Here is a 280,074-nt window from a genome sequence, read left to right as displayed (position 1 = left end):
ACATTATGGTAACAGAACAGTATTTCGAGATATTGGCGGAGGATTCCCCTCACCCCAACCCTATCTCACCTCCACCCCCATCCCCTCCACCAACCCCCACAATACACGTACACCGCATCCTCCTATTCCAAGGCCCTGCCCTCTCTGGGAGCCTCAAAGTGTAGGTAACACCACAAATCACAGGTGACAGAACGCACAGTCTTCACACAGTCTTTTTGGTTTTAGAGTTCTACGGCCAAGGCTTTTGGGTTTCTGGGATCTGAAATTTAGATTTCAAATCAGGACATAAACGTTATGCCAAAAACGAAATATTTGGAAGGGGCTCAGACAAACCAGTTTCCGTGTTCCACAGCGCTCCCATGGCAATATGCTCCCTCCCTCTTAATATCTAATTTCTCTTTAATAAATTACATCCTTATAATTTTATTTATATCATATTTTTATCATTCAAACATTTATGAATCACTTTATGGAATCTCAGAACTGTACCTGAAGTTACTTATTATTTACTTCAGGTTCCTTCTCAAGACAAGAATCTCTCATAGACTATCCCTACTGATCACCTTTATCATGACAGAACCTCAGCCGGCCCCCACAGTGATGGGTAGATACCTTTGGACTCTGAGACAGGGGGTTCCTTGTTGGGCAAATCTACTAGTAAGAATATCTGCCCTTCCTCTGAGCAGGGAAGGTGCTCCTGCATTCTTTATGCCATTTCTGTTGCAGCTTAATCTACATCTAGGAAATAATAAATTTTATGTCATTTTATACAAGTTTCAAATCTTTTGTATGTGTCGTATTTGTGGGTTTTTTTTTTTTTTAACTGTTTACTATGGTATTCAAAGGCTCAGATTTTGCACAGAAACCGGCTTGCTTCTTGACACCTCTAAATTAAAATAAGCCGACAATTAATTAGTTATAGCTAGTCATTTGCTCTATTAATTTATTTGCAGCATACTTTATACTAATGTGTAAAAGGGTTAAGCTAGATGAAGGATGGATCAGCTGCTTTGCCCCAGCTCCCAACAGTGGCCTGCCATTTGTATGGTGTCCATAAAAATCTGTAGAATGTACAACCTATGTTATTTCTCAACACTGCTTTCATTTGAGTCAGTATGATTATTTTCAAGTAAAAAACAGACTTAGAGGTAATTTACCGAGACCTTTATAGAGAGTCAGCTACACCCTAAGGATTGAGAGGCAAAGCTCATTCCTAGTTGGCTGAGCCTCACTGTCCCACATTTCACAAAGTATAATAAAATGACTACATAACACACTGCAAATATTACCTGGTTATTTAAATAATCCACACCATATAAACCTTTGAGATCAGGAAACTTGTTACATTTATCTTTTTATTTAACTAGCACCTAGTACAATGCTTTCAAATATTGTAATAGGCACTGGTTAACCATACTCCTTAAAATGAATGTTTACTATAATGTGAAATTTTAACTCTGGAAGGAACCTTGGTGATTATCAAGTCCAACTTCCTCATTTTAAAAATATGAGGTGGGTCGGGTGTGGTGGCGCACACCTGTAATCCCAGAACTTTGGGAGGCCGTGGCAGGCGGATCACAAGGTCAAGAGATCAAGACCATCCTGGCCAACATGGTGAAACCCCGTCTCTACTAAAAATACAAAAATTATCCGAGTGTGGTGGCGTGTGCCTGTAGTCCCAGCTATTTGGAAGGCTGAGGCAGGAGAATTGCTTGAACCCAGGAGGCAGAGGTTGCAGGGAACCGTGATCATGCCACTGCACTCTAGCCTGGTGACAGAGCAAGACTCCATCTCAAAAAAAAAAAATTAAAACACAATAAATAAAAATAAAAAATAAAACATGAGACTTGAGGTCCAAAGGAGTTAAATGTCTAATCCGAGTCACTCGGCTAGTTGATAACAAAGCAGTACTTAAATTCAGGTTTCCCCTGTACCACACTGTCTAATATCAAAGATTCGAATTCCAAAGATAGGTAAACCACTCTCCCTTCCCATCTGAAAGTTACTATGCCAATCTAATACAAAGTCTGCTTCAGAGTGGAAATGTCACCTTCTTTTTTTATGAAATTCAGTCAGGAATTTTTTCACTATATAATTCAATACTTTAATTTTTTTCTCATCAGTAGCATTCCCAAAGAGCATGATCCCTGTGGAGAGGTTTACTGAGATAATAATGCCATACTTCTGTACATTTATATTTGACTCTCTGGAGAAAACAATTAATAATTGAGTATCTTGGGACTGTGATGGGTAGAGATATTTGGGGATGCAGTCTTTATGCCATTTCATTTCATCCAGTTACTGCTTTAAGGTAATATTGAAGCAAGTTACTTCATGTGAATGATACCTAATTTAATTGGAATTGTTCTATTTTATTAGTTGTACAATATTAATTTTAATCAGATATATTTTGAAATGCCCTAAGCCTAGATTTGAATTTGATGTGGAAAAGTCTAGTAAGAGCAAAAAACAGCAGAGCTCTTCAGTCAAATGTTAAGCTCTCCCCTAAATTCCACTAATCCTGCTGTAGCATGATTTTCCTGCATGTGTTGGGATTGAGGGTAGGAGGAAGAATAGCATAGTCCTCGAGACTGAAAATAAGTCGGGCTTGCACAGCTTTCCTGTGCAAATGTGTTCCTGGTAAGATCTTTGCATGACCTTTTTGGGAACCACTTTCACCTCTTAAGCTTTTCCTGACAAAAAGTGTCACTGTAACAGATGTTGCTTTTCACATAAATACATAGAATGGTTTTGCAAATAGCCACTTGCCAGATCCTACTAGGACAGTAAAAATGTGGGTTTCATTTTTTGATACCTGCATATAGTCAGGTCCCAATGATCAGGTTAATGGGCAGAGCACAGAGGCACACATTTTCCTCACTGTGCTAAGAAGGACATCCTCTCCTCACTTTAATATTGACTGACACGCCAAAACGATGCCATGGTATGCTATCTAGCTTCCTTTACTACACCTTTTTTCTCCCATCAGCTTCCTTTCCCCTGTCTATCTTACGTTAAATGTCAGAAAACTGAATTTTAAACACTAGCAAGTCATCTCTTTATAACCAGTACAGGTTACTTTATAGAACTGATATGCTCCTGTAACATGGGCTTATTATGCATGAAAGGGACTTCCATTTTTTAGTCAGCCTCCATCGGGGCTAAAACATATCTCCCAAAATAACAGATGGAATTGACAAGATCCTTGGAGAACCAACTCTTCACTGGCCATGTTAGCCTTGGGAGCACTTTTGTCATTTTTTCAGATGCAGAACATAGTCTTTCTGGAGCCAGATGGCATGGGTTAAAATCCCACTTACTCCTCCATTTACAAGAAATTATTTCACTTCCCTGTGCCTCAGTTTCCTCATCTGCAAAACAGTGAAAATAATGGGCTCTACCTCACAGGGATGTTGTGAGGATTAAGTGAATGAATATATAAGCAATGCACTTAAAAGTACCTGGCATATAGTAATACCCAAGAAACAATGTGGTTGTAATTATTACGACACTTTGCAGTAACAACACGTTCCCGAATAAACCATTCCCCATCACATCCAGCTTGTCAGCCAAATGCTTCTTTTCCTCTAAGCTGGTACCTGACTCTACAGTCACTATGTTTTATGACTTGGCTTCCTTCCTCTCTGGCTTTAGAGTTAAGACCCAGACCCGACCACTTACAACCCTTAAATAAGGCATTAAACTTGTCTGGGCCTCAGATCCTTCATCTATAAAAATGGGGATAATATCTTCAAGGATGGAATAAGGTATAGACCAGATAAAATATGTTGAAGTATTTATAAAAGTAGGAAAGGAAGGCAGGAATGAATACATGAGCATCAATTATGTGCTATCTTCACATGTTTCCTGTGAGCTGAATGTAATCCTGTAAGGTACAGTTGGCTAATTTTTATGTTTAGGGAAAATTTCAAATGAAAATGAGTCCATATTTTTTTTAATACAGACTCTCACCCTGTACCTAGGCTGGAGTGCAGTGGCGCAATCTCGGCTCACTGCAATCTCCACCTCCTGGGTTCAAGTGGCTCAGCCTATACCTGGGACTACAGGCGTGTGCCACCATGCCTGGCTAATTTTGTATTTTTAATGAAGACAAATTTTCACCATGTTGGCCAGGCTGGCTTCGAAATCCAGACCTCAAGTGATCTACCTGCCTCAAGCCTCTCAAAGTGCTGGGGTTACGGGCACGAGCAATAGCACCTAGCCTTATACTTTTAAGATTTCTAGAAAATCCTGGTTTCTTTATGAAGCAGCCATCTTAGAAATCTCTCAGAAAAGCTAAGACTTTTCCAATTATACTTAGATTTGACATCCGTGTTTCAATTTTAATTTCATTTAGCAATGAATTTTTTGCCTTTCCTAGATAATAGAGAAAATATCATTTATTTGTCAAATTATTTCTAACTTCTAAGTTTCTTAACACATCACTATCAGGGTAGCATTAGTAAGTCTTTTTGCTAATCTTTTATTCCAGTACAGCCATAGAATGCTTAAACTGACTCTTTTCCTTTTTACTGAGGGCCTTTTATTTTATGGAAATCACACCTGCCTAGGGAATTAACAGAGTATTTGAATAAAAATGTATTCATTCATTACCACATGTTCTTCTCTGAATTGAGTATTTGCACCTTATTCTGCATTGAGCTAATCAAGTCCTAATGATGTTGCATTAAATTTGATCTTGGAAGGTGTAATTTTCCAATTGAGTCTAAACAATGCATGACCTTTATGGTGACTTCCATAAATATAGCATTCCTTCAATTACTCTAGCTAGCCACAGAGGGACAGAAAGAATAATCGTTTTACTTGGACAATGGCTTCTGTGTATTGTCAGGCCCTTCATTTCTCCTTGCCCTCCCTAGCCTGCTGCCATGAATACAGTGTCTTTCTAACATCCCTCTCAGGGCAGTACAGGAGACCCTATCCATCTCCAGACGTCGGGGGCTGCATGGCAGCCCAGCATCTCATTATGGCAAAGTGAAGCATTCTGGGAGAGTGGATGGGGAAGGCAAACATCAGTAGGAAATGGCAGCGGGGGGGCGGGGGGTGAAGAGGAGGATGGGAGCTGTGGAAAATATGTGCTCACTTCCTTGGTGATGATAATGTGTTATGGAAGTAAGAACTTCCTGTCCTAGGGGGGAAGAGCATGCAGAATGTCAAAAACCCGTGACTAAGCAGATTCCAGACCCTACAGCTGCCTCAGCCACCCCATTCTGGCCAACACTCACACCTGAACCCCCAATTTGAAGTTACTTCAGGAGCTATGTTGGTGGGTTGGTGGGAGGAATGCAATGAATCAAAGTATTGAAGAAAAATCTATGGTTCCAAATTTGAAAAAGAAAAGAATTAGGAGATGGACACATATGTTCATTTGCAGGCACGCACACGCACAAACATATGCAAACCACTAGCTTACCCCATTGAAAAATATTTATTTCCAACTAACCCGAATGCTTACATTTTACTTTGTTACATTGCCTCAGCCAAGACAGGTTAAAGCAAATGCCCTTAACATTTTAGGGGTCACAGACCCCTTTGAATAATCATTCAAGATGATGATTATCAAAGCGTGCAACCCACTCATGCCTACCCCACCAGCTCCTAAGTTAAGAATTCCTAGGTTAGACATTCATCCGAGTTAACGAGTATTTTCTTTTGAAAAGCCAGGGGCTTTAGGGAACAGTCCGTGGCTATCAGTAATTTTGTTAGTGAGAGATTAGTTCCACTCTGTTAGCTTTCCTCCTGAGTCTGGCTGACATCTGAGCCTGCGCTCATCTGATGGGAATTCTGTTAGGGCGCTGGTGGGTGAAGTGAAGACTTTCAAGCTGTGGAGCAGTGGGAGGGGGAAGGCTTGGCTGAGGGACCAGCATTTTGGCAGTGGGAAAGTACTGGACATGAGGCAAGAAAGGAGAAGCGCTCTCAGAGAGGAAATGCCAAGAACAGATTTCATCTCTTTCCAAATGTTGCTCACTTCCAGTTCCAAAAGGGGGTCTAGTCAGAACTGCTTCTTATACAGCCGCCCGCACCCAGACTTGGGCACCCCCACCCAGTCTCCTTTCGCCATCTCTCTCATCTCATTGTGGCATCCCTTCACCCCCAACCCCAGGCCCCGAGCAGCTCCTTGAGCCCCAGAAATGTCCCAGGCCTCCCAGCTGCCCTGTCCCCACCCCACAGTCTAGTCTTATCCTAAAAGTCCAGGCTTGGGCCCCCACAATGGCTTCTCTCTTATTCTTTACCCTTCCATCTCACAATCACTTTTTCTGGCTTCAAAGCACCGTCACCACAACCTCAGTGGTCCCTGGGCATCCATTCACATTTCATAACTTTAGCTTTGAGAACCATTTCAAATCCACAGATAATAGATTGGGGAATAAGAATATTGGCAAACATTTGAAGTACCACTCACTTTGTACCAGGTACTGTTTCAAGTACTTACGTTAAGTCATTCATCTTCCCACCAATCCCAAGAGATAGATACTTTTGTAAAACCCACCTTATGGGTGAAAAGACTGAAGCACAGAGAGGTGAATAACTTTCTCAAAGACACACAGCTAATAAGTGGTAGAAGTCATAGAATGAAATCCTAGCAGACCAGCTTCAGATCCGTATTTTTATTCACTGTGCTACACTGCCTCTTTATATAACATTTTACAGAGAGCTGCTTGCCCACTGCTACCTGCATCCCCAGCACAGACTTAAGTGCAGAAGCTGTGCCTGTTTTTCTAGCACCAGTAGCCACTTAGCACAGTTCTTGGAGTCCAAGGCAAATCCCCTGTGTTCTCCCTGCCCACCATTAGGGGCAACATGAAAAGCAGTCTCCCCAGTTTCAGGGTAGGAGCCTTTATTCTCTTCCTTGATAAGCAGATTACAGGATCTGGAAACAGGACCACAAGTTGACATATGTAAGAGTAGGTCCCTAAGTAGCCGAGTGTAGTTACAGGCAATGCGGCTTTAAAGCATTGCCATTGCGCATGAGTCAGAAGTGCACCACTTGCTCCTACTCTCCCACATCCTTTCTGGGAGCCTCTGCTCCCCTTTCCAGCTTCCTGTTCCAGGTGCCCAGGGCCCCGACTGTGATTCCTGGTGAGTGGCCCTCCTGGACAAACTGCTCCCATTTTCAGGACAAGGCCTGTTCTCAGCAAGTAAAGGCAAACCTCACTCTTTGTTCCCTTGTGAATAGGCTGAACATGAAAAAGAGCTTGAACAACATCCTTGAGAAGCCACAGAGAAGTAGCCTGAAGACTCAGGAGAGGAACAGCCGAGTGTTCAGGTTATTCTATTTTAATGATCCAGGGAAGGATGCAGGGCCAGTTGGGTGTGTAAGAGCCACATGTCCTTTCAGCATCATGAAATGGAGATGCTTCTTTCTTCTCTGCCTCCCTGAAGTGATGTCAGTTTGTGCTACTGCAGCACAGACTACCACCCCCTAAGATCCCCAGCACACACATGAAGTATAGACTCCAAGGGAACCAGCCTAATTCAGACACCCTAGAGATGTTTGTATTTAGGACATATTTTGATTAACTTGCCCTTATCGAAACTTGTCGTTCCAATGTCTCATTCCCTCAGATCCTTGTGGATGATTGGCTTGCTGTTCTTGATTAGGGGAAAAATATAGATGAGTTAAGATATTACCTCTTACAAATGGATTTACAGAAAAGAGAAAGAAGGAAGGAAGGAAGGAAGGAAAGAAAGAGAAAGAAAGAGAGGAGAGAAAGGGAAAAAAAGGCAGGTAGGCAGGAAGGAAGGAGGGAAGAGAGGGAGGGAGGGAAGGAGGGAAGGAAAAGAAAAGGAGAAAGGAAAAGAAAAGAGGGAGGGAGGGAGGAAAGGAAGGAAGGCAGGAAGGAAGGAGAAAGAAGGAAAGAAAGATGGAAGGAAAAAAAGAAAGAAGAAAACAAAACAAGAGAGAGAGAAATAAAAAGACTCCTAACAAACAAATGGCTTAGCACCAAAACCTAACACGCTTTCCCAGTCTAGGCTCCCGCCCTGCAAAATCTCCCCTCTTTCCCCTCTCGGTATACAAATCCTCCTCCACCTTGATGCCACAGCATAAAGCTCACCTCCATTAAGCCTTCCTTGACTGAGGCTGCCCACAGTCATGTCTTTTTCCACTTACTGCCTCCAGCACTAGAATAGAATTTTGTGGGAGAACCAGAACCAGAACAAAAGGGAATGTAATCTTGGGGCTGGATGATCTCAGAGGTGGGCTCAGCACATTCCCTCTTTTCACAGGTGCAGAAATAAAGACACAGAAGTGGCCAGCCTGTGGACATCAACAGGCTGTTTGGGGGACATCGGGAGTTGTTTCTGTTTAGCCCTCCTGTCTTAGGCTGGGAAGGACTCCTTCTTCTATTGGAAAACTGTTTACTCCACCATTTATGCAACAGAGTTTTAAGAGGGGTTGGCAATCAGGGAGATTCCCACTCCCAGAGAGCATGTGATCTCAGCTGGACCAATAAACATCCTTCCCTGGGCCACGCACGGTGGCTCACGCCTGTCATCCCAGCACTTTGGGAAGCCAAGGCCAGCAGATTGCCTGAGCTCAGGAGTGCACGACCAGTCTGGGCAATACGGTAAAACCCCATCTCTACTAAAATACAAAAAAAAATAATAAATAAAAATTAGCCGGTCGTGGTGATGGGTGCCTGTAGTCCCAGTTACTCTGGATGCTGAGGCAGAAGAATGGCTTGAACCTGGGAGGCAGAGGTTGCAGTTAGCTGAGATCAAACCACTGCACTCTAGTCTGGATGACAGAGCGAGACTCCGTCTCAAAAAAAAAAAAAAAAAAAAAAAAAAATCCTTCCCTGGAATTTTAAAAATTAGAATTAAGGAGAAGCAGCCTTCTCTGGCTGCAGATTCATAGCGAAAAAGCCAGTCTAAGAGAAATAGGCATAAACACTCATTTCCTTATGTATTTATTTCATTCATGAAGCAACCATTATTTATCCAGGGCCTTCAATGTGTCAGACAGTGTCCTGGGCTCAAGGAATTACACACTGAACAAGAATGAACCCAATTGCTGCCTTCGTGGGGCTTATGAACTTGCAGGGGAGACATTCCTTAAATAATCACGTAAGCAAAGTAAAACTACCATTTTAACAAGTAGTGAGATGAAAAAGTACATAGTTTTTTTTTTTGAGAGCTGAGGAATCTGGCTCAGCTGCTATACACAGTTGTGCAATTTGCACACTGCACAAAAAAGCACAAGTCAAGGGGCCAGGTGTGTTGAAATCTCACTTATACTCTGCTCATCTAGCCAAGAGCGTTGGTGAAAGTTGTGTTTGCCCAGAAAAACGGGCACTCTGTTTTACACATACTGGCACTGTCTCCCCAAAGGGGTCACCTTTTTCTAATTTGCCCCAAACCCGTGAGTGGAAGATCCAGGAATCTGAGTGTGATCCAGTCAGGGAGATGAGTGGTAGGAGGGAGAGGCTTCATGGAGGTGACTGGAACCACACGAACAATGAGCAACAGATAAACTAAGAGGGAGGAAAGAGCTTTCCAGACACCGGGAACAGTCCGTGCAACAGCTTTGCCTTGACGATGACTTTCTATTGCCTTGCCTTGACGATGACTTTCTATGACCTTGCCTTGATGATGACTTTCTAGTACCTAGTTTCAGTCACTCCCAAGGCCTGGCCAATTCTCTGCGCTTCCAAGGCATTGGTCTCATGGCAATCCATCCCCCTCTGTAGTTCAAGTTAGGTTTCTGTCCCTTGAAACCAGGAAAGTCCCAGCTCATAGAGCAAAGCTTGTCCAGCCCTCCTTCCTCCCAAGTCCATGGAGCTTCCATTACCTCTACCAGACCCCACCCTTCTATGAGAGGTACATCTACTCTGTATGGCTCCCTTTCTTTCAGAGCAAGAGCTCTATCATTGATGATTTAGCACTGTCTCTAGCAGATAATAGAAACTCAATAAACATTTCACAGATCAAAAGTTGACAGATTCTTTCCCAGCAGTCATTTCATCCACCGTGGCTAGATGGAGGGGTGAAGTATTGAGGGATAGGCTGGCTTTTCTGTGCTTCTCTCATCACTCTCCAAGTTCATTCACAGCTCTCTACTGGCAGTATTTCCATATGCAGTCTTGGGCTTATACTTATGTTAATAGATGACTCTGATTTGTCTAGAAGTTGGCTATGGAGAGCCAGAGGAGTTGATTTCACAAGGAAAAGAGTCCGTAGCTTTTATTCTGTCTCAGCATGTCGAGTGCCAGAGGGTTGCCTTTAAGTTAAGGTGCTTTCCAGATTTGAAAGTCTATCGCTGAGTGTTAAAGATGACTTTCACTCTGTGCTTAATATCCACTAGGGCCCTGTCTAGAGGTGTCAGGCAATTTGAAATCCTCTGTGGTTTTGTCATCCAGGAACAGTCTGCTTTCCCACTGGTCTCTGTATTATTCCCAAATTAAAGGCAATCACTCTTCTGGGCATATCCTTCCCCTGCAACTAACTCCAGGGCCTGAAGAATTTCAGTTCCATGCCTCACCTCATGCTGTTGCTACTGCTGCCACCTCCATTTGCTATTAGTTTTGTTAAAGAAGCTGGTATTTGAGCTGGTATTTGAGACTCATGTCCCTTTTTAATAAGCCAGACTCTATTGATTGAGACCCAGGCCGTCCTACAGAGGCTGCTGAATAAACCAACATCTGCACGTAAGAATCATAGAATTAGGTTGCTATTCTTCCCTACATTTTGGGATCCAAGAGTTTTGAAAGACTCTGTCATTCTTTTCACAGTTCATCCAGTAAGAGGATAAACGTGGAGACAATGCATCCATCAGATTCTATTCACACTTTCTCCCCCAGCAAATCTATTGAAACCAAGTGGTGAGGTTGCAAAAAGATGCTACACCCAGATTTTGCAATGAAATAGCCAAGGTCTGAACTTGGCTCTTCCACCCAACAGAGGACATTGTTATATGGCTTCTCCAGCCAAGATTTCCTTGTTCTAAAATGGCACAATAGCGCCACCTACCTCACAGGCCCGCTGTGAGGACTGAAACAGACAATGCAGAACGCAGTAGACAGAATAATGAATGGCAAGAGACTTTATCGACGTGTTAAGGACCCTGAAATGGGGAGATTATCCTGAATTCTCACGGTGGGCCTCATGTAATCATAGGGTCCTTAGAAGTGAAAGAGAGACTCAGAGAAGAAGATGTGATAAGGTCAGAGCAAGGCGATTGATGGAAGGAGCCAAGAGCCAAGGAATGTGGTGACCTGTAGAAGCTGGACAGGGCAAGGAAACAGATTTCTCCTAGAGCCTCCAGAAGGAGCACAGCCCTGACAATGCCTGGATTTTAGTCCCATGAGAGCCATTTTGGACTTCCGATTCAAGAACTGTAAGACAATAAATATGTGCTGTTTTGAGCCACTAAAATTTGTGGTACTGTGTTATAGCAGTCATAAGAAATTAATATGGCATGTAAAACACTCATTCAGGTACCTGGTAACATTTCATAAATTGTTGTGGTTTTCACTATTATTTTTGTTTTTTTTAGTCAGATCACTTTTGTTATAAATGATAAAAGTTCAACCAATATAGCTTAGGTAAAAAGGAGTAACCAAAACAAGGCAAAGCAGGTGTACTAATAGAAGAAAATTTATTTATTGAGCATTGGCCCTGACACTGAAAGAGGGGCCCCAGTGGCTGGCCTGGGACTGTGTTAGAAAAAAAAAAAAAAAGCAGATATTCTGTCCAGGACTCTGCACCTTTAGAGCGTGGTGCAAAGGCACAGAGTGTATTAGAGATAGTCACTTGACTGCAGCAAAGTTGAGAGTCTAACAGCAAAGCAGATAATTCAGAAGTAGCAGAGTGCAGCCTTGTGCAGAAAGTGCCTGGAGCACTGGCCTTGTGCCAGTGGCAGCATCCTAAGCGGCCCATCTCCATGGCAGGATTTAAATTATGCTCTAAAGTGCTTGGTTCTTGCATAAGCTAGGTTTTTCAACCTTTCCTTGCATTCTACGAACTCTCCAATGCTCTCCCACTAAATGACTCGTCTTTATAAGTTAACCAAAGCCATTTTTGTGGTGTGCAACCAAGAATGCTGCCAAGTTCAGCCGACATAATCTAGCTCCAGGATTAACTGGATCCAGGAACTAGAACTCAACGGGACTCCTCTCATTGTCTCCTTTCCGCTTCTATGAATGTGTCGACTTGTTTTGGTTGTGATGGTTTTGAGGGATTTTTTTGTGTGTGGTTTCACACACTTCTCATTTTGGTAAAGATATATTATCTTGCAGTTTAGGGTCATTCTTTAAAATGAGTGATCTCAGGATCTTGATTGGCAGGGCTTAAATAATGTGCTTATATCTAAGCCTAGTGGCACAGCAGGGGATGGAATAGAATTGGCCAGGCCTGAATCATATAACCTCTTCTGGCATCATTGGGTACTATGATTGGGAGCTCCAAAGGAACAACGTGAAGTTAGTAAGGAAGGAGCAGTACTCCAAAGAAAGCATGAGGCTGTTTCCAGAAGAATAGAGGAAAGAAATGCTACGCAGGAAATGTTTTTAAAGATGTCTCCTTTATAATTATTATTGTTATTTTATGACGATGCATTCATTTGTTCTAACAACACTTCTTGAGCACTTGCTATGTAGCAAGCACTGTGCTAGACTCTAGGGATACAGCAATTAGCAAAACAGATTTTAAAAAATCATTTATGGAAATTCAAGGAACAATGAAAACCCAAAACAATATTGAAAATAACCACAAAGTTGGAAGCTCACACTTTCAGATTTTAAATCTTACTACAAATCTACGGTAATCAAGATAGTGTGTTACTATATAACAATAGACATGTGGATCAATAAGATAAGATTCAGAGCACAGAAATAAAAGTGTGAGCATTTATGTTAATTGATTTTTGATGAGGCTGCTAAAACAATTCATCGGCTAAAGAATAGTCTTTTCATTAAATAGAGCCGGGACAACTGGATATCCATGGGCAAAAAGATAAAGTTGGGCTGCTACCTCACACCATATACAAAAATTAACTCAAAATGGATCATAGACTTCAGTGTAAGAGCTAAAACTGTAAATAAATTCTTATCAGAAAACATAGGCATATATTTTTGTGAACTCGGAATAGGCAATGGTTTCTTAGATGTAACACCAAAAGTACAAGTGACAAACAATATACAGATAACCTGGACTTCATCAAAATTAAAAACTTTTGTGCTTCTAAGGATACCATGAGGAAAGTAAAAAGGCCACTCACAGAATGAGAGAAAATATTTGCAAATCATATATCTTGCAAGGTGCTGGTATTATGACTATATAAAGAACTCTTGCACCTCAACTATAAGAAGACAAATAACTCAATTTCAAAATGGGCAAAGGACCTGAATAAACACTTCTCCAAATAATACACAAATGTCCAATAAGCACATGAAAAGTTTCCCAGTATTTTACTTATTAGGAAAATACAATTCAAAACCTCAGTAAGATACCCTTTCACACTTATTAGGATGGCTCTAATCAAAAAGACAAATGATAATAAGTCTTAGCAAAAGTGTTACAGAACAACAAATCTTGGAGAAAGTAGAACCTTACACTGCTAGTGAAAATGTAAAATGATACAGCAGCTTTAGAAAACAGTTTTTCAAAAGATCAAAAAAGAGCATTACATGATGACAATGGGTTCAATTCAACAAGAAGATATAACTATCCAAAATATATATTCACCCAACTCAAGAGTACCAAGATTAATAAAGCAAGTTCTTAGAGACCTACAAAGAGACTTAGACTCCCACACAACAGTAGTCAAAGACTTTAATACCTTACTGACAATATTAGACAACTCATCAAGACAGAAAATTAACAAAGCTATTCAGGACCTGAACTCAGCACTGGATCAAATGGACCTGACAGACATCAACAGAACTCTCCACCCAAAAGCAACAGAATATACAGTCTTTTCACAGCCACATGGCACATACTCAAAAATTAGTCACATAATTGGACACAAAACATTTCTCAGCAAATGCAAAAGAACTGAAATCATGACAACTACTCTCTCAGATCACGATGTAATCAAATTAGAAATCAAGACTAAGAAATTCACTCAAAACCAAACAATTACATAGAAATTGAATAACTTCCTCCTTAATTCCAAATAATGGAATTAAGACAGAAATCAAGTTCTTTGAAATTAATCAGAACAAAGCTACAACATACCAGAATCTCTGGGACACAGGTAAGGCAGTGTTACAAGAGAAATTTATAGCACTAAACGCCCACATCAAAAAGTTAGAAAGATCTCAAGTTAAGAACCTAACATTGCAACTAAAAGAACTAGATAATCAAGAGCAAACACATTCCGAAGCTAGCAGAAGACAAGAAAGAACCAAAATCAGAGCTGAACTGAAGAAGATTGAGAAACGGAAAACCATTCAAAAGATCAATGAACCCAGGAGCTGGTTTTTTGAAACAAATGAATGAAATAGATAAACCACTAGTTAGACTAATAAAGAAGAAAAGAGAGGAGATTAAAATAAACCCAATCAGAAACAACAAGAGGGATATTACCACTGAATCCACAGAAATACAAACAACCATTAGATAATATTATGAACACCTCTATGCACATAAACTAGATAATCTAGAAGAAATGGATAAATTCCTGGACACTAATGAATTCTGAAATTAAGTCAGTAATAAATAGCCTACCAACCAAAAAAAAGCCCAGAACTAGACAGATTCACAGCTGAATTCTACTAGATTTGCAAAGAAGAGCTGGTATCATTCCTGCTAAACATATTCCAAAAAATTAAGAAGGACTCTTCCCTAATGCATTCTATGAGGCCAGCATCATCCTGATACCAAAACCCGGCTGAAACACAACAAAAAAGAAAACTTCAGACCAATATTCTTGATGAACATTGATGCAAAAATTCTCAACAAAATACTGGCAAGCTGAATCCAGCAGCACATCATAAAACTTATTCACCACGTTCGAGTAAGCTTCATCTCCAAAATGCAAGTTTGGTTCAACATACACAAATTAGTGAATGTGATTCATCACATAAACGGAACTAAAGACAAAACCATATGATTATCTCAATAGATGCAGAAAAGGTTTTTAATAAAATCCAACACCCTTTCAGGTTAAAAACTCTCAATTAACTAGGTATTGAAGGAACATACCTCAAAATAATAATAAAAGCCATCTATGACAAACCCACAGCCAACATCATACTGAATGGACTAAAAGCTGGAAACACTCCTCTTGAAACCCAGCACAAGATAGGGTTGCCCTCTCTCATCATTCTTATTCAACACAGTATCAGAAGTCCTGGCCAGGGAAATCAGGCAAGTGGAAGAAATAAATGGCATCTAAATAGAAAGAGAGGAGGTCAGACTATCCCGGTTTGCAAATGATATAATCCTATATCTAGAAAACTCCACAGTCTCAGCCCAAAAGCTCCTTAAGCTGATAAAGAACTTCAGCAAAGTCCTAGCATACAAAATCAATGTGCAAAAATCTCAAGCATTCCTATACACCAACAATAGTCAAGCTGACAGCCAAATCTGAAATGCAGTCCCATTCACAACTGCTACACAAAAAGTAAAATACCTAGGAATACAGCTAACCAAAGAGGCAAAAGATCTCTACAAAGAGAATTATAAAATACTCTTCAAGGAAATCAGAGATGACATAAACAAGTAGAAAAACAGTCCATGCTCATGAATAGAAAGAATCAATATCATTAAAATGGACATACTACCCAAAGCAATTTATAGATTCAGTACTATTCCTATTAAGCTACCATTGACATTCTTCACAGAAATAGAAAAAAAAACTATAATATTTTTAAATTTATATGGAACCAAAAAAGAGCCTGAGTAGCCAAGGCAATCCTACACAAAAAGAACAAAGTTGAAAATATCATGCTACCTTACTTCAAACTATGCTACAAGGCTACAGCAACCAAAACTTCATGGTACTGGTACAAAAACAGGCACACAGACCAACGGAACAGAATAGAGAACCCGGAAATAATGCTGCACACATACAACTATGTGATCTTCAACAAAAATAAGCAACGAGGGGAGGATTCTCTATTCAATAAATGGTGCTGCAGTAACTAGCTAGCCATATGCAGAAGATTGAAACTGGACCCCTTCCCTACACCATGTACAAATATTAACTCAAGATGGTTTAAGACTTTAATGTAAAACCCAAGCTATAAAAACCCTGGAAGATAACCTAGGCAATAATCTGGACCTAGGAATGGGAAAAGATTTCTTGACAAAGACAACAAAAGCAATTGGAACAAAACAAAAATTGACAAGTGAGATCTAATTAAACTAAACAGCTTCTGCACAGCAAAGAAAATGATGAACAGAGTGAACAGACAACCTGCAGAATTGGAGAAAACATTTGCAAACTATGCATCTGACAAAGGTCTAATATCCAGCATCTATGAGGAACTTAAATTTACAAGAAAAAAACAAACAACCCCATTAAAAGGGGGCAGAGGACATAGACACTTCAAAAGGAGACATACACAATATGAAAAAAAAAAGCCAATAATAATATGAAAAAAAGCTCAACATCACTGATCATTGGATGTGGCAGGGGGGAACCCCACAAGAGCCAAGGCAAGGGTCTGAAGCCTCAGCATGTTCTCATATAAACATAGAATTAGAAAAGAATTACAGATATAGTTACATAGTTATTCTTATATTTATATATATAATCATAAATAATCACATAGCTATTCATGTGTAATCATAAATGTATACACAGATACAATCATATAATCTTTAATCTTACTAATAAGTCTCAGATCAAGAAGTATGGGACTGAAGTGGCATTGAAAAAGAGGTGACCCTAAGGCAGGATACTCTTAAGTTCTCTGTCACGCCCGCAGAAGGGCTGCCGGAGGACGCTTTGGCTGTGCGGCAGTGTCAGCGCTATAAAAGCGCCTTCTGTTTAGCCAGCTAGGGAAGGAGATGTCCAAGATGGCCGAGACGTTTCCTTCCTCGGGGGAGTGAGGAGAAAACTCCGCTCTTCCAAGCTCTTGTGGTAGGCCTGGCAGCTGTCAGGGAGGCCCACAGACATCCGGGGACTTAATTGTCTCTGTGTGGTGCTGTGCTTCAGCGATCACGCTCGACATCTACTTTCAAGTTCTGCTTCTGCACCTGGTTCCTCTTTTCCTTAGAAGATAAGAATTAGTAATAGTGACAGAAATCTTAGTGATCTTGTTATTTCTTGACAAGTATGAAAAAAGTGCTGATGCCTTAGGTTTTCTCCTCACCTCGGCTTCTTCAAAGTCTTGGGCCCCTGTCTCCAAGGCATGTGATTTACCTGGCCCTATCAATGACCACCATGACCTCATCCTACCTGCCCTTCCTCCTGCTTTGTACTCAATAAAAGAGCGTCCAGGCACTCGGGGCCACTGCTGGACTCCGTGCTTTGGCTGGCAGTGGACCCCCGGGCCCAAGCTCTGTTTTCTCTTTCTTAGTGTCTGGTGTCTTTTATTTCCACAGTTTCTCATCTCCACACCAGCAGAGAGGGACTCACAGGACACTGTAGGGCTGGACCCTACAATTGGAGAAAGGCAAATCAAAACCATGATGAGAAACCATCTCACACCAGTCAGAATGGTTACTACTAAAAGTCAAAAAATAACAGGTTCTGGCAAGGTTGTGGAGAAAAAGGAATGCTTATACACTGTTTGTGGGAGTGTAAATTAGTTCAACCATTGTGGAAGACAGTGTGGCGATTCCTCAAATACCTAGAAACAGAAATACCATTCAACCCAGCTATCCCATTACTGGGTATATAACCAAAGGAATATAAATTGTTTTATCATAAAGACACATGTGTTTGTACATTTATTGCAGCACTATTCACAATAGCAAAGACATGGAATCAACCATAAATGCCCATCAATGGTAGACTGGATAAAGAAAATGTGGTACATATACACATGGAATACTGTGCAGCCATAAAAAAAAGAATGAGATCATGTCCTTTGCAGGAATATGGATGGAGCTGGAGGCCATTATCCTTAGCAAACCAACATAGGAACAGAAAACCAAATACCGCATCTTCCCACTTATAAGTAGGAGCTAAGTGATGAGAACACATGGGCACATAGAGGGGAACAACATATATTGGGGTCTATCAAAGGGTAGATGGTAGGAGGTGGGAAAGGACTAGGAAAAATGGGATGGCTAATGGGTACTAGACTTAATACCAGGGTGATGAAATAATCCGTACAGCAGTCCTCCATGACAAAAGTTTACCTACCTGTAAAATAAACCTGCACATGCACCTCTGAACTTAAATAAAAGTTAAATTTTAAAAAGCAGTTTTTCAAAAGGTTAAACATAGAGTTATCATATGCCCCTGTAATTCCTCTTCTATGTCTATATCCAAGAGATATGAAAACATATGTCTACATAAAAACTTTCATGAATGTTCATAGCAACATTATTCATATCTATTAATTGATGAATAAATAAATAAAATGTGATCTATCCATATAATGAAATGTTAACGGTAAAAAAAAAAAAAGAAGTCTTGATACTTGCTACAACATGGACCTTGAGAAGATTATGCTAAAAGGAGCCAGTCATAAAAGACCACATATTCCATAATTCAGACTTTATGAAATGCCCATAATGGGCAAATCTACAGAGAAAGAAGGTAGATCACTCACTGCCTCCGAGGATGGAGAGAAGTGACGGCTAATAGCAACAGGGTTTTTTGGCCAGGCACACAGTGGCTTACACCTGTAATCCTAGCACTTTGTGAGGCCAAGGCAAGTGGTTTAGTGGGGGAGATAAAATTCTATTTAAAAGCTGTTATATAAAGGGCTTCTCAAAAGATTCATGATAATTGAATTTTACAGATAATGATAATGAGTGATGTTGTTGTTGTTACAGTGAACACTGTGATACATCATCGAGATCCTCCTTCAGAGGTATAGGACTATTTCCCCACGTGATATGAGCGCTAGTGCGGCAGATAGCCCTCAGCTGTCAGCTGCCTTTAAGGATTGCCATGGCTAAGGAGAGCTGCCTTGCCCAAAGTCAATATCCCAGGGTAGCCCACATTGAATGACTTGTCAATAAATGCCAAGTCCCTCCTTCCCATGGGGGACAATTCTGAAGGGTCATTACAATTTCAGAGCCAAGACCTTCATCAAACTGCAAGTAACTTAACTTCTCCCTTTGCTTCGCCCTGCTTCCTCCCCTCCCTTCTCCTGGTGTAAATCTCAAGAGCACTCCTTTATAAACTTGTGCACACCGATCTCCCTCTCAGGATCTGCTTGCTGGAGAACCCAACTCAAGACAGTTGGTCACAAGGGTAGTATGAGAAAACAGATTGAGCTTGGGCTTTGGAGCTGAAGGGCTCACTACCAGGCTGGCAAAGAGGACCCCCTCACTTGTGCTAGATGAAACACAGGTAGCACCTGGCACAAGGAGGTAACACAAAAGTTAAAACTTATATACTGGTGAACCAGAAGACGTATTGGTGGAAAGGAAAATACTAGCTGGTGAGATACATAGCAGGCATTTGGGAAATACAGGGTGGGGAGAAGAAACTATAAAGATGGGGACCAGGTGGCTAATTGATACTTTGAAAAAGGATAAAGAAGGGCCAAGTGTGATTAATTAGCAATTAAAAGCCCAATGTGAATGTCAGAGGGCCTCCCTGGTAACACATAAAGAGGCTTGCATATCCTGCAACTTGAGTTCAGAGAAAGCTGAGGAGAAGAATCAGGACTTAATTATAACAGTGACAGAGCTTCTTAGAAGATTAAACTCTCAACCAAGGCAAGTGCACCCTGCCAACATCAGGACCCTGGTCAGGAAATAATGAGACTTTGACACATGACATGAAAACACAAGCAACCAAAAGGAAACATAACTTGGACTCATCAAAATTAAGATTTTTGCACATCAAAGATACTACCAAGAAAGTGAAGATACTATCCACAGAATGGGAGAAAATATTTGCAAATCATGTACTTGATAAAGAGTCTGGTTTCCAGAATATATAAAGAACTCTCGCAATTCAACTATAAAAATATGAACAACCCAATGAAAATCTGGGCAAAGTCTTTGAATAGACTTTCTTCCAAAGAGGTACAAATGATGACCGAGCACATGAAAAGATGTTCAACATCATTAGTTATTAGGGAAATGAAAACCAAAACCTGAATGAGCTATCGCTTCACACCTATCAGATGATAAAATAACAAGTAAACAATTTACGTCTGACAATACCAAATGCTGGAGAGGATGCAGAGCTCCCATCCTCCATGGGTGTTGCATTAGACCTGCGCCTAAGTCAATGAGCTCATTGTACTTCCTTGGCCATTGTGATTGGTTCAGTGACAGGCACGTGACTGAAGTCAAGTCAGTCAGAGCCAGCATGTGTTTGAAGTAATGGAGTCTTCCTGTCTCCTTCTGTATTAAACCTGGAAGAGCTACCTGAGCCATCTTGCATTTAGGAAGGGAAACCTAAGAAGACAGTCAATCCAGCAGAGGGCAGAGCCAAGAGATAGAGATAAAGAAACTGCGTCCAAATGAAATAATTGAGAACTTAGCACATTAGGTTGGGATTTAAGAGTCTTAATGCAATAATAATAGTCTTAAACAATGCAGTTTAAGCCATTATGTTTACAGAAGTAGTTTCCCTTAATACTTTTAACTTCTGATAGAAATGTCAGCAGGATGTGTTGAAAGGTATTCAAATACAATATTTTTAATTACAGGAGACTTTCTATTCAAGTTAGGTTAGTTGGTATCCGTCATTGCCATTATTTCATACCTCTGTTCCAGTTTTGGTACCCAGGAATAAGGAAGACATAATCCTATTCTTGAATCTAGACATTTGGTCTAAAAAAGCGGTTCTCAATCATTTTTCTGTCACAATACACCTAAAAAATTATGTTCTCATGGGCAATTTGTTCCTAAAGACTTATTAAGATTGAGTGTTGTAATATATATAGTATAGGTTTTTATGTATATAGGACCAAATCTCTGCTCAAAAATATGAGAATACAAGGGAATCAAATTGATGTTAACATAAAAATAATTTTGAATCTACCTAATTTATTTAGGAAAAAAATACAATTCACATAATGAGAGAAAGTATTTTGTAAGTCATATCCAATAAGGACCTATTATCCAGAATACATAAAGAATTCTTACAATTCATCAACAAAAAACAACCAACCAGATTTTATAATGGACAAAGGACTTGAATAGACATTTATCTAAGGAAGATATACAAACAACCAACAAGCAAGTGGAAAGATGCCCAACATCATTAGTTATTAGGTAGAGGCAAATCAAAACCACAAAGAGATACCACTTTATACCCATTTGGATGGTTATAATTAAAGCAAAACAAAACACAAAACAGAAAATAACAAGTGTGGGTAAGGAGGTAAAGAAATTTAAACCGTCATCTGTTCCTGGTGGGAATGTAAAATGGTTCAGCCACTGTGGGAAATAGTTTGGCATTTCTTTAAAAAGTTAAACATAGTATTACCATTTGACCCAGCAATTTCACTCCTAGGTACATACCCAAAAGAATTAAAAACTAGCATTCAAGCAATTACTTTTACATGAACAGCAGCACTTTCACAATCACCAAAAGGTAGAAACCACCCAAATGTCCATGGATGGATGAATAAATAAACAAATTGTAATATATACATGCAGTGGAATATTATCAGCTATAAAAAGGAATGAAATGCTACAGTGTGGATGAACCTTGGAAACGTTTTGCTAAGTGAAAGAAACCAGACACAAATGGTCACATATTGTATGATTCCATTTAAATAATACATTCAAAGTGGGTAAATCCATAGAGACAGAGAGTAGACTGGTAGTTGCCAGGAGGGGTGGGGAGTAACTGCTTAACAGTTACAGGGTTTTATTGTAGGCTGATGAAAATATTTTGAAACTAGGTAGAGGTGATGATTGCAAAACATTGTGAATGTACTAAATGCCACTGAATTGTTTACTTTAAAATGGTTAATTTGATGTTATGTGAATTTCACCTCAATAAAAACATAAAGCATTCAAATTTAGGCATTTTTGATATAAGTAACCTACTAATCTGATTTGAACTGTGTCAAGACATTGTAAGTGCCCTCCCATGAAAATATTGCTTCTGTTTCTCTTTCCTTTAATTCTTAACTAAGTGCCCACCACTGTGTTTCACATACCAATGCCTGGATAGTTATGTGTGTGATTTTTAGATATACAATTCATCCTGCCTCCTCTCCTGTCAACTGTCTTATTTTGAAGGGGATATCACTTTCAATTGTCTTAGTTCAATTATCAATCGTATTTCATCAAGTCTCAAAGATATCTGTAAGGTCTTTCTTCCGTGTCTTTAACATCTCAAGCCCATTTTGTTTATCATCATGCCTCTGTGCTAGTGTTTCTCAAAAGTGAAATCTGTAGGCCACCTGCATCAGAATCACCTAGCCCCAAATACAGACCTACTAAATCAAATTATCTGGAAGGTGACCTCAGGAATCTGCATTTGTTAAGTACCATTGCCATATGCTTTCATTTGTAGATATTTGAGACCATTAACTTTGTCTTTTATTCTCCCTTAATAATTAACTGAGTCATTCATTCAAACGAACATCTATTGTCCACACAGGCACTGTGCTAAATAGTACAATGAGAAAAGAAATGAAAACTGTGATTTGCAAAACAAACTGTATGTGCAACATAAATTGTGTGTAACATACACTATCTAAACTATTATTTTTATTGATACGTAATAGTTGTACATATTTTGGGGGTGCATGTGATATTTTGATGCATACAATGTATAATGATCAAACCACGGCAATTAGGATATCCATCACTCCAACATTCACCCCTCTTCTATGTTGGAAACATTCTAATTCCTCTCCTTCAGATATTTTGAACTATCCAAATTATTATTAACTGTATTCGCTGTGTTGCCCAGGCTGGTCTCAAACTTCTGGCCTCTAGTGATCCTCCTGTCTTGGCCTCTATTTTTAGTTTTTTGAGGAAATTTCATACTGTTTTCCATAGTGGCTGTACTAATTTACTTTCCCCCTAAACTCAAATTATTTTAACACCAGGTCTTGCAGACCCCTATATTCCAAGAGAAGACCATAGTAACAGTAATTCCACATGGATTTATGTGTTTCAAAAACCATGAAAAATTCCAGCAAATTGCTAGATTTGCAAGTTCTGTTAAGCCTGCCCTAAAACCACTCTACAATTGACTCCAGTTCTTCAAATCCTTTAAGTACTCTTCCCTAACTACAGCAATACTGTCAAGGTCATGTTTTTGTTTGCTCAGCAAATTCAACAAACTCAGCTTACATAGTCAACAGGCTTTTCTGGTGTACTTTCTACGGCGCTTCAACAGCAGGCACAAATGTAATATAACTATTTTCTTCTATGAATTCTCTCCCTTACTGAAATTTTGTATTTTATTATATGTGATGCTATGCCTAGAATCTAAATTTATCATATTTGTGGACATTTTCCTCTTGAGGTACTTTAGTCAATACTCATTCCATTGGCTACTTGTTCTATATCTTGAGAAAAAAGTGCTGGAGTGGCTATTTCAGCAGCTAAGGTACTGAAGCAATAACTCACAACCCCACGGTCTTGAAAGCTTTCTGGATCCTGTGGTGACAAGTGCTGTGATTGCTGAAATGTTGCCAGGGTGTCTCTTGATACGAATTCAGTCTCCTTCCTGTTCAGGATTTGAAAGTTCTGTTTAATAAGAAGATTCCTATCTTTCTTGAGTCCTGGAATTTTTTCTTCTGTTACTTCTCTGATTATTTCTTTCCCTCACCCATTCTCCTTAGCATTTACTTCTACACAAATGCATAAACTTCTAGATCTGTCCACCATGTGTCTTATCTTTTTTTTTTTCCTAATTGATTGTCTTTGACTTTTTCCATTGAGTTCTGGACAAACCTGTTAGTTTGCTCTTCCCACTCAGTAATTCAGTCTTCAGCTGAGTGCTTATTTAATAGCCTGCTTTTGAGGATTTTTCTTACCTTGTTTTATGAATATAATCTCATCTCAAATTTCCCCGAGTCAAGTTCTGGCATGGGGAGTTGTTATGCACTGAATGTTTGTGTCCACCAAAAATTCCTACGTTCAAGCCCTGCTAAGCATGTCCCTCCCAAATTCATATGTTGAGATCCTAACCCCAATGTGATGGTATTAGAAGGTGGGGCCTTTGGTAGATGATTGGATCATCCTCTCCCTGCTCATGAATGGGATTAGTGTCCTTATAAAAGCAGACCCTGAGCACTCCCTTACCTTCCCCATCATGTGACAACACACAGTGTTAAGGTGCTATCTATGAACTAGATGCCAAAATTGCTGGTACCTTGATCTTGGAGTTCCCAGGCTCCATAACTGTGAGAAATAAATGATGGTTGTTTAAGCCACTCAGACTATGGTCTTTTGTTATAGCAGCCCAAGCTAACTAAGGAGGTAAAGATTCCTTACTGATTTCATCCCAAATTAGACTTAAAGCATCATTGCAGATCATAGTCATTTTACCTACACCTGGACCTTGCCCCTTTTTCAATACCACACTCTGAGATAAGTCTCAAGGCCAGTGGCTGGATTTCTTAGAACTGCAAACAATAGACCAGGAAACTAACCAGCTATGTCAATTCTCCTCCTTCCACCTTCTTTTCTCTGCCTTACAGCTCTTTGCTCTAACTCCTTGCCTATCTCAGCCTTGTCACATATATGTGAGGACGTATCAGTCTCTCTCCCTGGATTTTTATTCTACCCCTCTGCAGCCTGGTGGTCAAAGTGGCTTCCCCTTCAAGGAGCCCTGTCCAGCATATATTTCTCCCCTTGGTGGACTCCCATGATGCCAGTGCCACTTGCTGTCCCACCCTATTCCTGCCACACTTCATATCTGTGGTCCCCATCTGTTCTTGTGGCAGGGATGCTACCCTCACCTCCTGAGGATAGCACGATTCTGAGCTTCAGGGAGTAAGTAGAACTCCACCTGATAGAATAAAGGGCACTCCAGGATTTTTGAAAACTGAGCTCTCTGCGACCCAGCTGACCAAGTCAGTTGTTCCCTTTCCATTTGTTCTCTGTTGCCCTTTTATGATGCATCGACTTTGCTTTTGCTCTGCCCTGCTTCTCTCTCCCTGCCCCTAGTACCCATCCCAGGAGCTTACCTCAGGCAGACATTCACTTTGTTTAGAAAGTAGTTTGGGGGGTCTTTGGTCTGGGAGAAAGTCACTACCACTAGAAATTCAATATAAGGAAGAATCCAAATCAACCCATCCATTTTGAATAAAAAAAGAAATTTAATTAATTATCCTTATAAATTCTACAAGGCTTTCATTTTTTTCTTTGTAGCTGTTAACTTCAAGCTTGTAGTACCCCGGGAAACCTGCTGAGTGCTTTAGTAATTTTCTCCTACATTTGTTTCAGGCTGGGGTTTTCTCTGCCCTTGATTCTCTGTTGTTTTATTTTGAGTTTCCTCAGAGCCTGAGACAAGGATTTGGAGGCCAGTAGTTTATTCTGGAGGCAACCCCAGGAAGCAGGAAAGAAGCAGCAGACAAAAATGGTACAAGCCAAGTAGAAAAGCCCATAAAGGGTAATACCTAGGTTACCTTGGACAACAGAAGTTTAACTTTGCTGGGACCAAAAGACATGAGGCTGAAGCACTTACCCACTGGCTCCTGCCTTAGTTGGAAAAGGGTCTCCAGGAGTGTCATTGCTACTACATCTCCAGAAAATGCCTTCAGGAGGACCGAGCCAGCTCCCACTGTTTCTGAGAAAACTCAGAGGCAGAAAAGTGTACAGATATGCAGCATGCACTTGTGCCCTTGAATGGTATCAGAATTACAGGTGGACAAAGGGGATATGTGGTAGCCATCTGCCACATCCGTCAATCCAATCCCATCTATGTTCTGCCTTTCATGAATTTCTCAGTAATATTCCCAGGAATACTCAAAATCTCTGATCTGCTTCTATTCTTATATTCCCACATAATTATGGGTTTACTATTTTCTAGTTTTCTCTGCCTTTTCAATAGGACTTTGGACAGGTAGACACCATCTTGATTTAATTGTGAGACTATGATTTCAGTTCTAGGCATGGCTTTTCACAGTGACCTTGAGAAAGCCTGAGGTGGTAAGAAAACAAACAAACAATAACAAAAAAAAAAAACACTGACCCGGAAGTCGAGAGACCTGAATTCTACATCTAGTTCTGTGCCTTATTAGCTCTGTAAACTTTGTCAAGTCATTTACCTTCCCAGATTTCTGCGTTCTCATCTACAACATGAGAGGGTGGGCTGGCTAGGTTAGAGGCTCTAACCTTGGGGTTGCAATGTATGATGAAAAGCCAGAAATAACAGTGGCTGAAGCAAGAGAAAATGTAGTATCTTTCAAACATAAATGTAGGCAGTCCAAGGCTCCCATGACAGCTCCAACATCTTCAGGTACCCAGGCTCTACCTGGTTCTTTCCTCAGCCACCCTCCACACACAGTTTCCCTTCACAGGAGAAGATGGCTGCCTCAGCTTTACCTCCACATCCCAGCCACAGAAAGTAGAAGAAGGCACGTCTCTGCCTTTAACCACAATGCCTAGAAGTCACAGATATAACTTCCTCTCATATCCTCTAGGCAAGAACTTGGTCTCATGACCATGTCTAGCTGCAAGAGATGCAGGGAAATGTAGTTTTTCTTCTGAGTGTCCATGTGTCCAGCTAAAACTTGAAGATTCTTACACAGGACAAAATTACTTTTAATGGCAGAAATCACAATTGCTTTTGCACCAACCTAATAATAAAGTGTTCAGTATTACTAATAAACTGTTTGAAAAACATGACTAGATTCAAGGTTATTCCTGTGTTAACACTTATTCTCTCTCCCTTGAATGTAATAATTTTCACTGAGAGGTAGTATTAAATTCAGTAGGAAATTGTGTAAGACACACTGACTATCCTACCTATGCTTCAATCTGCAGTGAATTACTACTGTTCATATTGTGGCATTTTTTAGTTCTTTATACCATTTGTGGTTTTGTCAAATTTGAATATATTACGGAGAAGGTATCATACATTTATCTTAATAGCAGTCATCTTGGCTCTTATGAATAGAAAAATTTAAGAAATCTTACAGCATATGAGCACTAATGTGCTTATCAGCTCTGAAGCATCTACAATTCTCTTCTGTGTTAACCATTTGCAATAAAATCACCTGGGAAGTTTGTTAACAACACATATTCCTAGGCCTACTTCATACCTATCGAGTCCAAATCTCTTGAGGGAGGGATGCCCAGAAATATGCCAGTCTCATAAGTTCCCCTAGGTAATTCTTATGAATGCCAAAGTTTAGAAGCCTCTTAGTGAAAAGCTTTGGCGAACACTTTCATCATCTCTCATTAACTAACTCAACTATGTCAAGCTGCTAGGCTGAAGTATCCACAGCCTAAGGCACAACTCTAAATACTTACTCTATCAAGATCATCAGGAATGTGGCTTTGCTATCTGTTCCTCACAATGTGATGTTGAACTGCTACAATTTACAGTGTCATAGTCTCCCTCTATTTCTTGCAGCTTGGAATTTCAATGGAAAACTATATGTAGGTTTTGCAAAGGATAAATAAATGTCGAAAAATCTATTCACTGCCCTATGTGACTTTATTATGAAGGCTACACAATACGTAAGATACCAGGTTGTAGTCTATGCACCTTAAGAGATGTATTTTACTTCCAGGCATATAACACATTGATGCGTGTGGAGACTAATATATCTACCCTAGCAGGCAAAAGGCTTTAGATTGTTGATGCTATGGGGCCCACAGCTAGATAGGAAAAGGAGAATCGAGCATCTCTTTGGTGCTGAAGGCTCTTTAGATGCTTTGGGTGTACACAAACTCTCTTAACTTTCACAATAGTCCTATGAAATAGTGATACCTCATTTCATTCTCACTTTTAAGCTCATTCAGAAAGTAAAAGAGGCTAAATGATTTTGCCCATCCCAGTATTACTTAGTAAAATGATGGAAAAAAGGAAGAGGGGAATTTGTGGTTCTTGAGTCACCAAGTTTCTACTACAGCTTTATCTTCAAACTTTTCTGTTTGAGCATCTCATCAATAAAACCTCTTGAAAGCATCTCTTACAGATGTGTATTTATTGTGTATATAGATGTGTATCTAGATATATTGCATACACTGGAAACCAGTTTGCTCTTCAGACTTTAGGAGGTATCAGAATCACCTAGAGAGCATAGATCATCAGCCCACCTCGGAGTTTTAGACATTCAGTAGGTTTGAGATGGGACCCAGTAATTTGCATTTCTAACAGGTCCCTAGGTGATGTTGATGCTGTCTGTAATCGATCTTTGAATAAAATTGCTATAAACATAACCCAGAAATAGAAAATTAAAATACTAAAATACAATGGAATAAAACAGTAGTTCTAGTTAATATTTTTATGTATCCCAGAGAATTGTCTTATGCTGACCTAGATATAAATGACCCATTTTGGAATCCATTACATTAAACTGAGCCACACTGGCTTTCCTTGCCAAAGAGGCAAGCTGGTGGCATTTCAGAACCAGAGAAATTCCCCAAACCTCAGACATTGCCAATAAAGGATATAATAGAATAACATATCAGATGGGCACAGCTCATGGAGCCACTAATATTCCCCCATAGTGCTCAGGCCCTCTGCCTTTCATTTTCAGCTAACTCTGCTCCTCTCATCTTTCCTCTGCCTTTATATTTTTTTCTTTGTGCTAACAGCTGCCATCACTTTTAAGAATGCAATCTAACACTCTCGTTGTTCCTTTTATGGAAATTCTAGCCACTGCAAGTACATAGGGTACTTAATATCCACAAAGCAAAAATATTCTGAGTGAAGGATGCTTTGATTGAACTTTAATTTTACTGTGACTTTGAAGTCCTGGCTCCACACAAGCGATGTGCTGTTCAGCACACTCTCATTCAGAAGCACCTGGAAAAGAATTTTCCCCCTGATTGCATAGGATGTAGATTTCCAAGGTATTCTTCAGTGCTTTTGCCATTTCATGAAATATGAGGCAGGTTTATACGCAGTAAATAAAACAAATCCCAGCACTTTGAAAGAGGAGAGAGAAGGTGTTTGCAAAGACTTAGAGCACAAATTTAAATCTAAAGGATACAATAGCAATGGGCTCCATTGTGATAAGAAAAAAGGAAAGGCTTAGCATTAGCCATTGCTTCGGGGGAAGAGAAAGAAAGCATTTTTGAAATTTTGAGATAAAGGAAAGTGAAAACAAAGCTTATTAGTAAAGACAAAGTGCCTTCTGCCAGAGATAACCCCAGGATCTCCTGCGACCAAATCTGAGCAATAGAGCTAATGGAAAGTGCTTTTTGAAAAGCCATTTGTAGTGTACAGAAAACTGCTGTGAAACATGCTGTCGCTTTTGTTGGATAATGTCTCAGTTTAAAACCAGATTCCAAAAGACTGATTTGTTTTGATCAAAAAATGGTTCATACTTCTTCATTCCCTAGGCTATTTATTTCCTGACTAGTTTCCCACTCCCATTAATCTCAAATAAATAGGGCTTCTTTCATGGGTTGCTTGCTCAGAACTCAAGGTAATAGTAACCCAGCAGCATACACTGAAGACAGGAGCTGGCCCTGCTGCAATTGTGCAGACCCCCAGCTCTTAGAGAAAGGCCTTTCACCTTTCCCCTCTTACCCCTCATTTCATTCCCACCTCAGAAAGGGAATGGGGCCTGGAGTGGTGGCTCACACCTGTAATCCCAACACTTTGGGAGGCAGAGGCAGGGGGATCTCTTGAGGTCAGGAGTTCAAGACCAACATAGTGAAACCCCGTCTCTACTAAAAAGACAAAAATTAGCTGGGTGTGGTGGCAGGCACCTGTAATCTCAGCCACTTGGGAGGGTGAGACAGGAGAATCACTTGAAGCCGGGAGGCAGAGGTTGCAGTGAGCTGAAATCATGCCACTGCACTCCAGCCTGGGTGACAGAGCAAAACTCAGTCTAAAAAAAGAAAAAGGAAAAAGAAAGAAAGGGAATGGGTCACTGGGGACATGTAGCAACAGAAACGCAGGCACAGAAGAGCCCATCTGGGCCCTCATGTCCTGGACTCCCCCAATAACTTTTAAAAGAAGAAGAGCAAGGCTGGGCATGGTGGCTCACGTCTGTAATCCCAGCATTTTGGGAGGCTGAGGCAGGCAGATCACGAGGTCAGGAGTTCAAGACCAGACTGGCCAACATGATGAAACCCCGTCTCTACTAAAAAATACAAAAATTGGCTGGGCATGGTGGCTCGTGCCTGTAATCCCAGCTACTTGGGAGGCTGAGGTAGGAGAACTGCTTGAACCAAGACCCGGGAGGCAGAGGTTGCAGTGAGCAGAGATCGTGCCACTGCACTCCAGCCTGGGCTGCAGAGTGAGACTCCATCTCAAAAAAAAGAAGAAGAAGAGCAAAAGAAGTATCAGCATATTACGTTCTTCAGAAAGCATTCATCTGAGCCCAACAAGATTTCCAGTGATATATGCCCATCTGTGGGGTGAAAAATTCACCGGCCTTGAAATCAGTAGTGTCTCACCTTCCCCACTTGCTAGATGCGTTCTTCTGCACTAGTCGCTCAATAGCCTCCGTAGTCTTAGTTCCCTTGTGTAGAAAATGCAAATACTACCGTCTGACATCCAGCTGTGGCAGGTTAAAGATGGCTACACACTTTTTGACACCTCTTCTATTCAGATGTGATGTCCTGGTCCCCTCTCCTAGAATTTAGCAATTACTTTCATGAATAGGATATAGCACAAGTGAACATTGCTCCAGTTTTTGAGAGCGGCCCTTACCATTCTGGAAGTTTTAACTTTCTATCCTCTGGAATACTTGCTTTCGGAGCCCTGAGCCACTACATATAAAGTCCAACTACATAAAGAAAGCAACCGAGGGCCCCAGTGGTGTCCAGTCTTCCAGCCTTCCTCATCACAGCACAGTCATGTAACCCAGCCTAACCACCATGCAAGTGCCAACAAGTGACCCCTCTCAATGCCACGCAGAGCAGGTTTGTCTAGCTAGGTTCTACCCAAATTCCTGACACACAGAATTGTGACACAGAGTTTGTTATGCAAAAATAGATAACCCGTACATTAACTAGAAAGATGATTGTGAAGATCAAAAGGAAATTGAATATGGAAGAGGACTTGTAGACTGCAATACCACATGCAATATCAATATTAAAAGAATAAGTGTAGTCACTGAACACAGGAATTTACAACTATTAATGTCTGTGGCATCTGTTTTTAGTATCGTTCAGGGATGCAGAGGGAAGCCACACACAATGGTACATGCCTGTAGTTCCAGCTACTGAGGAGGTTGAGGCAGGAGGATGACTTGAAGCCAGGAATTTGAGACTACAGTGAGCTATGATCACTGAGAATAGCCACTGCACGCCAGTCTGAAACATAGAGAGACCCTGTCTCTAAAAACAAACAAAAGTTCAATTGCCATCAGGTAACAGTGGTGGAGATGAGGATAAATACATTCAACCTTTTGTTTACTTTGATGAGTGTAAGGGCTTTGTGAATAAGGGATACTAAGGCAAACTCCAGCTGAGTAAAGAATACATCATAAGACTAAGTTATTTACTTGGCTTAGGAATTTGGAACAATAATTTTTTTCTATGACTGTATTCACTTTAGAGTATTTTGAAGAAATAATCTCCATTAAGAATATTCAGAGAATGGGTATTCTGATTATCTGAAAATCTCATCAGTGCTTCTTGTTAAAAAATCTTTCCAAAATGTGTTAATTATTTTCTTGCCTTAATAAAGAGTTCAGGAAATGCCAACTCCTAACAACACTTTATTTCAAAAGTTAACTTATAAATTGAGTGCTTGAAACTTAAAATGCATTTTCCCATTGAAATAATGCTCTAAGTGATAAGATTCCAAGACACAAAGCTAATGCAATTCCAAATGGGCTGTAATATTGCATAATATTACATTTTGAGGTTAAAAAAGAATCCCACAACCAATTTCATGCATCTATATTTTAAGTCTCATAATATCTACTGAACTCATTCAATCCCTTTTCAGTCAACTCTAGGGAGCCCTCAGGATTGATATCCAAGATTGACAACTGATGAGCCCAGTAGAATGGCAGCTTGAAGAGGGCAGAGGCTCCACCCGTCTTGCTCTGTGAGTATACCTCAAGCTTAACACAGTGCCTCACTCAAGGAAGCACTCAAGGTTTGCTGTTGATCCCTGAAGCAGCGCAGCACAGTGACTAAGACATGCTTCAAATCGGAGAGCCCTAACCTTAATTCTGCTCTGCCTCTTGCTAGCAGCAGGAGTGGGCAAAGGTCAGCATCTCTAAGCCTTGAGTTCTTCGACAATAGAATGAAAATCAATAGCGCCTACCACACAGAGCTCCTGTGAAAATTCAACAGAACATCGTGTGGAAAAGGTTGGCACCATACCTGGCACATGGTAAGTGCTCAAAACTGCCGGCAACTATTGTTACTATTACTAAACCTAGCCGTATCCTAGCCGTATCCTGCGTGTAGCTCCCAAACCATCCACCAACTAAATCAGCAATTTTGGGGAGTGGCAGGGGGAGGGAGTAAGTGCAAAGAGAAACCATTACAACTTACAGTTGTATTTCTATTTATCAAAAAAAAAGTTGGAGAGAAATTAAGCTTTACTTATATTTAATACACATGGATTTATAATAGTACTGGTATGTCAGCTATAAGAGAGTTATATGAGAATATATACCTTTTTTTTAATGAATAGGGCTGCACACATCAAAATGTGTGGAAACCATTGACTTAATTCTTCAAATAAGTCATTGCACCTGGAGCAAGGGTAGAGGCAGATCTTGACCTCAAAGAGAGAGCTGAGTTGCGGGTAGAGGGAGCTTAGCCACAAGTAGGATCTTGAGCCTCTGTCCTTCTAGCTTTCAGCAAAGGCAAGATCCTACTTCTTTAAAAAGGGAATAATACCATGACGGGGACCAAAAAACAAAGAGAAGGAAATGAAATTGGAGGAATGAAGGAGGGAGGGAAAGTGAGAGGGGGGTGAACTCTGATAGCCAATGAGACCTTGATCACCACCTGCAGAGGTCTGTCCTGCAGACCCTGACTGATTGGATGAATGAATGCACTCGCACACACAGACACACAGAATACAGTGTCGAGTGGGCTAGGGATGGTCGTCAACTGCTTTCAGAGGGTGATTGCCGCTAACGACCACGACTCCCTGTACCTCCTCATATTTATTCAGCATAGATTTAATAACAGAGGTTCTAAGTCAACATGCTTGTGGATAATTAACATGGTTAAAAGAGTGGTTTTGTGAATGACAAAAGCTTTTGGTTCTGGGGCCTAGAGTAAACACCATTAAGGGGTAATTCCCCTTTGACCTCCTCCTGAGCGGGCCATCCAGCAGTGACTCATTTGAAGAATTAAGTCACTTAACTGGGGAAACTTTATCATTCCTTTTACCCTATGACTTAAAATTCTAACGTAATTGACTGACTGCCTTCAGCTCATTCCATTAAAACCAAACTTTCAGCCTTCCAAAAGGTTTGAGACCATGATCTTCTAACTTTCCCTAATATTTCCCTAATATTTTGCCAGTCAACCCTAGTGAATCCCAACAAGCCAAACAACCAGCCAGGCAAACTGTTAGTGACCAAGTGAGCCAGCAAGTGAGTGAGTGGGATTGGGCTCCATCTAATCAGGGAATCTCACAAGATCAAGGGGATGTAGAATTTCCACAGAACTGCTGACACCGAACTCAGAGAGTAAAGGGAAGAAATAAGGTCAAAAAGGTGGCTGGGAAAGGTGTCTGCATCTGAGATGGAGATACAGGCCCTGCATTACAGTACATGGGGAAAGAAGAAAAGGAAGAGATGCAAGTGGAGGGTGAGCTTCCCTCCAGGAGGGTGGTGAGTCTGGGGCTGGGCACCATCTGTGTGTTCGAGACATGTGTCAGACAGACAGACATAACTCAAGTTCTTAAACCTTCAAAAATTGAAGACTTTGTATAGCTGCCAAATTGCAATTTGGAATGCCAGCTTTTATGGTGGAGAAGTTTTGATTCCCAAGAATACCCTGGAAATATTTTCCCCACCAAATTTTTTAAGAGGCAGTATCAGTGGAAGGTGGAATGCTGGACCAGGGAGTCAAGAAATCATCACTGTTGTTCTAGCTTTACTATTATGTAGCATGTCCTTGTGCAAGTCACATAGCTCCTCTGAATTTCGTTTTCTCACCTGCAAAACAAGAGAGTTGATTGTGCGGTCTCCAGCTTCCCTTCCAGCCCTGTGATTACAAATTCTGAGATTACGATATGGCCATATTATTTCATGATTTGCCTCTTACATCTAAAAATGGAGTGCAGGGGGAAATTATAGTTTATTAGGGTGTCTGATTATTTGTGTTATTAATCAATGTTTGATTAAGTGGTTACCATTCTAAGACTTCTTTAATATCTTTACTCTGAAATTACTTAACTATGTTGCTGCTCCTATTTGATGTACATATCACAAAGGCCGCTCAAGACATTAGCTCTTCTAATGCTCCATAATATAAATTAAGGTAGTCTGAGAGAGAGAGAGAGAGACAGAGAGAGAGAGAGACAGAGACAGAGAGAGAGAGAGAGAGATTGCCTTGTTATTGGCTCATAGGAAGCTATAGCTAAAATAATCAAATGCTTCCCAAACACATGAGAATTAAAATAGCTACTGGACCAGCAGGAAAAAAAGTAAGATGAATTTATCACTCCACGATATAACAGATGAGCACTTTTTCTTCTTGAATTTTCAATTTTTGCAGGTACATAGTAGGTACATAGTAGGTGTATGTATTTATGAGGTGCATGCAATATTTTGATACAGGCATACAATGCATAACAGTCATATCAGAGTAAATGGAGCTCAGCTCAAGTATTTATCCTCTTTCTTTTATAAACAGACCAATTATACTCTTGTAATTACTTTTAAATGTACAATAAATTATTATAGACTATAGTTCCCTGTTGTGCTATCAAACACTAGATCTTATTCATTCTATCTAACTATGTTTTTGTATCCGTTAACCATTTCCCCTTCCTCCTCCCTCCCCTACACTACCCTTCCCAGCCTCTAGTAACCATCCTTCTACTCCATCTCCATGAGTTCATTTGTTTTGGTTTTTGGCTCCCACAAATAAGTGAGAACATGCAAACTTTGTCTTTCTGTGCCTGGCTTATTTCACTCAACAAAATGACTTCCAGTTCCATCCATGTTGTTGCAAATGACAGAATCTCATTATTTTTATGGCAGAATAGCACTCCATTGTGTTTATGTGCTACATTTTCTTTTCCATTTCTCTGTTGATGGACACTTAGGTTGCTTCCAAATCCTGGCTATTCTGAACAGCACTGCAATAAACATGGGAGTGCAGATACCTCTTTCATGTACTGATTTCCTCTCTTTTGGCTATATACCTAGCAGTGAGATTGCTGGTTCATATGATAGCTCTATTTTTAGTTTTTTTGAGGAACCTCCAAACTGTTCTCCATAGTGGTCGTGTTAATTCATATTCCCACAGTATATGAGAGTTTCTTTTCTCCGCATCCTTACCAGCATTTGTTATTGCTTGTGTTTTGGATAAAAGTCATTTTAACTGGAGTGATAATAACTCATTGCAGCCTTGATTTGCATTTCTCTGATGGTCAGTGATGTTGAGCACTGTTTCATATACCTGTCTGCCATTTGTATGTTTTCTTTTGACAAATGTCTATTCAAATCTTTTGCCCATTTTTAATAGGATTAATGGATTTTTTTCTATAGAGTTGTTTGAGCTCCTTGTATATTCTAGTTATTAATCTCTTGACAGATTAGTAGTTTGCAAATAATTTCTCCCATTCTGTGCATTGTCCCTTCACTTTGTTGATTGTTTCCTTTGCTGTGCAGAAGCTTTTTAACTTGATGTGATCCCTTTGTCCACTTTTGCTTTGGTTGCCTGTCCTTGTGAGGTATTACTCAAGACATAGTTGCCCAATCTAATGTCCTAGAGAGTTTTCCCCAAAGTTTTCTTATAGTAGTTTCATAGTCTGAGGTCTTAGATTTAAGTCTTCAACCCATTTTGATTTGATTTTTGTATGTGGTGAAAGATAGGGGTCTAGTTTCATTCTTCTGCATCTGGATATCCAGTTTGCCCAGCACCATTTGTTGAAGAGTCTATCCTTTCCCCAGTGTATGTTCTTGGCATCTTTGTTAAAAATCAGTTCACTGTAAATGTATGGATTTGTTTCTAGGTTCTCTATTCTGTTCCACTGGTGTATGTGTCTGTTTTTATGCCAGTGCCATGCTGTTTTGGTTACTATAGCTCTGTAGTATAATTTGAAGTCAGGTAATGTGATTCCTCCAGTTTTGTTCTTTTTGCTTAGGATAGCTTTGGTTATTCTGGGTCTTTCATGATTCCATATAAATTTTAGAATTTTCTTTCTATTTCTGTGAAGAATGTCATTGGTATTTTGATAGGGATCACATTGAATCTGTAGATTGCTTTAAGTAGTATGGACATTTTAACAATACTAATTCTTCCAAACCATAAACATAGAATATTGTACCATTTTTTTGTGTCCTCTTCAATTTCTTGCTTCAGTGTTTTATAGTTCTTATTGCAGAGATCTTTCACTTCTTTGGTTAAGTTTATTCCTAGGTATTTTATTTCATTTGTAGCTATTTATAAATGGGATTACTTTCTTGATCTCTTTTTCAGATTGTTCATTGTTGGCATATAGAAATGCCACTGATTTTTGTCTGTTGATTTTGTATCCTGCAACTTTACTGAATTTATCAGTTGTAATAGTTTTTTGGCGGAATCTTTAGGTTTTTCCAAATATAAGATCATATCACCTGCAAACAAGGATAATTTGACTTTTTCCTTTCTAATTTGAATGCCCTTTATTTCTTTCTCTTGTGCGATTGCTCTAGCTATGACTTCCAGTATCATGTTGAATAACAGTGGTGAAAGTGGGCATCCTTGTTGTGTTCCAGATCTTATAGGAAAGGCTTTCAATTTTTTTCCACTCAGCTGTGAGTTTGTCGTATATGGCTTTTATAGTGTTGAGGTATGTTCCTTCCAGTTTTTTGATGGTTTTCATAATGAAAGGATGTTGAATTTTATCAAATGCTTTTTCAGCATCAATTAAAGTGATAATATGGTTTTTGTCCTTCATTCTGTTGATATGATGTATCACATTGAGTGATTTGCATATGCTGAATCTTCCTTACATCCCAGGGATAAATTCCACTTGATCATGATGACTGATCTTGTTAATGTGTTGTTGAATTTGGTTTCCTAGTATTTTGTTGATATTTGCATCAATGTTTAGCAGGGATCCTGGCCTGTAGTTTTGTTTTTTTCGTGTGATTTCATCTAGTTTCAGTATCAAGGTAATACTGGCTTCATAAAATGAATTTGCAAGTATTCCCTCCTCTGTTTTTAGGAATCTTTTAAGTAGGATTGGTATTAGTTCTTTTTGAAATGTTTGGCAAGATTCAACTGTGAAGCCACTGGGTTTCAGGCTTTTCTGTGCTAGGAGATTTTTTTATTACAGCTTTGATCTCATTACTTCTAACTGATCTGTTTAGATTTTGGATTTCTTTATGGTTCAATCTTGGTAGGTTGTATATGTCTAGGAATTTATCCATTTCTTCTAGGTTTTAAAATTTATTGGCAAATAGTTGCTCATAGTAGCTACTAATCATCCTTTGAATGTCTGTGGTATTAATTGCAATGTCTCCTTTTTCATTTCTGATTTTATTTATTTAGGTCTTCTCTCTTTTTCTCCTAGTCTGGCTAAAGGTTTGTTGATTTTGTTTACCTTTTCAAAATCCAGCTTTTCATTTCATTGATCCTTTGTATCGTTTTCTTCATTTCCGTTTCACTTTGCTCTGATCCTTATTATTTCTTTTCTCCTACCAATTTGGGCTTGGTTTGCTTTTGCTTTTCTAGTGCTTTAAGATGCATCATTAGGTTGTTTACTTGAAGTTTTTCTACTTTTTTGATGTATACATTTATAGCTATAAACTTTCCTCTTAGTACTGCTCTTGCTGTATCCCATAGGTTTTCATGTGTTGTATTTCCATTATCATTTGAGTCAAGAAATTGTTTAATCTCCTTCTTAATTTCTTTATTGACCCACTGGTCATTGGGGAGCATGTTGTTTAATTTCCATTTGTTGGTATAGTTTCCAAAATTCCCCTTATTATTGATTTCTTATTTCTTATTTCATTCTGGTCAGAGAAGATATGTAATATTATTTCAGTTTTTTAAAATTTTTTAAAACTTGTTTTGTGGCCTAACATATGATCTATCCTTGAGAATGATCCATGTACTGAGGAGAAGAATGTATATTCTGTAGCCACTGCATGAAATGTGCTATAAATAGCTATTAGGTCCATTTGATTTATAGTGCAGATTAAGTCCAGTGTTTCTGTGTTGATTTTCTGTCCAAATGATCTGTCCAAAGCTGAAAGTGGGGTGTCAAAGTCTCCAGTTATTATTGTATTGGGATCTAGCTCTTAACCTCTGATAATATTTGCTTTATATATCTGGGTGCTCCAGTGTTGGATGCACATATACTTAGAATTGTTATATCATGTTGCTGAATTTACTCCTTTATTATTATATAATGGTCTTGTCTCTTTTTATAGTTTCTGTCTTGAAATGTATTTTGTCTGATATAAGTATAGCTTCTCCTGCTCTTCTTTGCTTTTCATTGGCATGGAATATCTTTTTCCATCCCTTCATTTTTAGGCTATGTATGTCTTTATAGATGACATGTGTTCCTTGTAGGCAACAGATCATTTCGTCTTTTTTTACTCCATTTAGCCACCCTATGTTTTTTGATTGGACAGTTTAGTCCATTTACATTCCGTGTTATTATTGATAAGTAAGGACATACTCCTGCCATTTTGTAATTTGTTTTCTAGTTTTTTTTGTGTGTGTGTGTGTGTGGTCTTCCTTCTTTCTTCCCTTCCTAACTTCCTTTTAGGAAAGGTGAGTTTTGCTGCTGGCATGTTTTAATTTCTTGCTTTTATGTATATGTATCTGTTGTAAGTTTTTTATTTGAAGTTTGCAAGTTAAAGCTTGCAAACAATCTTAAAACCCATTATTTTAAACTGATGAAAACACTGATTGCATAAACAAACAAGCAAAGTGAAAACTAATAAAAACTACACTTTAACTTCATCCCCCAGTTTTTAACTTTTTGTTGTTTCTAGTATATCTTATTGTCCCGTCTATGTCTTGAAAACTGGTTATGGTTATTATTTTTGATTGGTTTATCTTTTAGTCTTTCTGTTCAAGATATATGAGTAGTTTATACAGCACAATTACAGTGTTATAGTAATCTCTGTTTTTCTGTGTCATTACCATTACCAGTGAATTTTACACCTTCAGATGATTTCTTATTGTCATCAACATCCTTTTCTTTTAGATTAAATAACTCTCTTTAGCCTTTCTTGTGGTATGTCTGGTGTTGATGAAATACTTCAGCTTTTGTTTGTCTGGGAAAGTCTTTATTTCTCTGTCATGTTTGAAGCGTATTTCTGCTATTGTTTGAAGGATATACTATTCTAGGATAAAAGGGTTTTTCTGTTCAGCACTTTAAATGTGTCATACAACTCTCCTGTCCTATAAGGTTTTCGCTGAAAAGTCTGCTCCCAGATTGGAGGTCCATTGTGTGTTGTTTGTTTCTTTTCTCTTGCTTCTTCAGGATTCTTTCCTTCTCTTTAACCTTTGGGAGTTTGATTATTAAATGCCTTCAGGTAGTCTTCTTTGGGTTAAATGTGCTTGGTGTTCTATAACCTTCATGTACTTGGATATTGAATGATATCTTTCTTTAGGTTCAGGAAGTTCTCTGTTACTACCTGTCTCTCTCTCTCTCTCTCTCTCTCTCTCTCTCTCTCTCTCTCTCTCTCTACCTCCTTTTTAAGGCCAGTAGCTCTGTCCCTTTGAGGCTATTTTCTAGATCTTGTGGGCATGCTTCATTGTTTTTTATTCTTTTTTCTTTTGTCTCCACTGACTTTATTTTCAAATAGCCTGTCTTCAAGCTCACTAATTCTTTCTCCTGCTTGATCAATTCTGCTGTTAAAAGACTCTGGTGCATTCTTCAATATGTCACTGTATTTTTTTTCTTTTTGAGACAGAGTCTTGTTCTGTCACCCAGGCTGGAGTGCAGTGACATGATCTCGACTAACTGCAACCTCCTTCTCCCGGGTTCATGCAATTCTTGTGCCTCAGCCCCCCGAGTAGCTGGGACTACAGGTTCACACCACCGTGCCTGGCTAATTTTTGTAATTTTAATAGAAACAGGGTTTCACCATTTTTTCCAGGCTAGTCTCAAAACTCCTGACCCCAGGCGATCTGCCCACATTGGCCTCCTAAATTTAGGTGCTGAGATTACAGGCATGAGCTACCGCACCTGGCCTCATTGCATTTTTTAACTACAGAAAATCTACTTGATTCTTTCTATTATTTAAATCTTTTTGTTAAATTTATCTGATAGGATTCTGAATTCCTTCTCTGTGTTACCTTGAATTCTGCTGAGTTTTCTCAAAACAGCTATTTCGAATTCTCTGTCTGAAATATCACTCTCAGTCTCTTCAGGATTGGTCCACAATGTCTTATTTTGTTCATTTGGTGAGGTCATGTTTTCCTGGATGGTCTTGATGCTTCTGGATATTTGTCAGTGTCTGGGCATTGCCAAGTTAGGTATTTATTGTAGTCTTCACAGTCTGGGCTTGTTTGTATCTATCTTTCTTGGGAAGGCTTTCCACATATTCAAATGGACTTGAATGTTGTAACCTAAGTTTTTGGTCACTGCAGTCATATCTGCATTAGGGCATACCTCAAACTCAGTAATGATGTGGCTCTTCAAGACTCGTCGAGGTAACACCTTGGTGGTCTTGGATAAGATCTAGAAGAATTCTCAGGGTTACCAGGCAGAGACTTGTTCTCTTGCCTTACTTTCACTCAAACAAACAGAATCTCTCTGTGCTGAGCTGCCTGGAGCTGGGGGAAGGGTAAAACAAGCACCCCTGTGGTTGCTGTGATGTTGGTCACATCAGGGTCACCACTTGCAGAGGCCTGTCCTACAGACTCTGATTCTGTGACAGATGAATAAATACACTCAAACACAGAGTACAGTGAATGAGTGGCCTACGGGTTCATTAAAAATAAGGAGAGCTAAGAACATAATTTTATTTTCCTGGGTTCACAGATTATACTACATTATTAATCATTTCAAGTTCAACCACGTTATGAAGTCTCCGTTGGTTCTCAGGAGGACACCTCCCTCTCCAACAGCTTACATAATAGGCTTTAGCCTTTTTCCCCAAGGCTGTTCAGTGTGTCCACTCAGAAGGACCCTAAAGGGAACTGACACTATAATTTCAGTCTGATCTGAAGGCCTGAGAACCAGGAGAGTCAATGGTATAAGTTCTAGCCAGAGTCCAAATCTGAAGGCAAGAGAAGACTAATGTTCCAGCTCAAAGACAGTCAGGCAGAGAAAGTGAATTCTTCCTTACCCTGTTTTTTTGTTCCCTTCAGCCCTACAATGGATTGGATGAGGCCTCTCCACATCAGGGAAAGCAATCTGCTTTAGTCAGTCTACCAATTCAAATGTTAATTTCATCCAGAAACACCCCCCAGGAACATCCAGGATAATCTATAACCAAATATCTGGGCACCTTGTGGTCAAGTGAAATTGACAATAAAATCAACCATCAAAGTTACCAAAGTTATGGTGAGTTCTCCAAGTTGGGAAGTATTCCTCATTTTATTCTTTCGAAAATGTCTATCAGATTGGTGTTATTTCTCCCATACATAGTTGTTAAAATTTACTGGTAAGCTATCCGGGTCTAGAGTTTTTGCTGTGGGAAGTTTTATCAGCCAGGATTTAATCAGAGAAGGAGAACAACTAGAATATAATAAGGATTTATTACAGAGACTTGACCTTCCATAGCTGTGGTTGCTGATTAAGTCACCTGTAAGGCTGTTGTCTTCAGATCTAATATTGGAGTGTGAAATGTGCAAGGCAGGCTGTAGAAAAAGGAAAAGGATGTAAAGTTGGGGAAAGCAAGAACGAGATGGAAGCCACAGGAATGAGCTGGAGCACATGAGAGTAGACTGGAACTGATGTCAATTTTTCTTGCCTCCGACCTTGATTGTGTGGCTCAGAAGTTGTGTTTTGTGTTTGGTTGTTTAATTATTAATTTTATTTCTTTAGTAAGTTTTCTATTTCTTCTTGTATCTGTGGTGGTAAACTATATTTTTTGAGACTTTAACTGGTATAAAATTATTAGTAATGTCCTCTTCTTTATAATGTTTGTAAGATCTATAGTGGTGTCTACATTTTCATTCCTGATGTTGGTCAGTTTTGCCTTCTTTCTTTTGCTTTTTTTCTGATCAGTCCTACCAAAAAGTTTTCGATTTTATTAGTTTTTTTCAAAGGAGTCAACCTTTGGTTTTGTCCCTTTTATCTACTGTAATTGTTTTCCATTTCATTAATTTCTGCTCTTATCCTTTTTTCCTTTATCCTGCTCTTTCAGGTTTAATTTTCTGTTCTCTTTTCTGCTTCTCTTGATGGGTACTCATGTCACTGATTTTGATTCTTTCTTCTTTTCCAGTTCATGCATTTAAAGCTACACATTTTCCTCTAAACACAAAACTATATCATATAACTTTCAATATGCCATATTTTCATTACTATTTAGTTCAAAATATTTTCTAACTTCCTTTGTGGTCTCTTTTTGATGCATGGCTTACCTAGAAGTGTATTATTCTATTTCCAATATTTGGGACTTTCCCATTATCTTTTTGTTATTTGTTTCTAGCTTAGTCTTATCATCATCAGAAAATATAATCCCATATGAATTCAATATTTTGACATTTGTTGAGTCTTGCTTTTTGGCCTAGCATATGGTCTGTTTCGGTAAATGTTCTGCATGCACTTGAAAATAATGAGTAACTTGTAGTTCCTTGGGGCACTGTTCTACATATGTCACTTAGATTAATTGCTTTGTTCAAACTTTCTCCTTGTTTTATCATTTACTGAGAGAGGTGTATTGAAACCTCCCACTTAGATAAGCCATTGACACAGAAGTCAAGATCCCAAGAGCTTGATAAGTAAGCAGGAGGCTAAAAAATAAAGACAGTTAATCTGAGTTGCATTAGAAATTAACAAAAATTTGGGGGAGATGTGAAAAACTAGAGAAGAAAATAGGATATTGCCAAACTACAGGATGTGGAGAAGGGAAAAGATTTGTAAAACAAGGGAATATCTAATTACCCCATTTGAAAATGTTCTGAGTTTCTACAATGCAAACCCTTCTCTTCTCTCTCTTCCCAAACATTCAGTAAAAGATGCTACCCACTGAGACACATTGTAAGAGTTTTTTATTTGGTTCTTTTGAGGAAGTCAAGAAAAGAACCAAACTCTCTGTTTGGCATAGAAGAGAGGCAGCTCCTGCTGTCTGTGTGTGGATCTGCCTCCCCAGCCACTAACAAGGTGTGTTAAATGCATTCTCTGCTTGCACTTACCTTGCACAGTAGCATGATTCAGGTGTCAGAAATGCAATGAGACCACGTATGAACTGAAATATGACAGTAGAAGGAGATCAGTGAGAGAGTTGCCTTTAAGAATGTGAGTCTTGTCTCTTTCACCTCCCACAAATCATAGAGATCTCAGGAAGACACAGCCTTCTGGAAGGAGTGGAATGGGGGTTCTGGCTCTCTTACCTAGGGCATAAAGGTAGAGAGAACCTGGTTGATACATGAGTTATATAGCCTTGCAGTATTGTTATCAAGAGATAACACTGGTAAAGCATCTAGCTCAATAGAGGGTAAATAATCAGTAGTTGCTATTCAAGCCGTCTTTGTATTTTCCCACCTCCCATACTTGGTGTTTAGGGCAATGTCTTTTTCAGTTAAGTGACACCTCCCACCACTACCACATGTCTACTGAATAAATTGGTTTGTTGTTGCCAGATTCCCAAAGTTCTTCAAATATAAATAAGTTTAAGGACTGTATTACTTATGTATTGATACAAAACAAATTACCCCATTACATAGTGGCTTAAAACAACAAATAGTTATTATCTGTCAAGATTTGGAAGCAGTTAAGCTAAGTGCTTAGGGTTCAGGATCTCTCATGAAATTGTCGCCAACATGGTGCCGAAGTTATCTGAAGTTTTTCTGGAGCTGGAAGTTCCACATCTAAGGTGACTCACTCTCATGGCTGTTGGTGCAAGGCCTCAGTTCCTCATCCCCTTTCCACAGGGCTGCTCATGACACAGCAGCTGGCTTCTTTCAGAACCAAGAGAATGAGACTAAGACAGAAGCCCCAATATTGTTTATAATGCAAACTTGGAGTCATATACCATCTCTTTCATTTTATTCTCTTCATTAGAAGTCACTAAGTCTAGCCTACACTCAAAGAGAAGTGAATGAGGTTCCACCTTTTGAAGAAAGTGCAGGATCATTCATGGACTCATTTTTAAAACCACAATAAAAATGCAGTGTTTTGCATATGGCAATGTGCTCAGTATATGATATGATTTGGAGTTTGGATGTGTCCCCACTCAGATCTCATCTGGAATCACAGCTCCCATAATCCTGATGTGTCATGGGAGGGACCTGGTGAGAGGTAATTGAATCATGGGGGCGGTCACCCCCATGCTGTTCTCATGATAATGAGTGAGTTCTCTTGCGATCTAATGGTTTTATAAGGGACTTTTCCCGTTTTGCTCAGTACTTCTCCTTCCTGCTGCCATGTGAAGAAGGATGTGTTTGCTTCCCCTTCCACCATGATTGTAAGTGTTCTGAGGCCTCCCCACCCCTGTGGAACTGTAAGTCAATTAAACTTCTTTCCTTTATAAATTACCCAGTCTCAGGCAGTTCTTTATAGCAGTGTGAGAACAGACTAATACGATACACTTTTGTTAAATAGATCGAAGGAATTTCCTTAGATTGTGACATAAAACTTTTGGAAACTTTCTTTCTGACAACTTTTATCCCTGCCCCAAAAGATAAAGCAGTATTCAGTGTCCTTTCCAGTTCTAAGACCTCATGTGCCTCCATGATCAACATTCAAATCACTATCTTCTGTGCAGATGGTGCAGTTGGGTCGAGTTCTCCCCACTGCCTACCTACTTGGTTCTTCGGAAGGAAAATCACTTCATGGGACCCCTCTGTGTGTTAAGCTTTGCTTGCTGAGAGCCTGGTGGCCTGACTGATTGGAGGCATCAACACAGTGTGTCATGTACAGCCGTGAAGTGATGTAAGCATGGGGAAAAAGATAACCCCTCGCAGTTCAGGGAAGGATGGTGATGGGCTGCTGCTGATGGTAGATCCATAATAGTAACATGCACATTATTCTTCTAGTAATTAGACTTAATTTGTAAACATTTCCCCCCAGTTTGTTGCAAGAAGGATTTAAAATTGTTTGATTTTTACAAGTAGTCCTTCCAGCTCATCAATAAATCAATGTCCAGTTGGGTGCAGTGGTTCATGTTTGTAATCCCAGCAGTTTGGGAGGCTGAAGTGGGAGGATTGCTTGAGCCCAGAAGTTTGAAGCCAGTCTGGGCAATTTAGTGAGACCTCTTCTCTACAAAAAATTAAACAATTATCTAGGCTTGGTAGCAAGCACCTATAGTCCCAGATACTCCGGAGGCTGAGGTGGGAGGATCACCTGACCCCAAGAGATCAAGGCTGCAGTGAGCAGTAATCACACCACTGCACTTTAGCCTGGGCAACTGAGAGACACATTGTCTCAAAAATGAAAAAAAAAATCCTATTTTTAAGCCTTAAAAAGATAGACATTTTTAATTATTTTAACTCCATGATGAAACTTCCTTATACTACCCCACATTCTAATTTTTATCAAAATTTAGGGAAAACAATTTGGAGAAATATTTTTATTAAGCAACATAGTTTATAAATTGAGGTAATTTCCCACTGCATAGATACCATGTTTTTGTTTTTTTTTAAGTTGAGGTTCTTCATGTGTATTTTTCCACTTTCATTAATCTCTTCTTTTTATCATACATACTTTTCTTTCTTAGATTTGCCCAGCCAATAACTTATTTTAAATGTTTCATAAAAAGTATTTGGGAGTATTCATATGAAAATGATGGTTGTTTTCATAATTGTGTCCTTCTTTGTAGGAACCAAATCTGAAAAAAAAAAAAAAAGTCATTGACATGTAAAAACCATTCAGAAAGGTATGTTCTTATGCAAAATTTCAACCATAAAATAAAATAGCAAATGAATAAATAAAAAGGATTCATGCGTATGGGAAAGACAAACTAAAATTTTAACCCCCAAAGTCCTCTTTCCATGGTTATGGATAATTCCAAAAATATAACTGTTTAAGAATTATTGGCTAAAATTGCTGAAAAATAAGCCTACATTCTCTCTCTCATCTTGTGTTTGAATAATATTCATTTTATAGGCAAAGGAGTCATGAAACCCAAAATGTTATTCATGTTACATTTATACATATAAAAATCTATTTTGGCAGAACTTCTAAATCTTCCACATGTGTTCATGTGCTGCAGATTTACTCTTTACTTTGCACATGAATAACTAGTGAATTATACAGCTCTGGTTGATATGATAGAGTAAAAAAGGCACTAGAAGAAAGCTAAGACTTGCACATATGAGGCTACTTCCTTCCTTTTCTTCATAAGCAACCACAATATCTAAACTCTACAATGTAAGAGACAGGAAATCTGCTTCCTTTGTCATCTTAAAAGGACAATAATAATAAGGAATACAAAGTTTAGCATAACCTTTGATTCTGCTATTTCACATCTGGAGATAGACCCCTAAGGAAGTGATCAAGGACATGCTCAAATAGATAACAAGTCCCTAGAAGACTCTTTATAGTAATAAAATAATAAATATGCAAAAATAACAAAATTGATTAGCAATATTTTGGGGTATCCATACAATGAAATGTTATGCAATCATTAAAAAATATTTTTAAGAAGAATACTTGATTATGGAATGAAGTTCATAATATACTATTTGGATTAAAGAATCAGATTAGCAAATATACACACAGATATACATACATATATACATACATGTGTCATAAATTTACAAAGGTGGGATAATTGTGTGATGTATAGATATATACAAGAGTGATGTCAACAAGGTGGCAAAATAGGACTTTCCAGTGCTTGTCCCTGTAGAAACATCCATTTGAACAACTATCCATATACAAAAATATATTCCCAAGAGCTAAAGATTTCAGATGAGAGAATATATTCACTTGAATGTATCAGAGAAATAAAAAAAAGACTCGTTGAAAAGGGTAGGAAGGACAACGTCACGTTACTTCTATTACTCCTCCCCCAAGATTAGGAAGCACAGTAAGTAAAGAGATAGGTACTCTCTGCACTGGGTAAAAGGAGTGAAGTAAGCACTTAACTTTGCCACAGACCCCAGCACCAGGCCTAGGCCAGTGAACATCGGCATCAGGCTGGCACCACGCTGGCACCCACAGATCAAGCTTCCAGGCCCACCCAAACACTAGGCCAGCCCCAACAGCCCCAGGCCCTTCAGCCCCAGCAAATTCAGGCTCCAGGCCCACCCAAGGTTCCAGACTGACACCAGTGCCAGGCCACCCCCAGAAGCCCCAGACTCCAGGCCAGAACACTTGGACCCAGCCTTTAGGCCTGCCCCAGCTCCAGGCCAGCCCTGTGGTCCCTGACTCCAGTGCCCATGGACCTGGCCTCCAGAGCAATACCCACAGACCCAGGCTTCAGGCCCACTCAGTGCTAGGCTGTTCCCTATGCAACCAGCTCCAGGCCACCCCTCATAACCTCAGGCACCAGGCCAGCATTGTCAATTCCAGGCTCCAGACTGACCCCTGTGAACCTAGGCTCCAGGCCAGTTCCTGCAGCCCCAGGTAACAGAATCTAGGCCTGCTCCAGCAACCCCAGAGTACAAGCCCACCATAAGACACCCAGCACTAGGTTCAACATAGGAAGCCCAGGCTGCATGGGCCCAGGTTCCAGGTCTATCTTAATGGAACCAGGCACCAGGCCCATTCAAGCACCAGGGTGGCTCCTGCAGACTCAGGCTCAAGGTCTAACCCCACACATCTACCCCAGGAATCAGGTTGGTTCTCATTGCTCCAGACTTCAAGACCAGTCCCTATTGACATAGGCTCCAGGTCCATCCCAATGGACCCCAGCACCAGGCTAGCCCCCATAGACCCAGGCACCAGGCCTATCCACTTGCTGACCCAGGCACCAAGCAAGTCTGCCCAATAACTCTAGCATAAGTCCACCCATGAGCCCAGCTAGACACTCCACTGAGAATCTTTGGACTAGCTGACTGGTAAAGGCTTTCCCTGCCAAAGCCCATCTGTAAAGACTAGAAGAGGTACCCACTTTTTTAAATGTACAGATACCAGTACATGGCCATAAGGATCACAAATAATCAAGGAAACATGATCCCACCAAAGGAACAAATAAAGCACAAGTAACTGACTCTAAAGAAATGTAGATTAAAAACTGCCTAATAAAAAAATTCAAAATAATCATCTTAAAGAAGCTAAGTGAGCTACAAGAGAACACAGACAACTAAAGAAAATTTTTAAAAAAGTACATAAACAAAATGAGAAGTTCAATAAAGAGATAGAAATCATAAAAAAGAATGAAACAGAAATTCTAGAGCTAAGGAACATAATGAATAACTAAATTGAAAACTTCAATAAAAAGATTCAACAGCAGACTCAATCAAGCAGAAGAAAGAATCAGAGAGCTCAAAGTCTGATCATTGAAATTACCCAACGAGAGTAATAGAAAGAAAAAAGAATGAAAAAGTGAGAATAGCCTACAGAAAATATAGGGCATCATCAAGCAAAACAATATAGGTGTTCCAGAACAAGCAGAGAAAGAAGGAAAAGGGAGAAGAAAGCTTATTTAAAGAAAAGCAGCTGAACACTTTCCAAATTTGGAGAGGAAGATTAACATGCAGATAATGAAGCCCAATGAACCCCCAATATATTAAAGATAAAGAGATTGTCACCAAGACACATTATAATCAAATTTTTAAAAATCAAAGACAAAAAATTTTTGCAAGCAGCAAGGGAAAAGCAAAGAGAAAAACATTCAAGAGAACCCCTATAAGACTATCAGTGTGTTTCTCAGTAGAAACCTTGCAGGCCAAAAGAAATTGAGATGATGTATTCAAAGTGCTAAAAGAAAACAACTGCCAACCAAGAATACTATACAGCGAGCCTGTCCTTCAGGTATGAAGGAGAGATAAGGACCTCCCCAAACAGAAAAGCTGCAGGAGTTCATCATCATTAGATGCACTTTATGAGAAATGCTAATGGGAGTTTTTCAAATTGAAATGAAAGGACATTAACAATGTGGATACATATGAAAGTATGAAACATCGTAAAGATAATAATATAGTCAAATTCAGAATACTTTAGTACTATAATGCTGATGCAGCATCATTTTAAACTCTAGTGTAAAAGTTGAAAGACAGAAGTATTAAAAATAACTATAGCTACAAAAATTTGTTAATGGATACATGATAAATAAAATATGTGATTTGGGACATCAATAACATAAAATGTAGTGGGAGGAAAAGCTAAATCTCAGTTTTTATATGCAGCAGACAAAGTTGTTTTCAGCTTAAAATAAATAGTTTTGTTTTATGTAAGACTCATGTTATCTACAAATAAAAAACCTATAGTAGATACACCAAAGATAAAGAGAAAGCAATTGAAGCATACTACTAGCAAAAAAATCATCAAATCATAAGGGAAAGAGGAAGAATAGAATGAAGGAACTATTAAACAGTGAGAAAACAATTATTTAAATGGCAATACTAAGTCCTTAACTAAATTAAATGGATTAAACTCTCTAATCAAAAGACAGAGTGGCTAGGTGGATTTCAAAATATAAGCTATAAGAAATGCTGCCTATAAAAAACTTACTTTACCTTTAAGGACATACATAGACTGAAAGTAAAGGTTTGGAAAGATATTCCATGCAAATGATAACCAAAAAAGATGAGGGATGGCTCTTCTTAGACAAAGTAGACTTTAAGTCAAAACTATCAGAAGAGACAAAGAAGGTTATTATATAATACTAAAGGGCTCAATTCATCAATAGAATAATTATAAATATATGTGCATCCACCATCAGAGCATCTAAATATATTAATAGAACTAAAGGGAGAAATAGACAGCAATACAACAGTAGTAGGGGACTTCAATACCCCACTTCCAACAATGGATAAGTCATTCAGACAGAATATCCACAAGGAAACAGTAGACTTGAACAACACTATAGGCCACATTGACCTAATATAGAGAGCGTTCCATCCAACAGCAGTAGAATATACATTCTTTTCAAGTGCATATGAAAGAAAAATAAATTTGGGGCCCCAAAATCACTAAGCTAGAGGGAAAAGTCAAGCTGGGAACTGCTTAGGGCAAACCTGCCTCCCATTCTATTCAAAGTCATCCCTCTGTTCACTGAGATAAATGCATATCTGATTGCCTCTTTTGGAGATGCTAATCAGAAACTCAGAAGAATGCAACCATTTGTCTCTTAGCTAACTATGACCTGGAAGCCTCCACCTTACTCTGTGTCCCGTCTTGGCTTCCAGTTGTCCTGCCTTCCTGGACTGAACCAATGTTCATCTTACATATGTTGATTGATGTCTCATGCCTCCCTAAAATGTATAAAACCAAGCTGCACTCTAACTACTTTGAGCACATGTTGTCAGGACCTCCTGAGGCTGTGTCATGTGTGTCCTTAACTTTGGCAAAATAAATTTCCTAAATTGACTGAGACCTGTCTCAGATTTTGGGGGTTCACATGTTCATGAAACATTCTCCAGGACAAATCCTGTTAGGCCACAAAACAAGTCTTAACAAATTCGAGAATACTGAAATTATTTTAAGTATCCTTTCCAACAACAATAGTTAAATTACAAATCAATAACAGGAAGAAAACTGGAAAATTCACAAGTATGTGGAAATTAAACAACACTTTCCTAAACAGCCAATGGATCAGAAAAGAAATCAAAAGGACAATTTTAAATTATGTTAAGACAAGGAAAAATGGAAACACAATGTACCAAAGCATATGGGATGTAGCAAACACAGTTTGAAGAGGAAATTTTTATAGCAAAAACACCTACATTAAGAAAAAATAAAGACATCAAACAACCTAAATTTATACCTGTAGACGCAGAAAAAGAACAAAGCACAATGTCAATAAAAGGAAGCAAATAATAAATATCAGAGCAAAAATAATGAAATAGAGAACAGAAAAATAATTAAAAAAAATGAAACTAAGAGTTGGTTTCTGAAAAGATAAAATGGACAAATCATTAGCTAGACTTACTAAGAAAAAAAAAGAGAAAATCAAATTAATAAAATTATAAATCAGTGTGGAGATGTTACAACTGATACCACAGAAACACAAAAAATCATAAGTGACTACTATAAGCAATAATATGCAAAAAAAAAAAAAATTGAATAGCCTAAAAGAAAGAAATAGACCAATTCATAGTAACAATCTACTGAGACTGACTCATGAAGAAATACAAAATCTGAACAATTCAATAATGCATAAAGAGATTGGATTAGTAATCAAAAACCTCCTCAAAAGCAAAAAGCCCAGACCTAATGGCCTCACTGGTGAATTCTACCAAACATCTAAAGAAAAATTAGGCTGGGTGTGGTGGCTCACATCTGTAATCCCAGCGCTTTGGGAGGCCAAGTGGGCAGATCACCTGAGGTCAGGAGTTTGAGGCCAGCCTGGCCAACATGGCGAAACCAGGTCTTTACTAAAAGTACAAAAATTAGCTGGACATGGTGGCAGGTGCCTGTAATCCCAGCTACTCGGGAGGCTGAGGCAGGAGAATTGCTTGAACCCAGGAGGCGGAGGTTGCAGTGAGCCGAGATCGTGCCATTGCACTCCAGCATGGATGACAAGAATGAGACTCTGTCTCAAAAAAAGAAAAAAGAAAAGAAAAATTAATGCTCATCCTTCTCAAACTCCTTCATAATTGAAAAGGAGGGAACACTTGCAAATTCAGTTTATGAGGCTATTATTAGCCTGATACCAAAGCCAGACCCGGACACTACAAGAAAATAAACGTATAGACCAATATTCCTAATGAACACATGTAATAAATCCTCAACAAAATACCAGCAAACTGAATTTAGTAGTACATTAAAAGAGTCATACACCCTGATCAAGGGGGATTTATCCTTGGGATGCAAGGATAGTTAAATATATGCAAGTCAATAAATATGATACAATGTATTAACAGAGTAAAAGACAAAAACTATATGATCATCTCAATAGATACAGAAAAAGCATCTGAAAAATTCAACTTCTTTTCATGATAAAAACTCTCAATGAATTAGGCATAGCAGGAATGGACCTCATCATAACAAAGGCCATATATGACAACCCACAGCTAACATTATAGTCAGTGATGAAAAGTTGAAAGCTTTTTCTCCGGGATCAGGATCAAGACAAGGATGCCCACCGTCAGCACTTCTATTCAACGTAGTACTGAAAGTCCTAGCTAGAGCAATTAAGTAAAAGAAATAAAATACATCTAAATTGGAAAGGAAAAAATTAAATTGTCCCTATTTGCAGATGACATGATTACATATATATCTCCTAAAAACTCCACCCAAAACCTGTTAGAATTAATAAATTCAGTAAATTTGCAGGATACAAAATCAGCATACAAAAATCAGTAGCATTTCTATATACTACCAATGAACTATCCAAAAAAGAAATCAAGAAAACAATCCCATTTACAATAGCATCAAAAAATACTTAGGAATAAATTTAACCAAGGAAGTAAAAGACCTGTACACTGAAAACCATAAAATAATGATGAAAGAAATTGAAGACCACAAATTTATGGAAACATATCTGGTGTTCATGAATTGGAATAATTAATATTGTTAAAAAGTTCATACTACCCAAAGCAATCTGCAAATTCAATGTAATCCTTATCAAAATTCCAATGACATTTTTCACAGGAATAGAAAAATGAATCCTAAAATTTGTGTAAGACCACAAAACACCTCAAATAGCCTAAGCAATCATGAGCAAAAAGAACAAAGCTGGAGGCATCACACTACCAGATTCCAAAATACACTACGAACTTGTAGTAATTAAAACAGCATGGTACTGGCATAAAAACAGACATACAGGCCAACGGAACCCCAAACATACAATGGGGAAAGGACAACCTTTCCAAAAAGCAAGGGTTGGGGAACTGGGTATCCACATGCAGAAGAATAAAATCGGACTCTTAACCTCATACCATATACAAAAATCAACTCAAAATAGGTTAAAGATTTATAGGCTTCAAACTGTGAAACTACTAGAAGAAAATATCAAGAAAAATCTTTGACATTGGTCTGGACAATGATTTTTTCAATATGATTCCTAAAGCACAGGAAACAATAGCAAAAATAGACAAATGGAATTCTATCAAACTAAAAAGCTTCTATATAGCAAAGAAAACAATCAACAGAGTGAAGAAACAATCTATGGAATAAGAGAAAATATTTACAAACCAGTAAATATTTCATCTATGTGCACTTGGCTCTTGTAAAAAATTTTTTAAAAGAAAAAAATTTTAAAAACCATATATAGTTGAGTATTCTTTATCCAAAATCCTTGGGACCAGAAGTATTTCAGATTTTGGATTCATTTTTTGGAATATTTGCATTATACTTACTGTTTGAGCATCCCAAACCCAAAAATACAAAATCTGAAATGCCCCAAGCATTTCCTTTGAGCACTGTATCAGTGCTCAAAAAGTTTTGAATTTTGGAGCATTTTGGATTTTGGATTTTGTTACTTGAGATGTTCATCTTATATCTAATAAATGGCTAATATCCAAAATACATAAGGAACTCAAAAAGCTTAATAGCAAGAAAACAAATAAACTGATTTTTTTTTTAATGAGTAAAGGACCTGAATAAACATTTCTCAAAAGAAGACATCCAAATGGCCAGCTAGTATGTGAAGAAACGCTCATCACTAATCAGGGAAATACTAATTGAAAGCACAATGAGATATCACCTCACACCTGTTAAAATGGCTAGTTCCAAAAAGGCAAAAGACAACAAATGTTGGCATGAGATGTACAGCAAAAGGAACCCTTGTTCATTGTTGTGGGAATGTAAATTATTATAGCCATTATGAAAAACATTATGAAAGTTCCTTTAAAAACAAAAATAGAACTACCATATGATCCAGCAATCCCACTTCTTGGTATATGTCCAAAGGAAAGAAATTAATGTTTTAGAAATATCTGTACTCCCACATTCATTGCAGCATTTTCACAATAGCCAAGAAATATAATTAACCTAGGTGTCCATTGACAGATGAATGGATAAAGAAAATGCAGCTATATATATATAAATACATATGTATGGAATAGTATTCAGCCTGAAAAGAGAAAATCTTGTTATTTGCAGCAACATGGATGCACCTAGAGAATATTATGCTAAGCGAAATAATCCAGGCACAGAAAGACAAATACTTCATAATATCATTTATAAGTGGAATCTGAAAAACTGAATTTGTAGAAGCAGAGGGTAGCATGGTGGTTGCCAGGGGCTGGGGGGGATGAGAGTTGAGAAGTTGCTGGTGAAAGGATACGGTTTCAACTAGGATGAACAATTTCAGGAAATCTATTGTAAAGCATTGTGACTGTAGTTAATAATAATGTATTGTATATTTGAAAATTGCTAAGAGAGTAGATCTTAAATATTCTCATCACAATTTTAAAATGAAGGCCTGCCTTTTACTTATGCCTTTGTTAATTTCATAATTAAACTGAGTGGGAAAGCAGATCTAGCTCCCTTCACAGTTGGTTTGGATCAATCTGCAGTTGTGGTTAGCCAAAAATATTTTGTTTGGATTTCTCTGCACTCCTGCAATATGAAGAATAATGACACAAGAAAATCTTTTTCTTTCCTGATTTTCTAGCTTCCTTTTAAGAAACCAGCTCAATCAGCAAAAGGAGGGAATCTTTCTATTTTACTTCTACTGTTACTACTGCAAATACTAATGTTGCTACTGCAGCTACTGTGAAACAATGAGCATCCACTATGCACTATTCTAAGAACTTTATGTGTCATTCGTACCTCAAATAACCTTAGGAGGCAGGCACTACTATTTTTCCCATTTTTAGATGAGGAACTTGAGGCTCAGAGAGGTTAAGCAGCTGGCTCACAGTTACCCAGCTGTTCACTGGCAAGAGTGAAGATTTGAACCAGAGAGATGATCCCAGGACCCAGGCTCTTCCCAGTCACATTACACTTACACAGGGCAAGATCAATACAGGCATTGGAACAAATCGAGACTTGGTGATAACTCTCCTCACATTCATCATCTACACTTTGGTACAATTTTTTCTTGTTATAAGGAGGAACAAAGAAGAAAAAGAGAATGGAGAAATTTCTTTTTCCCCCCAACAAAATGAGAGATGTTTATCGCTATTAGCTGGTAAAATTGGTAGAAATGTCAAATAATAATAATATATATGATATGTTCTCTGTTTGGCTTTATGTGGAAGTTTCCTCTCATTATCCAGTCATGGGGGAGAAAAGAGCACATACTCCAACTCATATGTTTTGCTCCAAACAGATTTCTCTTTTAAAAACAAAACAAGGCCAGGAGCAGTGGCTCATGCCTGTAATCCCAGCACTTTGGAGGCCAAGGCAGGTGGATCACCTGAGGTCAGGAGTTCGAGACCAGCCTGGCCAATATGGCGAAACTTTGTCTCTACTAAAAATACAAAAATTAGCCAAGCATCGTGGCGTGCGCCTGTAGTCCCAGCTACTCGGGAGGCTAAGACAGGAGAATTTCCTGAACTGGGAAGTGGAGGTTGCAGTGAGACGAGATTGTGCCACTGCACTCCGGCCTAGGTGACAGAGCAAGACTCCATCTCAAAAAAAAAAAAAACCATTATATTTCACATGGTAATGAATTTTTCACATGCAATGTAAATGAATTATCCATGATCCATAGTCTCAATCCTAACTGTACATTAGAATAACCTGGAAAAAGTTTTTTAAACCCCAAAACCCAGGTACCACCCCAGGAGGTAGTGATGAAATTAGTCTGGGCTGGGGCCCAGGCAGTGGTATTGTTTTAAAAGCTGTCCAGGTGAATCTAATGTGCAGCCAGAGCTGAGAATCCCAGCAACTCAACAATGCTAACAGGCTTTCTTTCCACTTATCAGTTTCATCACTGACTAGCCATGTGACCCCAGTGAGGTTACTTCATGTTCTTAAGCTTGAGCTTCCCCATCTATTAAAAGGGGACTGACCAATAAGAATGAACTGAGATAACACAAAAAGCACCTAGAACAGGGTCTGGGACGTAGGTGCATTCAAATACTTGCTATCGTGGGGGTGGCAGTGATGATGATGGTGGTGATCATGATGATGATGTGACCTTTTTTAACCTGAGGTTACAACAAATTTCTTGATTCCAGAAAGCAAGCACCATAATTTCAACCCAAACTGGATTTTATCACCTTTGCCACAGGCTTCCTTACCTGGAATAAACCTCCAGGACAAAATATAATTTCTAGCTCATTTTGAGGTAATATGTAGGTTCCCTAGAGGGATGCAGTAGCCATAACTAGAACTACAACATAAAGGAACTCACCTGGGATTAAAATGAATTTTCTTGGGAACTTCTCTGTGGTCTACAACCACTTTCTGGTTGTCTCTATAATTAGTGGGATCATCAGGGATCCTAAATTTTGCCATCTGAATTTCCGAATCACTCAGTTCAGCATGGGAGATTCTTGCATAACCCAACCTGTAGCAGAAACAGAAATGGTTTGTAAAGATTTTATTATTATATAGAAATCTAGTGAGATCCAAGTGATAGCACCTTCATTATTAAGCCAGTTTCCCACTTCTAACTCTACTCTGCATATCACAACTGGAATTAACTGAAATCGTTAATCTAAATATTGACAAAATATTACTTTTATGATATAAATGAATAAGGAATATGTACATAGATTTAATTAAATATTCTTAGCAACCTTACTTTACTTTTTTTATACTAATGAATATGCTATCCATACAAATTGCCTCCCACACAGTCATGTTTTGAGTTAATAACAGGAATTCTTCAGAATGACAGGGGTGTTTGCCTAAGTTCTTTCTTACCTTCAAAAATCCAAATGCCACATGCATATTTTCAGCCAACTTTCAGGTCCAAAATCAAAGATTTTATATATATTATATATATCTCTAAGCCAAAATATAAAAAATATATTTTATATTTTGGCTTAGAGCTTTCAATTCAAAGCACTTTATAGACATCATGCAAAGAGTTCTTATTGAGAAGCTCACGTGGAAAACAGGGGGATCCATGAACAACAACAAAGAATTCATTTTATTTTATTACATTGTGCTCTTCTAGAAGAAAAGAATTAGGTCGGCTTCAGTCATTCATTTATTCAATGAAGCACATATGTGTATATATGGAGTGCCTACCACATGCAGGCACCATTCTTGGTGTTGGGAACAAGTTGTGAATAAAATTAAGTCCTTGCCCTCATGGAGCTTTCATTCTAGTAGGGCAAGATGCATTAAACACATATATATGTTCACAATCAGTCAGGTGGTGATAGATAAGTAAGCACTGGGGTGAATGCAGAGTAAGGAGGGCAGGCAGTGATGAGTAGCAGAGGTTGCTATCTTATGGTGGATGGTCAGGGCATATCTGCAATAAAGTGACACTAGAGCAAAAAAATCAATGAAGGGAGGGATCAAGCCATATAGATACTGGAGGAATGGTGTTTAAGGAAGGGGAGCAGCAAATGCAAACATCCTGAGATGGAAATATGCTTGGTGTTGTGGGGGCCAACTTCACCATGACCAGAGTGAACTGCATAAGAGGGAACGTGGTAGGAGATGAGATTGGGGTGGGGTAGGGCGCGGTGATGCAAAGCCTTCCTCACAGGCCACTGTGAGGACCTCAGTTTTTTTTTTTTTTTTGAGAGTGAGATGAGAATTCATCAGAGGGGTCTGAAGCAGATGTCTGTGACAGCTACCAGATAGAGAATCACCTTTGGGGAAAGGGTCAAAGCAGGGAGACAAGTCAGGAGGCCACTGCAATAACTTAGGTAAAAGATAATGGGGGCTTGGACCTGAGTGGTAGGAGACATGCCTGTAAGTCCACACAAAATTGAAACAGAAACCCAGAGCCAGGACTGGCAGAGGCAGCAAGTCTGCCCACCGGGAAAGGTAAGCAGAGCTGTGACTGAGCATCAGATGCATCTCTGAGCTGTCAGACAGCTTAATGCATTTGTCTGGGCTCAAGTCCTCAATCTGTGCACTTCTGTGTAATTCTAGGTCACTGTCTTTAGTAAATCTAGGTTACTTATTCCCAAGTCTCAAGATCAAAGTTCTAACCTGTTTCACAGACACTGCCTTCAAAGATACTCCAAAAGCCTTGAAGCTGAGGAATCTGACAATCCAAATCTTCCATTAAAACAGAGGCTCTCCCATTGTTGTCCAATAAGTATTTATTAAGCACCTACTACCTACTACATGTAGGGCATTGAATTTGGTGACTGAGATGAAAGCTTACAAAATTAGTTTTGTGAACAGAAACTGAAAAACACTAGTTCCTAACTTCATTAATATGGGAATTTTTTAAATTATCTTCCTATTTTGTATTCCCCCCAAAATTCATTTATTGAAGCTCTAACCCCCAGTGTGGCTGTATTTGGAGATAGGTCTTCTAAGGAAATAATTAAGGTTAAATGAGGTCATAAGGAGTCGGGGGGCTGATCCCACAGGAGTACTGGCTTTATAAGAAGAGACACCAGAGAGCTCACTTCTCTCTCTGCAGGCACCTGCCAAGGAAGGCCATGTGGGCACATGGCAAGAAGACACTTAGTTATCTGTAACCCAAGGGGACTGTCCTCACCAGACCCCAACCCTGCTGCCACCTTAATCTTGGTCCTAGAATCTCCAGAACTGCAAAGAAAATTAATTTATGTTGTTTAGACCACCCAGTCTATGGCATTTTGTTATGGCACAGAGTATTAAATTTATACATAAATACATATACATATTATATAGTGTTATATATAGATTATGTATATATATAAACTCTGCCATCCCATTCTCCTAAGGAGAGGTAATAAAGGTTTCAGAGCCCAACAGTGAGCTATTATGGGCACTGGTTACTATAAATACCACTGTTCCTTAGTGCCCAACATTTTTTACAACTTGAACTTATACCTGTTTCAGCGTATATGAAAAGCTATTTTCTAGAATTTATGATATCCTTATTAAAACAATCAGTTTAACAAATATTTAAACAGAAACAGTGTTTTCAATCTGAGATATAAAATACTTTACAAAACTCACTCTTCAGCACCTTCTCTTTTACCATAACACTTTCGAAACACCAAATTATAGTCAAGCTATCTGTCCTGCAGCCATCTGGGCATGTGATGGGCCTTTTAGAGTTTTTGAGTTAGTGGTGTAACCAGAACCATCTTAATGTCTCGAGGACCTCCTTGGCCCACCTCAGTAAGCATATGGCTTCATGGAGTTTGTCCAAGAACCAGTCAAGGTCACTATTTTACTAAGTCATGTCCAAAGTTCTTACTAAGGATCCACAGAGCCTTACAGGATCTGTTCTCTTCCCCGCCTGCCCACACACTCTCCCCTTCCCTCCTCAGCCACCCCTCATCCCACTCTACCCCAACCCTTTCCAGCCCCACTAGCCTTGCCTTTCCTCAAACACATGAAGCACTCCTGCACTGGGGCGTTTGTACTAGCTCATCCCTCTACCAGGAAGTATCTTCTCCCAGGTGGCCAAATGGCTCCCTCTTTCCAATCTTGGCTGAAATGTCATCGTTTCAGTAAGACCTGCTTAGCTCCCTACTTGCAATCCCACCCCACCTCCATATTCTGGAAGTTCCTTCCCCTGCTCAGTTTTTCTCACCACTCTCATCATGTAAAATAGATCATCCTGCCATTATTTATCATGATTGTTATCCGTCCTCCCTCCACCAGCACAAGGATCCTTCTCTGTTTTGTTTACAGCTTTGTCCCTGGTGCCTGGCATCTATTTTGCCAGATCAATACTTGTTGAATGGCAAATGGGGTCTAGAGCAAGAGAAACTAACAATGTGCTTTCACTGGACTGTAACTCATAATGGAACAAGCCATAGGACCACTAGGAGAGGAGTAGACTCCATGATTCTATATCATCCCAGAAGACAACTATTTTCTCTCATAAATGTGGGCCACAGATCTTAGAAAACAAGGTTACTTAAGGAGTGATTCATTAATGCTGGCCCCTATCTTCAGGCACGAAATGCAAGACACCTTTGGGTGATGAACTGCTCTATATGAAGAAGAGACCAAGACTCAGAGAAGTCTGTCCTAAGAGCCCACACCAGGGCTCCCCACACTGCCCCCAGGATGACAGTTAGAGGCCTCGGGTCAAATACCTCCAGACAGATTCTGTCCTAACAAAAGAGCCCTTGCAAGTTTTAGGGAAGGTCTCCAGCATGCTCCCTTCGGGGAAGAACTTTGTACGTAGAGGAACCTGAGAACCAACCCATTGTCTACATTATCTACCCCCACCTGCCATACTCACATCACTTCTCTCACTCTACTCCGGCCACACTGGCCTCCTTGCTCTTACTCCAAAACATCCAGCATCCTCCTCGCAAACTTTCTCACTTTCTGCTCCCCTGCCTGAAGTGCTCTTTCTCAGGGTATACACAGCTGGGTCCCTGCTTCCACTTGGGGTACTGCCCAGAAACCACTCCATCATACCCTACCCACTCTTTGTAACCTACCACAGCCACCCCCAGCACTCCCTGCCTTCTTACCTGGATTTATTCTTTTTCTTTCAACATGCGTATCTCCACCCGGCATAGCCTATTATTTCTTTTTTTGTTGTTGAGACAGAATCTTGCTGTCACCAGGCCGGAGTGCAGTGGCGTGATCTCAGATCTCGGCTCACAGCAACTGCCGCCTCCCAGGTTCAAGCGATTCTCCTGCTTCAGCTTCCTAAGTAGCTGAGACTACAAGCATGCACCACCACACCCAGGTAATTTTTATATTTTTAGTAGAAATGGGGGTTTCACCATGTTGGCCAGGATGGTCTCAATCTCTTGACCTCGTGATCCACCCGCCTTGACCTCCCAAAGTGCTGGGATTACAAGCGTGAGCCAGCGCACCAGGCCATAGCCTATCATTTCTTATCTGCTTATTTTATGCCTCCTTCTACTTCAATGTAAGGTCTATGACAGTCAAGGATTTTGGTTTTATCCTATTATTTCCCCACTCCCTAGAACAACACCCAGTACATAATGAGGATTTAGTAAATACTTGTTGAATAAATGAATGATTAGTCCCTCTTTTTTGGTATTAAATTGTTCTTTGCTTTATCAATACAAATACTGCCTGTAAAACCGATTTATACAGTTACATATTTGAATTTTAAAATCTCAGCTGTATTATTTTGGGTCAAATATGTATGTATACAGTCATGTGTCATGTAATGACAAGAATATATTCTAAGAAATGTGTCATAAGGTGATTTCGTCATTGTGTGGACATCATAAAGCATACTTACACAAGCCTGGATGGTATAGCCTACTACACACCTAAGCTATATGATATGGCCTATTGCTCCTAGGCTACGAACCTGTACTGCATGTGACTGTACTGAATATTACAGACAGCTGTAACACCGTGGTAAGTATTTGTATATCTAAACATAGAAAGGTACGGTAACTTATGGGACTACCATTGTAGATACGGTCTGTTGTTGACCGCAAATGTCATTAAGCAGCACATGACTATACATGTTCAGATACGTATTATCCAAGTATATCCCATACATACATACGCATGTATATGATATACTTGGGTAATATTTTTATGTGGAATGATCTCACTACAGTATAGTAATGGCCCCAGCAAATTTAACTTAACTAGAGATCTCACTACAGTATAGTAATGGCCCCAGCAAATTAGTTAACTTACCCAGGATTATTGATTAGAAGCTGGCAAGGCTGGAACTCAAGCCCAGGACTTTCTCATCCAATGGTTCATGATGTTTCCACTAAATTATACATTCAAAACTGGTGCCATTCCTCACATGTGTTGACAGCTACATACTCACCGTGCTTAATAGCCCACACAGTGTCCTCTTATATAATTAAACTTAATTTGCTTAGCTATTTCTACCTTTGTAAATCATGAGACTGTGCCTTGAAAAAGATGTTAAATTATATAGTCACATCAATGTTTATAAAAAGCAACACAAAATAATTGCTTCCATAAAGCTGTTTTTCCTTCTCAGATAGACCCAGAAGGTCACAGTAATAACAGATTTAAAAAAACAACAACAACAAAAAATTAAACCCCTGAGCTCACCTGATCAGCCCTCGATACATAATGTATTCACACCATCTGTCATGATCAGTGCTGTCGATATCCTAATAAAGAACAGAGAGGGGAATGTTTAAAGCATAAAAAACAAAGCTCTATTCTGCATTGCCAAAGAATGTGAGAGCTACATGATAAATATCCCTTTGTACATGCTGTTTTCTCTTCCTGGTTCCTACTGATCTTTTTCAGTCCAAATTATTTGCTCATTCTACATATATGTATTGAGCACCTACTATGTGCCCATCTAGCTCCTGTACTACATGCTGGGCAAACAAAGAGGAAGAAGGTCTGGAGAGTGACTTAGGTAAATCAGCCATTACAAAATAGCCCCTGGCTCCCAGCAGCTTTCCAACTCTCTCATCCCCAGCAGCACTGACCGCACCTTCATCGGTCATCCTCTGCAGTACTTTACACACACTAGCTACACCAGCGTGTCAGGTATCTGTTTTTATGTCTCCATCCTCCCACTCCTGCACAGAGGGACTCTTAATCACTTTTGGTCACCTGGCACTCAGCATGAAGCCTGGCGTTGAGCAGGTGCTCAATCTGTGTTTGTTAAATTGAATCATGGAAATAAGAACATTTTGAGAGCAATCATGAGTCTTTTTGATGTCGAGAGCTTGGGACCAGGGTTATTTTTCATCAAAGAAAGCCAACAGAAACTATTCTTTTCTATCATGTGTTGAGAAAACTATAAATATGAAGCTTTCATTCTGAAGAAAGAAATCTTCATTTTCTTCTTTTTAAATATCTTATAAATTAAAAATATACATGACTTTTTATCATTTTTTAATTTTACTATGAACATTTAATTAAAAACACATTTTTAAATCACTAAAAAAAAATCACAATTTATTATATAATTCTTTATTTTTTTCTTAAGCGTAGTGGTAGACACATGGAGGTGTATTAACTAACCTTTATTGTTGTTTATAGTACACACATGCATATACCCTTTGTATACATATAAAATTAAAATAAATTTTTAAGATTAAATTTAAAATGTTAATGATGAAGGAAATAAAGAGCACTGTTCTGGTTTGTCTTGGGAAAATATAAAACTTTAGCTGTAGCACTGGGAATAATAAACTATAAATCTATTTAACTATCATTTTATTTATTAGATTTTTTTAAAGATGCTGTAAAGTTTTAAGACTGCAGAATTTAAATACTCATTTCTTAAACAGAAAAATTTGTGCATCCAAGCATTAATGATTAAAACTCTTCTCCACATTAATAAACTTCCTTCTAGAGAAAGCAATATCAGAATCCACTGCCAATCTTGACACAGCTTTTGACCATGACGGTGGAAACCAAGAGAGGATTAAATGAAAATCAAATCAAGTTTTTCTCCCTCAACGCCATGCATATTCCTCACACACACGCATGCACATTCACGCCCACAATGTAAGTATGCCCTTATTAGGATGCAATTTCCCCTTAGACTTGCCAAAGTTCATCTTATCTAATAATCCTTTGAGATTTGTAGACCATGTACTCACACATTTCTCTTATTTGATTTTCTACATACAGCCAGACACACATAATATATGTCATGTAAGTGTGAGGGCTTTGCAGATGCTATCTTCTATTTCATCCTCAAACAACCCTATGATCCCACAGATTTTGCTCTCACCACTTTGCAGATGTGGAACTTGAGCCCCAGAAAGGCTAAGTAACTTGCCCCAAGGTCACACAGCTGGTAAATGCAGCTAGTAAATAATGAGAGACCATGTGATGAGAGAGACACTCAGTGCCAGAGCCCAGAGGCATGTGTGAGGCTATCTTAGACCCTCCCACCATAGTTAAGCCATCAGCTGACTGCACAGGAGAACTCAGGCAAGAACAGAAAACCACCCAGTCAACCCATGGAATCATGGGAAGATTCAGCTGTTACTGTTTTAAGCCACTATGTGTTGAGGTGGTTTGTTACACAGTGATAAACAACTGATGCAGTCTCTGTGGCTGCACACTTTCCAGGTTTTCCTTTTCCTCTTCTGAACTCCCCTTACTCCCTTTCCTGAAATCGTCTGCTTTCTCTTCTTTCACCTACACCCCCATGATAACCACATTCAATGTGGCTTCATCAGGGTTTTCTTGGGTCTTCCTTTTGCACTTCTCTAATTCAGCAAGCAGTATCACCCACTTCCATGGCTCAACGCTTCCCTACACGGTGGCCACTCCTTAATCCATAAGTCTAGTTCTCACTGCCCTTCTGGAGTCCAGATCCATATACGCACCTGCCTATTGGACATCTCCATTAATGTCCCACAGATGCCTCAAACTCAGCCCAAAGCTGAACTCATCTTCTTCGTAAAACTTTTCTTCCTTTTGTATTCTCCATGAAAATAAATGTCACTATCATAAATCCTCTGACCGGAGCCAAAAATCAAGGATCCATCTGTGGCTCCAAGGCTAAGTCATACAAGGCAATACAGGCTTTTTCTTGTTCTCTTGGGATACTCACTATTGGAAGTCAGCTACAAGGCAGGGAGGAAGCCCAAGTAGCCCATGGTGAGGAATCCAAAGCACCAACTCGCCACCTGTGAATCATCTACTGAGTAGATCCTCCAGTCCCTGGCTGAGCCTCCTAGCTGATCCTGCATGGAGCAGACATGAGCTATCCCCATCGAGCTGTGTCCAAACCGCAGATTCATGAGCAAATAGATGACTGCTGTTGTTTTCACACTCTAATTTCTGCCTATCCAAAAATGCAGAGACTAACTCATCTTCCTAATACCTGCCTTGCCCTTCTTCCAAAATTATAATATTTTTAGCTTAGATTATGGCCATCAGGACTAAACATTATACCTCTCGACTTTCTGTACAGCAAGGTATGACCATTAGTCTAAATTCCCATCAATGAAATTTAAGTAGAAGTGTTAGAGATCAGTTTCTGGGACTTGCCTTTAGAGGGGACTGGCATATATATGCTCTTGTACCCTTCTTTATCACTTCCTCTATCCTGCTAACTAGAACCTAAAGACTGCTGGTTTGGGAATGGAGGCCTTGTGAAATGGAGCTGCAAAATAGAACACAGATTCACCACAGAGTGCCATTCCAGTGCTGATTCACATGCCCAGACTTTTATATAAAGAAATACACTTGGGAGGCCAAGGAGAGTGGATCACCTAAGGTCAGGAGTTCAAGATCAGCCTGGCCAACCTGGTGTCACCCCATCTCTACTAAAATTACAAAAATTAGCTGGGCGTGGTGACAGGTGCCTGTAATCCCAGCTACTTGAAAGGCTGAGGCAGGAGAATCACTTGAACCTGGGAGCCAGAGGTTGCAGTGAGCTGAGATCACACCGTTGCATGCCAGCCTGCATGACAGAGCAAGACTCCATCTCAAGAAAGAAAGAGAAAGAAAGAAAAGAAAGAGAGAGAGAAAGAAAAAGAAAGGAAAGGAAGGGAGGGAGGGAGGGAGGGAGGAAGGAAGGAAGGAAGGAAGGAAGGAAGGAAGGAAGGAAGGAAGGAAGAAAGAAAGAGAAAGAAAGACACTCTCTGTTATTTTCTGTTACACTTGGCCAGGCGCGTTGGCTCAAGCCTGTAATCCTAGCACTTTGGGAGGCCAAGTCGGGTGGATCACCTGAGGTCTGGAGTTTGAGACCAGCCTGATCAACATGGTGAAACCCCATCTTTACTAAAAATACAAAATTAGCCAGGTGTGGTGGCGCATGCCTGTAATCCCAGCTACTCTGGAGGCTGAGGCAGGAGAATCACTTGAACCTGGAGGCGGAGGATTGTATATTCACAATCATGAATATACAAGATTGTGCCATTGCACTCCAGCCTGGGCAACAAGAGCGAAACTCCACCTCAAAAAATAATAATAAATAAATAAATAAAATAATATTACACTCCAAGAAGAGTTAAAGGTTAAAGTAGCAAAATCAAGAAAAGATGGACAAGCTTTTTTCTCTGCAGATATTATTTAAAGACATGAAGTTGAAAACAGTATGAAAGGGACTAAGACATCTGCATAGGGCATAACTAAACCCAACAATCATTTTTCTCCTTATAAATTAATTCATTTGGCATTCTAGTATATATGTATCAGTCTCCTGAGAATTTGACTTGTGTGGCAGTTCCCCAGAACGTGATTATATTTTGGGACACTGACAAATTCAAGTGTGTTAGACCTGAAAAGGTACAGTAATTCACTATCATCTGCTGTGGCCCTGTCGGCTGATTAGCCATTCTCTCTGTGTGACATTTCATTTTGTCTTTTACTCTCAATGTCATAATTAACTTTCATAATGTGCCAGATTGTGTTTTCTAAACATGGCTACAACAAAAATCTCACTTTCCATATAGTATTCTTATCCTGTGGTTTTGATATTCCTCCCATCAAGAGTTGAATGTGACCAGACTTGTGACAATAGCAGAAGTAACAGTATATGACTTACAAGACTACGTGGCACAATGCAAGATAGGCTTTTTCTGGTTCTCTTGGGATACTAACTATTGGAAGCCAGCTGCCAGGCAGGGAGGAAGCCAGTAGCCCATGGCGAGGAACCAGGGTCCCAAGCCCAAAGCACAACTTGTGAGCTATAAATCACCTATGAAGTAGATCCTCTAGTTCCTGGTTGGGTCACCTAGCTGACCCTGCATGGACCAGAAATGAGCTACCCTCTTGAGCCCTGTCTAAATTGCAGATTCATGAGCAAATAGATAATTGCTATTGTTTTAAGCTAGCATGTTTTGTGGTGATTTTCTATGCAGCAGTAGATACTCAGACTGCATATTAAATTGTTAGGTGGGGTTGGTTTTTTTTTAAAAAAAAACATGAAAGGAAAAAGAAGCATTTTACTTGATAAATCAGAAATCCTATTAAGATTATGTTACCTTCACATTGCCATGTTCAGTGAGCTGTAGATAATCTCTGGAACCAGGTGCTGAAGTGATATATCCCAGAAATATCACTTGATTAGAGCTACTTTTCAGTAGTTCTGAAACAGCAATAGCCTGCAATTTCCTGTCGAGGTCATCTCTAAAAAACGTAAAAATAGGACCCTTTATTATATTTATAAAACAATCTTTAAAGAGTCTTACGTACCTCCATCACCAAAGAGTATCTGCATATAGTGTACAAACCCAGTCATTCCTATTCAGGCAGATGTCTTAATGTTATACAAATGAACAAGACCTAGATATAGTGCTTCAAACGAACAGGCTGACAGACATTTGGCTAAGAACATGCTCTTTCTCCACAAATCATTTAGAGTCAAGTTAATTTAAATCTACTCTAAATACAGCATTTGTTCAACTTTTCATCAGAAGAAATTAAATCAATAATGTGAGAACTCACCATCAGTATTACATATAAAGAATTAGTAGTTTTAAAAAAAAGTAAACAGAGCCAGGAATACTGATAACATGGAGAATCCTGACATTCACAGAGCATATCAGGCTTATGTAACCTAAGCTCCTTCAACTGAATACTTTTTTTCTTTTTTTTAGAGACAGTCTAGCTCTGTCACCAGGCAGCAGTGCAATGGTGCAATCTCAGCCCCCGGCAGCCTCAACCTCCTGGGTTCAAGCTCTTCTCGTGTCTCAGGCTCCTGAGTAGTTGGGATTACAGGCATGTACCACTACACCCAACTTAATTTTTGTATTTTTAGTAGAGACAGGGTTTGTCCATGTTGAGCAGGCTGGTCTTGAACTCCTAGCCTTAAACAATCCACCCACCTTGGCTTCCCAAAGTGCTGGGATTATAGGCGTGAGCCACTGCACCTGATCCAATTGAACACTTTCTGAAAGCCCTCTTGGGTTTTCAAACACCAGCTGAATATGGTGGTTTTATTATGCACTGTAAACCTATAACTAAGATACTTAGGTGGGTACATCAAGCTTCTGGGGGAGTTTAGAGTCAGTTTGTTTGGGGGAAAATAGGACATCTTATTTTACATGATCCAGCCAGGAAAACAGAAACACCCTAGGTGTTTCAAACGAAGCGAATTTAATATAGGGAATTGGTTAGCTAGGTGATGGGAAGCCAGATAGGAGTTAATGAGGCAATCAGAGGTTAACAACAATGAGAAACCAGTACTACCTCTACAGCTAGAAGGACAACAAGAAGAGATGATATTATCAGAGTCCACAAGCCAGCACTGACTGGTGGGAGATGGAGCTATGGAGGAGGCTTCCCAGAGGAGCTGGGACCATCCAAGGAGGAGCTGGAGCCACAGAAGAGATTCACCTGTTACCAGAGACACCCAAGGAAGCAGAGAGAGAAAGGGAGAAATACCCTGGCTTCTCTACTCCCTCCAACCTTGCACTAGTGCCTCCCATTGGCTAAACCTACCCAGAAGCCGGAAGGCAAAGGCACTGTGGGAAATGTAGTTCCCTGCAATGCATAGCTAGGAGTAAGAGCAAGGAATGAAGCCAAGAACAGATAGGCAGTAGACAAACACGGGCATTTACATAGAAAGGTAGTTAATACATGAGTGTTAAAGAGGAAAATGACGAAGAAAAATAGAAGGAAATCACCCAGCACTGAGAAGACTGGAGAAACCTTGTTGAGTTAGGCTCTCAGGACAGGACTGAGTTGGATAAATATGTGTAAACAGCTGAGGGCTATTAAAAGATGTCTCAAGAAATAGAAGAGTAAAAAGAATGGCCATTTGTTAAACCCCTTTGATACTGAATTGTCACAACTGAAGGCAGGTGGTAGCTCTATTTTTAAATGAGCGTAAGTAATATGCCTATGGTTGTTCTCCATCTCCCCTGCCCACATCCATCGTCTGTTTCTCCATGCCCTGCAACGCTGACCCCTGCAGATTTCATCTCCTGGACTCCCTTCTCTGCTGGTTTCCAGTTAGATTTGGCCAACTGGAGGCACAGCAGGAGATGAAAAGGTGGGACAAGGGCAACATTAAGGGATTCCTTCTCCAGTCCCTCTGGCAGTAGCCGCAGTCTATGCCAGGTGGTCCCTCGTCCTGGTTCCGGGTCTCACTGGGCTCTGGGAACACTGTTTGCTCTGCCTCTTCCTTCAGCCCTAAGGCAGGCAATGATTCCCCACTGTTACCAGTGTCTGAGTGCCTCGGCCTCTCTTATTTGTTCCATGGGTCCCTCCAGCATCTTGTTAAGTAGTCCTTTCATTAGGTCTGCAATGAATTCTGTTCCTTCTGATACCTACAACTAGGATTCAAATCCAGGTCTAGAAAATTCCAAAGCCACTGAACCACAGGCAGTGTTTTCAATCCAACATATTTCAGTAACATCTTACTGGAAATAATCTGTGAACTTGGTTTTACATTTTCTCAGGAGATAAATCTTACCTAGTAATAGTAATAAAAGTAAAAAGTATATGTATGTGTGTAAGGAAAGAGGGCAAGACAGAGAGAGAAAGAGCTCACACATGCTTTATGTTTTCTTATCTGTTAATATTTTGTCAGTCCAGCAACCCTATAAAGTAAGCTGGAAGAGAGACTTTTATCCCATTTTCAGAGACACGAGAACAGGAACCTACCAAGGTTAACCTGAAACAGAACCAAACCTAGAACCCAGGTTTGGTTCTGCGTCACATGGTGTCAGACTACGGATTCTGTGTTCTTTCCTCTTTGCATATGATGCATGTTATAGATTTTTTTAAATGGTGATTAGTGGCTCAGTTCAATTATCTAAAATAATATCAATTTTCATTATGGTGTTTGCCTGAATGACTTCTAAAAAATGCTGCTGTTTCCTATTTAGTGGTCGTAAAAGACATATTTGTGTAGTGAGTACTTTTTAAAATCTTGTTGAATCAGCTAATGATATGCAGAAGCATTAGGAATTACTCATTCCTAACAGGATTTTCACATTTGTATGCCATAATCACTGGAAAATGAAATCTCTAAATATTTATTCACAGTAAGAGTTTGTGTGTCTAGTATTGTAGAAAACAAAGGCAAATAAAACATGTCGTGATTGCATCACAAATTATTCAAGGTGTTAACTCTCCTATGTCGCTTGTTGGGAGGCTGCAGGGTCCTGGACAGTACTTCTGGGGAATGGCCCAGAGTGGTGGTTCCGAAGGCAAAGACTGAGTCTAGTTGTGTGCTAGACTGCCCGATAAGGTATATCGGGCAGCTTAAAAAATAATTTATTTATCAAACATGAATCAAGCATCTGACATGTGCTTGGGACATGTCAGATGCTTGATTGATTCATGTTTGAGAAATAAATTATTTTTTAAGCTGCCTGGCACATGTCAGATGCTTGATTCATGTTTGAGAAATAATTTTTTAAGCTGCCTGATATACCTTATATTCAAAGTTGTCTGATGTGGTTTAGTAATGGCCAGTATTAATTGAGCAGTTACTACACTCATGTACTTTGCATCAGGTAATTATGGGCACAGAACCCCATGCAATAGGTAGGACTATTGCCCCGATTTACAGATGAGAAAACCAAAGCTCAAGGTAGTTAAGTAACTCAGTGAAGGATACACAGCTAGGCAATGAATTAGGATTCAAATGAGATTGTCTGATTCCACGTTCTGGAATCCCATGCTTTTAACCATTAAACTACATTGCCTTCTTCCCAGGAGTTACGTATCCTCAATAAGTGTTCACTATTATTGTTACTGATATTGTTGTTGTCATTATTATTGAAGCAAATGAGCAAGACAGCAAGTAAAGGATATAGTGTCACCCAGAGAGCTTTAAGTCTGTGGTTAACAGAAAGTGAGAAAATGCAATCCTTCCCTCCTCTTTTCCAAGCACATTCCTATGGCTCTCTTTTAGCTTTCTCTTCCTTTTCCAATCTATACATTACATTTTGGGATATATTGGAGGGAATTAAAGGGGACGGGGGGAAAAAAGCAAAGGAAAAAAGGGAAGTAGTTTAACTGTTTCTTAGGTTGAGACCTTGCACCTTTAAACATGAAAGTATCTATTTTTTAAAAAAGATAAACCCAATGTTAGGTGCAACATAAGGTCACGGGAATGATTTCTGAATGTCTGTACTTGCTACACGAAAATCACTGGGAGAGACAGAAAGTATTTCTTCAAACAGCTTTTTTTTTTTTTTTTAAATTTTGGTTGGAGTTTCGTTCTTGTTGCCCAGGGTGGAGTGCAATGGCGCGATCTCAGCTCACTGCAACCTCCACCTCCCAGGTTCAAGCGATTCTCCTGCCTCAGCCTTCTAAGTAGCTGGGATTACAGGCATGCACCACCATGCCTGGCTAATATTTATATTTTTAGTAGAGATGGGGTTTCTCCATGTTGGTCAGGCTAGTCTCAAACTCCAAACCTCAGGTGATCCACCCGCCTCGGCCTCCCAAAGTGCTGGGATTACAGGTGTGAACCACCACACCCAGCCCAAACAGCTTTTTAAAGAGATATGAACCATCTATATCATCCATCCTCCAAACACTCTTCTTATTTCTAAGCAGGCAAGCAAGAGTCTGGTTCATGAATGGTTCATATTAATTATATTTGGATGGTTTATTTATATTACTTATGCTCTGACTTGTTTAAGAAAATGTTCAAATATGCTTTCACATATTCACATAATACTGCTAGAAACAGTGAGGTAACCAGGAAAATAAGAGTAGCAGACACATTGGTTTGTTGAAATAAAACTTACAGTACAACAATGTTGTTGTCTTAAGGTATGTCACTTGAAAGTTCTGTGGCCTCTTGTGTCATGAGTGCAGGCAAAGCCTGCATGTACATGTCATAGCACATAGCTCTTTAATTCATGTTTAAATTATTGTAGTTTAGTATGGTAGACTGTAAGTTGCATACTTTTATGTCTGCTTTTACAATATACTGCTGGCATTATTCATGATTTATTCCGTACTGTCACTGGTTGTGAATGTTATTCTTCACGGATGAAACTCATTCCCCACTCTTCATGTTTGCTTGTAGAGGGACTTCCTTAGAAAACTGTCACTGGCCTCTCTCCCCATTCTTTACTTTTTGGGAGGACTTTTCTAATTCAGTAAGTTTGAAATTAACTGCACGTGCTAGTCTCAAATCCTTCTTTTCTACTCTCCTTGGAAACTGCCAGTTTGCAGACAGGCCGTTTTCTGTCCTCTTCTTTCCATCAAGGAGAGAGCTTGCCAGGGCAGGCAGAGTAGGCCTACCATTTGGGGGGAGTCAGTTTCATGTATATTTGGGGATGTATTCGCAAGTCCATATGGGCACTTAAGCCAGCTTGTCCAAATAGGCTTCTCAGTATTCAAAGTGATGTTTTGATCTCCCTCTGCCAGATTCCTCTGCCTATCTGTTGTTTGTGAAAACACGAGGGAGAGGAGAGATGTCATTCAATACCCTCAAATCCCAACAGTACTTTCATTTGTAGCAGTAATCCTGTAGGAAAAGGGAATTCCTTTTTCTGTTGTCTGGTTTGCTGTGTGGTTGCAAGCACTCACAGCCCTGGGTTTAGGGCTGCCTATGCCCTGGCTGTGTGTTTGCTCCTGGTTGGACAGGTTGTCTGACCTCTCTCAGCCTAGTTTCTTCACCTGCAAAATGGGGCTCTAATAGTGCTTACCTTACACAAAGTGAAGATCAAACACAGTAATGCACTTTGGACAGCACCTACACAGGGAATTGACTGTACAGCTCAGTAAACTGCAGAATAACACAGCCTGTCCTTAACCAGCACTAACAGCTGCCTGCATCTTAAATGCTTCTGTCTGATATTTAAAATTACCAACACGGGAAAATACTTTGGGAGGTAAAAAACAAGAAAATTGAAAGGTGATTTCGTAGAAATCAAAGTAAATTGTTAATAACATTTCTTGGCATTTGTGTAATATTAGGTAGGCCAAAGAAACCCACTCGTGGTTCCCAAAGTGTGTCACGACAAAATCCACCAGCTTGCCCGAAATGTTAACCGTCAGCGTGATGGCTGGTGCGATCTCGCCCTCTGGTGACGGAAGAAGGTGATGCTCAGATTTCACAATTGGGTATCTTGACAAAGCCATAATCCTGTATTGGAATGAAAAGAGACATGGGCATCATTGCCAGTCCCACTCTACCATGCACAGGACTAGGCAAATGCATTAAAAAGGGATGTGTCCCACTACACACATCCCACCAAGGGACATTCAGAGCAATGTGGCAGAGACTCATATGGCAGTCCACTTGTCAGATCGTTGCATCTGCTAGTTAGCGTGTCTCGCTGTGTCACTAAGGAAATGCCATCAACTCTATTTTAATAAGTGCTATGGACACATGAAAAGGGCAGCATTAGTAATACACAAAACTCATTGTATTTCCAGTTACTCTGACAACACATTTGCATAAACAATTCTAATATTAATCAACACATATGGGAAGGGACAATCTTGCCAGCTAGGACATAGAATAACAACTTACAAAATTAGAAATGAAACACTGTCCTATAGGCACGTGAAAAGGCACCCTGCCTTATTCTAAGCCACAGAGCTCAGACCTTAGCAGGCTTCTCTTCCCTAGCTAGACACATGCTCTGTCACCTTCACAGAGTCTCTGAGACAAGTCTATCCCTATATGATGATACCTGATGGTACATCTCCAGCCTGGCCTGTCCTACTCAGCCCTCCAGGACATACCCAACTGCCTGCTAGACGTGACTTGACTGTCGTGGGGTATCTCACACTTAGCACAAACCTACAGCTCTCCTGATGGTTCCCATTCCGTTAAAGGGCATCATCTCTTAGTGAGTATTCAGAGCAAAAACCTAGATATTGCCCTTGATTCTTCCTTCCCCTCCCCTGACAGCTAAACCATTGTAAGTTCTGTTGGCTCTATTCTAAAATAGTTCCTGAGTCTGTCCTCCTCACCATCTCCACTGTTCCCACTGTCATCTCTCTTCTGGGCTATTCCACCTACATCTCTGACTCCTGGCTCCCACTCTTGCCCCTGAGAATCTGTTCTCCCAGATCACTACCCTGTTTAAAATCCTCCAGTGGCTTCCCATCACAACTGGATAAAATGGAGTCCTCTGTAATCAGGTACCCACCCTTGACTTCCTTCCTCACCAGTTGCTCTTTGGCCCCCCATGCTTCAGGCACACCAAGATGGATCCTGCCTCAGTCTTCACCCTGACTTTTCCCTCAGCTCTTCCCAACACTGGTCCTGCATCCTGCTCACCATGACATCTTCACAGAGACTTTCCTGACCACCCTGCCTATAGTAGCATCCCCATGGCCACTGCCCACCCAGCTATTCTCCCTTGGTGGTTTCTTTTCTACACAGCACTTCTCATGATTGTGAAGTACCTTATTTATCTTTTTGTATACATGTTGATTTTCTGTCTTACACTGCAAGGTAAGCTACATGACGACAGCATCCAGGCCAGATATGCTTGGAGCTGTGACCTCAGCTCCTAGATTGATTGGTTTATAATGGTAAAGAACTGGAAATATCCAGCCACAGAAAAACCATTTGAAAAACTATAGAATGTGCATCTCTCTGGCACCTCCTCTTCCCCCAAGAAGCATCACTGGGGCACATTCACCAGACAAAGATATGACAATATCAACTTTCCACTCCAAGCCTATACGGCCTAGCCTTTCAGGACTATGTTCAGGATTAATTCCCAAAGTATACTCACCCCCAAGTGTGATCCCTTGTGCTTGGACCAAAATCTGTATAGAAACCCAACTTCTCTCCTAGCCACATGGTTAAATCATTGTTCCCCATATAGGGCTTAGAAGCATCACTCTCCAAAATTGTTATGAAATCTGCACCTGTTCAGAAAAAAAAAGTAGCATATAGTGATGAATCACAGCAAGGCAAAAAACAATTAGCAACACTTTATTCTTGACCCTTAACCTTCTTTTCTTTACTGATAATCCCAAAAACAAGGTAATTTGTAATGAATCCCTAGAGGGAAGTGGCTCAGATCTGAGCTCTAAAGGAATGTTCTCATGTTTAGAAGGTCATTAAAGCGTGAAACACCTCCAGGAAGTACCAAGAAGGATAAAAACCTGACTCTTCAAAAATTTCAAATGTGCTCAACATCATTCCCAAAATTTCAAATAATCTTAATGCCTTTCTCAAATATCTCATTTATGTTCAGACACAAGAGAATGGTGCACAATAGCATTTTATTCCAGGATAAACAGCTCCATGGTACTGACCCAGAACGAAGCTTGTTGGCTTCTTTAGATCTTGGCCAGATGTGCCTTGGAAGCCTGTAATCAGGACTAAATAAGGGCTAAGGGCCAAAGAAATTTTTTAGTGGCATTATGTCCATACAGACACTCAGAAAATCTCAGGAGGCACACTTATCATTAAGAATAACCAGAAGTCCCGTCGTTGGTCTAAGAACCAAAAACACTCTCGTATTTCAAAGATGCTTCATACAAAATGAGCATCCCAAAGCATGGAACAAATAAAATTGGCCTCAGTCTGTTTAAAGCAATTTGCTTCACAAATCAACCTCCCTCTGACCCATTCTGCCTTTTGATCCAACAGTTTTCTGGTCCCTAACAGTGGGTCCCCAGGTGACAGGAGCTACCAGCAGGAGCATTCCTAAGAACAACCACACAACATGAATCCCCTGCGGATACTCAGTTAATTGCTCTCAAACAAAGACAGATGTGTTACAGAAGCTCAGGCCCCCTGCAGCTGCCCACCAAAGTAAAGAGTTTTCGAGATGAGTTTATGATCATTCTGCTGGTCGTAAATTTGATTAATTTAATACCTGTATTAAGCTAAGGCTTTTGACCCTGCTGAAAATAAAAATAACAATAATAGTTTCTCAAAACCTGGAACTAATTCCAGGAAGACTTACCTGTTTCATTGAGCAGGTGAGCTGATCTTTCTAGACTAGACCACCCTTCATTGTCATATCCAAACCTGAAAGGCCAGATGGCAGCAGAGACCTCTTTGGCTGGTGCCTGAGGAATTATTTTAATGGTAATTTAGGATTACTGTGAACAATGGCAGTTTCAGTGACCCACTTGTCTCCACTCCTCTCCACCAAAATTCTTACTTCAGCAAAGACATTTCCTTAGACATTTTCCAACATTTAATCCATGAAAATAAGGAGCTATTTGCTATATGGTATTCTCAAATTAGTCTTCTGTGAACTTCTAGCTTAGGCTTGGAAGTTAGGAGGGACATTTGAAAAGTGAGTGTTTATAATAATAGTAAAAATTAGAAACAGCCTGGCTATCTATCAACAGGAAAATGAATAAACAAATGGTGCTACATATGTGGAATGGAACACTACGCAGCCCTAATAAATGAATTAGGGCTATACATCTCCACAAGGAAGAATCTCACAAAGATGATTTTAATTTTTAAAAAAGCATGTTGCAAAATATATCAGGTGTCATTTAGAAAAAAACAGTATTGTCTACGGATCTGTCATATATAGTAACAACAGAAAGAAATGCATGTAAGTGCAAAAAAAATTTACAATACTCAGGATAGTGGCTACTTTTGCATGGGAAATAAATCACACAGAGGGATAAAGAGGGGCCTTCAACATATTGATGAAGTAGTCAGCCTATTTTAACCTAGTTATGAATAATGTTACACCCCTGCTGTACTGGAAAAGTCAAGGTCCTGGAGCACAGCACCCTTTACGAGGTCCTTTCTTGGATTGCACACAAGTTAGAGAATGCACTGCCCAGCCCTAAATATCCATCTCAAATAATTACCTAGTAGGGTAGTAGGGGACTTGGGAAGGGAGGTGGGAATGGTTAATGGGTCCAAAAAAATAGACCTACTATTTGATAGCACAATAAGGTGACTCTAGTCAATAACTTAATTGTATATTTAAAAATAAAGAATGTAATTGAATTGTATATAACCCAAAGGTTAAATGCTTGAGGAGATGGATACCCCATTCTCCATGATGTGCTTATTTCACATTGCATGCCTGTATCAAAACATCCTGTGTACCCTAAATATATATATACCTACTTAGTACCCACAAAAAAAATTTAAGTAATTTTTAAAATGGTAAAAAACAGGAAAAAAAATCAAATTAATACCTACTGATCTATAACAGGGCTCTCCTGTGAAAGAGGGTGGCTGGATGAAAACAAAGCCATGGCCGTAACAACAACAAAATCTCAAACTGGACCACACAAGTTCAGGTTGGGACGAGGACCACTGCTTTACAGAAACAGGTCAGTGTGTGTGTTCTGCCAGCAGTGAGCTGGGGTTTCATCTTTACACAAGAAGTGTTACTCAGTATAATAAATGTAAAGAAAGCAGAACCATCAAAAGAGGTTTCAAGAGGAATATTATACTTATCATGCTATCCTTTTTCTTACATCTGTTCATCTGTAATTAATTCTGGATGTCATCACTCCAAAACCTGTTATTCCTTCATTCTTCCCAGGAAGTACCACCACCCTTCATCCCACAGCGTGGAGATTCCTTAAAGAACTAAAAGTAGATCTACAATTCAATCCAGCAATCCCACTCCTGGGCATCTACCCAGAGAAAAAGAAGTCACTATACAAAAAAGAGACTTGCACATGCATGTTTACAGCAGCACAATTTGAAATTGCAAAAATATGGAACCAGCCCAAATGCCCATCAATCAACAAGTGGATAAAGAAAATATGATTATATATATACGTGTGTGTGTGTGTGTGTGTGTGTGTGTGTTATGGAATACTATTCAGACATAAAAAGGAATGAAATAATGGCATTTGCAACAACCTGGATGGAATTGGAAGACCATTATTCCAAGTGAAGTGACTCAGGAATAAAAAACCAAACATCATATGTTCTCACTCATAAGTGGGAGCTAAGCTGTGAGGATGCAAAGGCACAAGAATGATACAATAAAGTTTGGAGACTCGGGGAAAAGGGTGGGAGGGAGTGAGGGATAACAGACTACAAATTGGGTACAGTTACACTGCTTGGGTGGTGGGTACACCAGAATCTCAGAAATCACCACTAAATAACCTATTCATGTAACCAAACACTACCTGTTTCCCAAAAACCTATTGAAAAAAATGTAATCACAAAAAAGACTATATACTGGATACAGTGTACACTGCTTGGGTGACGGGTGCACTAAAATCTCAGAAATCATCTCTAAGTTCTCTAAAGAACTTATCCATGTAACCAAAAACCACTGCCCAAAAACTATTGACAATGGCCAGGTGCAGTGGCTCACACCCATAATCCTAGCACTTTGGGAAGCCAAGGCGGGAGGATCACTTGAGGTCAGGAGTTAGAGACCAGCCTGCCCAACATGGTGAAGTCTCACCTCTACTAAAAATACAAAAATTAGCTGGGCATGGTAGTGAGCACCTGTAATCTCAGCTGCTCCGGAGGCTGAGGCAAGAGAATCACTTGACCCCAGGAGGCAGAGGTTGCAGTGAGCTGAGATCATGCCACTGCACTCTAGCCTGGGTGACAGGGTAAGACTCCATCAAAAAAAAAAACTATTGACATTAAAAAGAAAAATAATAATAAAATGAAAATAAAAAATAAAACCAGCACTTCTCACTGTGTTCTCTGAGGCCCTGGTATGGCCCTCCCCAGCCTCTTCACATCATCTTCTACGACTCTTCACCAAGCTTCAGCCATGCTAGTTACCCTGATGTCTCTCAAACACACCGAGTGTGGTTCTCCCTCAGTCCTTTATGTGTGTTCCTTCTGCTGACATCCCAGCCCTCACAACTGGCTTTTTTCTCAACTTGCAAACTTCATCTCAAATGTCACCTACTCAGAAAGCCTTCTCTAACCCCTCCAAACCCAGTTACCCTCCATTCTACAATCCTGTTTCCTTCATAGCAGCCTGATCTAAAATGAGACCATTTATTTATTCGTTCTCTGAATACTGTCATTCTCCCCTACTAGAATGCAAACTCTGACAGGGCAGGTTCTTGTCCAACTTGGTTATATCTGTATCCCCAGCATCAGGTAGTAAAGAAACATTCAGTAATCATTAGCCAAATGAATGAATGAGCAAATGAGCAAAAGAACAGGTATTACATCCAATTCAAATTACTCCTTCCAAAAAGAATTCCTGGCTGACTTTAGGTATCCTCTTCTGATGGACATTATGTGCAATAATAATGACTGACAATTAAGAGGCATAAGAAGAAACATGTAATGATGGTCTCCTATTATCTACTTATTAAGAAATAGTTACTTAGTTCTGAATACCTGCCAAGCACTCTGTAAGGTACTGGAAGTACTAAGATGAAGAAGAGAAACATGGTCTATGTTCTCAGTGTAGCTTTTTATTCAAAATGAAAAATGTTCCTGGTAGTACAGATTGCTACAATTCAAAGTCAACCCTCAACAATTTCTATTTTAACCAAAACTATAACTCTGACTGCATTATGAAACATACTAGACTTTTTATCAGATCAGATAGAAAGCACAGCATTCAATAACTTATTCTTATTTATGCCCACTGTTCTAGAAAAGAAAAGGACATTAAAACATTTAAAACTGCAGGTAGCAAAAGAGAAAAGAAAGAGACAAGAAAAGTTTTACTACCCGTCAAGGCAATAGCTATCCATAATGTGCAAAATCAAGAATTATCTGTAAGAGTTTTCCTAAAGAATCTCACATTGCTATCTTCAGCATATCTACCAAGAAGTACAGAAAGCCCAATATAAAATACTTGCTTATTTCATAGCGATACGGTTTGCATCTGTGTTCCTACCAAATCTCATGTTGAACTGTAATCCCCAGTGTTGGAGGTGGGGCCTGGAGGTGACCAGATCAAGGGGGTGGAATTCTCATGAATGGTTTAGCACCATCCCCTCGGTACTATTCTCTACAAAATACATAAACGATAAAACACTCCCCTAGGCACTGTTGTAATAGTGAATGAGTGAGTTCTCACGAGATCTGGTTGTTTTAAAGTGTGTAGCACCTTGCCCAACTCTCTTTTGTTCCTGCTCCTCCATGTAAGATGACCAGCTCCCTGTTTGCCTGCCACCATGATTGCAAGTTTCCTGAGGCCTCCCCAGAAGCTGAGCAGATGTTTCCATGCTTCCTGTACACCTGTAGACCCATGAGATAATTAAAACTCTTCTTTTTAAATTACCCAGTCTCAAGTATTTCTTTATGGCAGTGCAAGAACAAGCTAATACACATAGTTTAGATACGTTAAATCATGAATGGCAAAAATAACCCCATAAAGCAAAATCATCAACAATTTGCCTCTAATATATGGGCCTATCCTATTCCAAGAACTCAATTTTTCACAAAACAATTCCACTATCTTATCAGTTGGGGACATATGGGTTAAGGAGATGGGGTCCAGGCTCTGAAGTCATCAGATCCAGGTTCAATAAGAATGGTAAAGTATACAAATATAATATGCACATATATATATAATATAAAATTCTATTTCAAGGTTTTTAATTACTTACCACTTTGCCCAGTTTTCTCTCATAGGCTTTATGCCGTAGTCCTAATCCCAACAACCCCACACCAACAAGCAGCCACAGAACTAAATAGAAAAAAGAAATAATAGTTTTTTAAAAAAATAAATAAATAAATTTGCTGACACTGACTTTCAGTGCTTTGGCTCCAGCACCATGGTGCCCTCCAGGAAGTTCTTTGTGGGGAGGGAACTGGAAGCTGAACGGGGGGAAGAAGAGTCTGGTAGAGCTTATCCACACTCTGAATTCAGCTAAGGTGCCGGCAGACACCAAGGTGGTTTGCGCTACCCCCACTGCCTATATCAACTTCGCCCAGCAGAAGCTAGATCCCAAGATTGCTGTGGCTTCATAGAACTGCTACAAAGTGACTAATGGAGCCTTTTCTGGGGAGATCAGCCCTGGCATGATCAAAGACCACAGAGCCACATGGGTGGTCCTGGGGCACTGAGAGAGAACGCATGCTTTGGGGGAGTCAGATGAGCTGATTAGGCAGAAAGTGGCCCATGCTCTGGCAGAGGGACTCAGAGCAACTGCCTGCACTGGGGAGAAGCTAGATGAAAAGGAAGCTGGCATCACTAAGAAGGTTGTTTTCGAGAAGACAAAGGTCATCCTGGCCTAAGAGACTGTGTGGGCCATTGGTACTGGCAAGACTGCAACACCCCAGCAAGCCCAGGAAGTACACGAGCAGCTCGAGGATGGCTTAAGTCCAATGTCTCTGATGCGATGGCTCAGAGCACCCATATCATTTATGGAGGCTCTGTGACCAGGGCAACTTGCAAGGAGCTGGCCAGCCAGCCTGATGTGGATGGCTTCCTCATGGGTAGTGCTTCCCTCAAGCTCGAATTCATAGATATCACCAATGCCAAATAATGAGGCCCATCTATCTTTCTTACCCTTCCTGAGAAGTCAGGGACTAAACAGCCCAGAAGTCTAGTAACTGCCCCTCCCCTGCACATGCTTCTGATGGTGTCATCTGGCCTCTCTTGTGGCCTCATCCAAACTGTACCTTCCTTTACTATTTCTGTCTTCACCCTATAATGGTTGGGACCAGGCCAATCCCTTCTCCACTTACTATAATGGCTGAAACGAAATGTCACCAAGGTAGCTTATCCTCGGCTGAGAGGTGGAAGGGGTGGAATTTGCTCCTGGGTGCCCTAGGCCCTAGTGAGGGTAGGAGAGAGAAACCATCCTCTCCCTTCTTATACCATGAGGCCAAGATCCTCCCCTCAGAAGCCAGTAGTGCTGCCCTCTCCCACGGTGCCCGAGCCTGTGTGTGCTGTGTACGTGAACCACCCACAGGTAAGGGAATAAATACCTGGCACAAAAACAAAAACAATACAAAACAAAACAAAAAACAAATTTATTTTAAAATAACAAGGTTTATAAAATTATTGAATTTACTGCCAGTAATTTTGTGTAAAGGGGAAATGTGTAGTTCTTGAGTTAATTTTCATGTGTGACCTGTGTACATCAACCACTCTTTAAACCCAGGTTTCAAGAATTTTCCCTAAAAATGTTCCAAGGACCATGAGCTCAAAGTAAAAATAAGTCATAAAACATACAAGAAAACAAGTTTCCATGAGCAGGAAACAAGGAAAAAAACACCCTGTAGAATCAAGCCCACAAAGACAGATGTTAGAACTCTCTGAATCAAAATATAAAACAAGTATGCTGAATGTGTTTACAAAAATTAAAGAGGGTATTCAAAAGTATGACTAAGGAACATAAGAATAAAATAAATAATCAGAAAATTGTGAAAAGAAATCAAATAGAGTTCTAGAAATAAAAAAGATAATTATAATAATTGAAATTAGAAACTCAAAGACAAGCAAATTAGACAAAGCCAAATAGAGAATTAGTGTAAGGGGCAGCCCAAAACATAGTTAGAAAATATGAAAGAGGTTAACAGCAACAGAGAACAGAATAAGAAGGTCCAACACATATCTAATTGGAGTCAAAAAGAAAGAGGAAGAAAGGGAAAGAAGCAATATTTGTAGAAACAATGCTGAGAATTTTCCAGAATTGATAAAAGACATGACTCTTCAGATTCATAAAGCCCAAAGACTACCAGGCAAGATGGGGGGGCAGAAATCTGCATCCAGATATATCACAGTGAAACTACGGAACACCAAAACAGAAAAATCTAAGAGCTGCCGAAGAGAAAAGACAGATTATCTTCAAAGGAACAACAATTACACTGACAGTTGACTTCTCAACAGCAGAAGACAGGAGAATAATATCTTCAATGTGCTGAGAGAAAAACAACCAACTACTAAAAGAATAGATATTGAAAGTATAATTTCCAAACTAGAAAGAGGAGTGGGAAGGAGGGGCATAAGGGGGAAGAAAAACCCTAATCAATACAAAAAAAATCAAGAAGAAAAAGGTTAACAATATACCTAGAAAAAGTAGAAAATGAAAACGAAAAGTAAGATGATCAAATTAAATAAAAACACATTCAGAAATCATGGTAAAAATAGATTAAACTCTGAAGTTAAAAGACACAAATTAACATTCTGGAAAAGGCAAAACAATGAAAACAGTAAAAATATTAGTGGTTGCCAGGGGTTTGGAGGAGGAATAGATGATTCGGTGGGGTACAGGGGATGTTTAGGGCAGAGAAATATTTTGCATGATACTACAATGAGGGATCCTTGTAATTATACATTTGTCAAAACTCATAAAATATACAAAACTAAAAGTGAACCCTCATGTAAACTATGGCCTTTGGGTGATAATAATATATCAATGTAGGTTCATTGATTGTAACTTATTTATTATTCTGGTGAGTAATTTTGATAGTGGGGGTGGCTGCATGTATGTGGGGGCAAAAGGCATATGGAAAAATCTCTGCACTTTCCATAAAATTTTGCTATGAACCTAAAATTGCTCTAAAAAAATTAAGTCTTATTTAATCACCCAAAAATGACTAAATAACTCTGTAAATAAACTATTCCAAATGCTTCAATTGGATAAGTGAATTAAAGGATTATGGGGTTTTTTTGTTTTTTCTTTTTAGACAGAGTTTCACTCTGTCACCCAGGCTGGTGTACAGTGGCACAATTTCGGCTCACCACAACCTCCACCCTCCCAGCTTCAAGCAATTTTCCTGCCTCAGCCTCCCAAGTAGCTGGGATTACAGGCGTGCACCACCACACTTGGTTAATTTTGTATTTTTAATAGAGATGGGGGCTTCTCCATGTTGATCAGGCTGATCTTGAACTCCCGACCTCAGGTGATCTGCCTGTCTCAGCCTCCCAAAGTGCTGGGATTACATGTGTGAGCCACCATGCCCAGCCAGAATTATGGTTCTTAACCAAAAAAAAAGAAAAAGAAAAAGAAAAAAGAAAAAAAGAAAGACAAAGATTGCCAGGATTAAAAAGAAAAACTGCTGGTTATTGGTTTCAAGGGACATACCAAAACATAAGAAGACATGCAAAAAAAAAAAAAAAAAAAATCTCATTTCTCCATAAGTTTAAATTTAATCTTTTCTTTTCTTTTTTTTTTTCTTTCTTTTTTTCTTTTTTTTTTTTTTGAGTCAGAGTCTCATTCTGTTATCCAGGCTGGAGTGCGGTAGCACCACCACTGCAGCCTCCATTTCTCAGGCTCAGAGGATCTTCCCACTTCACCCTCGCCTTCCCTAGTAGCTGGGACTACAGGCTCGCCACCAAAAATGGCTAATTTTTAAATTCTTTGTAGAGATGGGGTCTCACTACATTGCCTAGGCTTGTCTTGAACTACTGGGCTCAAGCAATCCTCCTGCCTTGGCCTTCCAAAGTGCTGGGATTACAATAGTGAATCACTGCACCTGGCCAAATATGATCTTTCAAATTAAGATGAAACACATATGAAGGTTTTAATATAATGGTCTGTTTTGTGACATTTCTTTTGGAAAATACATAGAGAATTTATACAACTTCTCGATTTTTTTTCTATCTCCTATACTAATAATATTTTGTCTCCTTTGTAAAGCACCAAGTCCTTGAAGATGGATACCATTATTCACATGTCTTTGTATCCTACACAACAACTACTTAACACACTCTCTGCACATTAAATACACTCAATAAATTTTTATTTAATCCAGTCCATTTTATGTGAGTTTACTATATTGAATAATAAACTAATTTTATGTTTGAGTTTTTAGTTCATCGGCATCGCAAACATTATCTCCCCAAAAAAGGAAACAAGAAGTGGAGTAAATAATCTCGACCATTAGAACAAAGCATTTTGGAAATTCTGCATGTTGAATTATCTTAGCTATGTTAGAAATGAAATAAAACCAATACAGAGTATTTATGGTGGAAATGGCATGATATCAGAGATCTGCTTTAAAGTACGAACTAAAAAAGAAGAGAAGATAGATGTTAACAATATTGGCAAAATGTTGAGAATTGCTGAAACTGGATGAAGGATATGTGAGGGGCCATTACACTCTTTAATTTCATATATTTAGAATTTTATATAATAAATTTTTTTTTAAAAGAATATAAAACTGTACTTACAAAGTTTCATGTATTTTTCACTCTTTCTTAAAAGCATTTTAGAACTGTTCTTTGTTTGAAGAAGCAAATCAAGGTTTTTCTTAGGACCAAATAGCATATTCAGCCCAATAATTAATATCATTGTCCCTGTTATAAGAGAAAAAAAGAGTATATTATAATCTGATCCAAAAATCCTTCCAATGTTGTATTCCAAGAGCTGCTATTTCTTTTAAAGGAACATACCCTGGAAATTCCTGTACTGAGTTAATTTATCTCAGAACCTAAACAATTACTCTAGCAGTGCTTTTGATAACTGGAAAAAATCAGGTAGGGTTCTAGGAATCGTGCTTTAAGTGAGAGGACCACAGCCTTTTCCTGATGCAGATTTCTTTGCATTTCTGGAGTATTTCCTAGTTGTTAGGTTGCTGAAGGTGTTTGTGATTGACTGTTGATTGAGCAGGGGATGGAGAAGCCTTCTGAGCTGCCATAGGGATGCAGTAAGAGCCCTTCCATGCACTAGGTCGAGAAGCACAATGGAGCATATGTAGGTTCTTAATAAGACAGTGCTTGTTGCAATCATTCTGTGGTGGGATTTGAGTTCTCTGGGAACAGGGGCCTCAAAGAGGATACATATGCCAAAACTCACAGTGTGCCAACAGGGCAGCCAATAAAGTGGAGCTAAACTGGGATGCACAACAAACTAGCTTAGATGTAAAGTTTACTTACTTCATCTAAACCGTACACACTAAGAATGGAAACAGAGATACGCCACCATATGGAAATTAAGAAATTTAAGAAATTAAGCCATTTAGGAAACGTCAAGTAGAAGTCAGAAGCCAAGCAAAAACAGCTATATCAAATTTTCCAGGAAACAGCAGGAGAAACCCAGAAAATAAATTTATAACTAAATTCTGATATAATACAGATTCTTTTCAATTCAGTTGTATTAACAGTTACTCTGAATATTACCAACATTTCTTGGTTTTTATGACCTCATCAAATAACATCACTCATTTTTCTTTAAAGCTCTTAGTTGTGTGAAGCTGTAATTATGCACTGTTTCTACGATCCCATAAGTAGTGAGACGAAACTAAAAAAAAAAAACTCATCGTTCATAACATTCTAAAGAAACAAACTCATGCATGGAACAGCTCTTACTTTCATTTGTTTTCTTCTCATGGCAGATGCCTAAGCAAGCTGGTATAAGAAAAAAAGCAGGGCATTGGACAAGAAAATAAAGCAGAAGAGAGTACACACACCTGAAAGAAATCAGAAGAAATACAAAGTTTGCAAAGTCAAGGTTATCATAGAGGAAATGCAGTAATGTATTTCTCTCATTAGACGAGAGCTTGAATATTTACCAGAAATACCAAATTCTCAAAAGTTAATTCAAAAATATTTCACATAATTTTAAACTATGTCTTTCAAACTAGGCTGTCCTGACAGATGTCTAGCTCATGGGGTATAAAAGCACATGGGAAAATGTACAGAGTACTTGGATGTCTGTCAGGGGTACTAGGAGAACTACAAGAGAACCCAGGTAGATATAATCCCAGCACCTTGGGAGGCTGAGGCAGGAGAATCGCTTAAGCCCAGGAGTTCGACACCAGCCTGGGCAACAAAGTGAGACCCCATCTCTGCAGAAAATAACATAATCAGCCAGGCATGGTGGTGTGTGCCTGCAGTCCCAGCTACTTGGGAGAACTCACAGATACTGTGAACTATGATTGTGCCACTGCACTCCAGCCAGAGCAACAGAGCAAGACCCTGTCTCAAAGAAAAAAAAAACCAGAACCCAAATAGAAGCCTTCACTTCTGAGTAGCACTCACACAACTGTAATTTCTTAAGTATTTGTCTCGTTTTATATATGGTGTTTCCCTCATTTAACTAAAGCTCCAAGCAGGCAAGGACAGTAGGTGTTTCTAATATTCCACATCTGGGAATGGTAGATAAAGCAGACCAGAAGAGTGATTGGGTGGGAAAGGGGGCAATAATGGGAAATTGATTAATGGGTACAATGTACCCTGTTAGGGTGATGTATACTCTAAAAACCCTGACTTAACCACTATGCAACCTGTGCATGTAACAGAATTGCACTTGTACCCCACTAATTTGTACAGATAAAAAGGGGAAAAATAATCTTTATCACCTGGCACTGTTTCTGAAACATAAGGTATATGATCATTTTTTTTCAAAATTTAGACAACTAGTGAAATTTTGATAATGTTTTAATGAATAAGTGAGCCAATGAACAAGAAGTAGATCCCTTATTAACATATTTTTTCTCATCTTTCAAACATTTTGTGGAAGTATTTGATATGCTACTTAAACTAAAATTACATAAACTAAAATGATTCACAACATTTGATTTGTATATGCCTGGATAATAATTTTATTATTGCCAGAAACCGACTTTTAAAATATTAAAATTGAGCTAAGCTTATAAAATTATAATTTTTGTACATGAACCAATTTTTAACATATTAAACTGAGCTAAGTTTATGAAATTATAATTTTGGTATGTGAATTCATAACCACTAAAATGGTAAATATATTTATCCTATGATTTGGGGGTTTATCATTTACACTAAGATATATGTATTTTATTGGTAAAAATATGGTAAATTAAAATAGAGTCTGGGTGTGGTGGCTCATACCTGTAATCCTAGCACTTTGGGAAGCCAAGACAGGAGGATTGCTTGAGGCCAGGAGTTGAAGACCAGCCCGTGCAACACAGCAAGACCTCTGTCTCTACAATTTTTTTTTTATTAGTGGGGTGTAGTTGCTCACACCTAGTAGGCCCAACTACTTGGGAGGCAGAGGTGGAAGAATCGCTTGAACCCAGGAGCTCAAGGCTGCAGTGAGATATGATCACATCACTGTACTACAGCCTGGGCAACAAAGTAAGACCTCGTCTCAAAAAAACATTCACAAATAAAATTCATAGGAACCCAAAAAAATCACAATCCCTGTGTATATTTAGGAGCCAACCACTGAAGTGGCAGCATGAGTATCATGATGTTACCTTTTCCTAATACATCTTTAAACACAAGTGTAACATTATTTATGCTTTAGTATGGATTGACTCCTTTCACAACTAATTAATTTAAAAGAAGTTTACAGTAATAATACTGAAATGTGCTGATAAATTAAGACATTTGTTTTTAATTTATAATTTAGACATCCCTCCAGGTTTTGTGTTTTAATCAAGAGAGTCTATTTTACCAAGAAAGCGAGATCATCCTGTTTATTTCCACCAGTCACATAAGGTGCTAAATCCTGGTCAGTCCATAAAGATATTTTTGAGAGTTATTTTAATCCAGACCTTTCAAATGTACTTACCCAAAAGCACATCTGATCTTTCTCTAGCGTAGACACCTCCTGGGACAAACTTAAAAGCTGTGCACCAGGCACAGAAAAATATTTCTAGAAGATAAAATATCATGGCAATGGTCATGGTTTTCCCAAGGTTTGTCCCTGAGCTAATTAGGTGTCCCAGTACTTGAGGCCACATGGATGCAGTGAAGACAGCAAAGACACAGCCGGACACAGCAGCTGCCCATGTGTGCAGGTAAAGGAGTCCCATAGCTGAAGCTGCTCCTGTTTGTGAGAGAGAGAAATGAGTCAGACAGAAAAGCAGTCAAGCTTAGAGGATGGCTAATTTATAGCCTTTAGAACCAGAACAGACCTTAGGGGTATACTGATCCAGTTTCCAGACAGATGAGAAAAGTAAGGTCTGACAAGATAAAGGTGATTTGCCCAAGGTCACACAACCAGTTACTGTCTCAACTGGAGGTAGAATGTAGATCTAGTAAATCTCAGTTCAGTGCTATTTCTTCAGAAAGGCCAGGAGGAGGGAAAAAGGCATTTTTAGGTAACTGCTGTTAAGATCCTAACAGCAATAAAAACTAAAATTATATGTAATACCAAAAATATGTCCATTACATTTAACCAATCAGATACAGGACATTAGAAAACAGGTAGAGTGTGGTTTCTAGAACGCTTCTGTTAAGGGACTTCTAAAGGAATTTCTGTCTATCTAAATGCTACCACCTGTCCTACAAGAGGTACATTGACTTTCCCAACCACACAGCCCCAAGAGAAGAGACAGCATTCATGGACTCACTGTGTTAGCAATTCTGCAGTGAGTTCATTCACTGACCGACAGCCTGCTAGTTGTCAGGAGCTGTGCATTCTGCCTGGTCCACAGCAGGCACTTGGTAAGTGTTGAGCCAATGCTGAGGTCCTATAACCTTTCCCCCAATTTCTGTGAAATCAGCTTTGAAATAGCACTACAGGGTCCACTCCATCTTGGGACTATCAATATAACCCCTTTCCATAGAAAATATAGCATTTCTGAAAGATTCCAATCCATATTGTGTAATCGGGACCCACCCTTCAAACGTAGCTACAGCAGACTCTTCACTACTTGGACCAAGAATTCCAGAAATGAGTGGGAAGCAGAAAGTGGCCCCAGCCAGCTTCTTAATGCCCCACGGTGGGATAAGTTCATGAATACATTGCATTGCACCATCACAGGGCAAGGCCACCTGACTGCTTATTTCTCCCCTCTTCAAAAAGAACATCTCTCAGATGAGCATGAGAGCTAGATGCCAAGGTCCTCTACAACCCATAGAGTTAACTCCATAGAGAGATCTTCAAACACCTAGATCCTCAATGGAATTTTTTCATTTTTAAAATAAAACAACTGTAATGCCCATTTACTATAGAAATTTTAAAAATACAGAACTGAAAAGAAGCAATTAAGGACTGCCTAAGATGGAGATGACCACAGCCAATACATCTGTGTATTTCTCCTATCATCTTCTATGTGTACACGGAAGTATTTTTACATAAATACAGAGTATTTTTATATAGATGGAATTGTACCACATATTAAAGACTATATGCTGCTTTTTATGAAACATTATATCAGGAAAATTTACTTAAGTAAGCAATTTTTTTTCTAAAACATTTTAATGTATATATAATACTTTACTGGATAAATACACCACAATATAAGTAAGCATTTTTCTATTGCTGGCCATGTATGAAGCTTCCTATGTCAAGCTTTTAAAACAACAATGTGATGAACATCTTTTTTTTGTCAATGAATCTCTTACCACACTGCCAGTTACTTCCTTAAAACAGATTCCTAGCAATACAACTATTATGTCAAGGGGCATAAGTATTTTAAAGTCATGACGTGTGACCAGTTGCTTTCCTGAAAGTAACTTTCAGGAAACCTTATACCCAACTTTCGGGAAACCTAATACTTGTCTTTACTTCCTGCAGAAAACTTGCCAAGTCTCAACACCTTTTAAATCCTGCCAAAATTTATTCATTAATTTGCTAAAAATCTTTACCAAATATATGTAATACCAAAAAAATCTTTACCGAATTAAGGGCAAAAATGCTATGACATTTTAAATTGCACTTATTTGACTATTAGTGAAGTTGAATTTTTCTTACTTACTGGCTTACAATGACTGTTTTTAAAAGAATGACCCCGAATTTGACATTCTAACCCGAAGACGTTAGAATGATATTGTTCTCTTTGTCTTACTATAGGGAATTCTCTGGAGGGAATGAAAACAACTCTCAAATTTCCCTTGACTGTTACCACTTTTGTTTCTAGTTTTAAATAGGCTCTATATTTCAAATTCACTAAAATTGTACTGTTTAAGTAGGTTGTAAATTCAAAATTACAATTCAAACGCTAGAAAAGTGACTTTCTGACCTGTTACCTATTAGTTCCTTCTAGTGAAGGCACGCAATCCAGTATTATTAGCACTTAACCTCTGCGTCCTTCCAGAGATACCCTATGCATGCAAAGAAATATAGATTTGCATGCATTTCCCTTCCTTTTTTTACACCAAGGATAGTACACGATATGAACTGTTAGTCACTTTATCTTTTTCATTTAACTGTATTCCTTAACTGCTTTTGTTTGAGTCCTTCCAATAATCTCCCCCAAATCTGTACAACATCAAAGACATCAAGCGGAAGTAATAGTAACTGACTATTGCAATAACATCTATAATAACTGACATATAAGTTTTCAATAAATCAAGTTTTCCATACAATAAAATTCTCTGGACACTGAGTAGTACACTGGGATCCTATCAATGTGTTTACTATATTTAGCCTTTTTAAAAAATAGAACTCTGTCTTTACTAATTTAACTGCTATCAAGATTTAAAGCACCTGTATCTTTGCTTATATGAAATTCTTCAGTCACTGCCATAATTAACTTCATGCTGAGTCTCCAGTTGGGATTGTCAACTTAAACTGTACAATGGGAAAACAGGATTCCTTTGCCTACAGCTTGCTTTATTGTGTGGTTTCCAGAGATGACTCACAGTGAAAAGTGGGCACCGCCTCCAGATAATTAAGCCTGAGCTCCAACTTACTGCAGGTGAGTAAGTGATCAGAAAGGAAGATGAAGCTGGTAAATTATGGCCTTGCTTTCCTCTCTTGCAAGCAGCCTTCTAGAAGCCTTAAATCTTCTTCTATTAGACGCTTTAAAGCTACTGTTTAATACTCCAGAGAGACCGTAAAACTAGATTAGGTTTGGCTCTCAAGGTTATGACCTTACTTGTCTGGGGAAATAAGTATAAGACTGTAAGTTCACAGCTTTTCTGTTCCTTACCTAACAGTCTATGTCTCTGTGTTCCTCAGTTTTCCAAGGTTAAAATGAAGCTGCTGACTACCTGTCCAATCAGCACTTTGCTTATACTTTATGAGAAAAGGCATTATATAAATGCTGAACAAACGCTCAATGCATTTATTTTTCCTTTTCCAAGTTACATGTAGATTAAGAAGCTACTGTATATGGTCAATGCAAACTCAGCATTGACAAAGTTTTCTGGCCCTTTTCCTGAGGAATCTCACAAATAAACCCTCTGATGAGAAGAAAAATTACTCCTATGTACACACAAACCTCCACAGCCTCCAAATACAATGCCTATCAGAAAACACACGAGCAAGTACAAACAGCTCAACCAGACTGCAACAGTGTGCTCACACAGCTCCAGGAGGAAGAGGACCAGGCCAGTCTCATCAATTTAGTCATGTATCTGGATTACACACACATTTCCACTTAAAGGTGATGGCCCTTATGGTGTACAGAAATTCACTTGCTATGTTATTATCCTAAATCTTCTATTACTCATACAGTCTCTCAAACCCACACACAGCATCTAATGTACCACTCTGAATTACCTTCTTAATTAACATGTATTAAGAACATCTCAGCTGGGCAAAGTGGCTCACGCCTGTGATCTCAACACTTTGGGAAGTAGAGGCGGATGGATCACGAGGTCAGGAGTTCGAAGCCAGCCTGGCCAATATGGTGAAACCCCATCTCTACTAAAAATACAAAAATTAGCTGGGCATGGTGGCGTGGGCCTGTAGTCTCAGCTACTCCAGAGGCTGAGGCAGGAGAATCGCTTGAACCCGGGAAGCGGAGGTTGCAGTTAGCCAAGATTGTGCCACTGTACTCCAGCCTGGTGACAGAGTGAGACTCTGTCTCAAAAAAAAAAAAAAAAAGAAAAGAAAAAAAAAAGAACATCTCTCCTCAGAAAAACCAAATATAGTATTTGCTATGTAATAAAGTGTTTTTTACTTAGGGTCAGCAAACCTGACTATAATCATTAAATACTGCCTTTTAAGGGAATGGAGGAGGGGTGGCATAATTCTGTTACAGGAAAATGCTCCCTCCTGTTTACAAAGACTAAGGGAGAGGGAGAGGGCAGCCCAAAACACGATTGCCTTCACTGATGCCTCTGGGGTCCTAAAGGGTGGAACTGGGAAGAGATGGGTCAGGTATTTGAGTAAGCAGACATGGACCCCAAAGCTGCATGGAAGGCTGGGGAGTCCACTGTTACATGTAAAAGAGAAAGAGAAATGAAGCTTCATTATGAAATTCCAAAGGACATTTTTGAAAAACAGAAAAGCAAGGAATCTTGAGGAGTGAAAGGGGTCTGGCAACTAGTAACATGGCAGTGCACAGCCCTCATCTCCTCGGTGAAATCTGCTACTAATGAGAATTACTTAATGGGTTAATGGTGTCCATCAGGTGAGGGATACCCTAAGAGCTCTGACTTGATCACTACCCAATCTATGCATCTACATACTGCTGGTGAGAGTGTAAATTAGTCTAACAGTTGTGGAAAACATTGTGGTGATTCCTCAAAACAGAATTACCATTTGACCTAGCAATCCCATTACTGGGTATATACCCAAAGGAATATAAATTGTTCTATCATAAAGACACATGCACATGTATGTTCATTGCAGCAGTATTCACAGTAGCAAAGACATGGAATCAACCTAAATGCCCATCAATGGTAAATTGGATAAAGAAAATGTGGTAATATACACCATGGAATACTGTGTAGCCATAGAAAAGAATGAGATTATGTCCTTTGCAGGAACATGGATGGAGCTAGAGGCCATATCCTTAGCAAACTAACACAGAAACAGAAAACCAAATGCTGTATTTTCTCATCATTAAGTGGGAGCTGAATGATGAGAAGACATGACACAAAGAGGGGAAGAACAGACACTGGGGTCTACCAGAGGATGGAGGATGGGAGGAGAGAGAGGACCAGGAAAAGTAACGGGTACTAGGCTTATTACCTGGGTGACAAAATAATCTGTACAACAAACCCCCATGGCACAAGTTTACCTATATAACAAACCTGCACATGTACCCCTGAACTTGAGAGTTATAAATCAATCAATCAATCAATCTCACTTTGTACCCCATCAATTTATACAAATAAAAAATATTTTAATTAAAAATCAAGAATTTTTATAAATCTGCTACTTACATGTGTGCTTTATTTAAGTATTCTTGAGGGTAGGTAGTATTACGGCAGTGTAGTCTGGAAAAGTGGCACAGCCACAGGAGGAGGGGGGGAGGAAGCTGGAACTCAGAGCAGGTAGCAGCCAGCGACCTTGGTGACATCTGCATTATAGTTGCTGCCACTGATTGCAACAGCCCATTTGGCCATAGTACATATTTGTATGGCTGTATCTGCTTTCAGCTGAGTTGCACGTGCTTGCAAACAAACTGGGTAACCAAGCTCAGTGCTAGTCTATCTGCAGGTAAATTCCACATACCTGTAACCCACCAGATCAAACCAGTAGCACGAAACCACGAACAAGCTGGAAGCATCAATCCACTTGCCAAGCACAGCAGTACTGCACCTCTGTGAAAAAGGACATGCTCTAAGACATGTGACATTAGTAATATTTCATTGTCCCAAATATAAAATAGAGATATACCTCCCACCTCTGGGTACATACAAGAGATAATGTGTGTGAAACAACCAGTGAGATCACAAGAGCCCACTGGGAGCCAATATTAGATACATTCAGAACAGAGAATAATAAAAACTCTGACATGAGATCAATGATATCTACCATCTTATCAGGCAAGCGCAGTAACCGAGCTTTCTCAGACTATTAAAGTATAGTCCATGTTGGTCATGTCAGATTTTAAGTGACTCTGCCAAGGACAAAAAGAAAAAGTCATTGGAAAGGTTTCTATTTAGTTTGCTTTTATTCCTTTCTTTCCTCTTCCTGCTGCTCTTGCCTATAGTCTCTGCATTCCCAAGACTGGTATCAGTTTAATAAATAACTCATAGCTGAGTGCCTTTTAAAACAACCACAAACTATTTTATTCTTTTGTGATTTTGGTAAAAACTTGTAGGAGGAGGAAAAAAACATTAACTAAACTTTAGAAGGAAACTCAGCAGCAATAACAGCTAGAACATAGGACTCTTTTCAGTAGCTGTCACATAAATTAAGGTCAAAAACGTAGCATGCACTACATAGTAGGCACTGCTGTAAGATTTTCCCCCTGCAATTACTATTCATTTAACTCTCATGTGCCTGTAAGGTAAATGCTATTATTATCCCCAGTTTACAATGGAGAATACTGGGGGAAAGAGCACACAAGTAACCTGTTTGAGGTCATACACAGTAGCCCACATAGGACGAAGAATCTGAAATGGTCCTCAGGCTCTGGGGTGAGGCTCTTAGCCACTTTACTGCCTGCTCCTACCTGTGTAAGAATGACCCTGAGGCTACAGAAGACCAGATAAGAGAAGAGGCCATGAGGGACAGTGTGGTTCTTTTTCTACTCCCAAATCAACAACAAATATTTTTGAGTGCCCACCATGTGCCAGGCTCTATTCTAGGTGTTTGGGATGCATCAATGAAAAACCATCCCTTTCCCCCATAGAGCTCCCATTCTAGTCGGGAAGACATACAACAAACACCATTAATAGATAATGTAGATAGGGCCAGCCCCAGGCACAGTGATCCTACGATAATATCAGCACTTCCACTTCAGGAGGCAGAGGCAGGAGGATTGCTTGAGGCCAGGAGTTTGAGACCAGCCTGGATAAAATAGTGAGACCCCATCTCTACAAAAAAAAGGCCAGGTATAGTGTCATGTGCCTGTAGTCCCAGCTATTCATGACAACAGGAGGCTGAGGCAGGAGGCTCACTTGAGCCCAGGAGTTTGAGGTTACAGTGAGCTATGAGCGTGCCACTGCACTCCAGCCTGGCTGACAGAGCAAGATCCTGTTTCTAACAATAATAATAATAATAATGAAGATTATCAGAAGGCAGAAAGTGCTACAGAGCAGTAAGAGTGATGGAGTCACTACTGTTGAGGTGGGCTGAGGAGAAGCCAGAACATACAACTAAGACACAATTTGTCCTCCCTCGTCCTCCCAGGGCCCACGGACGACATGTCTCCTTTGGTTTCCCAAAGCCCTGCAGCACCCTCTGAGCCTCCCTCTCAGCTTTCTCCCATCAAAACAGACCTATGGGCCGGGTGCAGTGGCTCACGCCTGTAATCCCAGCACTTTGGGAGGCCGAGGCGGATGGATCATGAGGTCAAGAGATCGAGACCATCCTGGTCAACATGGTGAAACCCCGTCTCTACCAAAAATACAAAAAATTAGCTGGGCATGGTGGCGCGTGCCTGTAATCCCAGCTACTCAGGAGGCTGAGGCAGGAGAATTGCCTGAACCCATGAGGCGGAGGTTGCGGTGAGCCAGAATCACGCCATTGCACTCCAGCCTGGGTAACAAGAGCGAAATTCTGTCTCAAAAAAAAACAAACAGACCTATGACCCATTTCTTTAAGTAGAGTCTGGTGAATTTCCGAAAGCAATTCCTACTACGATGAGGGTGAGCGAGGATGTTCTAACTCAACATTTCTCAAGCAGGTTCCGAGAAACACGCCTATTCTGTGAGATGTGAATTGGTGTTCTAAGGAAGAATTCCATGCTCAAATAACTTTGGGAACCCTCCAAAAGTCTCTAATATGCTGATGTGCATTGTGAAGCACAAAGAAAGGAAGACTGACAAAGAAAGGCTGATATCTCCTAAACTTATCTGATGTAGAAGCATTTTCTCTTTCTTAAAGTAACCATTAACAACTCAAGAAACCAGTGTCTCACAGACCACAGTTCAGGAAATGCTGGTCTGGTGAGCTGCATTTCCATCTTCAGTGTCTCACTCTAACACACAGAATTAGGAATGTCTGAAAAGCAAACCCTCATTTTACATACATGGGAAAGATTCCCCCTGAAGTTTAGTTGTGAGAAAAACAAGGCCGGGGATGTAACATGATTGGCCCAGAGTTGAATGGTGAGTTTCTCCTGACCACCATTTACCATTAAAGTTCTTCCTTTACTCTGCCACACAACTTATGCTTGTTTTCACAGGTAACTTTGGAAACTAAGCTTTAACACATAGGAAAAAACTCTTTCCTTCCGCTCGGTCCTTTTGTTCCTTTCTTTCTTCTCTGCCTTTCTCCCAGATATGGAGGAAGATAAAGACTCTAAATGAAATAATATGTACACATGTCCTTGTTCAGTACCTGACACAGAGTAAATAATCAATATTTGTTCCTTTTCCCATTCCCTGCCCTCAAGGGGCTTAGTGTCTAGACAGGAAGAAATACATTTTTAAAAAATCTGTAATACAGAATAATAAGGTTTCTAACAGATACATATGGGTGTGTGTATACACACATATATGATGTGACGTGGTAACTGCCCCATAAACTGCATACCTCGACAACACCTCGCTTTCCATTGAAACTGCTCTCTGTAACCCTAATGTGACAGGCAAGCAGTCCAAACCCACACCATCTTGGCCCCTGCGACTTGTAATAAGTAACTAAGGTCTGTAATTTCCACCCTACCCAGACAATGTATAAACTAACGCTTATCTTGACTTCTGTAAACCACTTAAGTAACAATCGGAATGTCCAAAGTCCACTGGCCCTCGGAATGTCCGAAGCCCCTCACCCTCACCCCCGCACAGGAGGTGCTTTACGGGCATAAAAGGTCTTAACACCCTCCTTTCGGGGCCAGGGGTTAGAAAGACGTGAGTCCTCTGTAGCCACCGGCAATAAAGACCCTGTAATTTAGCCTAGTGGTAATTTCACGCTTGCTCGGTTATGACACATATATAAAAATTGATTGATTCAAAGTATTATAATATATGGCACAAAGGAGGGATCCCCTGTGATAATAAGAGAAGAATTCACAGAGAAAATGTTTGAGCTGGGTTTTGAAAGATGAGTAGGGCTTGCCAGGACATCAAGGCAGAAAGGGAAGCCTAGGCAGAGCGGGCACTGGAACAGACTGGCACTTCCAGAGAAGCACAAGTGGGTTCAGCTGAAGTGAAGCAGGAGGATGAGATCAGAAAGCATTTGGAAAGGTAAGTAGGGGGGCCAGATCTAGCCTCATAGGGAGAATTGGGGGCAGTATTTTCCCCAAGTACTGGGGGAGGGAACTCCTGAGAGTTTATAAGTAAAGGAGTGGTGGAATCAGATTTGCATTTTAGAGAGATCATTCTGGAGCCATGTAGAAAAGATTCCACTAAAGAGAGACAATTAGGAGACAACAGTAATAGCCTGAATGAAAAAATGGTGAGGACTCCACTATGGCAGATGAGCTTAGGGATAGAGAGGAAGGGATGGATCTGAGAGAGGTAGAACTGATGGAGAAAATGAGGAAGATGGAGAATTCTGGGCAAAATCTTGGTTTCAGGTTTGGGTGATGAGGTGGGCAGACAGAGTGGACCTGGGCATGGGGAAGAAGAACATGTGTGGGGGACTGGGAAATACTGCATTCAGATTTGGACCAGCTGAGGTTAACAAGCCTGTGGGATATGCCAGATCCCTGCTGGGGAAAGGTCCAGTAGGCAGCTGCATGCCTCCAATTGTAGGAATTCCAGTGCTACAAGAGAGAAAAGATATCAGAGGCAGATCTTTTAAGGTTCCTCCAATTTTTTTTGCAAGAAAAGATGGAGCCAGTCGCAGGAGAAAAGATATGCCAGGAAGAGTAGAGAAAGGGTTAATAAGGACCAAACACAAGGACCAATACTTGACTCCAGACTACTAACACCCTGGGTGTCCCATGCTGGAACAAGAAAGTACCAAAAGACGCAGAGATCTCCTGGGCTGCCCCCCTTTGCTGAGAATAGAGATCTGTGCCCCAGGCAGCCAACCTAGCCTCCCTCCTCAGGGGACTCTGGTCTCGTCCTACTAAATGCCCATAACTATAACCAGGTTCTGGAGGAAATGGCCAGGGAGTGCTGCTCCTCCCCTGCCACTGAGAATAGTCTTCTGTGCAGGAATTCCTCGGCGCACCCATGCTGGAGCTCTGGGAACCTCTTACTTAGCTGTGCACCAGCATTGGTCCTCCCACATCTATTTTTCAGCAGTCCTTCAGCACAGGGGAAAAGACCCTACCGGTGCCCTTCTCTCCAGAGCACACAATAATTCCATGCCACATTCTGATATCAAGGGAGAGTGGGTATGAAATATCTGGCTAGCACAGACCTAGCTGTCTGACAAAGGAGGCATTGCTTCCTCCAAGCAAAACTGCCAGTTTTGTGATTGATCACTTCCAAACCCAAACTCACCCAAATGGGTTAGGGTCTGGCCCTGGATGGGGATGCCCACTCACTGCCCATCTGGAAACAAGAGAGACTTCTCCAAATACCCAGTGGGTGAGGAACACAAGGCTACCAAAGGCAGCCCCCGCCAGCAGCCAGTTAGGTCTAGAGGCCATCCCCATGGCTGCCTTGCCAGTCTTCTTTCCCTCGGGTTTACTGCAGTCACCATCTAGAATTTAAAAATACATATATGGAAAAAGGTCAGTTACATGAGAATTTGCCCTCTATACTTAACAGACTTTTAGCAAGGAAGAAATGATATTTGGCTTCAAGAAGCTTACTTTGGAAGAACAGATGAGACGTGCAACTACAATACGAAGTGAAACGTGCTGACAGCTATTTAGTGGGAGAGATGATTCCATGCAGGCCAGATAAGGAATGGTTGAAGGGAGAACAGGCATTTTGGAATTCAACAAGTGAAAATGCAGAAATTATTTACTTCATGTGAAGTTAACGCTTTGCAGAAAAAGTGAGTGACACGTTCAAAAACAAATGTTGTACAAACCGAACAGAACATTTCCAGTACACAGGCTGCTTCCTCCCAAAGAACAGGGCTCCCGTCTAACCCTCTGTGGATGCAGAGTAATATTAGTGCATTGACTGGGCAGTCACTGTGCACCAACCCCTCTTCTAAGCCCTGTATATTAACTTTATATTAACTCATTTAATTTTCACAACAACTTTTTGAGGTAAGCTCTACTATTAATCCTATTTTATAGATTAGAAAACAAGGCTGGCCATGGTGCCTGGTCTCGTCCTGTAATCCTAGCACTTTGGGAGGCCAAGGCGACTTGGTCATCTAAGGTCAGGAGTTTGAAACCAACCTGGCCAACATGGTGAAACCCCATCTCTACTAAAAAAAAAAAAAAGTAAGCTGGGCATGGTGGCAGGTGCCTGTAGTCCCAGCTACTCAGGAGGCAGAGGCAGGAGAATCACTTGAACCCAGGAGGCGGAGGTTGCAGTGAGCCGAGATTGCGCCACTGCACTTCATCCTGGGCAACAAGAGGGAAACTGTCTCAAATAAAAAGAGAACAGACCCAGAGAGATCAGGTAACCTGTCCAAGATCACACAGCTAGTAAAGAGAACCTAGGAACCTGGGATTGGAGCTTAGGCAGTATAGCTCTTGGTACTGTTTAGCCAAGACGTCCAATTTGTCACAGCCATGACTTCACACACAAAAACATAACAACTAGAGATGCCAGCAGCAGGACTGCTTCATAGAAACAGAGAGAGCCTGTTGGGCAGATGTTTTGTGACCCCCATCTAGCCCTCTACAGTACGGAAAGAAAGTCTTCGGGTCTGACAGTACACAGCTGGCAGTCTGATTTACCAAGAAAGCTTCTCTGACAATAATGGGATCAGAGGGAGGAGGGGCAGAGCTGAGAGCTATGCGGATGGGATGGAGTGGGAGAGGGCAATGGTGACAGAAGGCAGGCCAGGGGTCTAGGGGCTCAGCAGAGAGTTTAAGGGAAAAAGCCATCTAAACTGAATTTGCTGAGTAAAATGCAGTGTATTACAGTGGGTGACTCTACCCGCGCCCCCCCACCGCTGCCCCCCAGGACCCAACAATATCTTCAGAGGAACTACAAAAAATACTTGGTATGCTCAGATAGGCTGAGAAGGTGCAGGGTGAACAGTCAGTTTTATAAAGGGCGGCACAGAGCAGACACAGAGGAACTGACAGCCAGGAACTGGGTCACACACATTTAAAACAAAGGCCAGAGAGAAGAAAAGTCAGGAAATGTCAACAGTACCCTGAAGTCCAGATCCTTATCAGGCTATACCTGCAAAATGGGCTGCCCGAGTCTCCACCTCTTTAAACACATGTTAGGGACCAGACTGAGTTCTAAATCTTCCACTATTAACATCACATGACCAATTTGCTGCCATAACTTCCCTCTATTCTCGTTTCATGCCAAACTAGGGGCCAGAGGGGAAATTATACAAGCACTTTGCTCATGGTGAGCCAATACCTTCTAAACTTCCATTCATCTGTGAGATTTCACCTTGCAGTTACAGAAGAACAGTGACTCACTGAGAGTTACACAAAAAGCCAGGAGCAAGTCAACTAGAATCCACTAAGACTTCTCCCTTCTTTTTAGAAGAGTCTCACATTGGCTAATAAAACAAACTCCAAGCTGGACATGTTTCTGTCTCAGAGAAAGCCAGCCCAGGGAGAGACAGGGGATTTGAAAGGTGGTATGCATATGCAAGGTAGGTTTCTTTTCTTTTCAAGTCTCAGATCTGGAGCTTCAGACCTCTGAGGAAAAAAACCCAGGGAATTCCCACAGCTATAGGTCACAGGAACTTTTCATAGTGTTAGAGATGTACTGGGATCAGTGTGGAGGTTGAGGACGGAGAATTCCATCCTAGAGAGCGCTGTCTAGGGGAAAAGAGGAGGAAGACAGAGCTGAATGTGAGCTGGGGTATGAGGCCTGGTTCTCATCTCCCATTGCCACAGTGTTACAAACCAGCAACGGTATTTTATTTTCACCCTCTGTCTGTATTGGCAAGGATAATGTGCCTCCTGCTTAGCAAATAGCCCACTAGCTGTACCAATTATTACTGCAGACGAAGGAAAAGCTAAAATACAGATATAATGCAGAAAAACTACTTTTATAGATTTTCTCTCCAAGATATGCAGCACTCACATAGGAAGGGTAAGCTCTGCAAAAGAGAAAATTCCTGAGTTACTATATTACCTGTGCCAATACGATCAAGTGTGGCTATGGCGCCTAATGTCAGTATCACTTTGTTGGACATCTGATAACTCCAGATTGGATTTAGTGAAGTGTACCATATGCGTAGAACAACAAGAACCATCTGTCCTAAAATGAATCCCCAAATTCTGAGGTACCTGTAAGTGCAAAAGTATTTTTAAACACTTTTTATGTGCAGTCAACGTACTATGTCCATCATGAATTTCACAGTTTCATAGAATAAATAGTTGAAATAGTCTTGTTGGTAATTTGCAATAATGAACGTGACTTAGCCTCTATATAACAACTTAGGCAACTTGCTATAATTCTTTCATCTTCAAAACATTATTGAGATTGATGGCAAGTATTCATGTTTTGTAAAAAGAAAAGAAGGAGACTTCAACAAGGCATGGAAGATAAAAATTATAAGCTGGAACTCCTGGCCCCTAAGTACATGAGACATTAACCATACCTTTGCAAACTACTTCCTGACCACCAAGTCACAGCTTGCACTATCAGCGAGGAAGACACCCCAAGAGCAAGAATCATCAGTCGAAGTTTGGCATTTGGAGCCTGGAAGGAGGCTATGCCGCCTACAAACAAAACAGAGAGATCTAAGAATTTCTGGCAAGCATGGATTGGAACTCAGTGATCTGCATTTGATGAATGTTATCTGATACTGCCTTTATACTCAGAAAGACAGAATTAATGTATACTTTTATATACGTATTTAAAATTTTTATTGAAATATAATTCACATACCATAAAATTCGCCATGTTAAAAATATACAATTCAATAGTTTTTAGAGTATACCCATAAAGTTGTGCAACAGTCACCACTATCTAATTCCAGAACAATTTCATCACCCCAAAAAGAAACCCCATACCCATTAGCAGGTCACTTCTTCTCATTCCATTCTCCCACATCCCCTACCCCCTGGTAATCACTGATCTACTTTCTGTCTCTATGGATTTTTCTTTTTCTGGGCATTTCATATTAAATTGTACAATATGTGGCCTTTTGTGACTGCCTTCTTTCCCTTAGCATAATGTTTTCAGGGTTCATCCATGTTGTAGCATGTATCAGTGTTTTGTTACTTTTCATAGCTATATAATATTCCATTGCATGTATATGCTGCATTTTGTTTATCCATGTATCAGTTTATGGGCATTTAGGTTGTTTCCACTTTGTGGCTCTCATGAATAATGCTGCTATGAACATTTGTGTACAAGTTTCTGTGTGAACAAATGTTTTCATTTTTCTTGGGTATATAACAAGGAGTAGAGTTGTTAGATCATATGATAACTGCTTCTATCACATTTTGCCAAAGCAGCTGTGCCACTGTACATTTCTTATATTTCTACCAGTAATGTGTGAAGGTTCCAATTTCTCCACATCCTTGCCAACACTTATTGTTGTCTGTCTTTTTTTATTATAGCCATCCTAGTGGGTCAAAAATAATCTAAATTAATAGGAGTATGAACTGGTTTCATAGTTAATTACATAGTAATTAACCTAAAATATCTTAGGTGCCAGAAGTAAGACGGCATGTAATGCTCAGACCCTTTCTGTGGTTATATAAGAATATCTCAGGACTCTAAAAACAAAGTTGTTTCAAGTCCTTAAGAAGCATTTGAAGGGAGTTTTAAGGCAAATCATGGCTGACTTCAGCCTCTGTTTAGCAACAACAAAACCCAACAGTCACCTAGAACAGCATTTGGCAGAGATTAGCCACTTCCTCTTCCACTCTGAGTGACATTCCCTACCTATTCCATATTCCCAAATATAATTCTACTTCTGCTCAAGGTGATAGGTTTTCATGGGGGAAGAAAGTGAAAAGGTAACAGGAAGCATTGAAATCAAATACAGTATCTACCCCAAACTTATTTAATATCACATCCCTTACAGCCACCAGCAGTTACTGGACCAGAAATAGACTTAAGTAATGAAAACTGTCCCAGTAACTACTCCGTCTGTGGATCTATAGGTAAGGCCCACATAGGCAGCACCGAAGGTGACAAGGAAGTGCCACCCATGAGATCACTCCCGTAAAATCATCCTGGAGCGTGATAAGAAAATAAATCTTGCAAGACTCAGAGCTACAGTGGTTCATAGGATACTGTAAGCCAATGCCAGTTGAAATCAATTACTATATACTCAGTTCAGGGTAGGAAACTCTATTTGTTATTTCTGGAGCTGAAAATTTCAAGACCATTTGACATGTTTTTCAATTCCTATGGACATCAACTTTGTAAAGGGTACACTTTTAAGGGGTTTTTGCCACTATCTTTCTGAGCCTGAGTTGTTTTAAAAACAAGAGCTCTGGGCCATGCACAGTGGCTCACACCTATAATCTCAGCACTGTGGGAGGCCAGGAAGGATGGCTTGAGCTCAGGAGTTTGAGACCAGCCTGAGCAACGTTGTGAGACTTTGTCTCTACCAACACAAAACAGAACAAGAGCTCTATCCCTTTGTGGGGATCCACAGAACTCACTGCACTGACCGTGTTGTGCCTTCAGGAACTGACGGACAGAAAGTGGTGGTAATGTCCTAGTGAAATGTCACTATGCAACATATGACTGCGAGTATATCTGTAGGACACATTCCTAGAAGTGGAATTGCTGGTGAAATGTGCGTATCTGTAATTTTGACAATACTGCTAAATTATTCTCCATAGAGGTTGTGCCATTGGACACTCTCACCAGCAACGTATGAGTGCCTGTTACTGCACAGTGCAGACTGTTCTTTGCCGATCTACTCGTCAAACTATAGATAAATATATCTGTATTTGTATAAGTTGTTGTCTATACATTTGATACCATTTTTAAGAACTAATTGCATTTCCTTTCCAGTGAACTGATCAGATGCTGTGCCCACTTTTCTATTGAGTTGTTGGTTTGTTGGTTTGTTTTTCTTTAATTATTGGTTTGTAGGAACTCTATATATTAGGGAAATTAGCCCTTTGGCTAAAAGAGTTGCAAATATTTTTCCTAGTTTCTTGTTTGACTGCTTACTGTGGTGTTTGTCATCTTAATTTTCATATCTCTTGTGCATTATTACTTAACAAACTTTTAAAAAATGGCTTCTGAGTGTTACGTCATAGTTGGAAAGAAGAACATGATATATTCAAGAGTTGATTAGTTCTTTAAGGTATCATTCCCCTCCTCATTTCAGTGATTTTTAGGCCTTTGTAGTCTGGAAAAAACATAGGAAATGCAAAACGCTTGACTCTCTCTAGTCTTCCAATTACTAAAGCTCTTCTAAGGTAGTGGTAAGGGAAAGAGAAATCTTTGATTTTTTTAATGCAAACATCCAGCATTCAAAGAACAGTCTCCATAATCTCACTTGATTTTTTAACTAAAACAAAAAAGTCTTAAAGAAACTCTTTTCAATCTTACCAACACTGATCACCCGCAGCAGGGTTAGCATCCACTTCTTGTTAACCAGTTTCCAGAAAGGAGTAATTGTGAGGAGTACTGGAGAAAGAAACGCTATACTAAAACCTTCAAACCCAGTGAGTTCTAGTGTTTGCAGAGGAAAGTAATAGATCATCGGTCCCAGGTCATGGTAGAGAGACCAAGAAACGTATCCTACAAAAAAAACAAAAAGTTAAAAAGAGAGAAAGTGTAACTTCAGCATTGTTTCTAATAGCCCTGTCCCTCCACTCCAACCGCGTGGGCTGGCCATTGTTCCTCGTGACTCTGGCCTGAACTGGGTTCCAGCTGTCTCCACTGACACAAAACAAAACAAGAGCTCTACACCTTTGTGGGGATCCGCAGAACTCACTGCACTGACTGTGTTGTGCCTTCAGGGACTGATGGACAGAAAAGCGATGGCAATTTCCTAGGGAAATGTCACCATGTAATGCATGACTGTGAGTGTATCTGTAGGATTTATTCCCAGAAGTGAATTTCTGGTGAAATGTACACATTCCCCCACTCCCGGCCCCAGGCCCTGGTTGAGGATGACTTCCTGCTGCTGTGAGTTTCTCTGCATCCCTTGCTTGTTCCTTTTCCTTGCCCATATGGCTGTAGGCAGTCTCTTTATTAAGTCCTACTCATTTGGACAATCTGAGTTGAATTTGGCTTCCTGGACACTGACCGACAAAATTTTCTTACCTATATTGTGAGAGTCCAAAACGGCAGCAAGCAGCAGGACTCCCTCCCCGGACCCCAGACTACACCCAAAAACACTTGAGTGAGGCGGCAGTCATTCCCTTGAGGAGACCATTTTCAGTCCAGTCCTTAGGAGGCAGTGCAGGGTAGTGGAATACCCAGATCTGAAGTCTCTGCCAACAACTGCTGTGTAATCTTGAGCAATAATGGCAATTAATGTTATGGGCACTTGCCATGCACTAGGCTCCATGCTAAGTATTAGCACGGACCATCTGTCTCATTTCTCATACAGCCTCATATGCTATGAGATGGGTGTTATTTCTACTCCCCTCTTACAAATGCAAAAATTAACTAAGCAAGAACAAAACAACAAACAAAATCCCAAGACTCAGAAAGTTCAGTGAGTATCTAAGGTTACACAAGTAGCAAATGTCAGAGTGACCCTAACTCTAAGCAGCCTGGTTCCAAAGGTAGCCCGTCCAACCACTAGGCATGGGAACTTTCTACCAACTGACTTTCCAACCTCCCCTTCTCAATCAGCAAAATAGGCCTTTCAACCCCTTCACAGAGTTGTCCGGAGGACTAAATGAGAGGATGTGCACTGGGTACTTAGCACCTGAGGTACTTATTGAATACCAGGCACTGTACGTCTCCCAACTTATACAAACAGAGCCAGAAAAAAATAGTCTGAAGCCCTCCTGAGAACTACCAGCTCGCAGAAAATCAAGTTCTCAGGAAGGCGCCCCGCCCAGGCCAGAGGGATCTTTGTTTTGTAATGTACTGGGTATTCTAGCAATATCCCAAATGTTTGTCTGGGAACTCTAATCACACAGCTCCGAGAGAATTACACCAATAAAATTGTCCTCGGGATTTTGTAAAGCTAGTGAGAGAGCAAATATGAGACTCGAGTCTGATGCTTTTCGCCAAATGCCCAAGTGTGCAGCCGACACCAAGGCTCCTTGTCCTGGGCCCAACCCACGGCAGGCAGCAGCTGCCGCCCGGTGCTCACCTACAGTGCCTGGGGAAAACGGGTGCCCCTTTCCTTCTGAATTTTAAAGTTCAGCAAATTTTAAAATAGACCAAATTTGAAAATACTGAACTGTATTAAATTAAACTTAAAGGTCACGGGTGGGGGACTTTGGGGACGGTACCGGCCGCGCGGGGTCAAGGCCAACACGAGGGGAATTCACACTCCTTGGGCTCAATCCCAGGGCTGCTGGGAACTCGGGCGGCGGCGTCTCCCGCGGGCGCCTCGCAGACTCAGCTTGGGACGTCAGTCTAGGTCTTTTCCTTTATTCCCTTCAGTAGGAAAAGTTCCCAGGGGACGATAAGCATCTCCACTCTGGGCACGGAGCGCGCTTTTCTTCCTCCCCTAGCTCAGCCAACCCGGCCGCCGCGGCTGGGGACAGGGCCCGGGGAGCCGGCACCCGCGAACGCGCGAAGAGGAGCCTCGGCTTACCCAGCAGCGTCTCCAGGAGGATTTCTCTCCAAAGCGAGGGCATCGCCGCGGCGCGAGGCGGCGCTTTCCAAGAAAGCCTTGTAGGCCGGGCCCCTCCGGGCTCGCCTTACGCCCCCAGACCCCGCCGCTGCGTCCTCCCGGGCCTGCGTCCTCGCCCCTCGTGCCCGCCTTCCCTCGCCGAGTCAGCCCCAGCCCGCTGGCCCACGTGCGGAGCCGAGGCGGGTGGGGCCGGTCTGCCCGCCCCTTCCCGACCACACCCAGCCTCGCTTGCCGGGGCCGGGCCGGGCGCCACCTGCGCGCCTTGCGCCGCCTCGGGCACCTCTGGTCCCCCTGCCGCCGCCTTCTCCTCGGCCCGAGCCCCAGCGGCACCCTGGGCCGGCGCAGGGGACACGCATCCCGGCTCGGACTTTGCTATCGAGTAGAACCCGGAGCTGCCCAGGAGATGGAGGGAGCAGCGCCCAGGGGGGAGCGAACAAGTGCCAACTCCGGACCAGCGGTGCCTTCCTTCAGAAGAGGCCCAGGGGGTGTGCCGCGAGGAGAAGGCAGAGAGAAAGGACCGCTGGAGACCCAGATGGGGACCCTGCGGGAGCGGGTCCTGTGTGCCAGCTCCGGCGCTCTGAGAGCCTTATGGGGCCACGGCGCGAACCCGACCGTGGCTATCTTCAGGCCAGGGCGACGCGTCGGAAGCGTGCGGGCAGGACAAAGGCCACTGCTGAGCCACTCTTTCTCACCTTATTTTTTTTTTCCAAGTACAATTTCCATTTTATTTTTCCCCAGAGAACAGTTGTCTTCAATCTTTTATTCAGCTCCTTACATGGGTTTTGGTGGGGGTCGTGGGGCAGCACCCGCAGGTCTAAATCGGGGTGGGGGTGTTCGGTCCTTGCGGGCTTCACGAGATCGATTCCTGACTACTTTGCTGTGAATTGCACAACTCACACAGTAATGTAGCTTCACATAGAGCTTGGGAAGTACATAGGCATCAAAGACGCTCACTTCAGAAATATCCCTGACTGCTGCGGCCTCCACTATGTTTCGATTGACGAATTTCTTAATGGCCTTGTCCTCTGGCACGCATCGGGCACAGTTCGTGCAGCGAATAGGCTGAACATGGCCGCGGCCCTTTTTGGCACGACCGTTGTTCCTTCTTTTGTCATCTTGGAAGCTCGCAGCGGAGAAAGCAATTTCTTTTTTTAATTTTTTTTTTTATAAAGACGGTGTTTCACCATGTTGGTCAGGCTGGTCTTGAACTACCGACCTCAGGTGATCCGCCCGCCTTGGCCTCCAAAGTGCTTGGATTACAGGCGTGAGCCACCACGCCCGGCCGAAATCTTTCTTAGCTTTGATAGTAAAAATGGAATTTGTTAATTGCGACCTAGAAATGGGGCCCAAAATTCTAGCGCCTGCAGGATTTTCTCAGGGGAGAGAAAATAACTGATGCAGGTGGAAACTTGGCCCTCCCCCAGTTTATGAATACTGATATTTGACAGTGCTTATCCCTAAAGAGAAGGTGGGAGACGTTTTGATTAATGTAGTGAGTGAACTAGACCAGCTATTTCTCGCTCAAATATTTCACACCCCAGGATGTCTTGAACTTGTTTAAGAACCCCTCAGACCAATTTATCTCAATTAACTTTAAATTCTTAAGACAAGCTTATCATTTATCAATTCCAGAATGTTTGCTCTGAAATTCAACAATGATGGCATGCCCAGAAATTACTAGAATCACCTTCACAGCAATCATTGCTATTAAGTCCATAGGAGTTTTGAGCAAAAAGTTCTTAACTGGTTAATTACTAGCTAGTACCCTCAGTCACAAGAGTAGATAATATAGATTAACGGAGTAGATGTGAGAGACTGGAAATAAACCCCCTCTTTTAGGGTCAAATGAGTTTCACAAGCTTGCCAAGACAGTTTCACTGGGAAGAGTCTTTTCAACAAATGATTCTACGACTACTGACTATCTGTATGCAAAAGAATAAAGTTGGGTCCATATTTCACACCATATACAAAAATGAATTTGAAATGGATCAAAGACCTAAATGTAAGAGAGAAAACTGTAAAACTCTTGGAAGAAAACATAAAAGTAAGTCTTCATGATCTCTAATTAAAATGGTTTCTTGTTATAGATAAAATGCCACAGCATAAGCAACAAAAGAAAGATAACTTGAACTTCATTAAAATTGAAACACTCCATCAAGAAAGTGAAAAGACAATGTACACAATGGGAGATAATTTTTTTATTATACTTTAAGTTCTGGGATACATGTGCAGAACGTGCAGGATTGTTACATAGATATACACACGCCATGGTGGTTTACTGCAGCCATCAACTCGTCATCTACATTAGGTATTTCTGCTAATGCTGTCCCTCCCCTAGTCCCCACCCCCAACAGGCCCTGGTGTGTGATAGTCCCCTCCTTGTGTCCATGTGTTCTCATTGTTAAGCTCCCACTTACGAGTGAGAACATGTGGTGTTTGGTTTTCTGTTCCTTCAGTGACTACAGACATGAGACACTGCATTTTCCTTCTTTGTTGCCAATATATGTTAATTTTCCATGCACCTTTAGAAAGCATCTAGCTCAGTGCTGTGTGATGGATGATCTAGCTCAGTGTTGTGTGTGCCTAGAAGATGCCTTGTAAAGTGTGATCCTTTACAAAGCTAAGTGCTAGGAAAAAACGTTACTTCTACTAAGGATGCAGTGTGCCTTCTCCTCTGCTCAGAGCTCAATTTTTGGTTTTAGTGTTGTTGGTTTTATTTTTATTTTTTATTTTTTGCCCCATTAACCATTTGATCCCAGCTAACCACAAGGAAGTCTGGAAAATACAGTCTACCTGTGAGCCCAGAAAGAGAAAGAAACCAAGTTTTAGTGAGCATCTATCTATCTCGGCGACAAAAACTGCTTTTTATATAGAGAGTTGTTTTGAAATTTATTTATTTATTTATTTTGAAATGGAGTTTCACTCTTGTTGCCCAGGCTGGAGTACAGTGGTGCCCTCTGCCTCCTGGGTTCAAGTGATTCTCTTACCTCAGCCTCCAGAGTAGGTGGTATTACAGCTGCCTACCACCACACCCAGCTAATTCTTGTATTTTTTTAGAGACGAGTTTTCACCATGTTGGTCAGGCTGATCTTCAACCCCTGACCTCAGGTGATCCACCTGCCTCCATCTCCCGAAATGCTGGGATTACAGGCATGAGCCACCACACCAGACAAAGCTTTAAGCCGCTCAGCACAGCACCTTTGGTATTCACAGTATTCAGAAAATAGTACTTGTATTATTATAAGTATGCCTCCACCCCTAATGTTTCACCTTGTCAAGCACATGGTAGGTCTGCAGAACACAATTGGTAATTATATCAACAGCATCTCCATCCTGTGATCACTTTAATTGCCTTCTCTAGCTTTCTACAACTCATTCTGTCTTTTTTCCAACTGCAGAGACAAGAATGGTACTGAGTATACCTGGAAGAATTTCATCAGAGGACCTCCCACCCTTCAACAAAGGACTCAAGATGTTTCGGCTGTATTTGCAATCATTGTTCAGATTTGACAGTTTGTCCCTCCGTGGCACATTATGGGAGAATTTGTCTTGATTTCTGACCTTTTCCTATGTAGTTTTTTTTTTTTTTTTTTTTTTTTTTTTTTTTTTTTTTTTTGAGACGGAGTTTCGCTCTCGTTACCCAGGCTGGAGTGCAATGGCGCGATCTCGGCTCACCGCAACCTCCGCCTCCTGGGTTCAGGCAATTCTCCTGCCTCATGCTCCTGAGTAGCTGGGATTACAGGCACGCACCACCATGCCCAGCTAATTTTTTTGTATTAGTAGAGACGGGGTTTCACAATGTTGACCAGGATGGTCTCGATCTCTCGACCTCGTGATCCACCCGCCTCAGCCTCCCAAAGTGCTGGGATTACAGGCTTGAGCCACCGCGCCCGGCCCTATGTAGTTTTTTAGTTTGCATTATCGTTCTTATAACGGGTTAATTATGAAGTTGCTTTCTAATTTCTTTCCCAAATATCGTAAGTCAAATAGGATACTCATAAAGTCAAATAGAATACTCATATAAATGTCTTGCTCTCTGTTGAGTTTCACTGCTGTTCAACTACTAGTATTATATATTAGTAGGCTGGAGTGCAGTGGTGAGATCTCAGCTCACTGAAACTTCCACCTCCCGTGTTCAAGTGATTCTTGTGCCTCAGCCTCCCAAGTAGCTAAGATTACAGGCACATGCCACCATGCTCAGCTAATTTTTGTATTTTTAGTAGAAATGGGGTTTCACCATGTTGGCCAGGCTGATCTCGAACTCCTGACCTCAAGTGATCTGCCTGTCTCAGCCTCCCAAAGTGCTGGGATTACAGGCATAAGCCACCGTGCCAAGTCTGATATTATATAATTTTTACTCAGAACACACAGGATATGAGTTATCATGTGACTGATGAAATAACAGCATCATTCAGTTTGACTTGTCTTGTAAATGCATCCATTATATGTAAGTTTACTGCTGCCATGTCAATTTTCATATTTACAATTTTCATATTTTGGAAAATATGAAATACGTACATGTATGAAAATACCACTCTCTATACTATAAATATGTACAGTTATTACATGTCAATTAAAAATAAAAGGGAAAAAATTGTTTAAAAAAGTAGAAGGATCGGCTGGCCATGGTGGCTCATGCCTGTAATTCTAGTACTTTGGGAGGCTGAGGCAGGCAGATCACTTGATGTCAGGAGTTTGAGACTAGCCTGGGCGACATGGTGAAACCATGTTGAGATAATGTTAGTAGAGATAATAATCTCTACTAAAAATACAAAACTTAGCCAGTGGGCGACATGGTGAAGCCATGTTGAGATAATCTTAGTAGAGATAATAATCTCTACTAAAAATACAAAACTTAGCCAGGCATGGTGGTGCCTGCCAGTAGTCCCAGCTAATTGGCAGGCTGAGGCACAAGAATCACTTGAACCCAGGAGGCGGAGGCTGCTGTAAGCTGAGATCACACCACTGCCCTCCAGCCTGGGCAACAAAGTGAAAATTTACAATTTACATATTCAATTTTCATATTTACAATCTGCCTTTGTAAATTTGATTTACCTACAGGTTTTAATTTAATTTTGAAGCCCACTGTCTTTTCATTGCTGTTGGAATCTCTTCTTAGACCTCAAGCTGCCATTTGCATACTTATTTTAAATGGAAATGAATGAAGTCCATTATGACACTGCCCACGCCTTTTGATTCCTTCCCTATTTCTTGGAGCGTGAACACATCAGGTTCACTCAGAGCATGTTGAGACTACTTTTATTTTCATCAGGAGACAAGACACAGTGCAAAGAAATGATAAACATTTGAGGTGACAAGTATACTAATTACCCTGATTTGATTATTACACATTATATACATGTATGGAAATACCACTCTCTATACCATAAATATGTACAGTTATTACATGTCGATTAAAAATAAAAGGGAAAAAATTGTTTTAAAAAGTAGAAGGATCGGCTGGCCATGGTGGCTCATGCCTGTAATCCCAGTACTTTGGGAGGCTGAGGCAGGCAGATCACTTGATGTCAGGAGTTTGAGACCAGCCTGGGCGACATGGTGAAACCATGTTGAGATAATGTTAGTAGAGATAATAATCTCTACTAAAAATACAAAACTTAGCCAGGCCTGGTGGTGCCTGCCAGTAGTCCCAGCTAATTGGCAGGCTGAGGCACGAGAATCACTTGAACCCAGGAGGCGGAGGCTGCAGTGAGCTGAGATCACACCACTGCCCTCCAGCCTGGGCAACAAAGTGAAACTCTGTCTCAGAAAAGAAAGAAAAGACAGAAAGAAAGAGAGAGAGAGAGAGAGAAGGAAGGAAGGAAAAGAAAGAGGAGAAAGAAAGAAGGAAGGAAAGAAGGAAGGAAGGCAGGCAGACAAGAATCTCTACTAGGAGATAACCTCTTTTACCATATAATAAAGACTTTCTGTTCACCTAGTGAAAAATAGAAATCCTTTTCATTTTTTTCTTTTTGTGACAAGGTCTCACTATGTCACCCAGGCTAGGGTGCAGTGGCATGAATCACAGCTCACTGAAGCCTGGAACTCCTGGGCTCAAGTAATCTGCCCCTACCCCACACACACTCAGACTTCCAAGTAGCTGAGACTACAGACGCACATCACCACACTCAACTAATTTTTTAACTTTTTTGTAGAGACAGAGTCTCACTATGTTGCCTAGGCTGGGCTTGAACTGCTGGACTCAAGCCATCCTCCTGCCTTGGTCACCTAGAGCGCTGGGATTACAGGCATGAGGCATCATAGCCTGCTTCCTTTTCTTTAAAGAGATAAAATAAGGAGAAACCCCTTTGTGCCACTTCAGGCCCTCAATTATGCTCATTAATTTTAAAAACACCTCTGCCACTTTAGGGAAAACTAAGTTCATATTTTACAGTGACAAAGGTCTGTTTCTCCCTTGTATCACATGTCCATCGTGGGACAGCTGCAACTGCACTCCATCATGATCTGGGACTCAGGCTGAAGGGGCAGGCTTCCCTTGCAGGTCTCACGGAAGGCCACGTCACTTCCTCTCACACTCAGCAAACGTGGTGGCCAAGACAACCTCAATGGGCAACATCTATGCAAAAGAGGCAGGAAGTGTTTTGAACAATGATGCGATCTATTGCAGCCCTCTTTGTTTTATAAAAATGTATAGCTCGGAGTCAGGCCAAGATGGCTGAGAGAAGACAACATCCGAATGCAACACCGAATGAGAGGCAGAGGGCTAGAGGGCTTCATGATTCCAAACAAGGTGCCGGGTTCGTTTCTGTGGGACTGATAGGGCTCTGAAAATAGGCCCAGGGAAGGAGCCGCAGGGTGAGAGCCGCCCAAGGGAGCAAATCAAGACGGGGCAGTGGGGGCGGGAGGAGCCTCCCCACCTGAAACGTGCAGTCGGCTTGGAGGATTGGAGGACTTCACCCACTCGGTGCTCCAATTTGGATCCTGTGCTTACCTCATCCCTCCTGCAACCCACAGTCCACAAGAGCCCTGCCAGACTGTGAGGCACTGTGCGTTGTTGATGCAAATCTGAGCAGCGGCTCCCGCCGGGCGTGGCAAGTTGTCTAAACGACCTAGGCAGAAGTTTGGACTAACTCCAGCAGGGCGGATTTCCCACAGAGGGAGGCAGAGTCGAAAGCAGGGAAACAGAACATAAGGCCTGGCAGGCCCCACCTCCACAGAACTCAAACTGAAACCCCCGCTAGAGAGCTTGGCAGCAAATACACCAGCTTGACCCCAACCAGGAAGAAGGAGCTCTGGGAGAGACGCCATTGGGAAGGCAGGGCCAATCTCACCTGCAAACAAACTCCAGGAAGGACCACCCACCCAACAACCTGACTGAACCCAAGAGAGCCCAGCAACACCCTCTCCAGGCCAAAAAAGATACAGCTCCAACCTCAACAGAAAAAAAACGTCCACTCTGAGACTTCTCCTGAAATCACCAACTTCAAAGATTAAAGGGAGATAAATCCACAAAGATGGGGAAAAAACCAGCTCAAAAAGGATGAAACCATCAAAGAACAGAACACCTCTTCTCCTCCCAGGGATCACAACTCCTCACCATCAAGAGAATGAATTTGATGAATTGACAGAAGCAGGCTTCAGAAGATGGGTAATAACAAACTTCTCTGAGTTAAAAGACCATGTTCTAACCTAACGCAAAGAAACTTAGAACCTTGAAAAAAAGGTTATGAAACCTTGAAAAAAATGCTAACTAGAATAACCAGCTTAAAGAAGAACATAAACGACGTGATGGAGCTGAAAAACACAGCACGAGAACGTCATGAAGTATACACAAGTTTCAACAGCTGAATCGATCAAGCAGAAGAAAGGATATCAGAGATAGAAGATCAAATCAATGAAATAAAACGAGAAGGCAAGATTAGAGAAAAAAGTGAAAAAAAAAGATCAAAGCCTCCAAGAACTATGGGATCATGTGAAAAGACCTAATCTACATTTGATCGGCATACCTGAATGTGATGGGGAGAATGAATCCAAGTTGGAAAACACTCTTCAAGATATTATCCAGGAGAACTTTCCCAACCTAACAAGGCAGGCCAACATTCAAATCCAGGAAATACAGAGAACACCACAAAGATACTCCTCAAGAAGAGCAGCCCCAAGGCACATAATCATGAGATTCACCAGGGATGAAATGAAGGAAAATATCCTAAGGGCAGCCAGAGAGAAAGGTTGAGTCACCCACAAAGGAAAGACCATCAGACTCACAGTGGATCTCTCGGCAGAAACCCTGCAAGCTAGAAGGGAGTGGGGGCCAATATTCAACATCCTTAAAGAAAAGAACTTACAACCCAGAATTTATTATCTGGCCAAACTAAACTTCATAAGTGAAGGAGAAATAAAATCCTTTACGGACAAGCAATTGCTGAGAGATTTCATCTCTACAAGACCTGCCTTACAAGAGCTACTGAAGGAAGTACTAAACAGGGAAAGGAACAACCAATACCAGCCACTGCAAGAATGTACCAAATGGTAAAGAACAATGATGCAATGAAGAAACCATGTCAACTAACGGGCAAAACAACCAGCCAGTAACAAAATGGCAGGACCAAATTCAAACATAACAATATTAACATTGAATGTAAATGGCCTAAACACCCCAATCAAAAGACACAGACTGGCAAACTGGATAAAAAGTCAAGACCCATCAGTGTGCTGTATTCAGGAGACCCATCTCACATGCAAAGACTCACATAGACTCAAAATAAAGGGATGGAAGAAGATTTACCAAGCAAATGGAGAGCAAAAAAAAGCAGGGGTAGCAATCCTAGTCTCTGATAAAACAGACTTTAAACCAACAAAGATCAAAAGAGACAAAGAAGGGCATTACATAATGGTAAAAGGATCAATGTAACAAGAAGGGCTAACTATCCTAAATATACATGCACCTAATACAGCAGCACCCAGATACATAAGGCAAGTTCTTAATGACCTACAAAGAGACTTAGACTCCCGCACAATAATAGTGGGAGACTTAAACACTCCACTGACAATATTGGACAGATGAATGAGACAGAAAGTCAACAAGGATATCCAGGACTTGAATGCAGATCTGGACCAAGCAGATCTAATAGACATTTACAGGACACTCCACCCCAAATCCACAGAATACACATTCTTCTCAGTACCACATTGCACTTACTCCAAAATTGACCACATAACTGGAAGTAAATCACTCCTCAGCAAATGCAAAAGAATGGAAATCATAACAAACAGTCTTTCAGACCACAGCGCAATCAAATTAGAACTCAGGACTAAGAAAAGCACTCAAAACCACACAATCACATGGAAACTGAAAACCTTGCTCCTGAATGATGAATGGATAAACAATGAAATGAAGGCAGAAATTAAAACGTTGTTTGAAACCAATGAGAATGAAGACACAACATACCAGATCTTATGGCACATATTTAAAGCAGTGTCTGGAGGGAAATTTACAGCAATGAATGCCCACATAAGAAACAAGGAAAGATCTAAAATCAATACCCTATCATCAAATTTGAAAGAGTTAGACTTCCACTCTGACTGTAAAGAAATGAAGGAATGCACTTTGTCTGCCTCCCTTCACTGAGACAGGGAGGTTTCTTTCCTTGAGGCAGGAAAATCACTTGAATCCAGGAGGCAGAGGTTGCTGTGAGCCACGATCACACCCCTGCACTCCAGCCTGGATGATAAAGTAAAACTCTGTCTCAAAAAAAACAGAAAGGCCGGAAGAATGGAAAGAAAGAATGGAAAGAAAATGGAAGCCCCCTATGGCAGAGGAGGTTAACTATCAACCACACATCATACTTATCCTCCATAGTCTGTAGAGTAGTTCCTGGAAAGGAATTGCCAGTGAAAGGATGCATTTCTCAGCTTCCCTGGCATCTCCACGGTCTTGTGTGGTTTGTTCTCACCAACTGAATGTGGCCAGAGTCACTGAATTGTGTTACTTCCAGAGAAGAAGATTAAAAAGTATTTTTTTAATGGCAATCATTAAAAAATCTGGAGACAACAGATGCTGAAGAGGATGTGGAGAAATAGGAATGCTTTTACACTGTTGGTGGGAGCGTAAATTAGTTCAACCATTGTGGAAGACAGTGTGTGGTGATTCCTCAAGGATCTAGGAATAGAAATACCATTTGACCCAGCAATCCCATTACTGGGTATACACCCAAAGGATTACAAATCATTCTATTATGAAGACACATGCACACATATGTTCGTTGTGGCACTGTTTACAATAGCAAAGACCTGGAACCAACCCAAATGCCCATCAATGACACACTGAATAAAGAAAATGTGGCACATACACACCATGGAATACTATGCAGCCATAAAAAAGGATGCATTCATGTCCTTTGCAGGGACATGGATGAGCTGGAAACTGCCATTCTCAGCAAACTGACACAAGAGCAGAAAACCAAACACCACATGTTCTCACTCATAAGTGGGTGTTGAACAATGAGAACACATGGACCCAGGGAGGGGAACATCACACACCAGGGCCTGTTGGGGGGTGTGGGGATTGGGGAGGGATAACATTAGGAGAAATACCTAATGTAGGTGACAGGGGGATGGATGCAGGAAACCCCACTGCATGTGTATACCTATGTAACAATCCTGCAATGCACATTCTGCACATGTACCCCAGATAATTAAAGTATAAATTTAAAGTAGAATTTTTTGTAAAGTGGTTTTTTCACCCCTCTTTCCTCTTCTGCTTGTAATAAGAAGGCCCTAGGGAAAGACTGGGCCACAGAGGAAGGGAGCCCTTGCTGGGAACATCGACTTTGAGCTGTTGTGTACGATTGTTTGAGATCACCAAAATGGTGGGGTTTACTTATTACGGACTAGCATTGCACAATCTGTGACACGCCCAGCCTCCTTTTTCCCCCCAGAGGGTTAAGATGGTATACAAATTAAAGGGAATGCCATTGAGCATTCATCCTATGCCCCTCTAGACACAGGAAAGAGAAAGAGAATCGAGTTACAAAATGGGAGTTTAATGTTTCAACTGATTTCTCCTCTAGGAATTGTTATGCTGCCTGAGATGAATATTTGTTCAGTAAACACTATTCAGGGCAATCAGTTCAGGCAGGGATCCAGCCTTCTCCACTCCCAGAATCCTCTGTTAGGTTTTTAAACAGAGGTTGCATGTGAAATCACCATGTTCTTTTGAACTAGAAAAATAGGGAGCATGACACAACTATGAAGAGGGGGATGGAGATAAAGCAACCTGTGTTTGAATCCCAGCTTTACCATTGACTAGCTTGCTCAAGGCTAAACTTCTAGAAACAGTGACCAAAAACCATGCTGCATAACTGGTCTGAAAAGAAGATCTCCCCTGGCTGCTCTGAACACTAGGGTCCATGGTCGCCCACGGCCACATTGGTGCTAGGAACTCGACTACCTCGAAACTGCTCCAGTCACCAGCATCAAAGCCACCACTGCCCCCCGACCTTGCCTTTTCAGCTACTGTTTCTGCCATCACCTCCAGAGAGGGCGAGTCAATATTGGTCCTTTAGGAAGTGAACTCCAAGACCGAATTAGAAGTCGAAGAGATAAGGAGGGAAATGCCCTGAAAGACAAAAAGGGAGGGAGCAGAAGTCGGAAGGGAGAAACTTCAGCTGTGGTACAGATCTGGCACTTTAGAAATGAGCAGGAGAAGGAGAGGACTGGGTAAGAGAGACTCAGACTATAGTGACCTCTGCAAACATCTCTGCAGGAAGCAAGGAAGCCTATTAGAGTATCTGGCACCGGGGAGGAATGGCCCAGCTCCAGTATCCTCTGTGCCCATTCATTGACTGGAGCTGCCTCAATAGAACAGAGACTCATGGAACGAATGCTGTAGCAGATGCCAAAGGCTGTCAGTTAATTACACTCCTCACAGCAGGTTCTCTTGATGGCATATCTGAGTGGCACAGCTCCATGCTGCCAAAGGAATGCTTGGCATCACTAGGTCCTGGGTTGAAGTCTAACTGACGGAGATTAGACCATATGTCCTCGCTGCAAGAAAGCCTGGAGAAGCAAGTGGCTGACATTTTCAGCACCAAAGGAGAAAAGGTCAAAACAAATGAGTGTCCACTATAGCATGTAAATCACTGAGCCTCGTGCCTGGCAGACAACAGACAACTGGATGAATGGAAGCTGCCATCTTCACTAACAACACTGAGAGGAGACGGGAGAGAGATGGAAGGAGAATGGGTTGTTGCATCAATCTCTCCTGGGTTCACATCTGGACTCCAGCCTTCCAGTGAAATCAGACAGGCTGCTTAACCTTTCCAAGCCTCAGTTTCCTCATCTGTAAAACCTCCTTTGCAGAGTTGTGAGGATTTGAGTCATACATCAAACGATTGACCCAGAGTAGGCCCTGAGAAAATAACAGTGCTAAAGTTACTTGGTGGTGAGCAGAGCATGGAGCACCAAGATTAGAGTGAACACTCTGTGGGGTGGGTACTGTGCCACATTCATCTTTGACATTTTGTTGTTATTGTTTTTGAGACCAAGTCTCACTCTGTTGCCCAGGCTGGAGTGCAGTGGTGCAATCACGGCTCACTGCAACCTCCATCTCCTGGGTTCAAGTGATTCTCTTGCCTCAGCCTCCTGAGTAGCTGGGACTACAGGCACCCATCACCATGCCTGGCTAATTTTCTTGTATTTTTTTTAGTAGGCACAGGGTTTTACCATGTTAACCAGGCTATTTTCGAACTCCTGACCTCAGGTGATCTGCCCGCCTCAGCATCCCAAAGTGCTGGAATTACAGGTGTGAGCCACTGCACCTGGCCTCATCTTTGATGTTCTGATAATCAGTAGTGTAGCATGGCATATACCAGGTGGTTAGCAGATATTTGGTGGGTATGAATGAATTAATTAATTAATGAAAATTTTTTCTTATTGATAGATAACAAAGACAAAGCTGCATAAATCATTTTAAGCTAGGATTTTTGTTCTGCACACTGGTTCTTCCTAATAATATCCTCTGTTCCCCTTTATTTTTCTTTTTCTTGCATTCCATCCAATCACTTCAAGGAGCTTAAAGATCATATACTCAAAGAGTTTATTTTATTTCATTAAGTTACTATTCTTATCACAGCAATTTTTTTTTTTAAAACATGGGGTTTCACCTTGATGGCCAGACTGGTCTTGAACTCCTGACCTCAGGTGATCCACCCACCTCGGCCTCCCAAAGTGCTAGGATTACAGGCGTAAGCCACCGTGCCCAGCCTAGTAAAATTTTTAATTTTATCAAAATAGTTTTAAGAATCACACAGTGGCCAGGCACGGCGGCTCACGCTTATAATCCCAGCACTCTGGGAGGCCGAGGTGGGTGGATCACCTGAGGTCAGGAGTTCGAGACCAGAATGGCCAACATGGTGAAACCCTGTCTGTACTAGAAACACAAGAAATTAGCCAAGGATGGTGGTGGACGCCTGTAATTCCAGCTACTCAGGAGGCTGAGGCAGGAGAATCGCTTGAATCAGGAGGCAGTGGTTGCAGTGAGCCAAGATAGTGCCATTGCAACAAGATAGGCCTGGGCAACAAGAGCAAAACTCTGTCTCAAAAAAAAAAGATTGGCAGGGGGTCACATAGTAAGGACAAAACTTATTTCTCCTGGCCCTAGCCCTCCCATCCCTAATTCCTATTCTTCAGGGGCAAACATCTTTGTAGCTATTTTTTCAGTATTTACTTCCATCTTGCTTTTTCTTGATTTAAAAAATTTTTGACATCTTTTTTTATTGTGAAAGATGAAGGGTTAAATCTCTTTTAATGCTTCTCCCTGACAAACATATGCCCACAGACACATAACATGCACACATACCCCCCACACGCACACATCTTTCTCCCATTCAATATAGTTGTTTCAACTATTTCACAGATTTTGATTAAATCAGTAATGTGTTTATTGCATTAAGATTGCATCACTGCTAATTATGCGGAATGCTGTAATTATGTTTTATTTCTCATCTAATTATTGTGTTCTCTTTAGTTTATAATTGATTTTTGTTTGTTGGTTTTCTTATCTGGGGACAATCACAAACTCATTCCCAAACTGTCCTCCAGCACTGTAAAGCCTCAGGACAGTCAAGCCCACCAGAGGGCTCCAAAGGGAGCTGTCAGCTCCCCTTTTCCCCCCAGAGTCATGGCTTCTGGTGTTCTCTGCTCTTCTGCTCCAATCTGGGCAATGTGCTTTCTAAGCTTGCTATAGGGCTGTTGTTCTGAACTTCCCTGCAGTCTCATTGGAGACATTGCTTCATCTCTCTCCTACACTGGACTCCTTCTTTATAGGATCCCATGTCTTCCTCTTAATTGGTTTACTCCAGCAGCTTTCTGAGAAAGACTGCGCGGGAAGTAAGTGTTTTTGAGGCCTTTCATCACTGCAAATGTTATAATCCTACCCTGTGCATGGTAGTACAATCCATTGAGATTGAAAAATTATTAGAATAGGAAATGCCATATTGCAATTATTCATCCCCAGGTTTAGCCAAGTGCGACAGAAATTTCAAAATAACAGTGACATAAGTGAGACTGAGGTTTTATCTCTGTCACATAAAGGTTGCCATAAGTAATCTAGGGCTGGTACGCTGGCTCCGTAGGTGTTAGGAGCCTGGGCTCTTTCTATCCGGGTGCTCACCATCCTCAACAGGCATCCTTCCTTTCATGGTTCAGAATAGCTGCTTCAGCTTCAGGCTTCACATCCTCAGTCTAATCTACAAGAATAAGAAAAAGGAAGCAGAGGGACAGGGGACCACCCCTTCAGGACACTCCCTAAAAGTTGCATACGTGACTTCTACTTCCAACTCATTGACCAGAATGCAGTCATCTGATTGCTTGAACGGTCCATCCTTGCTTTATCCTTGTGTTTAACCCTATTTTCATAATACCTCCCACAGATTTTATTGTACCTACATGTCTGCATCATTACTATTATTAGATTTTAAGCATATGGCGTGACATTAACATGCCGCTTAATTTTTATTATTTTTATATCTTCACTTAGTAATCCAGATGTTGGGTGTCACTAACCATTACTTCTGTTTTGTAGGCTCTATTAAGTTTGAAGCACAATATTATCATACTCCCCCAGAAGAAAGTTCACTCCACAAATAATTAATAATTTTTGAAGGTTGGCCTGATTATCTTCCTAGGGAACTTTGTGCAGATTGGTAACTTATTTATTTATTTTGAGACAGGATTTCCCTCTGTCACCAAGGCTGGAGTACAGTGGCACCATCTATAGCCCACTGCAGCCTTGAACACCTGGGCTCAGGCTCGAGTAATCCTCCCACCTCAGCCTCCTGAGTAGCTAGGACTACAGGCATGCACCACTACATCCAATTAATTTTTTTTTAATTTTTTGTAGAGATGGGGTTTGTATTAGCCTGTTTTCACACTGCTATAAAGATGCTACCTAAGACTGGTTAATTTATAAAGAAAGGAGGTTTAATTGACTCACAGCTCCATTACGCATGGCTGCAAAGCCTCAGGAATCTTACAATCATGATGGAAAGTGAAAGGGAAGCAAGGCACCTCTTACATGTTGGCAGGAGGAGCGGGGGGCGGGGTGGGGGGCAAAGTGCCATACTTTCAAACCATCAGATCTTATGAGAACAACATGGGGGAAACCACCCACATGATCCAATCACCTCCCACCAGGTTCCTCCCTTGACACATGGGGATTACAGTTCAAGATGAGACTCGGGTGGGGACACAGAGCCTAGCCGTATCAGGGCCTTGCTATGTCACCCAGGCTGGACTGCAGTGGTGCAATCATAGCTCGCTGTAACCTTGAACTCCTGGGCTCAAGTGACCCTCCTACCTCAGCCTTTCAAAGTGTCAGGATTACAGGCATGAGCCACCACACCTGGCCAATACTGGTAGCTTTAGGCTTCAGAACTATTTTTATCTTTTTTGGTGGGGAGGTCATGTGATGTAAAGCAGGGGGGATGTTTTGTGTTTCCCACCATGAGGAGTAAGGTGGTTTGCATCAAGAGAATATGAATTCCACATTAATAAGAGGGCAAAGAAGAAAGAAGTTCTTTGAATTAGGTTGATTTAGATATTCCAAAATGTATACATATAATCCAAATATCACCCTGGCATGGTGGCTCACACCTGTAATCCCAGCACTTTGGGAGGCCAAGACGGGCAGATCACTTGAGGTCAGGAGTTCAAGGCCAGTCTGGCCAACATGGTGAAACCTCATCTCTACTAAAAACACAAAAATTATCTGGGCATGGTGGTGTCTGCATTATAATCCCAGCTACTAAGAAAGCTGAGGCAGGAGAATTGCTTGAACCAGGAGGTGGAGGTTGCAGTGAGCTGAGATAGTGCTGCTGCACTTCAGCATGGGCGATAAACTGAGACTCCGTCTCCACAAAAAAGAAGGAGGAGGAGGAGGAGGCAGAGGAAACAAAACCTATCATGAGTGTACTGCCGTAAATATACACAATTTTTACTTGTCAATTAAAAATGAAGGACCAGGCATGTTGGTTCACGCGTATAATCTCAATACTTTGAAGACCAAGGCGGGTGGATCACCTGAGTCCAGGAATTCAAGACCAGCCGTCTCCACTAAAAATACAAAAAATTAGCCAGGAGTGGTGGCATGCACCTGTGGTCTCAGCTACTCAGAAGGCTGAGGTGGAAGGATCGCTTGAGTCTGGGAGGCCAAGTGAGTCGAGACTGCACCACTGCACTCCAACCTGAGTGAAAGAGTGACACCCCATCTCAAAAAAATAAAAATTAAAAATAAAGGAAAAGCAGGGAGGAAGAAAACTCTCAGCAGCATTTGAGCCCCTCATTCTGTTTTCAGATTCAGCTGCATCTGTGCTCTTCCCATGGTTTGGTTGTTCAATAGTTCTGTGGTTCCTATTACTCAGTGTATGAGTCAGGGTTCTCCAGACCAACAGAACCAACAGGATGTGTCTGTGAGTGTGTGTGTGTGTGTGTGTGTGTGTGTGTGTGGTGGGGGAGGGGGGTGGCGAGAGAGATTTATTATATGAAATTGGCTCATATGATTATAGAAGTTGAGAAGCCCCATGAGCTGCAGTTGCTAAGCTGGAGACCCAGAAGAGCCAATGATGTAGTTCCAGTCCATGAGCCAGAAGGCTCAAAACCCAAGACGACCAGATGTTTTGGTTTGAGTCAGAAGGCAGAAAAAGACCAAGTGCCAACTCAGAGTGGTCAGGCAGAAAGAGTTCCCTTTTTTATTGGGGGAGGGCCAGCCTTTTTGTTCTATTCAGGCCTTCAACTGGTTGGAAGAGGGCTACTCACATTTGGGAGGGCAATCTGCTTTACCCAGTCTACTGATTCAGATGTTAATCCTACCCAAAATCACCCTCACACACACACACCCAGAAATAATATGTAACCAAATATCTGGGCACCCCAAGACCCAGTTGACAAATAAAATAAACCATTATAGTCAGTAATTTCTCTCTTTTGTCCAAGACCCTTTAGTCTGGGTTTCAGTCACTTAAAACAAAATAATCCTTGCAGCCAGGTGTGGTAGCTCACACCTGTAATCCCACCACTTTGGGAGGCCAAGGCTGGAGGATTGCCTGGGCCCAGGAGTTCAAGACCAGCCTAGGTAACATAGTGAGACCTTGTCTCTAAAAAAATTAATTAATTAAATAAATTAAAATAGCAATAATAATCCTGAATAACTTCGAATAACCCTGTTCAAAGTCGCTTATTGTATTTGCAACAGAGCTTTCTCGTTGTGCACATGACTAGTTTCCCGTGCATGTGTGTGTTGCAGGGAGTGATGGGGGTAGAGGATGGGAGGGTAAGGGAGGTTAGGGCGTGATGGCAAAAGGGTATGGAGTTTCTTTAGGGGATGATGAAAATGTTCCAAAATTGATGATGAACATACAACTCTGTGGATATATGGAAAGCCATGTGTACTGCATGCTTTAAATAAGTGAATTTTATGGTATGTGAATTTATCTTGATAAAGCTATTTCTGAAAACTGTTATAAATTTAGAATTGATATCTGTACTTAGAAAACAACAAATGATCCTTGTTATATTCACCTGCAGCAGATTTAAACATGGGTTCCTTAAAAAAAAAGGGGGTGATGGCAATTAATATCCCCACAGGGAACAAGACAAGCCATGTTCCTGCAACAGCAGAGCCGGAAGTGCCAACCAAATTTATCCCTGTGGCCAGGGCCCAAGGGTTTCTCAATGAGATTAAAGGTCCCCCCAAAGTAAAGAAGATTTGCTTGAGCAAACACTTTCAATGTAGTAAAAATAAAATTAGAAAATTTTAAGAAACATTGAGTTCACGTTCTAATGAACATTAGGTTTTCTTTCACTTAGGCTTATCAAGAGCACCATCCTAGCACAGGTTTATTTTAAGGTTTACTTAGAAGTCATGTCTAGGAAATCAAACATCTACATGTAAAAAAAAATACAGATAATTCAACGGTTTTTTTGGATATATACATTTTTTAGTTAGTCATCCCCTGAACATTATGTGTGAGCTCTTTGTGGGTGAGGGACCGTCATTATCCCTAACTGCTTAGAGATGAGCAAGACGTAGTCCCAGCCAGGTGGAGCTCATGGCCCAGGGGTGGAGTCAGCTCAGGTGATCACAGTCCAGTAGGATAAGAGCTGCCTTTGGAGAGGGCTGGGGGGTGTGAGCTGAGGCTCTGAAGGCATGGAGGAGGGAGTCTGGCCAGGGGCCCCAGAAGCAGAGTTGCAATGGTCTAGTTATGAATGGCATATTGTGGTGTTCATCTACCTTCCTAAGCCTCCATTTTCCCACCTGTGAAGTGAAGCTAATTAAAGAATGATTGCATCAGTGCACTAACTGGTCTGACTTGAAAGAAACACAGATCAAATGCGACTTACATCATGCTGTGAGTTAGCTCCCTTGGAAAACTGGAACTCAGTATATAAATTTCTAGAAGGAGTCACCTAAATTCAAGAATTCCATTAGTATTATCAGATTTCTCATTCATTTCTTCATTCAATAAACATTTCTTGAGCATCTACTACCCATGCTTCTCAAACTGGAATACACAACAGGGGCAGGTGGCAGTGTATTAGATGGTACAGAGACTCAGCAATTCAACACTGCAGATCTTGGAGCATTAGGTTTACTCAGGGTAAGCAATTCATAACTTTTTTTATTTTATTTTTTGAGATGGAGTCTTGCTCTGTCTCCAGGCTGGAATGCTGTGGCACAATCTCAGCTCACTGCAACCTCCTCCTGTCAGGTTCAGATGATTCTTCTACCTCAGCCTCCTGAGTAGCTGGGACTACAGGCTCGCATCACTACGCCCAGCTAATTTTTGTATTTTTAGTAGAGACGGGGTTTCACCATGTTGGCCAGGATGGTCTCGATCTCTTGACCTAGAGATCTGTCCACCTCAGCCTCCCAAAGTGCTGGGATTAGAGTCATGAGCCACCACACCTGGCGCAAAATTCATTACATTTTTACATTAAAACAAGTCTGGATGTACTACAGAGTATAATGCAAAATGCGTATAAAGTTTTGAGTTCATAGTAGACTTCTCTGATATGTGTCTTCCAGAATTTGGGGAAAAACTTGTGCATTCTCTGTTGCTATTAATTAAATTCAGTTGTTAAATAAGTATCTTAAAAGATGCAAAACATACATCCCTCCAAAAGTGTATAATCCGAGCTGAAACAGGATACCTAAAACCATAAATCAAATAGATAACCATATGTGTCTTTTGAGAAGTACGAGATTGTTTCTGTATCTGTGAAGTCATTTTATATCAGATGCCTGACATGACAGAACTATGAAAAACCAATTCAGGGGACCCACCAGAGAGAATCTGGAGAAGAAAATGAAATTCAGCAGGTAGCTCATTAAAGAAACAATTCAAGAATAGCAAAAGAAGGGTCCCTGTAAAGCAAAAGCTCACATCCACTCAAGCAATCAAGACAGATGGCTTGGAAGGGCAGAGGGGATCACAAAGGGCAAGGATTGGGAGAAGGCCATCCCCGGTGAACAGAGTGACACCAAGAAAAGGAACAAAGTCAGGAAACAGAAAGTTGTAATCGGGGTTCAAGGATTAATCAGTTGGTCTAAAGCAGAAGTTTGACCAAGCATGCCAGCACAGCCTAATGAAGGGACCTTGAAACCAAGGGTGAATGTGAGTACCTGCCACTTAGCACATGCTCAAATGGAGTTTGCTGAATTAAATGAGCAGGACCAGGCAGATGAGATAATGCACTTGGCTGAGCCCTGGCAGGTTACAACCAGTTAGCACCAGAGTCTGCCTCAAAGTGTTTCCAGTTAACTTGCTCCTCCCCTCCCCTCGCCTCCCTGTCTAGTCGCTCCCATTCCAACACACATATAGGAAACAAAATGTTGCAATGCTACTTTCACTGTTGGCTTCAATATATGTAGTTAAGTCCGCAAGTATTCCTGTGTGATGGCTCATCCAGAGGGTGGAGTAACTCCTGCTGGGTGAATAAAGAGGTGGGGAGTTGTGACTGCCCAGGTTTGGGTGTGTGCTATCCTTGCAAGTTTGTCATTTTGGGGTCTTCATAGTTGCCAGATTGTCCATTCGCCTTGGGAAGGATCTGTGTCTTGACTAATTTAGTTCCCTGTGTCTAGCACATAGTGTGGAGGATTGAGAGTTAGTACACAGAACACCCTTCTTTCCCACCCAATCTCTGGGCCAACTGAAAGATACAAAGGAATCAAGCAGATAAAGATGTAAAACTCAGCAGCTTAACTGCTCATCAAAGCTGAATGGGAGCATGTGGCTTAGATATGCAACAACAAGGGGTGTCCTGATAACTGAATCCAAGAATTAGGCAGATTCACCCACGCAGCCACAGGCAGCCCTGGAAAAACCACAGGTCTCACCCACAGGTGCAGAGCCTGTATTTCATAACCAACTGCAGAACAGAGTGTGTGCTCTGGGGCAGGTCAGTCTCAAAAACAGAAAGGGAGGGGAGAGGCCTGAATGAAGCATTATCAACTTTTTCCCAAACCACCAGTACCTGCTGAGGGAGACTTAAGCCAGTTGGTATGATAGGCCAGAAGTGTTACCTAGTAAGTGTCCTTAGGGGCTAAAAGTAAGTGTCCTTAGGGGCTAAAAGTAAGTGTCCTTAGGGGCTAAAAGTAAGTATCCTTAGGGGCTAAGAGTCTCCCCCCGTATGTGGCATCACTAGCCATGCATCTGCTTGGTTGTCTATGTAACGGGAACTTACTAAGGCCAACTTCAAACAAGAGGCCTATTCAGAGAAGGTGCTCAGTTATTCCAGCTGGTCTACTCTCTGCAAATGGAAGCTGCAGCACATCTTCTTGTCCCGGAAGAATCATTTGATCAGCCCCTATTAGTTATGAAGTGTATTGTCCAGGAGGCATGGGAGGATGGTAAAGGGTGTACAAAAGAATCCCAGCACTGTTCCTCTTGGAGATCTCTGGAATGCAAAGCAGGTCACTGGGGAGGGATGGTGTCAATTTGCATAAGGGCCTTTGGGGAAAGAAAGAATGGGGCCCAACACCTGCTCTCACAGATCTGAAAACCTAGAAACTGGCTAGTTGCAATACCACGGTGACAATGGCATCAACCCTTCCCAAGAGACACCAAAACTTGGAAATACAAAGTAGATTATAGTAAATGACTTTCATCTTTTATTTATTTTTAAAAACATACATTTGCCTAGAAAGTGGCAAATGTTCAGCAATAGAAAAGAAAGCCTATTCATTCAAAGGATGCTTTTGCCAAGTACTGTATATGTATATGTATACATATACATGCATTAATTTGACAATACTGACAATACTGAATCTGTGGTAATCACCACAAACAGGACTATATGAAAATTGCATAGTATAATAGAAGTATGTGAGGTTTTAGGCCAATTAATAACATGCACAAGATAGTGACTAGTTCAAACATTTAGCCTATTTACTAAAACCAAAATATTCCAGCACACTTATAAAAGATAATCACACTAATTACAAATAATTATTGCAAGTTCATTCCTTAATTTTAAAGAGGCCTGATATGCTGTCTTCTTGGAAACAGCCTAGTGTGTATTCCACATGCACATTAAGTTCATAGAGTTTGCTGATGAAAAGAGTCAAACTCTGTAAAATATTTGAAGAGATTTATCCTGAGCCAAATATGAGTGACCAATGGCCTGTGACACAGCCCTCAGGAGATCCTGAGAACATGTGCCCAAGGTGATCAGGCTACAACTTGATTTTATACATTTTAGGGAGGAAATGACATCAATCAATACATATAAGATATACATTGATTTATTCAGGAAAGGCAGGGCAACTAGAAGCAAAGGGGCTTCCAGATCCTGGGTGGGTTCAGACATTTTCTGATTAGCAATTTGTCAAAAGATTCTTAAGTTACTGTCTAAAGACTTAGAATCCATAGAAAGGAATGTCAGGATTAAAATAAGCGGTTGGGGAGACCACCGATTTATCATGTGGTGGAAACCTCCAGGTAGCAGGCTTCAGAGAATACATTGTAAATGTTTCTTATCAGAGTTACAAAGTCTGTTCTATCAGTATTTCTAAAGGAAGGCAGGCAGAATGAGGCGTGTCTGCCTCCCCTTGCCATCACGGCCTGAACTGGTTTTTCAGGTTAACTTTGGAATGCTCTTGGCCCAGAGGATGGGTGAATTAAGATGGTTAGGGGGACTTAGAATTTTATTTTTGTTTACAAAATTCAAAGTTAAAAGAGATCTTAGAAATTATCTACTTGTTTACTTCAGTAGATACCCTAGTCCTCTGATTTTACAAATTAGTATGTGATTTACCCAAGGCCAAGTTATTCCAGGAACAAAACCAGACCAGTCTTTTGTTTTCTAGTTTGTACCTTAAAAAGTGTATTTTAAAAATAAAATTCTAATTCTGAATTGTTTCTACTTTAGACTGACTTTCCATCCATCTGATCTAAATGAAAGCAATGTTTCCTTTTTTGTACAGACAAGAACAGCAGAATGGAAGCAGTAAGTAATACAAAATTGTCCTCACACTCTGGCTCTTCCTGGGGAACAGAAGAGTTACAGTGAGATGTGGCAGCTTTCCTATGAAGCTAATGACCTTTTCAAGGTGCCCCAGCAACGTGCTCACCTGGTCATATGTTTACATAAAATGTTCTAAGGTAAGATATTTTAACTACAATTGGTTCAGACAGCTGTCTCCTTTCACTAGCACTTCCTGTCTGTCACATTTGCCTGATGCCTCTGGCATTAGAATAGCTGAAAGCAGTTTTGGGATCCTGCTAAGGAGAAATTGACTGGGGAATATGTCATTTTAGCAGAAATTTGGGAAGTTGCTTTGGAAAGTTCCAGTAAACCAAATGAAAAGTGACAGATATCATTTGACTTCTTATTGTTTATTTATTTATTGGTTTTTTAATTGTGTTTTGTGTTAGAGACAGGGTCTTGCTGTCACCCAGACTGGAGTGCATGGGAGTGATCATAGCTCACTGCAGCCTCAAACTCCTGGGCTCAAGCAATCTACCCACTTCAGCCTCCCAAGTAGCTGGGACTACAGGCACATGCCACCCCACCTGGCTAAGTTTTTATTTTTTGTAGAGGTATGGTCTCACTGTGTTGCCTAGGTTGGTCTCAAACTCCTAGCCTCAAGCAATCCTCCTGCCCCAAACTCCCAACATGCTGGGATTTAGGCGTGAGCCACCATGCCCGACCTTGTCATCTACTTATTAAAAAACTGGAAGAAAATTCAGGGAAAAAAAAGGAACGTTAAGCAAAAGTGGTCACAATGAAGAACGGAATCAAAAGAAAGTCTAACACTGAGAAGGAAATTATGACCAAAAAATTTCAGATCATAGCAAAGAGGAAGAGATACATTTCAAATACAAATAATAAATAGGTGTTTGGATTGTTTGATAATCCCATTAATGACAAAGAGCAAACAATGTGAACACACTGGGAAAATATTTAAACTTCTTGCTAATTTGACATGATACTGCCATCTAAAAAGATAGAAATCATAGTATTCCACTACAAGGCGGATAGAGAAACAACTTGCGGAATGAGTGCTGTCAATGCAAACAGTATTCAATATTAGATACTGCACAAAAAAACTAGAAAATGTCCTGAGATCTTATGGTTCATAAGTGAATTATAGAGACTTCCCCAAATCTGACCACAGGCCTCAAAATATACATGACATTACCAGTAAATTGTGAAGCTCAGGGAAACTCTTCTCAACTGTCAACAGTAAACGAACTTTGATGAACCACGATAGAAGAAAAGCCAAAAGGTCTTTCTAGTCTCACTATAAAAAATATTGCCTGGCTGGGTGTGGTGGCTCATATTTGTAATCCCAGCACTGTGGGATGCTGAGGCAGGCAGATCACTTGAGGTCTGGAGTTCGAGACCGGCCTGGCTAACATGGCGAAACCCCTTCTCTACTAAAAATACAAAATATTAGCCAGGCATGATGGTGTGTGCCTGTAGTCCCAGCTACTCAAGAGGCTGAGGCAGAATCGCTTGAACCCAGGAGGCAGAGGTTGCAGTGAGCCAAGATTATGCCACTGCACTCCAGCCTGGGCAACAGAGTGAGACTCCAGTTCCAAAAAAAAAAAAATCGCAAAATCATTTTTATGAAGAGACAAATAATTATTTTAAGTTTAAAGGAAAGAGATGTGTGAGACAGTTAATTTACAAAACACATGTATTTTTCTGTCTTGTGTGGTGTGCATGGTAATTGTTACCTTTTCTAAATTTGCAGCGTATTGCAATTTTGTTTCTCATTCTAAAATACATATTTTCTTCTGTACTTTATATTTGTAACTTTATATTTTTTCATCTTAAAGAGGAGTTCTAAAAATGAATATGCTACAGTTCCCACAAAAACGCGGATCTGCCTCTGCATGTAAGTCGAAAAGCAATGTATTTTCTTAATAGGAAGAAACTGTGGCCTGTTTTTGCAACCTCGAGGAGGCACTCATTCAGATGCTGACCAGTATGGCCACCAGAATGTTAGTTATACTGCACTATGACCAGCAGGTGGCAGTAAGGTAGAGCAATTCAAAATAATGCCTACGTTTGCCATCAAAAATACCAGCAAGATAAGGGATTATTTTTGTATACTGCCTGGTACCAGATGTTTCACTTTGGTGCTGTGGGTTATTTTAGAAGAATGTTATCAGAAAGATATGAACCAGAAATATATCTTCCCTATACAGTTGAAATGTACCAAAGGAGTTTTACATTTAATAGTACATCAATTCTTACCTATATTAGAATTACTTGGTTTTACTATTGTAAACTAAAAATAAAATTCTAAGCCCCCTCACCCACCCCATTCATCTGAAAGGACCTCTCCTCTCAGCCAAGGACATTCCAAAGTTAACCTGAAAAACTAGTTCAGAGCCAGGCACAGTGGCTCACGCCTGTAATCCTGACACTTTGGGAGGCCAAGACAGGTGAATCCCCTAAGGTTAGGAGTTCGAGACCAGCCTGGCCAACATGGTGAAACCCCATCTTGACCAAAAATACAAAAATTATCCAGGTACAGTGGCATACACCTGTAGTCCCAGCTACTGGGGAGCCTGAGGCAGGAGAATTGCTTGAACCCAGGTTGAGGCTACAGTGAACTGAGATTATGTCACTGCACTCCAGTCTGGGCAATCTAATTAGACTCTGGCTCAAAACAAACCCAAAAACCTCATTCAGGACATGATGGGAAGGGGGAGTCAGATGTGCCTCATTATACCCTCTTCCCTTTGGAATTCAGGCACAACTGACCAGCATTAACATTAAAACAGAAATCTTAAGACTTTTTGTAGCAATAAGACATCAAATTCCAGCCTGACTGTAGTATAGCATACATGACAGGTAGCAGGCCTTGAAAGAAATCAAAGTATTTTACCCTAAAATATATTTCTTTGACATAGTTTGAAATGGTCTTGCAAAGCTGTTACAGGGAAAATCTACATTCCATAGAGAATCTCTTTTCCTTTCCAGGTACTTACCCTGATCCAAGAGAAAATTAACTAAGACTCTGTTACCTTTTCAAGTCTGATAAGAAACATTTGCAATCTATTTTCTCTGAAGCCTGCTATCTGGAAATTTCATCTGCATAATAAGAACCTAGGCTTTTACAGCCCCTTATCTTAACCCAGACACTCTTTTCTAGGGACTCTCAGTCTTTAGATAAACTTTTTTTTTTTTTTTTTTTTTTTTTTGAGATGGAGTCTCACTCTCTCACCAGGCTGGAGTAAAGTGGTGCAAACTTGGCTCACTGCAACCTCCACCTCCCGTGTTTAAGCGATTCTCTTGCCTCAGCCTCCTAAGTAGCTGGGATTACAGGCACATGCCACCATACCCAGCTAATCTTTGTATTTTTAGCAGAGACGGGATTTCAGCATGCTTTCCAGGATCGTCTCAATCTCTTGACCTCATGATCTGCCTGCTTTGGTCTCACAAAGTGCTGGGATTATAGGTGTGAGCCACCGTGCCAGGCCTAGATAAACTCTTTAAAACAATTACCAATCAGAAAATCTTTGAATCCGCCTATGACCTAAAGCACCCCCGACCCCCAACTTCGAGTCGTCTCATCTTTCCAGAACAACCAAATGTACATCTGACATGTATTGATTGATATCTTATGTCACCCTAAAATATGTAAAATGAAGCTGTAACCTGACTACCTTAGGCACATGTCATCAGGAACTCCTGAGGCTGGGTCACGGGCATATCCTTAACATGGGCAAAAGAAACTTCTGATACGGGAGATAGAAAGAAATTATTTAGACAGATAGTGAGGTAAAAGAGTCCTCAATGGAATTTCCCTTTTAACAAAAAGCAGCCCCAAAATCATTCTTTTCTAACGAATAGCAGCCTGAAAAATCAAGCTGCATACATACATAATAGGCAAGCTGGAAGCTTGCACAGGTGTATGCCAGCAGCTGTCCCAACAGAAAAGAGCTACCCAAGGGCCAGGTATATTCAACACGGAGGCTCCATCTCCCCTTTTCTTTGTCACCATGTGTACAGTAAAGAACCAGTCAACATGGCCAGGCAGAGAACCCATCTGCATAATACAAGATTAGGGTGGGGGCAGCCAGATTTTCATGTGCTATGCAAATGGCACACCTAGCCCTAACCAGTTTTTTTCTGCCTTATGCAAATGGCACACCTGGTCCAACCAATATTTCACGCCCTATGGAAATCAGACATTGCCTCCTCAAGCTCATCTATAAAACCCCTTGCATTTCACTGTGGACCAGAAAACCCACTTGGGACCTCTCTCTCTGCAGGAGAGAGCTCCTTTCTTTCTTTCACCTATTAAACCTCCACTCTTAACCTCACTCCTTGTGTATCTGCATCCTTGATTTTCTTGGTGTGAGACAACAACCCTCAGGTAATACCCCAGATAAATAATGTCACTTCACTTACATTGGTTGAGACTTGTCTAATGCTTTTTGGTTTACACTATCATGAATACCATGCTTCAGAATTTACTCCAAAAGGGTGTCTTCTGCCTCATTTTTCTGTGAAATAGGCCATTGTTTCTCCACCTTAGAAGAGTCTCTTCTTTTTTTCTTTTTAAGCACAATACAGCAATTTATTTAGATGCTTAAAATGAATACAGAGGAAAATAAAGATCACAAAATTATACATACTACAACAGTGTGTCATATATTAGATGGTATAAATGAATATGCCAGGATGGTGTTTAACAAAAGATAAAACTAAATATCCAAATTGCAGCACTCATTGGTTTGCTGCTTCAACACAACACGCTTTTATACAGATCTAAAAGGTGTCAACATCAGTAGCTGCAAAGTCAATTCTTGCATGTGATTTTAGCTTGAGATGTCAGAAAACAGATCTAAAACACAAGTTTTTGTTTTTGACAGCTGTAATCCCAAGATATTCAGAGCAAGAAAAATCCTATAAAACAAGAGAGTCCAGATGTGCAAAGAGCCTCCTTTCATCTCAAAAGTAAATGTTAGTTTGCAAGGTCTGTTACATGCAAAACTAAAAGATTTCATGCTGATAAAGAGCAACCAACATGATCATAACAACAACTAGGGCCAGTGACTGGTAGAAAGATTATGATCCATTAACCAGGGTCCATTCCAATACTGATACCCAAGATCCTTGGAACAACTATTTAGTAATAAGAGTGACTACAGCCATAGGGCCAGTTCTGTCCCAGGCATGGTTCCAAGTTCTCCATATTATTTTATTCACTGTAATAGTACTTACCAACAATCCCATGAGGTGGCACTATTAGTCTTGCTTTCAGACGTGAAAACTGGGCCACAGAGAGGTTAAATAACTTACCTAAGGTCACACAGTAAGTAACAGAGCTGGCCTTTGGATCTAGGCAGCCAGGCTTAAGGACCGGGGCAATTCACCACCATGCTATACCTTTTGCTACAAATCCAGTCTTATTTTCTCCTTTCCCAAGAGAACATCTTTATAAAACAATCAGTAGGACGTACCCCAAGCACAGCAATATTGCTGATGCAAGGGATGTGGTTATTAAGTTTATTTCCTTCATGCTAAGAAGGAATTGTACAAGGCTGGAAGAGAGAGAACTCAGCTTCACTCACTTTTCTCTTGTAGTGACTGACCAAGGCTGCCGCCAGCTTTACAACTCCACCTGGATCTCACAGATTTCTTACTCACTCTCCCCTCAGGTTATCCAGAGCCTCTACTTTTCTGACTGTGACATGCTTTGAAAGAATAGAATGAATTCACTTTCCCTACCACTGAATCATCCAGTGGCTCTTCTGTCCTCAACCCCAGCTTCTGCCCCTCCACTCCTGGCGCTCCTGGGAAGCTGATCTCAGTGAGGCCACGAAGAACCTTCAGTCGGCCACACCCACCTCTTCTAGGCCCTTCCCTTGGCATCAGTGACCCTTCTCCCTCTGGCTCTCCTCCCATTTCTCTGTCCCTTCTTCCTGTGCCTCATTTGCTGATTCTCCTCTACCCATGCCTTCCACTCCCTCCCCTCCTCTTCCCACCCTCTCATTCTTTTCTCTCCTTCTATACCTTTCCCTGGTTCTCTCCTGCTTCCGGCCTCAGCTGTCCCTTCGAGGCTGATGATCCCAACACTCTCTTATTCCAGTTGCTCTTTTATATTCTCATCTTATAGTTCCCCTGTCCATTTTACATCCCACTTTGGATGTCTCACTCAAAATGTCCAAAATATTAACTTCTGCCCACTGACTGCATTTTCTTCCATCCCTTGTTTCAGCTAAGGTCATGGTCATTCACGAACGCTGGCTATCCCAGCAGCACCTTGCATCCCTTCCCTTCCCTCAAATCCATTTGGTCAATGAGTGGTGGTGACTCTTCCTCTGATATGCTTCCAGTCCTCATGCCTCTTCGGCTCCATTTCCACTGCCGCTACCCTGGCTCCGACTCATATTCATCCATATTAGCTCTGAGCAATAGCGTTTCCTAACTTGTCTATCAGCCTACACTCATCACTCCCACACCCACCCTGCCCGCAAGTTCCATCTTGTTAAACTTATCTTCCTGAAATACAGACCGATGACGTCATTCCCCAACTTTAAGATATTTGGTAGCTTCCTTAAATGACCTTCCATGTTCCCTAAAAAGTCATCTTTCAGACTGCTACAGTCCAGTCCTGACGTGTTTCTAAGTTCACCTCTGGCTGTAATGCCCACTCCTTCACCTAGACATCTGATATTTTACCACATCTGGAAAAGGGAAACAGAAGTTTGTTAGGCAGGCAACTTAGGAGTCAATATCTAACTCCTCGACTTCTAGCTACGTGACTTTAGAACCATCTCTCTGTGCCTCAGTTTCCTCATCTGTAAAATAGCTACAATGATCTTTTCCTAACAAGGATACTTGTTCACTGAACAAATATTTACAGAGTATCTACTGTGTACCAAATAGTGTGCTTAGAACTCGTTAAGTATTAGTTCATTTTCTCTATGTCTGCTTCCTCCTCACCTTCGTCAATGCAGTTCCTTCTTACCTGAGCAGAACCCCACTTCAAAGGCAAGTTCAAAAGTTATTTGTGACATTGGTGAAGGTTGTCCCAGCCCTCACGGCAAGGCTCCACACACCCTCCTCAGTAGTTAGAACCAGGGTCACGAAGTGTATTTTGTTAACTTTCTAATGTATCTGCTTCCTCCTATAGACTCTTTGCAAGTAAAAATAGTCTCATATATCTTTGCATCTTACACATCTAAATATGCACATAAATATATTCAAGAGGAAAAAATTACAGTGTTATTTATTGTTACCAAGACTTTCCGACCCAGCATGATTCTCTGGAAATTAATTATAAATATGTTTTATGTTGAAGTGTCCCAGACATTTTCAAATTGCCTTTCATATTTTGCTAAATAACTTCCTGCCTTTTTTACAGGAAAGGGGTCCTGATCCAGACCCGGAGAGAGGGTTCTTGGATCTCATGCAAGAAATAATTCAGGGCAAGTGGCAGTGCAAAGTGAAAGCAAGTTTATTAAGAAAGTAAAGGAATAAAAGAATGACTGCTCCATGGAACAGCCCCAAAGGCGGCTGGTTGCTCATATTTATGGTTATTTCTTGGTGATATGCTAAACAAGGGGTGGATTATTCATGTCCCCCATTTTGAGATCATATAGGGTAACTTCCTGAGGTTGCCATGGCATTTGTAAACTGTCATGGCGCTGGTGGGAGTGTAGCAGTGAGGACACAGAGGTCACTCTCGTCACCATTTTGGTTTTGGTGGGTTTTGGCCAACTCCTTTACTGCAGCCTGTTTTATCAGCAAGGTCTTTATGACCTGTATTTTGTGCTGACCTCCTGTCTCATCCTGCGACTTAGAATGCCTTAACCACTTGGGAATGCAGCCCAATAGGTTTCAGCCTCATTTTACCCAGCTCCTATCTAAGATGGAGTTGCTCTGGTTCATACACCTGACATCTTGATAACAGTAAAAGCTTATTGATTTGACTTCTCTTCTAGAGAAGACGGGCTTTAAATGCACTGTGTTTTGATTTTCTGTATGCCAGAAAACATTTGGTGATCTGGTTAGCTAGAAAACAGTCATTGTTTATGTTTGTGGATTGTTTTGAATAGTTTTGAATTAACGATGTTCATCCTTATTTCTGCTAATATGACACACATTTCTGTTTCTGTTACCTTTTTTTCTGTCTCCCCCCACTTGAATGGAAATGTTCAGAAAGACAGGAATCTTGTCTACTCTAGAGTTTAAAATAGTGTTTAAATAAGATTTGTCAGCTAGAAGATGAAGAAATGAATGTATATTATGTACACTTTTGGAAACGGGTTTATAGCATTGGGAAAAATCCACACCGAGACAATGGATCACTCAGCAAGGCTAGTGTACTTCCTGCAGGAAGGGTGTAACTCGCAGGCAGTCTTGCCACGAGAGCACACCTGAACAAAGAAGACAGGGACAATTATAACTTTCATAACCAAACGCAATCACCCTAGTGCTGTGTTCAGTTTCCATTGGCCGGAACGGGACCTCACATTCAATGCTTGACCCGATTGGCTAAAAACTTGAAATTTTTCTAAAGAGGTAACGGCAGAGGAGAACAAAGGAAAAAGGGAGTAACTTGAGGAATGCTTAGAGAAACGATAACATTTCCAAATAAGGAAAGAGAATAAGCTATGACCTAAGACTTGCCTGGGCTTGTCCAGGCATGTCAGGGCAAATATCTAGGATAAAGTGTAAGAACTAAGAACACGGGATGCACTTGTTTATTATGACTAACAGCTACTTTAAGATTATTAGCAAAAGCTTTAAAGTAAATTAACCTTTGAAGAAACTATTACTTATTCTTAATGAACTAAGAGGAAAGCTTTGAAGAGGAACCTTTTATTTGTTCTTGTTTCCTACATGTATTATATTTTAATTTATAATAGCATATAAATTATGAATATGTTTTACATTGTGCATAACACTCTACCGAAGAAATTAGTTGAATTATAACTGGATGGTCCAATATTTGCAGATATCTCCATTTGCGTGACCCACTAACACCTCAAGACCTCATATGTTTTTCTGTTTTGTTTTTTGAGATGGAATCTCACTTTGTTGCCCAGGCTGGAGTGCAGTGGCATGATCTCGGCTCACTGCAACCTCTCCCTCCCAGGTTTAAGTGATTCTCCTGCCTCAGCCTCCCACGCAGCTGGGATTACAGGTACCCACCATCATGCCCAACTAATTTTTGTATTTTTAGTAGAGACGGGGTTTTCCCACGTTGACCAGGCCAGGCTTGAACTCCTGACCCAGGTGAGCTGCCTGCCTCAGCCTCCCAAAGTGCTGGGATTACAGGCATGAGCCACCGTGCCAGGCCTACAAGATCTCATATCTTAATGTCTTTGAGTGTCCTACAGCGAAACCTTCTCCACACTCCTTTAGACCCACATTCTACTCCTGTTCCTTTCCTTTTTTACAGACAATCTTGTTTCTTTCCTTACCCAGAAGGTAAGCCCACCTAATGAGATCCTTTTCAACATTCCTCCTTTTATTTCAAACTCTTCATTAACTTTACTCACGGTTCCCCTTCTATGCCTCACAGCGTTCACATCTGTACGTTTTCTATTTTCCTAGAATCCTCTTTCCAGCTCCACATGCCTGGATCTTACTCATCCTTCACAGCCTGACACAAAAACTATGCTCTCCATGAAGGCTTCTTGGATTTCTCCAGCCAGAAGAAACCTATCCCTCCTGACTTTCCTCAGCACTTTATGTGCACTTCCTGTAGGGCATCCTAACAAAAATAAGGCCACTTTGTGCAAAGTATTGTAGGCATTAGAAAGGTAAACAGGTGGTACCAGCCTTTGAGGAATTTGCTATCTAGGAGTGTAATCCAATAAACAACCATGAAGAAATATGTAAGAATGTTTGAGATCCCTTCTCAGAATATAATCTAGCAAAGCAGGTTTTGGTTTTTCTCACGTTTATATTCCACAGAGTATTGTATAGATTCATGACTGAATAAAGGCATATTTCCAGATTATTTTAGAAAATTCTGACTTTTGGCTGGGCATAGTGGTTCACATCTGTAATCCCTGCACTTGGGGAGGCCAACCTGGGTGGATCACTTGAGGTCAGGGATTTGAGACCAGCCTGACCAACATGACGAAACCCCATTCCTACTAAAAATACAAAAATTAGCCAGGTATGATGGTGCGCACCTGTAGTTCCAGCTACTTGGGAGGCTGAGGTAGGAGGATCACCTTTTTCAGTAACACTGAAACCTGGAGAATGATGAAGAAGAGGAAGATAGTTATTTCCCAGAAGAAAGAAAAGACAGAGAGAGAGCAGAGAAGGGGAGGGGAGGAGAGGAAAGAGGAGAAGACAGAAGGGTAGCTAAGAAAAGGAGCCAGAATTTACCCCCAAAGCAAGACTGAGAAAAGGTATCTTTCTGGGAGGAATGCATTGTTGCTGTGCCTGTCAGAAGCTAACTAGAAGTTGTATCTTTTTCCAGATGAAGAAGATAAGTGGTTTTTGAAAAGATACTTTCGGAATATATGCTACAGATGAATAAGCCTCAAAAAATCACACTAAGTGAAAGAAGCGAGGCACAAAAGGTCACATGTTGTATCATCCTACTCATGTTAAATGGCCAGAATAGGAAAATCCATAGAGACAATGCTGCTAATGGGTATGTGGTTTCTTTTGGGGGTGATGAAAATGTTCTAGAATTAGTGTTGATGGGTGCACTACATTGTCAATATGATAAAAAAAGAAACACTGAAATGTATACTTTAAGGTGAATTTTATGGTACATAAATTATATTTCAATGGGGCTGTGCTTTTAAAAAAAAACTTTTTTTTTTTTTTGAGAGAGTGTCTTGCTTCGTCACCCAGGCTGGAGTACAGTGGTGCAATCATGGCTCACTGCAGACTCAACTTCCCCAGGCTCAAATGATCCTTCCACCTCAGCCTCTCTGGCAGGTAGAATTACAAGTGTGTGACACCATGCCTGGCCATTATTTTTGCATTTCTTTTTTTTCTAGTAGAGATGGGATTTTACCATATTGCCCAGGCTGGTCTTGAACTCCTAGGCTCAAGTGATCCTCCTGCCTTGGTTTCCCAAAGTGCAGGGATTACAGGCATGCACCATTGCACCTGGCTGATTTTTTTTCTTTTCCGCTTGAGAAACCATGCTTAAAGTCTATGGAGATTCGTTCACTAGTTTGTGTTTGTTTGTTTTTAATTGAACTGTTAGGTAATCTTTAGTGATCATTAGCTGGATTTAAAAAAACAGAAATTGGTGTAAGTATGACTTCTTTTCTCAAGGAGTTTACAATCTGCTTAGATAATGGATAATTCATTCACATGCCAAATGGTAAATAATACAGGAGGTAAACAGTACAGGAGATGACAAAAGGCACCACAGAGAATGCCTCTATTAATAAAGAGGATATTTCCAACAACGTTACCAGCTGCCCAAAATACTGGGCAAACCTAAAAGTCCAATATTAGGAATGATTAAATGATGGTACGTCCCTACAAATGAAAACAATATTTGAGGGAATTTGGAATACATATAATATAGGGAAACACTCATGAAATTATTATACCATAATGGTTAAAGAAGGTACAAAACTATTTACAAAGTACAATTTCCACTTTATCAAATATATGCACGTATAAGTAGAGAAAAGACTAGAAGAAAATGCTCAAAATATGAACAGAAGTAGAATTCTAGGCTTTCGCAAACTTTTGGATATGAGCCTGTGGTACTTTAATTTTACATTTTTAAAAATGTATATTTCAAACAGAAAATACAAGCATATCATAAAGAATATAAAAGGTATAAATCAATATGCAGTTTTAAAAAAACATTTCCCATGACTGTCCATGCCTCAAAGGCAACTACAGTTATAGGCTTCTTGTGAGTGCTTGGAGAAGTAATGTACATACATACAAGTATGTATGACCTCCAGCCACAGTTGGGTTATGGTTTCCTGGGTGAGCAGTTACCCTGGGAAAGAAGAAACTAAAGACTTTTTTTTTCTAGCTTCCTCCCCTTCCCACAAATTCACTCTTAGAGGATCATGATGAGACAGGAGAATAGGGTTGGGAGACCAGGGAACATAAGGACTTCCTAGAACTAAATCAAATGGAAACACTTCAGGTATGACAGGAAATATCCTATTTACATAGGGCCTAAACTGAGTAAATGACTTTGTAACTTTACTTCATCCTTTTACATAGGGCATATACCAAGTACACAGTGGAAACCTCTGGAGGGTATTTGAACCCCCAAAAAATCTGTAACGGGGCTCTTGAGCCCCTATGCTCGGGCTCGCTCCCACCCTGTGGAGTGTACTTTCGCTTTTGGTAAATCTCTGCTTTTGCTGTTTCATTCTTTCCTGTTTTGTTTGTGAACTTTGTCCATTTCTTTAAGATACCAAGAACCTGGACACCCTTAACCGGTAACAGTAGCATTTGTCTTCCCACAACAAAAAGTCCCGTCCTGACATTTTGGGACTTTGCTGGTCCTACAAGTTTTCTCCACGTTGCTCCCTAATCCTCTGACTGGAATAGAAGTTTTCATGCACCAGCGAAGATAAAAGGCTAGACGTTAAGTTTGAGGTGAGCTAAACACTGCAAACTTTTATACTACGGGACAAGCCTGGTCATGATCGGGCTGCCTGCACAGAGGTGGATCAAATGGCTGTTAACCAGTAACCAGTTCCAGTCCCCTGCTCTCCTGTCCCTCTCGCCCGGTGTTTCTCAAGCTTCAGTCATTTACATGCCCACATTGGGGTTTTTCCTTATCCACCTATTCTCTTAATTTTTTTCTCTAAATCAGCTAACTTTTTCTTCTTCAATAAATATTTTTAAAGGAAAATTTTATATCACACAGTAGTTTTTTTCACATTAGTTTTTAAAATATATAGCGTTTAAAATTCTTTTTAAAAGCTCATGTCTTGAGTCTTTGGATCGAATTCCTGGACTCGAGGGATCCTCCCATCTTAGCCTCCTGTGTCGCTGGGACTACTGGCACACACCCCTGTGCCTGGCTTTTACAGTAGTTTTCAAATTCACATTGGAATATAACTGTCAACATTTCAAAATGTGTCTATGTACCTAGTGGTTATGTTTGAAATATTTAACAACCCAGAATGGCAGAGGTAACATGAATGGGCAGTAGGGCTCTGTTGGTTCTTCCTGTCTGGGTGTCAGCCTGCACCACCCATGTAAAATCACCCTGTATGTTACCAGCAGTGCACTTACCATATTTTAGAAACTCGGCTAGAATCCAGGCTACGTTCTTTTGCTAAATTAATCTTCCTATAATACAAATCTGATGTTACTTTCCTGATCAAACATTGTCAATGCCCGCTGCCCCACATTGCTTACAGATGAAAAGTTCAAATCCCTTCACTTGGCATTTACAGCTTCTTAATTTGACTACAGCCTACCTTTCCTTTATTCATGTGTGGCTATTTATTTACAGAACATCTATGATGTGTCTTTCCAGCTTTATCTCCTACTGTTGCCTTTAACATATCTTAAACCTCAGCCATGCTTAAATCCCAGAATAAAGCCTACTCCTCATCTCTGTTCTTTTGCTCATGCTATTCTATTCCTCCCTGCTGTAGCACCCTTCCGCATCCAGCCATCTGCATCTGTCAAAATCTTACATAAATTTCAGGACTCAGTTCAAATGACTTCTCCTCCATGAAATCATCCCACACCCTTCTGGACCAGAAATAGTCTCTCCCTCCTCTTTCCTCCTATAGCCTTTGGCCATCTACAAAGTATTAAAGCATTATCAGAGTTACATTCATGCTTGACTTCACTTCCTTACAACAACGAGTATGTTCCCAAAAGTGATCTCTTCCCCTAGCCAGCATCTAGCCTACTCCCGTGCCTCATTTAATCATGTTTCTTGAACTAATATGAAGTGTCTCCTAGCAACAGCCCTGCCTATCCTACAATATCTCACATTTTACAAATTGAAATTAGTGCTAGGAACATTCATTTATTGGGTTGTCACGTGTCCAAGGATACCTGCACTGGGAAGTTTTCCAAAACTTAGCAAATGCTTTGCAGGCCACCCTGTTGTGTTGTTCCATTGGGTTGCATATTGGATCCTGGATAGACAAGGGATGGAAAGTGTTGGAAATTGAAAGATTCGTAAGTCTTATCTGTGCCAACAAGTTGCAACTAGCATTCCATGTAAAACATGCCAAGAGGGGGAGTCCCTTGTGAGTCAACCACAGTGCCCATAAAAACAAGGGGAAAACATTTCCAGATGCTTGGGCCCCGTCATTCTCTCTTAATTTCTGATAGAGCTGGAAAGACCATAAAGTATATTGCATGTTTATTTCTTGGGCTTTTACCCTAGGTATTTTTACTCTTTACCTTTTGTATTTTACCCTTTGTATTTCCTTTCCCACTTAAACTTTTACCAGTTAAACACTATGAAAGTCATCTTTAATTACGTCTTTAATTAGCCTTCAATAAATGGATATGGCATTTATTCAGAACTTCTTAGATATGCACCTGCCTTATAGGGGGAATAAATCCAAACACTCATAGGAAGAGCAACATAAGCAAAACTACCATCCCTTCTTAAAGTGCCAAACTCTTTGAAGAGATCTCCAGGTGGGAAACAGAACTCTGAGTTTCATTTTCCCTTAAGAATCTTTCACTTTGATTTCTACTGACACCAACTCCAGCAGCTGCCAAGCCCTGCTTGTTCTTTCTTTAAGGGCCTGGTTTATGCATACCCAAGAAACATTTCTTTACCATTTAACACATTTAAGACAGGAAAGAATTTTCAAAAAGATTTTGCAAAATGCCAACGGGCACACAGAGGAAGTGAATGCAGAAAGCATAAGAAATAGTTTGAGTAAGTAGTTCTCAAGCAGCACTCCTTTAGGAGGCATTTGGCAGTGCCTGGAGACATTTTTGACTGTCACAACTGCTTAGGTACTACTGGTCTCGAGCGGGTAGAGCATCCCATGAATCCCTGCTATAGTGCCTACAGCAGAGCTGCTGCTAGCCCTCCCACAATGCTCGGAACAGCCCCCTCCAACAAAGAATTATCTGGTCCAAAATGTCAATAGCGATGAGGTTGAGAATCCCTGGTCAGTTTATATGATTCCTAACTCTAGGGAGCCACTCTCTGAGTCCCAGCCCTATCTTATTCTCATTGCCATCTGAGACAACTACATCCTGGCTCCAAAGGCCTGGGACCTCTTTTTTCTTGGCTCTTAACCTGTCTCCACGTGAAGGGTGTCATGTAAAGGCATCCTTCTCATAACCCCTCCCCTAGTCATCCTCATCTCTCTCTGCTCAAGTCCAGAAAAGGGAACATCCTCCTGGTGTTACCCACCTACACTATTCTCATGCAGTTCTGGGATACAGGCCCTTCGCCTAGCTGATAATGCAATGAATAATCTCACCCTTCAGGTATGACCTCATTCCTTACACCCATGACTGTAACTGTGGCTTCACCCTCTTATCCAACAGCATAAACACACATTATGCAAAACAATCACAACACCCACTTAACACCAATGCTCCATATATGGCCCCAGGCAAGTCATTCAGCTACAAGCTGCATCCAACATCAACAGTTCCTGCAGCTGAGGAACAGTGGCCCAGATATTGTCATGGAGAGGAAGCGTCATTTGACAAATCCCTGTTCTTGGTGGGCCCTGTGCTTGGTGGCGGAGATAGCACACGTAACAAAATAGATGCTGACTATACTATATAGAGGAATCAATAAACTGGCAATTATAATGAACTACATGCCAGGCCCAAAGGTGTCTGCTTTATGTATATAATCTCAATGATGATAATTACCCTGTGAGTTAGGTACTTTAAAGTTGAGAAAATAGGGTCTGGCGCTTAGATACATTTCCCCAGTCACGCTTTTCTTAAGTTATGGAGGCAAGGTTCAACTTCACATCTATTTTATCCCTCCTGGGGTATGTCAAGAGGCACTTTTAGAGCCCAAGCCCCATATTCTCTTCTGCCCCCTTCTGGTTAGCACAAATTTTACATCCTGCAGGGACAGCAACAGGAAAAAAAAATGAGCTTGGGAGAAAGATGCTGACTCATGTTTCTCACCTCTCCCCCAGCAAATGCATTGGCTCCTTTGCCTTGAGGAAGAATTGATTATTTGTACTGCAGATTGTATGGCAAAAGAGGGATTGGAGATCTTCTCCCTCATGGACCTCCATCTGCTATCCACTTTGTTAAAGTCAAATAAAATACAGAGACAAATCTCTAAATCTAAAATACTCTATTGGGAAGCAGCAATTAGAATTCAGGGCAGACACACAGACCAGGTGGTCTTCAGTATCTCCAAAGAACAAAGAGAAGGTTGAAAGTTTCATTAGAAAAACAACTGTTACATATTGTTTTGAAGAAAAAAACTCTCACTGTCACTAGGGAAGCTTCTGGAAGAAGGTGCCCCAAGAACTTTCCGCCCAGCCCCTCAACTCTGATCTAGTTGGTGATATGGCTTGGTTCTGTGTCCCCACCCAAATCTCATCTCGAATTGTAATCCTCATGTGTGGAGAGAGGGACATGGTGGGAGGTGACTGGATCAGGGGGCAGTTTCCCTCATGCTCTTCTCGTGATAGCAAGGGAGTTCTCATGAGATCTGATGGTTTTGTAAGGGGCTCTTTCCCCTTCACTCACTTTGGCTCTCCTATCACCATGTGAAGAAGGTGCCTGGTTCCCCCTCCGCTATGATTGTAAGTTTCCCAAGGCCTCCCAACCACAATGAGCTGTGAGTCAATTACACTTCTTTCCTTTATAAATTACTTAGTCCCGGATATTTCTTTATAGGAGTGTGAAAATGGACTAATATGGTTGGGTATGACAAGAATGATTCAATTTACATAATCAAGTTTCACATCTACTAGCAAGAGTATAATGCTCTGCTGGAAGATCAGAAGATGAGAAATTAAAATGTCTTTAAATTATGACCAGACTCAGACAAGAAGAGTCATTAAAATGTCAGACGAGAAAAAAATGAAAGAATAGAGAATTGAATCTGCCAGCAAACACATTTATTAAATGGAGCCCACGAGAGAGTTGCAAAACTCCATCTTCACAAGTGTTATAAGAATGGTCCAACATGATCATCCATGGTACAGGGAGCATAGAGCCATCAGGTCTGATCCCTGGTCTAAACCCCAAAGTTATCACAGTCAGGAGTGGTTAACCTTGTACTCTGGACCAATCCAAGATGGTGCAATTGCTCCCTGAAATTGTGTAACTGCCTTTTCAATTCTGGAAAAGATTAGAATTGAATAGAGATGATGAAGTAAACCAAAAGCTTAAAAAACTAATAGCTAGGCCGGGCGCTGTGGCTCACGCCTGTAATCCCAGCACTTTGGGAGGCCAAGGCGGGTGGATCACCAGGTCAAGAGATCAAGACCATCCTGGTCAACATGGTGAAACCCCGTCTCTACTAAAAATACAAAAAATTAGCTGGGCACGGTGGCACGCGCCTGTAATCCCAGCTACTCAGGAGGCTGAGGCAGGAGAATTGCCTGAACCCAGTAGGCGGAGGTTGCAGTGAGCCGAGATAGCGCCATTGCACTCCAGCCTGGGTAACAAGAGCGAAACTCCGTCTCAAAAAAAAAAAACTAATAGCTTTATGTTCGCTTTAGCAATCAGGTCTATAATCATCTGTAATCACTAGGACAAACTAAAGGTTTAATTAAAGGTTTTTGAGAATATAGCAGATTAGAAAATTCAATAGATTAGCTTTGTGACTTCCATCTGAAAGGTGTAATTGGGTTTGACTTCTAATTTTAAGTTGAAAAGCATAACTAATCTGGAACGAATATTTAAACAGCATTGAATATTTAAGAGAACAAAAGGATTTTGTTTTTGTTTATTCAGTCATAAAATTTCCTTGTCAGGCATTTGAAGCACTTTCAAAAAAATAAATGTATGTACAAGTGCAGTTTCAAACATTCAAGGAAATTGAATTAATCTCATAAGTGGGAACAATGTTTAGGGAAACTTAATCTGTTAACATTCAGTTACTCTAACATTAATCTGAGGCCAATAAAGGTGATTGTTCTTGTTTTGTTAGCTTTATAAAAAGTCTAACAAGATTTCTAAATTTAACATAAAGGCTTTAAAAACTAAGTTTTAATATTTGTTGTTAAAAAATCTTTAATTTTAAATATGAACAAAAAAAATCCTACAAATAGTTCTTTCCTGACCAAAAAAAAAAAAAAACCCTCCCTGGGCATTTTTTTGAAAATGTAGGTGACAGAACACATGACTAGGGAATGCTTCCCAAACTTTTTCAAGAACCCTGGAAGGATGGGTGATTGTTGAGGTGGCCACCTGCAAACATACATTTGCTTGGATATCTGAAATATTATCTTTAAAAGTAAATTTTGTGCCCCATTCCATATTAACACTGACCTCTGAACAGACCCAAGATGATACAATTGCTCATGTTTTTGGTATGAAAATATTTTCCCTAAACACCTTACAAGTAGTCTTGCTAGAGAAGCAAAAGCTTAGACCATCAGCCCAGCTCAGCTGGAGAATATGATTCTTACGACACACACTAACAGGTACTCTCCAGCCCCACCCCCTACCTCTCTATCTCCACCCCAGGGTTACTATTGTGAGAAAGCTGCCTTTCAGATGCCTTGAAATCTTAGAGAACTTTTTATAGCAAAGAGGGAGTTCAAAATAATCCAGCCCTCCCACCTCCCATCTCCTGCCACTGTTAGAGTCCTTCAAATGAGTTTGGGCTTCTCCAGTTTACACTGGAAACCACTTGAGCTGATTATTAAGGTATTGTTTCTCAGCTCCAAACCCACCTTTCGTAAAGTGCTTTTCGAAGCTCTGGCTGAACTTGGCAAAAAAAAAAAAAAAAAAAAAAAAAAATCTGTTCTTTGGCCTGCTTGCTCCTCTATTAGGTCCTGCCAATAGGGGGCCCTAGAGAGGTTGTAAGATTAGCCAGACACTTGCAGACTCCAGCTTTTGTCCACGTACCAGGATCTGGCCTCATTTTACCCTCGCAGTGATGCCAGCACCATCCGGATATGGCTTCCACCTCAGGGATCCCCATCCCATCTCCAAAAGATTCCTCCTCAAAATGTCTAGATTCTAATAATCCCAGCAACTTCCTTTTGTTCCCGCAGCCTTGTGGGGCGGGAGCTACTTGCTGGGGTTAGTTCTTTGTTTACGCAGGTGTTCCCTTTGCTTCTTTACCCTCCAACACCGATTCCTCACATTAGCTTCCCTCTGTTGTAGTAGCCAATGTGGTTTCTGCTTCCCTGGCTAGATCCTGACTCATCATCAGATTCCACTCACTCCCCTTGTCCCACTGAGAGATCTTGATCCAGGCTCACAAGGGGAAGGGAGGAGTCGCCCCAGGCTCAGGGTACATTGAATCCATCCTCATAGGCCAGCTGTGGTCTTCGGCACTTGGCAGCAAGCCCCAGTGTGTAGGGAGATGCTCTGTTTGTTTTAACACTGCCATAGAGAAGTACTTTCCTGGCCTGGTGCGGTGGCTCATGCCGTAATCCCAGCACTTTGAAAGGCAGAGTAAGGGAGATCCCTTGGGTCCAGGAGTTTCAGGCTGCAGTGAGCTATGATCACATCACTGCAGTCCAGCCTGGATGACATAGGGAGACCCTGTCTCTAAAACTAACAAAAAATCTTTTTAAGAGAAGTACTTTCTCTACATCTTTGGGTGTACAATAAATTTCTCATTAAAAAGCCCATATATTCTATTTACAAGAGTGCCTGAGAAGAATCTTATAAAAGTCCCTGAACTCATATTTTCATAACGATTCTATTCTTCCTGTCTTATGTTTATACCTCATTTGACTCTCCTAACGACTCCATGAGGGAGGTGGGGTAGACACATCATCTCCACAGCCAGGGAGAACCTGAGAGGGAGCTCCCTCTCCTGTCTGCTCTCACCTGGACCAACTAGTGGCAGAACTGAGTCTCTTTATTTCTTCTCTCTTTTCTCTCTAACATGTGCTTAACAGAGTGGTTTTTCTCTTAATTTTCTACTGATGCATAACAAACACCACAAATGTAGTGGCTTAAAACAACACCCATTTATTAGCTTGCAGTTCAGTCTGTCACATGTCCAGTACAGAGTGGCTGGACTCTGCTCTGATATCTCAGGGATAAAATCAAGGTATCAGCTGGGCTGACACTGGGGAAAATTCATTTCTGAGATCATACTTGCCATTGACAGAATCCAGTTCCTTGCAGCTGCAGCCTGAGATCCCCGTTTCATTGCTGTCTGCCGGGCGGGCGCCACTCTCAGTTCCTAGAGGCTGTTCACGTTGTCATCCCTTCATCTTCAAGCCAGTAACAGCACATTGAACCCTCCTTGTACTTCTAACCTCTGATCTCTTCTGCCACCAGTCAGAGAAAACGCTCTCCTCTTAAAGAGTTCATGTGCTGGGTGCAGTGACTCAAACCTGTAATTCCAGCAGTTTGAGAGGCCAAGGCAGGAGGATTACTTGAGCCCAGGAGTTCGAGACCAGCCTGAGCAACACAGCAAGACCCCTATCTCTACCAAAAAAAAAATTTTTTTAATTAGCCAGTCACGGTGGTGCGCACCTGTAGCCCCAGCTGCTTGGGAGGCTGAGGTGGGAGGATCACTTGAGCCCAGAGGTTTGAAGCCACAGTGAGACATAATTGTGCCACTGCACTTCAGCCTGGGCAACAGAGAAGAAAGAAAGAAGTGAGAAAAGAAGGAAAGGAGAGAGGGAGGGAGGGAAAGAATGAAAGAAAGAAAGAAAGAAGCAAAGAAAAGAAAGAGAGAGAGGGTTCATGTGAGTAGGTCCAGCTCCAGGCTCACAGGGATAATCTCCCTATTTTAATAAGAACTGTGCTGTATATCATAATCTAGTCATATGGGTAAAATCCACCAAATTCACAGTCCTGGGATTATGCAGGTCTTGTGCACCACAGGTGGGAAATCTTGGTGGCTTCTTAATTCTGCCTACCACAGAGCTTGTTTGTTTCTCATGGTGTTTTCTGCAGACTCCACCATCAGAATGTTAACTGACGGTAACTCATTAAAAGTGAAGATTGTTTGGTCACACCACAGACCTCTGAATCAATCTCCAGGGAGTCTGGATCTGGGAATTGCCACCTAACACAGACTTCTCACCTGATTCTGATGTGCAAGAAAACTGGACAACCAGCCAGGCGCGGTGTTTCGCGCCTGTTATCCCAGCACTTTGGGAGTCTGAGGCAGGTGGATCACAAGATCAGGAGTTTGAGGCCAGCCTGGCCAACATGGTGAAACCCCGTCTCTACTAAAGATATAAAAAATTAGACAGGCATGGTGGCAGGTGCCAGTCATCCCAGCTACTCTGGAGGATGAGGCAGGAGAATCACTTGAACTTGGGAGGCGGAGATTGCAGTGAGCCAAGATCACGCCATTGCACTCCAGCCTGGGCAACAGGGCAAGATTCCATCTCAAAAAAAAAAAAAAGAAAGAAAATTGGAGAACCTAGAATTTCAGAGTGGTATTTCATCAGCCTGGGTTAGAATTCAGCATCATCTCCACTCTGTGTGGTGTGCAGCCCAAATGCCATCAGGACCTATACACTCGCTTCTCCAGCTGGGGAAGGAGAGTATGGCTCTTCCCAGCTCTCAGGTGAGTCCCTCCCAAGGGGTTGCCCTCCTGTGAAAGGAGCTGCCTTGTTCTCACTCTGGAAGCCGCCCATTTCCAATGACTGGTCCATGTGGTGGGTACCAAGACCCGCTCCCTCCTTGCTTCAATGTGGGGCATATCTGAAGGGCCATCCCAGCTTTTGCTCCCCCTCTGAGATCACCTGAGGCCTCTCTTGTTCATGCATTTCAACGTTGTCTGCCCATCGCTCCTGTACAGGTATCCAAGGGCTCTCCTCAAGAAACCTCTCACCATCAAATCTCCATATCAGAATCTGTTTCCAGGGAGCCTGATCCAAGACACACACATAGAGTTTGTTGGAGATCTGTCTTTGTCACTCTATCTCAAATGATATACCCAATCTGTCATCATCTCCATAGCTACCTCATCCAAGCCACCATTTCTCTTTCTTCTCCCCTGTCATATCACATGCCCGTCTCTACACAGCAACCCCAGGGAACCCTAATAGCCCTTGAAGATTTCTTTGTTTGCTGCCTATTTCCTCCATTGGATGCAAGCCTGAGGAAGGGGGACACTGCTTTTTTGTGGTTGTTATTGTTCACCACTAGCTCTCTGGCATAGAATAAAGACCAACAAATGTTTGTTGGAGAAATTAATGGATTAAAGCACCAAACTCTCGATGATGCAAGAAAACACTGCCAGTCGGGTACAAGCAAATTCAATTTTTTCATTTTTTTTTCAGTCCACCACTACAATGGGAAGGCATAAGCAAATTAAAATTAGAAAATGGTCCTTGTACATTTTACCCCAAAATTAGGTTTATGAAGTTCACAAAGTTGCTTTCATATCAGGGTTTTCTTCTGGAAACTTTCCTTAAACATGAGGATTTTAGGTTACTTTTGAAAAATGTCAGGGAAAGAAGAAACTGGCCTCTGAGTCATTTTGGATCCTGCTATCCAACTGTCATATATTTTCTTTTATATAACAGTTGTATTCCAGCAACATGAGTTATAACATTAATATCTGAAGAGTAAATCTCATTCTCTCAATGACTAACAAAATTAGTGGTACATTTTCTGAGTCGGGGGGGAGAATAATTTCTTGCTATATTCAACTGAAAACTCTTTAGAAGGCACATGAGCCTCCTTCTATATAATTCTGTTAGTTCTAATGTAGGTCCAGTGGATTTATTTAAAATGAGGGATATCTGTATCTTGTTACTTGCCAAGTGAGTTTCAGAAATGAAACACACATAAATCATTCTTCCCTATAGCTTCTTTTTTGGAAAGGTACTAATCTTAGCTGCAGTGATTAGTGAGGAAAGGGTACATGTTCGCTGAGCTAGTTGTTCCTGAAATAGGATTCAGGAAAGGGCAGTTTTGTGACTCAAGTACAATTTTGGAATGACTTTTATGAAGGAAGAAAGCAATGTTCTCCAGGTAGTCAGAACAATTCAGACTCCAAAAGTATTACATGATTTGTAAGTAGTAATTTGCCAGCCTTGGCTTCTTCAGAGGAGAAAAATCCTTGAGGGTTTGTATATAAATCATGTATATATTCTTAAGTGCCAAAAAGTGCATGACATCATTGTTAATTTAAAAGCAAAAATTAGAGATCATAAAAAGAGGGGGAAAAGCCTATTTGTTGACCAGGGCAGACTTACGTGACATGCAGAGAATGAACCCTTGCCGTGTACATTTGGAGGCCAATAATTTCAAGCCCGTCAATGGTGCTATTGAGCACTCACGGGCACAGTGCGCCTTCCTAAGGTATTACAGCAAGTCTCAAAGTCATAAACAAAACCAAAAAAATACACATATTTGTGCCTGTGTCTCATGGACCTAGTTATTCCTGCCTAGATGCCAATATCAGATAAAAATGTATTCGAACCATAAAAATTTATTTGAACCAATAGCCAAGAAAGAAACTGAAAATATTTTCAAGAATTGCCTCTATATGTGGGTTTTAGTATCAAGCAGTCATACTGCCTATGGTCTCACACTTGCAAAGAACAGTTAATTCCAGTCCAATATAAAATGTTCCAGGATTTAAAAAAGAATTATCCAATTTATTCTACAAAGCTAACATAAATGATAGCAGACCCCAACATGACCAGCACAGAAAAGAAAAATATAAAAACAGCATTTATTTTAGATAGGCTTCTAGCATTACATAGCCAAATTAAGTATGCAGGTGCCCTCTGACTCAGAATTTCCACTTCTGAGCGCATGTCCTGGAAACATTCCCAGGCAGGCTCAAGAGGGAAATGTACATGGCAGATCATTGCAGCATGGTGGTGGCAAGGAGTTGGCATCACTGGGAGAGTGAATGGGTGAAACGTGGTGCAGGCACACCACAGAGTATTTTGCAGTGAGTATAAGCAATTAGTTGGACATACTTAGAGCAGCAGAAATTGATTTTAAAATATGGTACATAGTGAAAAACGCAAGAAACAGAATAATATAAAATACAACATCACTTAAACAATACACAAATCAGTAATACATGCTTTTCAAAGATACTTTCAAATAGAAATAAACATACACATTAGAAGGATTATTGATTGGGGACAATGGGACTAGGATATGAAATGAAGGGAATGGGTAAATGCATGGCCCGAGTCCCTTTTGCTTTCATGGGTCCTTTCCTCCATCAGAAAAGTATTTAAAAATCATATTTTACAACTATGTTGGTATAAAGACAAATATATTAATATTATCTATTAAAACATCTTCTCTAGGCCAGGGATGGTGACTCACAGCTGTAATTACGACACTTTGGGAGGCCAAGGCAGGAGGATTTCTTGGGGCTGGAAGTTCAAGACCAGCCTAGGCAACATAGTGAAACCCTGTCTCTATTATATATATATATATATATATATATATATATATGTGTGTGTGTGTATGTATTCCTTGGCCCCTAAATGTATCGTCAGCCCTAAGATACTGTGATACTGTGCTTTCTGTGCTTGATGTGACTCTGAATAAATGAATGACAGCAGGTCCTTGTAGGAACCAGTGATAACTGTGTGCCAGGAACTGAGGAGTATGATTCATTCAGTGCTCTGCATTTTAGGTCCAAAAACCTTTCCAGAAACAGCAGTTTCTTAGGTGTGTTGAAGATCTCTGACTTGTGGGGAAAAAAGGATATTACTAAGACTTATGAAAAAAGAGAAAGATTTCCCAAGAAAGTATTCCGTGTGGAAAATGCTGAGTTAAACAAAGCTAAGCAGGTTTTTATAGCTTATGATCTGTCAGAATCTTTACTATATAGTGTAATATAAGGTATGAATCCCCAAGGGGGTGGGCAGGGAAGTTAACAGGCAGGGTTTCCCAGAGCAATTTGACAGTGACATTCTTCTGCTTTGATGGTAGAGGCACTGAGCGCTGAGAACTCCGTGAGAAGCTTGGCCCAGGTCAGTCCCTGCCCCAGCCTCAGGCAGGTGAATTCACGCACAGCTGTCTGAGCCGGGACCCCCATCTACCCCGCCTGCCCAGGCAGAGCTGTGCTTCCACTCAAGCTGGCAGACTGTGGCTCCTTCAACCTCTAGGTTGCAGGACAGTCCCTGGGGAGCACGGTGGCCCAGGTCAGGACCAAGCCAGAGATTGTGAGTATGGTGTAATTTACAACTTCTGTGGGCTTTCATTTGTACTCTTTTGTTTTGGTTTTTGTTTTTTTTGGAGACAGAGTCTCCCTCTGTTGCCCAGGCTGGGGTGCAGTGGCGTGATCTCAGCCTACTGCAACCTCGGCCTCCTGGATTCAAGCAATTCTCATGCCTCAGCCTCCCGAGTAGCTGGAACTGCAATTGCGCACCACTAGGCCCAGCTAATGTTTGTGTTTTTAGTAGAGATGGGGTTTCACCATGTTGCCCAGGCTGGTCTTGAACTCCTGAGCTCAGGCAATTCCCTTGCCTCGGTTTCCCAAGGTGCTAGGATTATACTGGCATAAGCCACCAGGCCCAGCCTCATTTGTACTCCTTTTTTTTTTTTTTTTTTTGGAGATAGAGTCTCTCTGTCGCCCAGGCTGGAGTGCAGTGGTGTGATCTCGGCTTACTGCAACCTCTGCCTCCTGGGTAGCTGGTATTACAGGCGCTCGCCACCACACCCAGCTAATGTTTGTATTTTTAGTAGAGATGGAGTTCCACCATGTTGTCCAGGCTGGTCTCAAGTGATCTGCCTACCTTGGCCTCTCAAAGGCTGGGATTACAGGCGTGAGCCACCGTACCGGGCCTCATTTGTACTCTCACACACGGTCCCTCAACTGTTAAGGCCAGGCCTGGCCTGATGATTCTTCTAGGAAGGAAGCTCCTTCTCTTTCCATTGTGCCAGCCAAAACTTGCCTTGAATAACCAAAATCACAGCCATTCAGACTCCCACGATCCCTTTTCCAGTTGCCAGTCAGCCCTGCGCACAATGCCTGGGCAGCACAGTTTGAAGTATCCACCGCCACATGGACCCAGAACCATCCAGAGTGTGAGTTCCTCAGCCCCAGAAGCTTCTCCTCTTCTCTGTCCCAGCCTACCCTTGCTTTCAAGGAAACACACACATACCACACACACACAGCCAGGTTGCAGCAATGCATCCCGTCTTCAGCAAAATCAAGGTCTGGGTTGAATTAAGGTGTGCTAAGCCTCCCGGAAGGGAATCAGAATATCCCCAAATACTTTCATGTCAGGCACTGGTGGTGATTCTTCTCCATTTGTCCCCTCAAATTCACTCAATGTCTCTTTCTTTCCTGCTCTCTGACCCAAAGGGACTGCCCCATGGGGCTTCCTTGTCCCACCAGGCCTGCAGCTCTAGGAAGAACGCACACCGAGGGATGAGGGAAGAGAGGACGCTCACACCTCAGCCATGACATGAAGGCACCCATGCAGTGCGGTTTTCATGGTGAGGGCACTTTTCTATCCAGACTCAGAAAAGTATTACATAGAAGAATGTTTGTCTATGTAGCAAGATGACTTCAGGAAAGACAAGACCCTCACCCCTACCCCTTCATAAACCCTGATGAAAAGAGATGGAGTTATCTGGCTTGAACTTGAAAGAACTCAATCTGGATTCGGTTCTTGATATTTCACACATGGTTTTTTTTTAAGTCCAAATAGCCAGTTTTTGGGAAATATACTAACATCAAACCATTGCATGAGTATCTTGTTGACACCACAGGGCCAGACCATTCTCTCCTGTATACTTTCCCTTGTGGGGAATGAGCGTTTCCAACTCTCAGTAATTCAGACAAGGGATTAATTTAAGGAAAGTAGTCTATGCCTGCAATCCCAGCATTTTGGGAGGCCGTGGTGGGTGGATTGCTTGAGTCCAGGAGTTTGAGACCAGTCTGGGCAACATGGCAAAATCCCATCTCTACAAAAAATATAAAAATTAGCTGGGTATGGTGGCATGCACCTGTAGTCCCAGCTACTCACGATGCTGAAGTGGAAGGGTCACCTGAGCCAGAGAGTGGTGGAGACTGTGGTCAGCTGTGATCATGCCACTGCACTCCACCCTGAGTGACGGAGTGACAGCCTGTCTCAAAAAAAAAAAAAAGAAAGAAAAAGAAGAAGAAAGAAAGAGGGCCAGGCGCGGCAGCTCACGCCCGTAATCCCATCACTTTGGGAGGCCAAGGTGGGTAGATCACGAGGTCAAGGGATCAAGACCATCCTGGCCAACATGGTGAAACTCCATCTCTACTAAAAATACAAACATTATCTGGGCATGGTGGCATGTGCCTGTAGTCTCAGCTACTCGGGAGGCTGAGGCAGAAGAATCACTTGAACCCAGGAGGCAGAGGTTGTAGTGAGCCCAGATCGCGCCATTGCACTCCAGCCTGGTGACAGAGTGAGACTCCTTCTAAAAAAAAAAAGAAGAAGAAAGAAAAGAAAAGGAAAAAGAAATAGGCCAAAGACAGAAGAGAGGAAGAAACTCCCTTTTCTCTCTAGGGCTGGAGGACCACTGGCACAAACCCTGAAGGACTCAGAACTTTCCAGCAAGGGATGAGCCTCCCCAGCCTGGTGAAAGGAGATCTGGGATTCCACAGGGGAGTGGACTTGTTAGAGGCGCTGAGTACTGGTTTGGTCCCCCATGTCGTATTGTACACCCCTTTAATTATTCTCAGATCTTCAAGAAAATATCCTTAGAATGTATAGGCATAGGGAGTTAAGAGACAGGCGTGTAAACGGCATCCCCTTCACCTGCACACAGTGTTGGCAGTGGCATCAGTTAGCAGTAGAGGACAGCCTCACCTGACAGAGAAGGATCCTGTGAGGATCGGGCCAGGAAGGAGACATGAAGGACATCCTGGGGATCACTCAGAAATCACTAAGGGACAGCCTGAGAGGGACTAATTTCCAGAAACAATTATTAAGTTTCAAGTAGGATACAACAGTTCAGATCATTGAAAACAGAGAGACGTATTCGTTGTATTTAATCTTGAGATACTCATTTAATTTTAGGAATTCAGCTTCAAAACCATGAAACTGGAAATTATATATGGTGGTGTTTCATGCAAGGTTTTAGAATTGTTACAGTACAATTCTAAAATCAGTGGGTAGGGGTCAAGCACAGTGACTTATACCCGTAATCCCAGCACTTTGGGAGGTCGAGGCAGGAGGATCACTTGAGGCCAAGAGGTTGAGACAAGGCAAGAAAACACAGCGAGACCCTGTCTCTACAAAAAAAGAAAAAATTCACCAAGAGTATAAGTTGGTTTTCGTGCCGCTGATAAGACATACCTACCTAGACAAGCTTGGCCGTAGAGACCCCCACCCAGGCAGCACTGAAGGCACTAAGAAGCAGAAACCCAGATAGAACAGCAAAGTGGGACTATTGGAGGGCCATAGCCTTCCGAGCTGAGAGCCTCAGGGGGCTGACAGCATTCCGTGAAGGCCTCGAGCGGATTCTGACCCACATTTTTATTCTCTCTGAACAGGTGATTATTATTAACAAACAGGTGTTTGGTGTTTTCTCATAGAACCAAGATAAACCCGGTAGGCAACTGGTGCCTGCTTACCACTGATCACAGACAAACTAAAAAGTATTCCTCATGAGGGAGCCATGGGGGCAGGGTCACATATCCCATGCTTAAAGAATTGTTTTAACTGCTGTATGATATGCATATACTGTTTTGCTACTTTAGAATGCCCCAGGCAGTTTTCCACTTAGGGTGGGGGGTGGCTAGGTTTTCCTTGCTGATCTTCTTAGCAAACAATATATTTTATCATACACTCAACATTTCTCAGCAATCGCACACTCAGCATTTCTCAACACATACCCGAGACTGGGCAATTTATAAAAGAAAGAGGTTTATTGGACTCACAGTTCCACATGGCTGGGGAGGGCTCACAATAACAGTGGAAGGTGAAAGGCGTGTCTCACATGGTGGCAGACAAGAGAAGAGGGTTTATGCAAGGAATCTTCCACTGATAATACCATCAGATCACATGAGATTTGTTCACTATTACAAGAACAGCATGGGAAATATCTGCCCCCATGATTCAATTACCTCCCACTGGGTCCCTCCCACAGCATGTGGGAATTCAAAATGAGATTTAGGTGGGGACACAGCCAAACCATATCATTTCACCCCTGACCCCTCCAAAATCTCATGTTCTTGCATTTCAAAACCAGTCATGCCTTCTCAACAGTCCCCCAAAGTCTTACCTCATTTCAGCATTAACTCAAAAGTCCAAAGTCCAGTGTCTCATCTGAGACAAGGCAAGTCTCTTCCACCTATGATCCTGTAAAATCAAAAGCACAAAGGGGATACAGTCATTGGGTAAACACAGCAGTTCCAAATGGGAGAAGTTGGCCCAAACACAGGGGCTACAGGCCCCATGTAAGTCCAAATTCCAGCGGGGCAGTCAAATCTTAAAGGTCCAAAATGATCTCCTTTGACTCCATGTCTTACATCCAGGTCACACTGATGCAAGAGGTGGGCTGCCATGGCCTTGGACAGCTCTGCCCATGTGGCTTTGCAGGGTACAGCTCTGCCCCTGTGGCTGCTTTCATGGGCTGGTGTTGAGTGTCTGTGGCTTTTCCAGGGGTACAGTGCAAGCTGTGAGTGAATCTACCATTCTGGGGTCTGGAGGACAGAGACCACCTTCTCACAGCTCCACTAGGTAGTGCCCCAGTAGGGACTTTGTGTGGGGGCTTCAACCCTGTATTTCCCTTCCACCCTGCCCAATCAAGAGGTTCGCCATGATAGTCCCACCCCTGCAGCAAACTTCCGCCTGGACATCCAGGAGTTTCCATACATCTGAAATCTAGGCAGAGGTTCCCAAATCCCAATTCTTTACTTCTGTGTACTCACAACACCATGTGAAAGCTGCCAAGGCTTGGGACTTGCACCCTTTAAAGCCATGGCCCAAGCTCTACATTGGCCCCTTTCAGCCATGGCTGGAGCAGCTGGGACAGAGGGCACCAAGTCCCTAGGCTGCACACAGCACAGGGACCCTGGGTCTGGCCCATGAAACCACTTTTTCTTCCTAGGCCTCCAGGCCTGTGATGGGAGGGGCTGCTATGAAGACCTCTGACATGCCCTGGAGACATTTTCCCATTGTATTGGGGATTAACATTTGGCTCCTTATTACTTATGCAAATTTCTGCAGCTTGCTTGAAGTTGTCTTCAGAAAATGATATTTTCTTTACTATCTCATTGTCAGGTGACAAATTTTCCAAACTTTTATGCTCTGCTTCCCTTAGAAAATGAAATGCCTTTAACAGCACCTGAGTCACCCCTTGAATGCTTTTCTGCTTAGAAATATCTTCTGCCAGATACCCTAAATAATCTCTCTAAAGCTGAAAGTTCCACAGATCTCTAGGGCAAGAGCAAAATGTCACCTGTCTCTTTGCTAAAACATAACAAGAGTCACCTTTGCTCCAGTTCCCAACAAGTTCCTCATCTCCATCTGAGACCACCTCAGCCTAGACCTTATTGTTCATATCACTATCTGCATTTTTGCCAAAGCCATTCAGCAAGTCTCTAGGAAGTTCCAAACTTGCCTACATTTTTCTGTCTTCTTCTGAGCCCTCTAAACTGTTCCAATTATCTACCTGTTGCCCAGTTCCAAAGTCACTTCCACGTTTTCAGGTATCTTTTCAGCAACACCCCATTCCTGGTACCAATTTACTGTATTAGTTTGCTTTCACACTGCTGATAAGACATACCTAAGACTGGGCAATTTACAAAGGAAAGAGGTTTATTGGACTTATAGTTCCATGTGACTGCGGAGGCCTCATAATTTTCTAGCAACTGTTGAATTTGGGCCATTATTTCAGGCAAGTCTCTGTAACTCATGTTTGTATACACACACACACATACACACACACACACAGAGTTATGCACAGTTCTATTTCTGAAGCTTCACTCCCACAATTCCTCTGATTAGACTAATCTACACTTCATAATTGCCTTGGTAACAATCAATAACTATACCCTGTAATACAAACTTCAATCAAGATCTAATTTCAATGCCCAATTTCTCTTTCCAAAACTGGTCCTGCCTGCTCCCATATTTATTCTGGCACAGTCGAACATTGAAGCCAGCTCTCAACATGAGCTTATACTCTATGAAGATTGCCAGATTCAGCAGATAGAAAAGCAGGACACCCAGTTAAACTTGCATTTCAAATAAATGATGAATAATCTTTATGTCTCAAATATTGCAAAATATTCTACAATGAACAATTCATTCCTCACAACAAAGAATTATACAGTTCATATAGTGCAGGAAACACAGCTGCATTTTATCTGGCAGCCCTGTATCTCTATCCACTCTGCCTTGAATCCTGCTGACTTGTGAAGATTTCCCTAGAGTCTTCTCCCACCTACTTCTTAAAGCTATAAGGACATTCTCTTTTCCAGAGTTGACCTTGTGTGCTATGTGCTTGCCAGTTTCTGGATTACTCAGTATTTCAGTCAGGTTCCAATCAGGAGACCAGAGACCAACTCAAGTTTTAAGGCAGGTGGTGGAAGAGGCTTAAAAACCAGTCACCAAACAATGAAGCAACTCCAATATTAACAAAAGCATAAAGTTATTCTCATCTCTAGGCTGGACAGACAAAGGAAAAGGTGGACTTACTGGAGTTCAGGGTTGAGGGTCACCTAGTAGAAGCTGGAACTTGAAAACAGGCTGGCCAGGCACAGTGGCTAATACCTGTAATCCCAGCACTTTAGGGTTGAGACAAGTGGATCACTTGAGGTCAGTAGTGTGAGACCTGCCTAGCCAACATGGTAAAACCTGGTCTCACCAAAAAATACAATAATTAACCTGGCATAGTGGTGGGCACCTGTAGTCCCAGCTACCCATGAGATTAAGGCATGAAAATCACTTGAACGTGGGAGACAGAGGTTGCATGAATGTGGGAGGCAGAGGTTGCAGTGAGCCAAGATTGCACCACCGCACTGCAGCCTAGGTGACAGAGTGAAACTCTGAGGAGAAAGAAAGAAAGAAGAAAGAAAGAAAAAGAAAGAAAGAAGGGAGGGAGGGAGGAAGGGAGTGAAGGAAGGAAAAGAGAGAGAAAGAAAGAAAGAAGGAAAAAAGAGGAATGAAAGAAAGGGAGAAAGAGAGAGAAAAAGAAAGCGAGAAAAAAAGAGAGAGAAAGAAAGAAAAAGGAAGGAAGGGGGAGAGAGGAAGGGAGAAAGAGAGACAGAGGGGGGAGGGAGGGATAGAGAGAGGGAAGGAGGAAAGAAGGAAGGAGGAAGGAAGGAAAAGGGAAGAGAAGGAAGGAAAAGGAAAGCAAGGAAGGGAGGGAAGGGCAGAGGGAGAGAGGGAGGGAAAAGGAACAGGCTGATAAAGCAGAAGCAGGAGATGAGAAGAGAGGGGGCCTGTCCTGCTTCTTTCACCAATCAATTTCCTGCCACTGGGCAAACTCAGACAGAAACCAGCTAACAAGGGAACCTGGGAACTGCAGCCAGCCAGAGGTAGTTTGAGTTCACAGGCCCTGATCCTCAAGAAAATGAGTCCCTTAACCTCTTGTCAAAGGTGGGCTGCCTTTTCTTGCTCCATGGAGTCCTGTCTTTGGGATTCAGGTGAAGTCTTGGTGGCCACTGCCTCGTTCACCAGGTGCCGATCCCAAATCTACTTGTGAGGAATTTTGAATGGTTATTTTTTTTCTAATCCTGATTGTGTGCACTCAGTCACCTACTGAGCTTTCCCGAGCTGAGTCCCACTTTTGCTCTCCTCAGTCCTATTCTTGCCAGCTCTGCTCTTACCATACATTAGTTTCCTAGGGCCCCTGACGAACACTCTGGCTCTCCATTCCTTCTAGACACAGAGCGGCACTATATTCCCTACCTCCTTTGAAGTCAGGTGTCACCATGTGACTTGCTTTGGCCAGTGAAAAGTAAGCAAAAGCAATACATGCTGCTTCTAGTTGAAATTTTAAGAGCAGGCATGGAATTCACCATTGTTCCATTTTCTGCCTGCTACAGTTTGAACATGTCCCCTAAACTCCACGTGTTAGAAAGAAACCTAATCTTCAAATTCATATGCTGACTGGAGGTGGGGCCTTTGGGAGGTAATTAGGATTAGATGGGGTCATCAGGATGGAGCTCCCATGATGGAACTGGTGGATTTATAAGAAGAGAAAGAGACCCAGCATGGTGCCTCATGCCTGTAATCCCAGCACTTTGGGAAGCCAAGGCAACCAGATCACTCTGAGCCTAAGAGTTTGAGACTAGCCTGGACAACATGGTGAAACCCCATCTCTACTAAAAATGCAAAAAAAAAAAAAAAAAAAAAAAAAAAAGTAGCTGGGCATGGTGGTACAAACCTCTTGTCTCAGCTTCTTGGGAGGCTGAGGTAGAAAGATGGCTTGAACCTGAGAGACAGAGGTTGCAGTGAGCCAGGATGGCACCAATGTACCCTATACTGGGTGACAGAGCCAGATCTTGTCCCAAAAAGGAAGAAGAAGAGGAAGAAGGAGAAGGAGAAGGAGGAGAAGAGAAAGAGAGACCTGAGTTGACACACATGCCCTTGACCATGTGATGCCCTGTGCCATGTCATGAGGCATGAAGAAGGCCCTCATTAGATGTCAGCACCTTGATATTGGACTTCCCAACCTCTAGAACCATGAGCTAAACAAACTTCATTTATTTATACATTACCCAGTCTTTGGTATTCTGTTATAGTAACAGAAAATGGACTAAGACACTGCCTTAGGGACCACCAAAGCATTTGTCAAAATGGAACATAGGTCTCTATATTAGTTTCCTATTGCTGCTGTAAGAAATTATCACAGCTTAGTGGCTTAAAACAATAAAAAATCATCATTTTATAGTTTTGGAGGTCAGAAGTCCAAAATCAGTCTCCCCAAGCTGAGGTCAAGCTGTTGACAGTGCTACTTCCTTGTAGAAGTTTCAGGGGACAATCCACTTCTTTGTCTTTTTCACTTTTAGAGGCTGCCTGCATTCCTTGGCTTGTGGCCCCTTCCTCACACCACTCCAACCTCTTGCTTCCAGGGCCACATCTTCTACTACTGCCTTTGACTTTCTTCCCTCCTTCTTATAAGGACTCTTGTGATTATACTGGGTCCACCTGGAAAAACCAGATAGTCTCCCTATTTCAATATCCTTAATGTAATCACATCAGCAAGGATCCTTTTACCATGTAAGGAAACATATTTAGTGTTTCCCTGGATTAGGAGGTGGATATCTTTTGGGGCTATTGTCCTAACAGTACTTGAGAGATTTCAGTGAGCAGAGCTCCACCTGCTAAGTTGCATTAGACATGTAGTGTGAGAAAAAAAAAATTGGGGGTGCACTGATTCACCGAGATTTAGGAGGTTGTCTATTATGACAGCAGAACTTAGCACACATTTATACCTCATGTCATTTTTGCCTCCTGTCTATGTTTTGCAGTAACTCTACACAGTAAATATGACTTTTTAAAATAGACTTTTTAAATAATGTACTAGGAATAATCAATCTATAAGCAAACCAAAGGGTGTTTTTGTTCCTGAAAAAAAGTAACTTTAGATCTGTAGACTTCAAAATAAATACAGCCCACATTTAATATCCTAACGAAATTCTTTCCTGACTCTGAAAAATCTTCAGATTCCCTTTGTTTTAAAAACTAAGAGGTTAGCAATGTTGATTTACTTAGATTCTGAAGCAGGTGAAAGTAACAAACACACTTGATTGAAAGATTGTTAAATTTAGTTCTGTTTTTTCTAGAAGTTGAGGGGTGAGGATGGAGGAGATTTCCCTGATAACTGAAATACAAATATACTTATCTAACTTTCTAAAGCACAACCCTTTCCCTAGTTCATGTATTCGTGTGTTATAGGTCATAAAAAGTAGAGCGATAAATGTTTTACAGTCTTGAATTACAGAGTCCAAGCTGTGCCACCACCCACATGTCTTCTTCATAAGTTGGATGGGCTTCTGGACATGTCAGTCTCAGTACAAATCAGTGGTCACCAGCTTTTTGATTGTGCCCCTCTAATCAGCAAAAAATATTCAGCCCATACTTCCACTATGTATACTTACCAATGTATTATAAGCATTATAATACATGCATCAAAAAGACACTAAAAGATGCGATAAAGATGAGATAAATAATATTATTATTTATTTATTTTGGAGGACAGGAAGTAGGCTTTATTGGTGGGTGTGAGTAAGGAGGGGCAGCCCAGTGGGAGCCCCCATAAGCACAGGGCCGGCCACTTGTCCAGGGGACCATGACTCGGGGGGAGTTTTGACCTGATAGCTGTCTAGGATGAGCTGCTTCGCAGCTACCATGTCTTCAAATTCATCCACATTAATCTTGGTAAAGTCTCGCTTCTTTGAGATATGGATCTTCTGGCAGCTTGGGAACCTGAACTTGGTCCTGTGTGGGGCCTTACTCTCATGCTCCTTGTTCTGGAGCTTGGTGCAGATGAACATAATGACTTGGCCAATGTAGACCTTGCCTACCATACCCTGGGTCTTTCAGAGGCATGCTGCGTACCTGTCTGGAGCCCAGACTGGGGATAGCAACAGGTCAGGGACATGAACGTCCATTGGAAAGGGCTGTCTCCAAGGTTCCTCAGGGCATCACATACAGCATACAAGCAACAGGGCCACACACTTCCGAGAAGGCTGCCATTCGCAGCCATCGCACACTGTGCCCTTGCAAGGAAAGGAACACGATTGGCTTAATTGACTGTAGGAAATAATATTTTTAAATGTCTTTCTGATTGTGACAGCATCATGCTACAATCGTTACCATTTCAAGTCAAAATATGCCCTTAAGTTGTGGTTCCTTATTAATGATAGTGGATGTAAATACAACCTGCAAATCATCTCCTTGATAATTTTGACTGTTTTGTCAGACTTTTCATCAAATCTCATTTGACCCTTATTATTTTTACCTTTCAATGTGGATAACAAAGGGCTTTTTCTAGGGGTAGAAGTCTCTGCTCTGTCTTTTGTTGTTGTTTATTTGCTTGTACTTATGTTATTGTTTTCACCTCAATCCATGGTTTCTTTTCAGGAAATCTTTTTAAGTCATTTGTCTGTTTTTGTGAGAGTTGATTTAATTAAAATTAGAGACTATTATTGAAAAACAGTTATGATAATATAGCTGAGCATACATAAACTGTAATACATCACACTGTGCTGAAAGCAAAAGAGTGAGGAAACCACCTTCACCCCATCTTTTCTGGAACTCCCATTCTTCCCTCCGGTGCCTCCATGCATGGCACAGCCACCACACAAAGCCAGGTGGCATCTGGATAAAGGGAGGGTGTCAGTGTCGATCCATATATTTACTTTCATAATGCTTCTGGGAAGCATGTGCCATATACTGTAGAACTCTAATATAAGTAACTAAAGCCAAGTGGAGTGGCTCATGCCTGTAATCCTATGCATTTAAGAGGCCGAGGCAGGTGGATCGCCTAAGTACAGAAGTTTAAGTCCAGCCTGGGACATGGTTTTCATGTTGATGGGGTTTCATGTAGAAACTCCATCTCTACAAAAAAAAATACAAAAATTAGCTGGGCATGGTGGCACACGCCTGTAGTCCCAGCTTCTCAGGAGGCTGAAGCGGGAGGATCACTTCAGTCTCTTCAGTCTGGGAGGTCAAGGCTGCATTGAGCTGTGATTGTGCCACTACACTCCAGCCTGGGAAACAGAACAAGACCCTGTTTCAAAAAATAAAATAGGAAAAAAGAAAAAAATAAGTATCTGAAATGCAAGTTTCTAAAAAGGCTTTTTACAAGGGCAATCAATTTAGGTATGCGGCAAAAGACCTGTAATCTATTCTAATAGTGTTGCTATTACAAAACAAATTACAAAGAAGTTGAAGCCAGAAAGCCTAGGTGTCTTTCCCCTAATCCCACAGAGGACTTTTGGCAATTAGGACCAAAACCAGATAGTCTGAGTCTCAGGCCGACACACTTTCCATTACACAATGAGGTTATGAATGAGTAAACTTAGAAATTTCATGACCGAATTAAGTCCTGCTGGCTTCCCTTCAGCATGCTATGCTATGTGACGAGGGGGAAAGATGGGGGCCAAGAACAGGGAGAAGCCAGGAGGTAACAGGTCCAGCCCTGGAGATGCGGGAGGATTTTTAGTTCCTTGCAAGATAATTATAAAGAAAAGATATTTATTTATAAGAAAACATTGAAAGAATACAAGAAACTACTAGAAGTGGTTACCTTTAGGGGTGGGGGAAGGGTGGTGGACAAAAATAGGGATGGGGACCAGACTTCCCAATGCATACTTTGTATATAGCTCTGATTTTTTTTTTTTCCAGACAGGATCTCACTCTGTCACCTAGGCTGGAGTGCAGTGGTACAATCTCTGCTCACTACAACCTCGGCTTCCTGGGTTCAAGCAACCTCAACTTCCTGAGTAGCTGGGAAGCTGGGATTACAGGTGCACTCCATCACATCTGGTTAATTTTTGTATTTTTAGTAGAGACAGGGTTTCACCATGTTGGCCAGGCTGGTCTTGAACTCCTGAGCTCAAGTGATCCACCCGCCTCAGCCCCCCACAGTACTGGGATTGCAGGCGTGAGCCCCTGCGCCCGGCCTAGCTCTGATTTTTGAGCCAGACTAGTGTATTACCTATAGAAAAATATTTATAAGGTCATGGTTTGCCTCCCATTGTATGTCTAGCTGTATGTCTCACTGAAAAGGATATTCAGATAGATAGATTAAGGTTCTTCTGAAAAGAGTTCTTCGTGCCCTCTCTACCAGAAATTCAAGGATGTTATTAATATGGTTTGGATTTGTGTCACCACCCAAATCTCATGTGTAATTGTAATCCCCAATGTTAGAGGAGGGGCTAGTGGGAGGTGATTGGATCATGGGGCAGCTTCCCCTGCTGTTCTTGTGATCATGAGTTCTCCCAATTTCTGGTTGTTTAAAAGCATGTAGCCCTTTCCGCCTCACTCTTTTCCTCCTGCTCCAGCCATGAGGATGTGTTGGCTTCCACTTCGCCTTCCACCATGATTGTAATTTTCCTGAGGCATCCCAAGCCATGCAGAACCATGAGCCAATTAAACCTTTTTTCTTTATAAATTACCTAGTCTCAGGTATTTCTTTATAGCAGTGTGAGAATTGACTAATACATTATATTCAGGGCTACATTGATTATATTGATATATATTGATTCTATTCAAGGACAGCCAGCCAAGAAGATGTCTGGTGTGGCAACCTGTAAGAAATGATAAAGTGTTCCTGGAAACGTAATAAGATGAAGGCAATTATAGTTCCCTCCTGTACCAGTAGAGTTCAATCAGAGAAGCAAGACCATTATGAGCACTGTGGGGTACGTTATTTATTATGGAGTTAGACTTTCCACAATCTGGGGAAAAGCCGAGGGTGAATGGTCTGAAAAGCGCCAGAGAAAAGTCACTAATCGAGCCTGGAAAAAGTGAACAAGTCGAAGCTTGCTGGATGTGAGGTGCACTGACTGCTGGAGAGCAACCGTGAAGGCGCTGGCACAGAAGTCTGTGGAGGACTTCCAGCTCTTTGTGGCTTCCACCTCTGTGAGCTCACAGCAGAGCATCTTATGGCGGGCCTGACTCATAGCTGGGCAGTAGGGCCAGCAATCAGGAAGAAGAGCTGGACACTGAGTGGGAAAAAGGACAAGATGGCACCTACAGGCACTGTATTTTGTGGTTTTTTTTGTTGTTGTTGTTTTGAGACATAGTTTCCCTCTTGTCACCCAGGCTGGAGGGCAATGGCGTGATCTTGACTCACTGCAACCTGCGCCTCCCTGAAGCGATTCTCGTGCATCAGCCTCTGCAGTAGCGGGGACTGGGGACGCCATGGCCTCCCAAAGTGCTGAGCTTACAGGCGTGAGCCACTGCGCCCCGCCCCCACAGGCACTGTTAACCACCCCTACCAATGATGGCCTTCAAAGTGCAAAGGCTGCTGCTTCATTCCTGATCTGATCTCAAATTTCACACAAAGCATGTGCTTCGGCCACCGATGTAACAAAATTGGGATGATACAGAGAACATCAGCATGGCCCCCACACAGGATGATGCACAAATTCATGACGCGTTCCATATTTTCAGCTTTCTTTTAACATCATGCTGTTGTTTAGGTAATGAGAAATACTAGGTAATTGGTTTCAGATTTTGTAATTTTCTCCCTGAGTTCCTTACCAGATTTTTACATTCTAGTAGTCAATGAATTTTCAGTGAAATGTAAAAATATTCTCATTCTCTTTGATCAGTGTTAATTTCTTGAGATCATATTGTACTTGAATCCTGTAGCTGTCATTCATCTCTTTTATAAGCAACATATGATTTTTGACATGTGTAGACCAGCTCTTCATATTTTCATCGTATTTTCAAGATGTGATTTTACATTTCTGCATCTTAAAAACAGTTTGATCATAACTCTAGATACATGCTGCTAATTTATGTACCTGCACATGTGACCTTTGTGAACAGAAATTACCATGTCCAATCTATGTTTATACATTTCTGGCTATATACTGCCCTTGAAAACAGGATCTCTCGGCCAAGCGCGGTGGCTCACGCCTGTAATCCCAGTACTTTGGGAGGCCGAGGCAGGTGGATCACCTGAGGTCAAGAGTTCAACACCAGCCTTCACAACATGGTAAAATGCTGTCTCTACTAAAAATATAAAATTTAGCCAGGCATGGTGGCCTGCACCTTAATCCCAGCTACTTGGGATACTGAGACAGGAGAATCAGTTGAATCTGGGAGGCAGAGTTTGCTGGCAGGTAACAGCTGCAATGGATGGCACCACTGCACTCCAGCCTGAGCAACGGAATGAGACCCTGTCTGGAAAAAAAAAAAAAAGTCAGATGCTAGCAAGCTATAGGGGGACCAACATGCTCCCATTGTGTAGTTTTTAACATTTTTCAGAAGCACAAGTACAGACTGAAAAGCCTCCAGCCCTCATCATGACTAAGATTCTCTTCCTGGAATGTAGCCAGATGGACTCATTAAATTCAGATTCGAATCTTCTGGAACCACAACTTGAAATGTCTACAAGTCCCTAGAAGAAGCAGCTTCATCTTCTGTGACGCTCCTGTAGTGGGCACTGCTGCGAACTGCCCAATCCCCTTCCCCAGGCCACCTCCAGCTGCTGCAGCGACTCACAACTGCCCCTGCTCATGAGAACTGCCCTTGGCCAATGGGAGCCATCTCCCCAACGGTCGCCTGCCAGTGACTGGCTGATTTGAAGAAACAAGAAGCCAAGCCACTTGTCTCAAGGGGGAGCTCACTGTGGTGCAGTTCATGCTCCAGTGCTCCCTGTGGGGCCAGGTTGTACCTGCCAGGGCCACATCCCTACTTAGCTCTTCTGCTCTCTCCTCCTTTCTTCCCTCGCTTTTTCCTGAGAGCACATCCTCCGGAAATCAATGACATTTGATTTCCTGTCTTAGGTTCTACTTCTAAGGAGTCCCAATCTACCATCCCTCTCTATTGCATTCTCTCCCACAGCCACACTCCACACCTGCCAGTCCTAGAACAGAGGCATCTGCCAACCTCAAGGCCTTTACACTTGCCATTCCTTCTGCCTGGCACGGTTTCCACCAAATATCTGAGTGGCTGACTCCCTCAGCTCCTTCAGATCTTTACTTAGAAGCCAGCTTTTCATCAAGATCTTGTTTGGGATTTTTTTTTTCTAACAACCCATTTAAAACTACAAACCCATCCAACACTGCTGTATCCCTTTCTTCTACTTGTACCATTTAATATAGTAACAGCAAGTACTTAGGTAGTGCTTAAAGTGTGCTGAGCACAGGTCTAAGTGTTTAACACTAATTAAATGTAATCCTCATGACAAACCTCAAAAGTTTTTATTGGCCGGGCGCGGTGGCTCAAGCCTGTAATCCCAGCACTTTGGGAGGCCGAGGCGGGTGGATCACGAGGTCAAGAGATCGAGACCATCCTGGTCAACATGGTGAAACCCCGTCTCTACTAATACAAAAAAAAAAAATTAGCTGGGCACGGTGGCGCGTGCCTGTAATCCCAGCTACTCAGGAGGCTGAGGCAGGAGAATTGCCTGAACCCAGGAGGCGGAGATTGCGGTGAGCCGAGATCGCGCCATTGCGCTCCAGCCTGGGTATCAAGAGCGAAACTCCGTCTCAAAAAAAAAAAAAAAAAAAAAAAAAAAAAAAAAAAAGTTTTTATTAAACCAATTTTACTGATGAGGAAACCAAGGCACAGAGAGGTTAAGAACTTCCTCAAAGTTCATACAGTTTGTAAGTGATGGAGCCAGACTTTGACCCCAAGCTGTCTGGCTCCAACACGGTGTCACTACACTGCATTATCATATTTACTTACTTTATTTGTTTATTTACTTTATTTACTTATTTGTTTTGATTAATGCATATCTCCTTCCACTAAAATACAAGCTCCTTGAGGATACAGATTTTTGTCTTCTTGATCCACTGCCGTGTCCCACAGCACCTAGAGAAGTCTGGGTACCATACTCAGCCCTCAAATATTTATTAAACTATGTGCCTTCTGTGTCCTCAACCCTTCTTCTTTCTGGATTCAAGAGAGAAAACAAATTATTATAAAGTGGATTGGTTCTTCTACTTTCAGCCAGTGTTCAGGTTGATAAAATAAGAACCTCTTCCTTCCCGTCTTGATTGAGCCCTGTAACAAATTGGATGCGATATTTTATGGCTCACGGTGATTGTTTAAATATCTGGCTTCCTTTGTATAACCATGAGTGACATGCTGCCACGTTACTGTTGTCTAAGATGACGATCTCTAGCATCCTGAACACCAGAGTTTGCAGTGATGTTGTCAAGTTTTTTACCAGAGACAATCGAAACTGAGAGAAGACCTGCGTGAATCTAAGCAGAAAGTTCATGGCCAAAGTCATTTATTCATACAACGTAGTACTGTTCGTTGGGACTTCAGGGAACTCCCAAAATAGCATCACATCCACATTCTGAGCCACCTGGGAAATAGGTCCAAAAAATAAGATGCATGGAAATCAAAATATCATGTTTACTACTAAGAAAGCTGATATTGCAGAATGTGGCTTAGATTTAAGAGCCAACTGGTTTTCCTAACACTAAACCCCAGAACTAGAAAGCTTGCCTATGGATGGCCACAGATCTCCCCAGCAAGGGCCCTGACCCTGTAAACCTACAGCCCGGAGGAGTCAAAGCAGACACATCTTTTCTACAGGTCCCCAGCTCCCAGGAGGACTCAAGAGGACACATTTTATCTGCAGGTCAACAGCTCTCAAGAGGAACTGAGAGGAAAGGGCTGGTCATTCTATCCAGTTTCTCCTCTGCACTCACCAATTAGACAGGTCACTACATATTCCCCCCCACCAAAAAAAAAGAAGAGCGAAAAAGGCAGAGAGCTGCCAAGTATGTCACAGTTATGGATACTCCTTCCAATGAAAGGAATAATTAAGAGTAGGCATTTTATTCCACAGCAAAATGGGCAATTGGACTACTAAAGGAACTAAAGTTACATTTTTGCTTTATGAATGTGGCATCACCAAATATCTAATAGTTATATTATTATGATTACCATTTTGTTTCTTAGTTATCAGAGCTAAAGCTGTATTGAAACTGTAGTGTTATACAGTGAGGGGTAAAACTTTAAAATTAATTCAGTCAACTGCTCTCCTTAATACAGATGACAAAACAGAAGGGTTGAATAATTTGTCCTATAACAAAAATCTAGGCAGGTCAGAACCAGAGCTGTAACTCCTGTTTATTTTCAGTCCAAATATTTTATGCATCCAATGGGCTGTTTTCAGCTTGTCATCAAATTGTCTCTAGTGTCAAGAAAGAGGAAAAAGAAACCCTTCACTAATAAAAAGCAAAAACATAACACACATGTCTATGTCATAGCCAAGATTACAGGGAGGCAGTAAGAAGATGAGGTGTTCAAGAAAACAGAAATCATTTCTCTAAATGATGTAAAATAAGGGCTTCATCAGCTTTCACTGTACCTGTCATGAGTTGATACCTTGCACTAAAATTTCCCATCAGTCTAAGTTCATGTGCTGTAGCTAGCTAAGTCTCTCTGCTTATTTTCATGAAATTCAAGAGAACTAGATAGGTCTCTTTATAAACATAAACTATAGTATCCTAATGATATCTGTGCTATACTATTTATACATAGCTCAAATGTCCTGGGCATTTTTTAAATTCTACATTATTATGAAACATATTGCAGCCTATTTTCAATGAATGGTAGAAGAAATTAGTGCTAATCTCAGTATCTCACAGGAGAGGGAAATCTTATTTCAATATTCTTTCACTTTCTAGGCCAGGCATGATAGCGCATGCCGGTTATCCCAGCACTCTGGTAGGCCTAGGTGGGTGGATCACTTGAAGTCAGGAGTTTAAGACCAGCCTGGCCAACATGGTGAAGTCCCATCTCTACTACTAAAAATACAAAAATTAGCCAGATGTGGTGACGTGCCCCTGTAATCCCAGCTCCTCAGGAGGCTGAGGCAGGAGAATCACTTGAATCCAGGGGCAAAGGTTGCAGTGAGCCAAGATCATGCCACTCACTTCAGCCTGGACAATAGAGTAAGACTCTATCTCAAAAAAAAATTTTTTTTTCACTTTCTATAATGCAATATGCATGCATAAGGACTTTAAAATAGGGCACAATGGCCGGGTACAGTGGTTCATGCCTGTAATTCCAGCATTTTGGGAGGTGGAGATGGGTGGATCACCTGAGGTCAGGATTTTGAGACCAGCCTGGTCAACATGGTGAAACCCCGTCTCTACTAAAATACAAAAAGCAGCCACGTGTGGTGGCACATGCCTGTAATCCCAGCTACTCCAGAGGGGGAGATGCAAGAATTGCTTAAACCTGGGAGGCAGAGGTTGCATCCAACCAAGACTGTGACACTGCACTCCAGCCTGGGCAACAGAGAGAGACTCTTTCTCAAAAAAATAAAATCAAATAAAATAGGACACAAATATAAAGATCAAGTGTCACTGGGTTTGAAAATTAAAATAAGGAATGAATTCAGTATAAATATGCAGTATGATAATAGTAATTGTTTTGATTTTATATATCCATGGTTACTGCTGAAGGTATTTCATTTGTTTATCCCCATACTTTTCAATTATGAAAAGCTAGTGCTATATTTCAAATTATAGAAAGTTTATGTAGATACAGAAACTAAAGAGAAATCTTAACTGTTTTAAAATTCCTTATTCAACTACTTGCCTGTGTAACTTCATAAATAGCAACCCTGTTCATCCAACCCATGAATTGTGGGTTGGAAGTACCCATGGCTGTGATGTAAGGAGACGAGGGTGCCTCTGCATGCTTGCTCTGGGCTGCCCAAGTACGTTAGGCCATTGCAGAGACTGTCATTCACTGAGGTAAGAGAGCAATTTGGTTGCTAAAGGAGTACAAGCCTTACCTAATGAACTACAGTCTCCACTAGCAAATTTAGGTTATTTTATTATGGAATGCACTGTGGTGTTCCGTTGTGTGGCAACAACAACAAAATAGTCCAGCCAGGCTGGTGATCCTGAATTGTAAAAGGTATGGACCCATGTTTATAAAGTTTGCCTAGGATAAATGATGCTTTGAAAAGATATCAAGAAGTGTGTGAGAGAGAGAGAGAGAGAGAGAGAGAGAGAGTGAGTGTGTGTGTGTGTGTGTGTGTGTGTGTGTGTGTGTGTGTGTTGAGGAAGGTTAAGGAAATAGCTGATTCCAAGAGAGTGTGGGGTTTTTGGTTTAATTTTGTTTTTTATTTGAGACAGGGTCTTACTCTGTCACCAGGCTGGAGTACAGTGGTGCAATCATAACTCATTGCATCCTCAAACTCCTGGGCTCAGCAATACTCAAGCAATACTCCTGCCTCAGCCTTCCCAGTAGCTGGGACTCCAGGCATAAGCCACCATGCTTTTTTTTTTCTGGACAAGTCCAGATTTAGAGCCAAACTTCTACTCTCCAGGCACTTATGATCAGTTTTGGGACATTTGTTTCTTCTGGAAAAACAAATCAGTCTGTAGGGCTAAATTTCTAAGTAGAGGGGCTAGAATGCTGCCTAATCATGGGAAAAGTATTTACCAATTCTACTGCTAACTTCAACTGTGTGTCAGTATTTCATAATATTCACAGCAAAGATTTTGATGTTTTATTCACATTACTATCCCCACACCTAGAACAGAGTCTGGTGCCTAATAAATGCTCAATAAATATTGGCTGGATGAAGAAGTCATCAATGATTCTAAATCACAACCTCACCTTATCACAGCCGCAGTGAGCGGCTTATTGAGCCGGTCATTTGTCCTGTCCATTTCAGTTCTCTCAAGACAAACGAAAGCATGAGCAGGCCCTGGGTGGTGTGAGAGTGGATGAGACATCTCATGTAAAGCACTTCAGCACAGTACTTGCATTAAATGTCAGATTTTAAAAATTATTTATGTTATTTTAAATAATGTTTTGCTTTTATGAAATTATCATAGAAGCCAGGCGCGACAGCTCACGCCCGTAATCCCAGCATTTTGGGAGGTTGAGGCAGGTGGATCACAAGGTCAGAAATTCAGGACCAGCCTGGTCAACATAGTGAAACCCCGTCTCAACTAAAAATGCAAAAAATGAGCCTGGCATGGTGGCGGGAGCCTGTAATTCCAGCTACTCAAGAGGCTGAGGCAGGAGAATCGCTTGAACCCAGGACGCAGAGGTTGCAGTGAGCCGAGACCACACCACTGTACTCCAGCCTGGGCAACATTACAAGACTCCATTTCAGGAAAAAAAAAAAGAAAAAAAGAAATTATAATGTAGTAGAATTATAACAAATAATGTTCTAATTTCTGTTACTTTGGTACTGCAGACCTTACAAAATAAATGTTTCTCATAACTTTTTATGACTGCAAATTTTAACTCAGTCATTTAGAATTGTCTCTAATACACACCCACCAAATCTTGAAAATTTCAGTTTACTCTAAAATCAATCGATAATAAATGTGCTGTTGTAACAGGCCAAACAGACCTGGTAGCTTCTAGAGATCAAAGAACTCCCTGTGCTCATATAAGTGAAAGAAAGGAATAGAAAAAATATTCTTAATCTGTAATAAAAATCTAAAATTGAAAAATGACATAGAACACTAAGAAATAAAGTCATTTGTAATCTTAATTAAAGTACAGCATTGCTCCAACTAAAAACCTGAGACACAGTTATAAAACCATATTTACCCTCTTTCTATTTTGTTGGTGACAAAGATAAATTTTAGTCCTAAATCATCATGTGTCAGATTTGCTTGAAGGGATATATTTATAAAGGCATCTTATTTTGTATCTGCTAATTTTTTAAAGGAAAAGATGAATTCTAGTCTAATATTCCTAATGAAGATGTTAAATCTTCTGTCAGAAAATTCTAGACCTAGAGGTGTCTTCAATTACCTATTATCTAACTACACGTAAAACTTTAGATTTATAATGGAGCACTAAGCCAAAAGTCCCATTACAACTAATAAGAGAAAATGTCTTTAGGTTTCACCACTCTTCACCAGCCCCTAAAACATGGAGTCAAACAGTTCTCAATGTAGTGTAAGAGAAAACTCAAAAATGGGTCCCAAAAAATATGGAGTTCACATGGCTACTAGCAATGTACCAGAAAACCCAAGAAGCTGCACTGATTGTATCAGTCTATGTCAACCCAGCACATGCTAGGATCATATACCTGAATAATTAAAACAAAAACAATGATAATAGGTAAGCCTTATGTGTTACTATGTGCCAGGAACTGATTCAATGGCCTTGTGTATATTAACTCATTTATCCTCACAATTATCCTGTGTGGCAGGTCTACTAATGAGATGATTTTTCTGGGTCCCCACCCAAATCTCATCTGGAATTGTAGCTCCCATAATTCCCACATATTGTGGGAGGGACCAGGTTGGGGATAATTGAATTGTGGGGATGGTTTCCCCCATACTTTCTCGTGGGAGTAAGTCTCACAAGATCTGATGGTTTTATAAGGGGGAGTTTCCCTGCACAAGTTCCTCTTGCCTGCTGCCATGAAAGATGTGCCTTTCACCTTCAACCGTGATTGTGAGGCTCCCCCATCCATGTGGAACTGTGAGTCCATTAAACCTCTTTTTCTTTATAAATTACTCAGTCTCAGGTATGTCTTTATCAGCAGCATGAAAATGGACTACTACAACTAATATACCTATCTTATGGTTGAAGAAACTGAGACACAGACAGGAGAATTACTTTGCCCACAATTGCACAGCTAGCAAAGGGAAAGATAGAATCCAGATTCCATGCCTTTTCCCCATCCAAGTGCTCTCTTTACTCGTATACTGGAGAAAAGCAGGCATTGGTTTGGTTGGGTCAGCCAATGAGGATCTAATGGGTAAAATAATTCTGTTCTTCCAAATTTTATTCCTTTACATTTGCTTTATTTTTTTATGCGGAAACACTGTAAACTACAGACATCATGACATTTCATCCCTAAATACTTTAGTAAGCAGCTCTAAAAAATAAGAACAGCCTCCATAACCAAAATCAACACTATCATGCCTAACAAGCCATAGTAATAATCTTAATGAGTTTTAATATCGTTTAAGACCCAAGCCATATTCCAATTTCCAAAATGTTTCCCAAAATCATTTTTGTAGCTATTTAAATCTACATAAACTGGAATCTAATCTAGGATCACATGTTATAATACATCTGATGGTTGGGTCACTTAAATTGCTTTAACTCTATAAGACTCTCTGTTTCTATGACGCTGATTTGCTAAGTGTCCAGGACAGTTATCCAGTGGAATGTCTCACCTTCAGGATTTGCCTGATTGCTTAATCATGGTGTTGTTTAGCTTGTTTCTACTTTTCCAGTTATTACCTATCTTTGAAATATCCTTCTGATAGTTACAAGATAAAGAAAATAAATCCACAACACCAAAGGCATGAACTATTAAAAAATTGATAAATCAAACTTCATTAAAATTTAAAATGTCAAGGCCAAGCACACTGACTCACGCCTGCCTGTAATTCTAGCACTTTGGAAGGAAGGTCCAGGTGGGAGGATCACTTGAGCCCAGGAATTCAATGCTATGGTGAGCTATATAATCTCACCACTGCACTCCACCCTAGGTGACAGAACAGGACTTTATCCTTAACAACAACAACAAAAACCTGGCCAGGCAAGGTGCCTCACTTTGGGTAATCCCAGCACCTTGGGAGGCCAAGGTGGGCGAATCATAAGGTCAGGACATCAAGACTATGCTGGCCAAAGATGGTGAAACCCCATCTCTACTATAAAATACAAAGAAAAGAAAAACAGCTGAGTGTGGTGGCAAATGCCTATAATCCCAGCTACCAGGAGGCTGAGGCACGAGATTCATTTGAACCAGGGAATTAGAGGTTATAGTGAGCCAAGATCGCGCCACTGCACTCCAGCCTGGAAACAGAGCGAGACTCTGTCTCCAAAAAAAAAAAAAAAAATCTATTCTTCAAAGACACTGTCAGGAAAATGAAAACACAAGCCACAGACTAGGAGAAAATATTTGCAAGACAATCTGATGAAAGACTACCTTAGAGAGAGATCCAAGATGGCTGATGATTAGCAGCTCGGGCACGTACCTCCCAGTGAAAGCGCAAAGAACGAGAGGACGCCACACTTTCAGACGAATATTAGTTGCTCACGGACCAGGAGATTCCCAGTAGAGGAGCTCCACGGGTCGCCAGGGCGACTCTTGTGGCCGGCGTGGCGGTTTTGCTGGTGCCTTAGCACGCCAGTTCTTGGTGCAGAGTCCGGAGATTCCGGGCAGAAAAGCACCATCAATCTTAACACCGCTGTTTTGGCCGGCTCAGTGGATTGCTCAGATTTCGGCGCAGGGAATCAACAAGTTGGACGTCAGAGACCCAGTTAGAAAGTCGGTAATTATAAAGACGACAGACGGACAAATATATAATGAAGGGAAGAAACCAGCGTAAAAAGGTAGAGAATACTCAAAATCAGAATGCCTCTCCCTCTACAGGGGATTGCAATTCCTCATCAGTAACGGAACAAGGCTTAATAGATTACACGTGTGTTCCAATAACAGAAGCAGGTTTCAAAACGTGGGTGATAAGAAACTTCTGTGAATTAAAAGAACTTGTTCTAACCCAATGCAAAGAAACTAAGAACCTTGAAAAAAGGTTGAAATGTTAACGAGAATGGACAATTTAGAGAAGAATATAAGTGAATTGATGGAGCTGAAAAACACAACACGAGAACTTCGCGAAGCATGCACAAGTTTAAACAGTTGAATTGATCAAGCAGAAGGAAGGATATCAGAAGTCGAGGACCAGCTCAGTGAAATGAAACGAGAAGACAAGAATGCAGAAAAAAGGATGAAAATGAATGAGCAAAGTCTCCAGGAAATATGGGACTATGTGAAAAGACCTAATCTACGTTTGATAGGTGTACCTGAATGTGATGAAGAGAATGAATCCAAGTTGGAAAATACTCTTCAGGATATCATTCAGGAAAATTTCCCCAACCTGGCAAGGCATGGTAATATTCAACTCCAGGTAATACAGAGAACACCACAAAGATATTCTTCAAGAAGACCAACCCCAAGGCACATAATCGCCAGATTTATTAGGGTTGAAATGAAGGAGAAAATACTAAGGGCAGCCAGAGAGAAAGGTCAGGTTACCCATAAAGGGAAACCTATCAGACTTACAGCAGATCTCTCAGCAGAAACCCTACAAGCCAGAAAAGAGTGGGGACCAATATTTAACATCCTTAAAGAAAAGAACTTTCAACCCAGAATTTCCTATCCAGCCAAACTAAGCTTTATGAGCGAAGGAAAAATTAAATCTTTTGCGAACAAACAAGTACTTAGAGAGTTCACCACCACCAGGCCTGCTTTACAAGAGCTTCTGAAAGAAGCACTATACATATAAAGGAACAACCAATATCAGCCTTTCCAAAAATATATCAAAAAGCAAAGAACTTTAACACAATAAAAAATTTACATCAACTAATGGGCAAAACAGCCAGCTAGCATCAAACGCCGGTATTAAACTTATATATATTTTAATTGGATAAAAAGCCAAAACCCATCGGTATGCTGCATCCGGGCCCATCTTACATGCAACAATACACAAAGACTCAGAGAGAAGGAGGAAGATTTACCAATCAAACAGAGAGTAAAAATAAACTAATAAACAAAAAGCAGGAGATGCAATTCTCGCCTCTGATAAAGTAGACTTTAAAGCAACAAAGATCAAAACAGGCGAGGAATGACATTACATAATGGCAAAAGGATCAATGCAACAAGAAGAGCTAACGATTCTATAGATCAACGAGATAGAAAATTAACAAGGATATTCAGAACTTGAACTCAGACCCGGAACAAGTAAACTTAATAAACATTTATAGAACTCTCCACTTCAAATACACAAAACATACATTACCACCTCACACCTATTCCAAAGGTGACTATATAATTGGAAGTAAATCACTCCTCAGTAATCGCATAGCATTTCATAGGTTTAAATTAAATATTGGTTGGCTGTTTGTTTGTTATCTTCTTCCCTTATTCCTTCCTGACTACATCATTAAGTATAATTATCAGTATAAAAGAGGTTTTCAATACCCATTACTAAATTGCATTCTAGCCTGGGCAAGAAAGCAATACTCCCATTCTCTCTCCCTCTTTCTTTTCCTTCTCCCTCCTCCCCGTTCTCTCTCTCTCTTTCTCTTCCTTTTCCCTCCTTCCTATTCTCTCTCTCTCTTTCTCTTTAAAAAAAAAAAAAAGAAAGAAAGACTACCTTAAAAATATACAAAGAACTCTTAAAGCTTAACAAGGAAAAAACAACCCAAGTAAAAAATGGACTAAAGAACCTAACAGATACCTCACTAAAGATGATACATAGATGGCATCTGTGTGTGTGTATATATATATATATATATAGAATTGTGGGGGTGGTTTCCCCCATACTGTTCTCGTGGTAGTAAGTCTCACAAGATCTGATGGTCTTGTGAGATATATATATATACACATATATATATACACACACACGCATATAAATATACAAATACAATATATATACAAATCTTTGTGTGTGTACATGTATGCAAGTACAAATATATACACAAATATATACACAAATCTTTGTGTATATACACATACACAAAGATGCTCAACTTCATATGTTTTCAGGAAATTGCAAATCAAAAGAACAAATGAGCTATCACTATGCACCTATTAGAATGGTCAAAATCTAGAACAATGACAACACCAAATGCTGGTGAGGATTTGGAGCCACATAACGTCTCTTTCATTGCTGTGAAAATGCAAAATGGTACAACCACTTTGGAAAACAGTTTGGAGATTTTTTAGGAAGCTAATGATACTCTTATCATATGATTCAGCAATCATGCTCTTTGGCATTTACCCAAAAAAGTGAAAACTTATGTTCACACAAAAACCTGCACATGGATGTTTATAGCAGTTTCATTTGTAACCGCCCAAACCTGGAAGCAACCAAGATGTCCTTCAATAGGTGGACAGATAAATAAACTGTGGTCCAACCAGACAAAAGAATATTATTCAGCACTAAAAGAAAATAAAAAAGCACTATCAAGCCATGAAAAGACATGGAGGAAATTTAAATGCATATTGGTAAATGAAAGAAGTCAATCTCAAAAGGCTGCATGCTGTACAGTTCCAACTATATGACATTCTGGAAAAGGCTACAGTAAAAAGATCAGTGGTTTCTAGGAGTTCAGAGGAAAGAGAAATAAACAAGGAGAGCACAGAGGATTTTTAAGGTAGTGAAACTACTCTGTAAGATTCTACAATGGTGGACACACATTTGTCCAAAACCATAGAAGTACAACACTATGAGTGAACCCTAATGCAGACTATGGAATCTGGGCAAAAATGATGTGTCAGTGTAGGTCCATCCATTGTCACAAGTGTACTGCTCTGGTGAGATACGTCAATAATGGGGGAGGCTATGCATGTTTTAGAACAGGGTATTATGGGATATCTCTGTACCTTTTGCTCGATATTTCTGTGACCCTAAGACTTTTCCAAAACAAAAAACTCTATTGAAAGCAAAAGCAAAGCAAACACAACAAAACCTAGATAAAAGAACATTGAAAGAAGTCAAGGGTGAATTCTTGAGGATTCTGGGAGGCAGGGGAAGATAATACATTGAATCTGCGGCTCGTGTAGCAGCCTAGAGAAAAAGTCTGAAGACTAGAGAGGAGAATGAGCGAAACTAAGGACTAAAGGAATGTTGTTCAATTATCTCTAGATTTAATTCATTTAAGTGATCCCTGTATGAATAACCACAAGTAATTGAGACTAAAAATAAAATAATAGTCCAAATAACTTGCATTCTGAGCAGGGACTAGAAATTGTAGGTATAAGGCAGCTTTATGACACAGATACCAATATACAAAGCAAGATTTTGAGTTTTTGTCTTCAAGGCTTTATCATATTAGGTGGGGCTTTGTGATGCAAGCTCTCATTGGCGACTTCAATCTATTCATAGACAAAGTGTAAAGGAGCAAGGCTTAGTCACGTTAGCAACCTACGATGTATACTAGTGCAATATAAATTCAGCTTGTTGCTAGCTTGCAGTCATAAAAGTCTTTTGAATCCTTGTTCAAAGACAACTCATTTGTCTGCACTTTAAATGCTCGGGAAATAGCCATGGAAAACATTTATTCAAGGTAGGTAAATAAAAAATGTTGCTATGGGATTATAAAAATAGACTGGAGAAATTTGAAGGTACTTTCATTATTTACTTATTCACCAAGTATTTCACATGACCTGCCTTAGCCAGGACCACGGACACGCTGTAGATGTGAATTTTAGTTCACTTCACTAGGATTTCTGAAAGGCAGTGTTCTTTTGTGTCTCTAAATAAAGTTCAGAGTCCCCCTTCACTCAGGAAGTTCAATCTCTGGAATTTGGTGGGGATCGGGGACAGGAACCCTTCTTCCTAGGGTCAAGTGAGGGGATCTGGCACAAACTAGAACATTCTGGAAGATCCTCTGATCTCTTCTGGTCACACTGAACTGGTTGAGGTGTTCAGTGTCAAAATCCACGTGCTCCCTTGAAAGCAGTGGCCCAGTCCCAGATCTTTTGTCGGCTGGGAAGTTAAAGGCTTGGGGAACCTTCTCTCTCAGGGGACCATGCAGCTTTTCTGCCATGAGGTCCTGCCACACACCAGCTGTGGGAGGGAAGTGCTGGTCTGCTGTACTACAGGACCTGCACACCTCTGCCTTGCTCCCAGTCTCTCCAAAAGCTTTCAGAACCTTCCCTCCGGGGTTGGTCCATTTCTTCCTCTCTTGGTTGGGGCTTCTCTTTTACAACAAAATTCTATGTAGGAGTGATATTCCAGATGCCTGTCACATGCTTTATTTCTGAACTCTTCATTTATCCCTATAGTGCCAAAATCATTAGTCCTAAACATAAGGACACTTGGTGACTTTCTTGGAATGGGGAAGGGAGAATGCTTACCATTCATTCAGGCTGCTGAAAGAGTACATAACTCAAATTAAAACCTCAATGTGGTTTTCTAGTCACAGAAGTGAAGGCGAGAAAGACAGCCCCTGCCTTCAGGTATCTCACATCCTAGAACAGAGGCAAATAAAGAGGTCATCAAAATACAGCGCACAGGAGAGATTCCTGCCTCAGGGGCCAGAGAGGGAGAATTTTCCTGGAGAAAATGGTTATGAATACTTAAACAACACTCCCTGTGTGCCAGGCACTATGCCAAGCAATTATTTATATACAGATATAGAGTGGGGCCATAATGGAGCCCTGGTAGTGTGTGTTCCTGCTTAAATTCCTAGGCTTTAGGGATATCCCCAGTGGGACCCAAAGAATAGGCATAGGCTTGCCATGGCAGAGCATGTAGGTGCCTGGTGGAGGGAATAGCATGGACACAGTGCAAAGATGCCCTGAGAGGCGCTCTGAAGAGGGAAGCTGAAATTGAACTGCCTGGAGCAGTTACAGCTTAGGCCCCTCCCCACGTGGACTGCCAGGATACTGACGCTTGTTTCCCTAATGCTGAGAAAAGTGAATCAGACAAAGTGGGCTGACTAGGGTAACAAATGGATTTTCAAAAATTCCTCTGCGAAAGCGAGTCTTCCCCCAACATTCTATCAAGATCTTGATTACTAAGCTTATTAGATTTTGATTACTAAGCCTCTTGTCTAAAATGGAATTATGCCCTGCAAGGAGCTAAATCCGTGGTTCGCATTTACATCCTGCTGTGAGTCATTTTCACCAGCAAATCAAATTGCTCTTCTCCCACCCACATCATAGCCAGGTGCAAAGTTTGCTACCTAAAGAGAGGCTCCGGACAGATAGCAGGACAGGAAGCTGACAATGCACACTTGTGACGGGGTCAACAAATCTGCCGCAGGGTATCACTGGCCTCTGCTTAACCACATATTCTCTCTGCTACACCAGGATCATTCTGTTTTTTACATTCAAAGGCTTTGCATATCATGGGCTACAGAAAGCAGTTCTGGAATATTAAAGTAGTAAATTTACTTTCAGGATGTCTGTTATCAGCAGGTGTGAGTAAAATAAAGGATAGCCTTTGGGAGGCTGAGGCGGGCAGATCACCTGAGGTCAGGAGTTCGAGACCAGCCTGGCCAATATGGTGAAGCCCCTGTCTCTACTAAAAATACAAAAATTAAGCCAGGCACAGTGGTGCACATCTGTAGTCCCAGCTACTCGGGAGGCTGAGGCAGGAGAATTGCTTGAACCCGGGAGGCAGAAGTTGCAGTGAGCCGAGATTGCGCCACTGCACTCCAGCCTGGACGACAGAGTGAGATTCCATCTCAAAAAAAGAAATGATAATAAAGCATAGACTTGATGCAAGGAAGACTGGAGACACACGTAAATCAATGTTCACTCGTCTTCATTCTTCAGACTTTCTCTATTTGTGTCAAAATTATGATTGCTGGGGCCTGCTTCACCTCTTGCTGAGTCTGGCATTCTGAACATCAAATCCAGATGAAGCTGAAGCAGCCAGAACTCTGGGTTGATGGCCCAAAAACTCAAGCTCAGAACTGGCAAGGTGCCTCGTGCAAAAGCCGTGCCAGCTCAAAAGGGAAAGTAGAACCCACGGTCCATCTTTGTGTGACACCTCATTTAAACCCAAGTGCTCGGCTTTTGTGAGACTTGACATAATTTATTCCTCAGAGGGGGAATGAGTGATTCACAGAGCCTGTCATAGACGTACACAGATGGCAAGTTGAGCTGGAATAAGACAAAGAATGGCAGGATGCTGAGGGCTGCTCTTGCCATCCCATGAACACCCAAGATGTCCCCGACACACACATGAAACCTATCCGCACCAGGAACCCAGCCAGAGCCCCTTTTACAGAGCAGGAAGAGGTGGTTGTGGGCTCCTAGGGGCATCAATCAGATTTCCACCTGCATTTTTTTATTTAAGAGACAGGATCTCCCTCTGTCACCCAGGCTGGAGTGCAGTAGAGCGATCATGACTCACTGCAGCCTCAACCTCCTAGGTTCAAGCAATCCTCCTGTCTCAGCCTCCTGAACAGCTAGGACTACAGGTGTGTGCCACTACAGCTGGGTAATTTTTTAAATTTCTTTAGTATTTTGTACAGACAGGGTCTCATGTGTTACCCAGACTGGTCTTGAACTGCTGGCCTCAAGTGATCCTCCTGCCTCAGCCTCCCAAGGTGCTGGAATTACACAGTGAGCAGTCTCATTTTGTCTTTAATCCATCCCCATAGCTCCCCCACTAGGGCTTGCTATTCAGCCAATCACACTGAACAGCACCCTCTCCTGCCCCACCAAGCTGCTTGTCCAGGTCTCTCCAGGTGTCTGTATCTATTTCTTGTTATGCATCAATGTATGCATGTCCTCTGCCCAATGAGACTGCTGGAGACATAACATATCATAGAAGTTAAGAACATGAGCTCTGGGACCAGGCCACTGCAGTCTGAATCATGGCTATACCACCTCCCAGCTATGATCTTGGCCATGTTACTTATCTTTTCTGTGCCTCATTTTTTCTACTTATAATATTGGGATAATAGTATGTATTTCTAGGGTTGTTTAAAAGACCCTGCAGTGAGTCTGTTAAGAAAGAAAGGAAACTGTTCAGCTCCCACTTATGAGTGAGAACATGCAGTGTTTGGTTTTCCGTTCCTGTGTTAATTTGCTGCGGATGATGGTTTCCAGCTTCACCCATGTACCTGCAAAGGACATGAACTCATTCTTTTCTATGGCTGCATAGTAATCCATGGTGTATATGTGCCACATTTTCTTTATCTAGTCTATCATTGATGGACATTTGAGTTGGTTCCAAGTCTTTGCTATTGTAAATAGTGCTGCAGTAAACATATGTGTGCATGTGTCTTTATAGTAGAATGATTTATAATCCTTTGGGTATATACCCAGTAATGTGCTTGCTGAGTCAAATGGTATTTTTGGTTCTAGATCCTTAAGGAATCGCCACACTGTCTTCCACAATGGTTGAACTAATTTACACTCCTACCAACAGTGTAAAAGTGTTCCTATTTCTCTGCATCCTCACCAGCATCTGTTGTTTCCAGACTTTTTAATGATTTAAATATGGCCATCTTTTTTTTTTTTTTTTTGAGACAAAGTCTCACTCTATAGCCCTGGCTGGAGTGCAATGGCATAATCTTGGCTCACTGCAATCTCTGCCTCCTGGGTTCAAGCAATTCTCAAGCCTCAGCCTCCTGAGTAGCTGGGATTACAGGTGCCTGCCACTGCGCTCGGCTAACTTTTGTATTTTTAGTAGAGACGGGGTTTCACCATCTTGGCCAGGCTGGTCTTGGACTCCTGACCTCATGATCCATCCGCCTCAGCCTCCCAAAGTTCTGGGATTACAGGTGTGAGCCACTGCGCCCAGCCAATGGTCACCATTATAACTGGCATGAGATGGTATCTCATTGTGGTTTTGATTTGCATTTCTCTAATGACCAGTGATGATGAGCTTTTTTTCATGTTTATTGGCCACATAAATGTCTTCTTTTGAGAATTATCTGTTCATATCCTTCACCCACTTTTTGATGGGATTGTTTGTTTTTTTCTTGTAAATTTGTTTAAGTTCTTTGTAGAGTCTGGATATTAGATCTTTGTCAGATGGATAGATTACAAAAATTTTCTTCCATTCTGTAGATTGCCTGTTCACTCGGATAATAGTTTATTTTGCTGAGCAAAAGCTCTTTAGTTTAATTAGGTCCCATTTGTCAATTATGACTTTTGATGCAATTGCTTTTGATGTATTAGTCATGAAGTCTTTGCCAATGCCTTCCACACAGGGAGGGGAACGTCACACACCAGGGCCTGTTAAGGGGGTGTGGGGAAAGGGGAGGGAGAGCATTAGGACAAATACCTAATGCATGCGGAGCTTAAAACCTAGATGACGGCTTGATAGGTGCAGCAAATCACCATGGCACATGTATACCTATATAACATATCTGCACATTCAGCATATATATCCCAGAACTTAAAGTAAAATTAAAAATAAATACATAAAATTTTTAAATGCAATTTTAACATGTAAGTTTCCTGTTAAAAGCTTCTATCTGAGAAAAAAAACAGAAACAAAAAAAGGAAAAGGGAAGCAAGGTAGGGAGGGAGAGAGGGAAAAGAAAGATAGTGAGCCTCTTGAAATAAAGGACCATGTATTATTCACTTTTTCTTCTGTGCCTCATTAAATTCATTCATCATCATTACCATTCATGGGTTCATACAATGTGCCAGTTACTGAAAAAGATCAGTCCTTGACTGCCCTGACTGTCAAGGAGCTCATAGTCGAGAGAGGATGCCAATGAATGACATCAGTGGCTGCGATAGTGTGAGGACAGCCAAGGGACAGCAGGCCCACATTGCTCTGAAGCTCATCACTCTGGATCCCAGGTTCAAATTCTACTGTCGTTTCCTGGCTGTATGACTGAGTAAGTTATTAGCACCACTCACGGGAATGCTGTGAGGATGAAGTTAAAAGATAATGAGAGCCTGGACAACATAACAAAACCCTGTCTCTACAAAAAAAAAAAATTTTTTTTAATTAGCTGGTATGGTGGTGCATGCCTATAGTCTCAGCTACATGGGAGGCTGAGGCAGGAGGATTACTTGAGCCTGGAGGTTGAGGCTGCAGTAAACTAGGATTATACCACTGCATTCCAGCCTGGGCAACAGAGAGAGACCTTGTCAAAAAAAAAAAGGAGGGAAGGGAAGGAAGGGGAGGGAGAGGGAAGGGGAGGGGTGTGAGAGGGGAGGGGGAAGAGGGAAGGGAACGGGAAGAGGGAAGGGAAGGGAAGGGGAGGGGAGGGGAGGGAAGGGGGGAGGGGAGGAAGGAAGGAAGGAAGGAAAGAAGGAAGGAAGGAAGGAAAGAAGGAAAGAAGGAAAGGAGGGAAGGAAGGAGGGAGGGAAGAAGGGAGGGAGGGGAAGGAAGAAGGAGAGCCAGGCATAGTGGTGCACATCTATAGTTCCAGCTACTCAGAAGGCTGAGGTAGGAGGATTAATTTAGCCCAGGAGTTCCAGGCTATAGTGTGTCATGATTGAGCCTGTGAATAGCCACTGCACTCCAGCCTGAGCAACATAGGAAGATTCCATCTCTAAAGAGGAAAAAAAGAATAAGGTCATGGGAGACCAGAAGCACAGCTGACACATAGTATTTAAAGCATGTTAGCTATGAATGTTACATTTATGTACATATATATGCATAATAGATACATATATAACATATATGTGCACACACATATGCACAACAGGTATCCACTGCAGAGAGCAATGGGAGCACGGAAGGTGAGAAACTAAACTTGAGTCTGCAAAGCTTCCAAGAGCAAGTGACCCCAGTGCTCAGTCTTCAAGAATGAGTAAGAGAGAGGTGGAGAAGCAGAGGAAGGCTGATTCAGGCTGACGCTCCAGTGCACATAAAAGCATGAAAGGAGAGAACATGAGTCACTCCAGAAGGCCCTGGGAGGGCCTCAGATAGATGCACTGGAGAGGCAGGCAGGAGCTGAATCACGCAGAGACCTGCTAATGAATTCAGACCTTGCCTGAGGTCAGTGCAGGGCTGTGGAAAGAATTCAAGCTGGAACCTGCCATGGATGGTTTGGCACTTTTTAAATCAATCATGTTTTCATAGCATTAGCCAGTGATAACCAACTTCGGAACAGGTCATGATCCCAAGGCCCTGTAGAATGCTGAAGCAAAGTCCGAAAAAGGCTCTGTCGAGGGCCATAGACGTCTACGGCAATGTGTATTTATTCTAATTCTTTGGGAAGTGATAAATCCTTTGTGGAAAAGATTCATCTCTTTTTCTATTATTTTTGAAAGTGCTAAAACAATACATGGACACATCAGATTTGCCCAGCAAATATCAATTGGTCATAACCGATGCACATTACATATGATGACTTCTAGCTATTTAAGGTAGTTAACGGACTATTTGGTGGCAAGTAGAAATGAAGGTAGGAGCATAGCAAGATACTGAAGGACAAATGCCATTAGAGTATTTGTTAGAAGGTGGACTTCGGTGACATGGAGGGCTGTTCATTTAATAATAAAGGACCATGTATTATTCATATAAATCACAAAACCTATTAGAAAGCTATTCTGTTCAGACCACAAAATGGCAGAAGCTTTTTCTGACTTCTGGTAATACAATGTGAAATTAGCAATATAATTATATTCCCTTTAATTTGGAGGTGGAAAAAGGAGTGAAAAGAAAATAAGACACACTTTGGTGAGGGGAGGAACCAGTGAATCCATGGAGGAATGTGGTCTGGAGGATCTACTAGGGAAATGAACCCTCCAAAACCACAGTATCTTGACAGTCATTGAACCCAGGCCCACTTATTCATTCATTCATTCAACAAATATTTATTGAGCTCCTTCTAAATCTAAGATGTTACAAAATGGTGAACAAAACTGACTCCATATTGTTCTGTACCTCATGAAGATTACACTGAAGCAGGGAAAACAGGCTTTCTATAAATGAACACACTAATAAGCCCATAATGAGTTGTGATAAGTGCTTTGAAGGAAAACAATAGTGCTCTGTGCTATGAGAAAGAAGAAAGGCCTGCCTTAAGCTGTTGTGGAAAGTAGAAAAGTTCCTTTTTAAAGTTTCCTTTCTTGTTAAAGAATAAGTGTACTAATAACTTTGTCAAGCCCTATCCTATGTAGCTGTTAGACATGCCATGCTTACAGGCACATAGGACATTCTATGACCTTGTACTTTAACCAAGATATCTATGCTGGATGTGCTCACAGGCATGTCCCAGCTCTCCATTGCTTTTACCTGTTTAGAAAAGTTTTAAGTTATTAGCCAATTGGGTTTTAGTTTAGATTGTGAGGTCTGGCTCCAGCCAACGGAAATCAGACCCAGCAGTGAGGACGACCCAAAATGTGTAAGGGATAAATTTGTGTGTTTTCCTTCGTTCATTGTACTCTCGTGGCAAGATGGCTATTGAGAGTAGTCTTCCTCCAGGAAGTAAAAATTGCGTTGCTGAAAAATCCTTTGTCTCAGTGCTAATTTTTCTTTGCCGCACCAAGCACCTGTTTCCAACAGCAGGGGCCCAGCAAAATTTTCCTGGAGAACAGTCAAAAAGCAGAAGTAGGAAAAAGCCAGGACAGGACAGATCAGGAGAGTCTGCAGGTGGGGGTGGGGGTGGGGGGGTCTCAGGTGGAAAAGAGCTGTTGAATGTGAGGTACAACAAGTCAGTGGTGTGGATGGGGGAGGCGTGAGGAAGAGGGGGCCATTGTGGAGAGGCTAAGGCCACAGATACAGGGACCAATTTACTCAGTAGGAAAAGGTGAGTAATGAAGAGGGCCTTCAATGGAACTCCACAGCCTTTCTCCAAGTCAACATACCAGGTCAGTACTGGCAGCTCAGCCCAGAAAAGATTGTCAGCCACAGCTGGGATAACTGTGTCCAGAGGTGTTTGAACCAGAGCCATTCCATCTTGAATAGGGACTGAGTAAAATAACGCTGAAACCTACTGGGCTGCCTTCCCAGGTGGTGTGGCATTCATAGTCACAGGATGAGATAGAAGGTCGGCACAAGGTACAGGTCACAGAGACTTTGCTGATAAAACAGGACGCAGTAAAGAAGCTGGCCAAAACCAATCAAAATCAAGATGGACATGAAAGTGACCTCTGATCATCCTCACTGCCCATTAAATGCTAATTATAATGCATTATCATGATAAAAGACATTCCCACCAGGGCCATGACAGTTTACAAATGCCACTGCAACGTCAGAAGGTTACCCTATATGGTCTAAAAAGTAAAGGAACCCTCAGTTCTGGGAATTGCCCATCCGTTTCCTGGAAAACTCATGAATAATCCACTTCTTATTTAGCATACAATCAAGAAATAACTATAAGTATAATCCGTCGAGCTGCTCTGCCAGTGGAGTAGCCATTTCTTCTTCCTCTTCTTCTTCTTCTTCTCCTTCTTCTTCTCCTCCTCCTCCTCCTCCTCCTCCTCCTTCTTCTTCTTCTTTTTTGAGATGGAGTCTTGCTCTGTCACTCAGGCTGGAGTGCAGTGGCACCATATTGGCTGACTGCAACCTCTGCCCGGGTTCAAACGATTCTCCTGCCTCAGCCTCCCAAGTAGCTAGAATTACAGGCATGCACCACAACTCCTGGCTAAGTTTGGTTTGTTTTTAGAAGAGAGGGGGTTTCACCATGTTGGCCAGGCTGGTCTTGAACTCCTGGGCTCAAGGGATCCACCTGGGTTGGCCTCCCAAAGTGTTGTGATTACAGGAGTGAGCGTGAGCCACCGCCCCCGGCCTGGTTTCTTTACTTTCTTAATAAACTTACTCTCACTTTATGCACTCACCTCGAATTCTTTCTTCTGCGAAGTCCAAGAACACTCGCTTGGGGTCTGCATCGAGACTCCTCTCCGGTAACAGCTGGTGTCAGTATTAAAGTTTCCCAATGTCAGCGGCTTCCCCCTACAAGTCAGAGTTGGGGAGAGACAGGAAGGAAGAGGGGGCCGACAAAGAGCAAAGGAAAGAGAAGGCCTGGGAGCCAAGCGGATCTTGGGTGGACTCCAGACTCCCCTGGCGGCCCGCACAACTCAGATGACCCGTCTGCGAAGCAGAGATCTCAACGGGCGAGCCACGGGGCTGCGGAAAAGGAGTGCAAGGGTGATGCCCACGCCTGGCCCAGGGCGGGGACTCAATACAAGGCTCTTCTGGCTGCGATTGCTGGAGAAAGGGAGTCCTGTGGAAGACACAAAGGAACTAGAACCTACTCGGTGTCGGGACAAGCCTTGAGGGTTGACAGGGGCGGGGAGGGGGTTCCAGCAAGAGCTGGGTTTCAGCTTGGGTTGCCCACGACAGCGAAAGCAACTGGCAGGTGGCGGTAGGGTGACTTCTTCAGCTTAGAGCTTAGCGGGCAGGCGAAGGGGCGGAGCAAAAGAAGAAAACACGAAGGACCGGGAGGAAGCCGGGGAGACCGGTGGGGGCCGCGGGCCGCGGTGCAGTCGCAGGGGAGCGAGGCCTGCTGGGCTCGGCAACGGGGGACGCGGCCTCGGAGGCGACCCGGCCTCCACAGGTGAGCCCCTGCCCCGGGGGTGGTGACGGCGGTAGGGGGTGGTCTGGGGGAACGCGGAGCCGCGGGGCAGTCCTTTGAAGGCGGCGCGGTGCAGCAGTGGCCGCCCCTCACTCCCACCGTGTTCGGACCCCGGCGGCCCCGGCGCGGGCTAGGGGCTGGGAGGCTTGGGGTGGCCCCGGCTGCCTCTGTCCGGGGACGGCGGCGGACTCCAGTAGGCTGACCCCCGCCCGGCTCCCTCGACCGCATCAGAAAGTGCGGTGTCCACAGCCCGTCGTCCAGCCCGGCAGGCCCCCAGTTCCAGGCCATTCTAAGAAGCACTCCCGCCCCCCATGCTGGGGCGCGCTTTCCTACGCACGTCCGCCAGTCAGCACCCCCCGGGTCCCTTCCCCATCACTGAAGAAGCAGAGGGTCCCTGGACCGCCCTAGGGTGGGGGGTGGGAGCTACACCTGCAGTCAAGACCCTCGGAAGGCTTGCTCTTAGGTGTGGACTGAGGACTAAGTGAGCGCCAGAGGACCTGGCCACCGAAGCTGAGAGGTATCTTTGCTTCCTAATATAGAACAGTGGCCTACTGGCTAAGCAAAGATAATCTAGTTTGGCCTGGTCAGCAAAGACTTCCTGGGAGTGCTCAGGAATTGGAAGGTGTGCAGGGCCTCTCTGACAGCCGCCCCTTCATACGCACAGACTCGCAGCGTGCTAGGTGCTGAGCGGGGATTTATGGACCTATCCCTCATCTTCATCCTCGTCTTCATCTCTGCCACAGCCCCTCACCGTTGTGTGCATTATGCCCACTTAACAGAGGAGAAAGCTGAGGCACAGACGGATGAAGTCGTTTGTACCAAAGCACAGGGATCGCAGGGGGAAAGAGTTAGGATTTGAACCCTGGTCTCTTGGACCCAGTACTTTCCTGTGAAGCCCACCATGCTGCCTCTGTAATCACATTAGGCACCTGTGATGAAACTTGATGGGAGTATGGGTCCCTTTAGCTCAAATGCTTCAAAGTTTAGTAATTGATGTAGGAAATAGAATTGTGCATAAGACGTTCATTTTGCAGAAGAAAAGCAGAAGTAGTGGTGGAGTTCAGGGCTCCACTCAGGGCAGGAGGAGGCTCAAAGTCCACCTGGATTATGTCCATCATTGCCAAATCCAAGGTCCACTTTTCTAAGCCATGTGAAGGTGTTGATGATTCACTCCCTCCTTCAGGAATTCCCTCCCCTCTGTATCAGCTATTCTTTCTCAGTCATTTCCTTGGCCTGCTTTTTTTTTCTTTTTAAATCTTTCTTTCTTCTCTTTTCAATATCCCCTTGGGTTCAATGTTCATATTTCCAAATACTGTTTTTAGACACATTTGTTCAAGTTCCCTGCTCTAACTCTCATGTCTATGATGGCAGTTCCCAAATTCATCTCTCTAGCCTACCCCTGTTCTGGAACTCCAGACCCAAATAGTCAAATATTAACGAATATTAACAGCTAATTCTGTTTGCCCCCACAGGTACCCAAATCCAACATTTCCAAACCCAAATTTAGCCTCTCTATCAAAGATAGACAGAGCTGGGTTCCAGCCTGGGTTGCCACCAACAGCAAAAGTGACTGCCTGGTGGCTGTAGGATTTAGCATATCTATCAAAAATGCTGAATTCCCACCAGGGTCTTTGTTCAGGTCTCTGTAATTCCTGGCCCAGACTACTGCACCACCTTCCAACCTGGTTCTCCTGTTCCAGAGTCCATCTGCCTTCCACAGATCCTCCTGAAAGCTTAGGAGTCCTAGTCCCTCTTGTGACCTGACTAGATGGAATGGACCGTCCTTCATTTCCTTCCCTAGCATCCTGTGCATACCCCAAGGGAACCCTTTTCATGTTGTATAACTGTTAACTTGTCTGTCTCCCTCTGTGGACTGTGAATTCCTTCAGCAGTGATCTTGTCTTATCCTTCTTCATACCCCCAGGCTGGCACATAATCAACACTCAGTGCACAGTGTGATATTTCACTCTATTCTAAATCTGATCTGTCCCACATTAGTGAGTGAATGTGTGTATGCTAGTGGAAGAGGGGCACGAGAAGTTGAGTTTGCGGATGGACTAATGACAAAAGGAAAATGAGTTTTCCAAATAACTCCAGTGGATCCTCAGGATGCTTTTAAGCTTGATACAAACGTTCAGTCATGGCATAGTGATTCTCTTCTACGGTCCTTAGACACTGGGTCAAGGAGTAAGCAGAGGATAATCAACTGGAAGGAGAGCAAGCACAAGGTCATCATGGCTTCAGCGTCTACTCGTGGAAACCAAGATAAAGATCCCCATTTGCCACCACCAAGCAAGCAGGTATACTTTTATCTTTATTGATCAATTTGTTGAGCCAGGCTCTCACACTGTCACCCAGACCAGAGTGCAGTGGTGCAATTATGGCTCACTACAGCCTCAAACTGCTGGATTAAGCGATCCTCCTACTTGAGCTTCTCACTTAACTGGGATGACAGGTGCAGGACACCATGCCTGGCTAATTATTTTTTTGTGGTTAGACATGAGGTCTCACTATATTGCCCAAGCTGATCTCAAAGTTCTGGCCTCAGTTAATCCGCCTATCTAGGCCTATTGAAATGCTGGGATTACAGGTGTGAGCCACCATTCCTGGTCAGGTATAGTTTTAATTGCAGGACCTGCCATCTAAAAAAATATATATCATACAGGATTTTTATTAAATTTCATCCTTAACCAGTATCTTATTTTTTTCAATCTGGCACTTTGTTGGATGGGCTTTTGAAAAAAAAAAAGCCGCTTTTCAAAGCAGCTGAAAAGTGTGTTTTCAGCTGCTTTGAAAAGAAGCCTTTTAAAATTTTATTTATAAAATCCTTTATTTTTACTCTTTCTTCTTTAGAATCCAGTCTTACTAACTCTTAGATGAACTGTCAGTGACTCAAGAGGTTTCTGATAGCAGAGCAAAACTCTTTATAGACTCTAACAGAATGGCACATATTGCATTCATTCATTCATTCATTTATAGAGATAGGGGTCCCATTATATTTCCCACGCAGGTCTCAAACACCTGAGCTCAAATGATCCTCCCACCTCAGCCTCCCAAAGTGCTGGGATTACAGGCGTGAGTCACCACACCTGGTGACATTTTGCTTATTTTTTTTTACATTTTTATTACTATGGGTAGATGCACTAATCCTATGCTGCTGACAGGTGTTACTGTTCAAGGTGGCAGAGTCTTTAATTACTAATTAGCTAGCAGGTTGAGAATCCAAGTGTTAATGTGAAAACCATTTTTCAACTTGTTAGGAATGGATACTGTGTATTTCAGGAATATATCAATGAACAAAAGAGAGCTCAGGCACAGTGCCTCATGCCTGTAATCCTAGCGCTTTGGGAGACCGAGGTGGGCAGATCACCTGAAGTTGGGAGTTCAAGACCAGCCTGACCAACCCTGTTTCATACAAAATTAGCCAGGCGTGGTGACGCATGCCTGTAATCCCAGCTACTCAGTAGGCTGAGGCAGGAGAATCGCTTGAACCCAGGAGGCAGAAGTTGTGGTGAGATGAGATCATGCCATTGCACTCCAGCCTAGGCAACAAGAGCAAAACTCCATCTCTGATGGGTCAATAGCATTCATATTCAAGCTGAAAATAGGGTATGGAGGCAGTAATGTTTAAGGAGCAAAGTTTAGGCAAGGCAAACAGACAAATGATAGAAAGTCACAAGGAGAATTATTTGGATACCTGAGTTGCCTCCGTGAAATGGAGAGTCATCAAACATTCATTGCTGTATAGAAAAGGATCACCAGAGCTCCTTTTCTTTTCTTTTTTTTTTTTTTTGAGATGGAGTCTCGCTCTGTCACCCAGGCTAGAGTGCAGTGGTGCCATCTCTGCTCACTGCAACCTCCGCCTCCCGGGTTCAACCAATTCTCCCACTTCAGTCTCCTGAGTAGCTGGGATTACAGGCACCCGCCACCACACCTGGCTAATTTTTGTATTTTTAGTAGAGACGAGATTTCACCATGTTGGCCAGGCTGGTCTTGAACTCCTGACCTCAAGTGGTCTGCCTGCCTCGGCCTTCCAAAGCACTGGGATTACAGGCTGACTGCAGGACTGGAAGCAATTATGATAGCCAGGGTATGTGCATTTGTTTATTAAGGGGAGGCAGTCCTTATTTCTGCCCCAGGCACAGCCAAGAGCAAGAGCAAATATTTACCCTGGGCATCTGGAGGCGTGCATGTGCTAAGGAAGGAAGATAAGTGGAGACTGAGAGCAGCTCCTTCTGCTGCTGTGACTCACCCTGGGACTTACTGCATCTTTGCCCTGTGCCTTGGGGAGTTGCAGAGAGAAAAGAGGGAGGTCGCCAGCTTGGGCTGCTTATAGAGCTCCACAGATGCTGGTGCCACAGGGTTTCTCCAACCCATTCATTGGCATCACATATGTAAAGTGCTTGGCCCAGGACCAGCCCCATACAAAGTGCTCAAGAAATGGTGACCATCCTGTACATTGGCATCTACTACACAGAAAATCTAAAAAAGACAGTGGCTAGATCAGCACAATCGAACTACACTTCAAGAGTTAAGGAGCTGCACTGCAACCAGAAAAACACAGGTTTTTGCCCTGGAGATAAATGGCAAAGAACCCACATAAATAATTCACAAAAAAGGAAATACAAGTGTGACTTCTTTTTTTTCTTTTTGAGACGGAGTCTCGTTCTGTCGCCCAGGCTGGAGTGCAGTGGTGCAATTTCAGCTCACCGCAACCTCTGCATCCCAGGTTCTAGCAATTCCCTGCCTCAGCCTCCCAGGTAGCTGGGACTACAGGTGCACACCACTACACCTGCTACACCTGGCTAATTTTTTGTATTGTTTTAGTAGAGACAGGGTTTCACTGTGTTGCCAGGCTGGTCTCAAACTCCTTAGCTCAGGCAATCCACCCACCTTGGCTTCCCAAAGTGCTAGGATTACAGGTGTGAGCCACTGTGCCCAGCCTGTGACTTCTATAGTAAAGAAAAAGTTAAATTAAAAAAAAAAAAAATTTAATGAGGCTAGGCATGGTGGCTCACACCTGTAAACCTGGCACTTTGGGAAGTCAAAGTGGGACAATCACTTGAGGCCAGGAGTTCAAGATCAGCCTGAGAAACATAGGGAGATGCCCCCAGCTCTATATAAAAAAAAAATTTTTTTTCTTTTAATTAGCCGGGCAAGGTGGTGTGCACTTATAGTCTCAGCTACTCAGAAGGCTGAGGTGGGAGGATTACTTGAGTCCAGGAGTTTGAGACTGCAGCAAGCTATGATGGCACCACTCTACTCCAGGCTGGGTGACAGAGCAAGAACTTGTCTCTAAAAAAATAAAATAAAATAAAATGGTCAAAATGGCAAATATTATATGTATTTTTCCACAAAAAAATTAATGAGCCAATACAAAAAGATTACAACCCAGATCCAATTACAGGAATTGCCTGAAAACCATAGAGAAGGGCAGTGTAGCTGAAGAATATGTAGAGATACTCAAACACATTCGTTAGCAAAGAAGTAATTCCAAGCGTTAACAAAATTCTTTCTTTCTTTTTGTGAGCCAAAGATTTATTTCTTCATTTCTTGCATTTAAAGTACTCTTCAATGACATCCTTAGTCTGAGACTGCTTGCCATAGTCCTTTTTTGGGGGGACAGAGTCTTGCTCTGTCACCAGGCTGTAGTGTAGTGGCCCAATCTCGGCTCACTGCAACCTCCACCTCCCAGGTTGAAGTGATTCTCCTGCCTCAGCCTCCCGAGTAGCTGGGACTACAGGCGCATGACACCGTGCCCGGCTAATTTTTGTATTTTTTTAGTAGAGACGGGGTTTCACCATGCTGGCCAGGCTGGCCTTGATCTCTTGACCTTGTGATCCGCCCGCCTCGGCCTCCCAAAGTGCTGGGATTACAGGCATGAGCCACTGCGCCTGGTCTCCTTGCCATAGTCCTTAACTACTCCACAGCTGCAACCAACCACTTTACCGGGGTTCCTCTGTCCGTTTTACAGAGGCTTACACATTCCCCTAATTTCTTGTTGTCATCAACCTTAATTAGGTTGATTTGGTGTTCAGCACAAAAGGCCTCTGCCAACTTCACGGGCATAGGCTCCTCACAGTTGGATGCGAGCACACAAAGATGGGCTTGGTGCTTGCCTAAGGTTTTGGCAGCTTCGCTAATTCCACGTGCTAGGCCATCGTGGATGAGGGCGGTCTTCAGCACCTCTTGTAAAGCAGTATTAACGTCCATTACACCTCCAGCAGCAATGCCTTCCTCGGCCACGGCGGTGAGTTAAAGGTGAAGCCGAATCTTGAAGCGGCGGCGGCAAGGAAAGAGCCAAACTTCTTTCTTTAACTTGCTTGGAATCGTCTTTACCCATGCCTAGCTGTTACACAGGCTACGTAGCCGGGAGGGAGTGTTCCGGCCCTGCTGGTAGGGGTGGAGACTGCGCAGCCATTGAGGAGAGCGGTCTAGCAACACTCAGTCGCAGTAAGAATATACACGCCCTGAGCTTTACTTCTAGGTTGGTGTCTGAAAAATGTTCTCTCGTGAGTCCACAGGGGGAACATGAGGTGGTGGGGCCTCGGAGGCATTGTGCAGAATTATACAGCTGTTACAAGCAGCAGACTAGATGGAGACAGCAACATGGGTGGATCTTAAAAGCATAGAGCTGAGTTGAGAGGATTTTAAGAATCAAATATATAAAACAGTGCTATTTACATTAAAAAGATATATTCACCGAAGATAATGAATATTTCACAAGAATGGATAGAAATAAAAGATCCGTCCGGGTTCGGTGGCTCACGCCTGTAATCCCAGCACTTTGGGAGGCCGAGGCGGGCGGATCACGAGGTCAGGAGTTCAAGACCAGCCTAGCCAAAGTGATGAAACCCTGTCTCTACTAAAAATATGAAAATTAGTTGGGCATGGTGGCGCATGCCTGTAATCCTAGCTACTCCGGAGGCTGAGCAGGAGAATTGCTTGAACTGGGACCCGAGAGGGGAGGTTGCAGTGAACTGAGATCACGCCACTGCACTCCAGCCTGGGCTACAGAGCGAGACTCCATCTCAAAAAAAAAAAAAAAAAGAAAAGAAAAAAAGAAATAAAAGATCCAAGGATGTTATCGAAGAGTACTTCAAATGCAAGAAATGAAGAAATAAATCTTTGGCTCATACACACAAAAAAAAAAAAGAAAGAAAGAAAGAAAAGGAAAAAGTCACCCAGAATGGGCAGAGGGGAAAGAATGGAGAATGTGGAAGAGAGTGAGTGATTAAAACATATGTACCAACAAAGCAAAAGGAATGGTAAAAGATGGGAGTTGGTCTAGATGACAGCATATGAACTTGATTTAAAAAAAAAAAACACTGCAAGGCCAGGCATGGTTGCTTACGCCTGTAATCCTAGCACTTTGGGAGGCAAGGGAGGGCAGATTGCTTGAGCTCAGGAGTTGGAGGCCAGCCTGGGCAACATGGCAAAACCCCATGGTCTCTATAGTCCTAGTTACTAGGGGAGCTGAGGCAGGAGGATTGCTTGAACCAGGGAGGTAGAGGCTACAGTGAGCCACGATCACACCACTGGACTGTAGCCCAGGTGACAAAGTGATACCCTGTCCAAAAAAAAAACACTGCAGAACACACTATGTACCCACAACAATTAAATTTTTTTTAATTTTTAATAAAGTCCAAAAAATACTACAGAACTAATCAAAATAGTTATGTCAACTATGTCAATATTTACATGAGAAATTATATGCACACCACTTATAAATGTGTTTTAAAAAGTGTCCAGATTGAAAGTAAACTATGTTGACTAATAAAAAGCAGTCCATTGATGATTTCACAGTCTAAAAATGCATGCAGAAGTGCATATACATAGGTGCTCTGAGTGTGATGCCCGATGTCTAACTATTGTGCTGGGGAAAATCTCTCTCCTCACCCGGGAGACAATGTTCAGTTGGGTGTTAAGACCAGTCAGGCGAAGGGAGTGAACAGCATTCTAGGTACAGTGAACCACGTAGAGGCATGGAGGTGGGGAAGGAAATGTGGCCTCAGCAGGGATTCAGCCTCACCACAAATCTGCTGCCTGCACCAGTGAATCACTCTCACTCTCCAGCTGGGATCCTTCTGTTGCCTAAGTCAATCAGTGTTCCCAGCGGGAAAGCACTCTTGGAAACTGATCGTTGCTTTAGGCTGTCTCTGGCACAGAACACACACTGTATTGCAAGTGAAGAGACCTCCCTGTTATCTTCTGGAGAAAACAGAAAACAAAGTGGGTGATTTTCGGATGATCTCAGTTAGCTCACCATGTAATTTTCCTTACAGAGCCTGTTGTTTTGTCCAAAATCAAAACTGCACATCCACAGAGCAGAGATTTCAAAGATTATGCGAGAATGTCAGGAAGAAAGTTTCTGGAAGAGAGGTAATTGCAACTAACACTGTATTTGTGGCAGCAAACTGCCTAGATATCATATTAGAATTGTGGTAATGACTTACTTTTGAGCAGGGACTTTGCATAACTATCTGAAGAACTTTGATATTCGGGGATGTTTAGAGTTTAAATCCAGGTTCATTCCTTATTTAGAACAGAGATAATATCTGATTAAGGAGCACTTTACCTCACTTAGCAAAAGGTGATGCACATGTAACTCTTCCCTTCCCCAAGAACATGTGACCAAGAACGCATACCAAGACTGTTATTTATAATTTGTCGACTCCCAAAGAGTGGACCTTCCTAAATTCCACTAGACTCTAAGCTTCGTAGAGTTCAGAAATAATGTCAGGTTCATCTGGAACTTCATCCTAGAGCCTAGCACAGTGCTCCATTCATAGAAAATACCTAATCGATATTTGTCGAATGAATGAAAAATGGCTGTGTTCCATTAATACTTCTCTTACACTGTCTCTGAAATAACATTTTCAGCTGAGTCACTTCCTCTTTCTGAGCCTGCCTCACATAAGAAAAGGGTGTGAATTCAGGCTGTGCATTAAGGTCTCTTCCAATTTAAAAAATGTGTGATTCAGCATTGGAAAATCGCATAGTAGAGCCTGTCGATATAGTCTCAATATTTTGCAACATGGCTGATGTGTGGATAATTTATACTTTGAAATACTCATTTTGATTTCTTAAGTCATTCAAATTTAGTATCACTTGTTTTAGAAATAACACTCTCAGGTCAAGCGCAGTGGCTTATGCCTGTAATCCCAGCACTTTGAGAGGCTGAGGTGGGTGGATCATGAGGTCAGGAGTTCAAGACCAGCCTGGCTAACATGGTGAAACCCCATCTCTACTAAAAATACAAAAATTAGCCAGGCGTGGTGGTAGGGGCCTGTAATCCCAGCTACTTGGGAGTCTGAGGCAGGAGAATTGCTTGAAACCAGGAGGCAGAAGTTGCAGTGAGCCAAGATCACGCCACTGCACTCCCGCCTGGGCAACAAAGCAAGACTCCACCTCAGAAAAAAAAAAAGAAAGAAAGAACACCTTCTAGAAGTTGATGTCCAGAAATTCATTCCAAAAATTTAATTGGGCCCTAGTATATTAACACTTCAGTATGACCTGTTTGCCCACTATGGGATAGCTATGAGTGGAAAAATTGGTTGCTATTTGATTTGTCTCGGTTGAACTAGAAAGAGCTACATGTTTATCACTACTCTCTGCTTTTGAAAGAAGTCATCTGACACATTTTGATAGACAGAACTAGAAACTGCTTTTCCCAGACTAAATTTCCTGTTTTAAAATTGTAGCTAAACATTACACATGTTTAACATGAATATAGTCATCTTGTAATCTTTAATTTGGATCATTGGGCAAATCCAAATTGTAAGAGAAAATGTCATTAAAAAGAAAAAGAAAGGCAGGGAACTGTCCTAGACTAAAGCAGATGGAAGAGTATGTGTAATGTATGATCCCTGAATTTCTGAATTGGAAAAAAACCCACAACTATTGGCCGACAGCTATTGGGCCAATTGGAGAGATTTGAATAACAATTGTGTATAAGTTAATATATTTTTTCTTGAGTATGAGTGTTCAATTTTGACCATGCTAATGGCGGTGTAACTACGTGCAGAAGCATTCTTGTTATTAGACGACACCTGCTGAAGTATTTAGTTACAGAGAGTCATAATGTTTGCAAATTTCACGTGGCTCAGAAAAAAAGGATAAATTTAAAAATGATAAAGCAAATTTGGAAAAATGTTCACAATTAATGAATCTAGATGAAGGGTATGTAGGAGTTTATTGTATTGCTTTTTAACATTTATGTAGGATTGAAAATTTCAAAATATACACATAGCTAAAGGCAGCTCCCAAATTCAATAGGTAAATATACTTATATCCTAAGATGCCTTTATTATATGTAATACTTAGAATCTGGTGCATGTTGGCATTCATTACAAGCGGATGTCAGAGATGAAGTAGCATAGGGTTCAAATTAATGCTGTGCCTCAGGGTGAGTGACTGGGGAAGATTCCAAGAAAATTCTCCACGCTGCACTTAATAAATATTTGTTAGTAAAGTAACAAACGAATAAAATTTCACTGACAAAGAAGGTAAGAGAAAAGCTCAGAGCAATTCTCCATAACTTCTAGGTGAGGTGCCAATTTTTCAAATACCAATATTAAAGGACATTTTTGCCTTACAGCTCTGCCTTTTTCTCTTGTAAGCATGCTTGTCACCCAGGGACTAGTCTACCAAGGTAAGGTTCAACATTTGTTAAATAATCTAATTTCAGAGAGCCCAGTTTTCTGTGACTCTCCTGGAAGCTTTTTGGCCCCTGGCACTTATTTTTTCGTGAAGGATTTATTTATGCAGACTTCTTCCTATTTTTAGCCTAAGTCCCCATCTCCCCAGAAAGCATACTAATCCCCAGAATTAGTGAATATATTGGGTTACCTGGCAAAAGGAAATCAAAGTTGTAGATGGAATTAGGGTTGTTAATCACCTGACCTTAAAACAGGGAGAGCATCCTGGGTGATCCAGGTGGGCCTGGTGTAACTAAAAGGGTCCTTAAAAGTGAGAGATGGGATCTGAAGGTGGAATCAGAGAGGTGGCAATCTGAGGACTCAGCTAAACATTGTTGGACTTGAAGATGGATGAAGGGGCCGTGAGCGAAGGATTGTGGGCAGCCTCAAGAAGCTAGAAAGGCACACCCTCCAGCCTCCAGATAGGAAGGCAGTCCATTTAAGGAATGCAGTTAAAACCTTGGTTTTCATCTGGTGAGACCCATTTTGGATGTCTGACCTCAAGAACTATAAGATAATAAATTTGCTTTGTTTACCGAAAAGAGAAGCAATCCCGTGCCTTTCTCTGTGCCGGAGTGCTGTGTCTTTCAGGGCCTCTGCATGTGGTTAGACAGATGGTTCCCTGTACAAATAAGGATGCTCTAGGAAGCGGGTGGGGAGCTGAAATCCACCCCAACCTGTGTCCACCACGCCATTTCTTTTGGCAAGAGGCTGCATCTGCCTGAGGTGGGCACTCTATCTCCTCCATAGAAGATTCTGTAAGGACCAGCGGCTGCCTTGTACCTCCCCGCACAACCTCTCCCTGCCTCTTAGTGTTTTCCCGTTTTCCTCTCGGTTCTTCTTCATCTCCTCCCTGTCTCCACCTGACTAGAGAACCCAGAGACTTTGCTTAGTCCCCAGGTGACAAGAAGGCACCTTATCCTGTTTAAGCCCATTTTATCTAACACTGCTGATTGCCAGGATTTTGCTTTATTTTTTATTTGTTTTAAATGACACGAGGTCTTGCTATGTTGCCCAAGCTGGTCTCAAACTCTTGGGCTCAAGTAATCCTCCTCCTTTAACCTCCTTGAGTAGCTAGGATTATAGGTACACGCCACCATGCCTGGCTTCTGATTATCAGGATTTTATGGGGGTCTTGGGGTTTTGTTTTGTGGGATTTTTGTTTGTTCATTCATTTTTGAGACAGGGTCTTACTCTGTTATCCAGTGCAGTGATACAATAGAGGCTCCATGAAGTCTCAACCTCCCAGGCTTAAGTGATGCTCCTACCTGAGCTTCCCAAGTGGCTGGGTCTATAGACACATGCCACCTCACCCAGATAATTTTTTAAAAAATTTCTGCAGAGACAGTGTCTCACTATATTGCCCAGGCTGATCTTGAACTCTGAGCTCAAGTGATCCTCCTGCCTCAGCCTTCCAAAGTGCTGGGATTACAGGGGTAAGCCACCACACCCAGACTTGATTACCGGGATCTTAAAAGGAACATTTGTACTCAGTAACTATGAAGGAGAAATCCTCGTTCTTTTCTGGGTCTTAAAAACCATATGTCGCATATCTAGGAGAATCCCACTCTGACCAATACCATTCTTGTCCATAAAGGTCATGCATTAAATATGATTTTATTTTTATAACTTGAAGGTAGCTTTTTGTAGAAGTAACGAGCATTTTTAGATCATTTTTTACACAGATAAAAATATGGGGGCTGGGACATATATGGAGATTATGGGGTTTTTTTTTTATACAGAGTCTTGCTCTGTTGCTCAGGCTGGAGTGCAGTGGCCTGATTTTGGCTCACTGCAACTTCCACCAGCTGGTTGAAGCAATTCTCCTGCCGAAACCTCCCTAGTAGCTGGGATTGCAGGCGTGCACTACCACATCCTGCTAATTTTCGTATTTTTAGTAGAGACGGAGTTTCACCATGTTGGCCAGGCTGGTCTCATACTCCTGACCTCAAGTGATCTGCCCACCTCAGCCTCCCAAAGTGCTGGGATTGCAGGCATGAGCCACCGCACCCAGTCAGGATTATGTTTTATAAATATTAAACTACTTCAGTTCTACTGCTTGTGATGTGAATATCCCCTTCAAAACTCAGGTTGAAATTTAACTACCATTGTAACAGTATTAAGAGATGGGGCCTTTAAGAGGTTAAATTATGAGGGCTCCACCCTCATAAATGGATTAATACTATTATCATAGGAGTAGTTCCTGATAAAAAGGATGCATTCAGCCTCTTGCTCTCTGTTTCCTGCACTTCCTTGCCATGGGATAACCCTGACTAGATGCCAGCTCTCTGTTCTTGGACTTCCCAGCCTCCAGAACTGTGAGCCAAGTGAACTTCTGTTCTTTATAAATTATCCAGCCTGTGGTATTCTGTTATAGCAGCAGAAAACAGACCAAGACATCTACCATCTTTTGCATCTTTGCTGATATATTTTTTCAGGGCTTGGTATCAGTTTTCTACAATTTCTCTAACAAATTACCACAAACACAGTGACTTAAAACAACATGAATGTATTATCCTACAGTTTTTGGAAGTCAGAATTCTGAAATGGGTCTCACAGGGCTGAAATCAAGGAGTCGGTCCAGCTATGTTCCTTCTGAAGGCTCTTGGGCTTCCTTTTCCTTTCCAGCTTCTAGAACCACCCATATTTCTTAACCAATGGCCCCTTCCTATGACTGTAAAGTCCACAACATCGAGCCAAGTTCTTCTCTTGCTGCCATCTCTCTCGTCCATCACCAGTTTCCTCTTCCACACTGAAGGATCACATTGGACCCACCCGGATCCTCTCTTTAAAGTTATCTGATTAGCAACATTAGTTCCGTTTTCCACCTAATCCCCATTTTGTGACATAATATATTCACCTTTTCCAGGAATTTGGACTTGGGTATCTCTAGAAGGCCGTTGTTCTAACTACCATGAGTTGTACTGTTTGCATTGTAAAATAGTGATATGTGAATGTGCACATGGAAACTTTCTATGTTGAGTTGTTTAAAAGGGAAAGAAGATGATGACTAATGTCTTTGAACACTGTTGTTAGCCCTACCTTTGCTTGATGTCCTTGAATCAGTCTTGAATTGTCTGTTTCATATTATTTTTCTGCACATTAAAGCTAATATTTGTAATTTACCTAAAATGACTATCTGGGAGTTAAAGTCAATGAGAATTGAATCATAGCTCTTTTAAGATCATCTTTTTAAAGTCAGAATATGTATACATTTAAGAAATTTTATATCTTAAATTTTGGAGGTTTCTTTATGCTTTAACTTATAATTTATAACTTATAACTTAAATAAGTTATAAAATGAAATAATACTGTATTTCTGTATTACTCCTTAGGTTATTTGGCAGCTAATCCTAGATTTGGATCATTGCCCAAAGTTGCCCGTAAGTCATAAAAATAAAAAAGCAAGCCAGACATGGTGGCTCACATCTGTAATCTCAGCTCTTTGGGAGGCTGAGGTGGGTGGGTTGCTTGAGTCCAGGAGTTCGAGACCAGCCTGGGCAACACGGTGAAACCTTGTATCTATTTTTAAAAATTATAATAAATAAATAAAAATTTTAAAAGCAGATTCATTTTAGGGGAAAAAAAAGACATTACTAGCAACTGGAGATATGAATTTCCAGCCTAAGTAAACTGCCTGTATTGGCTTTTTGAAAAATCAGCCTCTATTTTCTGCCACTCTGCATTTCTTAGTTCATTCATCACTTTCTGATATACAGCTCAGCAGTAGGGACTTCTCCTTAGATCATCCTTAAAGCACGGCCTAAGAGGGACTGGCAGGATATACAATAAGATTTTCAATAGCAGAGCCTCTGAATGATACATCCTTTAGGGATTTTTATTTTCTTCTTTTGGCCTGGCCACTCTTTTCAAAATATTTTCTACAATGCATATAAAAAATGAGTAATTTTTAAGAATTGGGGGATTTCTAATAATAGATTCACTGCAAACTTGGGGTTTCATCTTCTTCCACCTGTATCAATAGATCTTTTATATATAAAAAGGATGCATTCCAGTTGAGAGTCTGAAACTGCATTTATTCCTAGCAGGAGAAAGAGGTTTGAGATCTCTTCCATAGGAGGGTCCCTCTCCCTCTGACCTCTCTCCTATAGGCAAGATGGACTGAAGCTCTCCACTACTCCAAGGCCATAAGGAAGATTAGGGGTGTTTCAACCCAGTGATTGGAGGCTGTATATAGCCACAACCCAGACCCCACCTTCCCCTGCCCCGGTGGTCTCAACCATTTGCTTGACAGGTGGCCCCTCTTCTGGCTGACTGTCTCCAGGACAGCACTGTGGCTTGCTCTGTCCTGGCCCTTCTACCACCAGTTCAAAGCTGAGATCAGGAAGTCTCCAGTTCCCAATCCTGCTCATTTTAAATAGAGACTTCATTCTCAGAGTTTTCATTCATTGATTTAGCATGGTACTTTTAATTTTAAAATTACTAGCATTAACTTTTAAAGCTCTAAAAGATAACTAATGGAGAGGATTCTCAACCTTTAAATGATCTCTCCCAACCTGCTTTTACAGTTGCTGGTCTCTTGGGATTTGGCCTTGGAAAGGTGTCATACATAGGAGCATGCCAGAGTAAATTCCATTTTTTTGAAGATCAACTTCGTGGGGCTGGTTTTGGTCCACAGCATAACAGGTTTGTAATCTGTTTGATTGAGGGACTGAAATGTAATTATAAAAATTAAATGAAAGATTACTGACTTTAATATTAAACACAATTTTTAAAATTCATATGTTAAAGAAGTTTTAACTCCCAGGTTTAAAGTTGTTGCTACGCAACTTCAATAATAACTCTGTTATTACAGCTACTTACCTATTTCATTTGTTCAATAAATATTTAATGGGTACCTACTGTGTTCAAAGCATTATGCAAGTTTCTAAAGAATTTCTTGGCCAGGTTTGGTGGCTTACACCCGTAATCCCAGCTCTTTGGGAGGCTGAGGCAGGTGGATCACCTGAGGTCAGGAGTTCGAGGCCAGCCTTGCCAACATGCTGAAAACCTGTCTCTACTAAAAATACAAAAATAGGCCTGGCATGGTGGTGCATGACTGCCATCCCAGCTACTAGCGGGGCTGAGGCAGGAGGATCGCTTGAACCTGGGAGGCAGACGTTGCAGTAAGCTGAGATCATGCCACTGCATTCCAGCCTGGGCAATAGAGTGAGACTCCATCTCAGAAAAACAAACAAACAAAAAAGGAATTCCTCAATGAGCAGATATGGCTTTCACCATCACAGAGTCACACAAAACTTTAACAGTTTCTAGGCCGGGTGCAGTGGCTCACGCCTGTAATCCCAGCACTTTGGGAGGCCAAAGCAGGTGGATCACCTGAGATCGGGAGTTCAAGACCAGCCTGACCAACATGGAGAAACCCCATCTCTACTAAAAAATACAAAATTAGCTGGGCGTGGTGGTGCATGCCTGTAATCCCAGCTACTTGGGAGGCTGAGGCAGGAGAATTGCTTGAACCCGGGAGGCAGAGGTTGTGGTGAGCCGAGATTGCGCCGTTGCACTCCAGCCTAGGCAACAAGAACGAAACCCATCTCAAAAAACAAACCAACAATAAAAACTAAAACAAAAACAAAAAAAACTTAACAGTTTCCTTTACGGCAGGGCTCCGCGGAGCTGCTACTATGTTAATACTGTATATATCATGATTTTCTATAGGGGAAATAGACAGTACGACTTTGGAGTTAATGGCATCACCTCTGCTGTTACAGTGCTTAGGTTGAAAACCAGTTCCACCACTTACTAAGCTGTGTGACCCTGCAAGTTTCTTAAGCTCTCTGATCTTCAGTTTTGTTATGTGTACAAAATGGTAATCAGGATAGTTTTTATGAGATGTAAAGGATAGAAATGATTATTCATGACTCTCAGTAAGTGCTCAGTAAACATTAGCTATTGCTACTATTTCTACCATAGTAGTTACAAGACTAGTGTTGGGGACACATTTCTCTAAAGACCCCTTGCTGGTCACAGTGGGTTCTATCTAAGAAGCAGCACAATATGGCAAAAACAAACTGGACTAGAAGTCAAAACACCCAAGTTCCTTTTCTAATTATGTGACTGGAAAGCCATGTTCCCTAGTCCTGGAGTGATAGATGGAACCTTCAATACTGTCTCTTTTTGATGAGCTGCATGAGACCCAGAGAGCTTCAGAGACCTTCTGAAGGTGACATCATTAGCAGTGGGTGGAAAAGGGTCTCTCACCTCAGATCATCTGTTTTCCAAACCCTTACTTTTCCCATTACAGAAGCAAGGCCACCAGTGCATCATTAATTCCATATTTACAGACAGCACTAACTATAGTTCATCCTTGCAAAGTTATGTTTTAGAGTCAGCTTGCTGGGGAGGAATTGATCACATGATTCTGGTCTGTGTAGGAAAGTAGGAAAAAGTAGCATAACAAGGAGAGAATTTTGTTGACTGCTTCCTCTTCAATTTCAGGAGTGTCTTTTGCAATTAACCAACTTTGGATTTCAGAATAATTATAAACACAAAACTGAAATCTACATTTTTCAGACAATGTCCATTGTGAAAGGAGGTGATTGAAGTAACTAGTTTCTAGGGCTCCTTTAAGCTCTGCTTTCTGTGGTTTCATTTTGCCTTCCCACTGCCAGCCACAGAAGTCCCACTCTGGACTTGCATTTGTAGCTGGTAACCAATTGCTGTGCCCTATGTGAAGGGCCATTACCAGCACATCTGAAAGGCAATAATGCACCAAGCTATTTGATTTTCTAGTGAAGGGAAAGTAGAGTGGGGCACTTGACTAAGTTGAGGTAGAGGAGAGAGTTAAGGAATAGGCATTAAGGAGGACTGCTTGGAGGAGGTGATGATGCTTGACTTGAATCTTAGTAGATTCAAGTAGTAGGAACTATAGCAGAAGGTATGACAAGAGGAGATACAGCAGGAGCTATGGCTACAGTAGGAGCTATAGCGGGGTTGAAGAAGGGGATTCCAGTCCAGGAGTAGTATGTAGAGAGGGGAGATTTTCATTATTAAAGGGAATCATAAATACATCCTATGGCTGGAGCATAAAGAGCTATTGGGAAAGGCAGATGACAAGCTGGAAGTCCAGGCAGGTAGAGGTCAGCTTCTGGAGGAATTTATGCCATGCTTAAGGATTTTTTTCATTCTCAAAGCAGTGGGGGGAAATAAGTGAGAGAAAGGGGTTCCTCACCCACATGTTCAGGGTTTTACAATAGCAGTTTGTGGCCTTGCTACCTTTCAAGTAATCCTTCCCACCCAAGCCAGGTTGAATGAGTTTTCTATCATTCAAAACACATCCTATCACTGTGCTGCATAAATAAAGTCGTCCTGTTGCAAAGTCCTCACAGTAGTAGATGTTCAGTAAATGTTTGTTGAATTTGTAAGATTATAAAACTTTAATGCAAGGAGGGACTTGAGGACACCATTCCATATTCAAATGTTAATATTATTCTAGAACGAAGCTGTGCATTTTCCCTGCTGTCCTAAGGGAATACCAAGGGAAAGTTAGGCAAACTATAAGCCAGAAATTCTGGAAGTATCATTATTTTTTTAATTTAAAAAATTATGTGTGTATATATGTGCACGTGTGTGTCTGTTCAAACCTAACTCTATAGGTATATAGTCCAATCCTGGATCAATGCACTGTATATTTATAATTTTTATGCTATTGTTAGAAATTACTCAAATTAAAAAAGAATTAATATGTCCAACCCCTGCTGGACCCTGACCACAAATACAACCATCTGTTTCAATATAAAGCTCATTATTTGCTTTTAGGGGTGTGAAATTCTGGGGTCATAAACCAAGCAACAATTCCTATTATTTCTGGAAAAACAAGCCTAGTGAACTTTAGCATAAACTATATCTCTAATATTGTGTTGAGGCCAGGTGCAGTGGTTCACGCCTATAGTCTCAGATACTCGAGAGGGTTGGGTGGGAGGATCCCTTGATGCCAGCGGTTCGAGACCAGCCTGGGAAACAAAAGTCTTTTTTAAAAAAGACTTTTTAAGTTAAAATAATAATCATAATAATAAGGCTAGAGCTTCCAGTGTCAGAGTACAAACCACTGTCTATTTTTGCTTCTCTTCTAGGCACTGCCTGCTTACCTGTGAGGAATGCAAAATAAAGCATGGATTAAGTGAGAAGGGAGACTCTCAGCCTTCAGCTTCCTAAACTCTGTGTCTCTGACTTTCAAAGTTTTTTTAAACCTCTGAATTTGTACACATTTAAAATTTCAAGTGTACTTTAAAATAAAATACTTCTAATGGAACAAAAACCTTGTGTCTCTCACTCACTGAAACATATTCGGTGGAAGCTCTCAGGTAAACTGAGCATTACATGTTTTTCTGCTCTTTTTAAGATCATGTTGGGACTGGGCACGGTGGCTCACACCTATAATCCTAGCACTTTAGGAGACTTAGGCGGGCAGATTATTTGAGGTCAGGAGTTTGTGACCAGCTTGGCCAACATGGTGAAACCCTGTAGCTACTAAAAATATAAAAATTAGCCAGGCGTGATGGTGCACGCCTGTAATTCCACCTACTGAGAGGAAGGCTGAGGCAGGAGAATCGCTTGAACCTGGGAGGTGGAAGTTGCAGTGAGCAGAGGTTGTGCCACTGCACTCCAGCCTGGGTGGCAGAGCTAGACTCCGTCTCAAACAAAAAAGAACATGTTAGGAATCCTCACACACACACACAAATGACATTTCACCTGCCCTGCTTACAGCTAAAAAAGAGAATTAAGTCATCACAGATTAACCTCTATCCTTTCTTTTACTTTGCTTTTTTTTTTTTTTTTTTCAGTGTTTTAAGTTCTCTGGTAGAGCACAGGAGTGAAAGTTGAAGAAGTTAGGAAGTCATGATTGCAAGAAAATTAATGTGTATGGAGATAGAAACAGGACAAGAACATGTGTTACACATATGAGAAGTGCTTCCTAAAATGCAGGGCACATTTTTAACTCAGTGAGAAGTGTTTTATTAGAAAGGGTTATAATATGAATCAACTGTTCTTTCGGTGCTCCGGGTGGCCTCATGGTTCAACAGTATGGTAGGGTTTTAGAAATAACCATTGTCTTTTTTTTTAAGACAGGGTCTTGCTGTATCACCCAGACTGGAGTGCACTGGTATGATCGTAACTCACTGCAGGTCAAGCCACCCTCCCACCTCAGCCTCCCAAGTAGCTGGGACTGCAGGTGTGTGCCACCATGTCTGGCTACTTTTGTAGTTTTTGTAGAGACAGGATTTTGCCATGTTTCCCAGACTGGTATTGAACTCCTGAGCTCAAGCAATCCGCCCACCTCTGCCTCCTGAAGTGCTGGAATTACAGGTGTGAGCCACTGTGCCTGGCCTCATTGTCTTTAGGTTACCTGCTTAACCCATGCTTGTGGTCAGCCCTCAAGAATGGGGTTCTTTTATATACTACTAATGGCCTGAAACAAGAAACACAACTTCCCAAGCTGTCTCTCATTTCTACCAAGGAACAGCTTATTTATGGGAGAATCACTGGAATAATTAACACATGGAATGATAAACAGAATTTTAGGGAGTTCAGAGGCAGCCAATGCAACTCCAAGGGTTGGACTCCTATTCTCCTATCAGATTTGTTGCATGAAAACAACAAAAATCCAGCCGGGCCTGGTGGCTCACGCCTGTAATCCCAGCACTTTGGGAGGCCAAGGAGCATAGATCACTGGGAGACCAGGAGTTTGAGACCAGCCTGGCCAACATAGTGAAACTCTGTCTCTACTAAAAATACAAAAATTAGTCAGGCATGGTGGCATGTGCCTGTAATCCCAGCTACTGGGAAGGCTGAGGCATGAGAATCTCTTGAACTGGAGAGGCAGAGGTTGCAGTGAGCTGAAATCATGCCACTGCACTCCACTCTGGGTGACAGAGTGAGACTCTGTCTCAAAAAAAAAAATTAAGAAAGAAAGAAAAAAAAAAACAGAAATCCTTCCATGTGGGAACCTCTGTTTTATATATGACAGATTGTCTGAGCCCTACACAAAAACTACTCTTGCATCTTTGCAACTTCTCAGGAGAATGCTTTATATATGTATCACCATTTATATCAATATAGGTCAGGCGCAGTGGCTCACGCCTGTAATCTCAGCACTTTGGGAGACTGAGGTGGGTGGATCACTTGAGGTCAGGAGTTTGAGAGCAGCCTGGCCAACATGGTGATACCCTGCCTCTACTAAAAATACAAAAATTAGCAGGGTGTTGTGGCATGTGCCGGTAGTCCCAGCTACTTAGGAGGCTGAGGCAGGAGAATCGCTTGAACCTGAGAGGTAGAGGTTGCAGTGAGCCAAGATCGTGTCACTGTACTCCAGCCTGGGCAACAGAGTAAGACTCTGTCTCAAAAAAATAAAAATTAAAAAAATATATATATGGTACGTGTATGTACATGTTTGGGTTTTACTTAATACATCTTGAAATTTGTATCATGGGAGTTAAAAGGGAAATTTCATTAAAAGTTAATTATTTACATGAAATATTTTATTTTAAACATCAAATTATTCAGAAGTTTTAATTTTTACGTGCACATTAAGTGTGTAAGCCTATTTTTATATTATGGATCCTATTTTTTCAGTCAATAAAGTTTTATTTCTATAAATCAGAATGCAAAGCCAATATCCTAACATCTTAAATGCAAGTTTAACTCTTGGCTCTGATAACTAGTAGTTAGTGACTCTTTGTGATCTCAGCTATTGGCAAAAATTTAGATTTGGGTTCATCTATTTCCTGCTTCCCAGAAAATTATTTCCCAGGGATCAGAACATTTCACATTGCTTAGCACAGCAAGTCAATGTAAAAAATCGATCCCAAGGTACTGGGGAAAGATACATTTATTATTGTTGAAAGGAGCATTGTTTTAACTGCTGAAATCTTCATAGTTCTTCTCAATCAAATTGGGTTTATTGCTTGGGCTTTCTACTTTCCCTACGTAGAAAAGTTATTCACTGAAGCAGTTTATCATGGTGATCTATCTTAGTGTGAAAGAAAATCAATAAGGAAAAAACTGGAAGTTCATCCAAGAAGCTTTGATTATTCTGCTGCCTATCTTTTTTTTTTTTTTTGAGATAGAATCTTGTTCTGTCATTCAGGCTGGAGGGCAGTGGCACGATCTTGACTCACTGCAACCTCCGCTTCCCAGGTTTAAGTGATTCTCCTGCCTCAGCCCCCTCAGTAGCTGAGATTACAGGCATGCATCACCAGGGTCAGCTAATTTTTTGGCATTTTTAGTGGAGGCAGCGTTTCACCACGTTGGCCAGGCTGGTCTCGAACTCCTGATCTCAAGTGATCTGCCCACCTTGGCCTCCCAAAGTGATAGGATTACAAGCGTGAGCCACCACACCCAGCTGCCTATCTATTGTACATATTAGAAAGCTAGTACTTAGGGCAGAATGTCTGTTTCTTGTGTTAAAGAAACAGCATCTGCCTTTTGGCATTTCACCATTACCAACACTCATCACCACACTGGTCACAAGCTTATGAAAGCAGTACCTTCATAATAAAAAACCGTAACAAGAAACCTTGGAAAAGAACAGCAAGATAAAATTGTAGATAAACTCACGTGAAAGAACTGATGAGACTACATGGTAGTAAAAGTTGGATGTCTAACCAATTTTATTGGCAAACTTTCCCAAGGATGATATGGACTGACATTCTACAGTGAAGAAAATGAAAATCATTCCATTATTTTGAATTTGATTAATGGAATTAAAATATAACAGTAGTTTGTCCATGGATGCACCTGTAAGAGGAGACAAACTTGATATCTGAGATTAACAAACCTTGTCTAACACATTTGTAGTTCCTCTAGATAACCTAATGAAATGTTTTTACCAGAGGATAATGACACTAATGAAAATAAGGAAGATCCTTACTCAACCAGAAAACATCAAAATGATTTCTTCAATTCCATGCATCCCCATGGTACTCCAGTGATGCTTAGAAGTGTGTTTCTTTCTTGGCTTACATACAAGTGGATGACTAGAAAGGACACTTTTGAGATATTTTTAGTTTCAAAGGCATTAGCCAAACATTCCACCATTAACAAAGGTGATCATTTGTTCTAAATTTTGCCTCAGTTGGTGTGATCCTGGAGTTGAAAATTTATAACTCTAAACTGTATTCTCATGAAATGTGTTTTACAATTTAAAAAATAGTGGAATAATCATTTTTTTTGTTTCTCATATCAAAACAGATCAGCTTTCCAGAAAGACTCATATAGACATTATACTGTATATTGTTACATATATAAATAATATATGTAGCATATAATATACTGTATATAATGCTTATTATATATTTTTAAATTCTCATTTAAACAAACGTATTCTCTTCCTTTGCTGTCAGAATAGATGGTTCATCTAATTTAACATTATGAAAGTAATAAAAATGTATCTTGACTGATCTGATTAGGTAATGAAATGTAATGCAAATGTCATATAGGCAATTTTCTTGATATTCAAACAATGCAACCTGTTAATCAACAGAAAACCTCTCCATTTTGGAACTCTCCTCCAAAATTGCAACTGTAAAATTCAGTTTTGTAGACACCTGGAGTTGACAGAGATTTCAGTGATTAACTCAGAGCCTAGAAAGAACAGGACCAGACGGACAATGTAATCAGTGAAGCTGAGCTAGTGGTATATTAAACAAAGATGTGTTCTTCACTGCCATACACAAAAATAGATGAGCCCACTGTTACCATATCTTCCACTCTTTCAACATTCAATGCAAGCAAAAGTAAGTTTTTATGTGAAATCTCCCAGTTTTAAAATATTCACATTCTTTCATATATTTAGATATTGAGCACTCATTCTGTACCAGGAACTGTCCTAGGTCCTAGGAATATAGCAGTGACTATAACCAGCAAAATCTTATTCTCCTGGAGCTTATATTCTCATCATCAGTTCTTGGCTGGGATCCAATCCAACCCCCACAGCACTCACTGTGGAAGTCCCCCCTGCACTGCCCTGGGAGGCGAGATTTCAGGAGCCACATATGTACTTCCAAGGGAAGGACAACTACCACTCTGCAATGTAACCCAGTACACTGCCCAGCTTAAAGTCTTCAGAGAGTCTTACAGGGAGCCCAAGTTTGCTTCCCTCCTGTTCTACACTGAAAAGTCCTCCAAGACAGAAAATGTACTCATTTTATCTTATCTCTGAATCCTCAAGCAGTATACGTGCAGATATGGGCATTTCATAAATGCTTGTCAGCTTAAACCTGTAATTTGCCTGTGGCTACAAAATACAATTCTCCTTCCTCTTTCACAAAATAGCCTTGAAATATTGGAAAGCACGCTCCCTGGAATTTGACTAAAGGGCCCTAGTTTTATTCACCATTGGAGTGGGTTTCCAGCCCAGTCATAACCTGGTCTTGGGGCAGCTTTTGGTTTGTGGTGTCCTCATACACAAAGACTCCAAAAAATAGACCAGTTCATTAAAGGGCAGGATTATTATCATTTTTGCTTTAGTCACTGGAACTGTTAGCAAGAGGGGCTCTGCATCTGGCCCTGCGCTTCAAATCCAGGCTTTACTACTTACTACCTACTTGACTTTGGATTATTTATCTGCTCCAGGACTCAGCTTCCTCATCTGTAAAATGGAAATATTAGACTTACCCGATAGGTTTCTCATGATAATTAAATGGGCTGATACTTATAAATTATTTAGAACAGTGCCTGGCTCAGAGTAACCATTCAATGGATGTTAGTTATTACTACTATCACTATTAATGAAATCTAAGAATACGTAATTAGATTGCATAGTTGATTGTTACTGGCCCTCATTATTAACACTTACCTCTCCTACATCCATGCCTTTTGTTATGCAATCTTGCCTTACCTTCCTACTGAGAATGGGGGCATACTTACCTATCTTCTTGACCTTCAGCTTGTGGATATGATTTTAGGCAAAATATGAGCCCAAAATGAAGGTGTGCTGAAACTCCAAACTTAGGCTTAAAGAGGGCTGTTCTGTTTCCATTTCTGTTTCTATCATGGGCATAAGAAAAACATGCCCAGTACTAGACACGAAAGCAATAGCCCATAGGCTGATCCATCAGCAGTTGCCTAAGGTCTGATCCCTGTAGTAAATCCCTTATTCTAGATCATTGATAGCAGTTCTGCTTTTCTATAAAATCCTAATGCAAAAATTTGGTAGGAGAGCAGAGCAAGATGACAGAATAGAAGGCTCGTTGATCATCCTCTCACCACAGGAACACCAAATGTCACAACTATCTACACACAAAAAACCACCTTCAAAAGAACCAAAAATCAGGTGAGTACTCATAGTACCTTGTTTTAACTTCGTATCACTGAAAGAGGCACTGAAGAAGGACGATAGTCTTGAATTGCTAATGCCACCTGTCTCCTATCCTCCTGAACCACCTGCATGGCACAGAGAGAGAATCTGTGTGCTTGGGAGACAGAGAGCATAATTGTGAGACGTTGCATTAAACTCAGAGCTGCCCTGTCACAGCAGGAATTGGCTGAACTCAGCTGATGCCTGCCCATGGAGCTAGCATTTAGACCATCCCTAGCCAGAAGGGAATCGTCCGTCCCAGCGGAGTTCCAGCAAGCCTTGCCACCATGGGCTGAAGTGCTCTGAAATCCTAAATAAACTTGAAAGACAGTGTAGGCCACAAGGACTGCAACTCCAAGGCAAGTCTTAGTGCTAAGCTGTGTTTGGAGCCAGCAGATGATGGGGAAGGGCAACTACTGAGATATCAGCAAAGCAGCTAAGAGTGCTTTTGCCACCCCTCCCCAATCCCAGGCAGCACAGCTAGTGGCTCCAAAAGAGACACCTTCCTTCTGCTTGAGGAGAAGAGAGGGAAGATTCAAAAGAACTTTTGTCTTGCATCTTGGATACCAGCTCAGCCACAGTAGAATAGGGGACCAGTCAGAGTCGGGAGGCCCCCATTCCAGGACTTAGCTCCTGGATTATATTTCTAGACACACCCGGGGACAGAAGGGAACCCACTGCCTTGAAGGGAAGGAACCAGTCCTGGCAGGATCCTTCACCTGCTGACTAAAAAGCCCTTGGGCCCTGAATAACCAGCAGTGATAACCAGATACTGGAAAATCTAGAGGATATACATAAATTTCTAGACACATACACAACTACCAAGATTGAACCATGAAGAAATCCAAGACCTGAACACAGGGATAACAAGCAATGAGACTGAAGCTGTAATAAAAACCTCCCAGCAAAGAAAAGCCCGAGACCCAAGGGCTTCACTGCTGAATTCTGCCAAACCATTTTTTTTTTTTTTCAGATAGAAATATATTCCACTGGCTTCCCCCCTCAGCCTCAAACAGCAGGTCATGTGGAACAAGAAAACATCTAGGGGATTCTGCCAAACATCTAAAGAAGAACTAATATCCACCTTACTCAAAATACTCCAAAAAATAGAGGAAGAAATACTTCCAAACTCATTCTATGAGGCCAGTATTGCCATGATACCAAAACCAGACAAAGATACATAAAAAAACCTACATGAAAGTATTGCTGATAAATATTAATGAAAAAATACTAGCGAACCGAATTTAACAACACATTAAAACGATCATTATGACCAAATGGGATTTATCCCAGGGATGCAAGGATAGTTCAACAGATCAATGTGATACATCATATATCAATAAAACGAAGGACAAAAACCATATGATCATTTCAACTCATGCTGAAAAAGTGTTGGTCAAAATTCAACATCCCTTCGTGACAAAGACCCCAAAAAACTGGGTATAGAAGGAATGTACCTTCACACATTAAAAGCCATATACACAGACATATAGTTAGTATCATATAGAATGGGAAAAGCTGAAAGCCTTTCCTCTAAGATCTGGAACATGACAAGGATGTTCACTTTCATCACTGTTATTCAGTGTAGTACTGGAAGTCCTCACCAGAGCAACTGGACAGGAGAAAGAAATAAAGAGTATCCAAATTGGAAAGGAAGAAGTCAAATTATCCTTGTTTGCAGATGATATGATCTTGTATTTGGAAAAATCGAAAGACTCAACCAAAACACTATTAGAACTGATAAATGAATTCAGTAAAGTTGCAGGATATGAAATCAACATACAAAAATCAGTAGTATTTTTACATTCTGACAGAGAATAATCGGGAAAAAAAAAAGTAATCCCACTTACGATAGCTACAAAGAAAACAAAATACCTAAGAATTAACCAAAGAAGTGAAAGAGGGTCAGGCATGGTGGCTCACATCTATAATCCTAGCATTTTGGGAGATGGAGGCAGGAGGATTGCTTGAGGCCAGGAGTTTGAGACCAGCCTGGACAATGTGGTAAGAACCTATCCCCGCAAAAAATTTAAAAATTAGCTGGGCATGGTGGTGTATACCTGTAGTTCTAGCTATTTGGGAGGCTGGAGGTGAGAGGATCACTTGAGCCTTGGAGTTTGAGGCTGCAGTACACTATGATTGTTTCACTGCACTCCAGCCTGGATGACAGTGAGATGCTGTCTCAAAAGAAGAAGATAAAAAACAGCAACAGATCTCTACAATGAAAACATTAATGCAAGAAACTGAACAGGGCTCGGTGTGGTGGCTCACACCTATAATCCCAGCACTTTGGGAGGTTGAGGTGGACAGATCACTTATAAGACCAGCCCGGCCAATGTGGTGAAACCCTGTCTGTACTAAAAACACAAAATTAGGCTTGGTGGCACATGCCTGTAATCCCAGCTACTCTAGTGGTTGAGGCATGAGAATTGCTTGAACTTGGGAGGTGGAAGTTGCAATGAGCCAAGACCATGCCACTGCACTCCAGCCTGAGAAACAGAGCAAGACTCTATCTCAAAAAAATAATAATAATAATAAATAAAAATTGAAAAAAATGAAAAAGAAATTGAAGAGGATATAAAAATATAGAAAAATATTCCGGGGCCAGGAGCGGTGGCTCACGCCTGTAATCCCAGCACTTTGGGAGGCCAAGGCGGGCGGATCACGAGGTCAAGAGATCAAGATCATCCTGGTCAACATGGTGAAACCCCGTCTCTACTAAAAATACAAAAAATTAGCTGGGCATGGAGGCACATGCCTGTAATCCCAGCTACTCAGGAGGCTGAGGCAGGAGAATTGCCTGAACCCAGGAGACGGAGGTTGCGGTGAGCAGAGATCGCGCCATTGCACTCCAGCCTGGGTAACAAAAGCGAAACTCCGACTCAAAAAAAAAAAAAGAAAAAGAAAAATATTCCAATGTTCATGGATTAGACAATCAACATTGTTAAGATGTCCATACTTTCCAAAGCAATCTACAGATTCAATGCAATCTCTATCAAAATACCAGTGACATTCTTCACAGAAATAGAAAAAAAAAATTCCTAAAGTTTATATAGAACCACAAAAGACCCAGAATAGCCAAAGCTATTCTAAAAACAAAACAAACCAAACAAAAACAAAAAAACCACAATACTGGAGGAATCACATTGCCTGACTTCAAGTTATACTACAGAGCTATAGTAACCAAAACAGCACAGTACTGGCATAAAAACAGACACATACACCAGTAGAACATAACAGATAACCCAAAAACAAAAGCATATATCTACAGTCCACTCAATTTTCAACAAAGGTGCCAAGAACATATAATGGGGAAAGGACAGTCTCTTCAACAAATGGTTCTGGGAAAACTGGATATCCATATGCAGAAGAATGACACTAGACCCGTCTCTCACCATATACAGAAGTCAGATCAATATGAATTAAAGAGTTAAATCTAAGGCCTCAGCCTATGGAACACTCTAGGACATTGGACTGAGTAAAGATTTCTTCAGTAATATCCCACAGGTACAGGTAACCAATGTGAAATGGACAAATGGTATCACATTAAGTTAAAAAGTTTCTCCATAGCAAAGGAAATAATCAACAAAGTGAAAAGACAACCCATAGAATGGGAGAAAATATTTGCAAACTATCCATCTGACAAAGGATTAATAACCAGAACATAAAAGGAACACAAACAACTCAGTAGGAAAAAATCTAATAATCCAATTTAAAAATGGGCATCCTCTCATGGATGCTGAGGTTTGAAACAATAGGCCAGGTGCAGTGGCTCACATCTGTAACCCCAGAACTTCAGGAGGCCGAGGTGGGCAGAGCACTTGAGCTCAAGTGTTTGAGACCAGCCTGGGCAACATAGTGAGACCCTGTTTCAATAAAAAGAAGAAAAAAAAAGAATAAAGTAATATTAGAATGGGCAAAAGCTCTGAATAGACATTTCTCAAAAGAAGACATACGAATGGCAAATAGGTATATGAAAAAGTGCTCAACATTATTATTAGTGAAATGCAAATCAGAACTATAATGACATATCCTCTCCTGTCAGTTAAAATGGCTTTTATCCAAAAGATAGGCAATAAGAAATGCTGGTGAGGATGTGGAGAAAAGGGAACCTTCATATACTGTTGGTGGGAATGTAAATTATTACAACTATGATGGAGAACAGTTTGGAGGTCCTTGAAAAACTAAAAAAAAAAGAGAGAGAGAGCTACCATATAATCCAGCAATCCCACTGCTAGGTATATACACAAAAGAAAGGAAATCAGTATGTCAGAGATACCTGAACTCCCATGTTTACTGCAACACTATTCACCATAGCCAAGATTTGGAAACAACCCAAGTATCCCACAACAGATGAATGGATAAACAAAATGTAGTACATGTACTCAATGGAGTACAATTCAGCCATAAAAAAGGGTAAGATCTTGTCACTTGCAACAACATGGTGAAACTCGAGGTCATTTAGTTAAATGAAATAAGCCAGGCACAGAAAGACAAACTTTACATGTTCTCACTTATTTATGGGGGCTAAAAATTAAAATAATTGAAGTCATGGCGACAGACAGTAGGATGGTTACGAGTCTGGGAAGGGTAGTGGGTGGGGAGTGAGACAGATGGGTGCAGTGGGTATGGTTAATTGGTACAAAAAAATAGAGTAAGATCTAGTATTTGCTAGCACGACAGGGTGACTGCAGTAAAAAAAAATCTATATACATTTTAAAGAAACTAAGAGTGTAATTGGATTGTTTGTAACACATGGATATCCCATTTATCCTCATGTGATTACACATTGCATGCCTGTATCAAAAATTTCATGTAACCCATACATATTCCTGTGTACCCCCAAAAATAATATTTTTAAAAGAAATTTCATAGCTGAAAGTGAGGTCCTGCCATAACAAGAACCTAAAACATATGGCATTAACTTTGGGACCAAGTAGCAGATGGAAGTTGCCAGGATTTTGAGATTGCTAGTAAAATCATAAAGGGCCTCGAGGGTAACAGTAGCAGAAGCCCAAAGGGCTTCCAACTGAGATGTCAGAGGGAGGAAAATGTTATTGGAAGCTGGAAGAGACCCTTTATAAAAAGTAAAGTTTAGCAAAACTGTTACCTGTGGTGACCAAAAATAGAAAATGTGCCTAATGATCCAGCTAAGATTTCCCAGCAATGTTGAGTCTGGTGCCATTTGGCAAGTAAATCAGTGTATTTACTATGTATCAATTTATCTACATAAATCACATTGATTATATTTTTTTAGACACAGGGTCTCACTCTGTCGCATAGGCTGGAGTACAGTTGTGTGATCATAGCTCACTGAAACCTAGAACCGATGGGCTCAAGTGACCCTCCCAACTCAGCCTCTTGAGTAACTAGGACTACAGGCACACGACACCATCGCCAGTTAATTTTTATTTTTTGTAAGCACAGGGTCTCACTTTGTTGTCCAGGCTTGTCTCGAACTCTTGGACTCAAGCAATTCTCCCACTTCAGCCTCCCAAAGAGCTGGGATTACAGGCATATATTGTTAAATATTATAGATGACTTTATTTCCTATACCTACATGATTTTAACTAACTTAAAAACTACATCAATAATTGCAAACAATAAAACCATAAAATCAAGGAAGGTGAGGGCTGTTGCATGTTCCTTTACATTTTATTTGTCATAAACATTAAGATAATACAGAAAATACTGGAGAAATAAAGCTTTTCAATAATTTCTTGATGTAAAGCTTCACACTTAAAAATTATGCTTGCTTCCCCCCACCCCAACTCAACATGCAGCTATCATTTATATTCATATATGCTGATTCTAGAGCATTGTAATCTCTTGATGGTTTTATAAGAGTATATTTGCCCTTGCAACAATTTCACAAACTGTATACAATCATGGTAAAATACCATCATTCAAATGAATCCCCAAGGTGAGTACATTTACACATTAACACTAAAAATCTGTGTTTTTTAAAAACACCACAGAAGTCAAACCACAAAAAACCCAGGATTTTGTTTTAAATGTGTTTATGAAGACTGCTGCTGAGCTCAAAGCATGCAGGTATTCATGACCACCTAGATGAAACTGGATATTGAAACTTCTTCAGTAGGTCCAATGATGTAATTTTTCACTCATCCCAAGTATCTCCATATTTGTTTACTTTGACTAGGAAAAAAGCACAAATAATTGATGATTCCAAACAATAATAAGTGAAAAACATTAAGTTTGTTGCTATGATGAAAAGTTATGTTTCTCTCTCATTTGAATAAAAGCAGATGAGAATCAAATTATAATTACAAAAAGGGGATGGCCAGACTTTTGTGAACTTGGGGTTGGACATATGTATTGTAACTAGAATTTTACATAAATAGTTGATCCTCATAACAAACTTCTAAACACAATCCTCATTTTAATGGGGGGAAAACAGATTAGTAACTTGCCCAAGGTACAAGCCCTAATGAGAAGAACTGAGATTTGAGTACAGGTCTGTTTAGATCAAAAGCCTGGGTACCTTTACATCTTTACCGTACTACCTAAGTAAGTGTGGCACATATTAAGACATATGCAAAAAAATTAGTGGGAAACAATAATAAAACAAACATTTAAATTTTTGTTTTTCACAAAAAATACAGCAGTAGAAATGGTCAAGTCTTCAAGTTGTGATTAATTCAATCTTCTCTCTCAGGGCTGTAAACACTACTATGAGAAGAAAATATACTACATTTCACTGGTACTCTACATTTTACATTTTGAAACATGCTTCACTGTCTTTTCTACTCCTTTACTTTTTGGCTCTTCTTCCACATAGCCTGTCTGTGAGTAATCGTAACCATATAAAGCAGCAGTTATCACAGTGTGGACCCTTTTCAGGGAATACATGAAGTGAAAATTATTTCATTATTCTACTAAGACATTACATATCCTTATCCTTCACATTTTGCCTTTTCCCCTTGCTCCTCATTCCCTCCTAAGTATATGGTATATGGTTTTCTAGAAGGTAAAGGATGTGTGGTGACACTGCTCTGGCAGCTAATGGACTATGTGCTTGAATTTTTTTAATTTCTGAATCTTAATTTCTAATTAGATAAATATCAACCACAAAAGCTAAAGGTGAAACTTTAAGTGACACTTTCTGACCCTGTGAACCTACCCTGTACTAATTTCAATGATATTTTAGAAAATCACTGAAACTATTTCAAAATAAGTCTTTAAATTATATAAAGCACAATTATATATTATATAAAGCTCACTATATAAACCAGTTTTTTTTTTTTTTTTTTTTTTTTGTTTTTTTTTTTGAGACGGAGTTTCGCTCTTGTTACCCAGGCTGGAGTGCAATGGCGCAATCTCGGCTCACCGCAACCTCCGCCTCCTGGGTTCAGGCAATTCTCCTGCCTCAGCCTCCTGAGTAGCTGGGATTACAGGCACGCACTACCATGCCCAGCTAATTTTTTTTTTGTAATTTTAGTAGAGACGGGGTTTCACCATGTTGACCAGGATGGTCTCGATCTCTTGACCTCGTGATCCACCCGCCTCGGCCTCCCAAAGTGCTGGGATTACAGGCTTGAGCCACCGCGCCCGGCCTATAAACCAGTTTTACCAAAAAAGTATCATTTCACATTATTTTGTCATGTAATACAACTTAAAGACTTCACAGTCAAAATTCACAAATGTCAAAATCCAGCAAATGCTAAAGGTCTACCAAATTTCCTTTTCTTAACCTCTATTACTATAGAAGCCTAAACCAAAATACTCAATTTCTGATACAGTGTAAGGTACTATGCTATTCGGACAATAATAGAAAAAATTACAAAAATGAGAAAAATATAACTCTGTCCTCACAGAGCTTACAATCTATATCCTCAAATTAATAAGCAGAACAAAGTACCAAAGTCTTAACGTATTATAGAGCAACCGCCACTAGATGCATAGTTTACACTAAATGTTGTTTGATGACAAACATTCAAAAGTATGGTAGATTACTAATTTATTTCAAAGGTAGATTTTTTTTACATCAGTAATATGACACAGATATTATCTATCATTGTTATAAAAACAGAACTCCAAATGAAGCAACTGCGAATAATTAAAAATAAAATTCGCTCTAAAAAATGACCAAAACAAATACTAAGGACCTTTTTTTTTTTTTTTGGAGACAAAATCTCACTCTGTCGCACAGGCTGTAGTACAGTCACTTGATCTTGGTTCACTGCAATCTCCACCTCCTGGGTTCAAGCAATTCCCTGCCTCAGCCTCCTGAGTAGCTGGGATCACATGCACCTACCACCACGCCCAGCTAATTTTTGTATTTTCAGTAGAGATGAGGTTTCCCCATCTTGGCCAGGCTGGTCCTGAACTCCTGACCTCATGATCCATTCACCTCGGCCTCCCAAAGTGCTGGGATTACACGAGTGAGCCATTACACGAGTGAGCCATTGCACCAGGCCATACTAAGGACTTTTATGTATTTTTGCCTTCTTTGTGGCATATGACCTTCTAGATGGTACCAAAGACCTATTCTTTCCTTCTATTTTTAAAGTAAATAGAAAACCTTGAAACAATGGCACATACTCTGAAATTCCTTAAGAGAAAATCATAAAATCTTATACTGAAATAGCTATAAAACCCTATTCAAATACCCTCTTCCTTTAGAGGTAAATATGTATCAAAAAATTTACTTTGGCTGATGTACAGCTATTCCAAAAAGACTTAAAAGAAATCAGGATTTAAAAATTCACATTTTTTTAAAGTACAGTTTTTGTTTGTTTTTTAAAAAGATTAAATTCCTTTTTTGGAAATACCTTAGAAGCTGCTTTTTCAATTTCACAAACGTACAAGAAAGGTCAGGCACAGTGGCTCCCACCTATAATTCCAGTGGCTAAAGTGAAAGGATTGCTTGAGCCCAGGAATTTGAGACTAGCCTGGGCAACATAGGGAGATACCCACTGTACCAAAACTTTTTTTTTACATTAGCCAGGCATGGTAGCATACACCTATGATCCCAGCTACTCGGGAGGCTGAGGTAGGATTGCTTGAACCCAGGAGGTCAAGCTTGTAGTAAGCCATGATTACATCACTGCATTCCAGCCTGGGTGACAGAGTGAAACCATCTCAAAAAAAAAAAAAAATCAGAATGAAAAAAATCCAAATGTACAAGAAAATCAATCTCATTACTCAATCATTCTGTGCTTAGGCCACAACTGGTACATTACAGAGCAATGCCAACCTCAGGTCACCACAGTGATTTGTGTGATAGGGATATCATTAGGAAAATAAGAATATCAGATCTCCAAGGAGACTTGTTACAAGAGGAAAACAGTCAAATGAGTATATAATCTCTACCCTGTGTTACAAAATTCATCTTGCTGCCTTAAGTCTTACTATTTGGACTTCATTATTTTCTTTATTCTTTTGAGATAGAGTCTCGTTCTGTCATCCAGGCTGGAGTACAGTGGCATGATGTCGGTTCACTGCAACTTCCGCCTCCTGGGTTCAAGCAATTCTCCCGTCTCAGCCTCCTGAGTAGCTAGGATTATAAGCGGGTACCACCATGCCTAGCTAATTTCTGTATTTTCAGTAGAGACGGGGTTTCACCATGTTGGCCAGGATGGTTTCCAATTCCTGGCCTCAAGTGATCCAACCGTCTTGGCCTCCCAAAGTGCTGGGATTTCAGGCATGAGACACCATCCCTGGCCTGGACTTCATTATTTTCTAACACAAAATAGCCTTTGGAATACCTTAAAAATGGAAGAACAGATAATTGTAAAGTAACTACTCTTTAAAAAAATATTTTACTTTGGTTAATTGCTTAAAGAGTTAAATCACATATTAATATAATTAATTTTTTATAGTACCGTTTTAAAGTAATGCTTTAGTTTCCAATCCTAATCAGTAAAGTGATTCAGACTAAACTATCATACCTTCTTTTTTTGGCACTCTTTCATGCATAGGCCTGACTGAGGGGTCAGTCTTTTGGGTTAAAGATACTTCATATGACTCTCTGTTCTTATTCCTTAATTCCTCATATGTAAATTTTTTTCTTTTAGGACTTTCTTCAAGGTTGGGATCAGGTCCTAAAACAACAAACAGTTAATAAATGGTAATAAAAGGATTTGTATAAATCTAAGCAACTAAATTTTATAAATGCTCCTTACCTACAATCGAAATAAAGTAAAATAAAGAATCAGATTATTACCACCATTTCACAGGTACTATAATTTCAACAAGATAAGTATCAAACTAAAATTTATTTCCTCTTATACTTTTAAGCTTTTATTTCTAAAAATTAAAATGGACATCAAAAAATTTGAAAACTAAACCACAGCCAGAAGAAAAATAGATATCATAATATAGAACAGTACAAATTAAACTCATTAAAATACCAGTGTTTTAAACTGGAGTTATTCATACTGTATAAAGAATTAAAAGAGAAATATATTCTACTAGTGACAACTGAATAAAACTTGACACAGTCTAGATTTTACTTAATATATTTTTATAGTTAAATATTCCTATAACCAAAGACTCTATGAAAACAACTTCAGCTATTTCAAAAATCATTTATTTTACCATTATGAAATTTAAACAAAAATACCTGAAAATAGGCCGGGGTGGTGGCTCACACCTGTAATCCCAGCCTGGCCACCACGAAATCCCATCTCTACTAAAAACACAAATTTAGCTGGGCATGGTGGCATATGCCTGTAATCCTACTACTCAGTAGGCTGAGGCAGGAGAATTGCTTGAACCCAGGAGGCAGAAGTTGCAGTGAGCCGAGATCACGCCATTGCATTCCAGCCTGGGCAACAAAAGCAAAACTCTGTCTCAAAAAAAAAACAAAAACAAAAACAAAAAAAAGTGAAAATAATACTGAAAAGTATAAAGCATAGCCTTTAATCAGAATATGTATTGTTTTCATTCTGGTCTAACAGATGCAATGATGATGCAGAAGAAAGTATCAACTATTATTTTGGTCTGGGAACTAACATTTATTCTTTATTTCTCCAAAAGAGAGTCAAAGTGTGAATATCACATATTATCACAGAGTCAAATGTAAATACAATGTAGTGCTTACTTCTAACATTGGTTGACAGGATCAAATAGTGAACACAATTTATAAAATTTATAAATAGCAAAAACGGCCATATGAACATCCAAAAAAAAAAAAAAAGATGCTTACAAAGTCTTACATACCACACCAAAAGTATTATTTTTCAAAGATGTTTTCAATCAGATATACAAATTGGGCATATAATTTTAATATAATGTTAGTTAATATAATTTTCTAAAACATAATTTTTGTGATACTTATTCAGAACTCAAAGGTAAGATCCCAGTGAATAATCAGAATTTTCTAAGCAACACAACTATACATTAAATAATGTTTTCAATCATAATTTTTTCTTTTTTTTTTTTTGAGAGTCTCGTTCTGTCACCCAGACTGGAGTGCAGTGGTGCGATCTTAGCTCACTACAACCTCCACCTGCTGGATTCCAGTGATTCTCCTGCCTCAGCCTCCCAAGTAGCTGAGATTACAGGAATGTGCCACTATGCTCAGCTAATTTTGTATTCTCAGTAGAGAGACGGTTTCGTCATATTGGTCAGGCTGGTCTTGAACTCTGACCTCAAGTGATCCATCCACCTCGGCCTCCCAAAGTGCTGGGATTACAGGCGTGAGCCACTGCGCCAGGCTGTTTTCAACCATAAACTTTAATTCTGCTAAATAAATATATACTGTACTGATGAAAGCCAAAGAAGATTTAAATTTCTAATTAGTTCTAGTATTATATGATGGTTCAAAACTAAATTTTCTTATGAAAAAAAGAATGTAAAGAAAAATATTACAATCTTATATTGGGTTTAAAACACTTTGCATTTCATTAGTGGTAAGTAATTACTGAACTCATTTCCCTTCACCATATATTAAAAATTCTGATGGAAATCTTGTATACTTCAGGAACCCAACTTCAGAGTTGGGTTCTTAACCCCACCCTGCTGACAATTAGGGAACGTCCTTGGGCAAATCACTAAGCTTCTCTGAATCTTGGTTTACTCAATTGTGAAATATGGCAGTTTGATTAGATGATCTCTTAAGTTCCTTTCAGGTCTAATACTTTGTCTTATAAAAAGCATTTTACTGTTATAAAAATCTGGAACAAATAATGAATATATAAATCAGACAGAAGACTGGGGAGAATGTCCTGCGTTGTGGAGAGAACATGATTTACTATTTTGGGAAGGTTATAAAGAACTGGAATAGGAAAATGTAAAGTGGCACTTAAATCTGACTGTAATAAACTCTAAGTCTCCTAACAGCTATGAAGGAGTACTTGCTATTTTAAAAGATTAATAACTCTCTGAATTCCTGGTAAAAGAAAGCACAACTAAAATAGGACTTAAACCAAAGAAGATGCCCTGGTAGGGGAGGACAGCATTTGGGGCAAAGCAAAAGCAGGCCACTGCTGGCCCACATGGAGAGCAGTAGAAAAGTGGCCACTTTGATTTAGAGAAGGGGGTCAGAAAGCAGAGCAGTGGATGGATGGATGGCTGCTGTGGAAGGCACAAAATAATATTAAGACGTGGCCTTGCTGTAGTCTGTGGGTAGATCAAAGGGGTTTTTTGTTTGTTGGTTTTTGTATGGAAAAGAAACAATGTAACAGAATTTCCTAATGCAAATGGTGGGAAGGATGCAAGTCATTACAAGGAAAGAGTTAGTGCATGTCTAGAATACAGTAGTGCCCCCTTATCTGTGGTTTCACTTTCCAGGGTTTCAGTTACCCGCAGTCAACCATGGTCTGAAAATATTAAATGGAACATTCCAGAAATAAACAATTCATAAGTTTTAAATTACACCCTGTCCTGAGTAGTGTGATAAAATCTTGTGGGGTTCCACTCCGGTCCATCTAGGACTTGAATCATCCCTTTGTCCAGCATATCCGCGCTGTCTACACTACATGCCTGTTAGTAGCCATCTAGATTGAAAAAAAATAGAATATAAAGGATTTGGTAATATCTGAGGTTTCAGGCATCCACAGGCATCTTTGAACTTATCCCCCATGGATAAGGGAGGACTACTGTACAAGAAAAATGGATTTGAACTTTAGACTGGTTAAATGAGACACAGTGAGGAACAAGGACAGCTGCCTTTGGAGATAAGATAGTGACTTTAGCCATTCTCTCCTAATCTGCCCACTCCCTTCCTTCCTTTTTTGACTTATTTGATGCCTTTGCTTCCAACCACTAATGAAAAAAATAAAGAATTGGAGTTGAGGATTAAGAGGCCCTCAACAACTTTCATCCAAACTCTTTAATCATCTGAACTTCCATTCTTTCCTCTCTTCCTTTATACAAGACTAATACTCACCCCTTTGCCCCAGCTTTTGCTTTGAAGTAGTGCTGTCCAACATAACTTTCTGCAATGAGGAAAATGTTCTGTATTGGTGCTAACATGGTAGCCACTAGCACATATGACTGTTGAGCAACTGAACAGCTGCTACCAAAGCAATTGAGAAATCAAATTGTAAATTTTATTTAATGTTAACTAATTTAAATAACCACATATGACTGGCGGCTACTTTATATTCTGACTTACCTAGAACCCCCTTCTGCATTCTCTAGAACCTTCTCTGACCTATAATAAACTTCTCCCTTTCCACTGTATCCCCTCTCCCTCCCCTTAACTTCTTTCCCTCTAATCTTTTAAAATTTAAAGAATATACTCTACAAGGGTCCATAATCCCTTATCCAAACCCTTGGGGTCAGATATGTTTCACAATTCAGAGTTTCTTAGATTTCAGAAAAATACTATAGTATATACCCCTTACATTACTCAATATCCATCCATTCAGAGGTTTGAGACAGCAATGAGTAAGCAAACATGTTAATATTTCTACAATGAAATAAAGGAAAAATCTTATCTGGCAAAGTAAATAAAGTCTACGTTTATATAACTCATGTGAGTTTAGGTCAGGGTATGCTGCTAAATGAATTCCAGCCAGATTTTATTACTAGTTTAATTACTAAAAAAACACAAAAACAAAAAACTTGGTTTTCAAAGCTTTTTGAATTTCAGGATTTTAAAGAATTGTAGACCTGTATTTTCTATTTCTAATTCCTCACCTTTCACTGCAAACTAGACTGAAGGAAAGAAACTAATGTTTTTTTGAGAGTCCATTATTTGCCAGGCATTGTCCCTGATCATTTCATCTAATTCCAACAGTTCATTAAGAGAGGTTAGGTTTTGTTTTGTTTTTCTTTTTGAGACGGAGTCCCTCTCTGTCGCCCAGGCTGGAATGGAGTGGCGTGATCTTGGCTCACTGCAACCTCCACCTCCTGGGTTCAAGCAATGCTCTGCCTCAGCCTCCCGAGTATCTGGGATTACTGGCACCCATGCCCAGCTAATTTCTGTATTTTTTAGTAGAGACACATTTTCACCATCTTGACCACGCTGGTCTTGAACTCCTGACCTCAAGATACGCCCACCTCGGCCTCCCAAAGTGCTGGGATTACAGGCATGAACCACTGCGCCTCCATTCAACTGATCAAGAAACTGAAAGGATTATAAAGTAGTTATAACAATCCTACTACATGATGTAGTAGTAGTATTACTAGGTCACATAGCTAGCAAATGTCAATCATGATTCAAATCCAAGCCTTAATCCAAAATTGATGTTGTTGCATTTATATGTGTGATCCTCAAAGCTAGTATTTACAAATTTCACAAAGCATTTTCACATGGATTTTCTCACTTGACAACAGTTCTTTCTTATATTACAGACAAGGAAGTTGAAAGCCTTTAAAACCCAGCCTATCAAATGTAACCTTTATAAAGCTTTCCTGGAACCTCCACTCCCTGAAACACAACTTATCATTTCTTCTTCACTATTCCAGTAAGTTTGCCTTAGTATTTTCAATTATTGGGACATACTAGTAATTTATCCTTGTATTTCTATATCTTCTAACAGACTGAGACTTTTTCAGGGACAAGAACCAAGTGTTACTCATCTTCTTCCACATCCAGCAGAGTACTTGACACCTCAAGAAAAGTAGAATGAATGAAGAAACAAATGAACAAAAACAAACATGCTGTGTTTAGGCTGATGATTCATGGTACACAGGTGATATCCAGCAGAAAGTCATCAAATAAAGTTTATACATACGTTGGACCATAAAATGCTGAAATTCATTTCAAGAGAAGTTTCTACCTTGGACAATATGATCAGTAATACCAGTAGGAGCAGATTCATTCACAGAAGAACTGAATGGAATTGGCTCATAATGAGGAAGCATTTCTATGTTGTCTGCTGCTGGGGATGTCCCAAAAGATTGACCACTCACATTTGAGTCATATTTTGACTTTTGATAATAGTGCCTGTAAATGAAAACCATATTGTGTTAAGAAATATGAGTCATTGCCTATATCTTAAAGTGTTAAAATAACTTCTTTTATATATCTTATTTCCAAAATTATATATATAGAGATACAGTTTTTCTTTTTTGAGACAGGGTCTCGCTCTGTCACCCAGGCTACAGTGCAATGGCACAGTCTTGGCTTACTGCAATCTCCATCTTCTAGGCTCAAGCGATCCTTCCACCTCAGCTTTTCAAGTAGCTGGGACTATAGGCATGCACCACCGCTTGGTTTTTTGTAGAGATAAGGTCTCACTATATTGCCCTGGCTGGTCTCAAACTCCTGGGCTCAAGCAATCCTTTTGCCTTGGCCTCCCAAAGTGCTGGGATTACTGGCATGAGCCACCACATCTGGCCTCAAAATAATTTTTAACACAGTTATTTATAAGCAGTAAAATGAGGTCTGTTTCTTTCAGTCAGCAAAACACTTTTAAGAAGTCCTGACCCACTTATACATCTTAAAAGTGGTCACTGTCAACATAGAAAAATAGAAAATGTATACCCAACTTTCTAACTATTAGCCTTTCAAGATAATTTTAGTATGTTTGAAAGTTCTTGGAAAGAAAAGGCACTTCAAATCGGGTCTAATTTCAATAACCATGTCCATTTCCCATGTCAATTGAGAAGGTAATGTCACAGCTAAGAATCTATATAAATGCTAATTTGCTAAAGCAGATACAAGTAATTCTCTCTCATGGGGATTACATTGCTTGCCTACCTGTTTAAGAAGCATTAAAATTAAGTTAAAATCTGTTAAGAGATGGGATTGATAACATTTGGGAATTCAAAAGAAAAGTCCAAACTATAGTAACCAAAGGTGTTTGCAAAATTGAATTAAGATAAAATCCTTTATTCTAGGACATGTACTCCCAATAGGATACAACTCTATATTTAAAACAATGAAGTCTGGCAGTGGTTCATGCCTGTAATCCCAGCACTTTGGAAGGCCAAGTGGGGCAGATCGCTTGAGCTCAGGATTTGAGACTAGACTGGGCAACATGGTAAAACCAGTCTCTATTACAAAATATAAAATATTAGCTAGGCATGGTGGTGTACGCCTGTGGTCTCAGCTACTCTGGAGGCTGAGGGAGGAGGATCACTTGAGCCCAGGAGGCAGAGGTTGCAATGAGTTGAGATTACATTACTGTACTCCCAGCCTGGGAGCCAAAGTGAGATTCTGTCTCAAAACAAAACAAAACAAAACAAAAATGAGGAACCAGACACAGTGGCTCACACCTGTAATCCCAACAATTTGGGAAGCTGAAGCAGGTGGATCGATTGAGCCCAGTAGTTTAAGACCAGTCTGGGCAATAAAGTGAGACCCCCATCTCTAAAAAAACATTCTTTTAAAATTAGGTGGGTGCAGTGGCTCACGCCTGTAGTCCTATTTACTCAGGGAGCTTTAGGCACAAGGGCCCTGTGAACCCAGGAGTTCAAGGCTGCAGTGCACTAGGATCATGCCACTGTACTCCAGCCTAGGCAACAGAGGGAAGCCCCATCATTCATTCATTCATTCATTCATAAATAAATGGTGGCAAGTCTTACTCCAATTTTTGAAGCAAATTACTTTTAGCCTACAGTATCCAATGGTCCTTTCAGGCAATGTTTTTGAGCCCTGAATTATAGAAACATCTAGTTGTTACTTAAAAATTAAAAATCTTAAGTAAAGATCAGAATCTGGCCTACCCAGGTGGTGAAGATCGTCGTCGTGCTTGTGCCAATCGTAAAGCTTCTCCAAGGGGGGAGTTTTCAAGGTTCCTGAACTTCTCTTGGCAAGTTTTCACATAAGAAAGTTTTCCAGCAAAGTATCCCATGATACAAGCAACTTATTTGTAAAATCAAACAAAAAGTGTAACTGAATGTGACTTTCAGACAAAAGTATTTTCTAAAAGAAAAAAATTTTTTTTTAAAGTATGATTCTAAATATGTCTTTGGTTTAGAAAGACTGAGATTTCCTGAAATAATGGTAGAAGAATCAAAATTAAATCAGATCAGAGTTCATAGACAGAGTCTATGGATATAATTCTGTTTCCTAAAAAACAAAGTATGCCAAAATAAAGTAGCTATAGTAAATAAATTATAATATACTACTTTATAATATGTGCAGGAAAGATTTAGTAAAGGTATAATGGGAAAAGGAATGGATAAAAAAAATCAAAACATCAAAACATTTATTTATTTCTAATTCTGGTCTCATCACAAGGATTTAGGCTATTATCTTCCTATAAAACAGGAAATCATTTGCACAGCCATTTTCACAAGATTGTTTTTAAAATAAAATTAGGTGCAACAAATCTCTTAAAGTAATAAATTACGAAGCATAACCTAAACGTGGCAATTACTGCATCACGTGAGTTTCCAATACAACAGAAAGGTTAACCTGAAAGACTCATGAAAAGCCTCAGGTACTTCTTTTGAAGAGCAATGTAGCTTCTTTTTCTATTAACTATATTGCAACACGTAAATAAGTTACAGTTATTTACATTTTAAAATGTATATTAGAGATTTCTTTTAAAAATTAAGCTTAATTTTAAATATACTTTATCTTGATTAATCAGAATATCTGTACAACTTTCTTTCCCCATAGATAGACAAAAAATTTATTTTCAAATACTTTATCCTTACAAAATAATTTCAAATTAATAGTTCTATTACATTATAAAGATACAAAAAATACCTATTTCGACTAATGATTTTTTATGCTAACAATAAAATATCCAAGTAATCAACTTAATGAAATGCTTTAACAAACTGATTTACCAGAGTATGTAACCATATAACTAATATGAGTAAGATATGATAAAACATTTGATAAAAATAATTGTATTTAAATTTTAAAAAGCTATGAAAACTACAATGTTGTTCATACTTACATATAAGTTTAGGGATTGAACCATATTTGGGATGACTTGAAAGTATTCCTAAAGAAAAGAGTTAAGTATTTCTGAGTAACATTGTTAAAGAAAGAAAAACCAGTAAAGAGTATTTTTAAATATAATCTGACAACATTAGCTTCTTCCATGGCCCTAGGGAACCCTAGGCTGTTTAATAGGGAAAATCAAATGACTTCAATATCAAGAGAAATATGATGAAAATCCAAAAGACTCTGTAAAGTATTAGAAAAGGTGAATTTAGAAAGATCACTTGATACAAGGTCTATAGACCAAAAATATACATATAAGTATATATGAAAAACTGTTTATACCAATAACAAAAAAATCAAACATTTTTTAAAAGACAGAATTAATTATAGCACCCAAAAAACACCCAAAACCCAGAAACAAATCTAATGAAAGATATGAAAGATCTCTACACTCAAAGTTACAACTTACTGAGAATTGACTCAATATTCTAAAGATGGCAATTCTCCATAACTTCACCCATAAATACAATGCAATCCCAATTAAAATAAAAAGTTTTGCAAAAATTGAAAAGCTTTATAAGTCATGTGGAACACAAAGGGCCAAGGCAACACTGAAGAACAGTATTATAGAACTGACTACCACCACATAGCAAAACCTATATGATAAAGCTGTAGTAATTAAGACAATCTGGTATTAAGTACAAGAAAAGGTAAAATGACCAAACTAAGAGTCCAGAGACAGATCCATACCAGCAGTCACTTGATTTACGACAAAGACAACACTGAAGCATAGTCTTTTCAAAATATAGTGCTGACTCAATTAATATCCATTAACAGGGGAAAACGTACCTTGATCCTATATCAAACAATAATCTAGATGGCTTAAAAATGTAAATATAAAAGATTTAAAAAAAAAAAAAAAAAAAGCTCTAGGCAATTCAGGAGCCGCAGCTTAAGGTACAGACACAGCCAAGTCCAAGAACCACATTACACACAATCAGTTCCGAAAATGGCACAGAAATAGTATCAAGAAACCCTGATCACAAAGACACAAATCTCTTAAGGGGGTGGACCCAAGTTTCTGAGGAACATGCGCTTTGCCAAGAAGCACAACAAGAAGGGCCTAAAGAAGATGCAGGCCAACACCAAGGCCATGAGTGCATGTGCCAACGCTATCAAAGCCCTTGGAAAGCCCAAGGTTAAGCCCAAAATCCCAAAGGGTGTCAGCCGCAAGCTGGATCGACTTGCCTACATTGCCCACCCCAAGACTGGAAAGCGAGTTCATGCCTGCATTGCCAAGGGACTCAGGCTCTGCCAGCTAAAGGCCAAGGCCAAGGATCAAACCAAGGCCCAGGCTGCAGCTCCAGTTTCAGTTCCAGCTCAGGCTCCCAAAGGTGCCCAGATCCCTACAAAGGCTTCAGAGTAGGCATCTCTGTCCGCCAATGTGAGGACAGAAGGACTGGTGCGACCCTGGCCCCAGACTACCATCTGCACAGGGCTGGGGTCCTCCTGTGCTATTTGTACAAATAAACCTGAGGCAGGAAAAAAAAAAAAGCTTATAGAAGAAAGCGTAAGAGACCATGTTTGTGTCCTTGGAGTAGACAAAGATCTTAAAGAGTCAACAAAATGCACTCATCAGGAAGAAGAGACCTGATAAATTGGAGTCTATTAACACTGAAAACTACAGTTAAACAGAGTGGGGAAAAAAAACCCACAATATACATATCTGACAAAAGACTTACTTCCAAAATATAGAGAGAAGTCTCACAAAACCAGTTGGAAAAAAGACAATCCAATGAAAAAACTGGTAAACAGACTTCAACAGATACTTCACAAACAATGATATATTGAAATGAGGTATAAGCAAATGAGAAAGTCTTCAACTTCATTAGTCACAGGAAAATACGAATTCAAACCACAATGTAATCAATAACAGTGTTCATTTGTCACAATGGCTAAAATATAAAAGACATAAAAACAGCTTGGTGAGAATGTGGGAGTATAAATTGGTCTAAATAGTTTGGCAATATCAACTAAAGCTAAATAAATACATACAAAATCTATGACCCAGCAAAATGTCTATCAAAAGCACCATATTCTTGGCAGAACTAATTTTAATAGTCAAAACTGAAAACTACCAATTATCAATGTACAGTTAATACAGACAAAATGGTGTGTTTACACAGAGGAAACCTATATGGCAACAAGGTGGATAAATGCAGTCATGTGCTGGTAAACTCCCTATAATAAGCTCTAATTTTAAGGTCTGTCAGTTTCCATGGTGTAAAGCCCCCAACACTTTAAAAGCAGCTTGCCGAAGTTTCTGAAAATTTAACAACCAATTCTCAGGAGCCAGTACAAACCAGTTCCAGCATGCTACTGGATGAATCTCATAATGTTGAAAGAATTTACATAAAAGAATACCTCAGTGTATGATTTCATGTAATTAAAGTACAAAAACAGACAACTAATCTGTGCCATTAGCCTCAGTTCCTTCATTTATACCACTGGGATGATAAGAGAAAAAGGAAAATAGTAAGAACGTCTCTATTTTTACATTAAAAAGTTGTTCCAGCCAGGCACAGTGGCTCACGCCTGTAATCCCAACACTTTTGGAGGCCGAGGCAGGAGGATCACGAGGTTAAGAGATCAAGACCATCCTGGCCAACATGGTAAAACCCTGTCTTTACTAAAAATACAAAAATTAGCTGGGCGTGGTGACACATGCCTGTAGTCCCTGCTACTCAGGAAGCTGAGGCAGAAAAATCACTTTGACCTGGGAGGTGGAGATTGCAGTGAGCCGAGATTGCACCACTGCACTCCAGCCTGGCAACAGAGCAAGATTCCATCTCAAAAATAAAATAAAATATTTGGAAAGTCTCACTTCTGAGGAGAATCCAGAAAAAAAAAAAGAAAAAGAAAATAAAATAAATAAAGTTGTTCCTTCATTCTGTCATCAACTAGTTATAGACTACTTATAACATAAAGACACTAAATACCGGATATTAACAGGACACAAGACATGCTCTTTACTCTCATGGAATTTACAGTCTAGAGAGAGAGTTAAGACAAAGAGAATAGTGTGATGGTTGCTATTCATCCCCTCAAATATTTGAGTACTATGTGCACTAACTATGCCCTCTGTCAGGTACTAGAAACAGCTTATTTTCCTAAGTAGCAGCAAGAATGGAGGCAAACAGATTTGTTGTAGATTCCTACAATACTCTTTGTGACATATGGTTGCATTAATTATAGTGGCAGTACAGATGGAGGTAGATAATTAATAAAGACATTTAAGAGCTAAAAGACATTAATTGGACAAGGCAGATAAGGGATAGAAGTGAAGGAAAATGTCCCAGTTTTCTGGATAGTACTAATGCTACTCAGTCATGAAAAGAAAAGAGGAATTGGTTTTGGGGAAAATGATGAGTTCAGTTTGAGGGGCCTATAGAAGGGCCATCTATATTATATACTATATCCAGAATATAATAACACCAACATTTCCAAAACAAGCAGACAAAGAAAACCCATACAAGAATGTAAGCACCAAGAGGTCATGACTTTTTGTTGTTTAGTGCTATATAACAATGTATAGTACATATCGGACACTCAAAAAACATGAAACAACAAAGGAATCACCTGAGGTGAGAGAAAAATCTTAGGAATATGACATCGTGAAAGCCAAGAGAACAGAATTATTTCAAGAAAAACTGGTTAAAGTTATATAATGCTGATCAGTAACAAAAACTATCCATCATATTTAAGCAGCAAAGAGGTTGTGTTGGTAACCTTTTGAAAAGTTCCAACAAATGGTAGAATATATGGATAGCCTCACAAGGACTGCAATGGGTTAAAAGAAGTAAAAAGTGAAGTGTTCATTCATGAAGTCTAGCTTCAAATATGAGGCAGTTGGGAATAGCTGGAAAAATAAATGAGGGAAGATTTTTTTTTTTTAATGTTCTCAAGTTAGAGGAGACCTGAACATGTATAAATGGTTTTGACAGATCGGGAAGAAACAGAGGGAGCAGCTAAGACCACACTGTTGATGAAAGCAGATACAGGCAGCCCTCTGTATGTGTGCGTTCTGCAACCAACTGCAGATAGAAAATATTCAGGAAAAAAAACTGCATCTATACCAAATGTGCACAGACTTTTATCTTGTCATTATTCCCTAAACAATACAGTACAACAACTGTTTATGTAGTGTTTACATACTCTTAGGTATTATAAGAAATCTAGAGATGATTTAAAGTATACAGGCAGATATGCACGTATACTTTACTAGGCCATTTTACATCAGAGACTTAAGCTTTTGTGGATTTTGGTATCCTCTGGAGGGTCCTGGAACCAATCCACAGATACAAAAGGACCAATGAACAAAATGTCAGGAATTCTGATTAAATGCAAAATGTCTTGGTGGATACTGAATTCTTGTCTTAAAGTCTCTCCCAATTTTTACCACTTCTACCTTACCCTGAGTAGTACAAAGTCTTCAACTGTACCTAAATCCATAATCTCTAAAAACACTTTCCCCTCTTCATAACCTAATCCAAATTATAATTTCTCCTGGCTCTACTTCAGCTATTTAATGGAGTTTTTACTCCTCCCTGCATGATTTTGCCTCTTCAGCTCAGTCCTGATTACCTCTCCCAAAATTCATGCCTATTTGTCTTGATCATCAGGTCCCTCCTTCCTGGCAAGTTCTTTCTTCTCTTTTAATCTAAATCACGCCCATATTTCAAAATCCACTTCTTTCAAGAAACTTTCCTTGATTACAGCAGCCCTACAAAGATCTTTCTTCTTTGAACACCTACAACTCTTAGGGTCCCTACTCTGCAATTTAGTAGCTGATTAAGTATGTAATTCAATTTTCTATTTGCTTCAACGTATGTTCACATCCATTTGTTTCCTGCAATGACCTACTAGCAGCTCGTAAATTTCTTTTGTATAACCTTCTGCATACCTAGCTCCAATCATTATTAAATAACACACTGGATTAAAATAGATACAAGAAGCAGAACAATAATAAACACTAATTTCATCCCTGTGCCAGTTTTCCCTACAAAGAAATGTAATTCAAAGTTTTGTTTTGTTTCACAGTACAGAACCAATCTCAGTCTATAAAACAGCTTAGTCTTAAGGACATATAAATGCATATATGTCTTGACTTGCTTCCATGTTTAAGATTTTTGTCATGGTACTATATTGTAATAAAGTCCATCAGAAGTTCTTTAAATAATTATTTACCCAAAAAATCCTCTCATTTCCCTCCAAAACTGTTTTTATCAACTAATCGTGTCAAAACTACTAAGTACCATACCTCATATCCTAATGTAAAGAGGCTAAAACTTCCAATCATAGTCACATTTTTGAAGAAGCCAGTTAATTAAAACAATAGGCCTCAGGCCATCCCAAGGTCACCATCCTTTTCTGGGACACCTTCCCATTACCAGGTAGATAGTTCATGAAGTAAATAAAATGAGCAACTCTATGCTTACTCCACTAAATTTTAAATGCAGGACTCAAGACATTTAATACTCAATCTAAACTGAATTCCACATGAATACACTGTACTATTTGAGCCAACAGACTTTAGGACAAGAAAGTCTCCTCAGGGGCTTGTTAAAAATAGATCACCTGCCAGATCCCTGAGATTCCAATTTTTTAAATAATGCTAACTCACCTCCACTCATCTCCCCAAGAGATGGAGTTTGTTAAAACACAGACTCCAGGCCGGGCTCGGTGGCTTATGCCTGTAATCCCAGAACATTGGGAGGCCGAGGCGGATGGATCATGAGGTCAGGAGTTCAAGATCAGACTGGCCAACATGATGAAACCCTGTCTCTACTTAAAAATACAAAAATCAGCTGGGCATGGTGGCTCATGCCTGCAATCCCAGCTACTTGGGAGGCTGAGGTAGGAGAACTGCTTGAACCAAGACCCAGGAGGCGGAGGCTGCAGTGAGCCAAGATCGTGCCACTGCACTCCAGCCTTGGGCTACACGGCGAGACTCCATCTCAAAAAACAAACAAACCAAAAAAACAAACAAAAAAAACAACAGAGACTCCAGGTCCCCATCAATGTGCATTCTAACAAGCTCCTAGGTGATAATGTTGCTACTGGCCCACCTAGACCAGGTCTGTCCCGCTAATGCTGGTGTTTAGTTACTTTCTTGCTCTTCTAGGTTGTTAATGATGCTATCAGTGCAGTAGAAATTCTCAAGTCATAATATTTGGGTCAGTGGATCCATAGAGATAATACGTTTAAAAATGTTATGTAGAAATTCATCAATGAATTTTTATATAATGTTTAATATAATACACTGTTATCTTTACTTCTCCTAAAAATCTAGAAAATATTACAAAACAAACATGGTATCCAAAATGCTAAATAAATTCAAAGTTTAAATATTTACCTTTACTAATTAATCCTTGAGTAATCAACATACTTGTTGCAGCCAAAGGCACAGCTATAGGATGAAAAAGACCTTGTCAACATCAAAGAAAGGAAAAGATTTTGTCTTCAGTTCATTAAATAAATGAGTATCAGTAAAACCATCTAGGAAGTATACTGCAAAACTAAGATCTTTATCGTATACATAGTGGAAAAATTAAAGGAGCATTTTAAATTTAAGAAAACATCACAAAATATTAAACAATATAATTAATGAACCATCTAGGCTTAGGTTCCAAATAGCCAGCTGTTCATTAATAGCATCAACTAAGACAACACAGTAGAACTGACTAAAAGTTACTTCTTAAGTTAGAGAAGGGGGAAAAGTTAGAGAAGGGGAAAAAGTTAATGAGGGAGAGGCAAGAAACAAGTTACAAATAAGAGCCATTACTAATGACTAAATTCTGTGCACCATGCTAAGCACTTTATGTGCATTATCTTATTTATTATACTTTTTATCATATTTCTATAAGGTAGCTTATGTTATTAGCACCCTTAAGATAAGGAAACTGAAGCTTAGAGATGTTAATTAATTTGCTCAAGGCCAAACAACTAGTTGAATGGTTGGTTCAAAGATTCTAATAAAATCTGCCTGATATCAATCTCAAGCTTTTAAGCTCTGTATTACACCTTGTGAACCAAAATACAAAATATATTTGACCGTAATCAAATGGTGGCTGAGGTAAGAATTAAAAAGCACCTATTTTAAACACGAATGTTTTGTTTTTGTTTTTGACACAGAGTCTTGCTCTGTCACCCAGGCTGGAGTGCAGTGGCGCTATCTCAGCTCACTGTAACCTCTGCCTCCCGAGTTCAAGCAATTCTCCTGCCTCAGCCTCCCCAGCTGGGATTACAGGCATGCACTACCACGCCCAGCTAATTTTTTTGTATTTTTAGTAGAGACGGAGTTTCACCATATTGGCCAGGCTGGTCTCAAACTCCTGACCTTGTGATCCGCCCTCCTCCGCCTCCCCAAGTGCTGGGATTACAGGCGTGAGCCACTGTGCCTGGCCTTAATGTTCTTTGTTCTAAACTAGTGAACTTATTAAAGAATATGAAAATATTACATCTATACATGCCTACAACTGAGAGTGAAAAATCCAAAACTCTCGTAATCTCAAAGAGGGTTATAACTTAAAAACAGCTATCAATCACTGTTTTCTTCATTAGCACTAACGGAATTTTTGTGATGATGAAAGCTGATTTTTGAGTGACCAACCCTGGGATGAATTTCATCTAGGTACTTGACTGGTAAGCAGTTCCCCACATTGAATATGTGTAAGTAGCTCACTGTGCCCAAACTGTTGGTACAAATACTGTTCATGCCAAACACCTGCTTTCATTCTGGGAGTCTGGAATTTTGGTACCTTTTAGGCAGAGGGTACATAAGTGACTAGTCTTCAATAAAAACCAAGGGCACTTAGTCTCTAAAGAGTTTCCCTGGTAGATAAAACTTCACACATTGTTATGACTAGCTGTTAGAGAAATCAACACTTCCCAGGAATTCTCTCCCTGGGGAGAGAACTCTTGTTACTTGGTTTCCTCTGGACTTCACTCCATGTTCCCTTTCTCTTGATGATTTTGCTTTATATCCTTTCACTGTAAGTTATTTTAAAGTTAAATCGCTACATTTGGCTACTGGCTGCCACACTGGACAGTGCTGTTCCAGATCCGAGGTTGACAAACAAGTTCTATGAAGAGCCAGATGGCAAATATTTTGGGTTTTGTGGGACAATCTCTGTCCCAGTTACCCAACTGCCATTTTAAAGCAAAAGAATCCAGAGACAATCCAAAAACACAAGAACACAGCAGTGTTCCAAGAAAACTTTATTTATAAATGCAAAAATATGAATTTTGTTAAGTACTTTTCACATGTAATGAAATATTCTTCTCCTTTTATTTTTTTTCTTATTATTTTTAATTTTTTTAGACAGGGTCTTACTCTGTCACCAGGGCTGGAGTGCAGTTGTGCAACCTCATCTCACCACAGCCTCAACCCTCAGGCTCAGATGATCCTCCTGCTTCAGTGTCCCACGTGGCTGGGACTGCAGGCATGTGCCACCATGCCTGGCTAATTTTTCATTGGTTTTTGTTTTGTTTTGTTTCTGTAGAGATGAGGTTTCGAGATGTTGCCCAGGTTGGTCTTGAACTCCTGGGCTCAAGCAATCAGCCCACCTCAGCCTCCCAAAGTGTTGGGATTACAGGTGTGAGCCACTGCATCCAGCCTCTTAACCATTTTAAAATACAGAAACAATTCTCATGCATACAAAAACAGATTTGATCCACGGGCTAGTTCGTTCAACTCTGGTCTAAACCATATATGGACAATTTAAGAACCAAAGTAATAAAACATTTGAATTATTAGAGAGATTTCATGATTAAAATCCATCACTTTGGAACAGGGCATTAACTTTGCCATCAGACACAAACTGCACAAATGCTAAGGTTTGAATTCATGCTATCCTACTTACTAACAGATTTTACCTTTGCTGGAAATATGGTTTCTTTAATGTTGGCTGGTTAGAATGCCTTCAGGTACTATCATTTAAGGTTTTGCAAAGGACAAATCCCTTTTAATTACAGCACCAGTACAATTTGTAATCATTTTTCTCCTTCAGCTTCACTCAAGGATTGCAACATGAAGCACTGAAGAATCATATAAGGATAAAACGCAATGAGTTAGTTGGCCATTTCTACAATGGATAATGCTTTCCCCATTTAATGCAGAGTAAGAGTCTGCTTGAGGTGATACTAGTTCTGCCATTCACCACAATGTCTTTGCATAGCTTCTCATGCTATAAAGGGATAATGGATTAGACCTAAGGTCTCATTCCAACTCAGGTATTCTACTTTATGTCATAGAAAAAGACAATGGTAAGACTGAAACAGGCTTCAGAGATTATCTAGTCCTCATTCCAATCAGAGTACACTGATAGCCAGAAAAGACAAGTCATTTGCTCAAAGCAACACAGCTGGTTAGTTTGTGGTAGTGCTGGGATCAGAACCCAAGTCTCTTGACTCCCCCTAGTCAGTGGCCTTTTCCACTGCAGTATGCAACTACTATTTTGTTAAATAATCTGTTTCCATAGGCAAATCAGTAGCACTGCTGACCAAAACCTAGTACACATTATTACCACAGTCCCAAACTATATTCAATATGTACAAGAGCCCCTACAATTCTTTGAACTCTTCTCCCCTCACAGTAACAAAAAGTTACTCTATATTCGTAACTGTAGTCAATAGAAATTTTTATTTCATTAATCACAAGAACACTAATAGCTATTTAATAAAGAAAGCCAACACTTAGACAATTAAACTGCATTAATCCCTAGGCAGTTATCCCTATTTTATAGATAAGGAAACTGAGGCACACAGACCTCAGGAACTTGCCCAAAATCTCACAGCTACTATGTGTGGAGCTGGTATTTGAATCCAGCCAATCAGGCCCCAGAGTTCATACTCTTTTTTTTATTTTTTATTTTTGAGACAGAGTCTCAATCTGTCACCCAGGCTGGAATGCAATGGCATGATCTCAGCTCACTGCAACATCCACCTCCTGGGGTCAACCAATTCTCCTGTCTCAGCCTCCCAAGCAGCTGGGACTACAGGTGCCTGCCACCACGCCCCACTAATTTTTATAGTTTTAGTAGAGATGGGGTTTCACCATATTGGTCAGGCTGGTCTCGAACTCCTGACCTCAGGTGATTGGCCTGCCTCAGCCTCCCAAAGTGCTGGGATTACAGGTGTGAGCCACTGTGCTTGGCTGCTTTTGTCTTTTCAACTTGTGACTTATCTGTTTAGATGCACAAAGAAATTACTTAGCTTTGTACTGTTCATACACCACATGTTCCACTATTAAGAGTCTGGTATACATGGGCATCCTGGTTATTGTTCACTGCTCTTTAATGTACTTTTGGCATAATCCTGTCATAGCTATTTAGAATGTTAAACATGTGCAACAGCATACATTTATCAGCCAGAAATAAATCTGGACACCTTAGCATCTGTTTAGCCATTAGGCCAACATTGTAACAATCCCAAACCCTCTCTATCACACTTGTCTTTTTCTTAATCCTGTGTCATTGAGACTTGAAAACAGATCATTTTATCCTATCTACTCTATACAATTGTCAAAGATTGAAAAAAAAAAAAAAAACTGTAGCCAGAGTATATAGCCAAGTTCTCTAAGAAATTCCTCCCATTCTGGCCAGGCGCAGTGACTTCATACCTGTAATCCCAGCACTTTGGGAGGCTGAGGCAGGTGGATCACCTGAGGTCAGGAGTTCAAGACCAGCCTGGCCAACATCCGTCTCTACTAAAAATACAAAAATTAGCTGGGCATGGTGGCAGGCACCTGTAATCCCAGCTACTCAGAAGGCTGAGGCAGGAAAACTGCTTGAACCCAGGAGGTGGAGGTCGCAGTGAGCCAAGATCATGCCATTGCACTCCAGCCTGGATGACAAGAGTGAAACCCAGTCACAAAAAAAAAAAAGAAAAAAAAATTATTCCCATTCTATGAGCCATGAAACTTTTATAGAAGTCCTTAATTTACGATGACTATGCATCTAAAACAATTATTCTCAACTGCATAGTCATGATAAATTAAGATGGACATCATCACCTAATTCTTACTCAGATTCTTTTTAGCTTGAAACATCTGCAAGTCTCTGAATATTGGTGGATAAAATAACAAAGATTCTATGTGAGCTCGTGTTATCTTCCTAACTGCTTCTGGTCTCTGTTGATTCTTCCACCATCACTTGTTCCCTTATCCATGGTACTACCCAAACTTTATTCTTTATTCTATCATTCCTAAGTATTAATCATATGGCAGAAACTATTAACAGTTTTATGCTTTTATTTCTACACTTAATTTGGAGGTGAATTCATCAACACAACTCCACAATAAACCCTAATTTTTCATCTATATTTTGTTTCTATCTCCAGTTGCTTACAAATCTTCCACAATCGAATGTTGCACCACGAATTCAAAATGTCTGAACTAAACTCATTTCCCTTGTCAAATAAGAACTCCTTCTAAATGAACCTTTTATTCAGTAGTATCATCATTATTGAGTCTCCTAAGCTGGTTATCTTAAAACTATTTCTTTCCTCTTACCATTCCTTCATTCCGCCTTAGTTGAACTTCTTAAAAAATCCTATTATTTGTCCTTTAAAAAAGTCTTTCATTGCCAGCTCATCTTTTCCAGTCCAAATGATACAATTTTCAACTTTATCTCATCAATGACTACATACATATGCCTAAGGTTACTGCCAAAAGCTCATAAAATTTCACCAAATACAATTTCTCACCCTTCTACCCATCTTGCACACTAACTAACCTTCCTTAAAAAACACCTTACATATCACCCCCCCCCCGCTCAAGAACCTAAACGATATAATGAATCAAATCTTGAACTCATTACTATGTTTTATGTTCTATCCTCAATGAAAGACTTCTGTTCCAATCAATTTAGGATCATGGCTCTAGCAGAGATCAAGTTATTGCAAACTCTGCCTTTGTTCACTACTCCTTTCATCCAAATGCTACTCCACCTTTCCTCTTCATTTATCTACTTATTATTAATCTTTTGTAGGGGGAGGGTAGAGACAGGGCCACACCATGTTGCCAAGGCTGATCTCAAACTCCTGGTCTCAGGCAATCTTCCTGCCTCAGACACCCAAAGTGCTGGGGCCAGGTGCAGTGGCTCATGCTTGAAATCCCACCATTCTGAGAGGCTAAGACAGGCAGATCATTTGAGCCCAGGGGTTCAAGATCAGCCTAGGTAACATGGAGAAACCCAGTATCTACAAAACCAAAAACCAAACCAAACCAAGGTGTTGGGATTACAGGTGTGAGCCACCATGCCTGGCTTATAGTCTTACTATAAAGTTATTCCAGTATTGTTTACCTAACAAATAAAGGTCTCTTTCCAACTCAGGTATTCTACCTTACGTTACATAAAAAGAAAATTGTAAAATTGAAAGAGGCTTCAATTTTTAACAAATTGAAATTTAATAAAATTTTCAGAAAATTTTGAATTTTAAAATTTCAAGTTATTCAAATGTTTCAATTTCAGTAAGTCAATTCTACTTAATTTATCTCCTTAAAAAGTCTTCTTCGGTTACACACTTAATCTCTGTTTCACATATTATAGCTTTGTCTCACCATATATAAACCTTCTTCAGGACCGGACCTGGTGGTTCACACCTATAATCCCAGCCCTTTGGGAGGCCAAGGCAGGCACATCAACCGAGGTCAGGGGTTTGAGATCAGCCTCGCCAACATGGTGAAACCCCGTCTCTACTAAAAATACAAAAATTAGCTAGGCATGGAGGCACACACCTGTAGTCCCAGCTACTCGAGACACTATGGCAGGAGAATCACTTGAACTCAGGAGAAGGATGTTGCAGTGAGCAGATATGGTACCACTGCACTCTAGCCTGGGCAACAGAGTGAGACACTTCTCAAAAACAAAAAAAAAAAAAAAAAAAAAAAGAAGAAAAAAGAAAACTACTTCAGGACAAAGACTGTCCTTTCATAAAACTTATCTTCCCAACAGGTACCTTGCACATCTTGCACATTTTAAGCATACATATCAGGCTGACTGATGAAAATGTACATCCTCCTTAATGGCTTAACTTGCCCTTTTTTCCTTTTTCTTTTTTCTTTGAGACAGGGTCTGGCTCTGTCACCCAGGCTGGAATGCAGTGATGTGATCATAACTCACTGCAGCAGCCTCTATCTACCCAGCTCAAGGGATCCTCCGGCCTTATCCTCAGCCTCCCAAGTGGTTGCAACTACAGCTGTGTACCACCACACCCAGCTAATTTCTTTCATTTTTGGTAGAGATGAGGCCTCTTTCACTATGTTGCCCAGGCTGGTCTTTAACTCCTGGGCTCAAGCGATCCTCCTGCCTCGGCCTCCCAAAGTGCTGCAATTACAGGCATGAGGCACCATGACCAGCCAAGTTGCCTTTTAAAAAAAAAAAATTTGCCGGGCGAGGTGACTCACGTCTGTAATCCCAGCACTTTGGGAGGCCGAGGTGGCTGGATCACCTGAGGTCAAGAGTTTGAGACCAGCCTGGTCAACAAGGTGAAAACCCATCTCTACTAAAAATACAAAAATTTGCTGAGCATGGTTGCACACACCTGTAATCCCAGCCACCTGGGAGGCTGAAGCAGGAGAATTGCTTGAACCCAGAAGGTGGAGGTTGCAGTGAGCGGAGATTGTACCACTGCACTCCAGCCTGCACTACAAGAGCAAAACTCCGTCTCAAAAAAACAAAAATCCATCCTCCTTTTTTGTTATAATTACCTTACCTGAAAGGATTACAGTTTCCAAGTAAAGCAATACCAGTTCTTTGTTCATTTTCTTTTATTTTTCGCTTTTTTCTTTGTTATTTTTCTTTTCTTCCAGTTCTTTGTTCAATACTAAGATTATATTTTGTGTATTGCTTCCAACAATCTCTGTCTTTAAAAAATAAAATCTTGACATATATACACAAATATATATAACTTTCTAGTCAGAAATCAAGAGCTGGTAGTATAACAACATTTCACAATGAGAAAATGGGAACTAACCTGTTATTATGTAACGGTTAAAAGCATTAAGAGTAAAATCTGTTTCAGACAGACCTGGTTTCAACTCTAAACATCGTAATTTATCACCTGTGTAACACTAAGTGTTGTTGCCATTTAACATCTCTAAACCTCAATTCCCTCACCTGTAAAGTGAGGGTAATAACAGTTATCAAGCTTATTGGGTTGTTTTTATATAACTTATGTACATACAGTAAATGCTAACTATTACTATTATCAACAAAAGTACCTCATCGTTTTGATTACAAAAATCTGGAAATAATTACTTTAAAATGTATGCAATTCCTTTATTTCCTTAATCTCTTTTAACAACAACCACACTATGCAAAAAGTTTGTCAATTTGTTCTATACGGAGTTATTATAATTTCAGATTCAAATTCAGGTCAAAATTTCAGGTACAAATTTTGGATTAAATTACATTAATTAGAAAACTGAACTCACATCTGAACCAGAAGCTTTCATCACTGCATTCTGCGAAGAGTCTCCTTTCTTCCTCTGTTGGAATGTAATCAGGCCCTATGTCTTTTTACAAGGAAAATCAAAAAACATTAAATTACCCATAATAAAACTAAGTCTGAAAAATTATCTTAGCCTAAATATTAACAAGAGACACCATTTTTTTTAACTCAAAAAATAAAACAACTGGCTTATACTTTTTTTTTTTTGGACAGTTTCACCGTTGTTGCCCAGGCTGGAGTACAATGGCGCAATCTCGTCTCACTGCAACCTCCGCCTCCCGGGTTCAAGCGATTCTCCTGCTTCAGCCTCCCGAGTAGCTGGGATTATAGGCACCCATCAATCACCATGCTAGGATAATTTTTTGTATTTTTAGTAGAGACGGGGTTTCACCATGTTGCCCACACTGGTCTCCAACTCCTGACCTCAGGTGATCCACCCATCTTGGCCTCCCAAAGTGCTGGGATTACATGAGCCACCGCGCCCAGCCATTTACACACTTTTAACAAACTTTGACTTCAAACAGAAGTTAATGCTATTATCTGCTCGTCAGGACTGGCACCGTAATGTGCTGGGCCCATTGCAAAACAAAACAATACAAAAAAACGTGGGACTCCTTGTCCAAATTATTCAGAATTTCAAGAGTAGAAACATGAAATCAAGTACGGGGGCCTGTCTGCACGTGCCCATGAAGCCAGCCCACCTGCCACTGTTACTCAAGCCAGTGAAATTTCCTTTACATAGAAAGCGCTTCTAATTATAAATACTTAATAGATAGTTACGGGTAATTGGTCTTGGAACTTCTGCACTCGGCTCTTGAAAATCAGCCCTCCCATTCATCTTTCCTGTATCAAAAACATCACATATTAAGTATTAGAAACCACCATTAGATAGGTCAAAGTAAATTAAGATGTAGGCTATATTAAAACTACTAGTCTACATAGCAATCAATCAACAAATATTTACTACACACTACCATATCTTAAATACTTCACATAAAAATAGCTAGATGAAAAAGTAACAGACCTATTAATTAATTTGATTCACTATTCAGGTTAAGTTCCTTAATTGAAAAAGCATAAGGGTTTTATAAGTTTATACTGTTTTTTATTAATATCAAGATATAAAAAAAATCAATAAAATAATATACGTATTTTTTCCCCCTGAAACTGTTTCTTTAACATTATCTTATGTTTTGGTCGTTTCGCAAATCTATGCCCAATGATTAGGATAATTCCCCAAAACAGAAGAGAAAAAAATCTCAAGTCATTTCTGAGTTTCCATATTAAAAAACAAAATAAACATCAGAAACATTCAACCTCTCCCACAAGAGGACTTCAAAATTACAGAATAACGAAGACGTCATATCCTTCACCCTGTGATGTAAAGCTAACAGCCAACTCCGTATCTCCAAATTTCCTTCCTCCCCAAGTATATATAAAAAAGGCATAAAATTCCAAGAATGTAAATTTTATTTATTTATTTTTTTAACTCATATATTGGGACTTAGACCAACAGATCAAGTAACTGTATTTTACATAATATTTAGCGAGATTATTATTATTCTCATTTTAAAAACAATTTGCATGGAAACAGGAAATGGCATACACAATTAATTCATTTAGTCAATAAGCCATGAGGGCCTACTACATGCCAATCCCTTAGATCCAGAAAAAGAATAAAAAGGGTAAGCTGAATTTATGGATGGATGGAGCCTGCTGAATAATCTACTTCTACCCTACAACCGTATTCGAAAAAAATGAAACTCTCTTATTTCCCACAACAGCATCCTTCCTAGAAACACCAGGAAAACTGCCAGAGCAGACAAGGCCCTTGACACAATACCATTTAAAGCTCTTAATACAAAAGAAAGAAGGATTGAAGCCCCAGCGGCCTATAACCGCTGATTCCCGCACTCCATCCTCCACTCACTGTGTCCGTCTCCCACCTGCCGTTACTGACTGAGCAACAACCCCACAGGCATCCGTGACCACGAACTTCCCCAGCTCACACCCCTAGAAGCAATCCGTCGCCCCCGCGGTCACCGACACCAAGGAGGCCAAGACCCGAGCGCGATCTATCCACCCTCACAGGCAGGAAAATGGCGGAAGGTGCGAAAGTCGCGGATGGCCGCAGAGGTGGTGAGGATATAAGCGGAGGGCAACTACGAGGAGGGCAACTAGGGGCTGTCTGCGTCACCTCACCCACCTCCTGTCGACAGCAGCTGGCGACTGCGAAGCAAGCCCAAGCGATCAGGGGCAGAAGCCTCGAAAAGGACTAGGGAGGGGCAGGGAGGGAGAAAAGTGCAAGGTACCGCAGGGAGGGGGAGGGGGCGAACAGCCGCAAGAAGTCACCCAGACCGAGGATCTAAATGACCGCGACCCGGAGACAGTGTCTACCTACGGCAGGAAATGACGTCAGAGCTCCCTGCGGGGTCTAAGAGCTAGCGGCCCAGGATAGACGCATGCGTATATTTGTCCCTCCCTTCTCTCCCAGGCCGCGGCGCTCAAGAGCCGCACTGCGACTGCGCAGGCGACAGCGGCGGACCAAGAACCCCGCCCGCGCCCTCCCTGGGTGACGGGGAGGGTTGGGGGTAAGCTTGTCTTGGGCTATTGTGACTCACTTCTCTGGGCTTCCCTTGGCAGGCTGGCGGGAACGTTCTGGAACCCTATGTTGTCCCTTTTTGGAGAGTTAGCGACTTTATACATTTTGTCTTAAATGAGATAATTTCATTCTTTGACCCTGTAGGCTAAGTAGTGGAAAGTAATTTTTAAGCATACGTACCTGGTTATCTGTCACATCCTCTTGAGGCAAGTTTCTGACGAGTTCTAGAACCGCTGTCAGAGTACCGTGATCTCTCTGAGCCTAAGAATTTTCTCATCTGAAAAGTGTAAATGCGTATACGGTTATTAGAATTAAAACAACACATCTAAAAACGGTTTTAAGCGCTCAATGTCTGTTAATGTGGGGCTCATGACTTCCACTTATCGGACATGGTGCTGCCACACCCAGCCAATCACTACTCATTTTCATACATTCCTTCTTCAAGTATTTATTAGTACCAGGTACTGGAAGTTATTAGTGACTAAACAGTGGGCAATCCAAGTCGTACTCATTTTATCAACCCCTAAAAGCCTCTCAGGTTTCTCATCTCTGAGTCCCTTTGCCATTTTATCATTTCACGTTTACTCTCCTGCAGACATAATTAACAAGTGCAACCCCGAGTTGCCCTCCTTAGAGTCTTTTGATAGCTCCAGTCATGCACAGAATATAAGGTCCATGATGGCTTGACCTCTGTGCCTTTTGAGCATCACTTTCTTCTATTGCAGTGTTCACTAATAAGAAACAGCCTGGAGGTCTTTGCCCTCAGTGTTCTCTGTGCGTTGATCCCTCAGCACAACTCTATTTCCTGCTTTGTCAATTCTATTGATATTTCAAAATGCTGCTTTTGCATCACCACCTTTGTGATGCCTACCCTGAAACACACCTCAGAGAATTACTCAGTCTTCCTTCTTAGTCCTTAGCTTATCCATACTGCTGTCACTGCAATGTACTTCTGCACTGCATTGTGATCTTTCTTACTTATGTCTGTCTCTGTTACAGAGCTCCTTTAGGACAGAGACCTTGGCTTGTAAGTCTTTATAGAACCAAATAAATCCCTGAGGTAATCAGTATTGGTAACTAATACTCATTTTGTTCCTGGGACATGCTAAGTTCCTTCTGGACCCAGGGCCTTTGCAATTGATGTTCCCTCTTCTAGAACACTGTTCTTCCAGATGTTCAACATGGCTTCTTGTCTCAGACTTCACTTGATGTCATCACATCAGAGAGGCATTCCTTGACCACCCAACTAACATGGCACCCCAGTCACTCTCCATGTTACCTTGCTTATTGTTTTCATAGTATTCGTCATGATAAGAAACAATGATTTGTTTGTGTATTGTATCTCTCTCTTCACTAAAAAGGTCTATGACAGTAGGAGCCATATTTGCTTAGCATCATAGTGATTGGCACATCATCATATGAAGTCAACAAATATTCCTTAAATGAATTTGTTGAATGCATTTTTATGAGAGAAGAAACAAAATAAGAAAATTAGAAGACATTCTAGAAGAAATAAAAATTTAAAAATTAGAAGACATTCTGGATGGTGAGATTTATGTTAAAGCAAAGTCTTTTTTTTTTTTTTTTTTGGACAGGGCCTTGCTCTGTTGCCCAGGCTGTAGTACAGTGGTGCCATCTTGGCTCACTGCAACCTCTGCCTCCCAGGTTCAAGAAATTCTGTGCCTCAGCATTCTGAGTAGCTGGGACTACAAGTGCACACCACCATGCCCAGCTAATTTTTTTATTTGTAGTAGAGAGGGGGTTTCACCACTTGACCAGGCTGGTCTCCAATTCCTGGCCTCAAGTGATCTGTCCACTTTGGCCTCCCAAAGTGTTGGGGTTACAGGCATGAGCCACTGCAACCCGATCTTAAAGCAAAGTCTTTTTCTTTGCTTTCTGACTAGGTTGTAAGATTCCAGAATCCAGTTTTACCATATTCTTTATACTTACTGAGCCAGGCCTAACACATAGCACGTGATAGATTGATAAGTATATTTTCTGCTGCCCCCTAATTTCTCAGATTAATCAATAAATTGGGTTTCTGTTGATAAAAGGGTATGAGCTCTTTCTGCGGGAACAAATAGGATTCCAAAACATTCAAGTAAACTGTCATTTTGCATTTGTGCTGGCATTTAGAGGTTATTGAGTCCTTTGGTAATTTGGGCAATGAAACAATCAAAGAATTCAAACATAAGTTGGGTAAGATCCAAAAACTTACTGGAAGTTGATACACATTTGCTAGAGATGGGCTACAGGCTTTATTAGCCAATTCAGTCTCATGTGTTCTAATCTGGAATGGTGAGATCATCAGAAATTAATCTACCTGGATTAAATTAAATCACCACTCTTTATGATACTTCCATTGAGTTAAGATCTATTGAAATGTCCCCATAAGAAATTTCCATTTATTAGACATCACTTTTAAAAAACTAATTATAAGGGGATAATTTATACTTATAAATTCATGTAAATGAAAGAAATGTAGTGAATTTCTACTTGATTTCAGTGTCAATAAAAAGTTTCAGATTAACTCTTGAACTTCCATAATTGATCATTATTCAGCGATTATTCAAGCAATGATTATTCAATAAATTATCATTCAGCATATTTCTATTTATGTTTCATTAGAGCAGAGATTGTGTTTTATTAGTTCATCAGACTATCTGGTTCAACACATATTTATTGTTTAAAATGTAATGTCATAGAAGCCAAAGGAAAATAATCTTCTAAGAAGGAAGAAATGGTCGATTATATCAAATGCTGGTAAGAATGGAGAACTATCCATTACATACAGCAATAAGAAGGTTATTTATAACTTTTGCAAGTGTAGTTTTATTAAAATCTAGATTACAATGGGTTGAGAAAAGAGTGATTGGAGATAATGTGAGAATAAGTGTACATTACTCTTTCTAGAAGTTTAGCTGTTTGGAGAAAGCAAGACAGAGTGGTGACTGGAGGAAAAAATAAAAATGGATGGTTATTTTTTGTTTTGGGGCTTTTTCTCTTATGATTTTAACTGACATAATTGTACATATTTATGGGGTACAGCATGATATTTTGAAACGTGTATATGGTGTGTAATAATCAAATCAGAGTAGCATATTCATCACCTCAGTGTTTTTGTTTTTTAATTTTATAGACTTTTAATTGTAATTGGCAAAGTGAAAAAGCCAGTAAAGAGAAAAGTTGAAAATATAGGAGAGAGGTGGAACACAGTAGCTCATGCCCATAATCCCAGGTGGGCAGATCACCTGAGATCAGGAGTTCAGGACCAGCCTGGCCAACATGGCGAAACCCCGTCTCTACTAAAAATACAAAAATTAGCCAGGTGTGGTGGTGCGCACCTGTAATCCCAGTAACTCAGAGGTTGAGGCAGGAGAATTGCTTGAACCCAGGATGCAGAGGTCGCAGTGAGCTGAGATAGCATCACTGCACCCCAGCCTGGGCAACAGAGTGAGGCTCTTGTCAGAAAGTAAGAAAGAAGAAAAGAAGAAAGAAAGAAGGAAAGAGAAAGAAAGAAAGAGAGAGAAAGAAAGAAAAGAAAAAGAGAAAGAAAGAAGGGAGGGAAGGAAGGGAGGGAGGAAGGAAGGGAAGGAGGGAGGGAGGAGTGAAAATAAAGCGGGAGAAGGGATAATTAATAGCACAAGGTGGATTTCTTAACAAATATTCCCATGGATGTGTTACAGATATGCCACAAGCTATTGATTCACTCCCTCAGCCTTTGCAGTAGTCTGTGAGCAGAGCCCATGAGCTAGTTTCCAGTTTCCTGCATCATAAGCAACCTTCTTTGGGTTCCTCTGAGGTGAACTAGAGGAAAACGAAGTCTAATGGCATTTCTGTGTACTCCACAAGTTATGAGAATGATAAGCAAAATTCAGCTCTTCTTTCTCCATACTAAAATCTCAGAAAATTCAGCCAAAGAGCATGCTGCTGCCCATCATGGGCAAGGGGCCTATGGGGCTGCTGGAGATATTCATGTGTTAGATGCCCTGGATGCATGGCAGGTATCCCAAGGTGCACCTAGTAGAGTGGGGGCACAAGTAGTCAGCACAGGGGCTCCCGGCAGGTGCAGTTCCAGGGAGTAACCCCAAGGAGCAACTCCATATCTCAGCCTCACATTAATTGGGCATGTCTGGACTTTTGGAGTTGATATGTCCTTTTTGTGGTGTTCATACCAGCTGCAGGGGTTCTGCTCTCACAATGCAAATTACAGTTCCATCATTATTTTGACATATTTGAAATTAAAAAGTCAGACCAGGCACAGGGGCTCATACCTGTAAGTCCCAGTACTTTGGGAGGCCAAGGTGGGCAGATGGTTTGAGCCCAGGAGTTCCAGACCCACCTGGGCAACATTGTAAAACCCTGTCTCTAATAAAATTACAAAAATTAACCAGATGTAGTGGTGCATGCCTGTAGTCACAGCTACTTGGGAGGCTGAGGTAGGAGGACCACTTCAGCCCAGGAGATCAAGGCTAGAGTAAGCTATGACTGTGTCATTGCACTCCAGCCTTAGCAACAGAACGAGACTCTGTCTAAAAGAAAAAAGTTCATATGAATTGAAAATTCACCTGAAATGTCATTCATGACATTTCTGTTACATGTCTTAATGAAAGAAAATAGGCCAGTGCTGTAGTTCACACCTGGCCAAGGCAAGAGGATCGCTTGAGTCCAGGAGTTTGAGACCAGCCTGGGCAACATAGCAAGACCCCATCTCTAAAATAATAATAACAATAATAAGCTGGGTGTGGTAGTGCATGCCTGTAGTCCTAGCTATCCAGGAGGTGGAGGCAACAGGATCACTTGAGCCCGGAAGTTCAAGGTTGCAATGAGCTATGATTGTGCCGGTGCACTCCAGCCTGAGCAACAGAGTGAGATCCCATCTGAAAAAAAGAAAAGTTTTAGAGTCATTGTTGTAATTTCAATTGGAAATACTGAATGGTTATTGCATTCAAAATTGCTTGTTAATGGAAACTATTAAAAATTCAGTCCGGGCTCAGTGGCTCACACCTGTAATCCCAGCACTTTGGGAGGCCAAGGCAGGTGGATAGCCTTAAGCTTAGGAGTTCAAGACTAGCGTGGGCAACATGGCAAAACCCCATCTCTACAAAAAATACAAAAAGTTAGCCAGGCATGATGGTACTTGTCTGTAGTCCCAGCTACTTAGGAGGCTGAGGTGGGAGGAACACTTAAGCCCGGGAGACACTCCTGGGCAACAAGAGTGAGGCCATGTCTTCAGAACAAAACAAAACAAAAATTCAAAGAAGGCCAGGTGTAGTGGCTCACTCCTGTTATCTGAGTACTTTGGAAAGCCAAAGCAGAAGGATCACACGAGGCCAGGAGTTTGAGACCAGCCTGGGCAACACAGCAAGACTCCGTCTCTACAAGAAAGAAAAAAAAAAGGCCAGACATTGTGGCACCCCTGTAGTCCTAGCTAATCGAGAGTGTGAAGCAAGAGGATCACTTATGCCCAGGGATTTGAGGCTCCGGTGAGCCATGATAATGCCACTGCACTCCAGCCTGGGCAACAGAACAAGACCTTCTCTAAAAAAATTAAACATAAATAAAAATAAAAATAAATTCAAAGAGATCATCACTTTAAAAAGGAACTATATATAGCCATTTCTATTTTTTTTTTAAGCATTACAATATTTCTTTTTCTAAATTTTACTTTAAATTCTGGGATACACGTGGAGAACATGTAGATTTGTTACATAGGTATACAGGTGCCATGGTGGTTTGCCGCACTTATCAACCTGCCATTTAGGTTTTACGCCCCACATGGATTGTGTGTTTGTCCTAATGCTCTCCCTCCCCTTGCTCTCCACCCCCAGCAGGCCCCAGTGTATGATGTTCCCCTCCCTGTGTACATGTGTTCTCGTTGTTCAACTCCCACTTATGAGTGAGAACATGTGGTGTTTAGTTTTCTGTCCCTGTGTTTGCTGAGAATGATGGTTTCCAGCTTCATCCATGTCCCTGCAGAGGACATGAACTTATTCTTTTTTATGGCTGCATAGTATTCCATGGTATATATATGCCATATTTTCTTTTCTTTTTTTTTTTTTTTTTGAGACAGAGTCTCATTCCGTCACCAGGTGCCAGGCTGGAGTGCAGTGGCGCGACCTCGGCTCACTGCAACCTCTGCCTTCCAGGTTCAAGCAATTCTTCTGCCTCACCCTCCCAAGTAGCTGAGACTACAGGCATGTGCCACCAAGCCCAGCTAATTTTTTTTGTATTTTTAGTAGAGATGGGGTTTCACCATGTTGGCCAGGATGGTCTTGATCTCTTGACCTCGTGATCCGCCCATCTCTGCCTCCCAAAGTGCTGGAATTGCAGGCGTGAGCCACTGCGCCCGGCCTATGTGCCATATTTTCTTTATCCAGTCTATCATTGATGGGCATTTGGGTTGGTTCCATGTCTTTGCTATTGCAAATAGTGCTGTATTAAACATACATATGCATGTGTCTTCATGGTAGAATGATGTATAATCCTTTGGGTATATACTCAGTAATGGTATTGGGTCAAATGATATTTCTGGTTCTAGATCCTTGGGGAATCACCACACTGTCTTCCACCATGGTTGAACTAATTTACACTCCCACCAACAGTGTAAAAATGTTCCTATTTCTCCACATCTCACCAGCCTCTGTTGTTTCCTGACTTTTTAATAATCACCATTCTGACTGGTGTAAGATGGTATCTCATTGTGGTTTTGATTTGCATTTCTCTAATGATCAATTATAATGAGCTTTTCTTCATATGTTTGTTGGCCGCATAAATAAATGTCTTCTTTTGAGAAGTGTCTGTTTATATCCTTTGCTGACTTTTTGATGGGGTTGTTTTTCTTGTAAATTTGTTTAAGTTCTTTGTAGATTCTGGATATTAGACCTTTGTCAGATGGGTAGCTTGCAGAAATTTTCTCCCATTCTGTAGGTTGCCTGTTCACTCATGATAGTTTATTTTGCTGTGCAGAAGCTCTTTAGATTGATTGGATTCCGTTTGTCAATTTTGGCTTTCGTTGCAATTGCTTTCGGTGTTTTAGTCATGAAGTCTTTGCCCGTGCCTATGTCCTGAATGGTATTGCCTAGGTTTTCTTCTAAGGTTTTTATGATTTTGGGTTTTTACATTTAAGTCTTTAATCCATCTTGAGTTAATTTTTGTATAAGGTGTAAGGAAGGGGTCCAGTTTCTGTTTTCTGCATTGAGTAAGCCAGTTTTCCCAGCACTATATATTAAATAGGTGCTGTTTCCCCATTGTTTGTTTTTGTCATATTTGTTGAAGATCAGATGGTTTTAGATGCGTGGTGTTATTTCTGAGGTTTCTATTCCATTGGTTTATATCTGTGTTTTGGTACCAGTACCATGCTGTTTTGATTACTACAGCCTTGTAGTATAGTTTGAAGTCAGGTAGTGTGATGCCCCCAGCTTTGTTCTTTTTGCTTAGAATAGTCTTGGTTATATGGGCTCTTTTTTGGTTCCATATGAAATTTAAAGTAGTTTTTTCTAATTCTGTGAAGAGTCACTGGTAGCTTGATGAGAATAGCATTGAATCTATAAATTACTTGGGCAGTCTGGCCATTTTCACAATATTGATTCTTCCTATCCATAAGCATGGAAAGTTTTTCCATTTGTTTGTGTCCTGCTCCTTCCTCCGGAAGCTTCATCCCTGAGGGGCACTGGCCTGATGTCAGCTGGAGCTCTTCTGTATAAGGTATCTGTCAGCCCTTGTTGGGAGGTTTCTCCCAGTCAGGAGGCACAGGAATCAGGGACCCACTTGAGGATGCTGTCTGTCCCTTAGCAGAGCTGGTGCACTGTGCTGGGAGAATCCTTTGTGTCAGGATCAGCTGCTCTCTTCAGAGCCGGCAGGCAGAAATTAGTAAATCTGCTGAAGCTGTACCCACAGCCCCACTTTCCCCCAAGTGCTCTGTCCTAGGGAGATGAGGGTTTTGTGTGTAAGTCCCTGACTGGGGCTGTTACCTTTCCTTTGGAGATGCCCTGCCCAGTGAGGAGAAGTCTAGAGAAGCAGCCTGGCCCCAGTCACTTTGCCAAGCCCAGCACAGACCTCCCAGCCTTCTTATCATTGTTAGGGGAAAACCGCCTACTAAAGCCTCAGTAATGGCAGATGCCACTCCCTGAATCAAGCTCTATCATCCCACGTTGACTTCAGACTGCTGTGCTGGCAGCAAGAATTTCAAGCCAGTGGTTCTTAGCTTACTGGGCTCTGTGGGAGTGGGACCCGCTGAGTGAGACCGTGTGGCTCCCTGGCTTCAGCCTCCTTTCCAGGGAAGTGAACGGTTCTGTCTTGCTGGGGTTCCAGGTGCCACTGTGGTATGAGAAAATACTTCTGCAGCTAGCTTGGTGTCTGCCCAAACAGCTTCCCAGTTTTGTGCTTGAAACCCAGGGCTCTGGTGGGAATCTCCTGATCTGCAGATTGCAAAAATTGTGGAAAAAGTATAGTAACCTGGCTGGGCACTACAGCCCCTCATGGCTTCCCTTTTCTGGAGGAGGGAGGTCCCCAGCTCCTTACACTTCCCAGGTGAAGCAACACCCTACTCTCCTTCTGCTCGTTCTCCATGGATTGGATGCACTGCCTAACCAATCCCAAGGAGATAAACTGGGTACCTCAATTGGAAATGCAGAAATCACACACTTTCTGCATTGGTCTTGCTGGGAGCTGTTCCTATTCGGCCATCTTGCCCCCTCTCCACCCCCTTTTATTTCGGTGGGAAGAGAGTTGCTCTGTCACCCAGGTTGGAGTGCAATGGCATGATCTCAGCTCACTGCAAACTCTGCCTCCCGGGTTCAAAGGATTCTCTTGCCTCAGCCTCCCTAGTAGCTGGGATTACAGGTATGTGTCACCAGCTAATTTTTGTATTTTTAGTAGAGGCAGGGTTTTGCCATGTTGATCAAGCTGATCTCAAACTCCTGACCTCAGGTGATCCACCCACCTTGGCCTCCCAAAGTGCTGAGATTACGGGTGTGAGCCACTGTCCCTGCCACCATTTCAAATTTAAGCCTAATAGTAAATAGTAAGAAGTTGGATTTTGAGAAGCAAGCCCAAGTTTTAAAAGATACTATTTCAAAGTCTTATAAAATTCAATATTTATTCAGTAAAAGCCAGTATTTATTATCTTTTATTATCTTCCTCTGCATTTGGTATTTTTAATTGCAGTTACTATATATCAACTAAGTGCTATATAGATGTTTCAGCTGCCTCCAGTTTATTCTAGTGAACTGCATTTTTCCATATGTGCCACAATATAAAAAAGATTGGGACATATTGGCATAGAATGTCTAAACAGAGTGAGAGAGAGAGAGAGAGATGCACAGGTGGATAAATCGACATAAATGAGAGAAGGACTGACTCATCCTGTGTGACTAGGAGGAAGACAGTACTGAAAGTTACAGAATACAGGCCACTTTATACATTTATGATAGAAAGACAAAGTAGTTGAGGATATTGGCAAAAGAATGGCTGCAAGAGAATGGTTCCATTATGGGCAATGGAATTGAAGTTGAGTAGGGATGAAATGAAGACAATCAGATAGGGATAAAGTTAAGAATATCAAACGATCTGGTAGTCACTATGATGCCAAAGAACAGGTATGTGTGGATTATCTATGTGGGAGAGCTGAAAGAATATGATGTTGACTGGATAGTGGAATGTAAATATTTCATACTCAATGAATTTACACCTTGGCCACAAAAAGCTTTGTTGTCATTAAAACAGAGGTGATGGGAAATGAAAGGAAAAGTAATGTTGGGACCCTGGGGGTTCTGAGCTGCTGGCTAATGCAACAGTTTGATTTCCTCCTAGCCACTAGAGTAGGGATTTGAGAATTTGACAAGAACTGAGACAGGTCTGTCCACATTGTCAGAAGCTAGTGTAGTTCATGAGCCTCAGGAGTGAAGATTTTTTCATATGTAAGATCCACTATAGTTTTCAGACCTTTATCAAAGTGCAACACTTCTTAAAGACCCTCCAAAAAGCAGGCTTACCAAGAAATGTAAATTCCCTGGCAGGTTTTGCAGGTCACTCCAAAAAAAGCATAGTTTCACGCAAATGAAGTTTCAAGACAATTACCTCCCAGCTACTTCTTGCAAACACATTGCCAATCTCTGAGTCTTGTCTACAGAGAAATCTTGCATTGTGTGAACTTCTTCTAGAAATATTTTTTTCTTTTTTCTTTTTTAGATGGAGTCTCGCACTGTTGCCTGTGGTGGAGTGCAATGGTGTGATCTCAGCTCACTGCAACCTCGGCTTCCTGGGTTCACGCGATTCTCCTGCCTCAGCCTCCCAAGTAGCTGGGATTATAGGTGCATACCACCACACTCAGCTAATTTTTTGTATTTTTAGTAGAGACGGGGTTTCACTATGTTGGCCAGACTGGTCTCGAACTCCTGACCTCGTGATCCACCCGCCTCGGCCTCCCAAAGTGCTAAGATTACAGGCGTGAGCCACCATGCCCAGCCTCTTCTAGAAATTATTTAAGAGGACTTCAGGAATCCTGCAGTACCAGAATGTATCTGAATATATGGACTATCCTTTTGAGGCATATTTTGTGCTTGCTTTCCTTTTTTCAGCAGAAGAGATGAAGAGAATCATCAATAAAATCATGGAGCCCATGGGTCAGTATTAATATGAACCTAAGAAGAATCTATTAATATCTCTGAGATTCTAAATCATATAAAGTTACAAGTTTTAAAGCACCTAACAGTATCTAGGACTTGGTTTGTGAGGTTTTGTTTGTTCGTTTGTTTGTTTTTTCGTAAGTTTTAAATATTGCGCTGTTCTGAGTAAGGTGATGAACTCTCAGGTGTTTGTTTGTTTTTCTTGAAGATTTAAAGTACTAGAAAGGAGTTTGAAAAAGAGAGAGAGAGGTAAGCATAAAAGTGATATAGCCTAGACTGTTAATTTAGAACAACTCCTGGTAAACTATTGCAAATAGTTTGTCTAACTTTGTAATTAAAATTTAAAACCAAAGTTTAGTTTTAAGGGGAAAATTGGGCTTTCAATGATCACTATTCCAGTTCTAATCAGTGCTGTTGTGTGGATTATATTATTTTTGTTTTTGCCTTAATTCCAAGTCTATCTCCAGTATTCTGAATATTGCATTCAAACACCAATCTGTCTTTAAATATGCAGAGTCAGCTCTTAGTCAAAGGTTAGAGGAGGAGAGTTTTTTCCACATTTGGTGACTATAATTTCACTACAACAAATATTTGAAGGAAAAAAAGGCTTTCTGAATAGCCATCCCTTGCTTTTCTTTCTTGTATGACAGTTTCATTTTCAGGCAGAAGCAAGGAGAAAAAAAAAAAACCCTCCACAGGAGGTGACCCTTGCTACAGTGCTCCTCATGCTGTCAATCAAACAGAACCATCTGTCTCACTTTAGATTTCAGAAGCCATCTTGCACATCTGCTGTGCCTTTTCTATTGCCACTTATAGAACACACTAAGAGCTGTTAGATGAATTAGAGGAACCAGAGTGCAGCTGCATGGAGCTGGTTTGAATTTTGCAGCTGGGTCCCACATATCAATCTTAGTCTTGAAATTTTTTTTAATGAGATTAGAACCACAAAATAATTTATTAATAATAACTTCTAAGAGAGTGGGTCTTAAATTTTTATTCTCTGAAAGTTTAAAGTATATATTTTTTACAACTCTCACCAAATGCTTAAAATTCTAGCCAACGGTAATATTTAAGTAGTTATTCACGAGCTCCTCTTAAGAAAAAGTGTCACATGGAAAAAAAGTTTTTAAAACTATAACTCAAGAGCCAAATATTTTCTGATATAGAAGCAAGTTTGATGCTTGTTATAGAAAATGCTAGAAGTTTGCAGGTCACAAATCTAAAATATTAGCAGCTTTAGGTCAGTTTTTGTTTGTTTGTTTCCCCTTTGGGACAGGGTCTCACTCTGTCACCCAGGCTGGAGCACAGTTGAGCTGATTCCCGGCTCATTGCAACCTCCACGTAAGGCTCCCACCTCGGCCTCCTGAGTAGCTGGGACTACAGGCACGTGCCACTATGCCCAACTAATTTTTGTATTTTTTGTAGAGGCGGGATTTCACCATGTTGTCCAGGCTGATCTCAAACTCTTGGGCTCAAGCGGTCTACCTACCTCCACTTCCCAAGGTGCTGGGATTACAGGTGTGAGCCACTGCGCCTAACCAGTTCCTGCAGCATTTTCACATGCCTTTAGGATAACGCTTACTACATCACAATTGTTTGTCTACCTGTTTCGCCCACAATACTGATCCTATAAGTAAAGGGACCCGCCACCATATCAACAATGTCACGTATACCAGGCTCTTTTAAAAATGTTTCGTTAAATGAAAAATCATAGTATGTAGTAGAAAAAGTGTTGTTATGTTTCTTGAAAGACACAGTCGGAATTCCACATCATGCAGGATAGATGTCATGACAAGAGTTTGTGGAATTCTTCTGCACCTATACCCGTATAGTGTCTTTCCTCCATGACACACACAGCTCTTCTGCCTGTGCTCCTATCCAGGACCAGCCCTGTACTTATGAGGTAGATTGCATCCTCTTTCACCTACTCAAGGTGTTCACCTACTCAAGGTACTCATCTCCAACAGTTCTACCCACTCCGTCTCCCATCCCTGATTTCTCTTCACTGTAAGAAAACTCCCATCAGCTTATAAATGAGTTATGATTCTCACCTTTGACAACAAAAATCCCAAAGCTTTTCTTGACTTCATATCCTCATTTATTTGCTCTTTTATGACAAAACTCCTTGAAAGAATTATCTCTACTTCCTGTGTCTAATTCCTCTCTTCCTAGTCTCTCTTGGGCCCACTCCAAACACTTTTACCCTAGCCCTTCCGTGGCAAATGTCCTCATCAAAGTCTCCATGACCTTTGTGTTACTAAATCAGTCTTTCAGTCTTTCAATTCTCAATCATTGTATATGTGACCTATTCTAAACTTTTGACACAGTCAATCACTCCTTTATTCTCTTCACTTTGTTCAAAAATTTGGCCTCCTTTTCCTTTTTTCCCTCTATCTCACTGACCACTCTTTTTCAGTTTCCTTTGCTGGTTCTTTCTTGTCTCTCTGATTTCCAAATTTTTGGGGTTGCTTTGACTCAGACAGACCTTAGACATCTTGGTAGTCACTTTCTTGGTAACCTCCACTGGTTTCAAGGCTTTAAATACCATACGATAAATGCCAAATTTAGGTGTTTTGTTTTTATTTTTTTAACCAAGTCTCTGTTGCCCAGTCTGGAGTGTAGTAGTATGATCTGGAATCACTGCAGCCTCCACCTCCTGGGTTCAAGCCTCAGCTTCCCAAGTAGCTGGGAATACAGGCATGTACCACCATGCCTGGCTAATTTTTTGTATTTTTAGTAGAGACAAGGTTTCACCCTGTTGGCCAGTCTGGTCTTGGACTCCTGACCTCAAATTATCCACCTCAGCCTCCCAGAGTGCTGGGATTACAGGCATGAGCCACTGTGCCCAGCCTTAAATTTGGTTTTCGAGTATAGACCTCACTCTGGAACTTCAGATGCATATGTCTGCCTACATGTATCTAATTTGCATCTCAGACTTTACATAGCTGAAACCAAATTTCTGGTCTTTAACACTACAACAGAAAAAAAAATGAAACTCTTCTTTTCAGTCTTCTCCATCTCATTTGAAGGCAGCTCCTTTTTCCATTTTATTTGACTAAAATCTGTGCAGGCATCCTTGACTCTTCTTTCCCTCTCACTCTACATAAAATTTCTTTGTGACTTTTATTGGATTTACCTTCAAAGTATATCCATAATCTGATCCCTTATTATTATTATTTTGAGACAGGATCTCACTCTGTCACCCAGGTTGGAGTACAGTGGCACAATCTTGGCTCACTGGAACCTCTGCCTCCCAGGCTCAGGAATGGTGAATTGTATTATGCAGATATCTGAGGGCAATTACATAGAGCCTAAGATGGGTACCTGCTTGGCATGTTTGAGAAAATGCAAGAGCAGTGTTGCTGGAGTATAATTCATGAGGGAAAGCATGGTGGAGTATAAAGTCTGGAGGAAAAGGGGAGAAAGACCGAAGGGCCTCCTATGCCACTGTAAAGACTTTGGCTTTTATTGGAGAGATGGGAAACCATTTGGAGGGTTCTGAGTAAAGAAGTGGCCATCTACTTGGATTTTAATAAGATCACTCTGGCTACTGTGTTAAGAGTAAAGTGAAGCAAGACCTGGAGTCCAGTTCGGGGCTTCTGCAATAATTTAGGCAAGAGATCATGATGATGTGAATCAAGGTGGTAGCAGGAGAGCTAATTAGAAGGGATCAGGCCGGGTGCAGTTGTTCATGCCTATAATCCCAACACTTTGGGAGTCCAAGGTGGATGGATGGCCTGAGCTCAAGAGTTCGAGACCAGCCTGAACAACATGGCAAAACTGTTTCTATTAAAAATATGAAAAATTAGCCAGGTATGGTGGTGTGTGCCTGTGGTCCCAACTACTTGGAAGGCTGAGGTGGAAGGATCACGCCACTGCACTCCAGCCTGGGTGACAGAGTGAGACTCCGTCTCAAAAAAAAAAATAAAAAATTGCAACTCCTCGCTTCTTTTTCTCCCATCCTCAATCACTACCCATTGCAGGCATTTCCTATCCCTCTCCTATTCCCTGTATTTCCCCACCTTTGGTAGCACTTACTACAACCCAACCTATTATTTTACTTATTCCTTGTCTATTTATAGGTAAGCACCATGAGGCAGGATTTTAATTTTTTCATTGATGTATCCCTAGTGCCTAAAACAGTGCCTGGCACTTAGGTGCTTAAACAATATTTTTTAAAAGACTAAATAAATAAATAAGTTATAGTCATTAATGAGCATATATCATATGCCAGGGACTGGATAAGAGAATCCCTTAAGCCCAGGAAGTTCGAGGCCTGCCTGGACAACGTAGTAAGATCTCATCTCTTAAAAAACAGCCAGGTGCTGTGGCTCACATCTGTAATCCCAGCACTTTGGGAAGCCGAGGCGGGTGGATCACAATGTCAGGAGTTTGAGACCAACATGGTGAAACACCCCATCTCTACTAAAAATACAAAAATTAGCCGGGTGTAGTGGCAAGCACCTGTAATCCCAGCTACTCAAGAGGCTGAGGCAGGAGAATCGCTTGAACCAGGGAGATGGAGGTTGCAGTGAGCCAACATCACGCCATTGCACTCCAGCCTGGGTGACAGAGTGAGACTCTGTCTCAAAGGGTGAGACTCCATTTCAAAACACACTCACACATACTCCACTCCTGAAAGTCTAGATATTTTTGGCAGAGATAGTAAGAATATCTAATATTTGTCAAGCACTAGGCACTGTTCTAAGAATTTTGCATGTATCGTTTCATTTAGTTCTCAAAATAAGAAGTGGATACTATTAAATAATATTTTACAAACAAGGGGACCGAAGCACTGAAATGAAGAAGCATACTCAATGTCACAGAGCTAGTAACCAGTGATACTAGGATTCAAATCCATACAGTCTGACTTTGGAACCCATATGATTAAGGACTTTAGTTTGCAGTTTATAATGCAATGAAGTCACTACTGTGATTAAAGGGAGCCTAGGTCATTAAAGGAAAACATAGTAGGTCAGACTTTCTGGGAGAGGTGATTGTGAGGGACTGCAGTTAGTTAGCCAAGGGAAGAACAAGGGAATGGATGCTTAGGGCAGAAAGTGCAGCATATGCAATAACAGGTGAAAGAGTGGGTGCTTGGGCATCCTACAAATGTTATTAGTAATAGCTAGAGAATAAAGTGGCAGAGAGAAGGTGATAAGAGCAGATAAGGTAGACAGAGGCCATATCATGAAGGGCCTCAAATGTCATAATTAGGATTTTACATTTTATCTTTTTAAAAAAATTTTTTCTTTTGAGACAGTGTCTCACTCTGTCGCCCAGACTGGAGTGCAGTGGTGCAATCTCAACTCACTGCAACCTCCACCTCCCAGGTTCAAGCAATTCTCCCTGCCTCAGCCTCCCGAGTAGTTGGGATTACAAGCACCTGCCACCGTGCCCGGTTAATTTGTTTGTATTTGAAGCAGAGATGGGTTTTCACCATGTTGGCCAGCCTGGTCTCGAACTCCTGACCTCAGGTGATCTGCCTGCCTCGGCCTCCCAAGGTACTGGGATTGTAGGCATAAGCCACTGCACCTGGTCTTTACATTTTATCTTGAAGGCAATAGGGAAAGCCACAGATGGATTTTAAACAAGGAAATGGAAATACAATCAGATTTGAATTGCAGAAAAATCACTCTGAGCTGTGTAGGTAACAGTTAAATTAAAGGCAAGGAGAACAGCTATATTTAATTAAGGTTGTTTTAGTAATACAAGGAAAAAGAATGAAGACTTGAACTAAGATGGTTGAAGTGGTGATGAAGACAGGTGAACAGATTTAAGAAACAATAAAAACATATAATCAAAGGGATGCAGTTACCAACTAAGGAGGGTTGTTAAAGAGGAAGAGGACAAGAATGACTCTCAGGTTTGGTAACAGTACTGGGTGGTAGAACCACTGACTGCCATAGGGAATACTAGAGGGAGAAAAATTTGATTGAGGGAGAAAAGTATATCAGTTGAGTGTTGGACGTGCTGAGTTTACAATTATCTTTGTTCCTTTGTGCTGCTATAATGGAATACCACAGGCCGGGTAATTTACCAAGAACAGAAATTTATTTCTTATAGTTCTGGAGGCTGGGAAGCCCAAGATTAACGCACCAGCACGTTCAACTGTATGGTGAGGGCTTTGTTTTTCAGAGGGGAGGAACACTATGTCCTCATGTGGAGGAAGGGGTTAGGACAAGTCAGCCAAATGCTGCAATGCCTCTTTTATAAGGTCCTTAATCCCATCAGTAAGGGAGCAGCCATCCGGGCATGGTGACTCATGCCTGTAATCCCAGCATTTTGGGAGGTTGAGGTAGGCGGATCACCTGAAGTCGGCAGTTCGAGACCAGCCTGACCAACATGGAGAAACCCCATCTCTACTAAAAATACACAATTAGCAGGGTGTGGTGTGGCATGCCTAATTCCAGCTACTTCGGAGGCTGAGGCAGGACAATCACTTAAACCCCAGAGGCAGAGGTTGCGGTGAGCCGAGATTGTGCCATTGCACTCCAGCCTGGGCAACAAGAATGAAACTCTGTCTCAAAAAAAAAAAAAAAAAAAAGTGGGGGGAGTTGGGGGAGTGGGGGAAAGCAGCCCTCAAGGCCTAATCACCTCTTAAAGGCACCATCTTTTTTTTTCTTTTTTGGAGATAGGGTCTCACTCTGTCACCCAGCCTGGAGTACAGTGGCATAGTCACCACTCGCAGTGGCCTCAAACTCTCAGGCTTAGGTAATTGAACCACCTCAGCTTCCTGCGTAGCTGGGATTACAGATGCACACCACCACACCCAGCTAATTTTTTGTAGATATGAGGTTTCACCACCTTATCCAATCTGGTCTTGAACTCCTGGGCTAAGTGATCCTTCTGTCTTGGCCTCCCAAAATGCTGGGTTTATACACTTGAGCCACTGCATTTGGCTAGCCCCACCTCTTAATATCATCATATTTGCAACACCTGAGTTTTGGAGAGAACCTATACAAAACATAGCAGAATACCCTAGTGGAGAGCTGTAGTGAGCAGTTGGATGTATTGGTCTGGAGCTACTAGCTCTATGACCTTGAGTGTGCTTAGGTCCCCTGGTTTGTAAAAATAGTTTTTTAATAGTGTCCACCTCTTATTTTGAGAACTAAATAAAATGATACATGTAAAATTCTTAGAACAGTACCTGGTACAAAGTAACAGTGCCTGATGTAGGACTCAGGAAAACATCTGGGCTAGGGACATCAGGCCATAGATGAAGTTGATGTCATAGTAGCAAAAGAGTAAAATGAACACTGGGAAACACGCACATTTAAAGCAGTGAGTTTGAGCATCAAATCACCTTGGGAAGTTTTTAAAAATACAGATTCTCTGGAGCCCCTCCCCAAATCTACTGAAGCAGAATCTTCAGAGATGAGAGAAGGAGGAATCTAAATTTTTAAGAGCTCTCAGTTAATTTTGCTTGGGCCAGCCTGCAACTGGAAACCAGTGATTAAAATGATGGGAAGAGATCAAGAAACATACTTTTAAAAAGAGGCAAGAAAGGGAATAAATAATAATGCCTAACATTGATTACACACTTAGTGTGAGTCAGGTACTATTCTAAACACTTTAGAGCAATCTCATATGAATCCTTATAACAACCCAGTAGGTACTTGGTACTATTATCCCCACTCTATACATGAGGAATTTGAGATACAAGGATGTCGTGTAATTTATTGAAGTTCAAATTGCTAATAAGTGGTAGATCCAGGATTTAGATCTAGTCCATGCTCTAGATTAGTGCCTCTAAGATTTTTTTATTTCTATTTTTTGAGACAGGATCTTGCTCTTCACCCAGGCTGGAGTGCAGTGGCTCAATCATAGCTCACTATAATCTTGAGCTCCTGCTCAGACCTACTCAATCAGAATCTGCATTTTAAACAAATTCATAAGCACTGTAGTTCCAGCTATTCAGGAGGTTCAGGCAGGAGGATCATTTGAGGCTAAAAGTTTGAGATCAGCCTGGGTAACATATCAAGACCCAGTCTCTACACACAAAAAATTTTTTAAATAGCCACCTGTTGGTGGTATGTGCCTGTAGTCCCATCTACCCTGGAGGCTGAGGCAGGAGAATCACTTGATCCCAAAAGTTTGAGGCTGCAGTGAGCTGTAGTGGCACCACTGCACTGCAGGCTGGGCAACAGAGTGAGATCCTACCTCAAAGAAAAGGAAAGAAAGCCAGGCGCAGTAGCTTACGCCTGTAATCCCAGCACTTTGGGAGGCCGAGGTGGGTGGATCACGAGGTCAAGAAATCGAGACCATCCTGGCCAACATGGTGAAAGCCGTCTATACTAAAAATACAAAAATTAGCCAGGTGTGGTGGTCTGTGCCTGTAGTCCCAGCTACTTGGGAGGCTGAGACAAGAGAATCACTTGAACTTGGGAGGCAGAGGTTGCAGTGAGCGGAGATCACACTACTGCACTCCAGCCTGGGCAACAGAGGGAGACTCCATCTCAAAAAAAGAAAGAGAGAGAGAGAGAGAGGGAGGGAGGGAGGGAGAGAGGGAGGGAAAGCAGTAGGGAGAGAGGGAGGGAAAGCAGGAGGGAGGGAGGAAGGAAGGAAGAAGGGAAGGAAGGAAGGGAGGGAGGGAGGAAGGAAGGAAGAAGGGAAGGAAGGAAGGAAGGGAGGGAGGGAGGAAGGAAGGAAGAAGGGAAGGAAGGAAGGAAGGGAGGGAGGGAGGGAGGGACTAAAGTTAATTTAAAAGGGCAAGGACAGGGATAATTCTGGGCTATCAACCAGAGTATGATTAGTCAAATCAATCTTATTCTGTGTATCTGTGGTCTAATTTAAAAAATCCAGAATTTGAAATGAGTTTTAAACATTCTCTATAATATAATCTAAAGAAAAAAGTAGAGTGTTCCTGAGTAGAAAAAAAAATTCATAAAAGTTATTTAGGAAAATAATGAAAACTAACAAAATGCAAAGTCCTTTTCCAAAATTCCCCCAAAAAAGTGTTCCAATGAAAGCAAAAAACTGGAAAATTTTCTTTAAAATGTTTTTCCAAATTTATTTATTTATTTATTTATTTATTTATTTATTTATTTATTTATTTATTTGAGACAGGGTCTCACTGTGGCGCAGGGGCATGATCTCGGCTCACTGCAATCTCTGCCTGCCTCCCGGGTTCAAGTGGTTCTCCTGCCTCAGCCTCCCCAGTAGCTGGGACTACAGGCTCCTGCCACCACATGTGGCTAATTTTTGCACTTTTAGTAGAGATGGGGTTTCACCATGTTAGCCAGGCTGGTCTCAAACTCCTGGCCTCAGGTGATCCACCCGCCTCAGCCTCCCAAAGTGCTGGGATTACAAATATGAGCCACCACTGTGCCTGGCCTGTTTTTCGAAATTTAAATGACAAATGCAAAAGAAGCCAGACATGAAACTGAGTGAATAAAATTGGGATGACTTTAATTTTAGAAAACAGAATATGAATATTTTCTTTTCTAGAGATCATTAATTTATAAAGCCAGCATATAACCGTATAATCCATACAAAATACAAAAATAAAATTGCTCAGCATTGATTTTTTTTTCTAAACAACTGTTAACTAAACAGACTGGAATATAGAATAGAAAGAAAAAATTGCATAAAAAGGACAAGAGAGATTTCTGATTTTTTTTTTAAGAGATGGGGGTCTTGCTCTGTCACCCAGGGTGGAGTACAATGGCACGATCACAGCTCATGGCAGCCTTGAACTCCTGGGCTCAAGTGATCCTCTCCTGAGTAGCTGGGATTATTACCACATCATAAATCTTATGTCTTTTTTCACATTTACCCAAAGTAAGTTATAGAATTGACCAAATAAGGATTCAAATTGCTTACCATCTGTATAGTCCCTGTATTAGTTATCCACTGTTGTGTAATAAATTATCCCAAGATTTAGCAGCTCAAAACAACACACGTTTATTATCTGGCAGTTTTTGTGGCTCAGAAATTTGGGATGGGTTAGTTGTGTGGTTCTGCCTCAGGATCTCTTACAAGGCTGTGATGAATATACAGGCTGGGGTTGCAATCATCTGAAGGCTTTCTTGGGGCTACAGTATCCACTTCCAAGGCAGCTTACTGACATGGTTGCTGGCAGGGGCCTTAGTTCCTCTCCTTCATGCTGGTTGAGTGTCCTCATGATCAGGCATCAGCCTTCTGCAGAGTGAGTGATGTGAGGACAGGAGGAAGCTGCAATGCCCTGTATGACCTAGTGTCAGAGATCACACACTGTCACTTCCTCCATATTTATTTGCAGTGAGCTACAGTCATATCACTGTACTCCAGCCTGGTTAATAGAGCAAGACCCAATCTCTGAAAATAATAGTTGAACTAAACTATAATCCATTTGCCAAAAACGCCTAGCTCACATCATAAGCAGATCCATATGTACCATAGCAAATGCTCATTGTTGCAGCTTCCCAGATGCCTCTCTTCCTTCTTTTGGTAGCAATGCCTTGATTTTCTTTTGCAAAACAAAGCATTCTTCCCTTTCAGTCAGTGTGGTGAGGTTGAGGCTGATTTCACTCCTTGGTTCTAGCTATGCGCTCACGCCTCAAGCTAGGCTGTTGTCCACACTGAGATCTCAGCTGAAAGTATTGGCAAAAGGCATACGTCTTCCACTGGGATTGCTCAACTGTTGGTGCCTGCCTGGGAAGGAAGTCACTGCAAAGGAAGTCACTGCAAAGGAAAGCAGAGACCAGAATGGAAGAAAGAAAGGTTTCTTGACGCTATCTTGAGAGTAGTTGGATCCAGCTGCACGTGGGGTACATATCTACTTCTGGACTTTGAAGAAAGAAAATCCTTTTTAATCTAATCTAGTTTAAACTGATGTCTAATTTTTGCTACAAAGAGTCCTTATAAATACATGAACCAACATGAAAGATGTCTGTAAAATACAGCAAAGCCAAAAAGGCAAGATGCAAGACACATATAGATGAATTCATTTTTTTGTCAAAAAATAAAATAAAAATTATACCTAGTATGTACTCCCAAAATTAAGGTAAAAACATTTTTAATAAAATAAAATAATAATCCTGGAAGAATATATACTAAACTGTTAGGAGTGTTCAACTCAAAAATAGAGAGAGAGAGAAAGAGGATGGAGTTTCTCTTTGAAGAATGGCATACAGGGGATTTTTGCTTTCTATATATTTCCTTATTTAAAAAATTTTTAATATTGAACATATATATATAATTATCACTTTAAAAATGAATATGACAGTAAAAAAATGAAAAGTATCTCATAATAGGGGAGAATTAGATAAATCATGATATCCATGCCACAAAGACTATTAAAATTCGTATTTTAAGTGAATATATAATAGCATAGTAAAATGATCACTATTTTATGGTAAATGAAAAAGTGGTGCACAAATGGCACAATGGAATTACAGCATTGTAGATAGAATAAAGATAAAAGAACCAAGTGCTTAACAGTAAGGACTCTAGCATCAGGCAGCCAGCACTCAACTCCTAACCCGATCACCTGACCTATATGACTTTCAGCAAGTTCATGTCTCTGAACAGATTTTTTTCTTCTGTGAAAGGTAGAACATGGTAACAGCACCTAGGTCACAAGGTTGTTTTGAAGAACAAATTAGATAATTCATTTAAGGAGCCTGGAAAAAATATGAAAAAAAATACACCAAAATTTTAACAGTTGGGTTTTTCTTGGAGGGAATGGTGAAGTTACCAGTAAATTTTATTTTCTCCTATAAGCTTTCTATATTTTAAAAATTATCAGAAAAAAATAAAACTAGTATGTCTGGTTTCCTGTAAAATACAAAAATGATTGAGAGAAAAAAATATTAGCAATACTATCAGTATCTCAGAGAGCTTTAGCACAGTTTCCCATTTAGATGGTAGGTCTCTAACAACACTACTAGACTTATCACCAGATAAAAATGCAGCCAGGTGGGGTGGCTCATGCCTCTAATTCCAGGACTTTGGGAGGCCAAGGCAAGAGGACTGCTTGAAGCCAGGAATTCAAGACCAGCCTGGCAACACAGTGAGACCCCCACCTCTATAAAGTAAAAACTAAAAAATTAGCTGGGCATGGTAGTGCACACCTGCAGTCCTAGCTTCTTTGGGGGCTGAGGCAGGAGGATAGCTTGAGCCCAGGAATTTGGGGCTGCAGTGAGCTATTGTGGTACCACTGCATTCCAGCCTTTGAGCAACACTGTCTCTAAAAAATAAATAAAAATGTATGAAAAGGGGAAATCCTGGGAAAGTTCACAATCAAAAGGGAACACTTGAAGGAAGTAATAATAATCTCTTGTATTTGTATAACACTTTTTACTTTACAAATGCCATTGAATTGTCCAAAAAGCCCATATAGATATTGTTATTTCCGTTTTACCAACAAGAAACTGATGCTCAAAGAGATTAAATGACAAAAATCCACAATTTGCAAATAACCAAACTGGGTCTTGAATTCAGGTTTTCTAGGTTAAAAAGGAAAAAAAAAGATGTAATAAAAGAGCATAGCATTAGTGTGTTTCAGAATCCGGAGAACCTTTTCCTAGAAGTTGCCCATGATCATAATATTAGATATTTTTTCCTGTGACTTTTTTTTTGTTGTTGTTTATTGCACGTCACTCTTTATTATACTGATCTGGAAAAAGGATTTAGTACAGTTATGTTCAAATGAACACTGGACCTATGTGGCAGGGCCAAGCAACTACAACATGATTCAGAAATCAGTGAAAGAGACACTTGGACAGAACCAAGAGGCATTTCACTGCCACGAAACAAGGCGAGGAGGGATTCGAAAACACACAGCAGGAAGCACTCCTGCCCCTCAGAGGTCAAGGAGCTGATCCCATATTGGTATGAGGAATGGCTTATTTTCTGATGGCCACATGTGATACTATTTCAACAGCCACAAGAAACCCCAGAAGGGTTACTGTTTTGTATTATTTATATATACTACACTTTTAAAAATATATATAAAAGTAAATGTAACACCTAAACTAAATTCAGGATTGATCCAACCTTCTAGAGGCAGCTCCTCTGGGGTCAGGGAGGAAACAGTTGTCACATCACCATGCAGGTTACATTCATCTTCCACTGGAATTACCAGAGTCCCCAGGCAGTGGCCTGACTGCAGGCAGCAGGGGACTGGCTCCTGGGGGCAGACAGGCTCTCTTGCTTCTCATCATTGGTCATGGCTTAGCATGGTTCCTCCCTACAAGTCCTTAGTAAACAAAGCACTTACAAAAACCCAGGTCACTACCTTTAAACTCTCTTGGATAAGGGGAGCCTTTCCACAGCTTGGACTGAGAACCTGTGCCCTAGAAGTACTATTCTGACTAGAACGTATGAAGGGAGTGGGTGCAGGAGACAAAATGGCTAAAATGAAAATGAGAGCTACCAGTCCCCATCTGCAGCTGCAACTCAAGATGTCTACAGATGTGGTCAGTGTGACATGTGCAGGAGGGAGGCGTAGAGGGATGTAACAGTCAGGGAGGGTGTTCCTGGGGACAGCAGCCTGCCCACTGGCCTTCACTTCTTGGCCTTGCCCTGGGCAGCCACAGCTTCCATGGCTTTACCCACGGTCTTTTCATCCCCTAGAAACTGCATGGGCTTGATGGGCTTCAAGTTCTTGTCTAATTCATAAACAATGGAAATAGCAGTTGGCAGGTTCAGCTCCATGATAGCTTCTTCAGAGAGACCCTCCAGATGCTTGGCAATGCCCCGGAGGCTGTTGCCATGAGCTGCAATCAGTACCTGTTTTCCCTCCTTGATCTGGGGAACTATTTCTTCATTCCAGAAGGGCAGAGCTGAAGCAGTGGTGTCCTTCAGACTCTCACAGGAGGGTAGCTGATCTTCTGTGAGGTCTGCATACCTGCGATCCTTACTGATGTTGCTGTAGAAAGGATGGTTGGGCTTCATCGGAGGTGGTGGGACATTATAGGAGCGCCTCCAGATCTTCACCTGGGCCTCACCATGCTTTGCAGCAGTTTCTGCTTCATTGAGATCGGTTAGACCCCCACAGTGCCGCTCATTTAGGCGCCAGGTCCTCACTACTGGCAGCCACATCTGATCGATGGCATCTAGCACTGTCCAGAGGGTCCGGATCGCTCTCTTCTGCTCTGAGGTGAAGCAGAGGTCAAACTCATAGCCAGCATCTAGCAGTGCCTGCCTGCCGTGCTTCACCTCCTTGTGGCTCGCCGGCCTCAGGTCGGCGTCGTACCAGCCACTGAAACGGTTCTCCATCCAGTTCCACGCTCTCTCACCGTGCTGGATCAGCACCAGTTTGTAGGCGGCCATGGCTGCGGGATGGGGATGCAGCCGACTTATTATTATTATTTTTTAAATTTTGAGATAGAGTTTCACTCTTGTCACTCAGACTAGAGTGCAATGGCACGATCTTGGCTCCCTGCAACCTCTACCTCCCAAGTTCAAGCGAGTCTCCTGTCTCATCCTCTCCAGTAGCTGGGATTACAGGCATCTGCCACCATGCCTGGCTAATTTTTGTACTTATTTTAGTAGAGACGGGGTTCCATTATGTTGGCCAGGCTGGTTTTGAACTCCTGACCTCAGGTGATTCACCTGCCTTGGCCTCCCAAAGTGCTGGGATTACAGGCATGAGCCACCACACCTGGCCATGTGACTCATTTTGAAAGGTCTTTTCATGTGTTAGGGAAATTCCACAATATTATTTTTATTCTTTAAAAGTACTTTGTTTTTGATGTTGTTTAGTTTCTAAGCAGACAAAAATTTTTAGTGCATGATTTCCTGTGTAATTCTTCAAAAATAATCAAATTTTGAGAGAATAGCTCCAGAGACTTTTAGTGTGTATAGATTTGCACTGGGGTAGAGATGAAAAAGGATAGCAGTAAAATAAGGAACTCATTGGCCAAAACTAGAGAAAATATTTACAATCTAAACATTAATAAGTATAAAGAAGGCATTGAAAGGTAATCAGTCTACATAGAGAGGGAAGTGACATGTGGATTTGTAAAAATAGGCAGGAGCCTTAAATAAATCTGAGTCTTAAATAAATAAATAGTGTGTTTGTCCTAAAGGCAGCGCAAGAAGTCTGCCTCTCGAATAAAGACCAACAGAGGCTATTAAAGGGAATTTTAGGAAGGGAGTGACATTGTCAGAATGGCAACAGAGGAAGTTGATTTTGGCAGCAGCTTTGGGAAAGGACCTGAGGAGGAAAAATATCTGGAAAGGAGGCTTTTCTCAAGGGGAGTAATGACTATACAGTGCACATAGGTGAAGTTGTAAAGATGGAAAAGATTGAGCACACAAGAGCCATCTATTTCAAACTTTTATGGAAATGTTCTGTTTTTTAAATCCTTTTAATCAAATCTTATTTGTCATCTATCTCTCCACTAGCCTTTGAATTTAGCTTTCATTAAGACTTACTCAAAATCATTATAATAATAGTGCGTTTTAAAATTGCTTGGGCCACCTGCACTGGTCAAATCAGCCCTCTCCCTGTCATGCCACTTTTAGTAGGATAGAAGGGAAGGCCACACAGCTGGCAAGGCTGCCACCTGCCTCTCTCCTACTAAGTGCTAAGAAATCAGACACAAAGCAGAGGCTATATGTATTAACCGTATGTTGCATTCCAACAAGACTCAAGGATGTTTGATCAGTTTCCTAGTGCAGCCATCTGGGCATTCCAAACTCCAGTAATAAACATTAACACCTTGGACTTGAAATGTTAAAATAAAACACCCATTGTTTCAAACATCATTCTGTGTCACGAATGTTTGTTAAGAGTGTTGGAAGGTGGGTAAAAGGCTATTTGATACTCAGACTCTTTTAGTAGCTTTTAGCTTGTTGGGACATGAGTTTCAATTCTTTGAACTGTAGTCCTC

At 40.9% G+C, this 280,074-nt stretch overlaps 4 protein-coding genes, 3 long non-coding RNA genes, 2 other non-coding genes and 1 pseudogene across 20 annotated transcripts; 4 read left to right on the top strand and 6 right to left on the bottom strand.

Annotated features, from left to right (window-relative positions):
• Positions 1–45,993: 45,993 nt before the first annotated feature.
• CWH43 (cell wall biogenesis 43 C-terminal homolog) lies at positions 45,994–105,619 on the bottom strand. Its single transcript, XM_021670374.2, has 15 exons — positions 105,451–105,619; positions 102,524–102,644; positions 102,055–102,209; positions 99,319–99,520; positions 94,484–94,572; positions 88,697–88,954; positions 85,375–85,500; positions 80,858–80,937; positions 76,285–76,390; positions 75,100–75,235; positions 73,341–73,490; positions 67,414–67,558; positions 62,552–62,613; positions 56,784–56,939; positions 45,994–46,253 (listed from the first exon to the last, which is right to left on the bottom strand). Exons 1-15 carry the CDS (start codon positions 105,602–105,604, stop codon positions 46,175–46,177), a joined length of 2,019 nt encoding a protein of 672 aa, XP_021526049.2. The 5' UTR covers positions 105,605–105,619; the 3' UTR covers positions 45,994–46,174.
• LOC105709306 (triosephosphate isomerase-like) lies at positions 81,026–81,739 on the top strand (annotated as a pseudogene).
• Positions 105,620–150,878: 45,259 nt separating the features above from the next.
• On the bottom strand, positions 150,879–159,965 carry LOC135270817 (uncharacterized). Its single transcript, XR_010338970.1, has 3 exons — positions 159,887–159,965; positions 152,437–152,562; positions 150,879–151,308 (listed from the first exon to the last, which is right to left on the bottom strand). It is a non-coding gene; the product is annotated as an uncharacterized LOC135270817 (long non-coding RNA).
• A 6,271-nt stretch (positions 159,966–166,236) lies between these two features.
• Positions 166,237–166,377, bottom strand: LOC135272120 (small nucleolar RNA SNORA70). The gene has a single exon (XR_010340220.1). It is a non-coding gene; the product is annotated as a small nucleolar RNA SNORA70 (small nucleolar RNA).
• Positions 166,378–168,293: 1,916 nt separating this feature from the next.
• LOC110568146 (uncharacterized) lies at positions 168,294–193,022 on the bottom strand. Of its 3 annotated transcripts, none has more exons than XR_010338969.1 (3): positions 192,491–193,022; positions 184,136–184,249; positions 168,294–170,478 (listed from the first exon to the last, which is right to left on the bottom strand). It is a non-coding gene; the product is annotated as an uncharacterized LOC110568146 (long non-coding RNA). The 3 variants fall into 3 exon arrangements; XR_010338968.1 differs by having other exon boundaries at positions 168,294–170,474; XR_002478480.2 differs by lacking the exon at positions 168,294–170,478 and adding an exon at positions 175,927–175,990.
• On the top strand, positions 169,635–169,738 carry LOC135272066 (U6 spliceosomal RNA). The gene has a single exon (XR_010340180.1). It is a non-coding gene; the product is annotated as a U6 spliceosomal RNA (small nuclear RNA).
• On the top strand, positions 192,875–212,202 carry OCIAD2 (OCIA domain containing 2). Of its 4 annotated transcripts, XM_012441067.2 has the most exons (7): positions 192,882–193,209; positions 195,400–195,527; positions 201,513–201,609; positions 203,828–203,881; positions 207,263–207,310; positions 208,457–208,574; positions 212,018–212,202. In XM_012441067.2, the coding sequence occupies exons 2-7, from the start codon at positions 195,462–195,464 to the stop codon at positions 212,097–212,099; spliced, it is 465 nt and encodes a 154-aa protein (XP_012296490.1). In that variant the 5' UTR covers positions 192,882–193,209; positions 195,400–195,461; the 3' UTR covers positions 212,100–212,202. The 4 variants fall into 4 exon arrangements, with proteins under 4 accessions (XP_064223062.1, XP_064223057.1, XP_012296490.1 ...); XM_064366992.1 differs by lacking the exon at positions 201,513–201,609 and having other exon boundaries at positions 192,875–193,209; XM_064366987.1 differs by lacking the exon at positions 208,457–208,574 and having other exon boundaries at positions 192,878–193,209.
• An 11,675-nt stretch (positions 212,203–223,877) lies between these two features.
• Positions 223,878–253,412, bottom strand: OCIAD1 (OCIA domain containing 1). 7 transcript variants are annotated; one of them, XM_012441068.3, is made up of 9 exons: positions 253,227–253,410; positions 251,801–251,863; positions 251,004–251,084; positions 242,922–242,975; positions 236,517–236,564; positions 235,330–235,468; positions 233,439–233,605; positions 228,156–228,308; positions 223,878–224,400 (listed from the first exon to the last, which is right to left on the bottom strand). In XM_012441068.3, exons 2-9 carry the CDS (start codon positions 251,856–251,858, stop codon positions 224,363–224,365), a joined length of 738 nt encoding a protein of 245 aa, XP_012296491.1. In that variant the 5' UTR covers positions 251,859–251,863; positions 253,227–253,410; the 3' UTR covers positions 223,878–224,362. The 7 variants fall into 7 exon arrangements, with proteins under 7 accessions (XP_012296491.1, XP_012296492.1, XP_012296493.1 ...); XM_012441069.3 differs by lacking the exon at positions 253,227–253,410 and adding an exon at positions 252,967–253,060; XM_012441070.3 differs by lacking the exon at positions 253,227–253,410 and adding an exon at positions 252,951–253,054.
• A 1,609-nt stretch (positions 253,413–255,021) lies between these two features.
• LOC135270811 (uncharacterized) lies at positions 255,022–264,328 on the top strand. Its single transcript, XR_010338959.1, has 3 exons — positions 255,022–255,168; positions 257,309–257,424; positions 263,814–264,328. It is a non-coding gene; the product is annotated as an uncharacterized LOC135270811 (long non-coding RNA).
• A 13,413-nt stretch (positions 264,329–277,741) lies between these two features.
• LOC105709249 (phosphoglycerate mutase 1-like) lies at positions 277,742–278,509 on the bottom strand. Its single transcript, XM_012441077.2, has one exon. The coding sequence runs from the start codon at positions 278,507–278,509 to the stop codon at positions 277,742–277,744; it is 768 nt and encodes a 255-aa protein (XP_012296500.2).
• Between the last annotated feature and the right edge of the window lie 1,565 nt (positions 278,510–280,074).

This window comes from Aotus nancymaae, unplaced genomic scaffold (genome assembly GCF_030222135.1).
Source record: "Aotus nancymaae isolate 86718 unplaced genomic scaffold, 86718_ANA_hifiasm-v0.15.2.pri h1tg000006l, whole genome shotgun sequence".
NCBI classification, from domain to species: Eukaryota; Metazoa; Chordata; class Mammalia; order Primates; family Aotidae; genus Aotus; species Aotus nancymaae.
Note: the sequence above shows the minus strand (reverse complement) of the source record. Positions and strands in the feature narration are given on the sequence as shown.

Excerpts from the sequence above, each read along its gene's own strand:
- LOC105709249 (XM_012441077.2), bottom strand. The coding sequence starts at position 278,509 with ATGGCCGCCTACAAACTGGTGCTGATCCAGCACGGTGAGAGAGCGTGG.
- CWH43 (XM_021670374.2), bottom strand. The coding sequence starts at position 105,604 with ATGATCTATTACTTTCCTCTGCAAACACTAGAACTCACTGGGTTTGAA. Across the intron at positions 102,645-105,450 it reads GCTGCGGGTGATCAGTGTTG|GCGGCATAGCCTCCTTCCAG; the intron begins GTAAGATTGAAA and ends TTTTGTTTGTAG. Across the intron at positions 88,955-94,483 it reads TTTGATCTGGTGGGTTACAG|GAGCAGCTTCAGCTATGGGA; the intron begins GTATGTGGAATT and ends TCTCACAAACAG.
- OCIAD2 (XM_012441067.2), top strand. The coding sequence starts at position 195,462 with ATGGCTTCAGCGTCTACTCGTGGAAACCAAGATAAAGATCCCCATTTG. Across the intron at positions 201,610-203,827 it reads AGAAAGTTTCTGGAAGAGAG|CTCTGCCTTTTTCTCTTGTA; the intron begins GTAATTGCAACT and ends TTTGCCTTACAG. Across the intron at positions 203,882-207,262 it reads CCAGGGACTAGTCTACCAAG|GTTATTTGGCAGCTAATCCT; the intron begins GTAAGGTTCAAC and ends ATTACTCCTTAG.
- OCIAD1 (XM_012441068.3), bottom strand. The coding sequence starts at position 251,858 with ATGAATGGGAGGGCTGATTTTCAAGAGCCGAGTGCAGAAGTTCCAAGA. Across the intron at positions 228,309-233,438 it reads TACTGATCATATTGTCCAAG|GACCTGATCCCAACCTTGAA; the intron begins GTAGAAACTTCT and ends TTGTTGTTTTAG. Across the intron at positions 224,401-228,155 it reads AAGAGTGCCAAAAAAAGAAG|TCAAAGTAAACAAATATGGA; the intron begins GTATGATAGTTT and ends CTTTTTTCCTAG.